General features: G+C 42.3%; 6 protein-coding genes and 1 long non-coding RNA gene across 17 annotated transcripts in view; 3 read left to right on the top strand and 4 right to left on the bottom strand.

Annotated features, from left to right (window-relative positions):
- The window catches only part of Tet3 (tet methylcytosine dioxygenase 3), a 100,116-nt gene extending 3,812 nt beyond the window's left edge, over positions 1–96,304 (top strand). For 2 of the 5 annotated variants that reach the window (XM_078028995.1, XM_040271259.2), the window contains exons 3-12: positions 11,964–12,020; positions 48,465–50,712; positions 67,848–67,938; positions 73,883–73,976; positions 79,504–79,712; positions 80,959–81,109; positions 82,983–83,072; positions 83,575–83,712; positions 87,641–87,977; positions 88,599–96,304. In XM_078028995.1, coding sequence (XP_077885121.1) covers positions 11,964–12,020; positions 48,465–50,712; positions 67,848–67,938; positions 73,883–73,976; positions 79,504–79,712; positions 80,959–81,109; positions 82,983–83,072; positions 83,575–83,712; positions 87,641–87,977; positions 88,599–90,382 — 5,199 coding nt within the window. In that variant the 3' untranslated portion in view covers positions 90,383–96,304. Of the gene's footprint in view, positions 1–11,506; positions 11,651–11,963; positions 12,021–13,637; positions 13,797–48,464; positions 50,713–67,847; positions 67,939–73,882; positions 73,977–79,503; positions 79,713–80,958; positions 81,110–82,982; positions 83,073–83,574; positions 83,713–87,640; positions 87,978–88,598 lie in introns of those variants that run through there. The other 3 variants (XM_040271262.2, XM_078028997.1, XM_078028996.1) reach the window with 3 other exon arrangements.
- Positions 1,887–10,426, bottom strand: LOC144369335 (uncharacterized). The gene is made up of 2 exons (XR_013428860.1): positions 6,017–10,426; positions 1,887–2,898 (listed from the first exon to the last, which is right to left on the bottom strand). It is a non-coding gene; the product is annotated as an uncharacterized LOC144369335 (long non-coding RNA).
- A 32,106-nt stretch (positions 96,305–128,410) lies between the features above and the next one.
- On the bottom strand, positions 128,411–139,142 carry Bola3 (bolA family member 3). The gene is made up of 4 exons (XM_078028993.1): positions 139,017–139,142; positions 136,422–136,542; positions 133,854–133,942; positions 128,411–130,542 (listed from the first exon to the last, which is right to left on the bottom strand). The coding sequence occupies exons 1-4, from the start codon at positions 139,068–139,070 to the stop codon at positions 130,477–130,479; spliced, it is 330 nt and encodes a 109-aa protein (XP_077885119.1). The 5' UTR covers positions 139,071–139,142; the 3' UTR covers positions 128,411–130,476.
- Positions 139,069–146,313, top strand: LOC144369334 (uncharacterized). Of its 2 annotated transcripts, XM_078028992.1 has the most exons (3): positions 139,069–139,374; positions 139,538–139,630; positions 145,867–146,313. In XM_078028992.1, the coding sequence occupies exons 1-2, from the start codon at positions 139,069–139,071 to the stop codon at positions 139,583–139,585; spliced, it is 354 nt and encodes a 117-aa protein (XP_077885118.1). In that variant the 3' UTR covers positions 139,586–139,630; positions 145,867–146,313. The 2 variants fall into 2 exon arrangements, with proteins under 2 accessions (XP_077885118.1, XP_077885117.1); XM_078028991.1 differs by lacking the exon at positions 145,867–146,313 and having other exon boundaries at positions 139,538–140,064.
- Mob1a (MOB kinase activator 1A) lies at positions 144,100–161,109 on the bottom strand. Its single transcript, XM_005329353.5, has 6 exons — positions 160,861–161,109; positions 156,951–157,117; positions 153,722–153,815; positions 152,009–152,142; positions 147,572–147,735; positions 144,100–145,606 (listed from the first exon to the last, which is right to left on the bottom strand). Exons 1-6 carry the CDS (start codon positions 160,872–160,874, stop codon positions 145,529–145,531), a joined length of 651 nt encoding a protein of 216 aa, XP_005329410.1. The 5' UTR covers positions 160,875–161,109; the 3' UTR covers positions 144,100–145,528.
- A 6,159-nt stretch (positions 161,110–167,268) lies between these two features.
- Positions 167,269–179,428, top strand: Mthfd2 (methylenetetrahydrofolate dehydrogenase (NADP+ dependent) 2, methenyltetrahydrofolate cyclohydrolase). Its single transcript, XM_005329355.5, has 8 exons — positions 167,269–167,426; positions 172,718–172,902; positions 174,090–174,212; positions 174,581–174,733; positions 175,588–175,695; positions 176,717–176,809; positions 177,194–177,319; positions 178,160–179,428. Exons 1-8 carry the CDS (start codon positions 167,326–167,328, stop codon positions 178,321–178,323), a joined length of 1,053 nt encoding a protein of 350 aa, XP_005329412.1. The 5' UTR covers positions 167,269–167,325; the 3' UTR covers positions 178,324–179,428.
- Positions 179,429–180,138: 710 nt separating this feature from the next.
- Slc4a5 (solute carrier family 4 member 5) lies at positions 180,139–281,615 on the bottom strand. Of its 6 annotated transcripts, XM_021729133.3 has the most exons (27): positions 281,472–281,615; positions 270,989–271,063; positions 260,390–260,584; positions 250,565–250,694; positions 230,009–230,169; positions 229,039–229,194; positions 226,680–226,775; positions 224,306–224,361; positions 220,818–220,975; positions 220,227–220,314; positions 218,924–219,078; positions 218,450–218,638; positions 216,642–216,816; positions 214,669–214,802; positions 213,703–213,974; positions 208,862–208,920; positions 205,044–205,244; positions 201,154–201,267; positions 199,429–199,590; positions 198,511–198,689; positions 197,171–197,243; positions 191,928–191,996; positions 191,117–191,290; positions 187,435–187,590; positions 185,670–185,754; positions 184,035–184,102; positions 181,757–181,896 (listed from the first exon to the last, which is right to left on the bottom strand). In XM_021729133.3, exons 2-26 carry the CDS (start codon positions 271,059–271,061, stop codon positions 184,068–184,070), a joined length of 3,345 nt encoding a protein of 1,114 aa, XP_021584808.1. In that variant the 5' UTR covers positions 271,062–271,063; positions 281,472–281,615; the 3' UTR covers positions 181,757–181,896; positions 184,035–184,067. The 6 variants fall into 6 exon arrangements, with proteins under 6 accessions (XP_021584805.1, XP_021584806.1, XP_040126908.1 ...); XM_021729130.3 differs by lacking the exon at positions 185,670–185,754 and having other exon boundaries at positions 180,139–181,896; XM_021729131.3 differs by lacking the exon at positions 185,670–185,754 and having other exon boundaries at positions 180,139–181,896; positions 208,862–208,893.
- Positions 281,616–288,358: the final 6,743 nt, after the last annotated feature.

Genomic DNA, 288,358 nt, shown 5'->3' with positions numbered 1-288,358 from the left:
TGGAATTCCAGAACAGAGGGTCCACATGCTTGTTTGTGGATCAGTGCTGTCCCATAATGGTGTTCTCCTAGGTTCTGGAGAAACAGTGGGCACAATGGAGTGAGGTTTTTTTGTTAAAGCTAACTTTCTTTGACTTAAAGAGCAGTACTTTGTTCCAAGGATAGGTCCTTTCTGCCTTTGATATTCAAAAACATGCTTGCTTTTATGGAGGTTTAGATTTTTTTTTTTAAGCTGTCTTTGCTTAGTAAAGCAAAGTGGTGTAACCAGGGTCTTTTTTTTTTTTCATATTTATATAGTTTTTATTGGTCTGTGAAGGCTGAAGGCCTGAGAACTACCATCCAGGCAACACTGTATTTAATGGGCATATCTCTGGCACAGACACAGAGCTGAGATATGCCAGAGAGACTCTGCCTGAGCAAAGTGTTTAGCAGCCCCAAGGGACTGCTGGGATGTTAACCATTAGATTTTAGCAGGACAAAGCTGAAGGAACATGTTCCAGGACTGGGGTGGTGTTTTTGCCCCTGACTCTTCAGATGGGGCAGGACCCAGGAACCTCAGAAATTAGACCATCTACTTGTATCTCTGCTTGCTGGTATTTCCTCCTGTTAGAGTTGTGTCACTCCCTTGGGCACCCTTTCCTTACTTCATCCTGATTCCATTTCTCCCAGCTGCTTTTTGGGCTTCCTTTGAGCTGTCTGCTGACAGCTGCTTTGTATCATCCCGTAAGGGAAGAAGATTATCTTGGGTTTTCTGTCTATCTGCCCTACTCTTCATCCTTTGTCCTAGTTGGTTTTGAGGAGGAAGCTAGGAATCCCTCAACTCAGAAAAGTAGTTCCTCATTTAAGACTAGAGGATGCAGGGCTGGGATTGTAGCTCAGTTGTAGAGCTCTTGCCTAGCATGTATGAGGCACTGGGTTTGATTCTCAGCACTGCATATAAATAAACAAATTAAATAAAGGTCCATCAAGACTACAGGATACTTCCCAGGGGCAGATGGTTACTTCTCTGGGTCCTAACATGAGGTTGGGGCAGGTTGGCAGCAGCTGTAGAGTATCGTACCTGAAAGGGTTCATTCTTGTACCTCTTGTTGCCTGGAGGATGACCCAACACATTTCTTCACTCTGTAAGCCAAAATCCTTCCTAGTTCCGGGAAGGATTAAAATCCTTGGCTAATGACAGAAGCTGTTTGACTCACGTTCTTCTTGACTGAGAGGTGACTTGGCACAACAAAAACGGCTGATTAAAAAAGTAGAATTTGGTGGGAGTAGAGGCACAGTAGGGCTCATAGTAGGGCAACAGGGTTAATCTATTGAGCATCAGTTTTCTCAACTGTAAAATTGGGTTAATCCATCTTTTCAGGGTTGTTGTGAGAATTAAATGAGATGCATAAACATGCATAGTGTCTGGCACATAGTAGGTAATCAGTGCCCCATGACAAAACATTCCTAGAATGTGTAGAAAAGAATCTTTTTGCGTAAACAACTGTGCATTAGTCTGACTTGTAAACATGCAATACAAATTAAATATTTATTTCAAGACATTCTCTAGCTTGCCCAAAGAACTATGATGCAGAACCTTGGGGACAGGCATCAGGGTGGGAGGCAGCATACCAGGAGCAAGAAGCTACCATGGTCCTGGGCCTGACTGAAAAATTGCCCATGGGTGAGGAAAGTAAAGACCTGATCGTGTAGGAGAATGACCCTTTATGGAGGAAAAAATTGGCATAGAATATATGCATCAGGTTGGAGACATGACTGAGTATTATGGTTGAAAATTAGATAAATGAAAAGGTGGATGGTTGAAAACTCTTTCTAGCCCTCTGCCAAGTGGATTTCATGGCTGAAACACATCTTTCTGCTAGGGTCTTTCAACATCAGAACACCTGATGAATTCTTGCCCAGGGAACTCTTTATTCCTGAAGATAGAGGATGTGAGGAAGGGGGCTCTCAGCAGTAAAGGGGGAATTGATCTATAAAGAGGAAGTGATGAGACCCTTTAGAAAAAGGGACCACATCTTGGCATTTGTGAGGCCTGAGAAAAGTTGACCTAAGACTTTGTCTTTCAACTGCAAGCAGAATTATGGTGAGTGAAAGAAGACCAAAAGACTGGTGAAAAGCCCAGTTTTTCAGAGATTTTGGAAATTAAATGTGTTTAATGTTAATTTTTTATAGTTCTAGAACAGACTATTTGAAAGGTGGTTTGTGAGAAAATGAAGTGGTGAACTATGGGAGTCCCCATGGTTCTTTAGGAAGCAGCCCAGACAAGCTAAGTTCTGGATTTTGACAAAGAAGTCATGGTGTCTCTGGCCAGCTTTTTGACAAATCAAAGGTCCATTGTTTGACATGTCATGCTGAAGGGAGGTCACTGATATAATTGCCCTGCTCCACTATGTATATCAGGGTTTCCACACTGGGATCATGGGGAGGACAAAACAGTGCCTGGGACCCACCCCACAGGGATTCTGACTTAACTAGTCTGAGGTGGACTGATCGGTCTGGGGCTCTTTGGGTGTATCTGATGTGTGGTTAGCATGTAGACTCTGATGCAGATGAAAGACTGAGGTGATGGGCTGCTGCCTGGACTCTGCTACTGCAGATTGAGTTCTAGGCCCTCCTGAGTGGTTGACACCTTCACTCTCATCTCACTGCTCAATAAACCCATTAGCATTTCCTGGGAGTTTTTTAGAAATGCAAAATCTCTGGTCCTGTCCCAGACTTTCTGAATCAGAATATGTACTTCAACCAGATTCCCAGGTAAGAATTTGAGGGGCTAGTCTGCAGCACTTCTGTGATTAGAAGGAATGGGACATAGAAAAGGGGGCACAAATAAGTCATGAACGGGCAAAGAATTCCAGTGGCTAACCAGGATATGGAGGATGATCCAACACATTTCTTCACTCTGTAAGCCAAAAAAATGCAAGAAGTCATGAGATTTACTCCTTGTTTATTCATGTTCTTTTGGAGTTCTAGTCTTTCTGGTCTAGTAGATTATCAGTGCCTTTAAGAATGTGTGTTCCGAGAACATGTTTGCCACTCAGCAACCTGATTCAGGACATTGGTGCCCCCACAAGAGTAAAGATAGTGGTGCTTATACAGAGGAGGAATGTGTCCATGGAATCTTGGACCTCTTAGAAGGATATGCAGGCTTATGAAGCAGAAAGGGGTGAGTGTGTGTCTGTTTCACAAGAAGTAGGTAATACGTGTGTTAGAGCCACAAGTGGGCCCTGGTAGTGAGGGTGCGGCTATTAAATTGATAGAACAAGAGGTTAGGGTGATTGGGGCAGCCTGAACAATGACATTTAATTAAGATAATGCAAAGTCCTGCATTCCTTTTTTAAAATGAAAAGAAACCTTGCTATCTAGCATGTAGAAAGAGCTGAAGTTTTTTTTTTTTTTTAATTTTTTTTGTAGTTGTAGATGGACAGAATGCCTTTATTTTATTTGTTAATTTTTATGCGGTGCTGAGGATTGAACCCAGTGCCTCACGCATGCTAGGCAAGCGCTTTGCCACTGTGCTACAGCCCCAGCCCAGAGCTGAAGTTTTGTAAGGAGTGTTGAGCGGTCACAAGCAGGACAATTGAAGGAAACAGAGCTGTGCAGCTTGCAGATGAGAAACGCCGACCAGGGCTCATCTTGTGTGGAAGAGGGAATTGGTGTCTTCACATGGGGGAATATGGACAACTTTGGTCAGTGGGCAAAAATTATAAGCAGGCCAACTGAACCCATGTTAGAAAAAAGAATGTCTAACATTTACAGCTATTCCTACACTGAAGAGCTAGCCCTGAGAGGCACTATTTCATGTGTCTGGATAGGGGCTAGGTGCTGACTGGTGGGGATGTTATGAGGACATCCTCTGTCAGGTGGGGGCTTCCTGGTGGTTCTTGATAGGACTATGTAAAGTATATTCCTTAGACATCTGTGTTGTAGTGAAAACATTTATTTGGGGGCCACAACACTTTTGGTCAAGTTCTAGACTTACTTATTTTTGTAGTGCCAAAGATCAGATTCCAGTTTTAGACTTAATCTTAGAGCTAGAGCTAGAGCTAGCCTCAGACCTGGGTTGGGGTATCAGCCAACTGTTATGTGAATGTTTAGAGGTATGTTTTCTTAGGGGAGAAGGTCCATAGTTTTTAGAAGATTCTCAAGAATATTCATGAGCTCTCCAGATTTAAAAAGCATGCTGTACCTGAGCTGTCCAGTTTGCTAGCCATAAGCTACAAGTGGCCATTTTAATTTAATTTAATTTAACTTAATAGCTCAATCACTTTGTCTTTCAAATATCTGATAGCCACACGTAGCTAGTGGTTCACTATTGGATAGTGCAGATAAAGAATGTTCCCATTGGGCTGAGGCTGTAGCTCAGTGGCTGTAGCTCACTTGCCTAGCATGTGTGAGGCACTGGGTTCAATCCTCAGCACCCAAAAAATAAATAAATAAATAAATAAATAAATAAATAAATAAATAAAATAAAGGCACGCTGTACATCTATAACTGTAAAAAAAAAATAAAAGAAGAATATTCCTATCATTGCAGGAAAGGTCTGTTGGACAGGGATGTGGGCCAAACATTTGATATCCTTTGTGGTCCCAAAGCATCTTTCTAGGTTGGGGGACTAGCTCTCTGGGTTGGCTGCTCTTTGATGGATTTTTTTTTTCCTGATTTAGGATCATGGCCTCCATTCCAGGTAAGTGGTGAGGTCTGTGGTAACCCATGGGTAACCCACCACAAAGCTCATGCTTCTTGAAGGTGTGGCCATGTTTTACTTACCTGTTATGGGGAGGGAAATAACAGTGGGAGTGAGGTGTGGCTCCCATACAACTCCCTCGTGGGGAAAATGAGTTCTTTCTACCCATAATTCTGATCAACAGCTCCAGTGAACCTTGTTCTTATGGACTTCTAGTACCAAATGTATTTCTTCATGGGTCCTACTCAGAATTGTCCCTATGTCTTGGGTTTTCTCATTCAAGAGAAGGCAGTGTGGTGACTTGGTGGGCCAGAACATCATGAACAATTCATGTGGAATTGTTACCAATTCCACCCATTCCCTATCAGCACTTTTTGACATCTGCCTTGTGGAATGCTGGTAGGAAGCTCAGAGATGAGGTTGGCAAAAAAAGACACCCCATTCATCTTGCTCTTAAGCTCACTGTAGCCTAGTTGGCTGTTCTGGAAAAGTCCTTTGGGTTGCTGTGGTCCTCTGCCCCTGTGCATCTATGCAGAACCAAGGCTGTTGCCATACCTGGAGTACAAAGATCCCTTGGTGGCCTTGTCTCTTGTCATTTGAATAAGAAATTTGATGACCTAAGTTTTTAGTAATCACTGAGGGAGGGGTAAGAAGACAGCCAGCAACCCAGTGTGGGATAACTGGCTCATCTTCAGGTGACCACAGGTCTTAGGGTTGCTTGATTATTTCATGTTACCATAGTTACCTCTGGGCCTCTGTAGTCCAGCAGGCTGGACACTCTTTTTTTTTTTTTTTTTTTAAGAGAGAGTGAGAGAGGAGGGAGAGAGAGAGAGAGAGAGAGAGAGAGAGAGAGAGAGAGAGAGAGAGAGAGAGAGAGAGAATTTTTAATATTTATTTTTTAGTTCTCGGTGGACACAACATCTTTGTTGGTATGTGGTGCTGAGGATCGAACCCGGGCCGCACGCATGCAAGGCGAGCGCGCTACCGCTTGAGCCACATCCCCAGCCCCAGGCTGGACACTCTTGATGACTGTTCCTGCAAGGCTGTCTCTGACTTGTACAATTTCTAACTCTGTCTTATCCCATCTGCCCTAAACCCATCTGGGAATTGGTGGACAAATAATAAATCTTCCCCTGCTATTAGAGAAGGAACTCTAAATTCTCAGAATAGGATGGGAATTTCTTGGGATAGCATTGTTTTGGGGGACATTGGCCAGACTGCAGATGACCCTATAGCCTCCTGCTCCTCTTAATTACTGCTAGGGGAAGCCTCAGGAAGGGAACATGTGGAAACTGGGTCAAAACTGGTGAGAGTTGGCTGTAGTGGTACATACCTGTACTTGGGAGGCTGAGGCAAGAGAGTCCCAAGTTTGAGGTCAGCCTGGGCAACTTCATGAGATTCCGTCTCAAATGAGAGTGGGCCTGGGGATGTTGATCAGTGGTAGAACACCCCTGGGTTCAACCTAGGTTTAGTATGGGGGGAAAAAAGAGTGACAAAGTACTGGACTAGATAAAGTCTGTTCCACTTCTGAGCCATTCTTATGAGGAGGATATTTGAGTTGTTCTTTCCTGTCTTTGTCTTATTTTTCATTCATCTGACCTTTCTGGGTAAGCTCTGGGTGTCCCAGTTCCCCCAGTGTTGCTGTGGATGATTCTGTATTCTGAAGCTGTAGAAGAGAGAGGGATGGCAGACTCTTACTGTGAAGGCCAGGGCCACTCTGTATTGTGTTCAGGCTGCAGGATTGGGTGGAAGGTGGTAAGGGTCTTGCGGGGCAAGGGGAAGAGAGCTGGTGCTAGGAGGAGATACACCTCCTTCAAATGTTTTTTGGATCCCCGGACCTTCAGTGTCCCTTGTACTGAAAGAGGGCATAATCTCCTTCTGATGTCTCTTCCGTTTCCAAAAGCAGGGTGTTATCTGCTTTGACCTGCAGACATTCAAGCTGCGCTCCCAGCCCCATTCAGCTAATGTTGCTGGGGACTTGGTGTGGGCAGGGTTGTGCACTGAACCTGAGCTCTGAGTGAAATGGAGGCAGCGTTAACTATGTCCTTAATGAGCCTGTGGTCTGGGGAGGGAGACGAGCATGAAAACAAATAATTATAGCACATTCTGGTAGGCCTATGAGGGAGAGATGCCTTGAAAGCAGAAACCAGCCTTAGTTACCTCTGGGCCTCTGTAGTCCAACTGGCAAGGGAAGGAACATATCCTGAGAGTTTCACTATATCGATGTGTGACATGTGAGGAGGGCAGAGTCTCGTCTCCCCAACCTTGCGCATGTAGAAGTGCTGTTAAGAGTGCTTGTGGCTGGTGGCAGGGGTGTGGAAGATGCAGGCAGGCCACTGAGCACACCCAAGGGTGTTCATGGATCTTTGATGTGGGAGGTTAATGCTTTGTGTTAATTCCTCTTGGAAATCTTCCTTCGAGGCTGCCCCAGGTTTCTAAACTATTCAGCATTTGTGTCCTGTCTTCTCTACAGTGTCATATAGTCCCTTGTTACTTGATTGGGTTCTGGAACATTTGATGGCCCAAAATTGTTAAATTTGGGGTGAGGAGACCCTGTTGAGATTCATAGGATATAAAACCTTCTCACAAGCACCCAGGAGGGCCTGTGGGGTGCAGGCAGAGTGGTGAGTGCTGCCTGTCAGAGGCTCTGTGTGTGTTCTACATGTTGGTGGAGAAGTGAGAGAGTGAGTTGTTGGCTGCCTCTTGCTGGCTTCTGCTGGTCATCACTGGGTACCTTGGTTCAGTCTGGTTCTGCTGCATCTCCAAGAGGGGCATCTTTTTTCTTCTGTTGTTGCTCCTGCTCCTCAGCTTCCTCCTCTCTGCAATTGCCGTTGACACAGACTTCCGCTGCCAAAGCTAATTGTGAGGCCTGATCAGTGAATGAAGGCAAAGGCAGTTCCCATGACAACCACAAAGAGTTTCAAATATAGGGGATGATGTGTGTGTGATGGGCTGCAATTACTTGGGTGGAAATTGATGCGTGGACACCGGGGACTTCAAACATAGGCTCTGAAGGTGGAGGGGGTGTTAGGTTTCTTTGGCAGGATCCTTTGTGTGATGGAGAGGGAAGGAGGTCACAGACTTCCCTCACAGTCAATTCTAAGTGCCTTTAACGTGTATAATGGTGGGCAAAGCCCCACAGGGGCTTTGGAGAGGCACGACTCTAGTCATTCTGTTTGGGGACACAGGACACACATACAGAAAGGCAAATTCCAAGTGCCAGATGAGAAATGTTAGAAGTGCTGTCAGCTGGCAGAGGCTGGGGTAATCGGAGAAAGCTTCCTGGAGGAAGTGGGGCTTGAACTGAGTTCTGAAGTGAAGCCCAAAGGAGAGTGACCTCATTTAGGACAGCCATGGCACAAGAGAAGCCTGTCTTCCTGTATCCCCTATTGGCTCTAGAAGAGGTAGGTGGGCTTGAAAAGCATAGAGCTACTTGTAGTAGCTCTGACTGTGCTTTTGCAAATGAAGAAATAGCAAAATCCCTGCTTAGATGTTTTCTAGCTGTGACCTTGGCAAGGTGCTTTAGCCTTTCTGTATCCCAGTTTCTCCTTCTGTAAAATGGGCATGAATAATTACTGTTTCGTTGAATTGTTTTGACGCTTAAATAAGATGCTGTCTGTTGTGCCCCAGGTGTGGGGCACTGCATGGGTTGGTGCTTGTTTGCTGTTCTTGCATATCCCCCATGAATGTGTGTCTGGATCTTTCCACCTTCCTTGGTCTTAATCTGTGTGGGGTCTGCCTTGGGGTATCCATGTTTCAGAGGTTTTCATTGTGTGTCCTGAAAATTGATGAATTATTACACTTTTCCCCAGTGGGGAGGATCGTGGCCCACTTTTCCTGCTTTGAGTCCAGTGGGTTGTGATGGAAGGTGGGGAAGGGACCCTCTGCCCTATGCACAGGGATTCCAAGTACCGCTGAGTTGGTCACTGTGAAGACCCAGATGTATTAAGAGGAGAACATAGAGATGGGAGGAGGATTAAGTGGGGAGTGTCTCAGCTGGAGGCAGAGCTGCCCCAGCCTGTGCCTCTGTGACTCCCTCCACTGCTGGCATTCCAGATACCTCAGAAGAAGGAAGGAAACCAGGGTGGGATGAGGATAGAAGCAGGTAGATAGCCTTGGGGCTCCTTTGGGGTAACTGAGGGCAGGATAGAGATTTGCTCTTGGTAGGGCTGACTTAGCAGGGGGAGAGGGATTTGAACAGGAAGTTAGTGTGGAAACTTGGCTCCTGCAGGCTGGTGAGGAAGATGTGTGCTGGCTGAACAAGTCAAACTCTGCTCTGGTTCAGTTATGGCAGGTCCCGCCCTCCCAGGAGAGCAAATGTGCCCCCCAGATCTTTGGGGACCTCAGAGAGAAGGCTGACCAGGAGAGGGGCCTCCCCATCTCAATGCCCAGCTCCTGCCTCTCTAACCTCCCATGCAGAAACTCGGCTCAGCACATTCCAGCTCTGTGCAGAGCCTAGTAAAGTGGGGAAGACAGGGCCCCCGTGGGGAGGACTGCCATGTAAATAAATAACTGTACTTGGTTGTGGTTGGTGCCTAGAAGAGGCAGTACACTGCTCTGTGAGGACCCGGCAGGAGCCAGTGATGCTCATAGAGGCTTGCTGACTGAGAAACTGGCAGAGGGGAGGCACTGTTTGGATTAAGCCCTGTATCACATTAGCTTGCCGGGATCCAGAGGGGAGGGCAATCCAGGCAGAAGGAGAGTCATCAGGAAGTCTATGAAGCATGAAAAAATTACTATTCTCAGATCTGCAGCGTAAGGGGAAGTGGTCAGTTCAAGAGTTCTATTCCTCTTCCTCTCTGTAGGATTGGTGGGGCTTTTGTTTTTGCGCGTGTGTGTGTGTGTGTGTGTGTGTGTGTGTGTGTGTGTGTGAGAGAGAGAGAGAGAGAGAGAGAGAGAGAGAGAGAGAGAGAGAGAGAGCGCGTGAGCAGCATGCATGTGCGAATTGGAATAAGAAAGGGCTGAGTTTGAATTCCAACCTACCATTCACCAGCTGTTTTGACAGGCAAGTAACTAAGTGTCTCTAAGTCCTTCCATTCCTGGGAAGAGACAAGGTTGTGTGTGGAGTAAGTCAAATGAGATGATCCTACAGTGTGGTTGGCACAGGTCCTGGTATGTAGCAGGGCCTTGATAAACTGTGGCAGCTGTAGCAGCAACAATATTAATTGATACTAACCAAGCAGTGTTAGTCTCTCTCATCCAGTAGCAGACTGTGTGTGTGGTAGGAGTATGGGCCAAGGGCTTTGGGGAGGGTAGAAGAGGGACTCCATTTAACCAGGTTAAAGTAAGAGTTGACAGGTATGCCTGTCAACGGTAAAGCCCAGTTTTCCATTCAGTATCATAGCTTGGGACATAGTTTCTTACCTTGCCTTGTCACTGGCTTCCCTTCTTGCCCTGGGAGAAGCCCAATAGGACTGCCTTTTTTCCCCTAGGGAAAGCAATATGGGCCCTGGTGTTTCCTGGAGTCTCCTTACCAGAGGTCAGCTTTGCTCTTTCCCTTAAGATAGCTCTTCCTGTTCTGGGTATCCCCTTGGGGCCCCAGGGAGGGGCAGCAATTAGGCATCTGTGATGGAGTGGGTAATAGAACGAATCACTGATCAGGGGCCCTCACACATCCTAACTAGTCCTATGAGTCATATCTCTTCTCTGGCCTTGGCTTATTCATCTGTGAGAATAAGAAGTAGCATCCAGTGAGCTCTTCCAGAAATGAAGAGTGCTGGTAGCTAGCAGCCTCCACAGCCTGACAGGCAGTGTGCTGCGTGCGTTTCTCCACGGGAGCCCCTGCAACTGTATGAAGGTAGCTGCTAATTCCATTTTACAGATGAGCAAAGTGAGGCTAAGACAGGTAAGTTACCACTAGCTGGGTAGTGATGGAACCGGGTACAGGAATGTGTGAGAGTTGGAAGATCCGAAGTGTTCAGCTATAGGGAGGGGTTGGGGTAGAGAAGGATATGCTCCCGGATGCAGGTAATTGAATCCAGGAGTGGACTGCAGGGTCTTCCTCTCTCTTTTCTTTTCTTACCTTTCCTCCCTGCCCTTCAGTTTCTGGCTGTCACCTTCCCTCCTCTGCCTCCTCCCGGAGCTGAGAGAACCTGAGGTCAGGATGTTTGGGGGGCATCTCCTGCAGCTTTTTCAAAAGAAGAGAAACCATGGTGGGGTGGGGTATGTTCAGGCATCAGTAGGGGTGATCCCAGAATAAGGTGTTTGAATGTTCCTGGAGGACACAGCTGACTTGGTAAGGCTCGAGGCACAGGCAGTGGGGGCTCCCAGAAACAGCCTGTTTTCCGATGTAGGCGCTGGAGGGGGAAAGACTGGAACTGCAGAATGATTAAGGATACGGTCTTTAGAGTGCAACAGACCTGGCCTGGTGTCCTAGCTGTGTCATCTTGGCTAAGTTACTTCTCTGGTCTTGCCTTGTTTCCTCATTTGCAAAACGGGGTAAAGGTTCCTGCAGCCCCTGGCTTTTTCTTCTGGACTATTTATTGTGCCTCATGCTCTAGTGTCCTGCTACCACCAGGATGAGGCGGCTAGAGTGGTGAGGTTCCGAATCCCACTGGCGTCTTCTCTATCCTAGATGCAGTCTGTCATCCTTGACCCTGGAGGAGCAGAAAACGCCTTCTGCGAATTACCTTAGGGGTGCCCTCAGGAATAAGCAGGGGGTGCCCCGGGATCCTCAGCCTGCCGAGGGAGCCGCGACAGGCCTGGGAAGCAGCCCTGGCGGCGCAGCAGCACCCTCGGTGGCGGCCCCCGCCTCCTGGCTGGGCAGGTCCACCGGCGGGGGCAGGGCCGACTGAGGGATTGGCTGGCGCGCGCGCCGCCCCCTCGCACACCAGCCTCGCGGCGGGGAGGGGAGCGCAGCCGGCAGCTGGCCGCCGCCTCCTCTGCAGTGCCTCCCTCCGTGCGCTCCCTCCGGCGGGGATAATGGGAGGCCCGGCGGCGGCCAATGCACCAGAGGAGGCCCGCCGAGGTAGAGCGCGCAGGGCCAGGAGGGACAGGCAGGCCGAACACTGGCAGGGGGGCAGTGTCCTCTTGGGTCTCAGGAAGGTTCGAAAAGGAGAAATGAAAACAAAAACACACTGGAAAGGCGAATGAGCCCATCCGCACGGGTCTGGGCGGCAGCTGGAGGCAGGAAGATGGTCCCCGTTAGCCTTTCTTCCCAGGCCCCTTCCTCTTCCCCTCCCTCCTTCCCCTTCAGTGTGGAGCGGAGGTTCTGTAAGGAGGACTTTGCTTCTTTTTCTGATAGCCGCCTGGCTCATCAGTCTCTCTGGCTTCTTTTGCAGGTGGAAATAAAGGCTGGTGAAGGAGCCGGGCAGTGGGCACAAGGGACAGCTGTCAAGGTACCTTGTGTGTATGTGTGTGTGTCTGTGTGTGTGTGGTGGGGGTGATGTGTTTGGATTGGATAAAAATAAAGGGTCTCCTCTGGTGATCCCTTAATCTCCCACTGTGTGTGTAGCAGCAGCTGAGGGGGAGGGGCGGCAGGAGTGTGGGCGGCCAATGAATTCTCAGGCCTGTGTGGGTTTTGTTTGGATTCTTTTGCTTTCTCAGCTGGATGGTTTGGGTGCAGTTGGGGTTTGGTTTGTTGAACTGTTTTTTTTTTTTTCTAAGACATGCAACCCACTCCCCACCCCTGTCTCTGAAAATCTCTCGAGAATGTCCCTGGCACTGTTGGTTAGCATCCAATCTGCAGAAATCCCTGGGGGGTGGGGGGGTGAGGGTAAGGGGGAGGGGGAATTGCACTCCTGAATCTGAAGCTGATAGGGTGTCATTAGTCATGCTGCTGTCACCATGGAGATGGCTGTAGAGGAGAGGAGGTGGTGGGGGTGAGGATATTTTGGGTAGGGTGGGGGCTGATGCAACATTATGACTGGGAAGCCGGCAGGCATTGCTGCTACTCTGTGCAGCTTGGTGTCTGGGAGACTGGGAAGGGAGCATTTTCAGGTGTGTGGGAAGCAGAGAAAGGGGCACTGAGTTGCTCCAGGAGGTTGTCTGAGGGTGGGGGCTGGGGTATTTGGGACAAGCAAGTGGAGATTCTCATAAAGTATCTGTTATTACTAGGAAACCATGGATAAGCCTCCCAGGTTGGCAAGGACCAGATGAGTTAGGTTTCCTTGGGCTTGCCCCTGTTTTCAGGGCTGGGGACCCTCCTTGAGTTTGGGATTACTCAGCAGTATTCTCTGCTGGCTAAGGACAGAGAAAACGGGAGGAGGCAGCTTGAAGTGGCTGCCTTTCAAGACCTGAGAGACTGGGAAGGTGTGTGGGGACAGGTGGGCAGGGGCAGGCCAGTGGGACTTTTCTTAGCAGGGAGGAATCTGAAGGAGCCTGGCTGCTTAGATAGTAGGTGGGTGAGCTGCTAGTGTCCCTGTATGCTCTTAGTCTCTCCTCTCTGGAAATCCTCCTCCTGCTTCCTGTGAAAACTGTGGGAAGCTCTGCGGAGGTGCTGGAAGTGGCACCCTGCCACCTTGCTGCCTGGGTGGGGACATTGGCAGGGAGGGGCTCTGCTTCTCCACGTGGGATGGGGGCTCTAGAGCAAGGCTACAGGGTGGATCAGGAGGCCAGGGTGGTTCCTTGGATTTGTCCCAAGGAACTTGATTCAAGGAAGTGCTTGTGGGAGGGCATGGATTTTTGCTTTTGGAGCAGCTTCTAGGAGAAGAAGAGCCAGGTGGCATTTGCTTCTCCAGGGAGCTGGCATGTCTTGGTGAGACTGGGAGTAGTGGGCGATCACCTGGATTGAGACTGTGGGAGGCCCCTAGGAAAGCAGAGGGTAGTGTGTACTGGAGATAGTGTGGGTGCAGAGGAGAGAGCTGTGAGCTCACCTCAGCTCACACTGGCTCTTAATCTGCCTCTTCTCTGGAGCAGAATCCCCAGGTTCCTCCTCTGCTTCCTTACTGGCTGTCCGCTGCTGACTAGAGGAGTTGTAGTCACGCATGTGCTATTGCAGGGCTGCGGGCACTGAGATCATGGAGTAGACCTGTTCTGCCCACCCCCAGCCTGGGGAAAACAGGGCAAGGAGATGGGGACAGATGGAATCAGAGGGGGAAGCTCCCTCCTCCCTCTGTATCTCCAGCTTTGTCAGCAGAGCTTCTCTTTCTACTGGGAGAAAGGACGGCTGACAGGTCTGTTTACTCCCAAAAGCATCCCTCCTGCCTGCTGTACTGATGGCTCTCTCTGGCAGACCTACTTCCCTTCCACTGTTTCCCAGTGTGCTCTCCAGTTCTCCTGCCCGCATTCTGCTGACCTGTGATGAGGCCAGTTTTCTGCAAACCTGCTGGAAGCTCTCAGCCTAATACTCCAAACCTTCAGCCTTTCGTGTTGTGGTCATGTGGCAGGGGCAATTTGAAAATGCAGAGGAAACCCTCCAAACAAGTCTTCCCCCTTCCCTCCTCTCAGTAGAGGCTGAGCTGACTGTGTTCTGACAGCTTGGAGGTTATGTTTGTTCTTGTTTGTGTTGTTGAACTATCTGTCTTGAGAATCATAACTTCCTCTTAGGATGACACTGCCAACAGGCCCTCAGGTTTGAGCCCCCTGTTCTTGGTTCCATCTTAACTCCATATAGGGTTTTCTCAGGTGGCCAGTCGTGGTGTGGCTAGATGAGACAATTTTGCCAAATCTTCTTTTATCATCAGTCATGGCAGAAGAACTGGTGTGTGAACTTGTCTGAGAACAGGTCAAGATGCTGAGACATAGAATAGAGGGAGTGCCACAGTCTGCATTTTCATGGGATGGGTGCAGGAGGGTAAGCCCCACTGGTGAATGGTGTCCAACAGCCAGAGGAAATCTGAACATCTGTGTGTTGTCTTGTCAGGGTTTTAGAGAATATTGTGATGTATGAGTGTACATAGAGGCACAGAGCTGAGCTTTACGAACACAAGTTGTCATTTTTCTGTTTAGTTTATTCCATGTCTCCCCACGGTATCCCAAGAAACATACCATAGCGCACACTATTGTCACCTCCTCCCCCTTGGCAGCTTGGACAGGAGCAAGTGCCCAGTGCTGAGAGCACTAGGCAGCCCTGCTTTTGGGCTCCCACGCGGCTCCCACGCTCTACCCCATGGGAACACTCCACTGGCTAGGGATGTCTGGAAACTATTTTGGGACTGTGCCCAGGATCTCTGCCTTCTGTCTTTCCTTTTGACCACTGCAGAAATGCCCTCGTCAAGAATCTGATCCTTGGCTTTCTATGCACTGAGGGTCACTCTTTCTAGTTCTTTCTTGCTTGTTCTTCTAGCCTTTTGTGAGGGTCCAGGAGCAGCCCCTCCTCTCTGAGCTGAACTTGGAGATATGGAAGCAGGTGAGCCTGACAGGCTAAAGCAGGAAAGGAACCAAGAGTTGAGTTAGAGGATGGAGGGAGAGAGGAGTTCCCTGTGTATGATAGAAGAACTGGAGTTAAACCCTAGAGTTGAGCTCCATCTTCTTGGTGACCCCAACTTTTGTTAAATGTCATCAAGGGAGTGGGAGAGTGCTTGTCAAGATAGACAGGAGAGTGAGCTGAAGGGAGAGCCTTCCTGTCCACAGTGGTGCAGGGGTCCTGGGGCTGTGTGCAGGGACCACCATAATGGCTACACAGCCCTCTTACTACATGAGAAGGGGCCTGGGTGCTGGGCTCCCTCCAGCTGTAGTTGGACATTTCTGCTACAAATGGGCTTTGTGGTCTTGCCAAGTCCCCTCCCATACCCTGGAGGCTGTAGCAAATGGTTTGGCTGGCTGGGGCTGGGGGCAGGGAGTGTGGGGAGGGGCTTTGGTTTGGCTCAGCTTTTGGGTCTCCCAATCCTCTTAAGTCCTCTTTTTCCCACTCCTGACCTCTTGGGCTTTTGGCCTCATTTCCTCTCCCACCCAGACATCTGGCAGTCAGCTGAGGACTCCCCCTGTTCCCAGCATCTCTGCAGCTTCTAAGGAGGAGGTGGCTTCCTTATGGATAAGTTTAGGGAGTCTTTAGGCAAACGGAGGATAGGGATGGCTCGGATGCTTAAAATGTATAGATTATTGTGCTAACTAGGGCTGTGACACCATCCCTTTCCACTTCATCACTCTCTGTCTGTCCCTTTATTTTTTCAACATTTACTGAGCTTTTATCATGTTCTGGGTATAATTCTCAGTACGGAAAAATAGGAGAAATCATTATTTCAACTTCATAAAACAGTTGGAAGGTAAGCAATGTTGACTAAATTACCTAAAATCATAAGTGGAAAACCAGCCTTGCCAGTTTTTGTTTTCATGCAGCGAAAGCTTTTAATGGTAAATTTGTGTTTGAGGTGGTGAACGTTATACATGATGGACAAAACTTCTCATCCCATACATACCTAGCTCATTACCTTTCTCTCCAACTCAGTGAACTTCAAGGGACTTTGAAAGAATCAACATGCCAATCTCATTTTTAGTAAGTTAGCGTTTCCAAGATCTAGTAGGTTAGGGGATCATGGCCCCAAATGGACTAGCTAGATTTTGAAAGAAAGGTGTTGGCCTTAGGTGTGTTGGGCTTGAGATCCTGAGATCTGTTTAGTTTGTTCCAAGTCTCCCCATGATATTCCAAGAAACATATCATAGTGCACACTACCCCCCCACCCAACTGTCCTTGGCAGCTTAGACAGGAGAAAATGCCCAATGCTGAGAGCACCAGGCAGCCCTACTTTTAATCTCCTACAGCCCTACTTTTGAACTTGCTTTGGGGAAAGCATAATGATCTCCATTTCGATGCTTTCCTACCCTTTCTGGACAGAGATCTTTCCATCCCAGACTTTCTCTTGGAGTGCCCCAGAAGATTTCCTTTCACCTCTGCTTCTGTAGATAAAGATGACTTCTGCTTTCCCTTCAGCTCTGTAAGTCTGGAAGTCTGATGGCAGAGCATCAGAACCTGAGGAGGTCCCTGAGGAGCAGGACTCTGTGTGTGTGTGTGTGTGTGTGTGTGTGTGTGTGTGTGTGTGTGTACACACACTACGTGACTTGGAGGAAGAATGCAGTTCAGGATAAAGCAGGTCTCCTGTAGGTGCTGCTGTAGAACTGGGCCTTGAAAGAAACTAAAACTGCGTTGCTACAGGCAAGATGCCTTGATTTAAGAGCTTTCTCTGGTGACTCTTGATAATCTAAAAGAGGTGTAGTCCTTTCCTCTTGGGAGCTAATCACAAACTGCTTTGATTTCTGTAAGGAAGGATATCCTTATCATTTTGACTGCTTGCCCCTACTTCTTCCCTCTGAGATCTTTGGCTCTGTTGTTGTTTGTTTGAGATGCTAAAGATAAGACCCCAAAGTGAAAATACCAATTTCCTTCTATTCTGGCTGCCCTACCCTACAGGGAAGGAGGGGGCTGAAAGGTAGGTAACATCGTCTTGCCACAAAATATTCCTTAAGCCACGAAATATTCCTTAAGAGGCAAACATGCTAAGGAGCCAAGGATAGGAGGATTAGGGTCTAAGTAAATCCTGGTCATTCTGTGGCCTGGAACTCTGGTGCCCTTGGTGCTTAAGTAATTGGATTTCTCAACCCCGCCTCCAGGCATTTTCACGTGTAATCCTAGCTTCCTGGGCTTTGCATGGAAACAAAAAGGTTTGAAAGGGTTTGCAACTTGTCCCTGACATTGAGCTCCTGAGCTCCATGCCCAGTTGACTGACTTTACGTGCTTTGCCTCTAGAGCATCTTCCTTCTCCCCCCCAGATGCCCCCATCCCCTGTCTTTCTAGCCTGCAGCCTTTGGTTCCCAGCCCTGCTAAGCAGATGAGTTTACAGAAGGAGTCATTTCCTGCAGGTCCACCTTCCTGTACCTCAGGGAGGTTCTGCCTCTGATGCTACAGGCTACTCTACTGAAGGGGAAGAACCAGGGAGGCCAGTAATGCCTGTCAGAGGCAGAGAGAGAGACCCTGGGAAGGGTTCTGGCCTGAGAACTTTGTTTGGATCCCCATACCAATTTCATCTGCTACACAGAGGAGTCATTTCTCTGCTGGCCTGAACAAGGTCAGACGGAGGTGCAGAAGGCTCTCTGACCACAAGAGGACCCAGAGAGGGGAGAACAGGCCTTCACAGCATGGATCATTGTTGCCTCGCACCAAGAGTCCAGGGAGATAGCTTTTCAGTGGAGCTGGAGTTCATGCCCAAGAGATGCCCACCCTGTTTTTCCTGGGATCCTTCTCTCTCCTTCCTCTATCCTCTCCATTCTAGACACTTATCAGGGCCTCAATCCATTCCCACTCTCATCCCTTATGCTTTGAGCACAGCTCTGCATGCTAGACAGCAGAGAGGGCCTCTGAGGGCATGCTTTGTAAAGTATGGGCCAAGGATTTCTGGGTCAGAATCATCTAGGGTGCTTATAAAATGCCCTGGGGCTTCCCTAGCCAAGGTAGTCACACATTGGGTCAAACCCATAAGCTCCTGTTGCACCATTAGGTCGAGTGGACATAGGATGGGGGTGGCATAGGTCCCAGATATTATTAGTACTGGCAGCTCTGGGCAGGTAGGCCATATGGCATCTCCTTCTCTGGCCTTGCTGCTTGTCCCTGAGCTGGTACTATCTGATGGTTGAGCTCTATGCTGACCTTTGCCCTGTGGCCTTTTTTTCTACTATTATTTCTCCTTGGTTTCCTGTTTTCCAGATGTGGGTTCCCAGAGGCATCATTTGGACCCTGAGTAGTAGTTAGGGCTTAGCTCTGGGCTTGTGTGGTTGGTGTGGCGTGTGTCTTGGGGCTGTCCTGGCAAGTGGTCTAGAGCAGCCTGAATACCCGGCGAGGAGCCAGGAGCCAGTGTCTAGCCCTGGTGAACTCCTCCTTCCTACTTTGTAGGTGCTGTACCCTTCATGTGGGGGGCATCCATCATTCCTCACTGGGACTCTGCTTGGGGTCTGGGGGAAGGGCATTGTGGAGAAGGTTCTGGATGGGTGCCAGGACACTTCATCCCTAAACACTCCCACTTCATAGCTTCCACCAGGGCAGGCAGGGGCCATGCTTCAACTTGCCTAGAGAGTTAAGAGAGTTTCCAATGACCAGTTCCTCTGGTTCAACTAGTCTAGTGGTTCACAGCCCAAAAAGAAATACCAGTGTGTAGGCCAGCCCCAGAGAACTGGGTGTTATTAGTCTGGAGTGGAGCTGGGCCCCAGCGTTATTTTTCCTTTTGGTACCAGGGATTGTACTAAGGGGCACTGAGCCACATCCCCAGCTCTATTTAGTATTTTATTTAGAGACAGGGTCTCCCTGGATTGCTTAGTGCCTTGTTGCTCAGGTTGGTTTTGAACTCGGGCTCCTCCTGTCTTAGCTTCCCCAGCTGCTGGGATTACATGCGTGTGCCACTGTGCCTGGGTTAGCACTTTTTTAAGCTCCTCAGGTGATTAGAACGAGCAGTCAGGGTTGAGAGCAGCTTCCTTGTCCAATTTGGCCCTCCCTGTGTCTCCTCTACCTGAGAGCTGCCCCAGAATTCATCTCATCATTGATAACTTTAGTGATAATCAATACAAGAGTCTGAAAAAGTACAGACAGACACATCACACTGTGTTGGATATTCTGTTCCATGAAACTGATCCATGAATTCATAGTTATTAAAACCAGAATTTCCGAGGGAAACTGTAGCGGATAATAGAAATTGAGTTTTCTCTCCAGGCTTTTTATTTGTAAAAACTCAATTGAACCATATACATAGTAAAAACCACGTTGTATATACAGTGTGATGAATTTTCACAAACACCAGTGTAACCAGCGCCTGGATCAAGCAGTGTGTGCTTATACTTTGTTCCCAGTGCCCAGAATTTTCTGTGGCATTTGGATAAATTCAGTCTGTAGCTTAACAGTATTCTGAGGCTTTAGACCTGGAGGGCTTCTGCTTGACTTGGTCAGGAATGTCTTTCAGTATTTTCTTTCTTATATAGGTGCTCCTGGAGTAAGTGACAGGTGTCACTGACAGGACACAGGGCAGGGGACCCTGTGAGCCTCTTCCTTATGTTATCTTCTTCCTTATTATCCCCTTTAGTTTCTTTTCCATTTGGGCCTTGGTTGTTCCCATTTGTGGATAAATCCAAAAATCTATTTTCTTTTTTGGCTTTTGAGTTTCTTTTTATTTATTTTGGGGGTATTGGGAATGGAACCAGGGACACTGTACCACTGAGCTACTTCCCCAGCCCTTTTTGTTTTATTTTGAGGCAAGGTCTTGCTGGCTGCAAACATTCGCTCCTCCTGCCTCAGCCTCCAGAGTAGCTGCTGTTATTAGTGATGCCACCATGCCCAGCTAAGTCTCTTTTTTGGTTCTACAGGTAATATATTCTTTGGAAAATATGAGTAGACAGAAGAGGAGAGAAGGAGAGGCATTTGCCTATGATTTCACAGTTCAGTTAATCACTGTTAACTGGAGTACTTGTCCAGATTTTGTGGTGGACAGACACTCCATATGCATGCTGTATACCATGGTGTTATTTATAATGGAGTCATGCTGCATTATAGCTTGTATATTATTACATATTTACCCTAAATGATAGCTAGTAGTCAAATCATTTATTGAGAGCTTCCTATGAGCAGGGTGGGCACATGGGCAAAGTTTTCACATTTCTCTTCCTTAGTTTTCATGACAGTTCTGGGGCAGATGGTAGTAGCCCTACTTTTAGATAAGGAAATGGAGAATCAGGCCAGGTGCTTGACCAAGAGCTGATGTTTCATTATAGGTGGAGCTGGAATGGAGATCAGGGATGTCTGTGCTTCCATTTTAAATCACTTGCCAAATATTTATTGGATAGGGAATATCTTTCTTCTTAGGGATTTATTTCACTAGTATGGATGACTCTAGCATTTTATCCTTAATTAAGCATGATGTTGCTTGTTGAGTTCTGATGTTTGTTGTTGGATTTCTTGCGTATCAAAGAAATCTTATTCCATCTTATTGAGATTTTTTCAGTGGGTGTTTCATTTTGTCGTGTCTATTTAGCATTGCTTGAAGATCAAATGGTATTTCACTTTTGCCTGTTAATAAGGTGAATTGTGTTAATATTGAACTATCTTTGCATTCCTTGAGTATACTTGATAGTGAGGTGGGTTTTTTTTTAACATGCTATTTGATTTATTAATATCTGTATCTGTGGAATTGACCTATAATTTTCATTTTATGTTTTCATTGTCAGATGTTAGTAATTAGAATAATAGTAACTTCATACAGTAGATTGGAAAGCTTTTATTCTGTATGCTCTGGTAAAATTTAAAAAATATAGCTTAAATAAAAAGTTTGTTCCTTGAAGATTTGAGAAAATCTGATGAAACTATCTTAGTTTGGTATTTAATCTCTTTCTCCGTCTCTCTGAGTTTGGTTTTTTTTTTTTTTTCTCTCTCTCTCTCTTGGTACTAGGGATTAAACCCAGTGCTTCACTGCATTTGATTGAGGCAAGTGCTCTACCACTGAGCTATGTCTCCAGCCCTTTTAATTTTATTTTGAGACAGGATCTCGCCAAGTTGCCCAGGCTGGCCTCAAATTTGGCAATCCTCCTGCCTCAGCCTCCCAAGGAGCTGAGATTACAGGTACATGCCACCATGCTCGGTCTAAACTTGCTTCCTTTTTTGAGAGATGGGCCTTTGTAGTCTTCTGGGTTTTTGCCCCCATCCCTTGTAGCTGTTGGTATAAAGTATTTGCTGTGTATTTTCCATGAAAGTGATCTACTTTCAAATTTACTAGCCTAATGTATATTCAATTAATTGCTTTTCATTTCTCTCAGAACTGACTTTTTTCCTGCATGTCTACTGTATGAAATTTAAAAGCAAATAGATTTGTTAGTTGTCCCATTTTTTAAAGCATTAATTTCTGCTTTAAATCATAAATTGTCTTAGATAATTCAATATGTCCTTTCTCTAGATTCTCTGTTGGACCCTTATTTATGTTGGGTTTAATCCCTTGTACCAAGAGAGAAATACCAATATTTTCTTCTTTGATAACATATTTTAAAAAATATGATTTTCTCCAAGTTTGACTGTGGGCTCCTTCTATAGGTTTTTTTTTTTGTTTTGTTTTTAAAAATATTTTTTAGTTGTCGATAGACACAGTACCTTTATTTTATTTATATGTGGTGCTGAGGATCGAACCCAGTGCCTCACATATGCTAGGCAGGTGCTCTGCCACTGAGCTACAGCCGCAGGTTCCCTTCTATAGGTTTTGGTAATTTGTCTGTTGGGGCTTCTGGAGAGAACCAGCATGTGAATACCCAGTCCCTGTTCAGCTGACCACCTTCCTCCCAACAGGGCCTTGAGGACAAGCCTTCCAGTGTAGCAAGAGTAACCCTGGCAGTACAGCTCTTGGTTATTCCCTGGGGCTTTGTCTCCAAACCCCCAGGTGGGCATCCTAATAATAGCTTACCAACTTGGCAACCAGGACCTGTGGAAAACATTTTTTAACCTAACCAGTCTGTTTGAGTTCATTGCCTAGGATATGTCCTAAATTCATATCCTAAACCCACATGGAAGTTTTTAGTAATGGTGTTTAGAAAAGCCTTATGCAAAGGGGAAGTAAAGCTAGAAGCTAGGGACGGTGAGAGAGGACATAAAAGTATTTGCCCCAGAGCTCATGGCCTGAGGTAGGCGAGGCTGTGGGTATAAGTCTTGCTCCTTTCATGCACCCCCTAGAAAATATGATCCCATTAGTGGCTTTCAGGCTCTGACTAATGTCCTAGAGAGGAAAATGGAAGATGAAAGAGGGATACTAGGAAAAGTGGGATGGGTGCCTCTTGGGCACAGCCATCTGTATATCCATCTCTGTATTCCTGTTCTAGAGCTCAAGGTACAGGGCATCAGTGATGGACACTGTCAAGGCCCAGTCTCTTCTTTCTGTACTCAGCAGGGCCTGTTGTTGTCCTGAACTTGTTCAGACCAGTGGAGAAATGACTTAGCCCAAGGGAGAAGGTTTTGAAGAAGAATCTTCTTGGGGAAAAAAAAAAAGAATCTTTTCTTGGGGAAAGATTTTCTTACCCTTAACCCGACTCAAGGGATGAACTTTGAGTACAACCTAGAAATCTCATAGTAGTCTTCTTTTTTTTTTCTCAAAATTAAAATTATTTTGAACTTTAAGGTAATACGTGCCCATTTAAAGAACCAAAATAATATGAAAACCTAAAATTGGAAACTGAGAATTCTTATTTCTTCACTAATCCAGTGTAATCATTGCCAATTGTTACATCTTTCCAGGCTTTAAAACAAGGACAGACATTATCTTTACTACCTTTTCCACAGTTATGTGTTTGTACTACAGTGGTTTGGTTTTATTTACTCACTAATATGTTGAAGACCTCTTTCCATGTCAGCACATCTGCCTTAGCTTTTTAAATGGCTATGAAGTATTTAGTTTTATAGGCCTATTGTAATTTAACTTGTTTCCCATTGATAGACATTCACAGTTCCAACTTTTTTCGCAGTTATAAATAATGAAATAATGAGCATATTTGTATATAGATTTTGTTTTGGTTGTTACTTGTTCAGATGATTGTTATAGGACAAAATCATAACAAATGAAATTTTTAGTTGCTATTGCCAAGTTACCTTTTCTACAGGTATTTTGATAATACCTAACAAATTATCCTTCACTATCACTGAATAAGCAATTCAGTCACTAATTTTTGCCAATGATAGGTTAAAATATCTCATTTTAATTAATTTTATTAGTGAAGTTAAGAATGTTTCAAAATGTTGGTTATTTTGATTTTATTTTGTGTATTACCTGTTACATCCATTATCTACTTTTAGATTATCTTTTTATTGATCGGCAAAAGTTCTTAATATATTATTTGTCAATTTCTGTTGTATATTTGTTTTTGCAGCATTGGAGATAACCCAGAGCCTCTCACATACTAGGCAAGCACTTAACTATATATTAAGCCCTTTTTATATTTTAAGACAGGGTCATTTGCGCGGCGGGGTGTATGAGGCACTCAACCACTGAGCCACATCCCCAGCCCTGTTTTGTATTTTATTTAGAGACCAGGTCTCATTGAGTTTCTTAATGCCTCACTTTTGCTGAGGCTGTCTTAAAACTCAGGATCCTCCTGCCTCAGCCTTCAGAGCTGCTGGGATTACAGGCATGTGCCACTGTGCCCAGCTAGACAGATTCTTGATAAATTGCTGAGGCTGGCCTGGAACTTGTGATCCTCCTGCCTCAGCCACCTGGGAGCACACTGGGATGATTACAGTTGTGTGCTACCATACCCAGTTTATTTTTGTTTTTGTTTTTGTTTTTGTTTTTTTTTTGGTGCTGGGATTGAATCCAAGGTCTTGCACATGCTAAATGTGTTCTCTACCACTGAGCTACACCCCCATCCAACGTCTGTTTTATTTTGAAAAACATTTTTTGGCCTTCGTAATATCTGTCTACAGAGATTTGATTTTTGTACAATTGGAATTTATCAATATTTTGGCTTCTGAGTTTTTACTATACAGTTTTATTTTAGACATTCAGATCTCTAAGGTGACACATGTATTTTTTTTTTTTTTTATATAAGATAGCATTGAACTTTTCCCAAATGGAAAGCCTGTTATTTCCATTCTCTTCATTGAGTATTTATAGTTTCCCCAGTGGTTTGCAATTCCAAGGGAAGTATTTCATAAATATTCTTATTCACTGGTGTTCTAGGACCTTGTTGCAGGTCTGTTGAATTCTTAGTCTGATTCTGTGTACTCCATTGGTTTAATTACTACCGTTTTTATTTAACAGTTCTGTTCTGAAAACTCAAAACAACATTGTTTGCCTTTTTTTTCTTTTTCTTCCTAGTTTCTTTCTCCAGATAAGCTTATTGAACAACTTGTCAAGTTCTGTGAGAATTGTTAAGAGTTTCCAATTGGAATCACATGGAACTTAGAGATTTTGGGGGAGAATAGACAGCTTTATATTGAGTTTTCCCTTCCAGAGGAAGGGAAGTATATCTTTCCATTTATTCTGCTGTTTTTTGGGGTGTCCATCAAAATTTGAAAGTTTTCTCCACTTGGCTGTTTCACATCTTTTATTAAATTCATTCCTAGGCATACTATAGTTGTAAATGGCTGTTGTGAATGGGTTAATTTCTGTTTCAGTCCCCAGTCCCCATGCAGTGCTGGGTGCACGCCAGATAAGGGTGCTACCACTGAGCAGTACCCTCCGCCCCAGCTCCTGTTGCACTCTTTAACCTGTCTCTGCAGGCACATGAGAAAAACTTTTATTTTTTATTTTTTATTTTTGTCAACTGCTCTGTACTGTTGTTTCTGACACTTCTCTGTCCTCCTGTGTCCCTCAGTTCTGGTAGCTCACTGCACCTCCTTAGCAATACTGCAGTGTGTGGGTATGGGTTCCTCATGGTGGGGTGCTCCTCTTATCAATTTCATGTTTTCGGAAACTGGCACACAGCCTCGCATGCAGTAAATCCTTTTAATAAATGCTTGTGAAATCAAATTGGTGAGAGAGTCAGTGAGCATCACATCACATCCCTTCTTCAAAGTGTACCAGCCTGGGCCAAGGCGAGGAGAAGAGCCTAAGGCAGCCCTGGCTCCAAGCCTGGAGGCAGTGATCCAGATAACAGATGGGGCACCCACCCTGTCCCCACAGGAAGAAAAAAGTCCTGGGACATTTTCCCACATGTAGACATCAGGGAGGAGCCCATACCTCATAATTACCCTCGGATTGCAACTCACTTGTCATTAACCTCATTATTAAATACTAACTAGTAGGGAAGACTGCTTTCTGGGTTTCCAAACACTTGAAGATAGTACAAAACAAACATGCAACTTCTGTTCAGGGAAGAGGACTCAGCAAGGCTGGAAGGAGGACTTATAAAGACAACTGGTGAAACTGGCTCCCCATTTCCATGCCCAGTCTCCTGTCTCATGATAGCATCTTTCTTTTCCCAGTGCTGTCCTCTCCAGAGTCTGTTCCCTGAAGCGTTTCCTAGGTCAAGTTAATTCCTGTGGTATTTGCCTTCTAAGCTTTTATTAGTAATTGGGAATCAAAGGTACTATTTATTGATGGGGTTGTTGGGGTGTGCTTCACCACTCTGCCTCTTTGGTGGTCTTTGGAGACCCTCAGGACCATGGTCTCTGCCTCCCCAACAACAGGAGATGCCTGCCTGCTTGCCTAGGAGGGCTGGCTTCGCAGAGACCCAAGAGCCTAAGGGTATGGACTTGGAGTTTGGGAAACTCTTGCTGTTCGTAAGAAGGCGGGGGTGGAGGACAAGAGCAGGATGACAGTCCCTCTGCAAGAGCTATGTGTCAGTGTGTCACCCTTTTTGCTTCACTGCTACAGCAAACTGTTACTCATTTAGCTGGTGGTCTGGGTTCGCCCTTCTTTTCCACTTATCTCCTGAGCTCAAGGCATCAGAGGAGATCGAAACGCTTCTCTGGCTTCTTTGCTAGTTTAATTCTCCAGAAGCAGGGGAAGCAAGGGTGTACCCAAGAAATGCTGTGGGTCAGGGAGGGAGGTGGAAATATTGTTCTGGGCCCCCATCCCATTTCATGTTAGTGCATCTCCCAGCTCCCACCTGGAGTGGGTGAGGCACTGTGTGCCAGGTGGCCCTGGGGCTGAGAGAAGGGCCCCTCCTGGCAGCTACGTCTGTACCTCTGCCAGCTCTGGAGGAGCTGCCTTCTCGGGGTGCTGAGCAGAAACTCTGACAGATGGACCTCTGTGAACCTGTGGAGTTGTTCCAAATGCCTCTCCCAGAGCAGAGCCCATTCCGGCAGTGAGGCTGCAATGCCAGGCTGCTCAGGACTTCAGCTCACCTGTTGGACAAAGCCTGTTCCAACCCCTGCCTTTCCTGTCCATGTGATCTTTTCAAAGAGCAAAGGCACTGACCACTGACTTCTTAAGTGTGTATGCACCTGGGAGGTAGAAAGAGAGCGCTGTCCCCTGTCAGCCTGCAAGAGTCCCAATTCTCCCAGCTTCTGAATCAGATGGGGTCCCCCCCCCATGTTTGCGCTCACCCTCATCCCTGCAGGGTTATTGAAAAGGGGTTCTCACAGGGTAGTTTGGGGACCACTTGTATCAGGATCCCCTTTGGGGGTGAGACCTGGCTTCAGCAGCAGTAGCCAGTTTTCTGCAAGGTATTCCTAAGCACACTGGAATTTGAGAACTTCTCCACTGGACTAATATAACAAAAAGAGCTCTGTTTATTTGGGCTCCCAATACTTGATCAGGACTAGAAAGACATGCCTTTAAGTGCTTGTGATGGTTTGTGAAAAGGCCGGGCATTATGCATACACTTGTGAAAACACAAGGGAGATTAAGTATAAAAGCTATTAGTTCCGTTTCTGATATGACCAAACTCTGGAAATAGTTAAAACTTTTTGCTCTTGTTACAAAGAAGGCAAATTCATCACAGAAAAGATAATTTAGGTTAGGGTTAAAACTCCTTAGTTTTCCACTTAAACTCCTGTTAATATTTTGCCTTTCTAGAATAGTCATTTTTGAAAAAGTTTTAAATGACTGTTTTTTACCCTAATTATAAAAATAATACATGTTTATTAAGAAACTATTTTCTAAATGATATAAAAAATGATGTAAAAGGTCTTGATCTACAAATCCTTTATTGCTATGTTTAGTTGTGGTCTGTATCTTTTTCTCTGTGAGTATATACTGATTTTCTTTGCCTCCTTTAGAGTTTTCTTATTCATGAGAGCTTCTATATTAGTGGTATTAACTTTTTTTATACTTTGGCAAATATTACATATTTCTTTTATTTTATTAGTGTTTTATTTTGTCTCATGCTCACTGTTCCTCAGTTGGAAAACCTGTGGCTGGTGGAGGGGACGGACCTAAGTTAAGTGAGAGAACCTGAGTTCTAGAGCCTCTCTGTTGACCACACACTTCATCCTGTTTCCTCTTCCTCACCTGTAAACTGTGGAGAATGTCACCTTTTCACAGAAACTGGAAGACCCTTTGAGATATCCAGCAACAATCACAGTTTAAAAAAATTTTTTGGCATAATTTCAGAGTTTCAAAAGTTACAGGAATTTTTTTTCACCCAGATTCCTAAATGTTAACATTTTACCACATTTGTTTTGTTCCCCGTCTCTCCCTCCCTCTCTTTCTCTTTCTCTCTCTCTCTCTCTCTCTCTCTCTCTCTTTCTCTTTCTCTGTATCTGTGTGTTTCGTGGGGGATTGAATCCATGGTTTTATGTATTATAGGTATAGCTATACCATTGAGCTATACTTTCAACCTTTCTTTGTGATTTTTATTTGAGCCATTTGAAAGTTAGTAGAAAACATGATGTCCTGTACTTCTAAATACTTGAATGTGAATTTTATAAAAATCACATTGGTATCCACAGCTGTGATCAAAATCAGGAAATTCATTGTAGATGCAGTATCACTAGCTGATCTGCAGACCTTAATCATATATATTTTTTAAAGAGTCATCTTTTTTTAAAAAATTTTTTAGTTAGTTGTTGATGGACCTTTATTCTATTTATTTATATGCTGTGCTGAGAATCCAACCCACTCCCTCACACATGCTAGGCAAGCGCTGTACCACTGAGCTACAATTCCAGCCCCACTTAATCATATTTGGCAGTGTCAACAACCTCTTTTGTGTGAGAAAAACCCCTGGATCACACATCACATTCAGTATTTGGTGGTCTTTTTTTTTTTTTTTTCTGTTTCTTTTTAAAAAATTTTTTTATTGGTGCATTATAGTTGTACATATTGATGGGATATGTTGTTACATAGTCATGCTTGCATACAGTCTGGTTTTTGTAATTTTTTAAATTTTATTTTAAAGCTTTCTTTTTTTAAGTTGATGAGGAACTTAAGGCCCTGGTAGATTAGAGCAAGACAGGTTTAGCAAAGCTGGGCAAGAGTCTGGTCGCTGAGTCCATAGGCAGAGAGGTGGAATAGGGCCAGCTCCCCAGGGAACTGCCTTCTTTCCTTTTTCCTTTTGCCCTTCTGTCTTTGCAATGCTAGGCCACAGCCCACACCCTACCCTGTCCCTGGCTGGTTTGGTGTTGGCCTGGGATTAGGGCCATAGCTGGAGAGAGAGGGACTTTAAAACTGGTCCGGCCACTGCCTGTCCCTGAGAACAGTGCTGGGGAAGGAGATCACCACCTTGGGTGGGGCACAGCTGCTGATTTCTGAGGAGGAACGCCCTCAGGCTGAGTGTGGTTTAGCACCCTGCCACTACTTGGGGGTTTCAGCTTGGCCTTTTTCATCCCTAACCAGAGGTGGTGGCCTGAGATATGTCCCAACTGAGCTATGTCCTTAGATTGGGTCAGAGCAGCTAGTTGCTGCTCGGTTTTCCAGTGCAGTACTTCTGGAGTGGTCATTTACATTACAAGGAGGATGCTTCACAGGTAATTGACTATTAGATTATTTTGCATATCAGGCTCCCTGTTGTGGGTATTAATATGATTTTTTTTCAACTAATGATTTGCATTTAACTCTTTAAGGACATACTTACTACTTAATATACATTCTTGCCACTACCCCTGCCACCCAAGGGGTTATCTGTTTCAGAGAATGACAATGAGGTGTGGGAGGTGCTCTTCTTGTCTTCCTTTAATACAAAAGGAACTGCTGCCACCAAGGTCCCTGGGATAGGATCCTCCTGTTTTCACTTTCACCTATAACCTAATGGGAAAATGTAGAGAGAAATGCTTGTGAGGGAGTTACAAGATGTGCTTTCCTGCTTCAGTTTTTCCTCTGCTTGTGTCTCCACCTGTTTGAGGGTGAGCTCACCAGCCCGGCCCTCCTCACCACTCCCCTCCTTGAGCAGGTATTTAGCTTCTGTGTTTCTTATAGCTTCTTGCAGAGTAAGGTTTTCTATATTTTTCAAATTATGGTTTTACTGAGATATACTTCATCTAACATAATTCACCCAAAGTTCACAGTTCAGTGGTTTAGTATATTTAGAGTTACACAACCAACACCATTCTATTTCATAAAAATTTCATCAACCCCAAAAGAAACCATAGCAAATAGCATTAACCTCCCTTTGGTTTTCCCCAGCTCCCTCAGCCCCTGGCAACCACTAGTATACTTTGTTTCTGAGGATTTGCCTAGTCTGCATATTTCATATAAATGGAATCATAGAGTATGTGACCTTTTGTGTCTGATTTATTTCACTTAATGCAATGTTTTCAAGGGCCATCCATGTTGGAGCGTGTGTCAATATTTTATTCCTTTTAGTAGCTGCATAATAATCCTTGGTATGACTGTTTCGTTTATCCATTGATCAGTTGATGGACATTTGGTTTATTTCCCCTTTACAGCTATTGTGAATAATGCTATTATGAATGTTCATGTACAAGTTTTTGTGTGAATGTGCCCATTTTTAAATTGGTTTGTCATTTTATTATTGTTTTCTATGAAGATAGAAATCTCTTAGAAGTGTTAACGATTTGTAAATATTTTCCCCATACTATGCCCCTACCTTTCTTGATGGTGTCATTTGGAGCTGAAAAGTTTTTAATTTTGGTAAAATCTGGTTGATCTTTGTTCTGTTGCTATCACATCACAGAAACCATTGTCTAATCCAAGATGAGGAAGATTTATGTCTATTTTTAAGAGCTTTACAGTTTTAGACCTTTTACAGACCTTTTAGTCTTAGACCTTTTTTATACTTTTTACACTTAGGTCTTGAATTCGTTGTGAGTGGATTTTTGTATGTGGTGTGAGGCAGGTGTACAGATTCATTCTGTTGCATGTGGCTATCCAGTTGTCCACTACTATTTATCAAAAAGACATTTCCCCCCAGTGAATTGTCTTGGTGTTCTCTAAAGGTTTGTGAGATGTTTAAACCAAGTGAGATAGCTAGATTTATCATTTCAACTTTTTTTAACTAATTATTTATATGAACTGACTTGTGTTAGCATTTAAATGATGTATATCAATGCTGTTCAGATTTTCTGGTGAAGGGACTAGGTTTTAAATTGAATCATAATACATGTATTTAAAAAAAAATCTTTATTTTTATGTGATGCTGAGGATTGACCCCACTAAGTACCTGACATATGTGAAGCAAGCACTCCACCACTGAGCCACAAACCCAGCCCCCATAATATACACATTTATGGGAAATAGACATTTCAATACGTGGACACAGTGTGTAATGATCAGGATGATTGGATATCCATCACCGCATTCCTTTGTGTTGGGAACATTCACTCTGTTTTGAAATATACAATTAATTGTTGTCAACCATAGTTACTGTGCTATAGGACTTAAGAAATTACTCCTTTCCAACTGTACAACTGTACCCATTAACCATCCTCTCCTGATTTTAAAATTTCTAATCCATCATAGGCTGATCTTTTTGTAAAATACAGTAAAAGTGAATTATGTGTTTAGTTGCCACAACATTATTAAATTGTGATGCAGGTTCGAAAATTGAGTTGACTTTGGTACTTACATTGTTCTGGACTGATGGAGCTTGCAGAGCAGCCCTGGTACTCAGCAGGGAATAGTACAGGCCAAGACCCTGTGGCCCGTGCTCAGTCTCCTTATTGCTTGATGGGCATGTCTTAAGGGGCCTTAGGGGACCTCATCAGTGTCACCTATGGCACTAGACCAATAGATACTGCTGCGCCAACTACTCCCTCTCTAGTCTTAGAAGGGGCATTGTCCTCAAGGCTTGCTAGGGACATGTTTTTAAATAGTCACTCAAATAAAATAAAACCCTGTGCTAATTTGAGTAAAACCCCTTGTTGTTACCATGGTTGTTGCCTGTTGTGTTTGGGGTGAGCAGTCTGTCCATTCAGCCCTGTCTTATTGCCAGTTTTCATGCCTGCCCTTGGGAATGATAAGTCCAAATGGATGTAGGAGGAAGCAAGAAATGACCCCGAAGTCACTATATGCCATAGGATTGTAGTGAACCTACAGATTTGCTGCAAGCTCTATGTATGTCATGCACATACCAGGGAGAACAGTTTGTGTGTCTTCTACTGCAATTGTCCTGTGAGAGATTCAGAGATTGAGCCAACTGAAAGAAGGCATATTTCAAAATTAGAGGTGAAGTTCTTAAATAGTTAACAGTATGGAGAAATGCTCATGATATAGTTTGGGAAATTAAAAAATTTTTTTTAGTTGTAGATGGACACAGTGCCTTTATTTTTTATGTGGAACTGAAAATCGAACCCCGTGCCCTCCACATGCAAGGTGAGCACTCCACCACTGAGCTACAACCCCAGCCCCTAGTTAGGGAAAATTTTAACACATAAAAACCCACTGATGAGGCTGAGGTTGTGTCTTAGCGGTAGAGTGCTTACCTAGCACGTTCAAGGACCTGGGTTCGATCCTTAGCACCACATAAAAATAAATAAAATAAAGGTGTGGTGTCCAACTGCAACTAAAAATAAATACATATTTTTAAAAACCCCACTGAATATACTGAATTTTGAATTTTGTAAATTAAGTGCATGTGGCATAATAAAAAAATATATATATATATATAACTATATGTGTGTTTATACACACACACACACACACAAACCATGGTCATTTCTTGCCAGTGGGAATCTCATTTTTTTATCTGGTTATTTTTCACTTTCTAGTGAAAAGAGCCCCCTGTTCTTCTATCTCACTGAGCAATTTCTACTGAAACTATTCCTTTTCTTCCTTATCATTCTGTTTTTCTGACCTCTTTTTATTCTCTTGGGTCATCCACCAGGGTTTTCCCTGGCTCTTTAATGAATTTATGATGTGTCTTTGATATCCTATCAGTAACTACACAAAAGGCAGCTTCACTTGGAGATAAACTCGTAGTTAATATCAGTTTTCATTGCTTTCTTTATATATTCAAAGCCTCAGTATGTGATATAGGCTTATACTGCTACACACATTTTAGTGACACTGGTACAGTATAAATTCCTGAAGGAGCTTAATTTTGATCAGGATCTAAGACAGATTCAGACATCTAACAAGTCCCTGTTCATGAGGTCAGGACTTTGCTTCTTCACCACTATGTCCTCCGTGTCTAAAAGTAATGCTGAATACATATTTGTTAGAGGAATAAGCGAATGGATACTTACTTAGATTGTTACAATGTGCTGATAGCAATAGTAGATAGAATTTCATAGTTTTGTGAGGATTTTCATTAAAAACAAACAAACAAAAAAGCTATCGCCCGGCACGCAGTGGCACATGTCTATAACCCCAGTGGCTTGGAAGGCTGAGGCAGGAGGATCCAAGTACAAAGCCAGCCTCAGCAACTTAGCAAGGCCCTAAGCAACTTAAGAAGACTCTGTCTCAAAATAAAAAATAAAGAAAAGGACTGGGGGTGTGGCTCAGGAGTTAAGTGGCCCTGGGTTCGATCCCTGGTACCAAAACAAACAAACAAAAACTACCTTTTTATCATTTTCATATATAGATTTACATTGTTCCAATCAAAACTTTTATACAGTATCGTATTTTGCTTTTATTTATTTATTTTGCTTCCTGTTTCATCCATCTTTTTCCCTTAGTGTTTATAGTAAAGGGTTTTGACAACTGCATAATATTTCATTGAGTTGTATCATAGTCTACCAGAACATTCCTCTCATAATGAGTTTTCAGTTTTCATTAAGTGTAGAAAAGACTTTTTACAAATGTAAGTTTTAAGTTCTTAGGAGAATCACTACTTGATGGAAAGACCTTTATTACCTGTGATTCATTCATTCATTCATTCACTTATCTACTGATTTTTTTTTTTTAACCAAAAGAGAAGATAGTTTTTTACGGTTTGAACCAAAAGAGAAGATTAAAGTTATGAATTAGAGGGGACTGTGGTGGGGTGGGGGATGCGATATCGAGGTTCTAGGCTCAGTAGATTGAATGTGAATCTAACAGTGGTCTGCTGGGATGAAAGCAGAGGTGGGCTGACCAGTCAAGGAATCTTCTACTGTGATTGTCCTGTGAGAGATTCAGAGAATAAGTCAACTGAAAGAAGGCAGATTTTAAGTGCTCTCAAGAGGAGCATGTGGCAGGTTTCAGTTTTGTTTGCATATGGAAATGTAAAGATGAGGACACTGAAGGTGATGGAGGATTTGAATAGGGTACCCAAGAGAATAGCTCTTTTTTTATTTTTTAATTTTTTTAGTTATAGATGGACACAATACTTTGTCTTATTTATTTATTTTTATGTGGTGTTAAGGATCCAACCCAGTGCCTCACACGTGCTAGCCAAGTGCTGTACACAACTAGCAACTCCTCTGAGCTATAACTCCACCTAGCCCTTAACATGATTTTTTTTTTCCCTAAAGAAAAGTATTGTCCAAGCAGCATGGAGGTGTATATCTATAATCCAGGTACTCGTGAAGCAGTGGCAGGAAGATCACGAGTTCAAGATCAGCCTGGGTAACTTGGTGAGACTGTCTCTAAATGAAAGATAGATCAGTGATACTGGTTCTTGCCTAATGAGGCCCTAGGTTCATTCCCTTGTACTGTCAAAAAAAAAAAAAAAGAAAAAGAAAAAGAAAAAGAAAAAAGAAAAGAAAAAAGAAAAAGGCAGTGGGAGGGATTGTTTAGAGGAGGAGTTGCTGGGTAAAGGAGGACAGGTGCTAAGTTAGGTTTTACTTATTTAGTTTCTTTATTTAGAGGTACTGGAAATTGAACCCAGGGCCTTGCACATACTAGGCAAGCACTTTACCCCAAAGGGTTACATCCCAGCCCCTGAGTTATGTTTTAAATGTGTGAGCTTTAAATTGCATCCACGTGGAATCATGTCTGGCAGCTGGAGGGCAGTGGAGGGAGAAAGAAGCTTTTGGGTTATTGGTGTAAGCTGGGGTGATGGAGTCTTGAAAGGAAGTGAGGTTTCCAAGAGTCGGGGGAGAGGAGGAGGAGAGCAGCTCCTTGAGAGGTTGAAGGAGGGAAAGAGAATGGAGGAGGACCAGGATTCAGCAGGATCATAAAAACAGGGAGAGAAGGAGGTATGAGGGTAGGCAGGAGGTTGGGTGGTCTGCCATAGAGGCCAAAGGAGTGGGACTCCTAGGACCTTCCTCACCCCTCCTGAGCCTTAAGGAGCAGGGAATGGATGCGGCTGGGTTAAGGTGCTGTTCCCTCTCCCACACTGCAGACAGGACTTACAGGTGAGCATGTAGAAGACCCTAATTACTGGCATTGTTCAGTTACTGGAGGTAACAGACCAGCAGTGACGATGGAAAATGAGGCTGTGAAATGCGTCTTGTGAGTTTTGTTTGTTTGGAGTTATGGTTTAGGGTAAAGAGAATTTATTTGTATTCCTTCATTTTTTTGGGGGGGGGTACTGGGGATTGAACTCAGGGGAACTTGGCCACTGAGCAACATCCCTAGCCCTATTTTTTATTTTATTTAGAGACAGGTTCTCACTGAGTTGCCTATTGCCTCGCTTTTGCTGAAGCTGGCTTTGAACTTGTGATCCTCCTGCCTCAGCCTCCGGAGCCACTAAGATTACAGGCATGCGCCACTGAGCTCGCCTATTTCCTGCTTTGTGAACAGCAGCGGGGTCTCTTAACAGGCATATCTGATACATAATGCCCCTTTGCCACTTCCCAGCCCAGTGTGTATAGTTGGCCTTAGGGCTTAGAAGTGGATAACTCTCCACTTAATTTTCCTTCAAATTTTGGGGTGGTTAAAGATTGACTTATTTTAATGAAAAAGGTGGGGGAGGACTTTTAGTCTTCTTGAGTCTTTGGAAAAGGAATGAGGAAGGGATAGTCTTGTTTGACAGGAGTTTGAGGAAGAAGCTGAAATCCATTAGTAATTACTGAGCACTTCCCTCAAATTTAGGAGCTCATTTTCCAGATTCTGAATGATTAGAATCGTGGTAGCTGGGAGGCCAGGGGCATCCACATCAGTTGCATTGATATTGGATTCAACTTTTGCCCCGCTGTCAATTTTGAGGAGTAGGTCAGTTACCCTCCCTGTGCCTCATCTGCTCGCCTGCTGAAATGTATGTGGAGTTGTGGGAACTGGAAGGTTACGTTTAAATGTAAAAGTGCTTGCGCAGTGTAGGTGGCACCGGGCACTCAAAACTGATAGCAGCCGTCTCAGCGCTACTTCCTAACAACACACCTGAGCTGGGTTTTGAAGGCTGTGGGGGCTCTTTAGGGAAAGTCTATGGGGCTGTTAGCCAAGGGCTGGCTCTCTGTCAGAGAGCAGTGGTGCCAACAGTTTGCTTTCTTGTTTGCTTGGGAGGTGGTGCTGGAACTCGGTGTGAATAACCGGGTGGGCGCGCTGTAGGTTGCCCCGCCTCCCGGGAGCTGCCAGGGGCTTTTCTGGCTGCCGACGTGCGCAGCGTGGCCCTCGGTGGCCCAGCGCTGCCGGGCTGAGTGTGCGCCCGCCCGCACGCGCGTGCTGGGAGCCCGGCTCTGGCTGCGTCTGGCTGAGGAGCCGCCTGCACGTCATGACCTGGTTCTTGTGTGCTGGCGGCTGCGGAGGCAGCCACTGCTGCTTTATGCCAGGCCTCAGATGTGGTCGGGCTCGATTTCCTCCCTGCTGGCCTCTGGCCGGTCCGCCACCGGCTGCTTGAGACAGGGGCTTCCGTCAGGAGGGCTGGATCCTGCTTCCTGGCTGCAGATCAAGAGGCTGGCGGGGGACTCTGCAAGAGTGGCTGCAGCTCTGTTCTCCTTCGCCTGCCAACCCTGCCACGGGGTGCTTTGGGGCGGTGAGCTGGGAGGGGACGGTCCATCGCTGGTCACAGTGACAAGGCTTTAGTTTGGAATTCTCGTTCCACAGCAAGTTGCAGAAATCCTTAATGGGTGGGAAGTTCCAAGCTAAGCACCCCACCTCCCACCTCGGCCACACTGAATCTTCTCCTTCCAGAGTATTCTTCGTCTTTTTAGGCATTTTCCTTACTTTGCATGTGTGATCTCTGTGTGCTGTGAACAGCTCTCTAGCAACAGAAATAGCAAAGAAAATACCTCACCCACAAATTCCTGTCCCAGAGATTAACAGGCACGCAAGGTTTGCACAAACTTTCAGTTTGTGTTCTAAAACCTTTCCCCCTAAGTAAAATTGAAGTACAATAAAATTTGGAGACTATAAACAAGAAAATATACCCACTCAGTACCACCCAGAGGTAAGCAGTCTTCATGGTGCCATGTATTTCTTCTTGATGTTTCATGTGTGTTAATGGAATGAAATTGTTAAATTAGGCAATATTTTGAATCTTGGTTTTTGTTTTTCTACCTAAAATAGTATTCACTTCTCCAACAGAAAAACCTTCGAAGTATCCATGTAAGAAGTACATTCTTGGCCTTTCTTCATTTAACACATGTCCTTATACATCATATTCCTATTTTAAACAATTGTGAATCTACTGATGAAATGTCGTAATTTTTCTTATATGTGTGTAAGCTTATTAAACTAGTGTTTTATATGTTCAATAGATAAAGCATAATAATAAAAGATACATGTGAATTCTCTTCTTTAACTAGAACATGGACAGCCTCACTGACCCCACTCTGGTGTGTTCTCCCAGCCCATCCCCCTTCTTCACTCCAGGAGGAGTGAATTTTGTGTTTTTCTTTCGTTAGCCTTTTAAAGTTTTTGTTTTATATGTTTATATTTTTACACATTTTAATTTTGTTTATTTGTCTGTTAGAGGTTTTTAGGATCAACAGAGCATATGTAGTCTTTCAAAGCTTGCTTCTCCCCCCGCCCCAGTGCAGTTTCTGAGATTCATTCATGATCCTGTAATTCATTTATTCCCACTGCTCTGTAATATTCTATTGTCCATTCTGTGGTTGATGGGCAATTAGAATATTTTCACACTTCAGTGTTTGAGTAATACTGCTGTGAACATTTGTGTACTTAATTCCTAATGTGGAATATGCAAGGTCGACATTAAATGTAGTGCCATAAACCTTTCCAGAATGTTTGTCCTATTTTCCTTATTGCCAGTGGTGTACAAGGAAAAGTAAATGCTAAACTGTAGTCACTTGGTTTTGATCTAAAATCCTCTCTCATGGTGCTTACGATGTATCTGGTGCTGTTATGAGTGTTTTTTGTATAGTTATTAGTTTAATCATTGTAACAGCTTTGAGGTAGGTACTGTTATGAAGTCCCAATTTACAGATGAGGAAAGGGAGACAGATTAATTTTCTTAAGGTCACAGTTTGTAAGTGGCCGGGGGACTAGAGTCAACCAACTCAATGTTCCTCTTGAGTCCTATATGATAGGTATAAAATGGAATCTCACTAGGTCTTACTTTGTATTTCTTTGATACTGATGAAGCTAAGTATTTTTCATATGTTTATTCCCCCATTTCATTTTCATAAAGAAGAAATATACCTTTTAGACACCACTTCCCTCATGTTTGGACTCTCGGGTTATTTGTAGTTCCACACTGCTAATGCTTCAGGGGATATCTTTGGCATAGGTAACATTAATTTCTTCTATTTTATCTATTTTTACATTTATTTTATATAAGTTTAAAATGGACAGCCTCTTTTGGATTGCTTTGTGATCTTGAGAGTGTTACTTAACCTTGTGGGAGTTTGTGATGATTAAATGAAATAAGTGTAGAATGATTAGCAAGATGCTCAGCCTATCAGAAGGGTGTTCCATCAGCATTATAGAGTCTTTTCCTGGTGCTGCTGCTTTTCCTTTTTTCCTCGAAGCTGCATTAATTATTATTAGGTCAGAGGGCATGAACAGTCATAGCTCTGCTTTTGCCCGATATGATGACCTCAGGGAGTTAAGCCCATTTTAGTATTTTTCTGTGCATTATACCCCAGCCACTGAAAGATCTGTATTCATCCATTTTGTAGTAGAAAACATTAGATTTTAAAATGTTTTACTGATACGTAAATAGTAACCACGAGAAACACGTCTCCCCCACCACCTCGCACAAGAACACCCTCTGAGGACATGTGATGGCTTCAAGAAGTTGTAGATAACCCTCTTTGGTTTGCTGTCTGCAGAGGGCCAGTTTTGGTGTGGATGGTGCACACGTTCAACTGGGCTAGCCCATGTACATGTATACAGTCTCCTGCAAAAACAGGCAGATAAGCACATTTTCTGCAGGAGTCCCCTAAAAGTCTCTCCACTCAGATTGGTTTCATCAGTAAATCCCAAGAGGGCAGGATCCTCTTAAGAGATGAATAATTGATCAACTCTAGACAACGTGCCATAAATACAACCCATGTACTGTTCAAGGGAATGGGGCCATCTGTTTGGGAGGTGGATGCTGAGCTCAGGGACTGAGGGAAAGGATGGGGCTGGGAAGGGTCAAGCCCTCAAACAGCTGCTGACAGAACAGAGGCACAGAGTCGTGGTGTGTGTGGTCAGGAAAGCACTGGGTGGGACTTACTGGCCCTCTGGCAGGGAAGCAGCCACCACTGCCTTGGAGTCCCATGAGAGTCCACTCTTGGAGATTCCACTGTGGAAGAATCTTGTGGAGGCTGATTGCAGTTGCAGACATGTTCATTCTGGCTGAAAACATCTTAGACACGTTTTTCTAATGTGGCACGTCACCGCTGATGGTCAAGTCGGCCCTCTGTGCACATCTTGCAGCTTCCCCTTTCTTAGAGGCCCTAAGAAGATGTGGCCAATGAGGACTTTGCTCCTTCCAGATAATTGTCCTTTATCTTCTTTTACTCTTCCATTTCCTTTTAGTAGAGAATTGCTGATGTGGTTTTGCAGTGTGTTGATACTCAGAGAGACAGGAAAGACTTGGGAAACCTATGTCATGTCTGTACCTCTGTCTGTATTGGTGACCGAAAGTGGTGTTTGAGTGGAGTTCTACTCTTTTCCTGCCTCACCTGGCACCTGGGGGTTCCAGAGCCCCGTGGGTGGAGAGGGCATGCTGCGGCTGTTGAATACCTGCAGATACCTGGGGATATGGGAGTCCAAGAAGGGAGTTTGCTGTAGAAGAGGAGATGGGCAGGGTCTCTGCAGTCTTAACCAGGCAGGCTGCAGAGCCAGATGCCAGCACAGGTTCCTGGACCCCTGGGGAAGAGGCAAGTCTTCGGTGGGTGAGATCCGAGACTGCAGGTGGCAATGCAGTGCATGCACAACAGTGTCAGGAAGGAGAATGGTAGGTTAGATCTCTTCTTGGATCTGAAAAAGACGTTTTCTCTGCCTGAGTAATTTTGTTGTTGTTGTTGTAGTCCCCCTCCCCCCAGTACTGGGGATTGAACCCAGGGACACTTTGAATTTGTCCACGGTTCTTTTTGTTTTTGACACCTGGTCTCACTGGGTTGCTCATAATCCTCCAGCCTCAGTCTCCTGAGCCGCTCAGATTACAAGTATGCACCACCATGCTTGGCTCTGCCTGAGTAATGTTTACTACCACTGAATCGTCTGGTAATAAATCCTTGCTGCCCCTGGAGGAGGGAGCAAGCCCCCAAGCTGGGGAAGGCCTTGCCTAGGGTGGACTGGAGCCATCTACGTGATAGTGGGAGGCAGGGAACCTATTAGGGGGTGGGTGGGAAGGTCCCAGTAGGGCTGGGCAGGGTTCTGTACCTGGAAGGGGGCAGCACTGGTGCCATTGGTGGGTCTCTCTGGAGGGCGGATGGTAGTGCCAAGCTGTTCTAGGGTCTGTTGCTGGATTCCTGGGTCCTTTGGGACTAAGGCATTCCCAGTGGCATTCAGCAGCCTTTGCTGATTTCTGCCATCTATGCATGTGACAGTGCTGTCATAGAGGAGAGATCACTGATTCTGCTTGGAGTTTTCACCAATCTTCCTTTGAAAGCACAGGGGTCCTTCAGGAAACAGAGGGGGCAGATCTTTTAGAACACATCCTAGAGGTTTTCTGCTAGATTCCAAAGGTGTGATGGAAGTAAGGTGTAGTTGGTCAGATGCTTTTTTTTCCTTGTTCTAATTAGTTATTATATGTGACAGTAGAATGCATTTTGACACATCATACATAAATAGAGTATAATTTCTCATTTTTCTGGTTGTACATGATGTAGGGTTTTGTAATCATATATGCACATAGGGTAATAATGTCTGATTCATTTTACTATCATTCCTACCCCCATACCCCTTCCCCTCCCTTCGCTCCCCTCTGTCTACTCCAAATACCTCAGTTCCCCACCTCTGCCCCATTGTGAATTAGCATCCACATATCAGAAAACATTTGGTCTTTGGGATTGGCTTATTTCACCTAGCATAATATTCTCCAGTTTCATCCATTTACCTGTAAATGCCATAATTTCACTCTTCTTTATGGCTGAGTAATATTCCATTGTGTGTATATACCACAATTTCTTTATTCATTTGTTGAAGGGTACCTAGGTGGGTTTCATAGTTTAGGTATTGAGAATTGAGCTGCTGTGAACATCGATATGGCTGTGTCACTACAGTATGCTGATTTTAAGTTCTTTGGGTATAAACTGAGGAGGGGGATAACTGGGCCAAATGGTAGTTCCATTTGATCATACGCTTTTATGAAAAGATCCCTAACAGAACAAGTTGTTCTTGGTGATTGTACCTGTAGTCTGGGGCAGACCCTGTGGTGCGTCAAGGAAGACCTCCTAGGAGGGAGTTGATTCAGTTCTTGCCTCGCTCCCTGCAATTGATCATATACCTCCATGACCACATTTCTTCCCCATTTCAGCCAGTGCTTTGGTTCTGGCCCTCACTGTTGTGGGTTTGAGCAGTGGCATTAGTCTAACTGGTGTTTCGATCACCAGCCTTGAGTCTGTAGTGCATGCTCTGTGGGGACATCTGAATGTCCCGAATTATAAATCTGCTGTCTGCTGTGTTCATGCTGTAGCCCATGCACCTTCTGCCTCCTACTTTAGGATAGATACACAAACAACTGCTGGATGAAGTGGCCTGAAATTCTAGCGACAGAGGTGGCTAAGGAAGAAGGATTGAAAGTTCTAGGCCAGCCTTAGCAAATTAGTGAGACCCTGTCTCAAAATTTAAAAACAAGTGGGGCCAGGACCTTAGCTGGGAATGCCGACTCCTACTTGTGGGCTCTCCCTCAGTGGTACAGTGCTTGCCTAGCATGCATAAGGCCCTGGGTTCAGTCACTAGTTAAACACACACACACAGAGCAGCTCACCCAACCTCAAACCTTTGCATATGTTATTCCTTCATTGTTTCCGTCTAGAATTCCTCCTCCTGCCCCTCTTTCAAAATACCCGCCCATCTTTCCAGCCTCATCCCAAAGGTTATTTTGAGATGAACCCTTTCTGACTCCCATGTACTCACATGCATTCCTGCGTAGGGAGAACTGATCTTCCCCCCAGAGGCCTAGCTATGCCCTATTTTCACAGCACTGACAGGCTTCTTGGCATTATTTTTATAGACCTCACCTTTCTTCTGTATCTTCTTGAGGTTCTTGAAATCTACAGTCTGGTCTGTTGTTGAGTAACAAACCGCCCAAAACTTCATGGCGTAAAACAGCAGTCATTTTTTTTGTGCTCTTGGATTCTGGATTGGGAAATCAGAAGTGATTCGGCAAGGGGTAGCTTGTCTCTATCCTTTGATGTTTAGGATCTAACTGGAAAGGCTTGAGAATCCCAGGTTAGTCAATCCTCAAAGAGTTCCTTCACCTTCATTTGGTGATTAACCATAGCTTGGCCAGGACCTTAGCTGGGAATGCTGACTCCTACTTGTGGGCTCCCACGGGCCGAACTTCCTCATGTCATGGTGGCTGGGAGTGAGTGTCCCAAGAAACCCAGGCTGGGTCAACTTTTTGATCTATCTCTGAAGGTCATTAAGGTGTCACTTTGAAAGTGTCACTTGTTTCATATTCATAAGCCCACCCAGATTGAAGGGAAGGGAACAGACCCCACCCATCCCTGAGAGAAATACCAAAGTCACAAAACAAGAATTTATGGGATGAAGGGATTATTGTGGCCATCTTTGGGAAATATAGTCAACCACACACACACACTCAGCCCTTGATATGCAACACGTCATCCTTAAAATCTGAAGCTTGAAGAAGAGTAAAATATGAGATTTTTTGAAGTTTGACTGGGAGTCCCACAGAAGGGTGAACTATGTTCAGCAATAGATTTCAGGGTGGAGAAAAGAGTATGCGTGTCTGTGTGTGTGTGTGTGTGTGTGTGTGTGTGTGTGTGTATGGTGGGATGGGGGACTAAGGGTGCATAGAGTTGCTTAAAGAAGCAACTGTTGCTTAGAATCAGTAAAAAGTGCATGTGCACATAAAGACCTAGACTGGAGAGCAGGAGTGCAAAGTTAGACTGATAGAACAGAAAGACAGTACATATTCAAAGTTGTCTAGATCTGATTCCCAGGCACGATGGAGGGACGTGGGTAATGTTTGGGCTGGGAACGTGAAGTGCAAAAATGGTAAAGTTGGAAAGGAGTTACTGGAGATGGGGAATTGTTATTGATAAACAAGTTTAGTTCCATTTTAGACAAGCTGACTCATTCCAGGGTTTAGAGCTGGCTGGAGGGCACTTGAGAAGTCCAGGCAGGAAGCAGACATTTAGGAGCTTCCTCACATGGTGTTTGCTGGAACCCAGAGGACAGTAAGAATTAAGAGGGAAAGTATGGAGAGTTTAGAGTTGAGGAATGTCTGAGCTGGGACTTCGAAAGGGCTTAAATTGGAGTCTGTCCTCCAACATTGCCCTCCCTACCAGTAATCGCCAGACAAGTCTTGGGTTTCCTTGTCTAGAGTCTCCATTGATAAGAACTCATTACCCTCTGGCTGTTTGGGGGACTGGGTTCATTGCAGTATTAGGAAAATTCTCTCCTTAAAAGGAGCCTAGGTTCTGTTTATAGCTTTACCCTTAGGGCTACTCAAAACTCTTAATTCTTTTCCCAAATGACATGTTTAAAGACCTTAAGTTTTTCAGGACCAAATGGGACGTATTTATTTTATGGATTGCTTGTTTTTATTGACAACATAGTTATACTTGTATGTATTTATGGGGTACCTACCCTCTATGGTTTTGAGCTGTCCTGCTCACTCTTCTCTGTGCTCTCGGAGGATGTATCCCTAAAGGGAAGTTCTGTGTTCAGATAGGGACTGTCTGGGCAGAGTGGCGCCATCTCCACCTGTGCTACAGGTCCTTTTTAGGTAGCTGTGTATGGGACCCTTTAGTAGACTGTGAGATAGACTTCAAAGATATCAGTCAACATTAAGAAATGAAGGAAGAAAGACATATTTATCTAGTAAAGGGAAGTAGTGTTTTGTAAAACATTGTTTATAAATTCATAAAGGATCACAGTGTAAAATGTGTTTCTTACTCTGGATTGTAATCACAAAGTTTGAAAAAACTGTGGGTCATGAGACCCTTTTGATGCTGCCATATCATGTCATACTGAGTATACCTCCAGTTAGCCTTCAGTCTTTTCTCCCTCTTGATTCCTGAGACAGTTGGATGTGCTCTGCTGCCATTGCTTCCCCCATTTTTAATCTGTGTAGATGTGGTTTGGGGCGTGAGTACGGGACCCTACTTACCCTGTTAGATTTTTTTCTCTCTGGCCTGTTGACATTTTGACTTCTGGCACTGTCATTCAGCATAGCTTTAGCCCTCCTATTTTCATTTTCTTTTTTTTTTTTTTGTGGACACAATACCTTTATTTTATTTATTTATCTTTATGTAGTACTAAGGATCGAACCTCACACATGCCTCACACATGCTAGGCAAGCACTCTACCACTGAGTTGCAACCCCAGCCTGCCCTCCTGTTTTCAACATCTGCCTGTTTGATAAGTGTGCCCTCTCTATTGTTATTGATAAACATGTTGAACTGGACAGTTCTGAGAACAAAGCCCTGTGGTGGGCTTCTAGAGATTCATCCCCCATCATTTGACATCCCACTTGTGCTCTTGTCTCCAGTGGTGAGCCAGCCCTTACAGCTGTGATGCTCCATAGCCAGCCTCATAGGGGCCATAGCAGACCTTGTGAAATTTGAACTTCTACAGACTGAGTTGCACATTCAAAAGCCTTCAGGGGCGTGGCAGGTAACACAAGTGAATGAAGTGATAATTAATTCAGGCAATTAGTAAGTAATCCCTGACCCCTGACCTTGGTTTTGAGGCAATACCAAGTGGTGGAACTGAGAATGAGCTGGAGCACTTACATTTTGTGATTCAGCAGTCACCTCTGCTGTAGAGGTGTGGACCGTCAAGGAAATCCCAAGTTTCGTGTGCAGTTTGATTTTTAAATGTTGGCAAAATAAACAAAAATATGAATACTGTGTAGGCCTTCCAGCAGATTGGTGGCAGATTTGGCCCACAGCCTTCGGATTTGTGACTGGGCCGCCATGGGATCTCTCCATCTGCTGACCCACTGACCACGTGACAAGAAGAGTTAAACTGGTTGGGTATGGACAGGTTGAGGTCCTCTGTGGAACCTGGCTCCTGTGGCTCCTCTGTGAATGCATTCAGGGGTCTTACCTGGCATGGTTCTCAAACTGAGGTGACTGGAGGCTGGGAATGGTGTTGCCCTTTGTGCCTGTGGGTGTCCTCCCCTGCTCCAGGACCATTGGCAGGTGTTGAAAAATATTTCTGTGGGCTTCCTGACTGGGAAACTAGAATTTAGGGTTTCATAAGATCTCCCTACCCCTGCTGGCTTTGTTTCCTTTCCCTCATATCCTTATCTACTTTTCCCTTTCTTCTCTTTTTTGGGACAAAAAGCATTTTACTTCGCAGGGAATTCTAAGGCACGAAACTAGCCTAGCCCTTCCTTATTCTTATTCACACACCAAAAATAACTTTTTAAATCCCTTTTCGTTGTTGTGACCATTTTGGGGAAGCCTCAGCTCGTGCAGCATTAGTCTTCCTGACACTGTTTTTGTAAATCCATGCTACACTCACGTTTTTGGTGAGTTTTTTTTTTTTTTTTTGGTACCAGGAATTGAACCCAGGGGTGCTTAACCACTGAGCCATATTCCCAGCCCTTTTTTAATATTTTATTTTGTGACAGGGTCTCACTAACTTGCTGGGGCTGGCTTTGAACATGGAATCCTCCGTCTCCCGAGCTGCAGGGATTACAAGAATTCTCCGCTGAGCCCACCTCATGTTTCTTTGTGGTTATGCATGCTCCTTCTGTCCTTTATATAAAAGCATGTAAATTTTGATTGCTTCAGACTTTGTAGGCTTTGTCAGCTTACGCTCATGTAGGTCTATAAGAAGGAAGGGAGTGCGGGGTCATCTGCCATACTCTTGGGCCTTTCCTCTGAAAAGTGGTCTTCCTCCAGGATTAGAGAGATGCTGGATTATTCCATGGCCGGTGGGGGATGTGATGCCTTTTAATCTCCTGGGATTATGCTGCTGTACCAGCTGTGGACAGGAGGCACAGAGTCATTAAGATTTGGACATTGGCTGGTAGGGCAGGCAGCTGCTCGAACATGTGATAGTCATGGTGTATGATAATGATAATAAAGGTTCTATGGGAACCTAGGGAAGAAGCCACAGTGTACAAAGTGTCACTAGATCCCAGGAGAAGGAACCACAGATAACTCTGCCAACTGAGTGGGAGAGGAGGTGACGCTAGCTGGTGCTTGAAAAATAAGCCAGAGTGACCCTCTCAGCGCCTGAGGACTGGTAACTCCATGTATAAAGCTTGTTGACATCAGAGAAAGTGGCCTATTGGAGAAGCCTAAGGGTCCCTTGTGACCAGAACAGGAGCAGTGATGAGGATGAGGCAGGAACTGAAGGCTGGGGCCTCACCTCTCACAGGTCTGATCTGAAGTCCTAGTATCTGCCACCACTTTCGAGCCTGTTATGGTCCTTTCTGACAGTCTTGGAGCTAGCATCATTTCAGCAATCTGTTTAAAGTGCTTTGTATTTTGTTTTCTTTAAAAAAAAAAATCTTTACATTTTAGTTGTAGTTGGACACAATAACTTTATTTTATTTATTTATTTTTATGTGGTGTTCAGGATTGAACCCTGGGCCTTGTGTATGCTAGGTGAGTGCTCTACTGCTGAGCCACAACCCCAGCCCCTGATTTCTTTTTTAGCTTTTTATTTTGATGCAAGTTTAAAACTTACAGAGAAGTTGTGCGAGAATGGACATTTTGGTACATGCCTATGATTGCAGCAACCGGGAGGCTAAGACAGGAGGATTACAAATTTGAGGCCAGTCTGGGCAACTTAATAAGATCCTGTCTGAAACAAAATAGAACAGGCTGGGGATGTAGCTCAGTGGTTATTGCAAACAAACAAAAAACATTTCTAAGAATAGTGCCTGGGTCTCCTGTATACCCCAGTTGTTTACATTTTGCCTCATGTGCCTTATAGTTTTCTCTGTATGTAGTATGTAGGTATTTTTTATTACACATATAGCTTTTTTGAAATCATTTGTAGATAAGTTGGAATTACTGTGTCCCTTTACCCCATTACTTCAGTGTGTGTGTTGTAACAAAGGACATTCTCTTAAGTAACCATAGCCTAATGATCCACATCAAGAAGATTAAGTGCACTCAGTATTATCTTGTCCATGTCCACATTCAAATTTCATGAATTGTTCCAACAATATACTTTATTGATGGTTTTCCTCAGTCTGAGATCTAACCTGTGGGCATGCGTTTTGTCCTTCCAAATTGGAAGAAATTGTTTCTTGACTGAAATATTTAAAGAGAGCATTTCAGGTACTTTGTAGAACACCCTGCAATTTTGGTTTCTTGACATTTCCTCAAGAATAGATTCAGGTTCTACATTTTGGCAAGAGTTCTGTGTGAAGGGTGTTAATCCTCAGTGTATCATAGGCAGAGGCAGGCCCATGATGTTGGTCTGTCTTAATATTGGTGATGATAACTTTGGTCATTTGGTTAAAGTGGTATACATCAGGTTTCTTCATTACAGAGTTCCTGTTGTAATTAAGTGATCTGCAAGGAGGTGCCTTCAGACCTTCTATCTTTGTATACTACTTGCAGCATCCACTGTGACTTTCAAAATCTGTCATTCCTTGGGTGTTCTTTCTTGGTATTTGATAGTAAAGAAGAACTTTTCTTTCCTGAAGGATGAGTTTCGCGGACTCAATTTCATGTCTTAGCAGTGTTGGCCTTGCTGGGTTTTCCTGGTCCCCTTCTTCTCATGCTTTCCCTTTTGTGCTTCTGTAGATATCAGGTGTATAATGGTGGTTCCTGGACTTGGGAAGTGGCCTGAGTCTTTTTTTTTTTTTTTTCCTAAGCAGCAATTTTCTTGTCATCAGCATGATTGACTTGGCACGGGCTAAACACACACCGTGTGGGATCCAGTGTTTCCCTGCAGCCTGGGGCTATGTGGGGAATGTGGTCTGTCCCTTGCTGTTTGACAGCTCAGCCTGGGCTTAAGTGAGGACAGTAAAGGAGAGAGAAAGGAACTGTGGATTCCTTCCTGATAAGTAGCAGGGCTGACTGCTGGTCCAGGCTGAGTTTATGAAAGGGCTTTTCCCCACTGACCCCTCCGTGTACATGCTTCCCACTTAAAGCACCTAGTAATGTGCTGGGCTTGGCTAGCTTTCTTTACCTCTTGGGGAAAAAGAATAAATATGGTCCTGGTGTGACTTTGGTGATTGTGAGTTAGACTTTTTCTTGGTGCCCTTGGTTTCGGGGAGCTTGTCAGTATGTTTAGTCTGAGACTCTCACAGAGCCTGAGCAACACTGAGGACTCTGTGTTAGGACCTCCTTGTTGCAGAGTGTGGTGGTGTATGCCTGTAAACTCAGCCACTTGTATGCCTGTAAACTCGGCCACTTAGGAGGCTGAGGCAGGAGGATTGTGAGTTTGAGCCTAGCCTCATGCAACATCAAGACCCTGTCTTAGAAATGAAAAGGCTGGGGATGTATCCCAGTGATAAGTCACCCCAAGTTTAATCCTCAGCACTAGGGGGAAAAAATCTTTCTGTTGCAGCTGGTGAGGCTAACTAAGCAACAGAGACATGGGAAGATGAACTGAGGCTCAGGAAGTACCAGGAGAGGGTTTGTAAGAAAAGCAGGATTGGGAAGTACATCGGAGTTGTGTGAAGAGGGCAATGCCTTTCAAATAATGTGGTTCATCTTTTTCCTTTTTTGCTTTCCCCTCTCTCTCCAGACAGGCCCAGAGCTCAGCCCAGTTGATGGACCTGTTCCAGGTCAGATGGACTCAGGGCCAGTGTACCATGGGGACTCACGGCAGCTAAGCACCTCAGGGGCGCCGGTCAATGGTGCTAGAGAGCCCGCCGGACCCAGTCTGCTGGGGACTGCAGGTCCTTGGCGGGTAGACCAGAAGCCCGACTGGGACGCTGCCCCAGGCCCAGCTCACACTGCTCGCCTGGAAGATGCCCACGATCTGGTGGCCTTTTCGGCTGTGGCCGAAGCTGTGTCCTCTTACGGGGCCCTTAGCACCCGGCTCTATGAAACCTTCAACCGTGAGATGAGTCGCGAGGCTGGGAATAATAGCAGGGGCTCCCGGCCAGGGTCTGAGGGCTGCTCTGCTGGCAGTGAAGACCTTGACACGCTACAGACAGCCCTGGCCCTTGCACGGCATGGCATGAAACCACCCAACTGCAACTGCGATGGCCCAGAGTGCCCTGACTACCTCGAGTGGCTGGAGGGGAAGATCAAGTCTGTGGTCATGGAAGGAGGGCAGGAAAGGCCCAGGCTCCCAGGGACTCTGCCTCCTGGTGAGGCTAGCCTCCCAGCCCCAAGCACCAGGCCACTCCTTAGCTCTGAGGTCCCCCAGATTCCTCCCCTGGAGGGCCTTCCCCTGTCCCAGAGTGCCCTGAGCATCGCCAAGGAAAAAAACATCAGCCTGCAGACCGCCATCGCCATCGAGGCCCTCACACAACTCTCCTCTGCCCTCCCCCAGCCTTCTCACTCCACCTCCCAGGCTTCTTGTCCCCTCCCTGAGGCCTTGTCCCCTCCAGCCCCTTTCAGGTCTCCCCAGTCCTACCTCCGGGCCCCCTCATGGCCTGTGGTTCCCCCCGAGGAGCATGCATCTTTTGCTCCTGATAGCCCTGCCTTTCCTCCAGCAACTCCTAGAACTGAGTTTCCTGAAGCCTGGGGCACCAACACCCCACCAGCCACATCCCGGAACTCCTGGCCTGTGCCCCGTCCAAGCCCTGACCCCATGGCTGAACTGGAGCAGTTGTTGGGCAGTGCCAGTGATTACATCCAGTCAGTATTCAAGCGACCTGAGGCCCTACCCACCAAGCCCAAGGTCAAGGTTGAGGCACCCTCTTCCTCTCCAGCCCCATCCCCATCACCGGTCCTCCAGAAGGAGGCTCCTCCACCATCCTCGGAGCCCAGTACCCACCAGAAGGCCCAGACCGCCCTACAGCAGCACCTCCACCATAAGCGCAGTCTCTTTCTAGAACAGGCCCACGATGCCTCCTTCCCTGCTCCCTCGGAGCCTCCTACTCCTGGCTGGTGGGCCCCACCAAGCTCACCTGCCCCACGGCCTCCTGACAAACCACCCAAGGAGAAGAAGAAGAAGCCCCCCACACCAGCTGGAGGTCTTGTGGGAGCAGAGAAAAACACCCCTGGAATTAAGCCCAGTGTCCGAAAGCCCATTCAGATCAAGAAGTCCAGGCCCCGGGAAGCCCAGCCCCTCTTCCTGCCGCTGCGGCAGATTGTCCTGGAAGGGCTGAGGTCCCCAGCCTCTGAGGAAGTGCAGGCACATCCACCTGCCCCTGTCTCTGTCTCTCTCCCTGCCCCTGTCTCTCTGTCTCTCCCTGCCCCAGTCTCTGTCTCCCTCCCTCCCCCTGTTTCTCTCCCTGCCCCTCTCCCAACCCCTCCACCTGTCTCTCTCCCTGCCTCACAGGGCTCTGCTGTCTCCTTGCCCCCAGAACCTTCTCTTGCGCTATTTGCACCTAGTCCCTCCGGGGACAGCCTGCTGCCCCCTACTCAGGAAATGAGGTCCCCCAGCCCTATGGCAACCCTGCAGCCAGGCTCCACTGGCCCCCTTCCCCCTGCTGATGACAAGCTGGAAGAGCTCATCCGGCAGTTTGAGGCTGAATTTGGGGATAGCTTTGGGCTTCCCGGCCCCCCTTCTGTGCCCATTCAGGACCCTGAGAACCAACCAGCATGTCTCCCAGCCCCTGAGAGCCCTTTTGCTACCCGCTCTCCCAAGCAAATCAAGATTGAGTCTTCAGGGGCTGTGACTGTGCTCTCAACCACCTGTTTTCATTCGGAGGAGGGAGGCCAGGAGGCCACACCAACCAAGGCTGAGAACCCACTCACACCCACCCTCAGTGGCTTCTTGGAGTCACCTCTTAAGTACCTGGACACACCCACCAAGAGTCTGCTGGACACACCTGCCAAGAGGGCTCAGGCCGAGTTCCCAACCTGCGATTGTGTCGGTAAGTCCACCCAGGTGTCAGGGAAGAGCTAAGGGCCATGGCCTGGTGGCTTTGAATCTCCAGGCTCTGCCTTTTCATTTGGAAAACACTTATGAGTTTCCCAGAATGCTGAGTCCTGGGAACACAGAAGTGAGCTCAGAGGTGAATGAAAAAGATGATGGGAACTGATTATGATGCCATGAGGTGTGTGCCATGTTAGCACAGGTGGGACAGGTGCCGTGTAGTATAGCTTGAGCTAAAAGCACCTGGAGGTGGCTCCGGTGCTGAACCCCTCAGGGCCATTAGGCAGAAAGGAGACATTCTAGGAAAAGGGAACAGCTTGAGCTATGAGAAGGTGGAACTTGTTTGGACTATTCTTGGTCTGGCAAGAGAAGAGAGGAGAAAGAAAAGGTGGCTTGAGGGGTAGGCAAGGGCCAGATGGAGCAGAGCCCAGGGAACCAAGGTCAGCAGTTGGACTAGGTGAGCTCCTAAGAGGTCAAAAGCAACTAATGTCCTGCCAACTTATGCTTTGAAAGACTGTTCTGGCTTGTGAGGAGGAAAGATTGGCGGAGGGTTCTATAAGAAAGGAGTTGTGGGTTAGGAAAGGACAAAGGGTCCTAGAACCTCTTAAGAGGAGAAGGCAATGAGGCCAACTTGGGTCTCCACTGTGGTGGTGGTGTTTGCTAAGACCACAGGTTTGAAAGAGAGTTGTGAGTTCTGTTTGGATGAGTGGGTCTGAAGTGGCTGAGAGGCCAGGGGATGAGTTAGGGGTTTTAACAGAGGTACTTGTGGGGTAGTGCGTGCAGCAGTGCTGTGGGGTCAGAACACTGAAGAGTTAGCTGGTATGGTAGGCCTTGCTCTCCAGGGTAAAAATAAGACACGTGGATTCTGTTTAGAGGAGGTTGCTGGTGCGGTGGTAGGCTCCAGGCTCACCCTGGGCTCCGAGCTCTGCTGTTGATAGAGATTCTCTGGAAGACATGTGCATTTCAGGTGTTGACAGAAGAACACTGAGGCTGGCGATAAGCGTGTTGAATTACTGTGACTTTATGGTACACAAATGGGTTTTAGGAAAGGACAGTCCTGTCCTCTTGACTTGTCAAAATACATAAATAGCAACAAAATTGTGTGATTTGTTGGGAAGCCGTGTCACAGCCTGTGAGAAGGAGCTGTCCTTCCACCCCAGCTACCCCAGAGTCCTGTGTAGACACCAAGGGACCAGGGACAAGGATTCTCTTGCAGTGCAAAAAATGTTGGCTTCTGTTGGAGCGAGCAGACATGCAAGATCCTGCTGAGTGTGCACAGACATGTCAGCATCACGTTCCGCTCACCTTGCTCCTTAGGCATGACTAGTGTTGACAAGGTCTCGAGGGCCACCTTTTCTCTCAGTATTTGGGGGAAGCTAGTTCCAATCATAGGAATTGGGCCCCCTCCCCTTGCTCTTTTCTGTGTTTGTATAATCTGTCCCACCTGCTTGGGTTTAGTGCTATGTTAGGTGTTTCCCTTCCTCCAAGGTCAGAAATATCCTTACCAAGTGCTTAGGGCATAGTTGATTCTTAATATGTTTTAATTGTTGCATTCAATTGCATAGGTATTAGGGTTGGTCAAATTAGATTCTTTTGTTTCTTTTTTTTTTTTTTTTAATTTAAATTTCAACTGCAATGCTTACTAGTGCGGAGAGCTTAGGTACTTTCCCAACCTCCAATATCTTGTTTCTTCAGTGTACAATGAAAATGGTAATAGCACCTACTCACCAGGCTGAGGGTTGGGTTAGTTCATCTGTGCAAACACTTAGAACCACATCTGGGTCATAGTGAGGCCTAGAGGAGCACCAGCTGGTCTCAGGCCTGTCAAGTCCAATCAGCAAGAAAAAGAAAGAAAAACACATGCATTGTAAAAGAAGGACAAGTTTGTTGTCCTGTATCTATCAGTCATTCATTGATCACCTATCCCTGTATCCTTAATCACTATGAATAAAAATGAAGACAAGTGGCTCAGCAAGGAAGGACTTTGTGGCTTGCTTGAGGTGACAGAATAGATGATAAAATACCTAGTGGTCCATTCAGTGGGATCTGACCCTGCACTCCACCACAGCCATGCTTGCATGGAAGTAGCTGTGCTGTAAGAGTGTGTGGAGGACCAGGTTTGGTCCTCACTAAGGAGATACATGTTTTATTCAGGAAATTTGGCCAAGCTGAGTTTTTTTTAAAAAAAATATAGAGAATACAGATGTGTGAGAGGTGAGAAGGTGGCCCCTCCAGACACAGAAATATATGAGCACAGGGTTGGGGCAGCAGGGAGCACAGATCCAGGTGGAAGCCCACAGAATACCTGAAAACTTGGTATTCTGCTGTGTTCCTGGGACTTGAGGAGCTCCCAGGGGGGATGTGTACCAGCTTCAAGAGTACCAGCTTCAAGCCAACGAGCAAAAACGTAGGCAATAGACACTCAGCATCCAAGAACCCCAGCAATGCAAAAGTGGCAGCTACTGCCTTAGCAGGCAGATGGAGGGCATCTGCGGTGGGCAAGAGGCAAGAGGAGCAGAGTCCCATCACTGCCAGTCACTTACTCTTCCAGGTTGTATTTTATCTGTATCTAAACAAAGAATTAAAACCAAACCTATCTTATGTTGCTTATTGTTCAATCATAGGAAAATGCTTGGGTGAAAACAGAAAATATAACAGTATATAGCTGGGCACAGTGGTACATGCTTGTAATCTCAGTAGCTCAGGAGGCTGAGGCAAGAGAATAGTGAGTTCAAAGCTAGCCTCAACAATTTAGGCGAGGCCCTAAGCAACTTAGCAAGACCCTGACTTTGAATAAAATATAAAAAGGGGCTGGGGATGTGGCTCAGTGATAAGTGGCCCTGGATTTAATTCATGGTGACTTTTCTCTTCCCAAAGGAAAAGTATATAAATGGGAATCTTGGGCTGGGGATGTGGCTCAAGTGGTAGCGCGCTCGCCTGGCATGCGTGCGGCCCAGGTTCGATCCTCAGCACCACATACAAAGAAAGATGTTGTGTCTGCCAAAAACTAAATAATAAATATTTTAAAAAATTCTCTCTTTCTCTCTCCCTCCTCCCTCCCTCCCTCCCTCCCCTCCCTCCCCTCCCTCTCTCTTTAAAAAAATAAATAAATAAAAATAAATGGGAATCTTGTTTGGTTTAAAATAGAGAAAAAGACTAGCAGGCACTTTGTCAAGTGATTGTTTCTATGGTCAGACTACAGGTAACCTTTCTGAATTTTTTTCTATGACAAAAATATGTATTTTATAATTGAAATTTTAATTTTTAAAAATATTTTTTAGTTGTAGTTGGATACAATACCTTTATTTTATTTATTAATTTTTTTTTTAAATGTGGTGCTGAGGATTGAACCCAGCGCCTTGTGTGTGCTAGACGAGCACTCTACCACTGAGCCACAGCCCATTATCTTATATTAGACAAAGGTGCCAAAAACAAGCACTGGGGAAAAGAGAGCCTCTTCAACAAATGGGGCTGGGAAAACTGGAAATCCAAATGCAACAAAATGAAATTAAACCCCAGTCCCTATAATCGATATTTTTAAAAGTGCACCCTAGCAGTAGCATGGAAGATGGGTTGGTGGAGGGTGGTTACCCTGTGGCAGGAGACTGGTGGCTGTTGAGAATAACAATATTGGTATTTATGAAACACTTGCTCTGATCCAGGCATTGTGCCAGGTACTTTACAGTTACCACCTCGTTTAATCCTCATAACACTTGTATGAGGTGAGGACCATCAGTGGCTCCATTTTAACAGCAAAGAAACAAAAGTCAGATTAAATAATTTCCCAAGGTCATAGAAAGTTGGAAGTGAGATTTGAGCTCAGCAGCAGGACTCCTGACCACGTGTCATTGAAATTGGTTGAGAAACAAGCCCTAACTGCACCAATGGCGGCAGAGTGAAGAAAGCACAGAAGAAGGGATTTTCCCTGAAACAATTTTTGTGGAGACTGAGGGTTTGTGATAGGGAAGCTATCCTGGACTCCAGGGGTGTCTGGAGCCCTGCATCTGCTCAGGTGCTTCATCAGCTGGGGGGGAGGTGGGGGTGGGGATAACTCTGCCTTTGTGAATTCAGGCTCAGGACAAGGCTTAGAGATAAAGGTGCTCACTCAAGGATTAATCATAGATAGGGACCATCCTGTATCCCCCAGACTCATCCCCTCACCCATGGGAGACAGAGAGGTACACATGGCAGGTGCATATAAGGAAGAATTTGCCATGGATGCAACAGTAGCTGAAAAGTGAAGTCTCCATTAAGCATTCAGGATAAACAATTGATGATAGACGGTGAGAACAACTTTATAAAAGCATAACTAGTCCCTACGGCATAGCAAAGAAACCTGTTAGTCAAGTGTATTGGTTAAGTCTTGCCAATACACAATTTTGGCCAATATGGGCATGATATTAAACCCTAAGCACCAAGAGCATTGTTTTTCCCTTATGTAAAACTTATGAGTTTCCAAGAGTTTGAAGGGGATTCATCGAAGTACTAGAATTCAAGGCACCCTTGAAGCTTCAAAAAAGCTAAATTTAGATGATATGAGAAGGTAATGTCTTCCTCCAAAAAGCATGTGATTTTACAGTTTTGAGAAAACTTAAGTTGAAGCTCTGTATTGCATTATTGCAGGGGATGCATGGCTGTTGATATAGTTCTGTTACGTTGAAGCATGCATTCAAATGCTCCTGATCCCCTAGTGATCCTATAACACAGGGGCAGGATGTGTGCAGGCCTCTCTGCATTGTATCCATTCTCAATAATGTGGAAATTTCCCAGAGGAGCCACTAAGGTAGAGAATAAGTCCAAATGACTTTTTAGTGGGAAAAGCATCCTTTGAGATCTAGTCATCATTTTATAGACGAGGAAATAGTCTGTTAGCTTTTAAATGTTGTCCTGATATCTCTGAGGAGCAGCTGACAGGAAGCTGCAGAGACTAAACTCCTAGCCAAAGCAGGAAGCTAGGAGACACAGATTTTAGGGGCTACTATCCTAAGAAGTGCTTGAATTTTTTTTTTTAAGAGAGAGTGAGAGAGGAGAGAGAGAGAGAGAGAGAGAGAGAGAGAGAGAGAGAGAGAATTTTTAAAATATTTATTATTTTTTAGTTCTCGGCGGACACAACATCTTTGTTGGTATGTGGTGCTGAGGATCGAACCCGGGCCGCACGCATGCCAGGCGAGCGCGCTACCGCTTGAGGCACATCCCCAGCCCAAGTGCTTGAATTTTTAACCAGTTGATTATCCTGTCCTAAATAAGTGGTCATATGAAAAAAATCTTTTTTTCCAAGTCCAGTGGGTGTGGCTGATTGCAGTATCTGCCAGTTAACCTTGGTAGGGACCACAGTCCCAAATGGGATGACACAAAGTTATTTCTGTTTACAGTCATGTAAAATCTGTTTTCTGTAGTATTTTTGAGAACTTATTCCCCCTCCCTTGAATTCAGAGGTAAAGAGAAATGTCATATGAAGTATTTTTCAAGATGGTAGACTATTTGGATACCAATATAAAGGGAGTAGGCGAGTATCAGAGAGAACTTCCTGGAGGAGATGAGATCTGAATTTTAAAGGATCAATAGAAGTTTAATTGGTCAACAGGGAGAAGGTAACTATGTGTGCCAGGCAAAGATTATGGAGAAGAAACACATGTGTGTGGTGGGGGTGAGGGGAGTGAAGATGTGGAGATCACAGAACAAGGAGAAACACAGGTGGTTCTGAGGTGGCTGGTGTGTTAGACAAAGGACCAGGAGTAGCTGGAGAGGAGAGTTCTGGGGAAGAAGGGATGATATTCAAAGGCAGAGAAACCAATTTGCAGGTTCAGGTGACATTCAGGCAAGAAATAATGGGTGTCTGAACGAAGAGAGTGATGCTGAGGAGGAAGAGGAATAGATAGGAGAAAGAATAAGAAAAAGAATTTCTGCTTATTAACAGTTGGATGCAGAAAGAAGAGAGAAGGAGCAGGCACAGGCTCCTCCTAGGGTCCTGGGTTGGCTGATTGCATGATGGTGGTGTCACTTGCTGAGACTGCAAAACACTGGAGGAGAGTAAGTTTGGCCCTCCAGCCTTGGAGACTTCTGTGAGGGGTATCCCTGTAGAGTCTTGTTGGATCTGTGAAATAGAAGTTCTTCAGCAAACAGATGGGAGTTGAAGTTATAGTTCAGGTCCTTTCACTAGGCTAAATGTGTCTGAGATGGAGGAGACCACAGTTTAGAGGAGAAGGTTCAAACAGGAGGCTCTGAAGGACAAGTAGATGTGCCATGGAAAGAAATGGAGGAGATGGTAGGTAGAAGATCCAACAGAGGTTGGATTTCAGGGCTGAGAACAGATAACAGCATCGGTGCTGGGGAAGAATCAAGTTGTAATGCTTTGTCCTTCTTTGTCTGACTTTGTACATTAGTCTTCGCAGTTAATTTCCATGTTCCTTAGAACAGAAACTGTGTTGTATTTTTTAAAGCATTGTACTGATGTTAAACAAAGAACAAATACTCTACATATTTTTTGGTTACCTAGTCAACCTTACTCTATTTATGTATTTCACTCTACAAGGATGTCAGGTTTAGGCATGATCTTATTTTTAATTTTTGTTGTTGGCAAATGGGCGCATTTTTATGAAGGTATTTATATCTATTACCAGTAAGCCCAGCATGATGCCCATGGACTCATAAGTGACCTGAGATTTTAGTGTTAAAAAATTTGTCTAACATACCTGATCCAGGGTAGGTCCTGACCATCTTCTCATCCATTGCTGTGTGCTTATGACTATCAGGAGGCATCGTGCTAGTGGTTGGTTACTGACCGTCATTGAAGTGGAATCTAATTAGCTGTATATGCTTAAGATGTTCAGATTTAAGTCTGCTGATTACATTAGAAAACTGAGGCATTATAAAGAATTGCTTGGAAAGAGAAGATAGGTACAAATAAAACCCTTGTATGATTTTTAAAAAAAAATAATTATTTTTTAGTTGTAGGTGGACACAATATCTTTATTTCATTTTAATGTGGTGTAAGGATCAAACCCAGTGCCTCATGCACGCTAGGCGAGCGCTCTACCACTGAGCCCCAGCCCCAGCACCCCCTTGTGTGATTTTTGACATCTGAACATTTATTATCTCTCTGGACCAGTGTCATAAAAAAGAAGTGCCTCAGCTGTGCTTCCATGTACATTTCTACCCTTGAGTTTTCCTACTGGCAAAGTGTGGATCCCCTGGTCTCTGAGAGGGAGGGAAAGGTGTAAGTTTCATTTAGATCTGAGGATCCCTCTTCATATTAGGTAGTCATGAGTAATTTCTTATGTTTAGTAATCCCTTGCTGATGGCAGAAAAGATACATTTCATTCTCACCCAAACCTAGTGCAGAAGAACAGAGCATATTTTTCTATTTTAATGAGTGTAAAATTAAGTGCACAGGGTTAAGAAAAACACCTAGAGCCATATTATCAGCATTTTTTTAAAAAATTGAATTTTGCTCTTCTGAGCTGTCCCCCAGAGCTTTCTATTGAATATTTTAGGAAAGAGAACTCAATTCTTGTCTCACTGCTCAAAAAGTAAGACATAAAGCAAGTTTTTTCTTTAAGAGAGTTGAGTCATTTCTCTGCTCTGTCACTTTACCTTTATGGAGAAGGAAGAAATATTGCACTGGGGACTAAAAGGAAGAACAAGGACTTAACAGCAAAATAACAAAATACTCCTTTCTTAGAACCTGATGAAAAGAACTAAAAGAAACAAAATTAGAAGAGAAAGTCTCATCAACTGAAATTTGGCCAAAGCTACCATATTAAATCATGAATTTCAAGGGCTGTCTGCCAGTATAAGATCAAGTTAAAGGATACTAAGGTATACAGTTCCAGTGTTGAGAAGATGATCATGGAGGCTCAGAGGGAACCTACATCTTAGGGAATGGGTTGGAGACCACCTGTCTAGAAGGCATGCTCTGTGCAAAGTTGGGGTGCAAGCAGTTGACTGTGTCCCTCTAACTCCAGCTTCTGGTGGAGTAAGGTGTGGGATAAGGACAGTTGGCAGGAGAGAGGAGAAACCATATAGTAGGAGCCAACTCTATAGTTGAAGGCCAGCAACATCAAACAAAGGCCATTGTTCAGTATTTGCTGAACCACCAAACAAAAATCCTGCCAAATGTAAGGCTTTATTTTAACTTAATGTCTTATCAGAATGACCAGCTCATGCCCTTTTGAGGGAATAAGCCCAAGTCCCAAAGTGTTTGTCCCCATTAGGACAGAGTATATAATCCAACCCTCAACACACAAACACACATACAAATTCAGAGGCATTGGCTCCAGCAAACGGAATTCTCAGAGATGAAATTTCCCACTTGCAACTGTCCACAGCAAGCCACAGTTCCTCCAGCCTCTCTCAGACTGTTGAGCTTTTGAACTAATAATCAAAACCTCTACAACATACAGTTCTCTAACTTAATGTCTAAGTTAAGAATTTGAGCAGTAGTCAGGTAACCTGGAGTAGGATTCTACCCACTCTATTTTTGGATAAATGAGTCTAGATCAGTGACTTCCAATGAGGGGGAGACTATTTTTCCCCTCTTAATTGCCTCAAACAATATTTTTGGTTGTCATAACAGGTGAAATACTGCTGGCATTAGAGGTTAGGTATGCTGCTGAGCCTCCTACCAGACCCAAGACAGCCCTACAACAAATTATCTTCTGCACAATGTCGGTCATGCTGAGGGTGAGAAGCCCTTAGAAATAAACTTTCCTTATGAAAAGAATGATTAATGTACAAAAATCCAATATGGTACCTATTAAATTCTGTGGGAAAAGAGAGGAATTAATATAACACATAAGATGGAAATTTACCCTAGAAAATATAAGAATCATTCAACCAATTTATACTTTAAGGGAGGCTGAAGAAATGTTCACCATGAAATGAGAAATGAAAGGTGAGGTACTGAAGTTACAGAGTGACAAGAGTTATGGATTAAGTGCTAGGAGAGCACCATTACAAAGCACTTAAGACTGCATTAGGAGCTGCAAAAAGTAGAATGAAAGCTACAGGAAAAGCAAATCAGTGAGGATGGGGGACAAGCATGAGGGAGGAAGACAAGGAAAAAAACAGGAGTGAACGTAATCAGTGCAGATGGGGGGCTCAGAAGAGAGACCACATTTTATGGGAAACACGGGGAACATTTGTTGGTGTTCCCAGTGAGGAGCCTGGAATAAATCAATGGAAGATAAGAGCCAAAGGCAGCGGAGGACTTCGAAAGCTTTGATTAAGAAATGATCATAAGCGATCCTAGGAAAAATGAGTAAAAATAAGCAAATAATGATTCTGATGAATTTAATGAACTTAATGAAGAAGTGCCTACAAATTAATCATCAGGTTGGTGACATATACTTGGTTTTTCAAAGTATTTTTTTTCCTAACTTTTAAAAAGTTTTTTTAAAAAGTTCTTTTTATTAAAATATAGGGAAGAATATAAATCTTAAGTGTACAGCTTAATACAGTTTTATAGCAGTTATACCCTTACGTAACCAGAACAGAACATGACTAGCACTCCACAGTGCCCCTCATCCCCTTCCCCTGTGACTTACCACCTGTCCCCAACAGCATGGGCTGGCAAACTGTGTCCTGAAGAACAAATCTGGCCCACATCTGTGAGTAGAAATGTTTTTATATTGGGCTGGGGATGTGGCTCAAGCAGTAACACGCTCGCCTGGCATGTGCGGGACGCTGGGTTCGATCCTCAGCACCACATAAAATAAAGTCCACCGAAAACTGAAAAGTAAATATTTTTTTTAAAAAATTCTCTCTCTCAAAAAAAAATGTTTTTATATTTTTAAATGGTTGAAAGAAAACTAAAAGAAGCATACTATTTCATGTCTCGTAAAAATTATATGAAATCCAAATTTCAGGGTTCGTAAATAAAGTTTCAATGAAACATAGCCATGCTCATTAGTTTATGTATCATATAAAGTTTTTTTTAACACTATAGTATCAAAGCTGAGTAATTGCCACTGAGGCTGCATGCCCTGCAAAGCCTAGAATGTTTACTATCTGGCCCTTCACAGTGTGTGCTGACCCCTATCCCAAGGCTCTTTTCTAACTTCTGACCACACTGATCAATTTCATCTGCTCTTGAACTTCATATGTATGGAATCATGCATACATATGTATGTACTTTTCTGGTTTTCATTCAGCAGCGTGTTTGTGAGATTGATCTGTGTTGTATGTAGCAGTGTTGTTCATTCTTACTGTTGCACAGTATTTCAGTTTGTGAATATACCATTGCGTAGCTACTGGATCACAGATGGTCTTTTGGATTGTTCCCAATTTGGGATTAATATAAATCATGCTGATATGAAACATTCTTATACATGTCTCTGGGTGCATTTATGTACACATTTATGTATTTCTGCTAAGCTTGTCTCTAGGATTGAAATTGTGGGTGTTTAGCTTTAGTAGGTACTATCAGTTTTCCAAAGTGGTTGCAATGATCTAAACTCCCACCAGCATTACTGCACATCCTCACCAGCAAATACTGTCATCAGTTTCTTTGCCATTTTAGTAGGTATACCATAGTATCTCTTTGTGGCTTTGACATTTCCCCTGTTGACTAATGAATCCCATCACTTTGTCATATGCCCTTTTCTATAGAGTACCTGTGTGAGTCTACTTGCCTGTTTCTCTGCTGGTAAGGATTATTTATTCTGGGTCTGAGTTATTTGTTGAACATATATATTACAGTCCTCAGAGTAGAATGTTGAGACAAAACATTTGATCCAAGAAGTCTATACCCAATTAAATCACCATTCATGTTTGTAAAGGCTTCATTAAAACATTTCCAAATACACAAAAACTCAAGTTTTCTGGAGATGCATTAAAATGAATAATAGATGTCAAAGTTGTGGTATGAATTGGTGCCAGCAGTGAACATTAAATCTGTTCAAAAAAAGAAAAGTCTATGATAATTATTTTTTCTAAAACAAAAGGTATTTTCACTCATTTGAAATAAATTTATTTTTATGTTAAGTATCTTATAATAGAGAAGGGGAGACATTTATGAGCAAAAGGCAAAGTAAAGGAAAAGATGGGAGAAATTGCAAAGGTGCTTGCTTCTGTTCTTCTAAAAGTCCCATTAGCTTTACCAAAAACATACTCTAGATATTCCAGATCGCCAAAGGAGGTGCTGGTGAGAGGAAAAAAGAAAATACAATACCTATGGCAAAAATAGGAAAGAAAGAAAACAAGGAAGCAAATAAACTTGGAAAACATAAAATAACAGAAGACTAAATATATAACACTAAACATAAATAAATTCACCTATTCAGTTGAGGGTTGATAGCATTAAACAGCACTAAGGTGAACAAACTATTTCTCTATGGGAAAACATGCTAAGTGAAATAAGTCAGTCACAGAACAGCTGTATATATAGTACCATATATTGATCTGTGATTCCGAACACAAATATCACATAGAACTTGCCCCAAACTGGTTGTAGTGGTTCACACATGTAATCCCAACAACCAGGGAGGCGGAGGCAGGAGAATTACAAGTTCAAGGCCAACCTCAACAATTTAGCAAAACCCTGTCTCAAAGAGGGATGAGACTGTAGCTCAGTTATAGAACTCCTGTGGGCCCAATCCTCAGTACCAAACAAACAGAAACACAAAACACCCCATCTTTGCAAAGTGTCCTTTTCTCTCTGGCACCATAACTGAGTGCAAGTCCATTGATGCCTTTTGTTAGCTGCATAGTAGATCCAATTGCACTTCTGTGCAAGGTACACATGGTGTTGTGTAAGTTCATGGTGGTGGTTTGGCAAAAGGGAAGGCAAAGCCATACCCAGAGCACATTGTTGATGAGCACAGGCCTAGTTGGCCTCTATGTTGCCCTGTCACCTTTCTGAGTTTGTGATGTTGCCTAACTTATTCCTGTTTCTCTGTGCTTCCTGTGGGCTGACGGTTAGATCTGAGTACTTGATTGGGTTCTAGTGGAAAACGTTTTTTAAGTGGATGATGCCATGCTCCTCATTACATGAATCCAGAAGTATGCTTGTCCCACTGTTAGTAATGACAGTTGATCAGGAAGTTCAGCTTTTCATTGCTGTGACCAAAACACCTGATCAGAAAAACTTAAGAGGAGGAAAAGTTCATTGGGGCTCATGGTTTCAGAGGTTCAGTCCATGGTCAGCCAACTCCATTGCTCTGGGCCCAAGGTGAAGCAGAATGTCAGGCCAGAAGGGCATGGTGGAGGAAAGCTGTTCAACTCGTGGTAGCCTAGAAGCACAAAGAGAAAGGGAGGGGCCGGGGCATACCTCCAGTAACCTTCCTCCTCCAGCCTTGCCCCCGCTGCCTACAGCAGCCACTCAGCACGGTAGTTCTTCTAAAGTATTTATCCAGGATTAATCTACTAATTAGGTTACAGTTCTCATAATCTAATCACTGCACCTCTGAAAATTCCTGCATTAATACAAGAGCTTTTGGGGGCACTTCATAGCCAAATCACAGCAGTCACATGCTTATCCAGATCCCTATATTCCTTAAGTAAATTAATTTTTCATTAGAGATGACAAAGTGATAATTTTCTATCATTCCTTGTATATTTAAAAAGTAACACTTTTCTAAACATGGATGGATCTTGAAAACATGCTAAGTGAAATAAGTCAGTCACAGAACAACACATACTGCATGATTCCACTTATGTGAGGTATTTAAAATAGACTTGCAGAAGTAGAAAATAGAATGGTGGTTGCCAGGGGATGGGGGGAGAGAAACGGGAAGTTTGTTTAGTGGGTGTAACGTTACAGTCACACAAGATGAGAAAGTTCTGGAGATCTGCTGTACAACATAGGGCCTGTTGTTAACAGTGCCATGTTGTGCACTTAAAAATTCAACAGGGTAGGCATTACATCAAGTGTTATTACCAAAAGGTGGCAGGACTTGTCTTCATCATTTAGTTTGCTTCTACCAGAAATCCAGGATTATGTATAATTTTCCTTTAGTTATCAATTATCAGAATATAAAAGGTGGCTTAATATCACGTTTCCTCATACTTGGTGTGAGTGTGCATGTGTGTATACCTTTTAAAAACATCTTCAACATTTCTGAAATCAGCCTGTGGCTTGTACTCAGTGATGTCTTTGCAAGTTGTTGGCCGGGCAGCCGTTTTGACACCAGTGCACACATGAGCTGTGCTTCTGCCTTAGACCTTGAATTGATCGTTTCTTTGAGGATGCCTATTCCTTTTGGTGGATAATGATATTTAGAAATCAAAACTGGACAGCTAGGGGTGCTTAAAGTTACTAGAGTGTCATTGCTTTTATGCTCTTTGAGTAGAACCCAAGTTCATAGTGATTGCTACAGTTTAAAATAGAACTTGAATGTCCCCCCAAAACCCATGTATTGAAGGCTTGTGCTGAGCCAGAAACTTCTGGGAAGTGGTGGAACCTTTAGGAGCCTGGGCTAGTGGAAGAAAGGTCATGGGGGCCTGCCCTCGAAGGAGATGTTGGTACCTTGGCCCTCTTCTTCCTCTCTCTGCTTCCTCTCCCATAAACCACCCATGATGCACTGTGCCATCTAGGGCTCAGAGCCACAGGGCCAAGCAACCATGGGCCAAAACTTCTGAAATCATAAGCCCGATGAAGCCTTTCTTCTTTGTAAGTAGATTATCTTGGGTATGTGTCACTGTGATATTTATACTTCAAATTTAACAGAACAGGATTTTTACTTAATTTTTAAATTGTTATGCTTAACATCTCCTTTATCCTTAATATGTTAGTTCTTAACTCAGGAACCTTTAAGCACCCTATATAATATTGAATATACTAAAACAAAAACTATATGAACGAGAGATATTGGGAGTGTCAGAGTGTGCGTAGTATATACACACCAGTTTCATACTAGACGTCCCTCATTGTCAGATTTCTTCACAGATCTTCCCCCGACACAGACACATACTGGGGCAAGGGATGCAGTGTAAAGAAGCATGCTGTTGAGACACTCCTTGTTTTGCCTTGTAAACTGCTACAAGTGGCTTTGGTTTCGTTTGGCTCTTGGAGCGTGTCTGCCCTGTGTGTCTCACTTGCCCTCCCAGAGAAACCTGATCAGCCGGTTTCCAGGTTGGCTTGGTTTAGGATCCTCTTTTCGTCTGTTCCAGTTGCTGAATTGGAGTTGCCAAGATTTAGTTTGCATCTTCTCCTTGAAAATTCCCTTTCTCTGCCCTTAACCCTGGGAGTTTTGCGTTTTTCTAATGTGGGGAAGAGGGTAGTCACCAAAAGCTATATTAGGTTCTAGTTCCAGTGTAAGACCCTGTAGTCAATTCATAACTTTGCATTTTCTCCAGACAATAGAAACTGGAACGGAGCCCAGAAGTTCTGGCATGTTCTTCTATTCTATTTTCTGTATACCATGTGGTCTCCTAGCACCTATAAAGAGCTTCAGACTACTACCCCAACACCCACGTCTTCACACTGTCTTTCCCTAAACCCCAGTCTCTCCCAGCCTCTCCCCTCCTCCACTCTTCACTAGCAGACATCTGTAAAATCTGTTTTATGGTTCAAAAAATGTAAATTTGGAGCAGGTAGCTTTTAACTCTTTAGTTGAAACCATTCATTCTTTCAATTTAAAGCCCTAGTACCTTACATCTCATCTAATCCTCTATAATTCTATCATGTGTAAATATTATTTCAACTGCTTTAAGGCTTACAAAGGTTGTGCAACTTGTCCATAGTCACACAGTTTGTTTGTCAGAGCCTAGACAATAGCAACCTATTGAGTTCATATTATGTGCCAAAAACTGTGCTAATAAGCCCTTTATGTATTTTACACATGAAGGCATGAGAATTAGAGAGGTTGGAACATAATGCATCACGGCTGCCCAGGTCTCTGTCTGCAAGATCTGTGTTTGTTCTTCTGTGCCCCATTAACAGTTACATAATGGATTGTGACCCATGCCTGATAGTGCTTTGTGTATAAAGTGCTCTGAGCGAGTCCAGTAGGGCATCACAGAAAGGACAGCACTTAAACTAGGCCTTAAGGGATGAGTTTCTCCAAAGGGAGAAATAAAGGAAGGCACTGTTGTTAGTGAGAAAACATTTAAAGACACAGGGATACCGTGCAGGAGTGTGGGTGGCCAAGGCAGAATGCAAGGTCAGCAGGTTTGTAGAGATGCCTGAATGGCAGGGACCTGAGGACAGAGCTCTGGAGTTGGTGGTGGTGGTCTTTCTTTTATCTAGTATGGAGTTGTCAGTGGTAAGTTGTGTGAGCAGATTTCTGTTTGGAGAGCATAACTGGTGATGTTGGATAGGATGACTTTAGGAGGGAGGGGACCAGTTAGGAGACCATGGTAATTACTCAGGTAAAGACTGTCCAAGGGCAGTGGGGAGGAACGAAGTGCCTTCATGAGCAGATCATCTGCTGGGTTGTACACATTGCTAACCATTAAAAAAACACAAAAACAAAAAAACCCTCAGGAATACAAGTGAAGTCAGTTTAAACTTGCTCTTACTCTGTTCTTAGTGTTGGTAATAATGTATACACCTTTGTCTTGTGTCTGTGTAGGAATGTGTATGTGATTATATATGCATATTACACATGCTATACTGAGAGTCTAAATCTCCTTCTACTTAAGATACCTTAGAAATCATTTTCTCAGTATATTTGAAACCTTCTAATTTTAGCTACTTAATATTTTATTATATGGGTATGCCATAATATTTTTAACCAGTTCTTAGTAATGAACATTTAGTTCTTTCTGATATTTTCCTGTTACAAATGATGATACAGTAAATATTCTCATACTCTTATTTAATACATATGCAAGTATAACCAAATTCCTAGAAACAAATTTTTTGAATAAATTACTTGAAGTTGCTGAGTCAGATTTTGCATTTGTAGTTTTAATATATTGCTAAATTCCACACTACTTGTTTCCTATAACCTTGCCAACACAGTGAGTTATCTGAAAGGAGAAAATTATCTTATTGTAGTTTCATGTGTGTTTGAACCATTTGCTTTCTCCAAGATTCTTTTTTTTTTTTTTTATCCTTTTTTTCCCCAAGTTTTTCTTATACTATCGACCTTATTCAGCTGTAGTAGCTCTTGATGTATTAAGGAAACCCAGTGCAGTGATGTTCACCTGTAATCTCAGGGATTCAGGAGGCTGAAGCAGGAGGGATTGCAAGTTCAAGACCAGCATTTATTTGTATGTGGTGCATATTTATTTGTATGAGCGTGCCTCATGCACGCTAGGCAAGCGCTCTACCCCTGAGCCACAATCCCAGCCCCTGACCATGATTTTTTTAATAGACACAATCACAAATTAGAACTCTCTGCCTGGTTTGTTTTTTTTTTTTTTTAAAGAAAAACAACTATTTTGAAATAATATCACACTTATAGGAGAGTTGCAAAATGGTACAGAAAGTTTCTGTTTACTCTTTACATAGCTTCCCTTACATACTTATGGTACATTTATATATTTATCTTATTATACTGGGGATTAACCCAGGGATGTTTAACCACTGAGGCACATCCCCAGCCCTTTTTATGTTTTGAAGACAGGGTCTTGCCAAGTTGCTTAGGGCCTCGCTAAGTTGTTGAGGCTTCTTTTGAATCCTTCCCCAGCTGCTGGGATTATTATAGGCATGAGCCACTGCACCCAGCTAGAACTTCATTCATTTTTAAGGCTGACTAATATTTCATTATATGGTTATACTACATTTAATTTATCTGTTCATTTATTGATGGGCACGTGTGGTGTTATCATTTTTTGGTTGTGAATGATGGCTATGAATGCTGGCATTTGAGTCCCTTTGGAGTAGCTTGCTGACCCCTGGTCTAGAGTGTGTACATAGAAGGGGAATCACTGGGTCACACAGTGTGCAACACTCCAGCTTTACTGGGTGTTAGTGAGCTTAATTCCAAAGTGGTTAGTCCACAGTCTCGATGACACTTAGTTTTACCAGATTTCTAAATGTTTGCCCATTTGGCGGGTGTGTAATGATGCTTTATTATGATTTTCTGGTTTCTGAAGGGATTGAATACATTTTCACATGCTTATAAGTCATTTGGGTTTCCTGTTTTGTAACATGCCTATTAATTTTCCTATTGGTGGCTTGCCTTTCTTAATTGGTGTTGACTAATTGTTATCTTCAAATAATGCTTATTCTTGGTATTTCTGCAGAACAAATAGTGGAGAAAGATGAAGGTCCTTATTACACTCACCTGGGATCTGGCCCCACGGTAGCCTCCATCCGGGAACTCATGGAGGAGCGGTGAGTGATGCACAGATGTCCTAGAAGAAATGGACGTGTTGACAGAATATGCCTCCTACTAGTCAATGTGCAGAAAGGAAGCCCTCACTCCCATGTTGTGGCAGGTCAAATGTGGGGTGCTCACTTCCAGGAAGTCCTGGGTTTCTTTGAATCTGTCGATATGCCCCCTCATTCCTGAAATATTTTTACTGAAGGAACATGTTATGTGGGTGTATGTCCTGCAGAGTTTGTTTCCCACAGTCTGAGCTGTTCTTATCGCTTTCCTGTGATGTCATTTAACATGCGCTTCTTCTGTAAATCCTATGGTATGGTAATCAGAGCTAAAAGGTACTCATTGCTAATAGTAGGTTGTTAATTGTTTTTATTTTTACTTAAAAAAAATTTTTTTAAAAACTGTGAATTGAACCTAGGGGCGCTTTACCACTGAACTGCATCCTCAGCCTTTTTTATTTTTTTATTTGAGATAGGGTTTTGATAAGATGCTGAGGCTGGTCTCAAGCTATGATCCTCCTCCTTCAGCCTCCCAAAAGTCTGGGATTATGGGCGTTCACGACTTCTTTTTTCATTGTTTTTAGGTCATTTCAGTAGAAAAGCCTAAGTTGTATCTGTGGCTTTTTAATTTTTGTTATTTGCTAGGGGTTAAACATCTTGAGTTTATATTTGCACTCCCAATTCAAATTCAAGACTATAGAATATTTAATAGTTTTTTTTTTTTATTAACATGCAACTCATGTAGATAAGAGTATTTAAATCTATGTACATTTCATAGCAGTTAGTAAATACAAAGTTCCAGTCTGTGGAGAGGTAATACATCGTGGTGGCTGAGAGCGTGGATGCTGGAGCTATTCTGGGTCCAGTCCTGGCCCTGCCACTTACTGCTAAGTCCTTGGTAAGTCGTTCTCCTGTATGACTCAGTTTTCTCAATGACAAAATAGGGATGATCACAGAAGCACATACAGAGTGGGAGTATTTTGAGGATAAACTGAGCTGACGTATGAAAAACAGTGTCTGCTGCAAGCACCACACGGTGGGCAGTCTTTGCTTACCTTGTGTACTTGTGCACTGATTGCAGTTTCAATAACAAGCATGAGCATTTTAAGTGAAAACAGAGGTGACGTGAACCTGAGCATATGTTTGCTCACACATATACAGCAGTTTTTGTGGAAGACTTGAGCAGCTTAGAGTTTCCACAGGTTTGGGAACCAGGTTTTATCTGAGCAGGGGAGCCAAATGAGTCCTGTTTGGCATAGTAGGGAACATGATTTTGAGCTGAATTTCTGTAAGGAGAGATGGATGGAAGTCTGTGATCTGCTGTGGTTACTGTTAATTTCTTACATCATCTGGAAACATTTATATTCAAAGTAGATCAAAGACCTAATTGGTAAATTCCAGCCCGATGTGAAGGGCACTTCTGAGCCCATGAGAGCACAACAGATTTAAAATCGTGTGTATTGTGCATGCTTGCTTCCTGTGCCCACAGGCACGCATGCTACAGTTTCTATATTGGAATAAACATCATTTGACCAGTGGGTTTTTTTATATTTATTTTTTAGTTGTAGCTGGACACAATACCTTTATTTATTTGTTTTTATGTGGTGCTGAGGATCGACCCCAGGGCCTCGCCTCGCATATGCTAGGTGAGCGCTCCACCACTGAGCCACGACTCCAGCCCTTGGCCAGTGGTTTTTTTGTAAGGAATCTCAACATTATCCTTTGCCGAAGGGTAGAGAAATCTACAAGTTTGATCCAATATGGGTATTTGTTTTTTGCTTTGGCTTTTTTGGGGGGGCCTAGGGGGTACCACTTTTGTGAGATTTCCAGGTAGTTCCCTAAATAACTTCTAATTATGGAAGAGTACATTTCAAAAATGGATTAAGAGAGAGAGAGAAAAAAGTTGAGATTTGTATATTTATTTGTATATTTATTTTTCCCTCTTTGTTTTAAAAGTAACAGCCAACTGTAGATTGTTCAGAATCTGATCCAAGGGAGGAATTCCTCTTAAGACCAGGAATACTTGTCTTTTTCCTCAGCAATTGGTTTATTTTTATCTTAAGGACCTTGTCAATCATGTAACGGATTGCATTTCCATCTTTATGTTGGCTGCTAGTAAGCTTAGAGCCAGATTTTTGTACCCCCACCACTAGGAGGAATGTGATGTCCCTCCTTTGGCCATAGGACCTATTCAGGTTGCTCCTGAGTCCTTTTGATATTACCCTAAAGAGTCTCCAAATGTTTTGATTCTTCTTCATATGACAAGATGTTCCAGACTCATCTCAAAAGTACTTGTAAAACCCCACTGATTGTATTTTCTGTACCAAGTAGCTGTTCTTTTCATCACCTATTATTTTTATCTTAGAGGAATGTTATTAAGATCCTTCTGGAACAAGGGAGGGGAATAAATGAATGATTCCCTGACTGGGGCCAAGTTTATGAATCGTCTTTGTCCTCTCTCTAGAGTTGTTTTCCCTCCACCCTTTCTCTGCAGAACCTTTGTTGTCAGGCATTGGCCAAAGTCAGGGAGGAGAAATAAACTGAAATCAAAGAGATGATGCTGTTAGTTTCTCTGTTACAGATTTGGAGAAAGGAGAGGGCAGTTGAAAGCAAATCCTTAAAATATCTCAATTTATTTATGGGCTTTATACCTCCTGGGTACCCAGGTCCTCATTGTCATAGATAATTGGAGTCAGTTGTCAAACTCAGATCTGAGAATGGTACGTTGCCCAGAGCCTTGTATGTTCTATCTGGGAAAGGGATTCCCTGCAGCCTAGTTCATTAAATGCTTGTTCTAGAAATGAAGAACCAACACTATGCTAGAGAGTCCTCTGAGCTTTGGAGGAACTGATCTCATTAGTGGGGTAGAGCTGACCCTGAAGAAATACAGCATTAGAACAGTGGTTCTTCAGCTTGTGCAGGCATCAGAAGCTCCTGAGGGCTTTGGAAAGCACATTTCACTGGGCCCCACTGAGTTTCTGACCTAGCAGGTCTGGGATGTGATATAAAAGCCTACTTCCCATTCCTACCAAGTTCCTAGGTGATGCCAATGCGGCTGGTCCTGGGACTACCCTTGGAGAACCACTGGCTAAGATTATTAGTTTCTCTTTAGAATAAGGTTCAGCCTGTCCTTTTGGCTTAGTTTATGGTCTGGGAGTTTATGTAGTAGAAGGGATGTTCCATGCTAGGACAGAAAGTGAGATGTTTAAGAAGAAAGAGTGAAGTAAGAGTTGATTGGTTGTATTTAAACACAAAGAGACACTCAATTCTGTTTTTATTTTATGTATTTAAAGAAGTGTAACTGTTCAGGCAGTGCTGGGTCTTTTTATTTGATCTCTAATATGAAGCTTGCTGCAGGATGCATTTCTCACAGGGGTGGTGGGGAGGACCTAGGTGGAAAGCCAGCATCCGTGTCCTTGGCTCGCCCTCCTGTGAGGAACATGATAGTCCTACATTTTAGAGAGGTTAGTGTGGTCACCTCGAGCTGTTCTCCCAACAGAGATCCCCAGGACACACAGAGGCCCAGACCCTAAACTTGTGGGCGGCTTCCTGATAAATGCTAGTTCAACTGAAAGTTGTTCAGGAGCCAAACAAAAGCAGCACTGTGTGCGATTTCTAACTCATGATCCAGATCACACTATAGAAATTCTCAGTGTCCTGATTATCAGAGCCTTCAAATTCTAATGCTGTAATGACCAGAAGCATTCCTCACCCCTTCACTAAGACCTCAGTAGACAACATGAAACTCAGAAACCTTCAGTTAGCATTAAAAAACATCAACAACAACACCTTTTTGAATTATGAAAATGAAAGAAGACCCTTAAAAAGTATAAGTACAGAGTGAATAAAACCCTCCAGCAGTTATTCTTCCCAGAATAAACTTTAAAGGTTTGATGTTTACCTTTTCATCTTTCTAAGCATTTTCAAAAATATACATACATACACAGAGAAATTTTGAGCCAAATGGGATCATTTCCACCCACTGTTGTACCACTGGGCCCCAACCCCAGGCACTGCATTTATGTGGTTATTTTGAGGTTGTTGGTCCTAGAAGTGGAGGAGAGGATATTTAAAAAGTGGTATTTTAATCACTATGATAACATTATGCTTTATTAAATAGTATATTAAAATGTTTGCTCAAACTGAATTCATTACAGAAATACAAGAAAAGTGTGATTTAGGTAATTATAAAACAGGTTGGAGTTGTAGTTCTGTGGTAGAGCTTACTTAGCATGTGTGAGGCAATGAGTTCGATCCTCAGCACCACATTAAAAAAAAAGAAAAAAAAGAAAGAAAAAGAAGAGCATACCAGTCAGCTTCAGTAGCACACACCTGTAATCCCAGTGGCTCAGTAGGCTGAGGCAGGAGAATTGTGAGTTCAGAGCCACCCTTAGCAATTTAGCGAGGCCTGAAGCAACTCAGCGAGACCCTGTCTCTAAATAAAATATAAAAAGGGTTGGGGATGGAGCTCAGTGGTTAAGTATCCCTGGACTCAATCCCTGGTACAAAAAAAAAAAAAAAAAACCAAAAACAAAAAAACATGTTAATTGATCAAAGAAAAAAACTAGCCATCTGTCTCCTTAGATGTTAAAACTGTGTTGGATAAGAGTTAAATGATTCTTAGAGTTAAAAATTCTTAAGAGATCTTTAGTAGGACTCTTCAAAGCAAGGAGTCTTTCCCAGCACCAGCTAACTTCATGTTCAGTAATAAATTACAAGAAACATTTTTGTTGAAGTGGAAAAATATGCAAAGGTGTCGGGGCACATCTGTAATCCCAGCAACTTGGGAGGCTGAGGCTGGAGGACCACAAATTTGAGATCAGAAGCAACTTAGTGAGACACTGTCTCAAAATAAAAAGGAACTGGGAAAGTAGCTCAGTGGCAAAGTGTTCCTGGATTCACTCTCCAGTACCAAAAAAAACAAAAACAAAAACATGGCTGTTGGCGTGTCAGAAACATGAGGTCAGAGAGACAGAGATTGGAATAGAGGCATCGAGAGTAGAAAGGAAGAGGTGGCAAGTGACCATTATCTGCAGATGATATATTTTTCCTGAAATTAAAATGAGATGGTTCAGTAAGATGAACCACCACTGCTCCCCTATGCGCTGTTTACCAAGCCTAGGAGGTAGGAGCAATTTTCATCTCCATCTTACAGATAAGAAAACTGAGATTTAGAGAAGTCAGTAATTAGTCATTATAGATGTAGAAAGTGGTGGGACAGGCATTCAAACCCAGTCTGTCTGACTTCCCAGGCTGTAGGTGAACCACCGTTTCTCCCATATAGTTGTGTGAACTTGGATGAGTCACTTCAGCTCTGGGGCCAACTATGATCTTGTCACCTCTGAACATGATATAATTGATTAGATGGTCTCAGAGACCTGCAGCTCTGCAGAACTGTGTGTGTGGACCAGGGCAGTGGGTGTGTGCGAGAACCAGATGCATTTACTGTCCAGGGGAACCTGAAAGCCAGTGTGTGTGTTTGGAAGGGTCACTTCCCCAGAAGTCAGTTGGCGTGGCTAAAAGAGAAAAGCAAGATTGTTTCCCCATTTATTTTCTTTTGCGCATTGGATTTATAAATCACTAATTCTGAGGTGGCTAAGCTAACAAGACAGAATACAAGCGTCTGTGTTGAGCCTTTGGTTTCAGGACCCCTCTTGGAGGCTCACAGGTAATAATCAAGTACAATACTACTTGACTATCCCTCTGCCCTTGGACAGAGATGGGCCACATGGACAAGAGCAAAGAAGAAGCAGGTGAACCAAAGCCTGGGAACCTGGAGGTAGCCACTGTGTCTCCAGAGCCTCGAAGCATTGAATAACGTTCAAACCTCTCTCCCCTCTCATGCCCCAACAGTAACCAGAAAGCCACACTGAAGCTCCTGGGGGCCTGCCTTCTTACCATGAGGTGTTTGGCATTCCACTGAGCTAATGGTGGCCTCTGTCTTCTTCTCTAGGTATGGAGAGAAGGGGAAAGCCATCCGGATCGAGAAGGTCATCTACACGGGAAAGGAGGGGAAGAGCTCTCGGGGCTGCCCCATTGCAAAGTGGGTGAGTGTTGAGTCCCTGTAGCCAAACTGTTCCTTGCTCTCCTCACCCCCTCAACCATTAAGAGCAGCTTCCCCGCTGGGCAGGGGATGTAGGAAACAGGTATGTTGACCATTGGGGGAACTCTGGAGCCAGTGGTTAGGGTCATTTTTCTCCAGCATCAGCTGTTTGTCTTCATGTTGTCTAAATGCCAGCTCCTGGCATCTGGGCTGAGAACTGTTGAACATTACCCTTGGTTCATATGGTCTTTGGTTCAGTGCTACAGGGTAGGAAAAAGGGAGCTGGAATAGCTGTCATTACCCAATGCCGGGCCCCACTGGGGACTCTTCGATTCCTCTGCCCTCTCTGTGTACCCTGGAGTGGCCAGTACTCCTATCTCTCGCTGGAAACTGAAGACTGGTCTGCTGTGACCCAACCTGAGGGACAAGGCTGGACCTCTGAGCAGGGTCATGACCAGCCTTGCAACCGCCCGACTTCTGAGCTGCTGTTTCCTTCCAGGAAGCCTGGGTGTCTCAGCAGGGAGAATGTCACCAATTGAGACCCCAGTTAACTAAAGCAAAATTCTCCTGGTCTTGCCATGGTTGTCCACAGGGAGATATGTCAATAGCAGAGCATCTGTTTCTGCAGAACAAGTCCCCAGGAGCTGCAGCAAGGCTCTTCTAGTCTTGTGAGCTCAGCTGGGGGCTTAGTAAGGGTGTATGTGAAAAATGCTCAGTTTTGTGTGGAAGCTATTTATACTTAGAGACAAGCAAAATAAAGCCACGGAGACATGAATAATAGAGGTTTAATATGAGAGGCAGATATGGTGCTATAGGAGTTCAGGGATAAGGACCTAGAGTGGCAGAAGGAGTGTTCAGGCTAGGTTTTCCCAAAAGTGGACACGCATGGAGCCATTGGTATTGGCCCATGTTTGGGCTGGGGAGCAGGTTAGAAGCATTCCCAGGCAAGAGGATCAGGTAGGCAAAGGCGGAAAGGCTGGGTGGACAACACATGACTGAGAGAGGGAGGTTGGTAGAATGACCTTGGTCAGCTTTTGTTCATCTGCACACATGCCTGTTATAACTGTCATGTGCCCCAGGCCCCTGCATCTTTGCATTTAATGAAAATCAAAGGAGTCTGAACTTCCAACTACCACATACCTATTTTTAGTCACTATTGTAGAAGTATATGCAACAAAATAATCTGGAACTACTTAGCACATTCACAGGTATGAGAAACATGTTGTCCCCATCTTCCTGAGAGCTGGTTGTTGCAGTGGGAGGTCTGATGTGGCTGATCCAAGGTGAAGGTTCTCTTTCAATAAAACCCATCCATGAAATTTCATCAGCCATAGACAGTTGCACGTTTCTCTTGCTAATTCAACTGATTGTTGAGCAATTCCAACATTTTAGGGAGGAAAGCCTCAGGTCACAGGTAGAGGGAGGGATTTTTCCAGCTTCAAAAAAGTTGTCATGTTAAAGATGACAGCTGGCTATGTGGATATTCCTTGTGTGTGTATGTGGGGAGATGCCAGGGATTAAACTCAGAGGCACTTGGCCATTGAGCCACATCCCCAGCCCTATTTTGTATTTTATTTAGAAACAAGATCTCACTTGAGTTGCTTAGGGCCTCACTTTTGCCGAGGCTATCTTTGAACTCTCAATCCTCCTGCCTCAACCTGCTGAGCCACTGGGATTACAGGCCTGCTATGTGAATATTCTTGAAGGAGAGAATGTGCACTTCTAGAACCTGGAATGGATGGTAGAGCATTAGTTCCTGACCAAGCTTGTATGGCTCTGCCAAGAATTAGGAAGAGGGAGGTACAAAAAAAGAAAAAAAAAAACCCTCCATCCTCATTACTTTGGTCTTCATGGAGATCTCCAAGCTCTGGTGGACAGTGTAGGGAATACATAGTGAGTATTCCCAGAGTTAGGGAAATTCCCATCTGTGGAGTGAAGATAAAAGGAAAGAAAATTATTTCTTATGGGTAGAGCATGTGGGTGTTAAGGCACATTGCGAGTGTGCAGAAAATGTGTTGAATGATCTGAGAACACAATGGGTCAATCCAGGGAGTCCTTGAGTAACCTCTGCTCTTGTTCTTTTTGTTTCATTCTTTTTTTTTTTTTTTTTTGCAATACTGGGAACTGAACCCAGGGAACAACTCTACCTCTGAGCTACATCCCAGTCCTTTTTATTGATTTTTTTTTTCTTTTGGTTCCAGGGATTGAATCCAAGGGTTCTTAACCACTGAGCCACATCCCCAGCCCTTTTTATTTTTTTTTTATTTTAAAACAGAGTGTTCTAGGTTGTTTATGGCTTTGAACCTTCGATCCTCTTGCCTCAGCCTCCGAAGTTGCTGGGATTACAGGCATGCACCACCACACCTGGCTTATTGTTTATTTTGGGACAGAATCTCACTAAGTTGCATAGGCTTCCCTTGAACTTGTGATCCTTCTGCCTCAGCCCCTGAATTGCTGAGATTATAGGCATGTGCCACAATGCCCAACTGTAAGGTCTGATTTTAAGATATCCTATACCAAATATGGAAGATGCCAAACCTGAGAAGGAGGGAGTGCCCAGGGAGCATTCAAAGGCTCAGAATAAACACAAGCACACAGTGAGGACAGCAGACAGTTTTGATAGAAGAACCACAGAGATGCTGGTTGAGCAGGATAAAGCTAGTGGAGATCAGAAGGCAGGTATCTGAAGTCCCATCAGGCATAGTGGAGCAGACTTGACTCGGGAAACCCCAGGAAATGAAATGAAGACCCCCCCTCTAGGAGGGGACACTTTGCTTTCTGCTGGGTGTTACACTGCTCTTGGTTCAGTTCTTAGGGATTGCCTGCCTAGAAACGAAGTGAGATATTCATGATGTTTTCATAGAATGTGAACCACCACTTTATAGTGCTCAGTGTTTGTGTGTTCATGTCTTCAATTCACCTTTGACTTTTACACTTTTGTGCATTTCATCCTGCTGGGTTTCATCATGGGAGTGTGGGCAGGGAGCAGCTCCTCTTTTTTTGCTTTTTTAGTTTTTTGACCATATCCATAGACCTGTGAGGATGTGTCCAGGGAAAGCTGTCTACTTGTGCTAAGACATTTGTGTGTTTGCCATTGAGGAATCCAGAATGACACAGCTTCCATCACAGCTTTGGCTGCTTGGGTCTTGCTGTATGCTCTGAGTACATGACCCATGAATGTGATTAGCCTGTGTGGTGCCCAGGTAGTGAGCAGAGGTTGACCATAGTGCCTCACAAATCCTTGTCACAGGGACCACTGTCATATTAGTTTCTACAGAAGCATGTTGATGCCCATGATATTCCTCAACTCATTCTGCAGAAAGCCAGGTAACTACACAGGAAGTTCGAACACAGTATGTGACTTAGTATCTTATTCATGTGTTACTGGTTTCCAAAATACAATTTAAAAAATAAACATAATTGATGCTTCAGTAGGGAGGAACCATTATTTCCTTGCCTCAAAGCAAGAACTGGACAGAGATGTATTTTATTCAGCATGCAAAGTATCCCCTAAAAGTTTGAAGGAAATTGTGGTACATGCTACAACATGGATGAACCTTGAGGACATTGCACTTGGTGAGACAAGTCAGTCACAAAAGGACAGATTTTGCTTGGCTTCACTTTTATGAGGTACCTAGAGGAGTCAAATTCATAGAGTGGAGCAAATGGAATAGTGCTTGGCAAGGTCTATCAGGTGGGGAAAACAGTTATTGTTTGAATAGTTTCAGTTTTGCAAGGTGAAAAGGTTCTGGAGATGGTGATGGTTTGGATATACCCAATTCCACTAAAGTGCACGCACACTTAATGTGGTATATTTTTATGTATATATTACCATGACAAAAAAGTTGAATGTGGTATCCACGTTTTAAAAGAATCACATAAAATTGTAAATTTTCATCTTTTTTCCTGCGATAAAGTATCAGAAGAATTGGCTATGCTAGGCCAGGATCCCCCAACTGCAGGCAATTAATGGAGCCGAAACCTTGTTTCCCCCTTTTGATCACCAGATGCCTTCATACTGCCATGGTCCCATCACTCCCTGGCCTTGCATCAGGCCCACTTTCCTTGTTAGTGTTATCTGCTTGGCTACCCCTTTCTTCATCTCCTGCCTGGGCATACTGGTGACCATGGCCATCTGCAGCCCAGACATCGACCTCTAGACCTGCAGGCCTGGTGGAAATAACCCCTGAGGTCTTCCCAAGTAGCTTGACCTCTGAGAACTCCCAGTTGACATGCCATTCAGCACCACTACTGCTGCCTCTTAAGCCACAAAACTTGGAAGTCACTTGAAGTATTTCCCTGTCCGTCAGCCCCCATAGTCCCAAACTTTTCTCCCCATTAGATCCACTCCTTTGCTGGTTTCCTTCCTGGTTGCTATAGTTCAGGACTGTGTGTATTTTTGCTTTGTTACATTGGTGCCACTTAGCTCCCCTCTATCTGCCTTCATTCCACCCCTGTTTACAGGCCCTCTACCTTATATCTCTTCACAGAACTGCTTGGGACCCTTTGGGGAAATTCAGCCACCTTGTTCCCCAGCTCCCAGGATGCTTTGCCCTGATGCATCTTTTTGTGTGTGGAGGGAGGAGATGAAAAAACCTGGATGAGGAACAGCTGAATCCTGCGTTGCAGAGTAGTGTGATGCCCAGGGCCCTTGCTTTTAAATTTTTTAACAGCTTGTTTTGAGTATTTTGGGTATTCTCCCCAATTCCCTCCCTACTCCCCCTTCCCCTACCCCTGATAACCTGTAATCTGTTTTCTGTCTCTGTGGATCTGACTATTCTAGGCACCTTATTTTAGCAGAACCCTGCCATGTTCATCCTCTGGTATCTGGCTTATTTCTCTTAGCTGAGTGTTTTCAGGGTTTATCCATGTTTGTAGCAGGTGTCAGAATTTCATTCCTTTTTATAGCTGAATAATATTCTATTGTACATATATGCCATACTTTGTTTATCCATTCATCTACTGATAGAGACTTGAATTGTTTCCTCCTTTGACTGTTGTCTGTGTGCTGCATTGAACATTTGTGTGCAAATATCTGCCTGAGTTGCTGCCCCTGATTCCCCAGCATGTAGTCCAAGGCGTAGAATTGCTGGATCATATACTAATTCTGTTTTTAGCTTTTTGAGGGACAATGATCTGTTTTCCACCCTGCTAATCCTCTTGCTTTTAACTAAAAACACGGGCATGCTGTATTTTCACTAGAAATGTTTTAGGACAATGTAAAAATTTCTGTGTCTTAGAATTTTATCTATGTCTTTTTACTTCAAGGCCTATGTAAGTCATCAGTATCTTAAACTACAAGGTCTAAGATACTGTAGTGATCGTTCATTCTACTCCTAAAAGACTTTTTGTGTGGTTTATGCCCCAATTTTAATAATCTCTTAGCCTGTGGGGTTGCTACTGCCACATTGTGACATTCATGGGTCTGTACCTTAAAGACGCTATGTGACAAGGAGGGATTTGTGGCACCGCGTGGAGAGATTTCACTGTTAAACTCCCACAGTTTACAGTGTGGCCTCACATCCCCACAGGTGATCCGCAGGCACACACTGGAAGAGAAGCTGCTCTGCCTGGTGCGGCACCGGGCGGGCCACCACTGCCAGAACGCCGTGATTGTCATCCTCATCTTGGCCTGGGAGGGCATCCCCCGCAGCCTCGGAGACACCCTGTACCAGGAGCTCACTGACACTCTGCGGAAATATGGGAACCCCACCAGCCGAAGATGTGGCCTCAACGATGAGTACGTGGCAGTAGGACAGGCTCAGGGTGCCAAGGTCCCCTGTAGGGCTCAGGGCATCAGGTGCAGGGATTCTGGACAACCCTGGGCAAGCTTGCATCCTCCTTGGGTGGTGTTGTCCTGCAGAGTTGGGACCAGGGTTGAGAAATGCTTCCGCACAGATCCCGGCTCTGGGGAGGCTGTTGACTTGGCTCAGTTTCACTGTTAAAATCCAGATCGGCACTGAGGCGCTAAGGATGTGAACAGTGTGAAAAAAGTATGTGCCCCATAAACATAAATATTTTACAAAACCTGCCTTTGTTTTGGATTTCCTCATTTTTGTTTTTGTTTTCTATTAAGTATATTTATTTTCAGTAAGATTCATCCTTTCAGGTATATAATTGGGAGACTTTTGATAAATATTTACAGTCATGCAGCTGCCACCACCACAATCGAGATAGAGATCAGTTCCACCACTTCCCTAAACTCCCTGTGCTGATAAAACGCCCCTTTATCAGTATCCCTTTTCACATCCCTTGGCAACCACCGATCTTGTTTCCTGACCCTGCAGGTTTACCTTTGTGGGAATGTCACCTACCAGGATCATATGGAGTGCAGCCTGCTGAGCCTGGCTATGCACTGAGCGTGGTGTTTTTGAGGGTTGTCCAGTTGACATGTGTCAGTGGTTTGTTCCTTTTTATTCCACTGAGGGGTCTTTCACTGTATGGATGTATCACAGTTTATCCATTCCACAGTTGAGGGGCATTTGGGTTGTTTCCACATTTTATTAAGAGTTGAATTTTTATATCAACATTCTTTAGTTTCAAAGCTTTTCAGCTGGGTTATAGGGAGGGTGTATATATATGATGTAGACCCTAGGGTTGGGCATGTTCCAACCCTGGGGTCCACGTCATTCCCTGCTTGGGGGTCTACATTGGGGCTGGTCAGGATGTTAGAGTTAAAGCCAAGTGTAAGCCATACTGGGCCTTTATTAATTCATCCTCCTACCTTAACCCACATGCTTCTCCTAACAACAGACTCCAGGTTAGCTTTTCATGCTCAGGTGGGGGCAGACCGGGCTGCTGAGAGCTGGTCATCTGCTTAAAGAAATTTGAGAAAGGACTTGAGGGGGGGCAGGGAAGGATGAGTCCAAGTCACTGGGAGGCTAGTAGATGCCAGGCCTCAGCAGGGACTTCCCTCATGGGAGGAAAAAGATTCCAGAGCAAATTGGTATTGCATCTCTATGCCTATTTTGTGATATATGTTGCAGCCGGACCTGCGCTTGCCAAGGCAAAGACCCCAACACCTGTGGTGCCTCCTTCTCCTTTGGCTGTTCCTGGAGCATGTACTTCAATGGCTGCAAATACGCCCGAAGCAAGACACCTCGCAAGTTCCGCCTGGCAGGGGACAATCCCAAGGAGGTGAGCAGAGCTGTGTAGGGAGCACAGGGACCCTTCCCCTTTCTCACCTGGAGGAGGGGGGGCATGAGTAGGACTCACAGACCACAACAAAGCAGGCTTAAGCCTTCTGAGCCATCACTTCACCTCTGCCTCCTTCCCTCTTGCCTGAGCTCCTGAGCGGGCAGGTACTGAGTCACTCTGCTGAAATCCAGGTACAGTGTCTTGATCCCAGTCTTAACCTTCCAGCTCCTCATGCTGGAGTACGGACATCCATTTGGGCACCTCTTCTCTGCACTACAGCTCATATGAACTTGTGTTTTCCAACTTCCAACATAAGGAAGCAACTTTAAAGCATTAAAAGCAAAAGGAAGCATTTTCAAAAAAAAAAAAAAAAAAAAACCTGTCTCTTAGACTATTTTGTTTGTTAGCTTACAATAGTTTAACTTGGTACAGACTTTTAAGAGAGGATCCATCCTTTCCCTGAAGCGGCAAATGCAGTTGCTTTGGTGAATGGAGGTGCCTCAGGGCCACCAAGACCTAAGAATTCCCAGGAATGGAAAGACTGGTTCAGTCTCTTAAAATACTTCCCCCATGCTGTCAGTCATCATTTCCTGGTACTTTTCTTTTTTCAGTACTGGGGATTGAACCCAAGGGCACTCAACCACTGAGCCACATCCCCAGCCTTTTTTTGTATTTTTTATTTAGAAACAGGGTTTCACTGAGTTGTTTAGGGCCTTGCTAAGTTGCTGAGGCTGGGTTTGAACTCTCAATCCTCCTGCCTCAGCCTTCCCAGTCCCTGGGATTACAGGTGTGCGCCACCATGCCTGGCCAGATACTGCGCTGAGCTCCTCACAGGTACCTCAGTTAATTTCAGATATCGCCCCCCTCAATAATGTGGGCACTGTTACCTCACTTTACAGAGAGGCAGAGGCCTTGCTGAAGGTCTTCTGGCTTATGGTGAAGGCAAAATTCAGTCCTCGGCCTGTTTCTCCAGATCTCATGGGCCTTTTCTCTATGTTTCACTGGCTTCAGGCCCACTATATAAGTGGCAATGTCTGGTAGCAGCCAAGGAGGCGACCAGGCCATCCTACTGGATGGAGAGATGAGCCATTGTCTTGATTTCCATTTCTAATCCTGTGTGTATACTTCTTTCTCTCTTCCCTCTTCCTCCTGCTTCTTCATAGGTTCTTTGTGCCAGTGCTGAAGGCCTTGTAAAAGCCACTGATAGTCTGACTTTCTTCTCTATGAGGACCAGAGGGACATCTCTGAATGTTACTAGGTGACCACTACTTTGTCTAGAGTGGTACCATCCAGTGGAACTTTCTCTGATGATGAGAGGGCAGGAGTTGCTGGGCATTTGAAATGTGGCTAGTGCCCCTGAGGGACTGAATTTGTACTTAGGTGGTATGGGTTTAGCAGTCAGAACCTGGGAGTTCATCTGAACACCTGGCTCATAACAGACTGTAGGCTAGGCTGGCCATGGATTTTCTAGCACAGAATCCTGTCTGCTCTGCCTTCCTGTCTCTCACATGATTAAGAAGTTCTCTACCTGTTGCTCACAATTTTTCTATGCCCGTGTTATCACATCTTTGACTCGGGTTGTTCAGCACTGAAAACGAGAACGTGTATTGTGTGTCCTGGGCTGAACTGGGCAGTAGCATAGTAGTCAAGATGACTGGACCTTCTTCTGGCAGTGGCTTTTCTTGGTGTAAGCCTCAGTGCCCCCAGCTTTAAGGTGGACATGGCAAAGGGAATACAACAAAATTTCACTTGCACCTGACTTTCCACCTTGCCAGATACACCTGGCTGTGGTTCTGGATGGTGACTCATTCCTAGCACACAGTTTGCCATGCAGGGCCACTCTGGATATGTATGACTGCTCTTCTTTCCACAGGAAGAAGTGCTACGGAAGAGTTTCCAGGACCTGGCCACTGAAGTCGCTCCCCTGTACAAACGGCTGGCGCCTCAGGCCTATCAGAACCAGGTACTAGGGCCTGCCTTTCTCTGCCCACAAACCATCCACATCTCTTCCCACCCTGGGCTCCCTAAAGTTGGAAAATAGGAGTGGGCTCCTTTGTAGAGCCCAGCCCAGAAGTAAAGAGGTGATACAGTTCTTTGATAAATCCTTTTTATATCAAGCTAACTGCATTACACACCATCTCTACAGAACCCCTAGTATTTGTCCCCCTCCCAGTTGTCCTCTGTCACCTCTAGTCTGTTTTCCACTGCTGAGGACTGAGCTCTTCCTAGAACCTGCACCTCCCAGATGAGGCAGGGGTACTGGAGATAATCTGGGAGGGAACCATTTCTACAGGGATTGGAAAGTAACTTTTAGGAACTGGGGCCTCTCAGCCAGTCCAAGTTGAAGCCAGCTGTGATCCTTAACCTCCCTTCCTCTAAGACCTTGAGGTTCCTCAGGTGCAGAATCAGGATCTAACTCACGTCTGGGTCCCATGGGCAGCTCACTCTCCTTGATATTCACACAGGTTACCAATGAGGAAATAGCGATCGACTGCCGCCTGGGGCTGAAGGAAGGGCGGCCCTTCTCGGGGGTCACAGCCTGCATGGACTTCTGTGCCCACGCCCACAAGGACCAGCATAACCTCTACAATGGGTGTACTGTGGTAAGGAAGCCTGTGTTCTGCGACAGCCCCACCTGCCTAGCTGTGGACTCTGCAGAAAGTAGGCCCAGGGTCAGGAGGGACAAGGAGGCAGTATTTTGAGAATTCTGGGTGATGTCTGGCCAGACTGCCTGCTCCTGCTGCTTCTCTGAGAAAACCCATAATGACAGGCAGGCGGAGTGTGTGGGCTCTGTGTCTGAGGTGGATACTGTAGGATGCAGTACCTTGGACACCTGGAGTCCCTCATCATCTAAAATGGGGTTCCAGGTCTCTGTGGACCCTTGGATATAATTCCAGACAACCCCTTGATTCATTAATTAAGCAATTGTTTATTGAGTGTCAACTCTGTTCCTAAGTACTGTCTAGATGGTGGGGAATAAAATGGACAGAGTCCCCTCCCAAGTATGTGATACTCTGGTAGCAGTAAAAGCTGAGGGAGAAGTAAATAGTGTGAGGGACAAAGGGACGGGAGACACTTGAGCAACTGGAAGTATATTGGTGCCACTTAATGAGAAGTAGAATAAGAGGGGAAGACCAGGTTTGGGGTAGAAAATCAAAAATTTGTTTTGAGATATCTACTAGATGCACAGAAGAAGCAGTCAGAGGAGAGGGCCTGGTGCTGGCAGAGCTCTGAAGCTGAATGGCTCTCCAGGGGCATATTTGTAGATGAAGAAGGGAAGAGGCTCAGGTGGGGAATCCCCCTCAAAGAGATGGCACCGGTGCTGTGCTACGCTCTTTAGCTAGGTCCTGTGCAGGCAGGGTTCCTGGGTGGCTGTGGAAGAGGCAAGGGAGCTCCCAGATTCTGACTATACTTCTTGGCCATGTGAGGTGGCCCCATCTGAGGATTTCATTCCTCCACCCTGTCTCCTGTCTCTGTGCCTCAGATTTATAAGCAAGATGAGGCAGGCACCTGTCTACACCCTAGTGTGAGGGTTTCTAGTTAATCTCTCCATCCTCTTCTGTGACTTGCTATTCCTAACTTAGGGATAACTCAGATTTTGTGTCCGTGTAGATGGCTTTACGTCCATGCTTGCTGAGGCTGTGGGTATGGCTCTGCTGTCACTTATTTCACCAGCCCCTATGGATGGACCATAGGTACTTTCAGAGTTTCTCATCTATAAGCTACAAGGAGGATTCAGCCTCACGCAGCTTTGTGCAACCATGTGGTAGTCTCTTTGAGGTCCCCAGGGAGGAACGTTTACTTGTACAGGCTTGGAGAGCATCTGTTCTGCCTACTGGCAGCACTGGACTTTATCAGTCTTTTAGTCTTTGCCTCCCCCAGTGGCCAACATACAGTCTCACTTTGATTTGTTGTCTTTTCTACTGAAGAGGTTGAACATCTTTCTCTATTTTTCTTGCCCATTTCAGCTTTGTGAATATTGCACTTATGTCCTTTACTACTTATTTTTAAAATCAGGATTGCCATTCGTTTGTCATTTGTTAGGTGTCTTTTATGTGCTAGGACAGAAACTTTGCTTCTATCTCTGTCTCACCCTTTCATTTTACCTTCTTCCTGTTTATAACATTGGATCAAGCTAGAATTTGAAGCCAAAGGAGAAAGTCAGAATGAAAGGATTTATAAAACTGACCCTGAAAAGTGTAATGTTTCTGTTCAATAAATAAAACTGAAATAAAATGAAATGATACAAAAATGAAAAGGCAAATATAAAATGGATAACTGGAATTATCTTTTGAGTTAAAAAAAGTAGGACCTCCCAGGTACAGTCAAGCTTGATGGTTATCCCAATATCTTGGGAGGCTGAGATACAGGAGGATCTCAAGTTTGAGACCAGCCTCAGCAGCTTTGTGAGATCCTCAGCAATTAGCAAGACCCTGTCTCAAAATTTAAAAATAGGGTATAGCTCAGAGGTAGAGCTGTGTTCAGAAAATAAAAGTAGGTCCTAGGACAGCAGGGATATATAACATGAGCTCATTTGTGTCAACGTGTTTAACTGCACATGTGCACACTCATTCAGCTGTCTGAACAATCATCAGAATGCCCACAATGACCAACAGTGCACAGAGCTCAACTGCAGTAGCATTTGTGATAAAGGAATGATAGCATGAACATACAGAGATGACTATATGGGGCTGCAGCTGTACTTCAGTGGTAGAGCACTTGCCTAGCATATGTGAGGCACTGAGTTCAATCCTTAGCACCACATAAAAATAAATAAATCAAGGTATTATGTTCATCTACAACTAAAAAACAAATATTTTTTAAAAAGAAGACTGTATGGAACAATGAATAATATAGAATAAAATTTGGCAAAAGGTATAAGATGCACAAAAGAAGGAAAACAATTCTACAGAGTTGTACAACTTTATTTTAATCGGGTATCATGAGACACGAGGCCTGGGGTTGTAGCTCAGTGGCAAAGAACTTGCCTCCTGCACCTGTGATGCACTTGGTTTGATCATTAGCACAACATAAAAATAAACAAAATATAGGCATGAAAAAAAAGACACATGAAGTGACTGTCATCAAGGAAGAAATTCATACAGATCCCTAGAGTCAGAAGACATGGCATACCATAGGGTAGAGGTAGTACCAGGATAGTGAGGAGCTGGGGGAAATTTAGCCAGAGCCTTTATTGTGGTTTCCACAGGAAGGAATAGCAAGGCAGAGGTAGGTATGTGGAGTCTGTTCGGGTTTGGATAATTTCAGCAGGCTTTGGACTATGCAGGTGGTCCATTGTTGTTTGGGACCTGGCTGTAGGGCGATTTAGAGTGGAGAATGTTGGCTTGCTATGTGAGTTTGATGAAGGAGGTGGTTGGGGGATGTGGGCTCTTGAATTGTTTGGTTCTGTATCAAAGGCTTATTCTCAGGGAGTCATGTGCTATCTCCGGGAATTAGCTAGCTCTGGGAGGGGCCAGATCTCCAGGATCAAGGCCTCAAATACCAGCATCAAGAATACAAAAAATAAGAAAATACAAAAGGAGAGACTAAACTGGGGGGAGGGGAGGAAAACAAGCCTCACTGGGAAATGTAAACCAACAATAAGATACATTTTAATGAACAAAATGTTTTTAAAGAGAGTAAAGACGAAATTATCAGCAAAAATGTGAAAAAGAATTGAAACTCACATTCTGTTAGTGTGAGTAAAACAATAATTTTGGAGGGCATTTTGGCTGCATGTGGTTGGTGGGCTTCATGGCATTTATTCTAAGGAGTTAAGTTTTTTAGAAAATACTAAAAGGAGACTTTGAAAAAAAATTGTTATGTAGGAAAAAATTAGAAACAAGTTGAAATGTTTGATAATGAGGGATTAGTTAAGTAACATTGGTACCATAGTCATATGTATCATGTATGATATATCATACAGGGATGAATATTTAATGCATAATATTCATACTAGGTTAAGAAAGGGACTTATTAATATGTAGTGTATCCCTATTTAATTATCAAAAAGTAATTATGTGCATGTGTATGCACAGATGACCCAAGTGTTTGCAATGATTGTTTCTGGGGAGTGAGATTATGGAGATAGTTTTTAACAAAAAAGGAAAAGTGTCTCACGAGCAAAAGGAACTTGAATGTTCAAGACAGGGGCTGGAAGATCCAGGCTCAGCCAGGTGCAGTGGCAGCAATGCTGGGCCCAAGGCAGAGCAGGTTTCCTGTTCTTGGCCCAGCTCCTTGCCAGCTCTGACCCTGTGCCACATCAGGGGCATGTGAGGTGACATGAACAGATCCGCTTTGAAAGCTGAGGTGCAGGCTATAATGTTGGCAGTACTGGTACTGTATGGACCAAGATGCTTTTTAGAAACTCTGGGAAGCAGCAGAGAGTGGTAGGGTTGGGTGGGTGGCATTTGGATTGCATGGGGATGCTTACACATCCCCCTGGAGTCTGAGGAAAGGTCATCTGGGGATTTAGACCTTCCCTGGCACTTGGTTCCCAACCCCATGTCTTTCTCTCCCCGTGTGGGTCAGGTCTGTACCCTGACCAAGGAAGACAATCGCTGTGTGGGCCAGATTCCCGAGGACGAGCAGCTGCACGTGCTCCCTCTGTACAAGATGGCCAGCACAGATGAGTTTGGCAGTGAGGAGAACCAGAATGCCAAGGTGGGCAGCGGGGCCATCCAGGTGCTCACTGCCTTCCCCCGCGAGGTCCGGCGCCTCCCTGAGCCTGCCAAGTCTTGCCGCCAACGGCAGCTGGAAGCCAGGAGGGCAGCAGCTGAAAAGAAGAAGATTCAGAAGGAGAAGCTGAGCACCCCCGAGAAGATCAAGCAGGAGGCCCTGGAGCTGGCTGGGGTTCCCACTGACACAGGTGTGTGGAGAGGGCACTGTCAGGGCTGGCCTGGGCCCCTTCCTGGAGGGCCTCACCCTCCACCCCCATTCCTGCATCATGCTAGCAACTAGACAGAGAGTCTTGGGCCTCTGCTTAGTTGGGTCAGTAGCAAAGTTACCTGAGAGGAGGCCCCTGGGGAGGGAAGTGCAGAGAGGGCTGGTTATCTCCAGGGAACAGCTTGGTGGATGGGAGCATTTGGCTTCTGTCGCATGCTCACACATCCCCCTGGAGTCTGAGGAAAGGTGCATTGCCCTAGGGCTTGTGGGCATGCTACTGCAGAGGGTTGTGGGCACTTGGGTTCTTGTGTCTGGCGACCCTGATCCAGCATTGGAAGTGGTGATTTGATGAAGACTCAGGGAGTTCACTGGGGTAGAATGAGGACTGCAAGCCACCTCCTGGAACCCACAGTGGGGCTGGGGCCTGTGCTCGGGGGCATCCAGGTCCTGAATTGGGTAAGTCTCAGAATCTCACCTGTCCTGTCTTTCCCACCTGAAACAGGACTCGGGGAAGGAGGGAGACCCCTCCCCCTGTCCTCCGTCCCGGCCTTGCCAGGCTGCGGTGTTCTTGGCTCTTTCCCACCTTGCCCTCTGTTCTCCCCAGGCCTGTCTCTGAAGGGTGGATTGTCCCAGCAAAGCCTAAAGCCCTCCCTCAAGGTGGAGCCACAGAACCACTTCAGCTCCTTCAAGTACAGCGGCAACTCTGTGGTGGAGAGCTACTCGGTGCTGGGCAACTGCCGGCCCTCCGACCCCTACAGCATGAACAGCGTGTACTCCTACCACTCCTACTATGCACAGCCCAGCCTGACCTCCGTCAACGGGTTCCACTCCAAGTACGCTCTTCCCTCATTCAGTTACTATGGCTTTCCACCCAGCAACCCTGTCTTCCCCTCCCAGTTCCTGGGTCCTGGCACCTGGGGGCACAGTGGCAGCAGCAGCAGTTTTGAGAAGAAGCCAGATCTCCATGCTCTGCACAACAGCCTGAGCCCAGCCTACGGTGGTGCTGAGTTTGCCGAGCTACCTGGCCAGGCTGTTCCCACAGACACCCACCACCCCACTCCTCACCACCAGCAGCCTACTTACCCAGGCCCCAAGGAGTATCTGCTTCCCAAGGCTCCCCAGCTCCACCCAGCATCCAGGGACGCTTCTCCCTTTGCTCAGAGCTCCAACTGCTATAACAGATCCATCAAGCAAGAGCCGGTAGACCCACTGGCTCAGGCCGAATCTGTAACCAGGGATCCTGGTAAGCTGGGCAAAACACCTTTGCCTGAGGCATCTCAGAATGGGGGACCCAATCACCTATGGGGACAATACTCAGGAGGCCCAACCATGTCTCCCAAGAGGACTAACAGTGTGAGTGGCAGCTGGGGCGTGTTCCCTCCAGGGGAGAGTCCTGCCGTCCCCGACAAGCTTAGTTCTTTTGGGACCAGCTGCCTGACACCTTCGCACTTCCCAGACGGCCAGTGGGGGCTGTTTGCTAGCGATGGGCAGCAGTCGGCTCCGCATCCTGGAGGACGGCTGCGAGGCAAACCGTGGAGTCCTTGTAAGTTTGGGAATAACACCTCAGCCTTGACTGGACCTGGCCTGACTGAGAAGCCATGGGGGGTGGGGACAGGTGATTTCAGCTCTGCCCTGAAAGGTGGTGCCGGGTTCCAAGACAAGTTGTGGAACCCCGTGAAAGGGGAGGAGGGAAGGATCCCCAACCCCGGGGCGAGCCAGCTGGACAAAGCCTGGCAGGCCTTTGGCATGCCTCTGGGCTCCAGTGATAAGCTGTTTGGGGCCCTGAAGTCGGAGGAGAAGCTATGGGACCCCTTCAGCCTGGAGGAGGGAACAGCTGAGGAGACCCCTAGCAAGGGAGCTGTGAAGGAGGAGAAGGGTGGTGCTGGCGTGGAGGAGGAAGAGGAGGAAGAGCTGTGGTCAGACAGCGAACACAACTTCCTAGACGAGAACATCGGCGGCGTGGCCGTGGCCCCCGCCCATGGCTCCATCCTCATCGAGTGTGCCCGGCGGGAGCTGCACGCCACCACCCCACTCAAGAAGCCCAACCGCTGCCACCCCACCCGCATCTCGCTGGTCTTTTACCAGCACAAGAACCTCAACCAGCCCAACCACGGGCTGGCCCTCTGGGAAGCCAAGATGAAGCAGCTGGCGGAGCGCGCGCGGGCCCGGCAGGAGGAGGCCGCCCGACTGGGCCTGGGCCAGCAGGAGGCCAAGCTCTATGGCAAGAAGCGCAAGTGGGGGGGTGCCATGGTCCCTGAGCCCCAGCACAAGGAGAAGAAGGGGGCTGTCCCCACCCGGCAGGCACTGGCCGTGCCCACAGACTCAGCGGTCACCGTGTCCTCTTACGCCTACACGAAGGTCACTGGCCCCTACAGCCGCTGGATCTAGGTGCCAGGGAGCCAGCGTACCTCAGCGTCGGGCCTGGCCCGAGCTGCCTCTGGTGCTTTTGCCCTCACACCGGGGGCGGGTTGGGGGTGCAGAAGTCTTTCTATCTATACATACATATATGGATATGCCTATCATATATATGTATTTATGGTCCAAACCTCAGAACTGACCCGCCCCTCCCTCTCCCCCACGTCCCCAGCACTTTGAAGAAGAAACTACGGCTGTCGGGTGATTTTTTCCGTGATCTTAATATTTATATCTCCACGTTGTTTTATTTTTCCCCTTGTTTGGGGGGCTTTTATTTTGTTTTTAAAACTCTATCCTTGTATATCACAATAATGGAAAGAAAGTTTATAGTGTCCTTTCACAAAGGAGTAGTTTTAAATTCCATTTAAAATGTGTATTTATTGGATTTTTTTAAAGCGACAATAGTAATGGTAATGGAGGGCAGGAAAGGCCCACAGTGCTCGCTCCTGCCCGGCGAGCCCGGCCTCTTGGGAGCTGACAGGTTCTCAGTCATCTGCCCCTCGTGAGCCAAGTGCAGCGTGTAGCCAGCCCCCCAGTTCATTCATCCCTCCCCACGGGCAGGGAGCCCTTGGGACAGCCTCGTCCTCTCTGGCAGGATGGGGAAAGCTGTAGAAAACCATCTGGGGCCCCTTTCCAGTTGGCGGCAGGGCAGGGGCACCCCAGGCCCAGCCCCAGAGACCCTGGTGTCAATTTTCCCAGAAACCAGGATGGAAGTAGACAGCTTCAAGCTTGCTAGTCTCCACACTGAATCCTGTCTGTCCGTTATTTACCAAGTCATCATGTCATGGTTTGCTAGGCAGCACCTCATGCTGGAGCTGGAGTTGAGAGGCTCCCAGGAGTCCTCTCCACCACTTAATAAGCCAATGAATACTGGGCTGAAGGAATTTGTCTTAATGGCAGTTTTTCAGAATCGCCCTAAAGTCTATGCTGATGCTGCAAAAGGGCTACTGTTCTAAAAACAAGTTGAATCCAAGCAGTGGAGAGCCAGCATGGCTCTGCGCATGGTGCTGGGCTGTGCAGAACCAGGTGCTCTAGTATTGTGCTGGAACTTTCTTGACTCTTGGGCAGGTTGTGTCCTATGGGAGCTCAGCAAACCAGTGTAACAGCAGTTACCACATCTGTCCTTACTCTTGGATCTCCACATTGGACAATGGTGCATGCCCCAGTCCACCCCCCCTCCATGCTCTGCGGGGGTGAGGCCTCCACTTAATTTTAAAGTGCAAGAGTCAAACATTTTCAACAGGTTGCTATGATTTTCCTCCCTCATTGGTGCCAGTTCTTCATTTTCTCCATTTTTCTTTTTTTCCTTCCTCCTCTCTCTACCCCGTTGTAACACACCCGTTCTAAAATTCTGGTGCATTTGTTCAGTTCTTTGAAATGAGAATGTGGTGCTTAATTTTAGTGACATTGTTAAGAGAGGTTGGGTCTGACAGGTGGAAGTAGCCCTCATCTATGGCAAGTCACACTTGTTGGAGTGTTCGTTTTTCCTGTGGTATTAGCAGAGATGATCTCAAGCTACCCACATGGATGTGTGTGGCGAGTGAAGGGTGTCGTCAGGACATGGTCAGGGGTAGGGGGATGTGGCCACATGGTGAATGACAGCCAAGCCCTGAAATAAACATCAGATATTTATTAAGCAGTTTTATTCAGATGTAGGTCTTCATAAGTCAAGTTTAACAATCAGATGACAATGCGAAAGGCAAGCTCCTGAGCTTCCAGGTGCCTTGTGGAAGAGCTGAGAACCGGCCCGCCAGGTGTTCACTGTAGCCCTTGGGAAGCACCGGTGGAGAGTCGCTGTGAGACGTCCTGAGCATTTGTGTGGTCTGGTTTTAATTGTAAATAGTGAAAGATTTTTTTAAGCACTTTTGCCTAGATTTAAACAGCAACTTGAAAAAAAAAAAGTACGTTTTAACATGTAATTGTGGGAGAAATTGTAAATAGTAGCTGAATATTTAACGTGCTTTGTCTATCCTCCACTTTTACCATATTCTGTAAAGTTGCATTTATTTTACAGGACAAAAATGAAATATTATTGCTTTTGAAATAAATACCCAAGAGCTTATCAGGATTTAGAATTATTCAGAACTCAGATTTATAGGAAAACCTCTGACCTTCAGTTTGACAAGCTAAAGGAAGCAGAGTCTTTAATGAGCATGCTAATTTTCTAGTTTTGAGGAAAAGTTGGGTCCTTTAAATGCTATTTTGCTTATCGCATCAGTACTTTTATGCAGGTCTCATTTGACTCCGTGCTTAGGTAGATGCGGGGGTGCCTTGAAAACTTCATTTTAAATGATCTTAAGCAAGAAATATGATATTTTACGAAACATTTGGAGAATGTGACCGTCTGTATGACCCGTGGAAGCCCCAGGTTGGCTGTTGGTTTGGAAGGTCCCGAGTGTAACCCAGGTGATTTCTGATACTTGGCATGTGTGGATCTCTCTGATGTATGTTAAATATACTCTTCCCCTCGTCACCCTTTGGTAGCAAAGCCATTAGATGAAAGGAGAAAACAATACAAGCTAAAAGCATGTGACATCTGTCCCCAGCCCACACAGCCTTGGGTCATAAGCCTCCTGGCTAGGAGCTGAGAGGCTGGCAAGAGGCAGTCTCCATGGGACACTCCCATTGCCCTCCAAGCGTGTTCTGAGAGTTAGGTGGTGCTGTTGCCGCGCTCAAGCCCATTGCTGATCTTTACACACTACATGTATAACCTACCTCAAATCTCAGTCATTGAAATTAGCATGCTTTAGACATATATTTTAAAAGTAACTATGCACAGCTCTTTATCCCCCCTTGCTGCTGAAGGCTTCTTAAAGAGAAAAATCAAATTTTTATTTTTTACTGGCACTATCATTTTTTTAAGTCCTAAAGATGATTGACATTTTTATCATGAGAAGAAAAAATAAAGCCATTGCAACTAAAGAACCTAACAGCATGACCAAGTTTTAAGAATGATAATATAGCAACAGAAAATGATGGAGTCTTACTGTCATCTCCCCAGTGTGCCCCATCCATGGACACCATCCACATGCAGCGCAAATGTTCGGTTCCTTTTTTTTGCTTTGATGCGTTTTTCCCTTCCTGTTGCATGCAAGGGAAGTACTTGCAAAGTTCTATGCTAAGAGATTTTTTTTTTTTTAAAGAAAAATCACTTTGCAGCAGGTTCTTATAAAATAACTGGTGCTAGCTCAAGAAATCATCGTCTTGCCATTGGCAAGCTTGATTAAAGGTGTTGTGTGGATTTGGGGGGGTTTTGTTTTGGGTCTGGCTTTTAGCAGGTCCTAAGTTCCCCATACCCCCAGCTTCCTGGGTGCTGCTTTGCCTTCTTGCTGAGCTGACGATGGTGTGCATGGAAAGGGATGCTACCTGTCCCCTCTGGCCCTTCCACCTGCCTCTTTTGAAAACAGTAGTTTGCAGAGCAAGGGATTTTTAAAGTGCTAATGCAAGGAAAGAAGTAGCAGAGCTTAATTGCTTTGTATCAGACAGCAGCAGATGTGTGAGGATGGTTGATGATGAGTAGACGTGACCTGGCTTCACTGAGAGATACCCAGCCAGACTTTCCTCTTGAAGTTTAACCACCATGAGATCGCAAACCAAGGCAAAGCTGGTGGAAAACTCTGATATATCCCTGACGTGCCTCAACCAATATCTCTTTTCCTTTTGTTACTGAAGTGTGTTTTATGGACTAGGAAGCATTTTTATGAATTGAAATAGACTAAATAAAATGGTGCTATGGTGTTTTAATGTGACTGTCCCTGATCCTGTCTTGCTGAGGTGCTATCAACGTTCTGAAACCACAACCAACCAAAAACAAGGTGGGCTCCAGTCTCTCTCGGCTTTTTTCCCCTCCCCCTCCTCGTTTGGTGCTGTCTTCTTAGACCTCTGTTTACCATGCTGTAATCTGCTCTGAGCAGATTTTGTGTTTTGTTTTATGGTTCTTCCCTTGGTGGCCAAACTAACGCAAGGTGAGAAAGCAGCTCGCTCCCTTGCTGAGGGTGGTGATGGGCCTGTCTGGCTCAGCTGGTGCTTTGGTTTCATGCCTGTCTTCTCAGGCCTGATGAGGAAGAACATGGGGAGGGCTTGGGAGTGATACGTTTGAGGAAAGGGAGTCAGATACTCCTGCCTCTCCCAGCATGGCAGGCGTCCTCAGAGTCAGGGCCGCACGTTTTCCTCCTATGGCCCAGGGTGCTAAGCAGATTTCCTGGGAGTCTCGAAGGGGCACACTGAGGGGTCCAGAGGGAGCTCCTTCCTCTTCTGACACCAGCTGGGGCCACAGTAGACAAGGAGTTCTTTCCTTTGCTCTTCTCAGTCTGCCCCAGCGTGGCTTCTGTTGCCGTCATGTTCAGACTACAGGCAGGAGCTTTCTTTGTCCCTCAATGCCACTGAGGCTGCTTTTTAGTTGGTGCTAAATTTCTCCTTGGGTCCACAGAAGTTGATATTTTAGAACTCAACAGGAAGCTCCATTTTGCATCATCCACTGTCACAATTTTTTTTTAAAATACCTCAAAAACAGGACATCATGACAACTTCAGTAGATTCCATGAGGGTCTGAGACCTGCAGGTTGTCCATTTGATGATATGCTTGACCTTGAAGAATCTGGGGTCATTTTGTTTTTTCATTCTTTGGCAGTTAAGATGGCAGAACGCCTAAAGGAAGGAGCGTGGTCAGCTTTTTTTTTGTTTCCTTTAAGTTTTGCTTTAGATTAAAATGTGAATCTCCTATGCCCATCTCATCATGCTTTCTCAGTCATCGTTGCTGTCATTTGAAATGACTCCTTCAAAACCTAGCTTCATTAGCCAGCTGCCTCTGCTGTAGTACATGGCCAGCTTCATCATACCCTGGACCAAAATGACATCGAGGTGCATATCCCAGCATAGGTTATACAGTCCCCCGCACACACGTGCGTCGTTTTTTCCTGGAACATGGGGCCCTTCTGGTGTGCCCAGCCCTTCTGCAGAGCTGCCGGCAAGAGCAAAGCAATAGGCTTCTCCCCTGAGCAGAGACCTCAGCGCAGAAATGCCAGGTCTAAAGTTGAGTTTTGCCTAAGAATCAGTGAGCTATTTGGCCTACTTCCTCCTACGCTTCTATTCTGATATCAGGGATGCTTTTTGTAGTGGTATTGTTTGTGCTCTCCTCGTTTTGACTACCCGTCGTCGTTCAGGGGAACTCATCACTCTTCACATGGGGACTTAAAATACCAATTGGCTCATTTGAACGTTACAAATTTCCTCCCTTCCAGTACCTTTCCTTTTTTCTTTTGAGGGGAAAAGGGGAGAAAAACAGGAGTGATGTCATTTCTTTTTCATGTATTAAAGAAACAAGGACAGGTCGTCTTGTGGCATATTATTAACACGTTAGACTTAATCTAGAGCCCTTGTAGCTTTCTGATGTGTTTTATTTCTTATCTCTTTGAATTCCTGTTTGGTTACTTGGCTTCCAATGGAGGTGAACTTAACAACCATACTTGAATATTCCGTCTTGACTTTGTAAACTGTGGCTACTTGAAATGAAGTTTATCTGGGGTTGATGGATGAATGGTAGATTTTTGCTATGTCTCAAGGCAATAGGATGTGTATTAAACTGTAGATATTCTTAGTACAGTAAATTTATGCTGATAATTTTATTTTGTATAATTTTTACCTTTTTGTTAATATTTTTTTCCTTCCACTTTATTGGTTTGCCTCCTGAGCTACCCCTCCTTACTCTCCCTTCTCCCCCAGTGTTTCAGTAAATTTAATTTAGGGTGCCTAGAAATTGCAAGTATGTATCCTTTTTTGATTTGTATTTTATTATAATTTACACAAACAACTGGGTTTGTGAACTGTATTACTCCTGGTATCTTTAAAATATTGTGGGTGTTTTAATAAATTTTATATTTATTTTTTGCACTCAAATTCATTGTGGATCCTTTCTTTCCTCCTTGAACCAGGATTTAATTTTGACCCTTATGGTACCCTGTAACCTCACCCTTTCAGCCTGTGTTGTAGATGCACAAATGAAGTCCTTGTTGCTCACAGGGACAAAGACTGTCCTTGTCCACTGTGCACCCAGATAAATAAAGCCATGTTCAAAGACTGCTGTTAAATCTGGATATGAGATGGCCTTTCCCACATCTATTTCTCCTATTTTCTTTCCCTTTGTCCCCCTTTCCCATCCAATTTGGCAATCTGCCCCACCCCACCCTCCATTAAAATTGTTACTGTCCAGAGTTAATATTTGCTAAGGATCCTGGAATCTGACTTGGGTGTGAGTTTAATAGGGAGGGGCAAAGGTGGGACCCAAGAATCTGCTGTCCCTGGTGGGAGGAGTTTCTCCTAAAGGCCCGTGCCTGGAGCTACTCTCCTTATTTCACATTGCTGGTTCTGATGGTGGCTGTTCTTATAAAGGGGGAAGCCTGTTCTGGGGAAGGAGGAGAGGGAAGGATAAATGGTGAGGAAAACCTCCCTTCTAGCTTCTCCTTCCTCCTGCTTGAAACAGCATTGTAATCAATCCAGTGTGTGTGAGAAGCACCCAGCCATCCACAAAACTTCCCACAACAGGAAAGCACATCTCTGAGGGCATCTGACTAAAAACTCCATAACTCTAACTGGTGACTAGGTAGAACCTTCTAGAAAAGCCCCCTCACTCAGTATACCCAGTAATCCTCATGTGTCTTTGCATTCTCACAAAAGCAGGAACACACTGTGTTTTGTAACCTGCTTTCCTGCAAGTTGAGAGGGACCCTTCCCGGGTCCCTATCATGGTGAACATGTCTTTCAGAGCCCAAGGGACAAGTCCTTCTTCAGCAGGGGCTGAGTTCACTACTGGGTAGCTATAAATATGCTTATTTCTTCTTATACAAAGTCCATGTTAAATATAGAATTAGAAGACAAATTTTTAAAATTATCTGAAATTCCACACAAGAATACCACATTGGTTGCAAACGTTTTCTAAGTATGTAAATATGATCAAATGTGTGTGTGTATATATATATTTTAAAGTGGAATACAGTAATACTATATCATTTTTTCACTTAATATATATTCAAAAATTATATGGAGCTACACCTTTTCTAATATGGTTTGGATATGAGGTGTGCCCCCCCACCCTGCCAAAACTCCTGTGTCAATGCAGAAAGTCAGAGGGAAAAAATGATTATAGGAACTATGACCTAATCAGTCTCTCCTGGTTTGAATGGACTTGCTGGGTGGTAACTGTAGGCAGGTGAGTCATTGCTGGAGGAAGTGGGTCACTGGGGCCTACCCCTGAGGGTGCGTCTTCCTATGGGAACCTTCCCTTCTCTCCTTCCTGGCTGCCTTGTCCTGAGCAGCTTCCCTCTGCCATGATGTTCTGCCTCACCTTTAAAGCCCAGAGGGGTGAAGTCAGCCATCCATGGACTGGATCTCTGAAATTGTGAGCCAAAATGAATTTAACTTTCTTTATGGTGTCCTTGTTGGGTATTTTGGTCACAGTAACACTAAGATGACTAATACAAAACAGTCACCTAGTGTTTCATTGTATTGATACAGAAGCACTTAATCATCCCCAAGTTTCCAAGCTCTTTAATATCCCACCTGCTGCAAGTATCAATTATACTAAACCAAACCTGCTTTCAAGCCCACCCACTGAATTTCTTTCTACCGTAGCAGCACCACAGTAAGTCCCCCTCCACTGTACGACTGCATCCTTCATTCTCCAAACCTCCTTGGAACAGTCCCAGATCCTATCCACCATGCCCCCATCTTGTCACCTAGAGCGTCTTTCTTCATATTGGGACCTCCAGATATAAACGTCTTCATCCAGTTGGTCTCCTGCTGATCCAAGCCAAGCAGACACACACCAAGGAGCCCCATGATTTGCTTATGGCATCTTTATAAATACAAACCAAGGCTTATTAATTTTTTAATCAGCTAAACCATCCAGGCTCTGGAGAGAAGATGGCTCCCTCATTTCCCAATTGCATTATATAAGCTGAGCACTTCTGTCTCCCTATGCCATTCACTTTGTCTAAAAAACAGGCTGATGATACGGCATAGAGTTGATATGAGGACCAAACAAAACTACAGAAGTAAAACTGCCAGGCATTAGGGGCACGGAAGATAATAAAAGCCAGTGTCACTCTTTTTTTTTTAATTGATTTTTTAAAAAAATAAATGACAGCAAAATACATTACAATTCTTATTACACATATACAACACAATTTTTCATATCCCTGGTTGTATATAAAGTATGTTGACACCAATACGTGTCTTATACATGTACTTTGGATAATGATGTCTATCACATTCCACCATCCTTGCTAACCCCCTGTCCCCTCCCTTCCCTTCCCCTCTCACCCCTCTGTCCTATCTAGAGTTCATGTATTCCTCCCATGCTCCCCCTCCCTACCCCACTATGAATCAGCCTCCTTAAATCAGAGAAAACATTCGGCATTTGTTTTGGGGGGGGGATTGGTTAACTTCACTTAGCATTGTCTTCTCCAATTTACCTGCAAATGCCATGATTTTATTCTCTTTTATTGCTGAGTAAAATTTCATTGTGTATATATGCCACATTTTTTTAATCTATTCATCCACTGAAGGGCATCTAGGTTGCCTCCACAGTTTAGCTTTTGTGAATTGTGCTGCTATTCACACAATGTGGCTGTGTCCCTGTAGTAAGCATACTACAGTCTTTTGGGTACAGACCGAGGAGAGGGATAGCTGGGTCAAATGGTAGTTCCATTCCCAGATTTGCTGGTCTGAGATCAGTGTTATTTACAACTAATTGATCACAGCCAGCGTCACTCTTGACATATACAAAGCTTTCATTCACTGACCAAGATTAGTTTCTCGAATGCTTCACACAGCACTTGAAGCTTAGCCATCTCAAATGGACTCTCACCCATCCTCCCTATTTTGAGTTTTCACTTTGTCAGAGTGTTCATTGTCCCTGCCCAGATACACAGCACGGGCAACAACCTTATCAAAAGTTCTCCCACTGATGCTCTTACAGCCTTCTTAATCCTGAAGAGCTATTAGTCGTCATTATCCCTCCCACTGTACTCTGTAAATAATAGGCTTTCCCCATCCTGGAGGAGGAAAAAGGCCCTGGAAATATGTTCAACCCACATAGTCCAGGGCACAGTCCTGTCAGTGCTGCAAGGACATCACAGAAGACAGACAAAGCTTTGTCAAACTCTGGATCCCTCCAAGCCCATCCTCTCTCCCACCTCCAGAAGTCTTGGCAATGCCTCCTTCCCTCCCCTACTGAGAAGCCCCACTGGCCTGAAGGACTTTGCTCGACTTCCTGTCCTCCACCTCAAGCCACCCTCTTGTATCCTCACCATCTTTTCTACACACTCCAACCCCTGCTCTTTGGTGCCCCCTCCACTGACTTACTCTAAATCTCTACTTTTGCTGCTCCTTGGGAACATGCTTTGCAGTTACTCCTTTTCTCCCCATCCCAGACTCTCAGGGCTGCCCAGGCAGGATGCTGCTCTTCTTCAGGCTCACACTTTCCTGGGTCATCCTACCACTACCCAATCTGCAGGTGAAGACAACCTCCAGGTTTCCACTTTAATATCACCCACTCACCCATCCCTGTTCCTGCATAAAGAGCCATTTTCCAGGCCCAGGAGCCTTGTTCTCATTGATCTCTGAAGTCTTGACTCTTGGTCCCCTGTCCATCAAGAAACATTCTGCTCCGAGGCTCCATGGCTGGTAACAACAGGATCCCAAAGTCTTCTACCCCTCTTCATGGGCCTTTTTGTGCCTTCATGTCCTTTAAATACTAATGTCTATAAGAAAATTGATTCAGTCTCCACAGCTACAGGCTTTCCCTCAGGGACCTTGTTCAGCTACCAGGTCTCAACTATGACGCCAATGCCAATGCTTTTCAAAACCATGTTTAGCCCTGGTCTCCCTTGAAGGTTTAGGCTACTGAGTAGCTCTAGGTGGCTCTTTGGCAGAGTCAAAATTTTAAATGCAGCATAACTAAAACTGACATCTCAATTCCATCAACTTTCCTATTTTTCTCCTTGTCATATTCTGACACCCATCAAATCTGGATTCTACCCCAAGTAGAATCTCTTGCTCATTTTTTTTTCTGCACCCTAAGACCCGTATGCCCAAGAGACACACATTGTCCTTGCTGTTGGGCCTCTACCCAGAAGCAGAGCTTAGGGGATGGAGGTTTATAGGCAAGAGAGGCACAGATTGTAACAAGGTGGCTCTACGGGAAGAAACTGGTGTCTTTAGAGCATTCTCAACAGATTGATATTTGAAAGGATTGGATTCCAGTCTCTGTTTGATTTGCCTGCCCAGCTTACCAAAGCCAATCTCTTTACACAGTCTTCCTGAAAAACAAATTAAACAATACCATTTCCCTGAAATACTGCTCAATATTCCCCATGTGGTGCAGTTCTCAGGATAAGGTACCCATCTTAACTTTGTCCAAGAGTCTCACAGGACCTGGCCCAGTTTGCATCTCCAGGACCGCATGGGCCTCTTGGTGTCTTTGTCTAATGATCTCCTTGGTTGGTGCCTTCAAGTGGCCTCTCAGTATAAAGGGTCTCCAGGCTGAATATCATTCCTGAAGGACCACCAAAAACTCACTTCTTTTAAATTCCATTAAAAGATTGACTTAAACTCTGAAAGTACTCCAAATAAAAAAAAGTATCAATAAGAACAAAAAAGATTAGCAAGATTCTACTCAAGAAAACATGAATAAACAGGAAACAAAATGAATCTAAAGCCAAATTAAAAGTTTTATGGCACAAAGAACAACAAACATTAAGAATTCAAAGACTGGGACTGGGGTTGTGGCTCAGTGGTAGAATACTCACCTAGCACACTTGAGGCCCTGGGTTCGATCCTCAGCACCACATAAAAATGAAATAAAGATACTGTGTCCACCAACAACTAAAAACTAAATTAAAAAAAAGAATTCAAAAACTAGCAATGAGTCCTTTGCAAGAAATAGGAAAGGATAGCCAGTAACTGCTATATACTTGAAAAAGATTAAAAAGGACATCTTACCTATTCAACTAAAGCAAGACCACTAGATACCAGACCAGGAAACAGCTATAGAACAGGAAAGAATACACAGGAAAGGCCTGGGGTGTGGTTCAGTGGTAGAGTGCTTGCCTAGCATGGGTGAGGTCCTGGGCTCTGTCCCCAGCACCACACACACACAAAAAGTTTATGTCTTAGTCAGTTTTTTCTCTGCTGTGACCAAAAAACCTGATAAAAACAATTACAAAAAGGAAAGTTTATCTGGGGACTCATGGTTTCATAGATAGCCAATTCCACTGTACAGGGCCCCAGGTAAGGCAGAGCATCATGGCAGTTGAGTATGGCAGCGGAAACCAGCTATAAGCATGGCACCAGGAAGGAGAGATAGAGATAGAGAGAGAGAGAGAGAGAGCGCGCTCCCCTCACCACTGATTAAATATAAACCCCAAAGGCACACCCTTAGTGACCCACCTCCTCTAGCCACATACTACCTGCCTACAGTTACCACCCAGTTAATCTCTATCAGGGGATTAATGTACTGATTGGGTTATGGCTCTCCTAACCCAATCCTTTCACCTTTGAATTTTCTTGCATTGACTACACATGAGCTTTTGGGAGATACCTCAAATCTAAACCATAACAACTTAAAATATATACAAAATGATTAGGCAATAGGAGGAAATAAAAGCAATAAGATAGGAAAGAAAGAAGTCAAAGTATCACTGTTTTCAGATGATATGATCCTATACTTAGAAAGTCCAAAAAGCTCCACCGGAAGACTGCTAGAGCTAATAAGTTCAGCAAAGTAGCAGTTACAAAATCAACGTATAAAAATCAACAGCTTTCCTATATACCAATAATGAACCTGCTGAGAAAGAAATCAGGAAAATAACTCATTCACAATTACCTCAAAACAACAGTGACAACAAACTAGGAATAAATTTAATCAAGGAGGTAAAAAGCCTCTATGATGAAAACTATAGAATATTGAAGAAAGAAATCAAAGAAGACACAAGAAAATGGAAAGACCTTCCATGTTCATGGATAGGCAGAATTCGTATTGTTAAAATGGTCGTCATACCAAAACATCATAGTTCCAATACAATTCCTATAAAAATACCAATGACATTCTTTTTCACAAAACTAGAAAGAACAATCTTAAAATTCATTTAGAAGAACTAAAGACCCAGAATAGTCAAAGCCATTCTTTTTTTTTTTTTTTGGTGGCGGGGAGGGTAACCAGGAATTGAACCCAAGGGCACTTAACCACTGAGTCACATCCCCAGCCCTTTTTACTTTGAGACAAGTTCTCACTAGGTTGCTTACAGCTTTGCTAAGTTGTGAGGCTGGCTTCAAACCTGCAATCCTCCTGTCTCTGCCTCCTGAGCCACTGGGATTACAGGCATGCATCACCATGCGCAGATAGGCAAAGAAATTCTAAGGCAAAAAAGCAATGCTGGAGGCATCACAATACCAGACTTCAAATAATACTGAAGAGATATATTATCAAAAACTGAATGGTACTGGCATAAAACAGTCACATAGACAAATGAGACAGAATAGAAGACACAAGAGACAAACCACACATCTGTAGTTATCTGATTTTTGACAAAGCTGCAAAAAATATTTATGTAGGAGAAAAGATAGCCTTTTCAACCAATATGCTGGGATAACAGGTGACTTGTGTGTAGAAGAATGAGACCAGATCCCAATCTCTTGCCCTTCACAAAATTCAACTCAAAATGGATCAAAGTCCTAGAAATTAGACCAGAAACTGCCACTCCTAGAAGAAAACATAGGGTCAACACTCCAAAACAGAAGAACAGGCAATGACTTCTTCAAAAGGACCCTTAAAACTCAGGAAGTAATGCCAAGAGTTAATAAATGGGATGGCATCAAATTAAAATGCTCCTACAAAACAAAGAAAACAAGAATGTGAAGAGAAAGCCTTTGCTAGTTATTCTTCTCACATGATTAATATCCAGAATGTATAAAGGACTCAAAAAACTCATCACCAAAAAACAGCCCAATTAATAAATGAGCAAATGAACTAAACAGATGCTTCTCAAAAGAAAAATACAAGTGGCTAACAAATATGAACAATGTTCAACATCTTTAGCAATTGGGGAAATGCAAATCAAAATTACACTGAGATTTTATGTCACCCAAGTGAGAATGATAGCCATCAAAAATACAAATAATAAAAGCTAGAGAGGATATGGTGAAAAGGACCACCTTCACAGTGTTGGTGGGAAAGTAAATTAGTATAACTATTATGAAAATCAGTATGGAATTTCCTCAAAAGACTAGGAATGGAACTATCATATGACCCAGCTATACCACCCATCCATATTTATCCTAAAGAATTAAAGTGATCATACTATAGTGATAATGTGCATATACATGTTTATAGAAGCACAATTCACAATAGGCAAATTATAGAACCATATTAGGTGAATTAACAGCTATAGAAAATGTAGTGTATATACACAATGGAGTTTTATTCAGCTATAAAGAAAAAAGAAATTATGTCATTTGTAGGAAAATGAATGGAACTCGAGCCCATTATGTTAAGTGAAATACGTCAAACTCAGAAAGTCAAGGGTCATATGTTTTCTCTCATATGTGGAAGCTAGAGAGGAAAAAGGAAAAGAGGGAGATTAGTAAAGAGACCAAAGAGTAGGAAGTTGGGAGGGATGGGGAAGTGCTAGGCAGTGCTATTGGCCAAGTTTATAGTTTTGTATTGTATATTGTGTGCATGTATGATTATGAAACAAATCTCATCAATATTTACAACTATAATGTACCAATTAAAAATGTGGGAAGATTTTTTTTTAGATATTAAAAAAGAATGAAATTATGTCATTTGCAGGAAAATGGAGAGAACTTGAGAGCACTATGTTAAGCATAATAAGCCAAACTCAGAAAGTCAAGGGTCATATTTTTCTCTCATTGTGGAAGAGGAAAAAGGAAAAGAGGGGCTGGGGTTGTGGCTCAGTGGCAGAGTGCTTGCCTAGCACGTGTGAGGCACTGGCTTTGATCCTCAGCACCACATAAGATAATAAATTAATAAAATAAAGTTATAGGGGCTGGGTTATGGCTCAGTGGTAGAGTGCTTGCCTAGTATGTGCGCAGGCACTGGATTCAATCCTAAGCACATAAAAATAAATAAATAAATAAAATAAAGGTGTTGTGTCCAACTACAACTAAAAACAAAATATTTTTTTAAAAAAGGAAAAGAAAGATATGGGGGGAACCTCATGAAATAGAAAGGAGATCAGTATAGCAAAAGGCCACAGGGAGTGGGGAGAAGAAATATCATTTGCATTATCAGGGAAATGATATTTCTATACCATGTGCATGTAAGAATATGTAATGGGAAATCCCACTATTATGTATAATTATACCAATAAAAATAGTATACCAATAAAAATGTGGAAAAAATTTAAAAATTGAATTAATTGGTGGGCTTGGGTATTCATTGAACTATTCTTTAAGATTTTTCCAGGGCTGGGGATGTGGCTCAAGAGGTAGCGCACTCGCCTGACATGCTCGGGGCGTTGGGTTCGATCCTCAGCACCACATAAAAATAAAATAAAGATGTTATGTCCACTGAAAACTAGAAAACAAATATTAAGAAAAAGATTTTCCCATACATATGAACATTCTGTAATAAAAAGCTGGAATAAAAAGGAATATATAATGAGATGCAAGTAGTCATTTTTTAAAAACCCACAAAGAACCTTGACTGGATGTGCCTCTTGTGAATACAGGGAATTTCCAATAAAAGACACAGAGTAAATGGTTCAAAATCAGTTAAAAAAACAAAAAAAGCTTTACAGGAAGAAAAAATGTTTGGAATAGGGCCAAATAAGAACAGAAGCCTCACAGCCTGGTCAAGGGTGGTTCATTCCCACAAGAAGTGAGAGTTCTAGAAACTTCTTCCTTCTAATCAGCAGAGGAAGCATTTCTGCAACACATCTTGGCTCTTCAGTCATGGTTTCACTTGGAACCTGAACAAAAGCTGTAGTCCACAGGCCTCCAGTTCACAATTGCACCACAAACCTCGCTCTCAGCAGAGGCTGCGCTGGGCACCTAGGATCCAGGGCCTGCCCTGGGGATGGAGAGTAGGAGGTAGGTAAAGCACAAGAGCTGGGTCCACATGGAGGGTGCTGGGAACACTTGGGAGCAGGTCAGATCCAGGCAAGAGGCTCAGAAAAGATTCCATAGATGAGGTAAACTGAGGCCGAGGCCATGTGGTTCAGGGGAGAGAGTATTGGACATATCTGGAGCCAGGTTCCAGCTCTGGTCCACATGCTCCATGACCTCAATAATGTACCTCACCTGCCTTCTCTGAGCCTCAGTTTCCCCATTTGTAAAATGGAAGTCATTCTTTCTCTTAGGATTGGTGTAAAAATCCAATGAGGTAATGTCTATAAAGCACCTGGTACAGTGCCTGGCATGTTAAAGGGCTCAATAGAACATTTAATAATATTTCTGTTGTCATTAGCTACCGTAGGTGACCAAAGATGAGTGGGAAACAGCCAGTGGGAATGGGAAGAAGTCATTCCAGGCAGAGCGCACAGCAAGGCCCAGAGAAGAGAATCCAGACCATTCAAGAAAATGTAAGTCATTCCATGATAGAAAAGAGGATGCCAGGCAGGAAGAGATGGAAAGGTGAGCAGGTCTAGAGAAGGAACTTGTCAACCATGCTGAGAAGGTGGACCTTCTCATAGAGCAGTGGGAACCCATGGGGTGAGCAAGGACAGGCAGGTCAGCTTCAGCAGTGAGAAAGGTGACTGGTGGGACCAGGCTGGAGGCCACAAGACTGTGGTCTCAACCAAGGTGGCAAAGGGAAGGGAAAGCACCTGGAGAGAGAAATGGAAAGGGAAAGAGGAGGACTTGGTGATTGTGTATGGAGGAGGCTGAGGTAGGCATGAGGATGACTCCCAGGTTTCTGAGCTGGGCATCAGAGTGACAGCATTCCCTTAGTATAGGGGAGGAGAGGAAGAACCTAGGCAACTAAAGAAAGATGCTCACCTCCATTTGGAGTATAAAGGATTTGAGGGACCTGTTAGATGTCTAAACAACCACCTTGCAAGAGACCAATTCTGGTCTGGTCCCCAGGACAGGGATAGGGACTGGGTGCCACTGTGGAAGCTATCAGCAGTCCATGGTGATCAAAGTGCAGGGTGTGTTTGAGATGCCTCAGGGAGAGAGAAGGGGCTTGGTTCTGGGTCCTCAGGGGCTTGGACACTGTGCAGCCAGCCAGGAAGAGGAGAGAGATGGGTAACCAGACTTGGAGCTCCAACTCACATGGGGAGGGAGCAGCAGAGAGCCTAGGAAGAGGAAATGGGAAATACATCTGGCAAGGACCCTGCAGCTGGAGAAGCAGAGGCAATTAGTGGTCAGCTTAAACATGTTTTGAAGGTAGATAAATCAGGATTTGTTTGGGGGTTAGATGTGGGTTGGGCGGGGGGAAAGGGAGGAGATGAGGATGGCTCCCATATTTTAGTCTGAATAAATGGAAGAAAAAATTTGCCATTTACACAGTTATGAACAAATGATAGAAAAGCAGCATTGGGAGAGGAGGAGCTTGCTGCAGAGGCTGTGTGAGATTGGGTCAGATGCCCACACCATTCAAAGCAGAGGCCCATGCTGGAGATTAAAAGTCTGGCTGTTTATTATCACCCCATGAGGCTAGAAATTCTAACATTCTTGTGAAATAAAATAAATATCATGGTACAACAAAGGAATAAGTGGCCGGGTGTAATGGCGCATGCCTGCAACCCCAGCTAACTCAGGAGGCTGAGGCAGGAGTATTGCAAGTTTAAGGCCAGCCTAAGTGAGCAATAAAAAAGAAGAAATAAAAAGGGCTAGAGATATAGCTCGGTGGAAGAACATTGGTCCCCAGAACCATGGTGGGGATGGGTGGGGGTGGAAATTAACACTTTCTTGGTTTTAAAATTAAGACACTTAATTTTTAGGGCAATTTTGGGTTTATAGAAAAACTAAGCAGAAAAGGCAGAGTTCACAAATAGCATATCATAACCCCCACCAACCTTATTAACATTTTACATTAGTTTAGTAGGTTTGTTAGAACTGATGAGTTCATACTGATAGATATGTAACTAAACTCCATTAGGGTTCATTCATGTATTCCCCATTACAATATCACCAGAACAGTTCTGCTGCCCTAAAATCCCCTGTGCTCTACCTAGTCACACTCCTCCACCCCCTGCCACTGATCTATCTTTTTTTGTCTCCATCATTTTTCTTTTTCCACAATACCATATAATTGGCATCATCTCTTCAGATTGGCTTCTTTCTCTTATCTTAACTTATTCTCTAAGTTCCTCTATTTTTTTGTGACTTCATAGTTCATTTCTTTTTATCACCAGGATCAATTCTTTTAAATTGCATTCTGATATATTTGGGAGAAAGGAAGGAAAAGAGGGATTTCAGTGGATGTTTGGGGAAGAGTATTTCATGGACAGAGCAATGAGTGCCAATCCTGACTGGCAGCCCTGGCCCAGTTGCAGAGCCTCAGTTGCCAGTGGAGGGGGTGAACAGAGCTAGGAGGAAATGGGGCAGGGGAGATCCTGGGAGGAGTGCAGAGGCAGAGGCAAATGAAGTGTGTGTGTGTGTGTGCACATGCAAAAAGAGAAGCAAATATCCAGGTGTGGTGGTGCATGCCTGTAATCCCAGCAGCTCTGGAGGCTGAGACAAGAACATTGAGAGTTCGAAGCCAGCTTTGGCAATTTAGGGAGGCCCTAAGCAACTCAGTGAGACCCTGTCGATAAATAAAATATAAAAAAGGACTGAGGATGTTGTTCAGTGGTTAAGTGCCCTGGTACCAAAAGGAAAAAAAAAAGAAAAAAAAAAGGCAGCAGCAAATATAACAAAATGATAAAAATTGGTGAATCTAAGTGAAGGGTTATGGGTGCTCATTGTCCCTTTACAAACTTTTCTATAAATTTGACACTTTACAAATCTAAAAGAATTCAACTTTTATAGAATCTAATACAAATTTTTTTTAAGAGAGAGTGAGAGAGGAGAGAAAGAGAGAGAGAAAGAGAATTTTTTAAAATATTTATTTATTTATTTATTTTTTAGTTCTCGGCAGACACAACATCTTTGTTGGTATGTGGTGCTGAGGATCGAACCCGGGCCGCACGCATGCCAGGCGAGCGCGCTACCGCTTGAGCCACATCCCCAGCCCCAAATACAAAATTTTTTTATTCTTTAAAGGCTACTTTTTGGAAGGTAATGAGAAGAAAGTGAGTACCTAGTGTTTTCTAATAGTTTTTTTCATCCTATTCATTATTATGTCTGGGTTGAAGTTCACTTAGCATGAGTATATTTGTATGCAATTATGGAGTTTTCTTTAAAAATTTTGGGGTGCAAAACGCATATAGGTGATGTTTTGACTTCAGGTGTTTTGACATGCAGAATTTATTTGTATGCATATACATTATGATACACACACACACACACACACACACACACACACACGAGCATATGAGAGAACAATTTGGGAGTTGGCAGATATCAAGATACATACTCTGTAAATACTGTTCATAGGACATGTGGGCCAGTCATTCTCTTTCACAACCACAAAATAATTATTCCACCCAGGAAATTGATATATTATCTAATAGAGATTTCATATTCAAATTTATTCAGTTATTGCGATAATGTCCTTTGTGAATGTGTTTTCTCCTAAGCCAGGATCCAATCCCAAACCACGTGGTACATTCAGCTGCACTAGCTCTCATCTGCAGCCTACGGCCATACTACTATTTTCGTTCATGATGCTGCCATCCTCCAGGAGGCTTGGGCAATTGCTTTGCAGAGTGTTCTTCAGTTTTGGTTTGTCTAATTGTTTCCTTGTTATTAAATTCCAATTAAAAATATTTGATGAAACTGCCACCCAGACTTATGTTCTCAGTTCATCACCTGTGGTGGTACATGGAGCTGCTCTGTCCTGTTTTTAATGCCAAGTTTCTTGGTAGTGTTTAACAAATTTCTGTATTGCAGAGATGCCTTAAAATTTTTCCCTTTTGTAATTAATAAGTGATCTGGGGGGTGATTGAGTAATCTGTTCCCCCAAAATCTCTTGCCCAGTGGTTTTGGTTTCCTTCAATGATTCTTCCCTGCATCAATAGCATGGTTCTGGCAAAAAAAATTTTTTTCAATCTTATAATTCCTACACTCATTTGTGGCCATTTCTCTGTGATAAGAAAGCATTTTTCCTTTCTTCTTCTATGTTATTAGCCAAAAGTATTAATAGTAACAGGAAATCAAATTCTTGTTTTTGATTGAATATTTTAAAATAAATACCTATTGTTGTTCATTTTGATACTCAAATTGTACCTAATTTTACCATGGCAGCCCTGTTAAGTTGGATCCTATGGCTTTTCCACTCATCACTCTGAGTTCTTCCTTATTTTATGTCACAGCAGGATATTCCACCATTACTTCATGCTTTCCCCAACCCTGTCCTGGGACCAGCCATTTCTCTAAGAAGCTGTGATATTTTTCTAAGGGAGAATATTTAGAAACCAAAATCTGGGAAACAGACATGTTTGATGCTACTGGCCTTTTAGTGGATGGATTTAGGAGATACATGTTTGTTTGTTTGTTTGACTTAAATTATGAGTTCAAACTGATAGCTCTTGTTCCAATCTAACACCCAGGGATTCTCCTTTCCTTCCCATATTTGTATCTTAAGTTCCCTTCTGCCAGCGACCACCAGGAAAACACCCCAGGTTTGAACAAAATGATCAATTCTTTGCAACAAGAGTAGATGCATATGTACAGTGGGGACCATATTTATTTTCCCAATAGCTATTTTAGTTCAGATTTTTTTTCATGCAGTTTTTGGTCATTTGTGTATCTTCTTTGATAAATATCTGTTCAAATCTTTTGCCTGTTTTTAAATTGGGTTATCTTTTCATTGTTGAGCTGCATGAATTCTTTGTATATGATTTCCTCTAGTACTCTGATCCATTTCTTTATTTTTCTTGCATAGGATGTGAGAAGTGGATCCAATTCCTTATCAGATACTTGATAGGCAAAAGTTGGCTCCACATCTCTAGGTTTTCTTATTATTTTTTTGGAGGTATCCTTTGAAGTACAAGTTTTGAATTTTGGTGAAATCCAATTTATTGCTTATTTTGTCATGTGTGATTTTGATCTTATATCTGAAAAGACTTTATCTAAGCCAAGGTCACACAAAATTATTAAGAGTTTTATAATTTTAGCTCTTACATTTAGATCTGTGATGTAGTTTAATTTTTGTGTATAGGGTGAAGAAATGGTTCAACTTTTTTCAATGTGACTATATAAGTCAACTTTGTTACTGTAATAAATGCCTGAAATAATCTATTTATAAAAAAGTTTTATTTGGGGCTGGGGTTGTGGCTCAGCAGTAGAGCACTTGCCTAGCATGTGCGAGGCGCTGGGTTCGATCCTCAGCACCACATAAAAATAAGTAAAAATAAAGGCATGTGTCCAACAACAACTAGAAAAATATTTTTTAAAAGTTTTATTTGTTTGGTACTGGGGATTGAACACAGGGGTGCTTTACCTCCAAGCCACATCCTTCGTCCTTTTTATTATTTTGAGACAGGGTCTTGCTCAGTTGCCCAGTTGGCCTCAAACTTATGACCTTCCTGCTTTAGCCTCTCAAGTTGCTGGGATGACAGGTGTGCATCACTGCACCTGGTGAAAAGGCTTACAGTGGCCCATAGTGTTAGAACTTTCAGTCCATGATTGCTTGGCTCTGGTGCTTTGGGGCCTGTGGCAAGGCAGTATGACATAGCAGGGAACGCATGGAAGATCAAAGCTGTTCACCTCATGGCTAGGACATGAAAGAGAGCCAGAAGAGGAGGCTGGGTCCCCCATTCCCCTCTGAGGGCATGCCCCCAATGATCTGAAGACCACCCACTGGGCCACACCTCTTAAAGGATTTATCACCATCCAATAGCACCAAGCTGAGGACCAAACCTTTAACACATGTACCTTTGGGGACATTCTATATCCAAACTATAGCAGTGGCTATCCACATGTCCTAGCACCATTTGTTGAAAAAACTGTTCTTTCCTTATGGAATTACCTTGGCACCCTTGTTGCAAATTAGTTGACCATAAGCGTTAGGGTTTTTTCTGGGCTTTCAAGTATATTCCTTTGATCTATATTTTTTATTCTAATTTAATACCATACTCTCTTGATTACTGTAGATTTTTTTTTAATTAAGAAGTGAGAATACTCCAAATGCATTTTCAAGATATTTTGGCTAGACTGGATCCATCTCCATATGAATTTCAGAACCAGCTCGTCAATTTCTGCAAAAAGAACAGAGGGAGATCTGATAGGATTATCTTGCATTATTAGATCAACTTAAGGAGTACTGTGTTGCATTAAAATTAATTCATTGCATCTTTAGACCAATTTGGAGAGTATTGCCATTTAAATTTTTTTTTTTTTTTAGTTGTCAGTGAACATTCATTTTATTTATGTGGTTCTGAGAATTGAACCCAGTGCCTCACAGGTACTAGGCAAGTGTTCTACCATTGAGCTACAAACAACACCAGCCCAAGAGTATTGCTATTATAATAATATTTTAATTCCTGAACAATGCAATGTCTTTATAGTTAGGTCTTCTTCAGTCTCTTTCAATGATATTATATAATTTTTAAAATATTTTTTTAGTTGTAGATATATACAATACCTTTATTTTGTTTATTTTTATGTGGTGCTGGAATCGAACCCAGTGCCTTACACATGCTCGGCAAGCACTCTACCACTGAGCCACAACCCTGGCCCCTATAATATAGTTTTTGTGCATAAGTTTTACATCTCTGATTAAACTTTTTTTTAAAGATACTTATTTTTCAGTTGTAGTTGGACACAATACCTTTGTTTTATTTATTTATTTTTATGTGGTGCTAAGGATTGAACCCAGGGCTTCACACGTGCTAGGCGAGTACTCTACCTCTGAGCCTCAACCCAGCCCCTCTGATTAAACTTATTCCTAAGTATTTTATTCTTGTTATAATATGATACAAGGAATTGTTTTCTCTTCATATTATTTATTGATAGGGTGCAGAAATACAATTGATTTTGTATATTAACCTTATATCCTGCAACCTTGTTACCTCATGTATTAGTTTTTTTTTAATACTTTTATTTTATTTATTTATTTTTATGTGGTGCTAAGGATCAAACCCAGTGCCTCATACTTGTGAGGCAAGTACTCTGCCACTGAGCCACAATCCCAGCTTTTTTTTTTTTTTTTTTTTTTTTTTTTACCAGGGATTGAATCCAGGGGTGCTTTAACCACTGGGTTATATCCCTAACCCTTTTTTCCTTTTTATTGATTATTTTGAGACAGGGTCTCGCTAAGTTGCTGAGGGTGGCCTTGAATTTGTGGTCTTCCTGCCTCAGCCTCCTGAGCTATTGGGATTGAAGGCATGCAACCTGCACTCAGCTCATGTATCAGTTTTGATAGTTTTTTGTGTGTATGTACATTCTTTATGATTTTTAAAATATGACTTTCCCATTGTTTTTTTACACCTTCATTGTACTTGATTGTGTGGCTATACTATAGTTCCTTTGACCAGTCTCTCATGTCTGCACATTTGGTTATACTTATTACCAATAATGCCATAGTGAATAAACGTTTGCATACTTATTTTCACATTGTGTGCTATATTCAGGATAAACTCCTAGAAACAGGATTATTTAACCAAAGTATTCCCAGATCCCCTGATATTTGGCTCTGTCATCAACAACGTATGAGTGCATCTGTTTCTCCACAGCCTCAGCTATCATGTCATCCAATTTTTGAACATTTAGCAATAAGAAAAAGCATTTCAACATAGTTTTAATTTCTCTTAAGTTGAGCATTTTTCATATCTTTATTAGATATTTGTACATATATATTTTAATGATCTGTATATGTGTGTATTTTTTAAAAAATATTTATTTTTTAGTTGTAGTTGGATACAATACCTTTATTTTTCATTTATTATTATGTGGTGCTAAGGATAAAACACAGGGCTTCAAATGTGCTAAGCAAGTTCTCTACTGCTGAGCCACACCCCCAGCCCATATATGCATGTATTTTATCCATTGTTTTAATGTTTTGTTTTGTTTTTTTGTCTTTCCCTCAATTGCCTATCTCCTCAATTTTTAGGATTTCTTTAGATAACTGGCACTTTAAACTTTATCTGTGGTCTATGTTGCAAATATTTTAGCCTCATTTTTTCATTTGTCTTTGCTCATGACTTTTTTTCCCTATTTTTATGTTATCTAAATTATCTTTATTTTGTTCCATTTAGATTTTCTCTTACTTAGGAAATAACACCTAACTTACAAAGGAATTGGCCCATACTTTCTTCTAATACTGTCTTATTTATTTACTTTGCAATGCTGGGGATCAAACTGAAGGCCTCAGGCATGCTAGATAATGGCTTTTCCACTGAGCCCAGCTATGTAGTTGCAATTTTTAAATAGGTGTCTTAACATTACCATAACAGTGGTATTTGTTGTGTATATTCATACATGCACATAACATAATTTGGTCAGTTTCATTCCCCAGTACCTTCCCTATTCCTTCCCTCCATCCTCACCAAAGTCCCCATCCTTTCCTCTTTTATTTACATAAGATTCCCCCTTTTTAAAATTCCTTTTCTTTCTCTAGTTTCCACATATAGGAGAAAACATACAGCCTTTGACTGTAGTTGCATTTTTTAAATTTTTTTTTAGTTGTGGATGAACACACAGTATCTTTATTTATTTTTATGTGGTGCTGAGGATCAAACCCAGTGCCTCACACATGCAAGGCAAGTGCTTTACCACTGAGCTACAGCCCCAGCCCCTAAATTTAAATCAGAGATTTAAATTTAACATTTTCTCATGCATTTTCTCATTTTCTCATGCACAGTCTAGAAACACATCCAATTTTATACTTTCCCAAGTAGCTAATTATCCCAGTAGCATTAATCAAAACTGCCTTTAACCTACTGATTTAAGATGCCACCTTAGCATTCTAAAGTTTCATACTCTGTCCTGTTCCTCTGGTCAGTCCATTTATGTACCTCAATGTTTTGTGTTTTTATGGTGTATATATTTAAACATTTATTTTTTAGTTGTAGTTGGACACAATACATTTATTTTATTTTTTTAAAATTTTTATGTGGTGCTGAGGATCGAACCCAGGGCCTCACATATGCTAGGCAAGCACTCTACTGCTGAGCACAACCCCAGTACCTTTATAGTATATTTTAATATTAGCTTTCCATACTAATTAAATGTATTTAAAGTATATTTTGACTTTTAGCGGGGCTGGTATTTCCTTATTGCTCTTTTTTTTTTTTAAGAGTTGCTAGCTATTCTTGCACTGTTTTTCTTTCTATCTGAACTTTAAAATGAACTGTTTTGTGCCAGAAAAAAATCTTGACATTTTGATTTGAATCACAATAACTTTATAAATCAAAGTAGGTGGATTTACTTTTATACTGTTGAGTCATTCTATCCAAGAATAAGGTTACATTTTCCATTTGCTCAAGTCTGCTTCTGTATCTTCTTAGGATGTGTTGAAGTTTTCTGCATATGGGATTTACACATTTCTGATTAAGTTTATGCCAAAATATTTATCTTTTAATTTTATATTATAAATTGGGTACTCTTTAATCCTGTTTATTGTTATTACATTTGAAGGCTTTTAATTATTGCATTAATTTTATATATTACTATTTTGTTGAATTCTTTTGAGTTAGCTTTCATATAGATCTTTTGGGGGATTTCCAGCTATATTATGTCATTTTTGTATAGAGATGGTTTTACCTTTCCTTTTCCAATTGTATTTTTAATAACTGCAGTGGTTCTTTCTTTTATTTTTGTGGTGCTGGGGATTGAACCCAGGGCATTGTGCATGCAAGGCAAGCACTCTACCAACTGGGCTGTATCCCCAGCTCTCCAATTCTTATGTTCAGTTATTTTCTCATGTAATTGCTTTTTAATGTTAAATAGTGATGGAGAGTCAGATATGGTGGCACACATCTGTAATCTCAGCAAGTCAGGAGGCTAAGGAAGAAGGATCACAAATTCAAGGCCAGTCTCAGCAATTTAATGAGACCCTGTTTCAAAATAAAAAAATTAAAAGGGCTGGGGATGTGGCTGGGTTCATTTCATACTATAAAAAAAGATAAAGATATTGAGCATCTTGCTTTGTTACCCATTAGTAAGATGTTGACTTTTGCAGGTATATGTATTATCATGTTTTAAAAAATCCAATTACTCATATTAGTTTTTGTAAATATTAGAAATTGGTGTTACATCTTTTTAAAAGTTCTTTTCAGGATATATGGAAAAAGTATTTACATTATATTAATGGATTTCCAGGTATGATCTCATTTTTCTTTTTTCACACAATCCACTGGGTCATAGGGATTCATTTCCTTAATAGCATATTGAGTTAGGAGTAAACTATTTTAATTCTTATGTGAGTCTGATTTATAGTTACTTTTGTATAAGTTACATCAGATTGATATGAATTTTGAATTTGCTTTTAAAAGTTTGACAATTCTCATTTATTTTCTGGTCTCTGGAAAAATTTGTGTAGTATAAGGATTATTGAATATTTAAAGGCTTGGTAGAATTCTTCTACATGTAGGTATTTTTGATTTCTCTATTATTTTATAGAGATTGGTAATGCTTTCTCTATTTACTGGAGTCAATTTTGGCAAAATGTATTTTCTTCTGATTATTCATTGATGTTTTTAAAATTTATCTGCATAAAATGTACAAAGGATTTTGTAGCTGCACATATTTTTTTAAAAAATTTCTATTCTGGGCTGGGGTTGTGGCTCAACAGTAGAGCGCTCGCCCTAGCACATTCGAGGCCCTGGGTTCGATTCTTAGCACCACATAAAAAAAAATGAGCGAGGGGCTGGGGCTCAGTGGTAGAGCGCTTGCCTTGCACATGTGAAGCACTGGGTTCAACCTCAGCACCACATAAAAATAAATAAATTAAATAAAGGTACTGTGTCCATCTACAAAGAGAAGGAGGAGGAGGAGGAGGAGGAGGAGGAGGAGGAGGAGGAGGAGGAGGAGGAGGAGGAGGAGGAGGAGGAGGAGGAGGAGGAGGAGGAGGAGGAGGAGGAGGAGGAGGAGGAGGAGGAGGAGGAGGAGGGAAACTAATTTAAAAAAAATGAGTGAAATAAAAAACTAGCCTCTCTCCTTAAAAAAAGGAAAAAAATCTGTTCTGCCAGGTGTGGTGGTGCATGCCTGAAATCTCAGCAACTCAGGAGGATGAGGCAAGAAACATGTGTGTACTCTGCTGGACTTGCCAGTACCCAGGTCACTTACATGTCATAGCACTCAGGGCCTGGGATGATGGGCCCTGCATGGGCTCCTTGGATCACTTTGGTGAGTAGCGCTGCGGAGGAATAGAAGCTGAAAAGGCCCAAGGAGAGCAACCAGGATTTGGGGGAGGACGAGAGGCTGGGAAGAGCTGGAGGTCGGGGGACCTGTAAGAGCCCTGCTATGGGTGAGCGCTGTCCCTTTCTGCCCCCCTGCATTGAGTGTTGAGTTCATATTGACCACCTAAAAAAACACACAGAGGGAGAATTGATATTCCTGGAAAATTCATTATATTTGTCAAGAAAAAGATAGATTGAACCCAATTATGCAAAACAGCTCTTATTTATTTATTTATTTATTTATTTATTTATTTATTGGTATGGGGATTGAACCTAGGGAAGCTTCACCACTGAGACACATGTCCAGTCCTTTTTTATTTTCCAACAGGAGCTCACTAAGTTGCCCAGGCTGGTCTAGAACTTACCATCCTCCTGCCTCAGCCTTCAGAGTCACTGGAATTACAGGAGTTTGCCTTCAATTCAGGAATCTTTTGAAGAATATCAACCTACAGAGGACTGGGAGGAGGAAGGGATTACAGGTATCCCTCATGCAAAGCTTTCCATCCCACCCTACCAATGAAATGGACCATCATGCCATACAAGTCAGAGAACTTGACCTTCCAGATCTGTGGATTCAGCTAAAGTGGAAGAGAAAATTGTACCTTCATGGTGCAGGGAAAGCACAAACTCCAACAGAGACCTGCTGGAAGCAACCTGAATCATCATAAAAGGCAATTTGAACCTGATTGAAAACAAGCGCACAGTAGTATGTTGAGAAATTGATGCTTACATACATGTTTTTAAAAGTAGAAGAAAATCCATACCAGTAAGCTCAAGAAGTGTCACCAGCTAGGCACGAAGGCACATGCCTATACTCTCAGCAACTTGGGAGACTGAGGCAAGAGTATCAAAAGTTCAAGGCCAGCCTCAGCAACTCAGTGAGGCCCTAAACAACTAAGCAACTTGGCAAGAACCCCGCCCCCCCCCAAAAAAAAAAGTCACCAGTAGCAGAGGATAGCCAAGCAGATTATTATCAACTCAAGAAGTTTGACGATGAGCTGCATGAATATTACCACCCAATGGGAACTGCTGGGAGGGAACTGTGATGGCAGCTAAGTCAATGCTCAATGTCCTAAGCTGCTAAAAGCAACTATTAAGTCAGAGTTTGAGCCTCTGGAGATGTGAGCATGCCAGTGTAGTGTACTCAAACTCCAGAGCAGATGACAAACCAGAAATCAAATTTGGGAACAAATCCAAAGGCATGTTCCAGCTGTTCATAAAAATAAATAAGTCCCAGCCGGCTCAGGAGGCTGAGACAGGGGGATCACAAGTTCAAAGCCAGCCTTAACAATGGCAAGGTGCTAAGCAACTCAGTGAGACCCGGTCTCTAAATAAAAATACAAAAATAAGGCTGGGGATGTGGCTCAGTGGCTGACTACTCCTGAGTTCAATCCCTGGTACCCACCCCAAAGATAAATAAATAAATAAATAAATAAATAAATAAGTCTTCCGACCAGCAAGAAGGAAGACATTGCTGCAATGAGCTCATGATCTTGAGACCCCCAAATTCATAGCTTCAAAAGTCTAAAGTGTGTGGGCTGGGATTGTGGCTCAGCAGTAGAGCACTCATCTACCACATGCAAGGCCCTGGATTCGATCCTCAGCACCACATTAAAATAAATAAATTTAAGGTATTGTGCCCAACTACTAAAAAGTAAATATTTTTTTTAAAAAGTCTAAAGTGTGGAGATTGTCAGAAACCTACCTCAGCAAAGATGGGAAAAGCTACAAAGGAATGAATTATATAAATCCAAATGCAGATGGTTCAGAGAGGGCATTTAAAAATTGAACAGCTACCTAAATAATCTTCAAATGGGAAAACCTGGCTAGCTTGGATCACAAATGAAAAAATTCAGACAAAAATTTTAAAAGACCTTAACTAAACGCCAGCTATTTGAAGTCGAGAAGGCTGAGGTGGAGGGGAAGCCCTTACCACCATGTGACAAGTCTGCCAACTTACACAAACCCAGGACCCCAGAGAGTTCTTGCCAAAGGTGTTAAGATGTATGTTAGGGGCTGGGGATGTAGCTCAAGCGGTAGCGCGATGGCCTGGCATGCGAGTGGCCCGGGTTCGATCCTCAGCACCACATACAAACAAAGATGTTATGTCCGTCGACAACTAAAAATAAATAAATAAATAATAAAAATTCTCTTTCTCTTAAAAAAATAAAAATGCATGTTAACTATCACAGACTTTTAAAAATTCTGGAGTTGTCTCTTCCCCCACCTGGGCCTGTTTTTGATAGTTCTTCAAAAGCTGGATGGATGGAGAGCACCATGCTACAGTCATAAGTCTTCAAAAAGCCACATAGTGACCTCTTAGGCATCCTCACACCTGAGGTTTCCTTGGCCAGTTTTGACTCTAATCCAGTTTCTCTCGCTGAGATGGTGTTTTACATGGAAAGCTGCCAATTGACAATTTATGACTGTGCTATTTGAAATCTGATGAATATTTCTTTTGGCAGTGTCTATAAATAAAAATCAGATTCTAGCTTCAGTTAATTATGAATTGGAAGGTATGGTTTAGCATCACCAGGGAACCAAAGACTTCAGTTCTCCTACAGAGAGTCTGCATTAAATTGAAATACACTGGGATGTCATATTGTATATCTTCATGAGTTGAACTGTTAAATTTTACCATTATTCACTTAGAGCAAATCACAATCAAAACTCAGTGAGGCCCTAAACAACTTACCCTTTGAGTAAAGAATAAATACTTGCACTACTAAAAGCCTGTATTATTCCTAAAGCATGGTTAAGATGATCTTTTTCATCATGAATGTCCTATAATATACATTTGATCCTAAATATCCAATTAAAAATTTTTTTTTTTTAGAGAGAGAGTGAGAGAGGAGAGAGAGAGAATTTTTAATATTTATTTTTCAGTTCTCGGCGGACACAACATCTTTGTTGGTATGTGGTGCTGAGGATCGAACCCAGGTCACACGCATGCCAGGCGAGCACGCTACCACTTGAGCCACATCCCCAGCCCCTCCAATTAAAATTTGAAGATGTTTGATTAACCTATTGATTTTTATATGACACCAATTGATCTTCCCCCACCAGATTAACATAGTAGATTCAATTTTATTTGTTTTTGGTACTAGGGATTGAATTCAGTGGGGTTCTATCATTGAGCTATATCCAACTCCATTTATTATTTATTTTTGAGACAGTGTCTTACTCAATTTCCAGGGCTGGGCTTGAACTTATGATTCTCCTGTTTTAGCCTCCTGAGTCACTGAGATTACAGGCATTCACCACTGCATCCACCTAGATCTGGCATTTTGATACTACACAGAGAAGTTTCAATAAAAAGAGTACAAATCGGGGCTGGGGCTATAGCTCAGCAGCAGAACGCTTGACAAGCATTTGTGAGGCACTGGGTTTGATCCTCAGTACCACATAAAAATAAACAAATAAAATAAAGGCATTCTGTCCATCTACTACTACAAAAAAATTTTTAAAAAAGAGTATAAATCATCTTGATCCCCTGGTTCTCTTTCAAGGAAGTTTTATGACAAAGAGAAACAGAGATTTGTTCTAATGAGCCATAAATTCTTCTTCCACTTTATTTAGTACTTTTAGATTGCCAGCTTTAGGTTTTTAACCAAGAAAATGGTATACTGAAGACATTAAAATCAGGCCAATTTTGTTGGGGATGTAGCTCAGTGGTAGAGTACTTGCCTAGCATGTATAAGGCCCCGGTTCAATCCCCAGAATCTAAAAAAAAAAAAAAATCAGGCTTTTTAATATCAGATGATGAACTTATTTCCAATCTAACTACCCAGGAAGATAGACTAAACACTGGAAAAGTCCAAAATAGGGCAAATCAACATTAGCTTCTAAAAGGCCTGCCTTGTAAAACGTGTTATTCTGTGAAGTTTTTAAAATTTGTACGAATTTGATTCAGAAAATAGCTCAATTTGCATGGAGCAAGGGGGACAGGGGGTTACTACATAAATGTATGATGAGTGTTTTAAGTTAAATGACGTGTGACACTGGCTAAACAGGTAAGGGTATTTTCTAGTCTCAGTTCCTGCCTGAAGTACTCAGAAAAACATTGAAACAATTCTCAGTACACCAGGAATTCCATTTCCACCTAAACTATTCTTTGTCTTCTTCCAACAGGTTTGTTAAATAAGGGGGAAAAAACCTCAGCTTCTTTATATGTAGTTTTCTTCCTATATTTTCAAGACACATGAATTTCCATTTCCACCTAAACTATTCTTTGTCTTCTTCTAACAGGTCTGTTAAATAAGGGGAAAAAAATCTTCTTTATATGTGGTTTTCTTCCTATATCTTTAAGACACACATATATATCAATAATGTGAACATAGAAGACTTTTCTCACTAACCCTGTTTATTAGCCTGCCAAGCCTGGCCTCAAACACTGCCCTTCTTAAACCCACCCTCTTTAAAGTGCAACTACTTCTTCACAATATCCACAACTTGGCAGTTGTTTTATTTTTATTTATTTAAATATTAGTGCACTTTTTTAGTGTGGTGACTAAAAATGTGATTATTTAATGTTTGTTAGATTGTTCAGAACAGAGTAACTTCCAATTGGTCAACCGATTGCGACTTTCTTCTTTTATGATTTTGTTTTTTTAATTGCTCTAACTGATCCACAGTTCCCCCATACAATATATTTGAATGCAGTGCTATGAAAACACTGAAAGGTCACCAAAAATAAGGAAGGTCTAAGAAACCATCATAGCCAAAAGGAGCCAAGGAGCCATGACAACTAAATGTAATGTGGTATAACAACATTTGGGGAAAACTGAAAAAATATGAACAAGTGAAGTTCTTTCATAGTCCATCAGTATTGGTTCATTAATTGGAATGAATGTACTATGTTAATGTAAGATGTTAATTTCAGGAAAACTGGATATAGGGTGTATGGGAACTCTGTACCATTTCCAAAATTCTCCTGTAAGTCTAAGACTGTTCTAACACAATAAAGACTATTTTGATAGAAAATACTAAAAGCATTACTTGACCCTCAGTTATTTTAACATTTTACTCTTTGTGTTTATTTTTTTCTGCTCCCTGATGAACTTTGTTTTTGTAACTGCGGGCGGTGGTAAGGCAGCTCTACTCACAGTCAAGTTCCCTGCCAGCTGCTCAGCACTGGACTTCTATAGACAATTGGGTTCTCACTGAGGTTGTTTTAATGTGGTCAATAGGATTGTTTCTTTCTGGGCTGCAGATGTGGCTCAGTGATAGAGTGCTTGACTAGTATGCATGGGGCCGTGGGTTGGATCCCCAGTACCACAAAAAAAAAAAAAAATTGTTTTTTTCTAGTTCTATGGTAGAAGAAAAGACTGTGCAGCATCTTTTAGTTGTACCTTCCCATTGGCCTAATAAGCATGTTTAAAAAAAATTTGTATGAATTCAGTGATGGGTGTTTTACAACAAGCTGAGAAATGAATCAGCTTCCTGAAATTAGGTGCCTAATGACAGAACTGACCCTTCTCTTAATTAGGGTGTCGAAAGGAAGATTCCTGAGACCAATTAGGTTTAGTAGCATCTATTTGAGCAAAACCAAACCATGATTCAGCACAGATGAAGTCATTTTGTCCTGACTGTTATATAAGCCCCTTCCTTCTGACCCAAATCATGGGGATCCCTGGCTTTGCTGCACCTGGGATCACATTTCCGTCACTGTCTCCACTAAAGTGGACTCTACCATCCTGGATCTTTCTCTCTTTCTTGGATCTCACAGCATCTTGTGGCTGGCTCCCATACACTGGGACCAGGTTTTCCCAGAACTGCATCGCAGCAGCTCCAGTACTGGCTGACCCAGCATGAAAATTTCCCAAGGCATTTATTTCCCTGGTATTCAGTCAATTCCTGATCTGACTGATGCTGGATTAGCAGGATTATTGACAATTCATCTCTCCATTAGAATGAATTCCAGAAGCCTTACCCAGTCCAATTATATAATCGCACAGAGATCAAAAACCTCCACTTGATGGAGTCCTTTCCAGAGCCTCTTTGAAGAAAGACTACGGACCAGAGTAAATTAACCTTCTGAGAAATGAGGGTTTATTATAGTAACACCACCACAATTCACAAGGAAATTCAGTTATTTTGTTACAGACAACTTCTTAATAACCAGAATTATGACAGACAGCTTTACATCAGGACTTTGTGAAGAATTTCTTATGATTTTTGAAACACATTATCAACATCTTCATATAAATACAACTCAAAGAAGATCCAACCTCACTTATTTGATAATTCTTTCCATACAATTTACTTAGGCCTACTGGATATGCTCATTTCACATCTCCTTTCAGATGGTCCAGGGGCCTCTCTGGAACATCCCAAGGTTAGTTTCAGGTAAAAAACAAACAAACAAATAAAATAACTTAGAATGTGATTTTGGAAGATCTTTCAAAGGTATTGAAGGTTCACCAGGACGAGTGGTGCACACCTGTAATCCCAGTGATTTGGGGGACTGAAGAAGGAGAATCGCAAATTCAAGGCCAGCCTCAGCAACTTACAAAAACCTTAGTTACTTAGTGAGACCCAATTCAAAATAAAAAAGTAAAAAGGGCTGGGATGCATCTTGGTGGAAAAGCACTCCACCATTTTTGGTTCAATCCATAGTACCAAAAAAAAAAATATATATATATATATATATATTAAAGTTTCAAAACTCTTGATCAAAATAAGATCATGGGTCATTTCAAGTCATTCATCTAACCACAATGATGGTCAAGAAACTTCAAAAGCAAACACAAAGTCGCAGAGTCATAGGAAAAATATCCAAGCTGTTCAATAAAAAGGATTTGGTTTTCCTAAGTAATCAAGAGACCTAATGAAGCCCTATTTCTTAGTAAGAACAGATCAATTCTCAAAATCTTGTATTAACATAAGGAACCATGGGGCTGGGGATGTGGCTCAAGCGGTAGCGCGCTCGCCTGGCATGCGTGCGGCCCAGGTTCGATCCTCAGCACCACATACCAACAAAGATGTTGTGTCCGCCGAGAACTGAAAAATAAATATTAAAAATTCTCTCTCTCCTCTCTCTCTCTCCTCTCTCACTCTCTCTTAAAAAAAAAAAAAACATAAGGAACCATATTCTAATTTTCCTTTTTTTTGTTGCCAAGTTGCTAAGGCTGGTCTTAAACTTGTGCTCTTCCTGTTTCAGCCTCCCAAGTGGCTGAGATAACAGATGTGCACCACTGCATACAGCTATAGTTATATTTGATGTTAATGTTTAGTTTGGGGGCTGGGGATATAGCTCAATTGGTAGAGTGCTTGCCTTGCATGCACAAGGCCCCAACTTCAATCCCCAGCAACCCTCCCCCAAGAAAAAAAAGGAAGTTTGGTTTTTAGCAAGTTTAAGTAGTTCCTTTTTAATTTTAGTGAACTTGAAACAAAGTTCCTTTCACAAGATTCATCTTTCTCCAGCTTTTCACAACCTTCTTACATTCCTTCAATTACTTGTCATATATTTTCCCTCTCTCATTTTGAGATAAGCAGTCATTCTATTTTAGATCTAATACTTTCCTCTCACGCAAGCACATCTTTCATACAGTATTGCTTTACCTGCCAAATACATCTTACTTTCCTTGCATAAGGAGTTGATTCTAGTTGTAATTACCACATATTATGATTTTTTTAAACTCCCAGCAACTTTTTTTTTTTTTTTTTGAGAATTTTAACATTCATTTATTTTTTCTTAGTTCTCGGCGGACACAACATCTTTGTTGGTATGTGGTGCTGCTGAGGATCGAACCTGGGCCGCACGCATGCTAGGCGAGCGCGCTACCGCTTGAGCTACATCCCCAGCCCCAACTCCCAGCAACTTTAATTTCTAGTGACAACCTAGGAAGCAAGCAGTTTTGAGCTATTCCATAGCACCATTTTGTAGATGGGCACCATTTCTAAATCTTTGCCAACATGTTTCTTCATAGTCAATACTTTTCCTGTCTACAAACAGACCAAACACCCTGACCTTCTCTACACTGCATTTAAAACAAGATGTTTCAGTACTCAAATTTATTCAAACATCAAACTGAGACTAGTACTATGTTTGTTATTAAATAAATGGCAACATGCTAGGCAAGCTTTACCCTGAGCTAATCCCCAACCCCACCAGTTTTTGTTTCTTTTGTTTTTTTTCTCTGATCTGGTTATGTACCTGAGGCCTCTCTAGAGGACAGTTTGGTTTGTTCCTACTGAACCCAGTTCAGTTTCTGTCTGACCCAATTGGAAACCTGAGACTTCCCTAGAGAGCCCTGTCACAACATCCAAACAGTCCAGATCAAAATTTTGTTCATACAGATTCAGATGGCTCAAAACACAAACTTGGGGAACTTTGGGATTTGAGAGAAAACTTACCTACCATTCCAGATACAGCAAGATCTCAGTGCTCAGGAAGGGCCCAACTGGTAACCCCTTCCGCTTATCTAGTGCTCCTGGGGGTCTCTAGAGCTCTGTTTTGGATCCTGCTATGTCAATATTGTAAAAAGAGAATTTTTTTAGATCAGTTGAATTTAGAGGACTCTATTTGAACAACAACAACAAAAAAAATCCTTTTCATGAAGAAAGTAGTTCCCAGAACCAACACAGTTTCTGAGAACTTGTGTCAATGTGGCAATTAGACCCGCACTTAAGGAAAACAGGTGCGAGGCGTCAAAAACAACTTAATTGACCACAGCCTTGTCAATGGGTTACAACCTAACTAGTTATTTACAGCCTAATCAGTTAACAGACTCTAGGGCCTTCTGCAGCCAGCCCACAGCTTCTGTTGTGATTAAACTATATTTGGTCTACTGGGCCCTGTGCAGATGCCAATCCAAATCCATGACCTCCTACAGAGTGTTATTTAACAAGACCTGATGAAATAGAAAGGTTGAGATCATCGGGCAGAAGAGTTGAGACATGCTCCAATCTGGTGCAATAGAGGAGAGCTGTAAGGAAGCATGTGGTGTGGATTCAGGGTTTTTAGGTGGCTGTTAGAAAGCCAACTTTAGCTAGCAAGCCACCTTTTGCTGACTTATGCTATGACCTTCTTTTCTTTCTATTATTCCCCCCTCCCCCATACCAGGGATTGAATCCCTGCGTGCTTAACCACTGAGCCACATCCCCAGCCCTTTTATTTATGTCTTCTTATTATGAGACAGGGTCTTGCTAAATTGCTCAGGGCCTAGCTAAGTTGCCGAGGCTGGCTTTGAACTTACAATCCTCAGCCGCCTGAGCCACTGGGATTGCAGGTGTGTACCACTGTGCCCAGCAAGATGATGTTTCTGACAGTCACGACAAGGAAGTACAGAGTAGGAGTGCACAACAACTGGAGCTAGGGATTGATCCTGTGCCTCCACCCACACCTCCTCTCTGTGCCTCGGCACCCTGTGATTAGAAACCAGCCTATGGGGTGACAGGCTCATTGGGCTGCTTTCCAAGCAGAGGATAAACTGGCCACTTGTGGCTACAACCACTTCCTAGGACAGGCCTGTCCTGTGCCAAGCTTGGTTGGGACCTGATGCAGCTCTGTTGCCTTGAGTTCTCCCGCCCTCTGCCTTCCTCATAAGGAATGTAGGAGTTTAATTTCCCCAAACAGGTAGGAGATGGAGATGAGCCGGTAAATCAATGGTGACCAGTAGCTCTGTGGAGGGAAAAGGGAATGGGAAGAAGTCAGCGAGGAGTGAGGAGTCTGCTTCATGAGGCTCTAGAGTCTGAAGTGGTTCCCTCCAGGGGTCCTAACTTTCACATGGTTTACCTAGTCTCTGAGCCACCACCCTCTCCAACCCTTATTAACCAGCCTCAGACCTGTCAGGGACTCAGATGTGGGCATTTTTTAATACCCCAGGTGGTTCTAATTTGCAGCCAGATTTGGAATCACTATCATCTCCCTCATCCTACTTGTTACGGCCCTTCACGGATGATTATTTCTCCATCCATTTTTTTCAACTTCAGCTTCTCTCCGTATTTCCCAATTTGGATTCCTTGGTTTGTTTGCCCTGAACTTCCCAACAGCCACTAGCCTGTCTATGGATTGGCTGTCTTTGGGTCATTTACTCTTCCTTCCCAGTTTGAGTTCCCTAGAAAGGAAGTTGGGGACTATTGGCTCCTCACCATTGTCTGTGTCTGGTACCAGGTCCTCTCCCAGGTTGCAGACCAGTTGGTCCCATACACTGCTAGTTGGGTGTTAGACACCCAAGGCTGAGGGGGCACAAGAGGAATTAGGGTGAGGACTGTGGACTGGGGAGCTTCCCCTAGTTTCAATCAGCAAGCCATCCTCCTCAAAACTGCATTTCCCAGTGCTTGCCTGGAAAGCACAAGACCCTAAGTTCAATCCCCAGCAACACACAGACACACACACACACACGCAGAACTGCATTTCCCACTGCCACTGTCCTTTAGAAGGACACTCAGACTGATTTTGTGGCACACTCCTGTAATCTTGGTGACCAGGGAGGCTGAAGCAGGAGGGTCATAAGTCTGAAGCCAGACTCAGCAACTCAGCAAGATTCTGTCTAAAAATAAAAAGTTCAAAGGACTGGAGATATAGCTCAGTGGTAGAGCACCTCTGGGTTCAATCACCTGTATCAAAAAAAAAAAAAAATTAAGAGTACTCAGCTCTGAAATGTATTATATAATTTCAGCAGTTTCCACAAGTAGCATCTAATCAAAAAACTAGGAGTCGCTGTATCAGATGCAATGTTCTACTCTAGCTGCTGAGATTAAACAATTTCTTCTTTTTTAATCAATTAAAAGAAAACTTGTGATTCCTCTCTGGTCTTTCCTCTTAATTTTGAAGGAAGCACAACGGGGGTAGAGAGGCTACTTTAAAGCATTCTTATTGACAGAATCGAGAGCAGAGGCCTAGAAGTGGTAGGATGGACATTTCACTGGCCTCAAGTCCCTGGGGAGACACTGGGGAAATGTCTGTCTCTGGCGTCTGGACACTCCTAGGAGGGCAGGCCTGCTAACCTTTCCTCACCCTGAGAACACCTGGTTTTCCATCCCCAACCTCTTCTTTGGGGAACAACCCTGCCCTGACACCTGCAGCTTCTTTTGGGAACTCCTCCCTTCACCCCAAACCAGAGTCCAGTCAGAGGTTGCAGTTTTACAAGACTCCTGGCCCTCAGCTCATCAGTCCAGGTGGCTCTGGATTCAGGAGCACCAATCAGAGAGGCTTTCCCTGGAACTTGAAAGGAGAATATGCCCTTTTCATGTCCTGAACATTAAGATGTTAAAATTAAGAGTTCCTGGTGGTTAAGTGATATAGTGGACACCAATCTAGAATGAGAGACAATAAAGCTGATTTGCAGACTGGGCATGGTGGCACACATCTGTGATCCCGGTATTAAAAGGGCTGGGGATATGGCTCAGTGGTTAATCACCCCTGGGTTCAATCCCCAGTACCAAAAAAAAAAAAAAAAAAAAAAATCTGTAGATCTTGAAACAAATGATGAAGAAGAGTGTCAGTGGCATTTTTGCTTCTGATATTTAGATGTGCCCCTATCTAAAAGGCAGTTTGGCCCTTCAACCCTTCCATCAATGAGATGCTTCATTAATGTGCAAATACATTCTTTATTGATGTAAAACATAGTGCTTTAAAACAAACATTTATATCTCACAGTTTGGTTAAGAAGTGGGGCATGGCTCAGTTGGGTGGTTCTGGCTCCTGCTGCAGTCTTCTGACAGTGGCCAAAGGATCCACTTCCAAGATGGCTCTTTTCTTGGTAAAGGCCTGTTCCTGGCTGGCTGTTTGTAAGTCTATTAGGTTGGCTCTTGGTGAGAGGCCTCAGTTTCTCACCACATGGTCCTCTCCACAGGTTGCTCATGTGTCCTCACAACAAGGTACTTAGAGGAAAGTCACAGTGCCTTCTAGGACTTTGTAAAATTGCACGTCACTTACCCTGTATTCTACTCTTTAGGAGCAGATCAATATGTGGAGCCCACCCTTAAAAGGAGGACAATTAGGTTCCATACAAGTAACTGACAGGTCTAATTTTGTGGCTTCTCCATCCTCGCTGATCATTACCATCTGGCTAGCCTCTGGGACTATGGTCTTAGATGTTTCCTGCTATCTAACCCTTTCAGAGATGGCTTGGGCCCTCGGACACAGTTTTCTTAGTTTTGCCCCATCTTCTCAGCACTGATAGAATTGAGTGACCATTCCACGTCAAAGGCAGTTTTGCCCTAGCAGGATATCAATTCCTCCCACCCCCACGGTGTAGACAAGAGAATATTTTTAAACCACAATATTGGGAGATGGTATGTGAACAGTGTTTGAAATTTGTGCTGTCCAAAAAACCTGGAGCCTAAGGATGCTCTACCTACATCCCCTTGTTTCTTAGGGAGGCACCTGCAGAACGGACAATGACCACTGACTTCTCTGGTGGTGGGACCTATGAAATACAAAAAGGAGTTTGAGGAAGGAATAGATGTCAACTTTCCACCAGCAGGGTGACCAGGGAGCTGAGGACTGAGAGAGGCAGTAGATGTGGTCACCTCTGAGGAAGTTGAACAGTAGAAAGGTAGGGATGGAGGGCAGGAGCCACATTGCAAAGGGCCGGTGAACTCACCAGGGCTCTCAGCTACCAGCATCAGCCAATGACTGACTTCTGTGATCAGGGAAGAATCTAGTGCAAGGATATAGGAAAAGTCACAGGATTTCTGAGAACACTGGAAAGCCAGCTTCTGAAAACAGGTAGGAATAAGGCAGTCTGTGCAGCTGAAGCCCAACCTGTGCTACAGACCCAGATACTGAGGCTACTGTTGTGGGCTCAGAGACAGCAGCCTATATAACACTGACTATGCAGCCACCACCCAGAACACCAGATGTTGCAGCCACAGCAGCTGGAATTCATGTCCCATATCCCTGCTTCTTAGTGTCTTTTGCTGAGAAATCCAGGGCAGGTCTGTCGACTGGAAGTTGAGTCAAGATGGCCTGTGGCTAAGTTGCAAAGGAGTCTGATAAGGCCCAGCCCCACCCCCTGCTCCAGGCAGACTGTGGGGGATCTTTAAACACAGGAGAGGATGCAGACTCAATCCTTAGGTCTGCTCCAGAGTATAAAAAGGGTCCAAGGTAATTCTTGGAAGAAGTTTGGAGGGAAAGGCAAGCGTAATGAAGGAAGAGCCAAAGCAAAGGACCTTTTCTTCCTTTTGATATGATTAAGGGAACTGAGCAGTTTCATAAAGGGAAAGAAACCAGAACTTTTTGTTTTTTTCACAGTGCTGAGGTTGGAACCTAAGGCCTCATGCATGCTAGGGAAATGCTCTATCACTGAGCCCATACCACCAGCTCTAAGAAAACCTCTTCACCAGACAAAAAGATGGCGCTCATTCTGTTTTAGTGGCAGGACAGAACTGTCCAAAGATGACCACTCTGGACAAAGGGAACATACTCCTGAAATAAATGAACTTTAAGCATTAGTCACAACCCTCCCAAAGTGTCAGGTATCTGTGGCCTTTAATTAACATCTAAATAGATAACATCTCTTCTATAATTATAATATAGAAATGTCTGTGACCAAAAATCAATAAAGTTTTTGGCAAATTCCTTGGGAAGAATGCCAACAGTGAAATTCACCCAGGGCTTCAGGCAGCAGCATCTGTGCAGTCAGGGTGTGGTCAGTGCTTGGGGACAGAGGTAAAGATCCGCAGTCCGTGCATGCTTTTGATTTCTTCTTTTAGTGCCTGAATAAGTAAAAGAACATCAACATTTTATGTACTTGCCATCAATTAAGCATATCTTTATATATTTGAAGTAGACTTTGCACATTTTGTCTAAGAAATTTTTTCCTTTATAATTTTTTTAATCAATAATATCTAAGCTGAGCATAGTGTCACGGGCCTAGTGTCCCAGGATTTGGGAGATTGAGGCAGGAGGATCACTTGTGCTCAGGAATCCCAGATCAGCCTAGGCAGCATAGTGAGACTCAATCTGAAAACAAAACAAAAACAAACAAACAAACAAAAAATACCATAGCTGAAAAACCAGAAGGTATATGGTAAGGCCTCCCTTCCACACCTGTCCTTCATCTCCCATCCCAAACAGGAAACTGCTATTGTAAACAGCAGTTTATTTCACAATATTTATATTTGCAGGGGTAAAATGCATAAAAACATGAATGTATATTCCACACCACTGCCTTTCAAAACCACAAATGCTAACATTTCAAACAAACTGTTCTATACTTTGCTTTTCCCTAACCATCTACCTTGGAGACCTTTCCATAGCATAAAGTGTCATTCTTTGCCTTGGCATCATGTTCCATGATACAGATGTATTATAACTTTTCAACTTGTCCCCTAATGAACTTTAGAGCTGTTTCTGTTTGCTATTTCAAACCATAAGCAGCTATTCTTTAAAACCACACAAATGCCACAAATTCCCCTCTTTTATAGATTCATATGGCAGCTAGGTGAAGAGTGCACAGCACATGGGACCATTTGCCTTCTGCAAGCTAAGGACACTCCTGGGCCTCGCTGGCTGGATGAGGGCCCAATCACGGCTCAGCTGACGGTCCTGGACTGAGAAAACTTCTGGGCTTTGCCACCTCAGGTCTCCACACTTCTCTCTCCTAACACCTTCTCCCTGCATTCTGTGTGGCTCCTTGAAGGCTCCCAACACCCCCCATAGTATCACACATATCATATGCCACAGCTAGAGGGCCTTTGAGATCACCTGAGTCACTTTACAGGAGAGGAAGGAAGCTGAGGCCCTAGGGGGAGAGGTAACCTGGCCAAAGTGCATGGCGAGAAGACAGAGCTTGGAGAAACATATTCTTTTTTCTTAAGGTAGACACAATATCTTTATTTCATTTTTTTTATGTGGTGCTGAGGATTGAACTCAGTGTGTCACACATGCCAGGCAAGTGCTCTATCACTGAGCCCCAGCCCCAGCCCTTGGATAAGCATTTCCGAGCTCTGCTATGTCCACCACATTTTTCTGGGAGCTGGGGACTCAGAGGAGAAGGTGTGGAAGAACGATAAAGGTAAAAGTTCACAAAACAGAAAGCAACAAAATCAGATTCCAGGCTGGCAGCAATGGCCCTGGGAGGCCGCAAGCCTGGCAGCCCCATTACAGGTGTCCTTAGGGGGTGCTCCTGCACACTGGTTTTCAAGTGGGTGAGAAGGGGCCCCAGGAGGAGGCAGCCCTAGAGCTGGACAGCCTGGAGTAGAACAGGCAAGAGCAGGGACAGGGGAAAAGACTGAGGCAGATCCCCCGAGGGTGGGCAATCCCAGGTCAGGAAGAACACTGAGCAAAAGGGGAAACATGAGCAGAGGTGCCCTCAGGGGAGGGCCATCAGGCAGCAGACAGGAAAGAGGCCACAGGAGGGAGGGGGCAACAGCTATTTACCACAGCAAGGGACTTCTGGACCAAGAATTGGATCCTGGGTCACCAAGATGAACATTACTAGGTGTGAGGATGGCCAGAAAAGATCCAGAAGGAAAGCTTTACCCTGACCCAGGCCTGCCAGGGCCCCACTCTGACATCCTGTGTGCTGGATGAGGCTCCTAGCCCACTCTCACTCCACTTTTGAAGACAAAACAATGTGCTTGGGAAGCTTGACCTTGGGCAAAAGAGGCTGGTCATTCCCAGGTTCATCTCCTCCTAGATGGGTGCTAATACCTGCTTGAAGCAGGGCAACTCCAGGCCCCAGCTCAGACCCCTACAGGTCAACTGACCTGCTATTTAAAGAGGTTTCATTTTGTCCCTCCCATGTGACTCTATCAAAGCTAATATCCTCAAACTTAACCATCTAGACACTGCCCACCTGGTATAATTAGATTCCTTCATCAGGGCCCTAACCATGTGCTGTGGCATTTGTGGCACTTGAGGAGTAGGTTACATCAGGCAACCACATAATTTTGAGAATAAAACCGAAATTCCACCAGATCAGGATAAGCTGAGCCACCCCATCTTCCCTCCCCTGTATTCTATCTGGACTCTGACCCATGGAAGAATGTTGCTGTCAGCAACAGCACAGCCACCAGCACACCTTAGGGCTGTAGGACTATGTGCTGTGAGAAATTAAAAGACGGAACCACCCACAAAGGGTTCCCAGGTTCCAAGGGATAAATGGCAGGGGCATAAGTATCTAGGACACAAGGCAGAAAACACTGGTAGCTGACAGAGGGAGTCGAAGGGTGGAGGGGCTTTCATGGCCTGCCAGGGAGGGAGGGGGAGAGCATTTGAGCCAGGTGCAAGAGGGGAAGGGCAGTCTAGGCAGGAGGTCTTATCTGGGCAAATATACAGATACAGAAAGAATAGATGAGTAGGCAGCAGGCTGCTGGATGATGTGTGCAGAAAAGCAGGGTGTCTTCAAATGGCAGTGCAGAACACCTGAACGCAATGCAATGTACGAGGGGCCGCTTCAGACTCTTGGGACCATAGCTGTGCTTTTCAAAAATTAAACTAGTTCATAATGTGCAAAACCTTCCAGAATGATGTCAAAACAAAACAAAACAAAAACCACCTGCTGAAGGGGGTGAGTTACAGACACAGGCCCTAGGGCCAAAGCTGGTATAAGTTCAAATTAAACCAAGCATAAATGGACCCTAGCAAACTAGGGTTGTTTGAACATGAAGTTCCAGGGCCCAAATGTTCTGTCACTGGGTTGGGGCAGCTAGAGCCATTCTCAATCATGCTGTACATGTATTCATCCACCTGTAAAGTAGGCCTAAAGGCTAAAGGGAGGAAAAAAAAAAAAAAAAAAGCCCAAATCTACAAAAACACTTATCCTTTAGCACTGTGCCTGCTTACAAACACTATTCACTAGACAAGGAACTACAAAATAACAATTGGGTGGCTTGTTTCCAATTTTGAATAAAAATCCATATTTGCCCACAATCTCATTTTTCTCAGGTCTCCAGTCCTGTTTGTGCAATTGTGAAATTTGAAATATTCTTTCCTAGGACTGCCAGTGAAAACCATGATGCTCTGCCCACATCTCCCAGGTGCTGAAGGCCAGTGGCAAAGGATCATTGGTACCTCCACTGACCTGATTAACCATCTGGTGCTGCTGGACAGTTCTCTTCTCCTTAAATTCTTCTGATTCGATTTTAATTTCATACATTGCCCCGCAGCCTCCTAAAATAAACACAAGTCAAAAGTGTTTTGATTAAGTGTGACAGCCATAGTCCCATGTGTCCTGGAAGTACGATACAACCCAAAGAAGGTCTAAGTATTATTATTTGGCATCTAGGAATGTTGCTAAGACAGGTAGAAAAAAGATCATGGCTTCTGATCTGACCACATACACCTCCTGGCAGGCTTCTTCCAGTTTGCCTCAACCCAAATGTGCTCTTTCTTTTGGAAGGCCACTGTGCTACCCAAGATTATTACTTGTGGGCAGAAAAGATAAGGCACAAAGCACGTTAAACTTAAGGAATATAGAGTATTTTCTTTTAGTAGGACAACAAATGCCACGGCAGAGAGTGGGAAGGACTAAATTTCAGTATTCCTCATTCCAAAGGATCTGCAATCTGTATTTTTAAAAATGAAAAAAAATACACTAAATTTGGTTTAAAGGCTATATTTGTGATCCCATCCAAAAGAAAAGAAAGGAGCAAAGAAGCAGGAGAGAACCAGGGGCACAGTGAATATGCTGGACCTGGACCTGGAGCTACAGTGAAGCCCTAAGGCAGGTGGGCCCTGCCAGCTCTGGCCAAGCTGCACTAACACAAAGCAACGCACAGGAGAATGTCCCCTGCACTGGGAACACCAGGCCACCATCTGAGAAGCACAATCTACTCAACAGGTTTTGTTTTGCTTCTCATGTCATGTGCTCAAGGAATCCACATTTTGGTTACACTCAGGCTCCTGGACTCAATGACTAAGAATGAAAAACCCACTCAAACTCAGTTTCTCCCATTACTCACTCACAACAGACCTGCCCGTGACCTCACAGGTGGGGAAATTTCTCTCCACTGGCAAGCAAGCCATCCTATAGCAGCACACATCAGCTGAATATCTCTAATCCAACTCAGTGTGACCCCACTTACCTGGATGCAAATGCCAATCACAAGCCTTAGGTTGTTTCACCGGTGCTTCAGACTGACCCATTGTAAATCAGGGTTCCCACAACCCCCTTCTAGGGTACAATTTGTGTAAAAAGCTTACAGAACCCAGGGGAACATTAGGTTTACTGGTTTTATTATAAAGGATAATACAAAGAATACAGAGGAAGAGATGCAAAGGTGAGGTATGGGAGAAGGGGCACAGAGCTCCCATAGCCTGTCCAGAGCTCTGACCTCCAGGAACCTCCATGTGTTCAGCTACCCAGAAGCTCTGAATCCTGTCCTTTGATATTTTTCTGGAGACTTCATTGCAAAGGCACAACTGCTAATATACTGGGTGGGGAAACCCAGCAAGCTATCTATTCAGACCCCTCCTGGCCTCTCTGTGTAGCATTTCTTCCTTGTAAACACAGGGCAGGACTCCTTCTGAAAAAGCGGTATAATCACCAGAGAATTCCTTATGGCCAGCTCCAAGAAAAAAAGGTGGGAGAAAACTAGTTTCCATGAAATGTCTTGGGAAAGAGAAATTCTAATATCTCTGGCCTGCTTTGGGGAAAGGGGTTATAAGCCAGGAATTATGGTCAAAAACCAAAATATGTACACCATAATATCACAACACCTTTTAGAACTCCATCCAGGGCTGGGCAGCGCCAAACTGAGGGAAAAGTTTCAGCTCTGCCCTGGGCCTGGGACAGGTAAAGGCCTGGTGACATCAAGGTCTCAGCACTGCTTGGCGACCCTGCAGAGCTGTCCCCTGACATATCATTCTGACAGATCTTCAGCTTCCTAGAACTTTTTCAGAATCCATGTAAATGCTGTTGGTGAGCTCTTGTGGCAACGCAGTGGTTAAGTCTGGGTGTGGAGATACAAGCCTATCTGGCTGCCCATGTGTGTGTCTGGATAAAGGGCCTGTCTTCCCCATCTTGTGGGTGCAGAAGCTGTGTCCCCAGCATGCTCCTAACATACAGTCAGCCTGAACTTCTGAGTATCAGAGGCTGCCTGAGAAAGGGTGGGCCTGGCTGGGCTAGTAACTGAGCTTAGCAGAGAGTCCTGGTTTTGCCTTGCTTCTACTGCCTCCTCTCTTCAAGGGCCTGGAAAGATCCTTTGGCCTTTCTGAGCTTGTATCCTGAGGAAAGTAAGGCAGTTGGAGCTTTGACATTCCAGAATGTCAGGAGAATGTGGGGGAATCAGAATAAGGCCTACCTCTAGTGAAATGAGAAACTCTGGACCCAAGCTCTGGAGTGACTGAGAGGGATCTCACTCATGATAGGCCAGGCTTATCATGAGTCCTCCCAGCAAGGCCCTCCCCTCACAGTTTTGAGTCCTCCCAGCAAGGCCCTCCCCTCACAGTTTCCCCTCTTACATTTCTGAAACTTCCACCTCCCCAAAACTCCATCAGGTAGGAGAGGCCAAGTTCCTTCTGTCCCAAAGCAACATATATTGAGAAGCCACTGGTATGACACCAAGTTCCCTCCCTAGCACCTTGCTGTCTGCCTCTCCACAGGCTAAAATCTCATCAAAGTTCTGTGGGAATGAAGAGAAAGCCTTACCTGAAATGTCAGTGACTTTGATAGCTGTAGCTCGAGGAAACTTTTCTTTGAGAATCTGAGTCACTTTGAGCTCCCCTTCAGTCTGGGATGCAAACATCCGGTGGACACAGTGAAAAGGAAACTGCCATAGAAGAGAAAAGGCTCATGGCAGAGCAAGACAGTACTGCCCCCAGGGCTATTGCCATTCCCCTATAAGACAGGCCCCTGATCCTCACTGCTCAGCTATGAGTTATGTCAGAGGGAATATGTGCTATCAAGTGGCCATTTAGCTTCTAAGGACACAAAACAGAACTTTTGGGGTGGGAGCAAAGGTAAATCATAAATAATTTACTCTGACAAGGCCTGAGACCTAATCCAAAAGACGTTTACCTTTTGACAGAGAGACACTATTATGATGAGTTTTATAGTCAAGGACACTGAGACACTAAGTAATGTGCCCAAGGCTGGCTCTGTTAGTAAGATTCAGAGCCAGGCTGTAATCCCAGTGGCTCAGGAGGCTGAGGCAGGAGGACTGTGAGTTAAAAGCCAGCCTCAGAAACTTAGTGAGCGGGCTGGGGATGTGGCTCAAGCGGTAGCTCCCTCGCCTGGCATGCATGCGGCCCGGGTTCGACCCTCAGCACCACATACCAACAAAGATGTTGTGTCCGCCGAGAACTAAAAAATAAATATTAAAAATTCTCTCTCTCTCTCTCTCTCCTCTCTCTTTAAAAAAAAAAAAAAAGAAAAAAGAAACTTAGTGAGGTCCTAAGCAACTCAGTGAGACCTTGTCTCCAATAAAATATAAAAAATAAGGCTGGGATTGGCCCAGTGGTTTAGTGCCCCTGAGTTCAATCCCGGGTACAAAAAAAAAAAAAAAAATCAGAATCAGGGGAAAGGCCAGGGAACCTGCCTCAGACCTGCCCTGCCAGGTTACTGTGGCATTGCCCATCTACTGCCCTGCAGAATGGGGCCAAATCCCATTCACTTTTGAGGTCTGATTAGCAGGCTGCACCCTCCCCAAGGGAAGGTAACTTCACAACCTACTGGCAGCTCCCCTTTATACCATGTACTAACTCTCACTAGAGAGAAGAGACAGATGTTGTATTAAATGTCCTGAAGAAGGAATAGTTTTGGGTTATTCATGATTGTCAACAATCCCCCACCCCCATTTCACAGATGGTTACCAGAGGAAGCCAGTGCTTGAGAAGGAACACGTCTCAAACCTTAGGAGGGAAGCAGCAGAAAAACAGGTTGGCAGCCATTGGGGCTGGACCCCACACATGCTGAGCAGAGGCTGAAAATAGACCATGGCAGGCTGAGTGCCAGGCTAGAGATTTTGGTCTTCTTAGGCTATGTAACCCCACATGTGACCTAGGCTCTTGGTACTAAAGTAAGCAGCAGAAAACTGTGACTTGTACAGCTAGTCTAGGGAGACACCAGGAAGGAGAATCACTGAGCTGGTCTCTGATTGGCTGTGGAAGGCAGGCAAAACCCCAGGATTATTAGCGAGTGCTGGTGCTGAAGGTACCACTTCTTCACTGTCCTTTCCTGATGGCCCAGAGTAGGGTCCTGTCATAGAATCTCAGCTGTGCAAATGGGACTCTCTCACCAATTGCTCTTAAAGTCCAAGAAAGCAACTGTCCTGAAATAGCAGCCTGCAGTGAAGCCCGGTGCTGGTTCTCAGAAGCCCTGATGGATGAATGAATTTTGAGCAGATTAGGGGCAATGCCCACTGGGCACAGGCAAAGAAAGTCTGGCAGGCAGTTGAAATGCAGGTCGGGAGAAGAATCTGGAATTAGGTCTGTGTGCTAAAAAAGTGGATGTTTGAGGTTGGGTGAGATTGCAGGGGCAGGGGTGGAGGTGCTTTGGGAGACAGAATATTGGTGGAGGGAAAGGCAGAGGGTAACCAGATGGCAAGCAGAATGGGCAACCAGTAAGTGGAAGGGTGGTTAGCGCTGCAGAATCCTTGGGAAGAAGCTATCTATCACCTTAGCACACCTATGGGCAGCACCTTAAAAGGACTGACGAAGTCCCCAGTGGATCACTACCCAAGCTGACAGTAGCCGGCTGGTAGAACACCTCTGCATGCACCAAGGAGGCAGGATCAATCCCAAAGGGAAGAGAAGTAGATAGTCAAGAAGGGGCAGAAAGGATTGGAAGGGCACGAGTGGAGTGCCCTCTACAGGGCTTTCTGCCCGGGGCTGCGGAGTTTGGAGGGTCAAGGTCAGAGGCTCGGCCGAAGTTCCCAGGGCCCAGACCACCCTTCTTCGCAGCGCCTGGCACCCACGCCGGGACCCCGGACGAGGCAACTGCCCTCCGCTTCGCGAATCAACATTTCTCTTCCGGGTGTACACAACTGTTTATGTGTCTGTCCCCCTGAACTCCGACCTCCACCCAGTGCCGAAGCTGCAGCAGATCGCGCCAGGCAGGGCCCCACACTCCTCCGCGCGCCCAGGGCCGTGGAGTGAACGGATGAACGAACAAAATGAGAGAAAGAGAGCTCAGCCTCCGGCACTGCCCGCGCCCCCGGGAGCCCTTCTTAGAGCCCCGATGGCGGCCGGCCATGTCCCCCCGAAGCTCCGCCCGGGGAGAACAGCCCCGACCCGGCCCGCTCACCCCGCGGCTCCCGCGGAGCAGAGGCGCTGCCGCGGCGGGGCTCCACGCCGCCATGCCGGGCCGCCGCGGCCCGCAGCCCGAGATCGCCGTTCCTCCCGAGAGATGCAGAGCCAGGGCCGAAACCTGTCGCTGTGGGCGAGGCTGCCCCCTGCCGCCCGGAGGCCGCGAGTCTGCCCGACCCCGCCCCGGCCGCGGGGAGTCGGTGCCCAGAACTTCGGCGCCCGCCCAGCTCGGGCCCCCGACTTGGTCTCGCCAGCACCGCGCTCCTCTGGCCTCTTTTGTCCTGGTCCAAGACAGAGGCTTGGCCAGGTCAAAATCCCCTTCCTCCGCAGCCAGCAACACCAGCTCTGGGAGCGCGGTACGTCCTTTCCTCACCGTGGTGCCCTGGTGGAACTTCTCCTATCCCGCTCCCCATCGCTGCAGCGGGGCAGGCTTCTGACCTGAGGAGCTCGGGTTTCTCTCCAGGGTCCCTCTCATGGAAGGATGTAAACAAGGGACGCATTTTCTGATTTGCATTTTAGAAAGATCACCTTGGCTTCTGTGAGGAAGGGTGGAATGTAAGGGGCTGAAATTGGAGACAAGGACAGAAGGTCCCAGGCTACTGCAGTGTCCAGGTGAGAAATGAGGGGCCTGCCACTAATTAAGTGGCAAGAGGGATGGGTGGAGTGAACTGAGACATTTGGGAGGTGAGTGGAATAAACAGTCTGACTGGATATTGCGGATGAGGTAGGAAAGGTCTGGGTTTAAGATGCTGCTAGACACTGCCCAGCAGAGGCACAGGTTGGATCCACACACCATAGGAGTCCTGTAAGCTGAGGCAATGGGTCAGCAAGCCTGCCTGGATATGGAGCACTGTCAGACAAGTCAAAGCCAAAATACAACCAAGTCCTTTCGGGAGCTGAATTGCAGCATGTGATCTAGTGCTGCCCTGAAGGATTCATCAACTTTTTACCACTGCACTCTGGCCTATATAATCAATATCTCTAATGTTGTACCTGTATGGATTGGACCAATATTTGCTCTTTATAAATATACTCATTCATTCTGATATTGAGTGACTCCTATGTACCAGCCCTCATCATTTCTCCTTTGGGCTACTGTTAGTGGACACACTTTCTGCTTGGTTCCTAAAAAGTTATGGTTAGTATGATTGGGGATAATTTGTTAATTTTTCAATTTTCTTCATTGATGTCAATGATACTTTAAAACTGTCAAAACAACTTTTTCAAGCAATGTAGTGGTGAACCACTGTTATTCAAACCACATGTTCAGATGAGGCCCACCCAATTCCAGCTCTAGGAGTGAACACAAGATCCAACAAAGGATAACTAGATGGGGATTGGCTTAGGGTTGATCACATGATCTGAACCAGACCAATGTGAGGTGACCTTACTTAGAACTAAAGAAATGCTCTTTTCAACTTGGTTAGCTAAACTGATCGAAAGCCTGGAGCTGCTTGTGGGCAACCATCTGGGCAGAACTATTTTACAAATAAAGCAGACAGAAGAAAGCAGAGCTAAGAGGAGACAGATGTTTGTGCTTGTGCAACCGGGAGCCAGCATTGCTGGAAATAAGTACTGAATCTGTCACTTGTAATCAAGCGACTCCGATTAAATCAAACTCACAAATTTGTATTTGCAGAATTCCTCCTTTATTGAAAGTGTGACTCCAACTTTCAACAATTACCCATATTATTCTATGACTTTTGAATAATTGGCTCTGCCCTACCCTGCTTCCTCCCCATACCCTCAGTTTAGAGGACTATCAGACATCTGTGGCAGGGAACACTGACATCTAGTGGCCAGTGATAATGGCACAGGCTGTAGTATCCCTAGGTAGAGGGGACATTATCAGAGTATTTACTGAGAAGATCCAAGGCATGTTTGGACATGGTTTCTGTATGTGAAGTTTTGAATTCCGACTCTGGCATGCCCCAAGATTATTTGGATTTCACTTTTTATAAAGTATGAAATAGTTTTGAAACACTTAGCCATTAGAAACCCTTATGAACATCATTTTGTTTGCTTATAAGCCTACCGAAATGTTAGAAAAAAAATCCCAAACTGATTACCCATATCTTATAAAAAATTATTAACCCCCATGTAGCCACATCAGTCACTTTTTAACTCTACTCAAAAAAAGGTTAAAAACAATTCTAGCACTGCTGTAGACCTCACATACCATATTTCTCCAACAATAATAAAAAATAGCTGCTTGGAGTGGAGAGTATTTTAAAGATATACACTGAATATTCAATTTCAAGGTAAGAAAATCAGTGATTCCAGTCACACTTTCCAATCTTATACCCAGGAATATACAAGAGGTGCAGAGCTTGATTAGGTTGGTAGGGAAGAGACTACTTTTTGTCTGGTGTGGATTTCAGTCACTATATGCACTAGCAATCTGTTTCTTGGGGTTAGGGTTGGTCCTGGTATATAAGATACTTAGTTTTACTTAGGAACTATTCTGTAAGTGCTAAGGAAATATTTTAGCTATTAAATGATATGCAATGGAAGTCACTTTCAAATTTTAAGATATACTCAATATCCACAGAACCTTCAAAAATCAAGTTTTCATATTTAAGTAGAAGCCAGTGTGTTGAGACATACTTTATATCAGTCATTTCTTGCTTTCAATATATTTTATTCTGATGAAGTTACAAAAGTAGATACAAAATACTTTTTTAAAAAAGTACAGTTAACCGACTTAGAAAAATAGATAAAGCCCCTAAAGGTTTAAAAATACAACATAAATTTTTATGTAAAGAACATTTTAAAATATTTTAGATAGTAACCAAGACTAACTTATGCAAACTACTTTCAATGTAGAACAAACACAGAATATTGCTCTATAATAAGTCTATAGCACACTGGTAATCCATCTGGATTTACAGAACACTTGTTTGGAACAGAGTCTAATAATGAAAAGAAAACCCAAGTGAATTTCAGTGCAGATACTTCAATAAAATAACTGCTACCACATGTAATATCACCCCCCTCTTATAGCCTGAAATGTTAAAATTGAATGCAAAAATAGGAAGACCAAAAGACTATTTTCCCTCTTTGCCAGAATTCTATAATAGTAGAAACCAAGTCCACTTAGTGAACTAATCTCTGGAGGGAAATACTGTGTCTGTTGAAGGTGCTCAGTCTGGTGTCCAGATCAACATTTTTCTGGCCAGAGTTCCATACTGACAAAGATAGCTTCCTGTCATGAGGCAGAAGAAGCTCCAGCATCATAATTGGGTCTGCTTAGAAACACATTTCTAGGACTTACACTCTTTGGGCCTGATCTGTTTGTACTTCTGAGGTAAGGACATCACATTTCAGAAGCTCTACTTATGGTGTCTTGCTGCTCAGACAGAAGCTAACAGTATAATCATGGAACCTCCACAAGGTTTTCAAGAGTTACTGTCACTTTGCAAGTTATTATCACCATGAGGATTGTTCCCCTTGCTTCTGCACTACTAGAAAAACTTTGTCTTTGTTATTAAAGTCACGGTGAATACATATCTGCATTTTCAAGTAAGCAGCCACATAAGCTAGAGCTCTGCAAGTCTAAGATGAAAGAAATAACCTGTTAGCTGGCAGCCCATAAAGACACTTTATTCATGCAAATCTGAAGAATAAAGGATACAACTGGCTTTCAATATAAAAACTATAGTACAAGGCAGTTTGAATATTTAAACAAAAATCTATACATCATTGTCCAAGTTTTTTTTTTTAAAGGCCTGAAAATTAAAGCACCACAGGATTAGCTGCATAATTTAGCAAGCACTCTCCACCCCATGACTGTAATCATGTTTTGAGAAGCAGAGATGTGACTCTGAGGAGATGACTTCCTCTTAGGAAGGGGAAAAAAAGAGAGTATTGAAGAACAGGGAAACCCTGAATATGAATAGGTAAATCAAAAGTGAGACCAAGACACAATGATTTCTTCACTTTTCAAAGAGTTGCTCTTTAGCCATGTCAGGAAGGCACCATTCACTTCCCATCCTTTCCCCTTCCCCCAATTCTCCTGCTGTAAGAAGTCGACAAAGAATGTAATGTTTAGGTGGCACTGTTGATTGAGCCAAACTGGTTTGGGAATCTAGTAATGTTTTCATTAAAAAGTAAAAGAAAACAAAATAAAAAACTACATTCTAAATCTCAAATTACCAATAATTTTAAAATTTACAACCCATTAATAAGCTGCCTTTACTACTGTCCTACCATGTGACCATCTTTGGTTTGTTTTGGGGCTTACTCATGAAAACAGAATTTCTGTCACTAAAAATAGTGGAGAGAAGTGAAAAACCTTTTGAGAATATTTGAAATATTAGAAATTATGATGAAAGTATAATCTAATTGAGAAACAATTTCATTCCTTGTAGACTTAAAAAAATTAAAGCCACTGGACACTGTGCTTGCCTGTAATCCCATTACTTGAGAGGCTGAGGTTGAAGAATTGGAAGTCCAGGCCAGAGTTGCCAACTTGTGAGACTCTGTCTTGAAATAAACTTTTAAAAAGGGCTTGGGATGTAGCTCAGTTGTATAGCGCTTGCCTAGCATGTGCAAGGCCCTGGATTCAATCCTTGGTAACACAAGAAATAAAATAAAAAGTCCACAGGGTTGGAGGTTGAGAGGTAATTACATTCTAGGTGTCATTCAGGAACCCACTCTTTTTTGGGGGGAGGAGTGAGGTAAAGGGGTTCCAGGGATTGAACTCGGGGGCACTCAATCACTGAGCTACATTCCTATCCCTATTTTGTATTTTATTAGAGGCAGGGTCTCACTAAGTTGCTTAGTGCCTCACTAAATTGCTGAGGCTGGCTCTGAACTTGTGATCATCCTGCCTCAGCCTCCTGAGCCGCTGGGATTAGAGGTGTGCGCCACAGCACCCAGCCAAGGAACCCACTCTCATTTCCAATAATTAGAGAAAATGTGCAGAATGACTGACATTTGGACCTCTCAATACATTTAAAATATGAACTATAGAATGTTTTACAGAGGGCTTTTCTCTTTTTTTCGTGATTACACTACTCTTGAATTCCTTAAACAATGATGGTTTCAGCCTAAATTAAATGAAATAATGTTCTTTAAAATTCTGTGTATTGTTTAAGAATTTATTGAAATTGAGCTATTAAAAAACCTCATCAAATCGAAGACATCAAGGAGTCTGGTTAGTACTCTGCAAAATCCAAAGCTCTGCAACACAAAATGATGATGAATGAAAGCTTTGACAGTCTTCAAAGAATCAAATAAAAAAACAGGCATTTTCTTCACTAAATGTGAAGATTCTTTTATCCCAGTAGAAAGAGAAGAATTTCAAGTTTTGATACAAATAGGATAAAACCCCTATGGGCACTCAATCCACTTTTGAGTAATTAACTGAATGATATAAAGTTGTTTTCTTTTTTTTTTTTTAACCTATTTCCCATTATATTGACTTTATACATACACTCTGTGTCAAGTATAGGTAGCAGACCAAACCTTTAGCTGTGTTATAAAATGTATGCACCTTCATGTTGTTGTTTTTTTTATTGTGGTTTTAAATTTTGTTCTTATTGGGATAAAGTTTGTGCACTTCTATACTACTCTTAAAAGTACAGAAGTAACATTTTTAAGAAATAAAATAATAAAATACTCTGAGTACTTTCTACCACTCTCTGACCCAGAACTGCAAGGCCTCTGAAAAACAACATAAATGAACAGTGGCTTTGAGACCTAAGTTTGCCAAATTTTTTTTGGAAACTTTTTCTTAATCAAAAGCTATATATTAATTGATTTGAAAGAAGCATTTCAAAATAAAAACCTACAAGACCATCATTACAATGTAAAAAAAATTATCTCTGATACACACACATTCCTAATAATTTAGATAGATGTGAATACAATCCCAAATAAAGATTACAAAATAAAGTCACTTTAAAAATAACTTTGGTTACTCCCCATTCCACATATGCCATAAGAGATTTAAACTGTGATTGTGGATTTTGAAAAAATATATATTCTTATCTATAAAACACTAGCATTCAAACTTGAAACTAAAGATTATCCAAAGTGACACAAAAGTTCTAAATGTTAAGGAAACTTAAAAATAACTTTCCTTTTTGTAAAATAAAAGCAGAATAAAACTGATCTGATTGTGTAATTAGGAAATTTGTTCTGAAAACTAATTAAATAAATTATTGGTAAAAACTCTGTGTTATGTTGTCAACAGAAACTGATTCAATCATTTTGCTGAGCAAAAAAGAAAACTACAGGCTAGTAATTACATGTTACAACCAAGTATGACTCTGACAATAATGGGAATGGTCCCACAGTCCCTCTGATTTTGCTGTGTCCTTAGGGTCTCATTCTGAAACTATCAGGCCCACCTACCTTTGGGACAATTTTACCTGTAGACACAGAAAACAGGTTATCTTTTTATCTTGTTTTCTTTAAGTTTGTATCACTAGTCTATAACAGATAACAATGAAATATCTCTAGCAGTAGATGAAGCAAGAGGGTAACTTTGTTTTGAAGAAACATTTATCTGTCTTTTGAGCCAAGCTTCTCAATTAATTCCTGAAGAGGTGCCAACTCACGCCTATCAATCAGATTAAACTCCTAAAAAGAGAAGAAAAATAAAATTTAAAAATGGTCCTAAATTAAAACTCTTTTAATTTCTTATTTTTAGAGAAAGGATTCACAACCCTAGTTTTCTGAAATTCAAAAGAATTATCTTATGAGCTCCGTAAACATTTTAAAGCAATTATTTTTATTCTTTTTAAAAATACTAGTGTTTCTTGAAAAAACCCTAAAAGCCCCACAAATGTGATATTGTGATATATACTGGTCTTCCTCATGGCTGTTTTTCTGACATACAGCTCCTAACATCCTTGAAGTCTTCAGAGTGGCAAGAGTGTCTGTTCTGGGCACTAATGAGATGACTGGTAGCTGGGAGCCCTTGAAGAGTACTATGATGAGGCTGCTCACCAGAAAGATCAAGGCATGATTACTGTGTTTTGGGACTTTCATCCCACCCAACCATGGAGAGAAAAGAGCTGCTGAAGGATGAGTTAATCACTAACAGATGATGATGTAATTAATCACAGCCAAGTAATGCACTCCCCATGAAAACCCAAAAAGACAAAATTCAGAGAGCTTCTAGATAATAGATGAATACATGGAGGTTTCTGGAGGATGTTATGCCTGGAAAGGGTATGGTATTGAAGCTCATATCCCTTCTCCCAGGCCTCACACTTTGCATCTCTTTTCTCTGGCTATTCATCTGTATCCCTCAAAATATCCTTCATAATAAAATGGTAAAGGTGTTTCCCTGAGTTCTGTGAACAACTCCTACAAATTAATCAAACTTAAGGAGAGTGTCCTGGGAATCCTGATTTATAGCTGCTCTATCAGAAATGATACCCATTACTTTTTTTTGGGGGGGGGGGGGACAACCCACTACTTTTGACTGATGTCTGAAGTTGAGGGCAGGACTTGTGGGACTAAGCTCTGAAGTTGTGGGATCTCACACTATCTCCAGATAGTTAGTGTCAGAATTTAGTTGAGTTAGATTACAGGACACTCAGCTGGTGTCTGCTGTAAAATGGACTGCCTGCTTAGTGTATATGGGGGAAAACCCATACATTAGATCTGTTGTGAGAGTAAAGTAGGAGTTATTCTCCGCACCCATATTCTTTGCTAGAGGACTTATTAAATAACTGATTATAGCGATCATAGGTATGATCCTCCCTATGTTACATGTTTGTGTATAAACGATATTTATATTCATATGTGTTTGTATGTATATGTGTGTGTGTGTGTGTGTGTATATATATATATATAATAAAATACATATTTGAATTTACATAGAAATTACCTGAAAACTACAAACTGAACTTTTGATAGTGGCCACCTCTGGGGTAGAAGACTTTTTACTTTTACACCCAAACATTCACATGTAACAATCTTGGAAGAAAAGAAAGACTATGGTATGTTTTCCTTTGTGTTACACAGAGAACCAGAGTACACAATATCTACTAAAATGCTATTAAGCTTTCCTTCTATAAAATGATATCTAGACAGACATATTTATATTTTACATATAAAATTATACAGCTCTAAGTTAGGCTAGAAGGAGTCCAATTCTTTGATCTTTTTTCAAACAATGTGAATTATTTTTATTTTTTAAAATTTTTATTAATTTATTTTTTATGTGGTGCTAAGGCTAGAACCCAGTGCCTCACATGTGCAAGGCAAGTGCTCTACCACTGAGCTACAACCCGAGCCCCTTTTTTGATTTTTTAAAAGTAATCATTCTAATTAAGTGCTCTACATTTCCCTCAATGATACACCCTAACCACAGACCTGGGGAAGCCAAAGGCAGAAGGCCCAATGGAAGTAATACCTTTTGATGCTGCTGTATAGACTAATAAAAACAATATGGGGAAAAAAATAAAACAGAAGAGAAAACCTGCTTGTGCTTAGCTGCTCTACAATCTATAAATAAGATACACTGGTCTATTAAGGTTACCAATCCAAACAAGTCCAAGTTGCATGACCCAGAAATCAATATGGTTCACTTACCTGAACAAAGAAAATAAAGTGCTTAAAGGAGGTGTTGAGGTGGGCCTCCTCTTGCAGCTGCATCACAGAATCAAAGTGCTGATGATAAATATGGGCATAAACCCTGAACAGACGCTTTAGAATGGTCTTTGCCACAGACATAAAGTTTTTGGGAAATGGGACACCTATAACCCAAAATACACATATATCAGTTTTTTTATCTAATTGAATAGCAGCAAGTTTTGACAGTGCCATAAGCACCTGCAACATACATATACACTTAGAAGCACACACAAGCTTATTTCTATATATTGAAAAGACAAAGTGAAAAACTCCCAAATCTAAGTATATTCCTCACAAACACTCTTTTCTGATTGCCTCAGAACAGCAGGCACAGGCATCAAATTATACAAGATGTTGCTGAATCAAAATTCAAATAAATAATTTTTTGGGGGGTGTTGGGGTACCAGGGATTGAACTCAGGGGCACTTGACCACTGAGCCCATATCCCCAGCCCTATTTTTTATATTTTATTTAGAGACAGGGTCTCACTGAGTTGCTTAGTGCCTCAGTATTTGCTAAGAAGCTGGCTTTGAACTCATGATCCTCTTGTCTCAACCTCCCAAGCTACTGGGATTATAGGTGTACATCACCGTGCCTAGCTCAAATAAGCAATTTTACTGTTAGAGGTTAATATCAAAGTTTCTTCCTAAGATTAAATCCAACAGTATTTTAATTATAAATAGAGTATTGTTTTGTGATTTATAACCCTTAAGAAAAAATACATGTATACTTTTTCTCTCTCAACTGGGACTGGAACTTTCCTACCCAAAGAGAAGTACAGGTACATTCTGAGTCATTAACATCCACATGTAAAAAGTATTTTATATTCAGCCAGGTACGGTGGCACACACCTGTAGTCCCAGCAGCTTGCGAGACTGAGACAGGAGAATCGAAATTTCAAAACCAGCCTCAGCAAAAAGGCGGCGCTAAACAATTCAGTGAGACCCTGAGTTTAATCCGCTATACTCCCACCCCCCCAAAAAACGTATTTTATCTTCTGAATTACTTTGGAAAAGCCAGTTTTCATTTTCCTGTAGCCTAAAAGGTGGGTATGAACCCTGAAAAAAGGAAAGAGAACCTCCCTATTTTTCAAAGAAAATAAACACCAATTTAAAGAGGTGGCTATGTGTGGGGGTGTCTCTCTCTCTCTCTCTCTCTCTCTCTCAACAGTGGAGACAGGGTTGCAACTGGTTACATTTCTAACAATTCTTTTTTTTTTTTTGGTACTGGCATTGAGCCCAGGGGTGCTTAACCACTGAGCCACATTCCCACTCCTTTTTATATTTAACTGCAGACAGGGTCTTACTAAGTTGCTTAGGGCCTTGGCTACATTACTTAGACTGACTTTGAACTTGTGATCCTCTTGTCCCAGCCTCCTGGGCCAGTGAGATTACAGGTGTGCATCATAGTGTCTAGCTCATTCCTACAAATTTTGGTTGACAAAATATTAAAATCTCTTAGAAAAACAGAGGCAGGAGAAAGAATACAATTGACACTGGCTACAGAGAATAAACACTAAGAAGGCATCTGCTTCCAAAACAACCAAGATGAGTTAGCCTTAAATGCCTGTTCCACAATACTATTCTTGAAATACCTCCTTTTTCCAACCCTTTAGAAAGCAAAGGCTTATTTAAACACTTTTTCCCTGCATTCTTTCTTTTATTCTTACTCCTTAACTGCTTGAAATCAAGTATATTTTGCAGATTTTTGTGGTTATTCCGCTCCCTCCCAAGTCTTGTCAAACTTGACTTTTCAAATATTACACCAGAGCTTACGTAAATGTTTCTGTGGGCAGGATCTTGTATTCAGGTATTAAAAAGGCAGATTTTAAAAATCAAATACTAGGGCTGGGATTGTGGCTCAGTGGTAGAATGCTTGCTTAGCATGTGCGAGGCTCTGGGTTCAATTCTTGGCACCACATAAAATAAATAAAGGTATTGTGTCCAACTACAACTAAAAAATAAAATATAAAAAAATAAAAATAAAAATAAATCAAATACCCGTTCATTCAAAATGTACAAATGGGAATTTTAATAACTTGAATATATTACTAAATATTATTAATAAACAGTTCTAATAAGAATAAATAATGAATAAAAGTAAGTCATAACATAAGGGGGGATTTTAGACCATCAGAATGAATTAATTATCAAAGAATGGGAATCTCAGAAAAAAGAATAAAGTAAAAAATGTTTTCTGTCTATAAGAGGGAAACCTTAGTGAGTAAAAAGTAATTTGTTTTGATCTAAGTACTTTCCAAGTGGAATTTAACATATTTGAGCAAAGGCAATATACAATAAAGAATCTGTGAGAAAGGAAGTAACAGAATGGAAAAAGTGACCACAGCAAACAGACCAAGTATAACAACTTGATATAAATTTTTCTCCTGAAAAAGCCTCTATTTAGATTGCAAAAAGGAATTTGACAATATGTTGCTCAGAGATATTCAAATTGAAAATGACAAGGACTAATCTCCTCCTTGAATAATGATGCCAAAATCTTCATCAAAATACTAACAAGTAAGAAAAACTCTTCTAGCAGAAAAAGAAAAGAAGGGGTTGCAGGTATAGCTCACTGGCAATGAAGATAACGATTCACTTCTATTAGGTAAAAATGTTTAAGAGTCTGAATGGTTGTAAGTTTTTTTCATTTAGATACAAGAGAAATTTCTGATTAAAAAAAAAAAACTTACAACCATTCCAGATTTTAAAACATTTTTATAATAGAAGTGAATCGATATTTCATTAATATGATTTAAAAAAAATCCATACCCCTTTAATAAGAAATTCCTGTTTACTGAGGAAATTCTACAGGTATTTCAATAAGTATAAGGAAACAAAATAAGGATGCTTTGCCATTGTCACTATAATTCAGCATTTTTCTGGAAGTCAGTGCAATTAGATAAGCATAAAACAAGAAGAATACATAGCAGAAAAGAAGAGGCCAAATTAACATCATCTTCATATGAGATTATATACTTAAAAAACTCAAGAGAACTGACCAAAAACTAATGGATACAAAGTTTGATGTTATAAAATTTATAGAAAAATCAACAGCTTTCTTACATATCAAATAATAATCAGAAATCAGATATCAATAAAAAGTATAAAATGCCTAGGAATAAATTTAAGAAACTTGAAGGATTAAATAAACTATAGAACTTTATAAGCAGATAAAAGACAAAAGTGAATAAAGAATGTTATCTTGTTGTTCTTGGCTAAGAAGACTCAGTATTGTAAAGAGAACAAGAATCCTTGTATGTATCTGTAAAAATTGGATGTAATCATACGTAAAATCGAAGACAGTTTTTTACCTTAAGAAAATGATTCTAAGTTCTTTGGAAGAACAAATATCGCAGAATAGCTGGGAATATTCTGGAAAAAAAAAAAAAAAGAGAAGGGAAGGGACACTAGTCCTAGAAGATGCTAAAAGATACATGACAAGGTGAATTAAAACAGTGGAATTTCCATAGCAAGAGATAAAAAGACCCTAAAAAATATGGCAGTTTGTTGTGCACATGAGATAATCAAGAGAGAAAAGACATGCTGTATATTCAAAAGTGATATTGGAACAAAGTGGCTAGCTATTGTGTTTGGAAAAAAATGAAGGCAGCATTCAGAAGAAAAAAATCCTGACCTAAGATTTACATGGAAAAACAAAAATACTAGATGAAAACGTAAGTATTTTTTTTTTCTTTTTAAAAAGAATTTGTTAAGGAATATCAATGGAAATTTTTTTAAATATTTATTTTTTAGGGCTGGGATTGTGGCTCAGTAGTACAGCGCTCGCCTAGCATGGACAAGACCCGGGTTCGATCCTTAGCACCACAGAAAAATAAAGGCATTATGTTGTGCCCATCTACACCTAAAAATATAATAAATAGTTTTTTAAAAAAATATTTATTTTTTAGCTTTAGGTGGACACAATATCCTTATTTTATTTTTATGTGGTGCTGAGGATCGAACCCAGTGCCTCATTCATGCCAGGCGAGTGCATACTACTTGAGCCATATCCCCAGCCCCAACATAAGTGTTTTTTAATACCTGGAAGTAAGGAAAGCTTTTTCATCACTACTGAAATCCAAATCATAAAGGAAATGATTAATAGGTCAAAATAAATATAGGTGATCAATAAACAAAACAATGCTCAATCTCAATAGTTTTAAAATGCACATTAAAACAAATTCAAAAAAATTTGGTAAAGATTTTAAAATGGGTAAATAAACATGTGATGAAGAAACAGACACAAATATAATGGAGGTACAATGATACAGTGAGAAAAGCTTTTTGGAAAAAAAGATAGTAGTCTCTATTAAATTATTTTAAGGTAAAAAAGTGTTAAAAAGATTACATCTATCATTCAGAAAGAAAAATAAGTTTTACAATATTAACTCACCAATCTTAGAAGGAAAAAGAGTTTCATCATCAAGCTGATCCTGAACCCAAGTCATCAGATAGTCAATGTATTTTGGTGCAGAACATTTGATTGGCTTTTTAATATTAGTACCATCTGCCCAATGATATTCATATCTGGAAAGAAAAGTGTTTTACCCATAGTTTTCAAAACCATTAACAAATGTGTAACTTACAATCAAAGCAGGTCCACATTTTATCAATACACTATATGTAACTTTTAACAAATTACCTAAAGTTCTATTGAAGATTATTTTAAGTTCCCTACAGAATATTCTAAAATGTGACAACTGTAACTGGAAGAAAAAAGGGAGACAATGTGGCAGCTGATGGATGTTTTATAGGACAGCTTTGGGAACTGCATTCCTGTCTAAGGAGAACAGTGCTAAGGACTGAGCAAGGAGGTGGTGGATCCACTACATTCTAAGATCCTTGGCCATAAATTATTATCACCAATGGAATCAAGATTATAAAATCCTGTTTCTTGGAGAATGTTAGAGAAATACCTTTTGGGCATGTATATTTTCTCCCTTCACCTTTGCTAAGCTAGAACAATTAACAAGATTTATGCAAAACTATATGAAGTATTTAAGCTACAGAGAAGTTTAAAATTCTTATTTTGTATTTGGTACCAGGGACTGAACTCAGGAACACTTACCATTGAGAAACTTCTCCAGACCTTTTTATTTTTTGAGACAGGGTCTTGCTAAGTTGCTTAGGGCTTCCCTAAATTGCTGAACCTGGCTTTAAACTCACAATCCTCCTGCCTCAACCTCCAGAGTTGCTGGGATTACAGAGGTGTGCCACCATGTTTGGCTCTATTTTAACTTCTTTTAAAGTTTAAGGAATAAAACTTATAACATAAAATAACAATATCCCTTCCAAAATATAGCAATAAAAATAGGACTGGAAAACACTAAGGAAATACAACAAAAATATTAATCTCATCACACCCTCACAATGTAAGTAAGAAAGAGTCTTGAAAATTATTAAATTTAAAAATTAAATTTCTTAAAAATTATTACAGTCAAAATAGTTTTCAACCTAGCATCTTTTTTATTAAATTGTACTCATTTTGTTAATACTAAATAAGCAAAGTAAAAAAAATCAAATGTTAAAAAGTCAACTAAAGGGCTGGGGTTATGGTTCAGTGATAGAGCGCTTGCCTAGCATGTGTGAGGCACTGGGTTCAAATCTCAGCACTACATATAAATAAATGAATAAAATAAAGGTCCATATAAAGGTCCTAAAAAATATTTTTTAAAAAGTCAACTAAAAACTCTTTAAGAAATTTATTTAAAAACTAGCAAGAGGAACGGTAAATGTTAATCTGTTAATCAAATTGAAAAAACAAAACAGAACCTTTGTATTTTTGTGATGCAAGATAAACATGTCAAATTTCTATACTTTTATTCAGACTCACTATGATATACATAAATCAAACACTGAGAAATCACATATCAAAATATTTAATATTACAACAGTTACACACTGGTAAAGCACCAGTGCAATCCCCAGCATCACAAAAACAAAGCAAATGTAGCTATAGTAGGTGAGTATTCAAGAACTAATAAAATTGAATTACCTTTACATAAGCAAACAAGGATAAACAAAAAGTCTTTATTATTTAACTTATATATCAATTTGTGAGAAAGCAAGATAATCCAAACACCTATATAATAGGCTGTATATGCACCTGGGACCTGCAGACATGACTGGACAGCTTGCTTCAGTGCAGAATTCTGTAATAGTTCCATACAACATGTTAATCTGATTGAAGAAATCCACAGCTGCGGAGAGAATGGCAGAACTGTGTTAAATATCTGTATAAACACAACAAAAATGTCAGACCTATCAGTTGAGGGCCAAGTGGATGATTTTTTTTTTTTTTTTGAGATGGGGGTCTCTGTATTGCTCAGATTGGTGCCAAACTCCCTGGCTCAAATGATCCTCCTGCCTCAGCCTCCTGAATAACTAGGACTATAAGCACCTGCCACCATATCTGACTCTAAGTTAACTTTTAATATACTAAACTTCTAACCAGCATTTAGAAAAGCAAAATACTAGAGATAAAACTTTAACTGAATTGTTTATATTACACATCATTAGAATAGATAATTTGGTTATATCCAAGGGAATGAAAAATCCATAGCTTATTAATCAGACCAACAGTATGATTTGTTAGGAAAGAGGAAAAAAAAAAGGTGCTATGAAATATACTGTGAATAGATATATTAGCTATATCAACAAACACTTAAAATATCTAATTCAGCATAAATATTTGAAGCCTCCAGCATATTGAGAACATAAAAATCCCTTGCCCTGGGGTCTCCATCTAACAGAAGGGACAAAATTAAAAGAAATGAACAATACAAAAATACAAAAAGGTAAGACCCGAAGGTCAAGAGTAAGTCCAAGTATTACTGAGAAAAAAAGTCTATCTAAAAGGAACTAATTAAAAAATAAATAAATAAATAAATAAAAAGAAAACTTTTATCTACAGAGAAACTTGCACAGGTATTTTTTACAGCAGAATTATTCATAACTGCCTAAATGTGGAAGTAACTGGTATATTCTTCAGTAGGTGACTGATAAATCTAGAAAATGGAAGATTCAGGGCTAAAAATATTAGGGCTAAAAACCAAAAGACATGAAGAAACTTAAATAAATATTACTAAGTAGAAGAAGCCATTCTGAAGAGGCTTCACACTGTAGAATTCTAACTATATGACATTTTGGAAAAGGTTAAACTGTGAAGACAGTAAAAATGATAAGGGAAATAAAAATGATAAGGAGACAAGAAAAAAAAAAGATCAGTGACTGCCAGAAGATTTGTGGAAGGAGAGATTAATAGGCAAAGCATAGAAAATTTTTAAGGCAGTGAAACCACTTTGTGATGATACTATAATGTCATATATCATTATAAATTTATCCAAACCTGTAAAACTCTACTATAAACTAGGAAGTTGGAGCCAGGCATGGTGGTACTCGCCTGTAATCCCAGCAGCTCTAGAAGGTGAGACAGGAGAGGAGAATCCCAAGTTCAAAGTCAGCCTCAGCAATGGCAAGGCTCTAAGCAACTCAGTGAGACCCTGACTCTAAATAAAATACAAAATAAGGCTGGGGATGTGGCTCAGTGGTCAAGTAACCATGAGTTCAATCCCCAGTACCACCACCACCAACAACAAAATAAACTAGGAAGTTGGATGATTAAAAAAAGGACTAGATTCTATGGATATACCACTACCTATCAAGTAGTCTACCATACAACAAATAATAACAAAAATCAAATCTGGATTTGATCAAGATCCCAAATCTGCAATAAAATGGTAACTGTTAGCTATACATGGCTACTTACATTAAAATTTATTTAAATTAAATTAAAATTTCAGTTCCTTAGTCACACTAGCTACATTTGAAGGTATAGAACATTCTCATCTTTACAAAAAGTTCTATTGGACAGAGCTGCTTCAGATCTAACAATGAATATGGGAGATAAAAGGAGGGAGAGCACAATAGACACTTTGGGGATCCAATTAGCAGAATTAATACTCTGGAACATAAACAATATGGTTTCTTCAACAATGAAGAAAGCAGGGGAAAAGGACTGCAATGAGGAGAAACCTGGATTAAGAGATTCAAGAAACAGAGGTGGGGCTGGGGATGTGGCTCAAGCAGTAGCACGCTCGCCTGGTGTGCATGCGGCCCGGGTTCGATCCTCAGCACCACATACCAACAAAGATGTTGTGTCCGCCGAGAACTAAAAAATAAATATTTAAACAAAAAATTCTCTCTCTCTCTCTCTCTCTCTCTCCTCTGTCACTCTCTCTTAAAAAAAAAAAAAAAAAAGAAACACAGAGGTTTTTCCTGGATCCTAATTTAAACCAAGCTTAAATTAAAAAAAAAAAAAAAAAATTGCTGGGTGAGGTGGCACACACCTGTAATCCCAGCAGCTCAGAAGGCTACGCAGGATGATCACAAGTTCAAAGCCAGCCTCAGCAACTTGGCAAGATCCTGTCTCTAAATAAAATATTAAAAGGGCTGGGGATGTGACTCAGTGATTAAGTGCCCCGGGTTCAAACCCCAATACCAAAAAAAAAACCAAACCCATATATATATATATGAATGATAGTGAAATGTGAACACTGACAAGTTATTAAAGAATGACAGTACTATCATTATTTTTAAAAGGAGTTCTTGTCTTTAGAGATATATCTGAAGTATTTATAGATGAAATAACATGTTGGAGATTTTTTTTCAAAATACGGGGGATACAGAAGCACAAATTGATATATGCTGAAGCTGGATAATGTATACCTGGGAATTCATTAGTTTCTTTACTTTTCTATGTTTGAAATTTTCTATTAAAAAGTTCTCAGAACTATCTCATCTCAGAAACAAGAGGCACTCTAACCTCAGCACATCAGTCCATGCCATGACATCATTCCCTTGAACTCAGAGTGACCCTTTGGCACATGGATCCGTTGATTTTCTCTCTCAATTTCCTTTGACTATTCCTAAGTCATAAATCAATTGATTGCCCATAGAAACTGCAATCAATTTTTCTGTATGTATAGGCAAATGAGTACTACTAGGAGTACAGGCAAAATGGCCCAGATGGATTCCTTAGAAACTCATGGTCCATGATAGAATTCATGCATGTATTAATCTTTTACTTGACCTTACTCAGCTCTTCTTGGTATTCTCCTTAGGAATTATCTCAAAGCATTTCATTTTTTTTTTTTAACTCACATTACTCTACTTAATCACACAAGCCACAATTACGTATTCTGAAGAACACAGCTTTGAATGTATTCGTGTTTATGTTTCCTTACAGATACTATATTATAAAAGAAAACTCATTAACAAGATTTTAGCAAGATCTTTCCAAAAACCAATGAAGTTAAGTATTGTTAAAAACTTACTATTAACAGCAATCCACTCATTGAGGTCTTCTCCCTCTGGCAACATAACAGCCTGTCTCAGATTCCCACTTCCTAGAGTTGCTTCTGCGTGTTTTAAGAGTTCATACTGGTGAGAGCCTTCAGGAATATTCTTCTTTGGCTTGAATGTTTTAGAAGAACGGCTACTGCTGTTGGATCAAAAGTAAAAATGTATGAGTTTTTAATACTAAAAGCAGAATGACACAATTTTAAGCATATAAATCACTGTGTAAAATGAGAAAAAAAAATTCCTAAGGCAAGTATGATGGCAATGCTATAACCCTAGCCACTCAGGAGGCTAAGGTAAGAGTATCGCAAGATTCAGGTCAGCCTCAGCAACTTAGCAAGGCCCTAAGCAACTCAGTGAGATTCTGTCTCTAAATGAAATATAAAGAAAGACTAGACATGTGGTTCAGTGGTTAAGCACCCTGGGTTCAATTCCCAGTACCAAAAAAAAAAAAAAATTCCTTGGAAAAGGACAGGATGGAAGGGATTTGATGACCACAATAAAAAGAATGTTTTAGGGATGGGATGTAGCTTAATAGTAGACTGCCTGCTTAACATGCACAAGGCCCTGATTTTAATCACTAGCACCTCCTCAAAAAAAAAAAAAAAAAAGTTTACATTTTTTCACTCATGAAAACAGAATTAATAGCACAATTTTACAAATAAGGCAATTTTGTTGGAATGAAAACCTACCATAAAGGATACTTTAACCAAAGAAAATACTTGGATTCTAGTCCTTGATCTGCCACTAGCTCTGTGACTACCTGAGAATCCTAACCTTTTGACCTAATTTCCACCTGCAGAAAATAGTGAAGAGAGGGAGTTAGCTCTGAAGTTCTCCGTTTCAGAATCCAGTTTTCTACATTGAAATATTTGAGATGCTATCAAAGGAAACCACAGAAAAAGAAACAAACAATCTGAAGTTATAGCAGGGAAAATAAATGAGACAGATGTAACTTGTTATGGGGGAAGTTTTTACTCCTATTTTATTCCATCCACAAGGTCCTCCTAAAATGAAACAAAACCTAGAAATCTTAAAGAAAAAAATTGACCGATTTTAAATCAGAACAATTAAAACTTCCATAGAAGAGCAAAAAGACAGGCAACAACAACAAAAAAGTACTTGCAACATATTTACACAAGATTAACTGAATAAAGGACTTCTAGAATTTGTTAAGGAACCCTTTAGAAAAATGGGCTAAGGAGACAAAAAAGGCAATTTAGAAGTACAATGATCAATAAACATGTGAAGAAAATTGTTCAATTTAAGTAAGATACATTTTTTTCCTAGTCTGAGTGTCAAAAGTTAAAATGATTATATTAATAAGTATGGAGAAATGAGTATCTTAACATTCTATCACTGGAAGTGCAAAGTGAATAACATTTTAGTAGGGTTATATGGCAGTACCTTCTAACACTTTTTGAAAAGCTCCCCAATCAATCCATTCCACTTTTAGGTAACTCTGATAGATGTGGATAAGGATTTGTAGATAAGGATTTCCAAGATGATGATGATGATGATGATAATGATTATTTTGGTACTGGGAATTGAACCCAGGGACGCTTAACCTGTGAACCACATCCCCAGCCCTTTTTATATCTTATTGTGAGATAGGGTCTTGCTAGTGGCTTAGGGCTTTGCTAAATTGTTGCAGCTGGCTTTGAACTCACAATCCTCCTGCCTCAGCCTCCCAAGCCCCTGGGATTACAGGTGTGCACCACTGTGCTCAGCTCCAAGATAATTTTTAATAGTGAAAAACATGGAGGGGATTTAGGGGTACACACCTGGTTCAATCCCTAGTGTCCAAAAAAAAAAAAAAAAAGTGAAAAACCTGAAAATGATCCTAAAGTTTACCAGTAAATGAACAAACTAACTATAGTACATCCACATCATGGAATACTATACTGTAGTAAAGAAGACGACAGAATACATATGTCATACATATGTTCACATGAAAGATTGAAAACATGGCTAACACATTACAGAACCAAATGTATAGCAGAAGCCCAATCTGTTAATGCATAGAGTATCAAAGCAATACATGTTAAAACTAGTAATTATTTCTAGGAAGGGTAAGGAAATAAACAGTAGACTTTCACTTTACCTGAAGATTCTGAATTTTAAACAAGAGTGTAAGAAGTAAAAAAGCCAGGCATGGGGGCACATAAACCCAGGTTAGCCTGGCAACTTAGTGAGACCTTGTCTCAAAATAAAATAAAAAGGGCTGGGGATATAGCTCAGTGGTAGAGCATTTGTCTAACATGTGCAAAATCCTATGTTCAATACCTCATACCACCACCACCAAAAAGAAAAAGAAGAAAAAAAGAATTGTGAAAACAGTAAAAATCAAATATAGATAAAGATTTTATTAATATGATAAAGAACTACATTTAAGAGGGAGTATTAAATTAGAAGGACCAGCCCTTTACACACAGAAATAAGCTGTTAATGACCAAATCTAGAAAACTAACATGAAATAATTTCTCAAGATTCAATATAATCTTCGTCTAACTCAAGACTGTTGCACTTCAAATTATACCACCAAGACAGTGAAAATGATCCACAGGATAGAAGAAAATATTTGCAAATCACAGATGTGGTAAGAAGTTTTTATCCAAAATTTATAAAGAACTCTTACACCTTAAAAACGAAAAAGGGTATGAATAGACTTTACACAAAAAAGAAGCTCAATATTATTAGTCATTAGAGGAATGCAAATAAAATCAGGAGATCCCACTTTATACTCAGATGGCTATAATCAAAATGACAACTAACTAGTGCTAGAGAGGGTGTGGGGAAATTGAAACCTTCTCACAGTGCTGATGGGAATGTAAAATGCTGTATATTTGGCAGTTCCTCAAGAAAATAAACCCAGAAGTAACATATAAACCAGCAATTCCACTCCTGGGTATATACCCAAGACGGGGTAGCCACATAAAAACATGTTCATAGCAGCATTCATGAATAGCCAAAATGTGTAAATAACTCAAGTGTCCATCAACAAGCAAAATACTAGAAAGAATCTAAAATTTCTCACATTAAAAAAGGGGTAAAAAAATAAATAAAAATAAAAAGGGGTAAACTCTGGTTATGAAACACTGTATTTCAATAAAATTTAAAATGCCAAACAAGTGGATCATGTTCATCACTAAAATGATTATTTAAGCACACAGCTGAGCAATACTGTATGAGAGAGAACCACCTAAGAATAAGATGTTATAGAGCAAAGCTTCTCAAATCTCAATGTGCATAAAAATCAGAGAACTTAAAAATTGTCCATTTAAGCCTCGTTTGGGCCCAAGCTTTCTTTCTAAAATGAGATTCTATTGAGGCCAAGAGTAGTTAAAAAGTCATAAAATCAGTAAGTGGGCAGAATCGAAAGTGGACAGGAGAGTCTGGCTGCAAGGCCCACATCTTACTTCCAGCTTTCTCCAACTATGATACTACACATTTTCCTGTGGCAGCATTTTTCCATGGGGGTAATTTAATACTGACAATAACGAAACCAGACATATGATAGAGTAAAAAGCTAAGTCAGCAAGAATCGTCACTAGAGTTCGAGACTGCAGAGAAACTGGGAACCCCGGGCAAGGCCAGGCCTTCAGAACGCCTCCCCGCCCTCGGGGGTGCTCGGGCGGAAAAGTTTGAAGGCTCTGCCGGCCTCGGGGCCTTTCAGCGCCCCAACCTCAAGCTCAGCTTCCTTTGCCTCGACCTTCATCTCCGTCAGGCCCTCCCTACTGTCGGCCACCCCCGTGGACTCGAGGAGGGGCAGAGTGGACGCCAGCCACCCGACCTTGATCCTGGGCCGGGTAATCATCTCGGGACCCTGTTGGCCGTCGCCGACCTCCGCCCTCAGCCTGGCGCCCTCCGCCGGGCCCTACTTACAAGAGGAAGCTCATCTTCGGTCCTACGAGAGCAGGGGAGGGGCCGCTGGCCCCCGCCCCGTCAGGATTCGGAACTGGCGCGGGAACCGAGAGGAAGAGAACGGTCCTCTGATCGCGGACAGCGGAAGGAGGGCAGCAGGGTCTCCGAGTTCGGGTTTTAGAGGCTGCAGGCCTGAGTGAACCGAGGCGTCTGGCTCCCCCGCCTCCCCCACCTCACAGATCCGAAATACGGAACCAGCAAAATCTCGCGAGCCAAGCCTTCGCCCCGCCCCTCAGAAAGGGACTTGACATCCCTTTCATCCCGCCCCGCTCTTACAGATAAGCCAATCAGCGTTCTGGATGTCGGGACTTCCCTCTCCTGGAGGCGTGGCGAGGGAACGCGGTGGTCCGGAAGAGGGGCTGGCATTGCACTTGCTGGAGCTTGGTGTTGCTGTGTTTCATCCTTATTACCCACGTAGCCGAAGCGCTGTTATGAGCAATATAACCCCCTGCAATTGTTTAAAAAATTTAAACTAATTTTTTAATAGAGATACATTTACATAGAATAAAATTCTCCCCTTCAAAATGTACATCTCATTGCGGTTTTGTTTTTTTTTTTTATTTTGGGTGTATGTATTCAGATTTGTGCAACCATCATCACTTTATCTAGTTCTAAGAGCGTTTTCATTCCTTACCACTCTCTGTTGCTCCCAACTCCTGGCAACCAATAGTCTACTTTTTAAAAATTTTTATTTTATTTATTTATTTTTTAATTTTTAGTTGTAGTTGGACTACCCTTGTTTTATTTATTTACTTTTTATGTGGTGCTTAGTATCAAACCCAGCGCCTCGCGCATGCTAGGCGAGCGCTCTACCGCTGAGCTACAACCCCAGCCCCTCTACTTTCTATTTCTATGAATTTTCTTATTCTGGACATTTCATATAAATAGAATCATTCAGTAAGTAATCTTTTGTGACTGGCTTCAGCATAATATTTTAAGATTCACGCCTCTATCATATTTGAGGACTTCATTTCTTTTACAAAATGAATAAAATTCCATTGTGGAACACAGCAGATTTTGTTTATCCATTCATCTATTGATGGACAAATTTGGGTTGTTTTTTAATTTTTCAATCATTATGATTAATGCTATGAACATCCAGGTACAGGTTTTTAATGTGGGTGAAGGATTCAATAACACCAAGTGACCACTAACACACACCATAGTGGAATGAAGAACACAAGGAAAAGGGAAATTGTGGGAGACTAGAGAAATACCTCAGCAAATGGTTGTGCAGGAGGTCTGGTGTAAATAAGATTGTCCCATGTACCTGCTGCCATGATTTTCATGTTGATTTTATTTAATTGAAATATCACCTGTTATGTTGAATTAATTTTTTTTATTGTGTTGAATTTTGTAGTTTACAATTTAAAACATGATTTGATATACCTGAATAGAAGCTATATACCTAAGGATGCAGACTCATACTTTTTTCATAACTTATATTCCCTAAGTAATACAATTATCATAAAAACATCATGAGAAAAAAAGGATTCAAGAATGTCACCTTTTGATGGGATTGTTTTTTAAGCCAAAAAATTATTAAATCAATGAAAGATCAGCAATTTATTAGATAAAGCTTTTAATATTGTTAGATTTATAGAGGAAAAGAGATAATCTTCAGGATTAGATGAAAATCCCAGGTCAATATTTGACTGATATCAGTATAGTCCCCTTAGGAATAAAAAAATATGATTTCTTGGTGAGAGAAGCAAGTGGAGAAAGATAAATTGCTGATTGCTAATTGCTTCAGGGCAATTTGTTTTCCACTAGACAGGGGCTATCCAAAGACTGGAGAAGTTTTTTGTTTTTTTTTTTTAAATTCCCTCCTTATCTCAGCTGAACAGAGAGATCACTGCACACCATCTGCTTATAGCAGATGCTGAAAACAAAAGCTAAATGGCAAATTATAAAGACACCAGTCCCTCCTCTCTTGAACCTCTCCCCCCCCCCCATTCATCCCCTTTCCAGCTTCCTTGGACAGGATTTGCAACCTTGCATTTTCATTCTGTGTAAGTGTGCTGTCTCATCATTTGCAAACCTCCAGCTTTACACTATCAACTAAATCCACTTTGGTCACAGAGGGTTCCTGCTTTTCCTAGCCAGTTGGTGCTTTCAGAATTCATGTTTTAGCCTCAGTCACAGGTAAGTATAAAAGGACAGTAAAACTGCTAAGATGTCCCTGCCCATTATGTTGGGACTCAGGTTGTAGACTATGAAAGAGAAATCCAATTTATCAGATACCAAAAACTCACTCGAGCAAAAAAGCCACATGAAGGTTTCCACTCTGAAAATGGTTAAGCCTGAAGTCAGACTGTGGTGTTAGCCATATTCATTGCTAAAAAAATGTTTGGCCTCTGTATTCCTGTTATATTCAGTTGGAGAATACAGATATTAATCAAATGATTATATCAGTAGATGATATGTAATTACAGTTGTAGAAACTGAAAAGCGGGGTTGGGGATGTGGCTCGAGCGGTAGCGCCCTCGCCTGGCATGCGTGCGGCCCGGGTTCGATCCTCAGCACCGCATACAAACAAAGATGTTGTGTCCGCCGAGAACTAAAAAATAAATATTAAAAAAAATTTCTCTCTCTCACTCTCTCTTAAAAAAAAAGAATCTCTCTAGTCAAATTCTTTAAAAAAAGAAACTGAAAAGCATTGAATGCATTAAGAATATTAAAATAATGTTCCAGGAAGGACCAAAGAGAGACTGGGGAGTTTGAATGCCATTTAAACTAAGTCCCCAGAGGATGAGTTAGCTGATCCAAAGAAGAAGTGGGGTTCTTTTCAGAATCAACAAAGTATGCAAAGGCTTTGAAGCAGTCAGGAGTTTGCTGTGATCAAGGAACTGAAAGAAGCCAGTGTGATGAGAATGTGACTGTCAAGGGGGAACGTGAAGTGAAATGAAAGCAGTCACCAAGAATCTTAGCCTGTTTGAAGCCAGGTGGCCACCCTTGAAAGGTGTACAGAAGGACAATGCTGTATACTCTTAAAAGCCAAAACAGATAAGAGGTTATCGTATTTGTCAGAGTGGAGATGTAGTTGACCAGGAATAGGTCAGTGGGGAGAGCTGTAGATGAAATTGAGAGATATTTTGGAGAGAAATTATACAAGTCCCAGTGAAGAACTAGATGTGGCAGTCTAGAGGTCAAACTTTTAGGTCAGATAGTCTGGGGGTGCAGCCTTGAGGGGATGAGTAACAGTGCTTCTAGGAATCAGGGAGGAATGTGACACTTTATAAAAGGACATGATGTGCTCTGTTGGGTCTGAGGGAAGAAAGCAGGCAGGAAGACTGGTTGGGATTGGGTATAGAAGAGCCTGAGCACCTCATCCCACAGAACTTGATCTAAAAATTGTCGTATAAAGTCTTTTTTTTATTTCACAAATCGTATTTCAATATAATACTGTGGGGATATAGAAACAAGTCTTTTTTGTTAAGCATGTTAAACACCTATAATGATGTTCACATATAATTTCACTCTTGAGAGTTCACAGTTTTGGCAAAGAGAATTCTCAAAATTTTAAGAGGGCTGGGCTTTTTGAAACTGGGCATGCCTATTTCCTTTCCTTCTTTACAGTTATAAGCCCAAGTAGCCAACCATAAGGTACTTCCATATGGAGTTTTCTGGAAACAGTTTCTGGGAATCATTGTACCTCGTCAAATAACCTGTAGGCCATGCTCCAGACTATACGACCTCCCACATCCATTGTCTTGTCTTCTCAGCACCATATTCTTTTTCTTAGTCTTTTTTCTTGTTCACTGTATGTCTGCCTATGCTAAGCCCCAGGAGGTTAGAAACATCACTTTTTTAAAGTTTGAAATAATTTCAGACATAGAAAGGTGTCAGGAAAAGTTCAAAGGCATATTGGCATACTCTTCCTTCAGATTCCCCAACTGTTACTATCTTACATTTGCCATTTGTTTGATCAGTTTCTCTTTATGTATACACATTGCTATGGACTGAATTGTGTCCCCACTAAAATTCAGTGTTGAAACTTTATCATGTGTGTGTGTGTGTGTGGGGGGGTGCTGGCCATTGAACCCAGGTCCTTGTACATACAAGGCAAGCATTCTATGAACTGAGCTATATCCCCAGCCCTAAAACCTTATCCTTAGAGTGTGACTATATGTGGAGATAGAGCCTTAAACAATAATTAAATTAAAATGAGGGCATTAGGTTAGGCTCTAATACAATCTGACTATAAGTGTCTAATACAATCTGACTATAAGTGCCCTTATAAGAAGAGGATATTTTAAAATATATATATATATATATATATATATATATATATTTTATACACACATACACACACACATATATATGTATATTTACTTATTTAATTATTTTTGAGTACTGGGAATTGAACTCAAAGTGCTTTACCTCTGAGCCACATATCTAGCTCTTTTTATTTTTTATTCTGAGACAAGGTCTCACTAAGTTGCTTAGGAGGCTGGCCTTGAACTTGCAGTCCTCCTGCTTCAGCCTCCTGAGCACCTGGGATTACAGGTGTGTACCACTGCAACTGGTGTGTGTGTGTATATATATATATATATATATATATATATATTTATTTATTTATTTTAATTATATATCCTTATTTTTTCTGGACCATTTGAAAGTAAGTTGTCCTTTTATCTCTAAAGGCAAGTAGTGTGCATTCTCCTACATGTCACAATATGATTAGCTAAATCAGGAAATTAACATTGTTACAATGCTAGTAACTAATTATAGACTTTATTCACATTTTGACAATTGTCCTATAATGCCATTTATAGCAAAAGAGAAAAAAGAAGAGAAACAAAAATATTAGAGGGTCCAGAACCCATTCCAGACTCACATATGGCATTTAGTTGTCATAACTAAACTCTTTTAATCTAGAACATTTCCTCATTCTTTGTTTTTCATGGTCTTGGCATTTTTGAATAGTACAAATGTTTTATCTTGTAGAGTGTCTCAATTTGGGCTTGTCTGATATTTCCTCAGGATTAGATTAAAACCTTATAGCATGTTACCAATTTCAGGAATATGTTTTTTCCCCCACATTTAGGAATATGTTTTATTTTTGTTTTGTTTTGGTACCAGAGATTGAACCCAGGGGTTCTTAACCACTGAGCTACATCCCCAACCCTTTTTATTTTTTATATTTGACACAGGGTCTTGCTAAGTTGCTTAGGGCCTCCCTAAGTTGCTGAGGCTGGCTTTGAACTTGCTATCCTCCTGCCTCAGCCTCTGGAACTGCTGGGCTTACAGGTGTGCACCACCTTGCCTGGCTAGGACTATGTTTTTGTTCTTGAACAGTTTTTACATTGCAGGTCTGTGATCTTTCTTCTCAATGTAAAAATGAGAAATCTGTAACACTTTATAGGAGACTTATAGTTTTCCTAAATCACTGCATTTAATTTTCAGACTTGTTTAAAGCTATGAAGTGATCATATTGAGAAATTCATAATATGTTTGTTTCATGTGGTGATGTTAAATTTGATCACTTGGTTTTTGTTATTAATAAGTATTTTGCTGGAGAGAGAATTTGAGACTGTGCAAAAATGTTGCCAGATAAAATATAGGAAAACCAGTTGAATTTTAATTCCAGAAAAATAATAAGTGCTTTTTAAAATACAAATTTGACCTCCTCAAATTATTTATCTAAAATTCTAAATTAATTGCACCTCTAGGGGCTGGGAATGTGGCTCAAGCGGTAGTGTGCTCGCCTGGCATGCGTGCGGCTGGGGTTCCATCCTCAGCACCACAAACAAAGATGTTGTGTCCGCCTAGAACTGAAAAATAAATATTAAAAAATTCTCTCTCTCTCTCTTAAAAAAATTGCACGTCTAGTATTTTTATTTGCTACATCTGACGAACCTATATGTAAGTATCTCATTCCACATCCAACTTTTCATCCAGTTGCTTCGACATTCGTTGAGGATTCCGAATCAGTTTTTACTATGACTTTACCAAATACTGATTTTCCAACTCCATTTTTATTTCTTTGTTGATTATCTGCCTTTTTATCCACACTTTACTGCAATCCACTCCACGAGTGACCCGGCACACAGTAGGCCCTCAGACATTTGTTCAATGAATGAATGAATGAACTCTAATTCCTGTCGGCCCGGCTGTGGGTGACAATAGCTGCGTCAGGCAGGGGCTTGACTTCCTTAGCCAATCAGGCCATTCTACTCAGACTTATTAGCCTTCTAGAGCCAGGTTGCCGGCTCTTCTTGCTCCAATCATAAGCCGGGCTCTATCCTGCACCGCTTACGTTTAATGGAGACAACCGATTGGCTCTCTCGGCTCCAGGACAGCCGGCAGAGTGGAGCAGAGACCAATGGGTGTCGGTGGGAGGCGGGGCCTACCAAGAGGTGGAGGTATAACCGCAAGGCCCGCGCGCGCGTTTCTCTCCCGGCACGGGCACCAGCCCTGGCGATGGCTGCAACTTCACTGTTATCTGCGTTGGCCACCCGGCTGCTCCGGCCCGCGCAAAGCTGCCACCTCCTCCATCATCCCTTCCACCTGGCCGCAGTTCGGTAAGTGAATCTGGAAGCGGGACAGCACGGAAAGCCGGGGAAAACGGAGAACAGGGGCTGCCCGGCTTCCGGTGGGGTGCTGAGGTACGTCTTTCTGAGCATCGCCCCGGCGGTGGTGGCCGCCTGGAGGGGTGTGGCGGGGCGACGTGGCACCGAGTGATGCCGCAGCCGACAGTGCGGAGCGAAGGTTCAGGGGACTCTGGGGTGCCCCTTTTTACATGGGAAGGAGGTTATCGGCCAGAACCTGCCAACGCGGGCTGTGATGCTCAGAGTCGTCTTGGGAAACCTTGGGCGAGCGCCGGGAAGGGTTCCGAAAGAGCCGCCTTCTGTTAGCGGTCTTTTCCCGAGACCCTAGCGGTGGATGGGGTTGGTGCAGTCTGATGAAATCCCGGAGCCCGCTTGCTAGAGAGGTACCCACGCTTCGCTCCTCCTCCGGGGTGTGGGTGTGGCTCGCTCTGCGCTCCTAGTGCGGCTTCGCGCCTGTGAATGAATGTACTGAGGTCTTCAGGGCTTTGACTGCAATCCACTCCAAGAAGTGACCCGTGCCAACCTGGGTAACTTGAGGTGATAAATACCCGGAGGTTTCCAGGGACTGGGGAAGGAGGAGTGGGGAGTTATTGTTGCATGGATAGTTTCGGTTTTACAAGATGAGTTCTGAAGATGAATAGCAGTGATGGTTGCCCTTCTATTAAATATGAATGTATTTAATACAGCTGAACTGTAAACTTAAAAGTGATCAATATGGCAAAGTTTATATGTGTATTTTACCACAATAAAAAAAAATTGGAGGAAAAAAATACCAGGAGGAAGACAGGGAACGCTCTGGTTGAATTTCCTTAGGGAGGTAGGTAATTGGTTTTTCTTGATCTTTTTGAACCTCAAAGTTCCATTCCTAAACCTAACTTGAAGAGTCTTTTGGGGGACTATGATTTCTCTTCCCACATTTCTGCACCCTCTTTCCTGTCAATCTTTAGATCTTTTGCAGCTAGAGTCCTGTATCTTTAAAAGTAACTTATTTTTCCCCCCAACATATATTCACTGTTCCAGACACTCTGCTAAGCTGTGCAGATTTAGCTGGGATAAAACACTGTTCTTTCATTAGTGGAACTATCAAGGAGTAGGATAGGTGTGTAATCTCCACTTAGTGTAAAAATGCTGTTAAAGATCTTTCCAAGGGGCTGGGGTTGTGGCTTAGCGGTAGAGCACTTGCCTAGCACTTGCAAGGCACTGGGTTCGATCCTCAGCACCACATAAAAATAAAAATAAAGGTATTGTGTCCAACTACAACTTAAAACACACACACATACACACACACAAGGTATTTCCAAGGCACTGCTCATGATGTAGAATCTGTGTAGTATGAGTTTTTGAAGGAGAATGTGGAAGGGGACAATCAAGACTTTTTGGTCTGATTCTGATCAGCCTTTTGGTCTCCTCTTTCATTACTGTCTGTTCTTTTTCCCTCTTCCTAAGTGCTGACCACATGTGCTTGTAGGACAGAGCCTTCATAGGCTTTTCTGATTGAAAAGATATTTGTAAAGATCTTAGAACTAAACCAGTTTGCTTAAACACTGATGACAAATGTTCTGATTTTACTGCTTGCCTTTCTGAATTACTAGTGGGCTCCACATGTTTGAAGGCAATGCATGTGCTCTGTACTGCACATTTGTTATTAACAGAGCCCATGTTTTGCTGTTTGAGAGTTTCAGGAACACAAACCCTGTGGTTAGATGAGTACTATAGCCTAGGAGATAGTGGGGGAGAGAGGTAGATGAACTCTGAGGCAGAAGTCTGCATTTGAGTCTTGTTTCTACTATCTTCAGTGTCCTCTTCTGTGCAAGAGGGTTATTATAATAACCCCAGGGTAACTGAGAGTGATGTATGTAAAAGTTTTAACAAAGTACCTACTATTAAATAAATGTTAGTTCCATTCCCTTTTGTATCTTTCTTCACTCATTACTGGTACTATTAGTAAGAAGAAATAGACCTCTCCCCAAAATAAGTTGATTTTGAGCTGTAAAATGCCCCTGATGGTTGATATTTGATGGAAAATGACTAAGCCATTGGGTTAAAGAGAAAGTGAAGATGGTGCTGACTTGAATTTTAATTTCAAATTTACTGGAACAGACTTCTTGACTTCTTCTATTCTATTGATTCATTGTTTGAATGGAAAAAATTTCTAAACACATTTGCAAAAGCACTTAATTCCTAAATAAGTGTTAGCTAAAAGCATTATAATGTTTGGATTCCTTATGGGACTGGGCTGATTCTTCCCATTTCCCTGTTTATTGAGGATAGCAATGACTTATCTGCCCCTGGGCAAAAGAGATGATAGGAAGTTAGTTAATGTGTTTCACATTTTGCAAGAGTTGTGAGAAGCAGAGGAGGGCTAAAATGCAGTTATATTATGAAAGAATCTTCATTACATTGTGGCTTTATTTTTAGTTCATGTTGCTCTTCTGACTTTTTTTTTTTTTTTTTTTTAAAGCAAATTGGCATAACACCCAGAACCTGCTTTTGGAAGCAAAGATTGGGGCTTGGAACACTGGCTTCTCCCAGAACCCTGTGTCCTTAACTTTGGTATATCATTTTTAGTCCAAGTGAGCTGCTACCATTTTTCTAAGTTACTGCTTTTCAAAGAGATTTTTTATGAAGGGCAAGCTAAGTGCTTCTCACTGAGTATATGTATGTGCATTTGTGCATGTGAATAATTCCTTATGACTATGCGAAAATATATTCACTGTATATTAAGGATATATGTGTACATACAACCAAGAGAAGAGTGTAAGAAATTACTGTTATTGAACATACATACCTGACATTTTTATATACATTACTTCATTCAATACTATCTTAAGTTGTTTTCTTTCTTTTTTTTTTTTTTTTAATATTTTTTAGTTGTAAATGGATCTTTTAGGGCCTCATACAAGCCAGGCAAGTGCTCTACCACTGAGCCACAATTCCAGCCCCTATCTTATGTTCTTTTTAAGTAGTATTTGATACTATAGCATTCTAGGGTTGGGGATGTATTTCTGGTCAAGGAAAGGTATTCCAGATACTTACTAATCATTCCTGATCTATATCAGGAATGTTGCCAGGGGTATTTATATCAGCAAAGCTCTTAATGAAGTTCTATTCAACTCTAGATGATTTGTGAATATTAAGAATGTTTTCAATATAAATTAAATGCTATTATATATTTTGTACCATACTAGTATCATTACATTAAATCTGGGTAGAGATCTTGGTACCTTTTTTTTTTTGTTCTTGTTGTCATATATGAGATCTTAATACCTCACAAGATAGAGTACAGATTAATATAAATTTTAGCTACAAATTTTCTCTATTACTATAAGACATTGAGATTTGGTTTAGAGTAGGTATTTATTCACAATGCAAATAAAAAGCAGGCATTAAAAAGATGTTCACAATGCAAATAAAAAACAGGCATTAAAAAGATTAAAAGATGTTAAAGATTTGAAATTCTGTCTTAAGTACCATTGACCTTGAGAATTAACCCTATCTGACCATGCAAGATGCTATGTCCCTGAGAATTAAACATGTATTTATAAGGGGAATTGATGTTTCATTGTTCTTAAGGTTGGAGCAATGCTCATATGACACTGAGGGCAGAAGCCTAAAGAGAAGACTTGTTTTTGTGGGATCTTTTTGCTTAAGGACAAGATTCTTTTCTGTAACTAATGGCACTTTAAGGACGTGTGGAAATAAGAAAACTAAGACTCTTTGCATTTGGGGCTTCATAGAGATCAGGAAGAGCTGCATAACCCATTCTTGTTGGAAAGAGACAGTCTTGTTAAGAAGTCTGAACATAGTTTTAGAAATTGGAGGTTCCTCTAGATCCTGAGTTTTCAACTTGCCCCACTGCTAGTAGAGTTTTTTTTTTTTTAATTAGTTTATTTTTGGTACTAGGAATTGAATCCAGGTGTGCTTTATCACCGAACTGCATCCCCAGCCCTTTTTCTTTTTTGAGACAAGGTCTTTCTAAGTTGCTAAGGCTGGCCTTGAACTTTTAATCCTCCTGCCTGAGTCTCCTGAGTTGCCACCATGCCCAGCTCCAGCAGTTTTCTGATCCTTTGTCCTAATTGACTCTCATTGATGTGACTGCTGTTCTCTCATCTCTGCTTCTTTTTCTATCTTCTGCTTTCCGTCCTCAACAGGTCCTCTTTGGTTCTAGTTTGAAGTCCCTGGGGGAGGAGCTCTTGCTGGTCCAGTTAACTGCTACTGCTCCTGTTGAGCTAAGCTATTGCACTAACTGGACTGCTCGCCAACCTAGGAATTGTCACCCTTGGTGTCAGATGCTCACTGTTGGTTTGTCAACTGGGGATGAGCTGTGGGGTTCTGGGGTAGAGTATATTGCCACCTATGAGAAGGAACCTACCCCTCTTACTGGGAAAGTATAGAGTGGGCAGTGGTAGACATTTTAAGGTTTGACCTAGCCAGCAATGCATTTATTGGTCTAACTACATTATTTAAATTATATATAGTCAGCCTTCTGTATCTGTGGGTTCAACCAACTGCAGATGGGAAGTATTTGGGGGAAAGAAAATGCATGTACAGACTTTTTTCCTTGTCATTATTCCCTAAACAGTACTGTGTAACAACGATTTATATATATTTGCATTGTATTAGATATTATAAATGATCTAGGGGTGATTTAAACTATAGAGGAGGCAGGCACGGTGGCAAACACCTGTAATCCCAGTGATTTGGGAAGCCAAGGCAGGAAGATTGCAAGTTAAAGTCCAGCCTGGGCAACTTAGAGAGATCTTGTCTCAAAAAATTAAAAAGGCTGGGAATGTAGCTTAGTGGTAAGGTGCCCCCGCCCCATCTCCAGTCCTGCTCCCCACCCCCCACCAAAAAAGTATAGGGACAGATGTGCATAGGTTGTATAAGGGACTTGAGTCCATGGGTAGGAAAGGGATCCTAGAATCAATACCTTACAGATACCAAGGGACAGCTGTATTTAAAATTTAAAAGCACAGTAAAAAATTAAAGGGCAATAGAGTAATTGGGAAACAATATGAAACATGACTGGTTATTAGCAACAGTGGCAAAACATGAACTTGATCGGTCTCTTAAACTCCCAGAGCTTCAGATTAACTGTTTCAGTCAACTGTATCCCCCCTAAACATGTAGCTGGACACATGTTCACCACCTCATACTAGGCACCAGGCAATTTAATCTAAGCTTTAAGAGTGTGGAGTTTAATAACAACTTACTTTTACAGAAATCTAAGCTATTTGGTTTTGTGACTCTGTTGCCTTCTGCAGAAATGAAGCTGTTGTCATTTCTGGAAGGAAACTGGCCCAGCAGATCAAGCAGGAAGTGCGGCAGGAGGTGGAAGAATGGGTAGCCTCTGGCAACAAGCGGCCACATCTGAGTGTGATTCTGGTTGGTGAGAATCCTGCAAGTCATTCCTATGTCCTCAACAAAACCAGGGCAGCTGCAGATGTGGGTACGTATCACTATCAGACCTTTCTGCCGTTCAGTTGAAGTTTATCTGAGGCAGATGCCATTATAATTTATGATTCCTTTTTCTGATTAGAAAACTCAGGCAGAAGAGGCTAATATGACTGAATTGTATCCAAAATGTTGTGAAGAAATTAGATCCAATTTACTGGGGAGGCTTATTGACTGGGACAGAAGGAACTTGATTGGCATTCTTGGTGTCTTCTGGAATATGAGCTAAATTCTTGGCATTAACATTCTACAGGTGATCTTGATCTTGATATTTGCTTTTCTTGAGGAATAATGAGAGTCTCTGACTTGGGTGTAGCAGTTTTAAAGCAGCAGGGTAACGGGGAAGGATTGAGCAATACGACATTAAGTCATCTTAGTGATGTGGTTGAACAGTCACCGATTTGAAGGAAATGACTCCAACTTCTGAGAAATAGCTTTTGACTTCTTCACTGATTGATTGCAAAACTAATCATGCAATTAGAAGTGATTTGGGTCCAGGTGGTAGGAGGTTTGTGGGTCTTGCAGTACCACAGATTACTGCGTGACTTCGGACAAGAGGTGGTGGGTTCAGATACACCTGTGCCCACTCACTTGTGGGTCAGTGGTCTGAGCAAAAGGTGCCCTTTCCTCTGGTCTTCCAGTGTGGCTGGATGGAATTACTAGCCTCTAAACCCTTGGTGTACTCTGTGATCACTGAAAATTGAGACCTCCTGCCATTTTAGCTGAAAACCTGAGTTATATTCCAAGCTCCCCCCCCCCACAACCCCCCATCACTTTTTTTTTTTTTTTAATTTAGAAGCAGGGTCTCACTAAAGTTGCTTAGGGCTCATAAGTTGCTGAGGCTGGCTTTGAACTTGCAATCCTCCCGCCTCAACCTCTCAAGCTGCTGGGATTACAGGCATGCACCACCACTCCTGGCACTAAGCTAGCTTTTTAATCTGCCTGCTTTAGTCTCCTTATCTCTAAAATGAGAGTAATGAAAACTGCACAGAATAATGTATGAAAGTGTCGAGCTAGTCTTCTGTAGCCTATATATGTGCAAAGTTAAACCTCTTAGGTTCCTTGTGAGCTGGTTCAGCTGCCAGGGTGGATCCAATGATTAAAAACCCCTGTGGTAGCAGAGTGTGGCTGGCAACATAGCAGTGCTCACTAAGTAAATAACTCATCATTTTCTTACAATAGGAATCAACAGTGAGACAATTGTGAAACCAGCTTCAATTTCAGAGGAAGAGCTGTTGAATTTAATCAATAAACTAAATAATGATGAAAATGTAGATGGTCTGCTTGTTCAACTCCCTCTCCCAGGTGAGTTTTACATTCTAGTTAATGGTGTCTGAGCTGTGGAGGGGCTTGGCTACCTTGTACACCTGGCCCTTCATGTGAATTTGACTTAAAGGCAAGGTAAAAAGATTATTTTATTAGAAATGGGACAGATCTACTTAGAATACCACTTGTCTCCATATTGAAATCTTTGTACAAACCACAGTGGAGGGAAGCAATGGAAAAAAAGGGGTGTTGGCTTCCATACTGGCATTTGACATCTGTGAAGATGAAGTGCATCAGGGAGGCAAGTCAGAAAGGGGATGGATTTGCATAACAAATCAGATAAGATGGAGTCAAGCACCCCCAACTACAGAATAGTGATTTAAAGCTGGGCTTTGGTTTCTTTACAGAACACATCGATGAGAGAAAGATCTGCAATGCTGTTTCTCCAGACAAGGATGTTGATGGCTTTCATGTAATTAATGTAGGGCGAATGTGTTTGGACCAGTATTCCATGTTACCTGCTACCCCATGGGGCGTGTGGGAAATAATTAAGCGAACTGGTAGGTATATCCTAGAATCTTATGTCTTGTTAGAATTATCAAGGAAGTATGGGTAAAGCATTGTCAATGTTTGGATTAGGGAGGCTCAAGTGATAAACTTATTAAAAAAAATACACACACACACACACACACACACACACATACTATGATAAAATTATAAAGATGAACTTTCTATACAAATATTCCAAAATCTGAAAATTTCTGACATCTGAAACACTTCTGGTCCCAAGTATTTCAGATAAGGAATATTCAACTTATACTTACAAATGGCAAAAATTCCTACAGTTCCAATGAGTGGAGCCCTAGTCTACATCTTTTATTCCTACTCTGCTGTGCTTACCTCTTTTGACACTTGTCTGTGAATATTTGGAGACTTTAATTCAGAAACCTCAGGAAAGGAACTTAAGATTTAATAGTGGTGGTGGTCTACATTCTTATAACATTTTCTAATTTATAGGGCATATTCTCTTGTTTCCTTTTTTTTTTTTCTCTTTGGTACTAGTAATTGAACCCAGAAGCACTTTACCACTGAGTCACATCCCCAGCCCTTAAATTTTTTTATTTTGAGACAGTGAGTTACTGAGGCTGGCCTCGAATTTGTAATCCTCCTGCCTCAGCCTCTCAAGTCACTGGATTACCGGCATGTGCCATTGCACCTGGCTATCCTGTTTTCTTTTAGCTTTCTATGTGAGCAAGTATTAACTCTGACTGACTAATGAGGCAATAAACTTAGTGATTTCCTTCACTATTAAAATTGGATTCGTGTCCCAGGTCATCTGTTTTTTTTTTTTTTTTTTGCACATTTTAGATGGATTGACACTCCTTTTAATACAAAAATATATATTTTTTCATAGGTATTCCAACCCTAGGGAAGAATGTGGTTGTGGCTGGAAGATCAAAAAATGTTGGAATGCCCATTGCAATGTTACTACACACAGATGGGGCTCATGAAAGACCTGGAGGTAAGGAAATTGCTTTCAGAGTAGTGTTCTCTTCTCCCTTTTTGGAGAACCTTCAGAGACAACAGAAGTATATTTGTTGTAATTCTGTTAACATTTACTCAGTGAGTAACTTTTGTATAGAAACTACTCAGTATCATCAAGGAGTTTCAATTCATTTATTATGGAATTAACCTCAGAAATCAATTTGAGTTTTGAGTAAAGCATTTTGTAGGCAATTAGAAATTTTTCGGTGTGGCTTTGATGATTGGAGCTAAGAAGCACTTCTTATTTGAAGTTAATATAGTGTTCTGTATCATTTGGTAGAAAAATATCTCAGACAACTGCAAAGGGTTGATTTGATATGACTGCCATGTGTCATGTCAAGTTATGTTATTTTATCTAAGAAAAAGCCTCATAAACCATTTATTATATGTAATTGTTGCAATAACAACCTTACATGATTATATCAGAAATAGTAGCAAACTATGTTTCCAGCTATCTTTTTTCATTAACTTAAAAAAAAAAAAAACAAAAAAAGCAGCTGGATGTGGTGGTATATTCCTGTAATCACGGTGACTCAGGAGACTGAGGCAGGAGGACCACGAGTTCAAAGCCAGCCTCTGCAATTTAGCGAGGTCCTGGGCAACTTAATGAACTCCTGTCTCAAAATAAAAAGGGGGATGTAACTCAGTGTTTAAGTGCCCCTGAGTTCAATCCCTGGTAATTAATAAATAAATAAATAAATAACACTTGTGACCTCGTGACAATTATATCTTAGACAAGATAATATTCTTGGAAAGCTGGGAAGTACAATAAGGAATAAAGTTAATTATGTATGATTCCAAAGGGTAGAGCCAAGACCAATGGGTAAAAGCTACATTGAGTATTAATTTTAAAAAGCAAATGACAATTAGATGTTCAGAAAATAGGGCACAAGCATTAAGTCAGTTATTTTTCAGAGATTAGTTTCTACAAGACTTGATTAGTTGAGATCTAATTAGCTTCGATTCAGTAATCAAGACATCTATTTTTTTTCCCTTAGGTGATGCCACTGTTACAATATCTCATCGATACACTCCCAAAGAACAATTGAAGAAGCACACAATTCTTGCAGATATTGTCATATCTGCTGCAGGTAAGAACTCAAGGGAGAGGGCTAGAAGGACTTCTTTTCAGAAGAGTGAAGTTGTACCTCATCTCTTAGGATCCACCTGTCTCATTGCCATTCATCCTTCCCCTCATAATAATTTTTTGAGCTGCCTTCAAAGATGAGGGTGGAGTTATGGTTGGGATACTGGTTTTTGGCACTCCATTATAGACTGGAGAGGTGAAAGTTTTTCCTTACACTTAAAAATAGTTACATTTACTATATGAATTTAAATGGTCCCTTGATTCTTTAATATTATTATAAAATGTGTTAATTAGCTCTTTTAAGTCTCTAGAAATTGAAAGGCAAGAATCTGACAGGTGGAAGCTTCTTTTTAGTACTAAGTTGATCATTCCTATCTCCATTGGCCAGGCATTCCAAATCTCATCACAGCAGATATGATCAAGGAAGGAGCAGCAGTCATTGATGTGGGAATTAACAGAATTCAGGATCCTATAACTGCTAAACCCAAGTTGGTTGGAGATGTAGACTTTGAAGGTAAATGATGTAATTTTAAAAATATATAAAAACAACAAATTAGCTGGGCATGGTGGCGCATACTGTAATCCCAGCAGCTCAGGGGGCTGAGGCAGGAAGATCAAAAGTTTAAAGCCTGGGGCTGGGGTTGTGGCTCAGTGGTAGAGCACTCGCCTAGCATGCATGAGGCACCGGGTTCGATCCTCAGCACCACATAAATATAAAGATATTTTATTTTGTCCACCTAAAACTAAAAAATTATGAATACTTAAAAAAAAAAAGTTCAAAGCCAGCCTCAGTATCTTAGTGAGGCCCTAAGAAACTCAGTGAGACCCTGTCCCTAAATATGAAAAAGGGCTCAGGATGTGTGATTGAGTGATTGAATGCCCCTGAGTTCAATCCTTGGTAACCAAATTAAAAAAAAAAAAAAAATCGTGGCGTATGGCTGGAAAACTACAGGTTATTAGATGTACAAAATTCCTTTAGTACTTTGGGCAAATTATACTCAATATTTAAAAAATGTTGTAGGCGGGTGTTGAGGTGATGCTTATTATCAGTTATACCCTTCCCTACCTCCCCTACAGTTAACCTACCAAGATGTTTCTTTTTAAATTTATTTAACATGGAAGAAAAGTATGACCAGAAAACTATAGGTTATTAGATATTCATTGAACAACTGCATGTTATGTGCATGTTATTTCACTAGGATGTTCAAAATCATTTACTCTTCAGTGATGTAGGTATAATTTTCTTTTAATGAGTTTTGAAGGTGCTTATGTTTATTATTGCTTTTCCTTTGTATGCACCTTTCATAATATGTTTTTTGCCATAACTGAAACAGCCTGTCTTGTTTCCATGTAGGAGTCAGAAAGAAAGCCGGTTATATCACTCCTGTCCCTGGGGGTGTTGGTCCCATGACGGTGGCAATGCTAATGAAGAATACCATTATTGCTGCAAAAAAAGTGCTGAGGCCTGAAGAGCGGGAAGTGCTGAAGTCTAAAGAACTTGGAGTAGCCACCAATTAACTGTTGTGTCTACTCTGCCATGAATAACACTTCAAGCCAGTCCACGAGGTGATCAAGCAGGTCATTAGAAATGCAATACTTTTAATTTATTTTACTGAAATGGTTTAAAATGATGCTTTGTATTTATTGAAAGCTTAAAATGGGTGGGTTTTGTGCACACATGGCTCTGCAGTACCTCACCAGGGAACACTCCAGTGTCATGCTGGATCATATGATCTAGCCAAGAGAAGCCATTAATCTAGTGATTAACATAAGAGACTTGTCACATCGAGAATGGATGCTTAACTTTGTCAAGCCACTCCGGTTAAAACTTTGCCTTTTCTAGGATTGCATTTCCCAAGTGCTTTTCCAAAAAGAGTTGATACTCATTTTAGGTTCCAAGCCTTTTGAGTTCAACTGGTCAAACCAAAGGAAAAAAAAAAAAATGTTAGAGAAAATTAGGGGAAAGGAAGAAATGGTAATAGAGTGGAGGAAAAAAAAAGTCACCATAATTTTTATACATATTGATCAATAACCAAATTTATCCAAAGAGAACTGAATTGGCTAGAAAAAAGAAAAACTACATTACTAGCTGTCTTTTTTTTTTTATTTTTTGGCTTCGTTGTTAGGAAATGTCTTGGGTTGTTCCATTTGCTATTGCTTTGTGTTCCTTGGCCTTCAGTGAGTTCTCTCCATTGTAGTTTTCTAGGATTGAAAGGCTTGTTTTATAAATTATTCATGTGTATTGCCATATTTGGCTATATCCTTTTTGCTAAATCCATTTTGCTATATCCTTAAACTTATTATTCAGTTTTTGTATTTTAGTGGGTATCTGTATGGTTCTTTGTTATGTCTTGAAACCTATTTTTGAAAAACAACACTTGGGCTTGATAATCACTGGGCAGCTGGTGTAAATATGCAACTTTTCCACCAAAGAACTGTCACAGCTGCCTGCTTTTCTGTCAGCTTTCCTGAAAGATTTTAAAGAGCTTGAGTTAATATTGAATTTAGACTTTCTGATGAAAGTTTTTTTGGTGTGTGTGTTTTTGTTTTTTAAAGAAAGGTGGGGGTTTTTTGTTTGTTTGTTTTTGTTTTTTTAAATAAAACACATTTGTCTGGTGTGGAATGAATTTCTGAAATACTGTCTCCTACTACTGTCTTAGTTGTAATCTAACCAGAGTGAACTTTTCTCGTTGGATATAATCTAGTTATTTCTATATTTGGTAACACCCAACCTCTAACCTTAAACAAATTGGTTTAAAGAACTGTGAAGAAACCAGCCTAGTCCTTAATCCCAGCAGGTAATGTCAAACTAGGAACTTAATCTGTAAATTTCATTGAAATGGTTCTGAGTGTTTTCTAAACCAGGCATTCAATTTACACATCACTACAAAGGATTTTCTCCTTTCTGTGTTCTCAACACACACATTCATAGTAAAAGTAAATTTATTTCCCCATCACCACCTCTGCCCACCCTGTGTGTGTGTCTGTGCATGTGTGTGTGTGTGTGTGTGTGCACGTGCATGCCTGTGCATGTGTTTAAAGTATCAGTTTGATTAGGGATGGTGTGGTGCACATCCTGACACTTGAGATAGGCCCCTGCGTATTATGAATCACAGCTATGTATCTGCACTTTCATGCAAGTAGCTCCTGCTCTAGGCAGTTTGAAGCCAAAAGGGAGAGAACTCTGGGGAGTTGATCTGCTCCTTCCTTGTGCTCTTCTAGCTTGCTTTATTCTTTTGCTAGTTTGATGGCGATATTTTTGTAAGTGAGGTATAGCTTATGTCTATATGTCTTGCCTGCTGACTTACCTAAATTATTAAACATGGAGTCAGATGAGCAGACAGGATTAATTTTTATTGAATTTTAGTTACATTAAAAGTGGAAAAAATTACTGCATGGAGAAGTAATAACATGTCAACCTGTTAAAGACTTAAAATGTTCATGTATATACAAAATATAAAGGATATATAAGGTAAAAATTACATGGATCAATTTACAACAAAAAGCTAACATCATACTTTTCCAGTTTGTTTTATTAATCAAGCACATTTACTCCTGAATCCATAACATTTCTACAATTTAATGGGGACAGTACTATTTCAAATCAGCCAGGCTTTAAAACTTAAATGTTAAGGGTAGATTGTTAGCTCTCCCAGGATTGGTACAAATGAAGATAGACTTTGTACTTAAATAGGATGGTTCTGGATTAGTGAACAGCTAAATAATTTTGCTATCAGGTAGAAGTTTAGAGCTTTACCTCTTGGCAGTATTCCTTGGAAGAGAGCTCTGAGGTTAAATTTAAGGAAGATTCAAATCCATAGTTGTTTTGGAGAAGAAAATGTCAGATGCATGTGGTTATTGGCAATAGCAGGTATTACATAAACAGTTGGTGCTCACTCATTCAATGTGTATTGAACCTAAAATGTCTAATCTTTTTAAGTTTAACGTGGAAAGGGTCTGCTTCATTAATAATTGGTGTTAATCTACCCAAATTGCTTCTAATCATTCTTTTAAAGGACTGGTTTGACTAACATTGCCAAGTTATAATTTTCCAAAGTGTTAGCTGCCTAACATGTAATGTTCATGTAAATAGAAATCTGACTTTGGGGATCAGTCATTGAAAACTTGTAGGAAGGACCTATTCCAAATAAAGAAATTGGAATCCAGGTGTGGAAAAAAAAAAAGTGAATAAATTTAAAGGATCACTTTGTGGATCTCATATGATTTGAGGTTCACTTTAACAGTGACTATTTCATTTTAAAAAACTTTATCCACTCTGATGCATTGGTTCCTTCATTAACAGACTTTTGGAACTGGCTTTTCAATCTAGAAAAGCCCCAGTCACACTTCTAGACCAAGGCCCACAATGCAAATTCAAACTTAGCTGAATGAGATTCAGAGAAAAGGTAGGACCTTTCCAGCATCACTCTGCTTGAAGAAGTAATAACATGTCAACCTGTTAAAGCCAACCAAAATTGCATAAAAATATGCAATTTTGCAAAACAATATTCCAGCCTTGGCCTATTGATGTAAGAATATGTTAAAAGTTCTTTAAAACCACCTAGATTTCAATCTAACCTTTAAAATTTTTAATTAATACTTGTCTTAAATATAAAATTGACTATTGCCCATTTATCTTATGTTTTTAAGAGGCAAGCATTTTTTTTTCATTTCAAAAGAAATGTTATGTTTTCTATGCTGAACTGCATTTTAAAATAAGGTATAATGTTTACATTTAGATATTTTAATAACTACAAAGGGATGAAGAGAGCTTTGCATCTAAGTAGGACTTTCCACTGAAGGATGGCCAGTTTTCTATAGGGCAGAAGGACCACTCCGGTACATAAAGAGACAGGCACAGAGAAGTTAAGACTCAATTAAAACTAAACCAGGCCCTTGCCCAGGCGGGGAGAAGCTGCATCATCCTAAAGGGTGGTCTCACCGTGGGCCTCTCTTCCATATTCTTCTATGTCTGTGAAGTCATAGTCAGACTCCATCTCTATCTTCACCTGTGGCACCATGAAGACTGGGCTCCTGGGGTAGCTGAAAGCAGGTGAAGTTGGACAGGAGATTTTGAAGTGCAAGGTGATGCTGAACAAGAAAGAGGAGGAGGGAAGAATGATTAGCCAATTTGGGGTGTTTTGAACCCTATTCTCCAGAGCAGGGCTCTAATGCAAACAGTTCTGTCTTTGCTTATGAATTCTCAACACACCAGGGAACAAAGCATCCTGTCTGCTGGGCTTTTAGCCACAGCCATTGAACTGATCTCATGCCTTTTCAACCCATTCTTCAAATTGCTATGAAGTCGAACTTTCTAAATCACAAATTTGACTGGTTCCCTATTATTTAAAGAATAAAATCCAAGCTCTTAAGCAAGACAGGACCACCTATGCTTGAACTCCTGCCTACTTTCCTAGTTTGCCACTCTGTCCCCTCTTTGTGTTGTATTTTTTCAAATGGTGCTTCAGACATGTTCCCACTGCCTAAGATGCTCTGTCCCACACTGTATTTCTATCAGGGTCCTATTTATCTGTGGTAGATTCTCCTGATAAGGCTAGTAACCTTCCTTAGATCACTGGCCTTCTCTCCTGTGTACCCATTCTTGTTCTTGCACATGGTACTCCCCTTCTGTTTACATGTCCCTCTACAACCCCAGGGACCAACTATCATGCCTGGTATATCTTTGATGCTCAATCTTTATTTAACTGAGTCATGTTGCTGAGCATTTTTTCTTTACCAAAGCAAAATCCTGCTATTTAGTAATCTTTGCTTCCATCTAATTCCATAGACTTGGTAAGGCACCAGTGTGATTGGGAAATATCATCCACAGTTATGACTTTATTTTTTCCATTTCTGACCCCTTCCCATAGCTCTGTATAATTTATCAGGCATTTGGAAATGCCCTTTCCTGGTCCAAATTTTCCATTGCCTAAAATTGGGGCAATTAAGAGATTTGATTTGGTGTAGACTATTTTTTAAATGAAGATAAATCAGAATAGACAAATCGTTATTCTGTGACTATCCATACATAAAGATCAGTGTCAGTAAGGGCTTAGGAGCCCAGATTGGAGTTATGGGATATGAAGGAACATATTTTGAGATGTGACACTTCTGAGATATAGTGTCTTTGAGCCTGCAGCTCAGAGGTTTGAACTGGTGAAAAGTATCTCCATTTTGACATTGTGAAGCAGCTTTGCCCCCAAATTCAGGAGATCCTATATGCTTCCTGAAAAACTCTTGAGTGCCATCTAAGGATGGAAAATTACCTGCCTCTATAATTGGGATACCTCTACACTTACGAATTGGATCTTATACAGAGTGACTCCTTGTCCAATTTAGGGAATACATTAGGGTTAGCACAGTCCCTGCCAGCTTCCCTAGTAATAATAGGCAGAGACTTCCTTGCCCCTGAATTCTTTTTCATTTTTGGGCCCCCTATATAATCATCAAGCAGTTCTGCTTTTTTCATGGATAGTTAACCATCAAGAACACCATGGAATCACATTGTTGGCATGGAGACTCCTGGCATCTGGGTCTTGAATCCTTTTTTTACTGTTTCTATCTTCATTTAATATTTGATTTTTAAGTAGCTTTCCTTATGACCAGTGATAATTGGCCCTGCTATTATGTGACCCCATAGAGTATTAGAATACCTAGTGGGTTTGCTTTTGTTTTTGTTTTTGGTACCAGGGATTGAATTCAGGGGCACTTGACCACTGAGCCATATCCCCAGTCCTATTTTGTATATTATTTAGAGACAGGGTCTCACTGAGTTGCTTAGCACCTAATTTTGCTGAGGCTAGCTTTAAATTCGTGATTCTCCTGCCTCAGCTTTCTGAGCTGCCTGAATTAGAGGTGTGCGCCATTGCACCCTGTGAACCTAGTGTATTGATCCTTAGTATCTGGGCTTTTATTAACATGTACTTAAGCTATGTCTAACTTTCTTCTATGTTGTTTCCTTTTCAAAACTTACTTTCAGTATTCTACATAATATTTTAAATTTCCTTTTCTAAAGTTGTGTACTCTATCAGTACATGAAAGTTGCTTGTCACTGTGTGATTGATGTCAGTAAGAAGACACATTTGTTACTTGACCCCCGATAATCAGGTTGGTCAGCCTTTGTCTTCCTCTACTAAGATGTCAGCTGGACTGGGAAATCCTAGTCACCCAACCTGACCATTACTTAGTCTCTTAGCTAATACCCAAGGAATCTACCTAATAACCCTTACCTTCGATCGAGTTCTGAGCCACTGAAAGAAGAATCAGAGTGAATAACTCCAACTGGAAGATCTTTTTCCTGGAAGAAAAAGTCAGATGTGAAGCAGGTTTGAGAGTCACACCAGAGAGCATCCTATTTCTCCGTGCTTCCCCACCATTCCTCCTCTTTTCTATTTTGTGATCCATGGCCAACAGTATACCAGAGGAATACTGGGGCCTCACAGAGATGAGTGGCTCTGGGTCAATTAATCTTCACAGAGAGGGATCTGAGCCAGGATAGGAGGAAGTAAGGCATGGGGAGGCCCAGGGAGAAGAGAGGAAGGATGATGGAAGTCAACAAAAGGGAATGGGGAGTGGTACATGGTACATGCCTGTAATCTCAGCAGCTTGGGAGGTTGAGGCAGGAGGCAGGTGGAGGGAGAGTGAGGAGTACAAAAAACACCTTGAGGCAATGTGATGGAAAGAGGTGAGGGGAAGCCTCTGGGGCTCTGGAGGGTCCTGGCAGGAGTCCTGGTGACCTCCTCCAGTCTCTGTCTTTGAGGACAGTGGTAAGTAAGCACTATCTTAGGAGCACCAGGTCAGGACTTGGATCAGGATATTTGTGTGGTCTTAATGACAGCACTGTCCACCAGTTGGGAAGGATTAGAAGCAGTTTGAGAATCTTGCAGGGTCTTTGTAAGCAATGCCTGATTGGAAGCCTTCTCTTTCAGCACATGGAGGATGCTTGTGCTTCATACAGAATCACAGCCCAACCCCAGGACCTTCAGTTCTGACTTGCTGCCCAGATGCCTACCTATTTCTCTAAAGGGGAACACTCAGCTCTGATTTGAGCTTGTAACCATTTCAACAATGACTGGAAGATATGGGCAGCTCCATGGGCCAGGTTTGGACTGATGTGGTCTGAAATAAGGCAGGAAAGGGCAGGATGGTGCTGCAGGCGCCAGAGGAAAGGCAGAAATGGGGGAGTTTTGCCTAAAGTGAAGGAGGAGACTTCAGGGTGTGCTCTGAAATTTTCATCTGGTTGGAGTCCCAACCCTCATGGCCCAGTTCACTTTAACCTCTGCCTATCACAGGAGTCCTCTTGTTTAACCACGACGCAAAGAAAAGACCACCGACTCCAATTTTAAATCAAATTAAAGCAAGCTTGTAATTCCAGCCGGGACTGTCTCTCCCGAAATCCTTGGGTTAGAGAACAGTACCCCAGCTCTCTAGGAACATGGTTTTATAGCACAAAAAGTTACAAAAGGGGGGTGTCTTGAGAACTTACAGATAATAGGATTTTGACAAGGGTAATACAACATTTCAAGTTAGGGAGTAAATTCAGATCCCAACACCAGAATTTGAGGCGCCACTAAGGTTTCAGAGAGGGTTGTTATCTGGTCAGGGAAAACCAGGCATGGGTGAGTTCAAGGCATGGGCTGGCATTCCAAGCAAGTTTAGAAATCACAGTAATTTATTGTAAAACAGAAATTAACTTTTCATGACTTTGTGACGAGATGGCTCCCAATCTTAAGATGGAATTAGGCTGGGTTCATCACTCTGGCATCTAAAATGATTAGATCCCCTGAGTTTCAGATGGAAGCTCCTTAGGAAAATAGGTGGAGGATTAGTAGTAAGAAGGGAGAGACACCATGTGTTTTACTTACTGGCAATGCAGTGGATACCGTTTTGGGGATCTGATTGGACACTTTCCATGGGAATCTTTATAACTGAGGGAGGGAGGAACTGGGGCTGGAGAAAAACAGTGGGAAAAGCTGATAAACACCAACACAACCACTTTGTCTTTCTTGCCAAATGGAAAATGCATACATCCACAATGTGTAAACCACCATTCCTCCACATCCAGACTAAACAGGGGGTGCTGCAAATGCTCTTGGACCCACTAAGGAAAAATGGACACAATGGGCCCACCATTTTAGATACCCAGTAGACAGGAAAGAAACTCATCCAGGAATGTCGCTCCTCAGAACAGTTTCATCTATCATGCAACCAGTCATTTGGGACTGACCCTCACAATATCTGGGTTGCTATAAAGACATGTATAAAATGAATTTGTGAACATTGAATCCCATTTTTTCCATTAAATGTATCATATAATCCTGAGATGCTTTACCCTCAACCTTGAAATAGTTCCTGACATGTGAGATCCACTCTAATATTTACTGAATGAACCAATGAAAAAAAAAAAAGCATTTGTCTTTAAAAGACACCTGGACTCTGTTTCTTTCTTTTAGAATCTACTTTTGAAAATTATCTACAAAAAACATGTGAATAAATTATAAGGGGGCTGGGGTTGTGGCTTAGGGGTACAGCGCTTGCCTAGCACATGTGAGGCACTGGGTTCCAATCCTCAGCACCACATAAATAAATAAATAGAGACCTTCCCTTCCTGCAAGACAGGGGAAGTTTTGGCCAATTACAACCATCAAAGGATGGTTTAATCACCAACCAGTGAGCAAGGATTTGCCTGTGAACAGCTTTAATTTGCAAAAGGTGAGATCCCAGGAAAACAGGACAAGGTGGATAAAGGATTGTGATTCAGGTACAATTGGAAGACTGGGAGATTGGGAGTCAAGCATGGTCTCAGGAAATGACATGGCAGTTCAGTATATGGAAAGCATGAGTTCAAGAATGATTTCCTAATTCCCTCTTAGACATTTAGCTGTCTGTCTATGTTGGGTAAAACACTTCCTTTTGGAGGGACAGTGTCACCATTTGTAATGAACATTTGAACCAGATACTCTTTCTGCCTAATGTTCTGAGATTTGCTATAATTTCTGGGCTGGCTCCTTGTCTGTTGACTGAGTGTTTGGGGGTGGGACATGGAGGAAGCATGGGAGAGGAGAGGGACAGATGGGGCAATCAGGTGGTCCCAGGCATGGAAGAGGAAGCCATTCTCTTTTCAGTGAGGACACATACCTCTCCCCCAATTTTTGTTCCCAATACTTTCGGAGTAGGCCCAAGCAAAGCTTATCTCTAGTTCCTCCTGCCTATCCCAGAGTCCAGTCTACTAAAAAGTCCCCATCAGACCTTTCCCCACAGGCCTGCTCCATTCTTTGGAGGTTACTCCTTATAAAGGCCTTCCATTTTGGAACCATCTCCTGGGCCATTCTCTCAGGAATCTGTGCCACTATTGACAATGGCCCTGAACACCAGAAATGGGAGTGAGCTCTGCTAGTCAACTGCTCCTGGGCAGGGAGGCTCACTGGCTCTGGCCCAACCTGAGGACATTTACAAGAACAGAGGAGCTCTCAGCACCCCAGACCAAGGCCAAGTAGAAGCCCTAGCTTATCCTGGACTGAGTGCAGGCACTTTTACAGTTGCATGAAAAGCCACCCTCTCACTGGCCCTGGTGGAAGCAGAAGGATCTATTGGTCCCCCGACTCTGCCCAGGCCTCATATCTTCCCCACCTCCTCATCGCTATCCTCATGGGCCCCTTTCTTTCTCTTCTTCTTCTTGTCTGTCTCCTTTTTCTCCTTCTCTGGCAAGATGTTGTCAATCCAGGCTAGGTCATGCTGGGAGAAGATGAAGTCCAGAAGCCTTCGGACAATGATGAGGCCCAGGATCTGTGGTAGGAAAACAGACAGAGAGGCTGAAGTTTTGTGGGAGTTCAGAGAAAATAATGGGTTAAATAATTCCTTCTTCCTCAGTCAGCTGAGTTCAGGCAGCTCTTGTGATCCGTCTTTGGAGCCATTCCAAAGTCCCCACAAACCATGTTCACCTTCCCTGTTCCCCTGGTTCCTCTCCTTTGGCTTCTCAGGTGAGTGACTATGACTACCAGTAACTGTGTGGGACAGAGCCTGTGTCAGCTGAAGTGGGGAGCCAGCACAGAGACCATGGCTGGAGAACCACAGTCATTTTTTAAGTGGTTCTCACACTTGAATGTGCTTTCGGGTCACTTGGAGGGCTTGTTAATACAACATTGCTGGGTACCACCCCAAAGTTTCTGATTCATCAGGTCTGGGGTAGAGCCTGAGAATCTGTATCTCTATTAGTTTCTCAGGTGATGTTAGTGCTGCTGGCCCAGGGATCACACTTTGAGACTCACTGCCTCTCTATTCGCATTTCTTTTCTTTTTTAAATTAGTTCTTTTTAGATATAGTATAGTGCATTTTGACATGTTATACAGACATGGAATATAACTTATTCTAATTAGGATCCTATTCTTGTGGTCGAACATGATATGGAGTTGCATTGGTCATGTATTCATATATGAATGTAGGAAAGTTATATCTGATTCATACTGTCTTTCCTATTCCCATCCCTCCTCCTGTCCCTTCATGCCCCTTTGTCTAATCCAATGAACTTCTATCCTTCCCTTCCTCACCCTCCTTTGTTGTGTGTTAGCATCCACACATCAGAGAGAACATTCAGCCTTTGGTGTTTTGGGGATTGGCTTATTTCACTTGACCTGATAGACTCCAGTTCCATCCATTTACTGGTAAATGCCATTATTTCATTCTTCTTTATGGCTGAGTAATATTTTTTCATGTATATATACCACATTTTCTTTATCCATTCATCTATTGAAGGGCACCTAGGTTGGTTCTATAGCCTGGCCATTGTGAATTGCTCTGTTCCCATTTTTAAGAACTGTCAAACTCTCCATTAACAAAAGCCAAATAAAATATAGTAAACTATATGGAATTTCTAAAGAAAGTTTGGTTCTGTTCAGAATGAACAAATTAAAGGGAGAAATAAGTGATCTTTTAACAAACTTAGTGGACCCATACATATTGTCTCTTTTACCACTGAAAACTGGCCATTAAATGAGGTAAGGAAGCAAACCCTTCTAGCTGGATTTAATACTGGTTCCTCTCTGATATAACTTTTTGAGCATGTAGAGCCCAGGCATCAGATAAACCTGGGTTTAAAAACTCTTGGAGCTGGCAGGGCATGTGGTGCACACCTAATTGGAAGGCTGAGGTAGAAGAACTGCAGCTCAAGGCCAGCCTTGCCAACCTAGAGAGACCCAGTCCCAAATAAAAAACTAAGAAAGGGTTTGGGATTAACTCAGTGGCAGAGCATCCCTAGGTTCAATCTCCAGTACCACCAAAAAAAAAAAAAAATCAAAACACCACAACAACAATAAACTCCTGACTCTGAGCAAATCAATGGTTGCTAGGGACAGGGGTGGGCAAAGGGCTGTCTACATATAGGGCAGCAAGAGAGAACTTGGAGGTGATAGAGCTGTTCTGTATCACAACTACAGAGGTAGAATCACCATTCTTTACATTTGCCAAAACTACAGAGCAGAGTGAATTCTACTGTATTTAAAAATAATCAGGAGCACTGGGCACAGTGGTGCATGCCTGTAATCCCAGCAGCTTGGGAGGCTGAGGCAGGAGGATAGAGAGTTCAAAGCCAGCTTCAGCAAAATCAAGACACTAAGCAACCTAGTGAGACTCTGTCTCTAAATAAAATACAAAGTAGGGCTGGGGATGTGGCTCAGTGGTCAAGTGCCCCTGAGTTCAATCCCGGGTACCAAAAAAAAAAAAAAAAAAAAAAAGGCCAGGAGGGGTGCAGATCTTGCTCTGCCTGTCCTGAGTTTGTCACTCCCTGTGCTCTCTGAGCCTCATCTTTCTGATTGTAAAATAGGGGTAACTAGTAGTGCTTCAGGGGCTGGTGTGGGCTGAGTGGAACAGCACTCAGTACTGGCAATCATGACTATCACTATCCTTCCCTTCCTCATCTCTGAGGCCCAGGAGGACACTGTTGGGGAGGATCCATGTCCCTTTCCCTGTAGTAGTGGTTCTCAACCCTGGCTGCATATTTATGCTCCCTGTAGACTTACTTAAAATACCAAAGCCTGGGATTCCTGAAGATATTTTGATTTAGTTGATTTCATAGATTTTAAAGAGCAGCCAGAGTCAAGAACCACTTACTAGAGATCTCCTAGGAGTGCACATTTCCACAAGTGTCCTTGATTTGGTTCCTAATCTAGGTCTGCACGCATTCTGGGAGCATTAGCCCCCAAACTTCAGTCCCCCAGCAAGGGCTGGGCAGCTTCCTTCTGGTGGGGTTATCTAGAGGGCCAGATGCAACAGGTTTTTGTTTGTTTTTATTTTTATTTTATTTATTTGTTTGTTTATTTTTGTATCAGGAATTGAACCCAGGAAGCTTAACCACTGAGCAACATCCCAGCCCTTATTTATTTATTTATTTATTTATTTTTAGTGCCAGGGTTTGAACCCAGAGTGCTTAACTACAGAGTCATATCCCACCCCCAGCATTGTTTTAAAAATATTTTTTTGTTGTACATGGATACAATACCTTTATTTTTAGGGGTGCTGAGAATCAAACCCAGTGCCTATGCATGCTAGGCAAGCTCTCCACCTATAAGCCACAACCCTACCCCCACATCTCCAGCATTTTTTATATTTTATTTTGAGTCAGGGTCTTGCTGAGTTGCTTAGGGCTTCTCTAAATTGTGGAGGCTGGCTTTGAACTTGCAATCCTCCTGCCTCAGCGTCCCCAGTCACTAGGATTACAGGTGTGACTGTTCTTAACTTTTTATTCTGGAATAACTTCAAATTTCCATAAAATATAAAAGAATAATCAAAGAATGCCCAGCTCAAACTTTATATTGTCATTGGGTTTTTGAAATTCCTGATCTCTGATTCTATTCCCTCCCTGCACCACTAACATACTATTTACCATTTCAAATTCGTTAATTTTGCACGGGGAGAAGATTTATACTTAGTATGCGTCGGTTTTCGAGATTGGCTTGAGGTTTGGCAGTAGAGAACTTGGGTCTAAAGTTGAATGTGTCCAGCTTCTCCAATTCCACATTACCGGCCTTCCCACAGCAGGAAAGTTGGGTGGGGACCTCAGCATGCCGATTGTCACTGCAGGATCCACCCGCCACACTGACATTCTTTCCTCCGCCCTTCTCTCTATCCTCCACCTGGTCTGGCCTCACAACTCTAAATTTGTTCTGGACTGGCTTCTGTCACCCAAAGGAACCAAACCAAGCTGGGGAGAAAGCTAAGGGTGCTGCAAGGTGACGCACTTGCGGCACTGCTGGACCTCCTGGGCGAAGCCTGTCTAGACCAACCTGCCCAGCAGCAGCGAAGCCCGCGCCCACCTTACCATGACAGGGAAGATGATGGCGGCCACAGTGGACTTGAGGATCCAGAGCACAGCCAGGCAGATGATCTGCACCAGGGTGAAGAGGTGGATCCTGCGCAGGGGTACGTGGCGAAGGAAGGCGTGGTCTGGCTGGTGCTTCGCTGGCATCAGGAAGAGCTTGCATCGTTCCCAGAACTAACAAGGATAGTGAGGGCTCAGCAAGGTTGCCAGGAAATATTCCCCGCCCCGACATCTCTCCGCAGGTCAGCTGGGGTATGGGGTTAAGGGAAGGGGTGACTTGGTAGGGTCTCAATAGGGGACTCTTGTTCAGGCATTAAGTAAGACACTCTTGAGGTGTCTAGGCAGGTATGCAATATTGGAGGGAGGGAGGATCCTGAGGCCTGGGTGAGGGGAATGGACCTGGAGGTGGCTGCAAAATGAACATGGTCTGTTCAATGAAAATGCAATTTAACGGACCCACGAACTATCCAAGTCATCTTGGGATTTCGTGGTTAATATAGAACAAAACAAAGCAAAAAACTTTCTTCTGTGGAGTTGTCTTAGGGAAGAGAAGAGAGAGGTACAGTGAAGTGCTCTTTGGAGTTGGTTTGACCCAGGTTTTGAGTTATGAGTTGCAGTCTCCCCCTCTGTGAGATTGGGATCAAAGGACCTAATTATATAGATTAAATGACACCTGTTAAGTGCCTCATATAATTATTTTGCTTCTCATAGAATATTGCTATTATTCTTTCATTGAACCAGGAGAGTAAGAATTTGGGGTCTTGGTGACACTAGGGAGTGCTGACTTCAGGTGGGGAGGGGAGGGCCTTACCTGGATGCCATTCAGGGAGGCCACGCCCATGTAGAGGAAGACTCCATACAGCACAGGCATGGGGATGTACTGAAATGAGAGCAGAATTTTGGATTGAACTTCTGCCTGGGATAGGTCCTTGGTCTCCTTGTTCTGGACAAATGTGTCTGCCAACCATAGAGGCAGCCAAGGAGGTGTATATTTGGAGGAACTGAGGGTGTCTGAGAGAAGATCTGGAACCAGAGTGTGGGTGCAGGTGGGGATGCACAGCATGCTGCTGTTCTTCCCATCTGGCCCTTCTCCCAGCCCCACGGGAGAACCCTGTAGTCTGGCTGAAGACATTTCTAGAAAGTGGGAAAGCTCCACAAACTGCTTATTCCTGCCAGCCCCTTCCACTTTCAGCCTTAGCTGTGGGCCCCTAAAGCTGCTGGGCCTGCAGGGGGCCAGGGACCTTTGGTGAGTTGACCTAAATCATAGGAAGTACCAAGGCCACTTATCAAAAATCTCATATCATACACAATCACAAAAAAAGAAGCAAAACAGAAGTATGTAAACTGTTGCCCAGGGTACTGCCTACTAAATCTCTACCTCACCCTTTGATGACAGGATGTCTGAACACCAAAAGTTCCTCTTCAGGTAGGCTAGCCAAAACCAGTTGGATCTAAAATGTTTGCCAGAGTAACAGCTGACCTCCAGCTTCATTAAAATCTAGTTTCCATGCTAAAGACATGCTCACTGGCCACACAGTGTCCAGAAACAGTAGATCAAAAAGGAGAGTGCATCTGAATTTGTAGAAGTCTCCACCTGTTGCAGGAAATTACATGAATATTCCTTCCCTTCATTAACCTATTCCCTCTTCTCATTTCTGCTGCTCTATACCCAGCTTGTCAACTCTAAGTAAGTTAAGTCAAATGTGAGCTGGGAACCCACTTCTCTATTCTTTAGTCACCGAATAAAAGCTCGGGCCATGGATGCTCAAGTCAGTCTAGTTACTTGTTTTGTGACATTGAATGGAAAAAGGACCCCTTTAAGTTCTATATTCCAGGGGGACCAACAAATGTGTTAGTAACATAAAAACCACTAATCATCAACTAACACTAGGAGTTTGGTGTGTATTCTTCCAAGCACACACATCAGCAGTTGTTTTCTTTTTCAAAAGTAGATTCATGTAATTTATACTACACTACCATCATCATTTCAAATCTTTTTTTATTTTTTATTTTATTTTTTACTTTTTTAAAAAAATATTTTCTAGTTGTAGATGGACACAACTAGAAAATATTTTATTATTATTATTATTATTTATGTGGTATCAGGGATCAAACCCAGTGCCTCATGCATGCTAGGCAAGTGTTCTACAACTGAGCCACAATCCTGTCCCCAGCATTTCAAGTCTTTAAAACTCATGTTTTTTTTTTTTGAGTACTGGGGATTGAACCCAGAGGCACTCTATCACTGAGCTGCATCCCCAGCTTTTTTATTTTTTATTTTGAGGCAGGGCCTTGCTAAGTTGCTGAGGTTGGCCTCAAACTTGTGATCCTCCTGCTTCAGCCTCCCAAGTCACTGGGATTATAGATGTGCACCACCACACGTGGCTTTTAAAAACCTTTTGAGGCATTTCTTCACCTCTGTCCAAGCTGTATTTCTGCTATTTTTATCCTCTCCTTTAGCTGTACCCAATTCTTGCCACTGTGAACAAAGGCTGTCCTGCCTTGTTCTGGGTTGTGGTAGAACTCTTTGGTGATCACAAAGTATGATGCTAACAAGGGCTGCTCAACTTGTAGATGCCATTTAAGAATGTTAATGAATCCAGACAAGTAAATAACTTCTATTTTTAGGATAAGTTATATTTGTTTGCATACAAAGTACACTTTGGATCTACATGCTATAAACAATTCAAGACATTTGAACTAAAGGTTAAAAAAGGAAATATATGCCAGTGGCACACAGCCATAATCTCAGTGACTCAGGAGGCTGAAGCAGGAAGATTGTAAGTTTGAGGCCAGCCTCAGCAATTTAGCAAGGCCCTAAGCAATTTAGCAAGACCTGGTAAGGTAGCTTGGTGGTAAAGTGCCCTGGGTTCAATCCCCAGTACCCCCCCCCCCAAAAAAAAAGGAAATATGTGACCCTTCCATCATTTCATTAGCACATAGTTTATGAGATTTTTGCCAAATTATGAGATAAGGTAAAAATTTTAAGGAATCACTGTCCTAATCACCCTCAAAGTGTGGAGGCAATTGAGAGAGAAATAAACACTTAAATTTAAAAATTTAGCTATCATCTGTAGCAACATAAACTCAAGTTCACTTACAATTTCCCTTTTTACTCTACTAAGTGTGAAAACAAACTGGATTAAGTCTTAAATAATTGTAGTCATCAGTGACTGATAAAAAGTTACCTCATTTTCAAGTCAAGGAAATTGTCTTGTCATTTGCAGCTTTCCCAGAAAATCTCAAATGCCTATAACATTGTAATCCTACCAGTGATAGGGCTGTGATCTAGAATTCTGTATTCATCAGCACAAATCTTCCTTGACTCTCCAGGAAAAGGCCCTTTTCAAACATTAATGAAACTAAAAAGTGGCAGAAAGTTACCTCTAGTGTCAGCTTTAGATCAACAATCATCACAGTACTACAATCATAAGGATGACAGAACTTTCCTCTGTAATGTTAGACAGGGTCCAGGAGAATAACATGGGGTCCATAAGGGAGTTTTAAGGCATCATAGGAGTTCCTCTGAGGCGGAATGCAGAAATCCTCAAAAGCCATGGGAAGGTGTGAACAAAATAAAACTTCATAGCCTTGGGGTGGACTGGGAAATTTGCTCAATATGTTAAGTAATTTACATTACCCATCAAATACATGCTCACTTCCTCCTTCTGAAGCTTCGTTTGACAAGATAATGAAATATTTACAAATCAGTGATGGAAGGCCTAAAGAATATCACTGATCCTCTAACAATAAACATTATTGTCTAATATCAACACAACCGTTCATTGATACAGAACGAGAGGGGGAAGGGGCAGAGAGAGAGGCTCCTAAATAGAGTCTAGGATCTCACATCTTGACGAATCATATTTTTCTTGAACAGCTACACCAAACTTCTTTTCTTAAATATAAAATGAATCCAGTATTTAGTACTGATGTCAGTTAGTAATTATGCTTTAGTTAGCTAACAGTTTTGAAAGCCTAGCTTTATAAAAAAGTACATACTTTAATAAAATTGAATCAGAAATCCTAAATCTTATGATTAATTTAAAACTCTAGACAGGTCAGTTCTGCTACAAAATTTGCCAAATAGATTAAACGTTGGGTAAATCAAGTGTATTGATCTTTTTTTTTTTTTTTTTTTGGTACTCTTATTCTGGAAGAATACTGGTGGGTAGATTTTCAAACTCTTTTGTGCTTTGATTGAATGCAAAGATAGTATCAAAGCACTTGGAGCCATATGAAACCTTGCAAACTTTTCCTTGACAGAACAATAACATTTACTCTTTAAACAATGTATTTTACAAGGTGCATACATTTATAGAGAAATACAGTACACAGCCTGAAAGAGTTACAACATTTGGCCCAATAATTGTAGCAAAAGGGAATTTCTATTATTGCTCAAAATGTCACCCAAGAGGGAGCAATGTGACTGTACATCATTTAAAGGATGACCACACCAAAGGCTTTAGCAATGCAAATTTTATGCACAGAACTATTTTCCTTTCTCTTCTTCTTTTTTTTTTTTTTTGTTCTTTTCTTTTTTTCCTATAGGGCGGAGGATCAAGCCCAGGACTTCCTGCATGCTAGCTAGATAAGTGCTCTACCACTGAGTTATACCCCACAGCCCTCATTTAAATTATTTTAATTATACTATGTCAGCATGTGACCTACATTAAGAAGATATACAACATTAGAACAAAAGCAATAATTTATACTAAAATCAGAGGTCAAAAGTGTGAGTGTAAAGGCCTAGAAAATGTATACACAGAATATGAGAAATGTGTTCATGAAAGAATCCATCATGTTGTAAAAGGAACAAAAGGAAGGAAACCATAGTGGAATTTTCTAACTGCTTTGTTTCTATTCAGCTATGCATCAAAAGCTCGTGTGCAATGACTGAATCAATGAACATGCTCAGCAGCTGGGGCAGCCTGCCTGGGACTGCCTGAAGTCTGAGTCTGCAAAGATAGCCGGAGGTGCTATGTGCAAAGTGTTTCTAGGAACTTTTGGCCACTAAAGTATGCTGTTTTTAGGTTAAAATTATTTTTTATACAAATGCTTGTCAGGCAGTATCAGGAATGATACGCATGATGGTTCTTTTGAGCCCTCTCCACAAAAGTCAGCATTCTCTGGCCATTTAAAATACACTCTTAAATAAACAAAACCATCTGTGTGTAACCTGTCTCCTACACAATGAAAACATTTCTTTAAAACCCCGAACCTTAAACCAATTGCTCAGGTGTGCCACTGATTCTCAAGCCAGAAATATTTTTTATACTAAATGAATCAATTAGCATCATGGTTCTCTAGTCTTTGTCTTTTAATAAGTTCAAGCCCAAAATGAGCTGTTTTAAGACATTCAGAGAGGGAAAAGAACCACAAAGATTGGAGCAATTACAGATCACCTTAATTCAGCAATGAAAGTCTTATGTGTGCACTGATTGAGGGAAAGGGCCATTGATAGGTAACTGGCTGCAGTTGAGAGAACTGGTGGGAATATCCTAGTCCCGACTGGAAAGTGACCATTCTGGCTTAATGTCCCCCTGTTGTAGTTAGTCTCTTCCAGCTGGTCCAGTGGGACATGAGCAAGAGAATCTTCCAACTGTGTGGGAAAAAGTCACTTAGGAGCTCGACAAATTCAAATCAGAGGAGCAGAGAATAGGCCTGGAGAACAGCTTAAGAGTTCTCCCCCCAGAGGTTTAAACTTCAGAAAATGGGTGAGCAAGAAGGCCTCCAGTGAGCTTGGGTGATTCCTGATCTAAGCAGGGACAGAACTTGGCAGAATTTTCCCAAGGGACAGTGTCCTCTGGGAAGGTGAGAGTGTGGGTGGCTGTGAGAGAGCAGAGAGGATGGGTGATGATCACAGATGATGCCACTTTACAGAGAACAATGACAATGGCTCTGAAATATCACTTTAGCCTACTGAAAATCCTGCCTTTTTAGGGACCGGTAGGCCAGTGATATCTGGGTTGTGTAGGGACACTCCCCATGCCTAAGTCCTCTGCTCTGTCTTTTCAGGTGTGACGGGGCCCTGGGTGGGATGCAGAGCCTCACCTTCAGGACGGGAGCCAGGAAAACAGAGGTCCCTGTCAGGATGAAGACGATGATCCCAGTCACTCTTTGTTCCCTGGTGGAGAAGAGCAGAGTCAGGGGAGATCCAGAGATACCCAGTGACCATTCCCAGCCTCCTGCCTCTTTGTGGGCCCTCAAACTTGTGTCCAAGGCCATGACTTCTGCATCAGGCTCTGCCTTTTAGCCTAAGGCCCAGCTGCCCTACACAGAGAAGACTGATGCCCCTGAAGGAGGCCAGGGCATTTTTCAGGGGCATCAAGGAACTTGTTCAGTACAGTGCCTACTAGCTGGGTGCTTGATCCTGATGGACTTCCATTGAATCTTGGCTCTGCCATTTACTCATTGTGGGATATCAGACAAGACCATGATACCTTGAGCCAGTAGAATAGAGATAATAATGACACCTACATTGGGAGATTGTTGTAATAAAAAGTGCTGATTACCTTGCTTTTTGGTAGTAAGATCCCACTTTGGCAGGGCATGACTGATGCTGGAGAAGGGGGCCTGGCTGCCAGTGGAGGAGATGTCAGAGGTTGAGGCAGGTAGGTTTTCCTGAGTGCCCAGGCACTAGCATAGCCCAGGTTGGAGCCCTGGGCTCTGGGGAAGATATCTTAGACCAGGAGCTCAGGAGACGGGAAGGGGACAGTGTCCTGTCTGTCCTGAGCCTTATATGAGGCAGAGAAGCCTCTCTCAGGGCAGACCAGGTAGCCTACATATCCCAAGGCAGTAGGGAGAAACTTCCATTAGGAGAATGCCAGGATTTGGTGTAAGCCTCAGGGGCCCTATAGGGCAGATGTGATTCCCAGCCCAAAACAGCTTGGGGACCTGGCGTGGGGCACGACATGAGGAGCAAGGGAAAGAACATGTCAGGACCAGGTGTAGAGGATAGTAGTGGTACCAGGAAAGCTTTCTGGAAGAATATAAAGCATTGGAAAATAGGAGACCCAGGAGCCTGGAGGGTCTTGAAGAAGAGAAAATGGAAGGACAGGAAGAGGTTCTATCATGGCCTATGAGGTGAATCTTTGGAGTTCATGTGTGTATAGGCATATTTGTATGTGTGTGTGCATGTGTGCGTGCATGTGCGTGTGCTACTTGGAGACTATTTCTTAATAGTCTTAACTTTTTTCTTAAAAAGTACCATTTAGAAATAAATTTTCATCTCCCTTCTTCCCTCCCTTCCAATATCACTCCTGTCCCTAGTTCCTGGGCTGTCAGAGCAGGGACCCTTTGTCCCTAGATTCCTTAATGGTAAGAAGAGTGCCTTCCCCTTCCCTAGATGGGTCACTCCTGTTTAGGTGATCCAGGCTCTGACCTCCTCCTACCTGACTCCCAGGAACTGGGGCTGCTCTCCAGGGGCGCTGGTCTCCGTCTCCATCTTGAGGCTGTCGATGTGGGCAATGGAGATGACTGTGGCAGCCACATACCAGGGGAGCCCCGTGAAGGAGCACAGGGCCATGAGGATGCCCACCCAGAAGAGGTCCAGATGGTAGCCAGCAGCCTTCTGCACAGGTGGTAGGATGGGAGAAGCTTCTGGGAGCCTGTTTCTCCTCAGAGCAGCCATTTTGTGGAACACAGTCAAAGGCTCCCCTGCCTTCCAGAGTGCACTCTGAGGGGCTACCACTCTGAGGTGCTCTCTGTAAGAACTTTAGAGGTGTTCAGGTCTCACCTCCCTCAAAGGTGGCTTCAGTTGCCACCTTGTCTGAAAGGGTGAACCAAGTAAGGGACATAGGTAATGAAGGAGAGGGATGTTCTGGCTTGGAAAAGTCCTAGGTTTGGGTCCCCGGGGAGAAAGGTTCCACCCAGTGGCCACAGTATCTGCAGTTCCTGAATGAGATGCCCCAGCTGGGACCCTCGATTGGTCTACATTGGGGTCAAGGAGAGAGTAGCCCAAGTCTTCTTGGACCCAGAGGCATGGAGAGAGGAGAGTTTCAGGGACCAAGGAGGCTGCCTTCTGACTTCAGGCTTGTCCTCCTGTCAGCATCTGCTTAGACTCCTAAATTCACTCTCAGGAGGTATAGAGTTGGAGGGTCACTTTGGAAGAGACAAGGGTTCTGTATGCAGGGGCCCAGCCTGGCCTTGGTCCTGGTCCTCAAAATCATCCGGCCCTGCTAGAAGTCACCCCACCCCCACCCACCCTCACAACACATCAAGTGGGAACTTGTCTTTTGCTCAAAGTATTGAAAGAAGCCTTTCCCTCCTTTAATCCTTCTAACTTTGTTTCTGGCAAAGGATAGGCTTACCTTCAGCTTGTTCTCCTTCCGGTTAACAATGACAGCTGTGATCTGCTGGTCCATGAAGATCAGGATGGTCACCAGTAGGGCGGGCAGGATGCTCGCCAGGTACACCCACCACGGGTTCTTCCCAAAGGGGGCCACGAACCAGCCTCGGTCAGGCCGTGTGGGCTGAGCAGAGCAAATGAAGAGGGCCCTTTCCTCTCTCTCTTGCCAGGTGCTTGCCTGCTGGCCCCTTTCCTACCATCTCACTTTTTCCCCAACTGGGAGAACTTTTTAAGTACAATATTTTTCCCTTAAGGACATTAGGCACCTGCAACTTTAAATAGATCACAGAGGCACATAGCTATGGGAAGTGGCATGAATACAGGTGGGGTCTACAGAATTAATGGGATAATTTTCTGTGATTGCCCTAGGATTGGTTGGGAAACAGAAATAAAGATCAGAAGGCAGCTGAATATGCAGTCACTAATTGCAAAAGAGGTTCTAATTGAAATGAGGTCCAAGAGGCAAGACTAAAGCATTCTGGGTTCAGTGCATTATAGAATTGTCTGTAAAACAACAAACACTGGGAGCTGGAGATGTAGCTCAGTGGTGGAACACTTGCCTACCATACATTGAGGGCCTGGGTTCCATCCCCAATACTTCAAAACAAAATATCAACATCAACTCAGACTGATAAAGGGGACAAAGGGGTTAACTATTGCAGAAGCTGACGTTTATAATATTTTTATATTTAAAAGGAAGGGCTACTTTTATTTTGAAGAGCCAGCGTGAGTTGTATGAGATGTGATTAAGCTACTCAGTAAAACCCTGAAATAATATCATGAAGATCAAGGCCTCAAAGACAGAGGAACATTCTAGAACCTGAACTTCCTACCTTGCTTAGATGGCAGGTGCATTTGTGAGGGAACAGGCTTGAGCTTAGCCACAAACAAATGGCACCAACTATGGACTAATGGGCAATTTCTGAAGCAGTGGTTTTGAATTTTGAACATGTTCAGAATCACCTAAAGTGCCGGTTAAAACACAAATTGCTGGGTTCTACCCACAAGACTTTCAGATTCCATACTTCTGAGATGGGAATAAGAATATGAGAATTTTCATTTCTTTCCTTCTTCCCGTCTTCCCCTCTCTTCCTTTTTTCCTTCCTTCCTTCCTTCCTTCCTTCCTTCCTTCCTTCCTTCCTTCCTTCCTTCCTCCCTTCCTCCCTCCCTCCCTTCCTTCCTTCATTTCTCTAGGTAGGGACTCACTAGCCCAACCTAGTCTGGAATTCCTGACCTCAAGCAGTCCTCCCACCTTGGGAGTGCTGGGAGTACAGACTCATCAAGAACAAGTTCCCAGGTGACAATGTGACACTAGTCCAGGGACCATACTTTGAGAATCACTGTTACAAGGGGTCATTTTTTAGTAGATTCCAGTTGGCCCAGCTTGTAGACTGTCATAGGTGAGGAAATTGGAAACCCTTACATAGAAGTCAAAAGGCTTCAGCTGGACTGGAGTGTGGATTCTAGTACCTTCCCTACTCCTTAGGGTACACAGCAAGATTTCATTCTAAATATGTCCCCACCCACCTCTCAAAGGACTGCCCCTGGGATGCTGTGCAGAAAGTGGTAGAGTGTACACTGAGAACCTACAGGGTGACTTGGATGAGAGAAGAATGTTGAGCGTAGAGGAGGACTATAGCTCATGGGCAGGCAGGGCGATTGCCTGGATTAGGGGCAAGGGGCAAACCTTGATGACATTGGGCACGTGCAGCTTGGGGGTTTCCAGGCCAAAACAGGCATCGATTCCACAGAACATCAGGATGGAGAAAATAATGGAAAAGTCAGCCACCAGGGCACGGACCTACAAAAAAGAGAGAAGCTAGTGAGTGAAGCATCCACCTTGCTCCAGGCTGACCCAATCTGCAGATGTCAAAGAGGAGACCCCTTAAAGGCAGGACCCTGAAGTCAGCAGGCCTGTACTCAAATCCTGGTTCTTCTCCTTGCTGGCTGTGTGATCTTGGTGAAGCATACCATTGAGCCTGTTTCTTCCTTTGTGAAAAGGAGATAAAGATACTACCTACCTTCAGGTGCAAGTAAGCTGTGGCATGCTGGTGTGACCAAGAGTGCTTGGGATGCTGGTGGTCAAAGTGGGAGTTGTTAGGATGCACGGGTGGCCCTTGCTGAAGATGTGTTCTGATATGACAGACTGGATGGGGTCAGCTGCCGGGTGGTGAGGGCAATTGTTGAACTCGGAAGGAAACCCTAGCTCTCAAAAACATGACAGGTTGTCACACCCCTGGGCTGGGAGGGAAACTCTCACCCCTGCCCCAATTACATAGGGGACCTCTGGCTACTCTCAAACCTTCTGTCCACCAAGAGTCTCCAGCCTATAATTCTTAATTCTGGGAGACCTATTCCAGGCTAGTTCAGGATCTGACTTCCTTGCCCTTTCTGAAAGCATCCTCTGACCCCATCCCTCCCCTTAATCTATATTGGGAAGTCTCAGGGCAGAGGGTCCCCCAGTGTCTATCTGCCACCTTTTTTTATATCTCTTCAGAGAAAGCAATTTGAAGGGGCAGAGGCAGGTGAGGACACATCCTACTTCCCATTCAAATTGTATTAATATAACATGTGACTGACTGAAAATTCACTTAGTGTAAAAAAGACAGTGGAGAGCAAAGTCCCTAACTTAGCTTTTCTAATCCTGACATATGTCTTGGTTTTAGTTGTTCTGGAGGTTTATTCCTTGTCAGTTAATATGTTTATAGTTTCATATTTTGATTTACTAATTAAAGGCATTACTATAAAGTTTAGACTTACTTATATTACCCCTCCTTCCCTTTCTCCATTCCTCTTTTAAAACTCTTTATGGGCTTCCTTTGTATTTTTGTGTTATGTAATTAAATATCTCATAACTCTTGCCAATATCTCTCACTCTCTGTCACGTGAGGTGAGGATCACTGTACTTGAGCTTGTCATCACCTCTCTTACTTGTCCCCCTTCCACCTATGATGCCTTCATTTTGATCTTTACATGTCAAAGCTGAGGAGATCATACACTGTTGTGTAGACACATCTTTTGTGTTTTATCTGTAAGTGGATTCTGAAAGGTGAAAATCAATAACATCTTTATGTTGTTAGGATCGTATCAGCGTTGGTCACATCAGAACCAAGTAGTGTGCTACATTTATATTTCTTTTCCACAATTTTCCTAGCACTGAAATAAAAATGTTATCAAGTTAACTATGTGAATCTGCCATTTTTTTTGTAGGACAAAACAGTCAAATATAGGCCATTTCATATGGTCCAATCCTATATGAAGATAGACAAAATAAACAGCTGTGAACTCCCCTTATCCTTAATAAAAATTTACCCATCCAGTGGACAATCTCTCCTGTCACCCAGTGACATCCCTGTTCTAGCTCTCTAAAGAGAACCACTAGTTTGAATTCAGAGTTTACTTTTCCCATGAAGTCTCTACTTAGACTAAGTGTGTAAATATTCCTCAACAAAACATGGCATTGCTTTGCTTGTTTTTAAATTTTACATAAAAGGTAACATGTTATTTGTAATCTTCTGCAATTTGCTTTATTTGTTCAACATTATGTTTATGATATTTTTCTTTGTGGATAGATGTAGCTGTAGTCTATATTATTTGCAGCTCAGTCTTTGCATGATTATTTTCCATTTGTTTCTTTATTTTCATGTTAATAGTTAAATTTAGATCATTTTCAGTTTTTCTCTTGGAATCAATGTTTCTGTGACTGTTCTTGTACACGCATAAGAATTTCTCTGAGGTATATACCTGGGAGTGGATGTACTGGTTTGAAGGTCCTGTCATCTCCAGCTTTATCATAGAATGCCCATTGCCCTCCAAATTGAACATACCTCTTGACATTCTCATCTATCACTTTCAATCTCCAATACCTGATATTCCAAGGCTTGGAGTGCTAACCAACCTGATGAGTGTAAAATAGTGTGACCTCATTTTTCTCTGTAACACAAAATTCCAGAAGGCAAGAAAGCAGTTTTTAAGTATTTTAAGGGAAAAAATGTTGGTGGCCCTAGAACTTCATATTATGCAAATTATTTTTCATCCTGCAAATAACAGACATTCTCTGAATCAGCCACTGCTCTAGCATTTTCACATAAGAAGAGATTAGGGAGATGATGTAGGTGGGAGTGGGGAGGATGTGAGGAAGCTTGTTTTTAGGATTCATGTGTGTTGCAGTTCCATGAGTTTTTACTTAGTTGTTCTTTTGCAAAGCTTCCTAATGAACCTTTTATTTAGTCTTTAGAAAATATTGGGGAAAATTCAACTATTCATATGATTATTAAATGAGTTTATTATTCATAATATTCATTTGTCATTAGTCATACTATTTATTTAAAATGGCTTTAGGAGAGCATGCATGGGATTTATGGTATGAATGAGTTGCTAAAATTCTTCCAAGCATCCCTTCCCATGGCACAGCCATTCCTCACATATGCAAGTACAGTTAATTTTTTTTTCAGTTGTAGATGGATACAATACCTTTATTTTATTATTTACTCTTTTATGTATTGCTGAGGATTGAACCCAGTGCCTTACACATGCCAGGCAAGTGCTCTATCCTGAGCTACAACCCCAGCCTGCAAGTTCAGTTTTGATTAATACATATTTTATTCCAGACAAACAGAAACTGAAATTAAAAATAGCAGTGAGCATTTATAATAGCATTAAAAATTAGGCTGGGGATATAGCTCAGTTGGTAGAATGCTTGCCTTGTGTGTACAAGGCCCTAGGTTTGATCTCTAGCACCATAGAAAAAAAAAGAAGAAAGAAAGAAAGTAAAAAGGGGTCTTAGGTTGTAGCTCAGTGGTAGAGTGCTTATCTAGCATGTGTGAGGCCCTGGATTAAATCCTCAGCACTATATAAACAAATAAAATAAAGGTAGTGTGTCCATCTACAACTTTAAAAAAATGTATTAAAAAAAATAAAAAGGTCAGTCACAGAGTGGGAAAAGATATCACAACACACACCATCATGAAAGTATTTGTATTCAGAATACATAAAGAACTTTTGCACATCAGAAAGTAAAGAACAACCCAATAAAAACTGTGCAAGAGGATTTAAACAGAGACTTCCAAGAAGAAAATCAAATGGCCTTATGGTCAATAAAAACATGACAAGATTTTCAATTTCATTAGTCGTCGGTACACTGAAAATTTTTAAAAAAACACATGAGTTATTATTGCACAGGAAGACTAAAGGTAAAAGTCTGAAAATATGAAATATTTGTTGCCAAAGGGCTTATCAACAAGAGATTGCAATTCTCCCTGTCTCCGAAGTATGTGCTTTAACTTGAAAAAGTGCCCACAAGGTGGCCCTTTTTTCAGAGGGTACCAAGGATTGAACTCAGGGGCACTTAACCACAGAGCCACATCCCCAGTCCTATTTTGTATTTCATTTAGAGACAGGATCTCACTAAGTTGCTTAGTGCTTTGCTTTTGCTGAGGCTGGCTTTGAACTCAGGATCCTCCTGCCTCAGCTTCCTGAGCCACTGAGATTACAGGCAGGCGTCACCAGCCCAGCTGATGACATTTTTCTCAATAGTTGTTTGACTATAGGTTCTTCCTAACTGCATGGTGCACTTACCTTGGTAGGAAAATAGCGGCTGAATTTGAATTTCTTCAAAGTCAAGGTCATGGAGTAAGTCCCAAAGAAAAGAATGAAGGACATAAGTGCCAGGTCTGGAATGAACTGGCAGGAGTTCCCAAGTAGGCGCCCACCATAGCTCAGACACTCCTTCTTGCTCAGCAGGGACCAGTCCAGTGCTGTGAGGTTAAGGGGATCGTACTTGGAGACCAAACATAAGAGAGAAAGGGTCAGAACCTTCCTGTTGGGTTGGCCGTGTCCTTCCCCTTGCTATCCCAGGCAGCCCACACACCCACCACCATGATGCCTTCAGTAACAGAATGGTGTTCCAGGCGACAAAACTGTTCAAGGAGTCATAAGCAGGCAGCTCCCTGGGAGGATTGGAAGCTGACACTTGCTTTTTCATTGTGTTCTGGGGTGCACCCTATATCTTTGCTAGCAATGAGAAACTACGCAGCAGTGATGGGAATGCCCTCCCTTCAGTAGGCTGGACTTCTGTCGCTGTCCACCAACCATGGGTCTATTGACATCTCACACTATTCTCTCCTCTCCTTCCCTTCTGTCACTCCTTTGTCAGTCCATTCTTAGGTCATTTCAGCTATTTGTGTCCCAGATCCTAAAATTCAGGGCATGCAAAACAACGCAATTTTATATATAAATATAAATGTTATATACTGTGTATCCACGGATTTTTCTTCTTTGAATTCAACCAACTGTGAATCAAAAATATTTTTAAAAAATTACATCTGTACTAAACATGTACAGACTACTATTACCACCTAAATGATATAATATAAAACCATTTCCATAGCATTTACATTGTATTAGGTATTATAAGTTTTCTAAAGATGATTTAAAATATCCAGGAGATGGGCATATAAATATTATACCATTTTATATAAAGCATTTGAGCATCTATGGATTTTTAAAAATATTTTCTTAGTTGTCAATGGACTTTATTTTATTTATTTATATGTGGTGCTGAGGATTGAACCCAGCACCTCACACATGCTAGGCAAGCACTCTACTACTGAGCCACAACCCCAGCCCCAGCATCTATAGATTTTGATATCTTTGGGTGATCCTGGAGTTAAACCTCTGTGAATACTGAAGAATATCTGTATTTATGTATTCCTAAGAGTAGTAAAAGAAGGAAGAAAATGTATTATATAAATATAATACAATTTAATACATTTTTAAAATTGTTGTTAGATCTTTATTTTATTTATTTGTTTATATGTGGTGCTGAAGATAGGACCCAGTACTCACACATGCCAGGCAAATGCGCTACGGCTGAGCCACAGCCACAGCCACAGCCCCAATTTAATACATATTTTTAAAAGTTAATATGTAAGGGCTGGGGATACAGCTCAGTTGGTAGAGTGCTTACCTTGCATGCACAAGGCCCTGAGTTCAATCCCCAGCACCACAAACAAAACAAAACCTAAAAACAAAAACTAAAAAGTTAATGTGTAAATATTTAGAAACCTTACATAATGAAGTAAACAGATGCTTACAACTAGCTATAAGGGATGTTTGTATTAAGACAAGTGTAATAGAGCATTACAATAAGGTCCCTAATGAATCATGCCTTCCTTCATCCACACTCATGTATGGTGTGGCATTGATGGTCCTCCTATCAAAGGGGAAGTCTGTTTTCTCACTCCTTTGAATATGGGCTGGTCTTTGACCTGCTTAGACCAACAAAGTGAGGGAGGAAGTGACTTGGAGGCAATGAAAGGAGCCTGCAGGTTCTGCCTTCATACTCCTGGAAACCTGATAACACAATGCTGTGACAAATTCAAGACTGAGAAAACCACATGGAGAGACAGGTAGAGCCATTCTGTTCCACCTGTGACAAGTCCCTACCAGGCTTGCCAGCTTGAAAGGCCACAAAACTGAGTTCAGGTGAAATCAGTGAACTAGCCAGTCATCCCACAGAATTATGAGAATTATAATTGCTGCTCCTATTGCTTTAATCCACTTTATTTTTTGTGTGTGTGTATATATGGTATGTGTGAGCCATACTCCCGGCCCTTTTTATTTTTTGAGACGGGATCTCACTACATTTTCCACAATGGCCTCAAACTTACGATCCTCCTGCCTCAACCTCAAGATTTGCTAATGACACATAAGTGAGGAGGTCTGGTGTGGGACTTTCCCATGCTGTCTTGCATTTTGGGACCCCATCTACTGAATGTCAGCCATATCCCTCAATCACCACGTATAATTTAAAATGCTCCCTGCAAATATTGTTCCTCTACTGCCCCACAGGTCTGTCCCAGTTTTCTTTTCCAGTTTGCCTCTTGGGATTTCCCCAGTCAATCTTCCATTCTCATATTAGCTGAACTAGTCCACTCGTTGTCTCCTGCACAGGTTTTGTGCTTTTCTTCCTTGACCCTCTGTCTTTGATGTTCCCTTCGCCTGGAATGTTCTTCTCTCTACTGAATCAACCTTCTCCCAACCTTAAACATTCCACTTTGTCTTTTTATAAAAATCATATGGGCTTATTAATTTCTAAAATTTTTTGCAGATACATGGATATGAATATGTTTCCACGGACTATAAATATATTTATAGCACATTTCACTTTCTCCATGAGGCTTTCTCTGGTCTCTCCAGCTAGTTTTCTTTCCTGCCACCAGGGTTGGAAGAACATATATGGCCTAGATTTGCCTAGATTTGATGCATGGCATGCCCTGCTCATGCCTCCCATAACTCTTTGTTTTTAATATTTATTTTTTAGGTGTAGATGGACACAACACAATGCCTTTATTTTTTATATGGTGCTGAGGATCGAAGCCGGGTCCAGCCCATGCCAGGCAAGCGCTCCATCGCTGAGCCACAATCCCAGCCCCTGCCTCCCATAACTATTCACGTGCATCTTCACAAGCACATCAAAAGGAAGTTGGAAGTCAGGGACAAACTTTATTTATGTCTCTTTATTTACTCTTTTTTTTTTTTTTGCAATGCTGGCAATTGAAGCCAGGGCCTCTCATGTGCCAGGCAAGTGCTCTACCACTGAACTCCACCCCCAGCCCCACATTGATTTCTTAGTGCACATAGCATCTTGCACACAATAGGAATTGAGAAATAGGCACTGACTGATTCTTTTCTTTCTTTCTCAGGACCTGGGATTTGGAAAACCTTAGGTTAAATTGTCAACTGGAATTGTCTGAGCAGAGTCACCAACTGCCTGTGCAGGGTAACTTAAGAAGCAACCTAAAAGCATCCATTTCTCTCCCAAGGCCTATGAAGGCTACCTTTCACCTGGATTTGAGCTTCCCACCATTAGACCCACTTAGGCTGGGACATTGGCTCCTGAAGGCCACCACCCCTCATTATTGGGAAAGGTAGGCCAGACCTAGAAGTCCGAGGGACAAAGGAGGTCATAGGACAGGTCAGATTCATTAGGGAGGGGGAGCACTACTAAACTTTCTGGGACTAGAGAATTGTTGGGTGGGAACTAGTGGTCCAAGGTAGAAAGGGAAGGAAAATCAAGAAAGATGAAAGGGAAATTTTGTTTCCAGTTGTGTGTGCAGCCCTATTACCATCCTCACTGCTACCTCCCCTTCATTTGTAGGTATATATCATATTTATGCATTGCATGCAATAGAAGGAGGCATGATTTAAGATGGGATGCTTACAGTACGTAAGCATCTTAAAATAAAAGTACACATTTGCAAAACTCTGCAGGTGCCCCTGGGCCTCTGTGAATCTGGGTTGCCATGAGTTGGTCTCAGTTTCCCAACTCTCTTCTCACTACCCCCACCCACAAAACAGCACCTGACCGTCTGACCTAAGAGGAGGGGACTTACCAGAGAAGCATTGAGGTTTGGTGCTGGCGAGGCTGAGGCATTGAACACAGTTGTATTCACTGTAGATGAGCAAGGACATGGGGAAGGTCAGAGGCTTTGGGATGGGGAATCTGCAACCCCCACGAAGCTCCCACCCTTTCTCCTTTCACTCCAGTTTCTTAGAGCCAAATTGGTTCCCATCATGAGGACAGCTCATCATATCTGGCCCCTCTTCACCTTCCTTGATTTGCCTCTCTTGCCCTTGACTTTAGGGATGGGTTGGTGGGAGGGAGCCTAGGCCAGAACTCAGACATAGGCTGGGCCAGCTGTTGTAGGACATCTCCTGCCTGACAATAAACAGCTGGTTTTGAAAAAACTGAAATAAAGAATCTGACACTAAGACAAGTTGGTGAATAATGTGCCTTGTGAATCTCTACTGGGCACTGGACCCATTTGTGTGCTGTTAGACTTAACATTTTTAAAGGATTAACTACATGCTTTGCACTATGCCAAAACCATATATATATATATATATATATATGTATATATATATACATATATACATATATATATATATATATATATATATATATATATATACATATATACTCATTTAAGTTCCCAAATCTCCATAAAGTATCCCCATTTTACAGATGAGGTAACTGAGGCCCAGAGAGGTTAACCTGCCTATTGCCCAAGGTCACAGATCTCATACTTGGAGCCATGATCCCATCCCAGGCAGGCTGGCCCAGAGCATATAAACCTCCCAGTTGGGTACAGCAAGCTTTGCCACCCCCGCCCCCCACCAACACTTCCCTTCTCTCCCGCCCCTTTCCAGATGTACTTTTTTTTTTTTAGGTCAGCTGGGCCTGTTTGAACTTATTGGTTTTGATAGTCTCTTCTCTAATCTGCCCCTTTAAGAGAAGACAAGGAAAATATAACCTCAGTGTAGGACTTGAAGAAGAATCAGGAACCCAAAGGTTCTGTTTTTATTTGTTCCCACTGTGTCTCTTGCTGGGCACTTCCCTTCCCTGGCCTCAGTGTCCCTTTAAGTGGAGCACCTATGGGTCCCTTCAGTTCCTGAGGAAAGCTGGAGGAAACATAATCTGCCTCTCATTTCCATGTGGACTTTTCCACTCTCCCTTCTCTCTGTTGGGCCTCCCTTGCTCCTTCCTGTGGGGAGAGCTCATCACCCACATGGGGGGCTCCCCAGGGTTGGTGGCTACTCATGACAAAGGCAGGCTTCGGAGGACCACTGCTTGCCCTCTCTCTTCCTCCTGAACTGCAGGGGTGGAAGTGAAGGTCAGGCCTGCCTCACTCTCCTCCTCCAAGCAAAGGCAGACTAAGCAGTTCCCCTGTGGCAGGTGTGGGGAGATCAAGGAACCCCAGCCAGTTTGCTGGCAAAAAGCCTGAGAGGCTCTGCAAGCCCCATTTGGCCCCTGCTGACTATCCACATTTGGTTAGGAACTCAGAAGAGCTTAATCTTGAAGCTTCTCCCAACCACTAACAAGCTGTCCACAGGGTTGGATAGACTACAGGGCCCTGCTAAGGTGCTCACTTCTGGGGCAGCTGGACTGGTTTGTTGGCAAACTCAGTCTTGCTCAGTTTGTAGAACATTACTAGGAGTTCTATAAACCCAGTGGTTTGCTCAGATTGTTCTGACAAAAGTGTTACTTATTAGAAATCAAGGACATCTGTTGCCTTTTCTCACATTGTTGACCAAAAGAACATGATGCACAATTAACATTAGGGACAGAGAAGCTGGCCAAGAAGCTGCCTCTAGGTGACCCACTGACATGCTAGAGAATTCCCTGTTAGTGCTTAAACCTGGGGAGGTCAAACATTTTCCACCACCCAGTGTTTTCAGGCCAGACATCCTCCTGATGTCTTCCTTAGGCTTATCAATTATTTTATATCAAGAACTTTATAGAGTTTATCTGAAAGCTACTCAAGATGAATATGGAAGAAATATAACATGGAAAATTCCAGAAAGGGTCCAAAAATATTGTAAAATTCTAGTGTGCAAAAAGTGGTACTCACTTGGGATTGAAAGCAGCCAAATCAGTGTTTGCAGCATCCATAAACAGAATACAAATCAGTTACAATGGAAACAAAATTAAATATAAAAAGAAAGTGCCCCCGAACAAGCGCTTAGGAAGAGTGACAAAGAATGAGAGTATGCCATAGTTAAGCTGTTTCTTTTTTTCTTTTCAGTAAACCTAAGAATATGGAACAATTAGTAATTAGATGACTCATGAACTGGAAAGAAACCACAGTTAGTTCCCCACTCCCTAGTTTCCTACATATCTAGAACTTTCCTTTCTATATTCTCCTAATCAGAACTAACTTGTTCTGGTTCTAATTCCTTTATTCTCAGTGAAGAAACTGAAGATCTAATCTTTTTAAAAAATTATTTTAATTGTAGATATATATTGCTGAGAGTTGAACCCAGTGTCTCAGACATTAGAGGCAAGTACTCTACCACTGAACTACAGCCCAGCCCCTGAATACCTAATCTTATTGTAGTTAGTAGTTAATAATGGCTCAGTGTATTAATTAATAGTTCAAGAGAGCAGAAGCTCTCAAACTTGAGAGGGCATCAGAATTATCTGGAAGGTTTGTTAATCCATAGATGGTTGGACCCTGCCCCAGTTTCTGATTCAGCAGGTCTGGGGCAGAGCCCAAGAATTTACATTTCTGACAAGTTCTCAGATGGTGATAAAGCTGTGGGTCTGGGGACCACACTTTGAGAAACATGACAACAGCATGACCCAAAGAATGAAGTGACATCAAGCCTCTGGGCAAGACCAGAGAGGAACCTATTTAGAAATGAAGTGGCTTCATTATGCTCCTTGAATGCTACTTTGTATGTTCCTTCATCCTCTGTTGCTAGGGCATTTTTAGGTTTGGTTTCTCCTGTGGATAGATGATTTTCAGAATAGCCAAAGGTCTTCATATGACTCCAGAACTTCGAATGTTTATAGAAAGAGATCAAGGAATATGATTCTAAAAGTCATGTTTGTGGGAAATTTGTGCTCAGTGTAATGAATCTAGAGTCAGGAATGTATAAGCTGTAAACAAGAGCACCCAGATGGAACCTGGCCCAGAGGCAGGGTTTGCCCCAGGGCAGAATAAAAAGGGCCAGTGGGTAGGAGCTCTTCAATGTTCTGGAAGAGCAATGTGGCCTGACTCAGGACCAAGGGTAACTTTACCTATCATTGGATTTTAATAGAATAACTCAAAATTAATGATAGAAAAAATATAAGAAAAAATTAAATCTTGACTTCTTTACAAAATCAGTGCAGTGACAGGGAGCAGGGGTGTAATCAAAACCACACTCCTTGAAGACAAGGCATTTTATCTTCCATAAAGTTCCAAAGACCCTAAAAAATTGTGCTACCAATATTTTTGATTGACTTGTGATCACCTTTTTTTATACATAGTAATGGCTTTTGAATTTTTTGCTTATTTGTTTGTATTTTTTGATAGCACTGGGGATTGAACCCAGAGCCTTAATCAAGATAGGCAGGAATTTTACTATTGAGCTGCACCCCCAGTCCTTTTTAAACTTTTATTTTGAAACAGTCTCATTAAGTTTTCCAGGCTGGCCTCAAATTTGTGATCCTCCTGCCTCAGCCTCCTGAATAGCTGGGATCACAGGTGAGGCTGAGATCACTCTGTCTGGCTCATAGTAATGTATTAAGGGACTGAAAACCCAAATGTTTACTTATTTCCTTTAACCAAACCTGGGTATAGATTTGAAAACCTCATAAGAGCCCCCACAAAACTGGTAGAGCCAACATTGACGTCCCCCTTTTATATCTAGGGAAACTGAGGTTTGGTGTGACCTTGGGTGGCCTCTGGGCCTCAGTTTGCTCTCTGTGAGTCCAGCCTGGTGCTGCTTGGAGAAGTGGGGTGGATCTCCTATTCCTATTCTGCAGCACCCTGGGTATACCCCACTGAATGCTCTCAGGGCCATGCTTATGGCTGTGAGGGAGGTCAGGAGATGAGATTCTATGAGAAATTCTAAGTTTCCAGATGACAGGTTTTGGTCCATAAAGTAACTCCACAGGAATGGCACTGAATACTTATTATCAGGTTGACCAGTGGGTTGATTAAACCTCCCACCTAGTATGGGGATCTCTTGGCACACAGACTTCCAGAGAGTCCAAGTAACTGGCAGATATTTCCCATGATAGCGACTCCCACTGTTGCACAGTTTTCCCAGAGTCAGCTAGCATCTGGTTCCCTGAAACTTCAGCTCCTCAATTTGTTCTACATCCTGTGTCCCTTGTGGCATGACAATTCTTCTCTCATACCTCTCTTATCCCTAAGAAGCTAAATAACCTCAGGTTATCCAGCTGTTTTTCTAATGGTCTGATTGGCAAGCCCTCCACACTGGAGGTGTTCCTGTTTGTAGGGATGTTCATCCATCTGATGTGCTCTCACCTTATAAAGTATGAGACCACATTGGCAGCAATGTGTTGGGAATAAGGTGTCATGCAATGATAGAAAAAAATATAATATATGAGAAGGAACATTAGGCACCAAAAGATCTACCTCTGGCTTGGGTAGCATGCTGACAGGTGTAGCCTCCACATCACCCTGCACTGAGGCAAACTGTGCCTATGCCTTCCTGAGATACCCCCATACCCTTCTGATCACAGCCCTGGGAGTTGATATTAAGGCTACTGTTCTCTTGGTTTCCTTCCAAAAACTGGGTTCAATACCCTGTGCGGCTCCCTTGGAATGCCAGGCTGAATAGCCCCTCTCAAGCAGGCTTTCCTGCATTTGATAGAGCTGTGGTTTTAGGGAAGAATATGTGGGGGGGTGGGCAGGGCATGTCTGGAGTTACCGGTCACCTGTGTCAGGGGCAACACACTCGCATTTGTAGGTGGTGATGGAGTCGGGCTTGAAGTCCCTGTTGATGGGGTAGTACTTGAAGGCACCGATCATCTTCTTGATGGCATCATAGATGAAGATGAAGCTGATGAGGGTGGAGAAGCCCTCCTCGGTGAATCGGGTGATATATTTGATGATAAAGCTGGCATCTGTGGCCACCAGGACAAGGCACTGGATGGCTGAGTGTAGGCCAATCCAGAGGCGGAACTCCATGTAGTCTAGGCCATTGCCTCTGGAAGGCAGAGGGAAAGTGGGGGGCGGTCCTCCAGTCCAGGATTCCTGTGCTTGGTTTCCCACACCCACCCTTAGCAGCTTATTTCCCCCTCCTGTGGCACAGGTGCCCTCCTAGGGACAGTCAAAGTACTGGGGACAGGGACAATTCCTGGGTAGGGTTGCCTGATCTTTGAGAAGTCTAGGAAAAGATCTCATGCAGGAGGTATGCAGGAAGGTGCTGAGGCACTCAGTGCTCACATAGTTGGTCACAGACACCCAGCGTGAATGAAAAACAAGAAATTTCAGATGAATAGGGCTGGAGCAGGCCTTAGGCATAGTTGAGTCAAACCCTTGGGGTGTAGATGAGGCAGCAGAGCCTGGAGTGATGGGAGTTGTCTGAGTCTGGGTGTAGCCTTCTGACCTCCAGCCCAAGACTTTCAAACACTACACTGACTTTCAAGTGAACAGCATGGTATGAGTCTTCTTCCCTTGTCTTGCCTGGATTGCTCCCTGTTGGCTGTGCTAATACACACTAAAATAGTCATCTTAAAGGCAGGTAGCTGGCAGAAGCCAGGAGGATCCACCTGACAGTCTCTCCCTTGTTTAAAGGTGACTTTGGCACTTCCTAGGCCCTGTCTATTCCTGTGTCTTGGCCTTGGCTAACAGCCCTATGGGCAAGAGATGGCATGGGGCATCACCAAAAGGACACCTACTTGCTGAAGTCAAAGAGGAGCTTCTCAAAGATAAGGATGGGCCCTGTGCTGCTGAGGATGATGAGAGGCTGTCCCGAGAAGAGGCAGAACAAGGAGCCGGCCATGGCAGTGCCCAGGAAGCTCTCCATCACTCCCTGGGGGCATGAGAAGTGTGAAGCTTAGCAGAGGTAGCAGAAGGGACTTCCACATACAGGTTGCAACCCAGCTATCTCTCCAAGAGCTTTTGTTCATATTTTGTTCTGGCCTGTCTTCTCCCCAAATTTTGCTTCCCATCTCCCACAATTTGCCACCATGTCCAGTGTTACCCTAGTTCAATTTGTGACTTGCTTTTGGCACCCCAGGTCCTAGAAAACCATGGATATGCTGTATTGTGTTCATTCTACTCACAGAGGACAGCCCATTCATCCATCTAATCATTCATTCATTCAAACATCTATTTGATATCTTTAGAATTAAGACCATTCATTCTTTCAAAACCCATTAAGTGCCTACTAGGTACCAGGCATTGTGCTAGGTGTTGGAGACCCATTAGTGAATAAGATAACCCATATTGAATCTAGTGGGATATAGATAAGGAACCAATTTCCATATATCAGGGGTTTTCAACCTCAACACTATTGATATTCCAGGCTAATTCTCCATGATGGGGTCTGTCCTTTGTATTATAGGATATCTAGCAGTCTCCCTGGCCTCTACCCACTAGAAGCCAGTAGCCATTCCTCTCAGTTGTCATAATCAAATCTATCTCTGAATATTTCCAAATGTCTCCTAGGTCAAAATTGTCCCCATTGAGAACTCCTGTCAAGGAGTGCAATAAGGTGGGATGGGTTCTGGGTGTCATAGGAGTATACAGTAAGAGAGAAAAGGTAGTCAGAAAAGCCACCCTAGATGTAGATATGTGGAAGCCAAGACCCAAAACATGAACAGGGATTGTTCAAGAAAACAGAGTTAACTGGAGTAAAGAGAATGAGTGTCCCCCAAAAGGGAACAGTGTTCAAAGCTGGAGCTGAAAGGAAGCATGTCTTTGAAGAACTTAAAGATGATCAGGATTGATGGAAAACAGATTATAGAATGTATGAGTAGATCACGAATTCTGAGAAAGAATGGCAGGAGCTGAGGCTTAAGAGGCAAGTAGAGCCATGCCATAAGGGCCACCAGGGGAAGCCGGGATTTAGGAGTTAAGGGTGATGCCTAGTTTCTGGCGTGACACAACTGGCTGGGTCATGGTGTCACTTGTTATACTGGGAAAGGCTTATGCATAGCAGGTCAGGAGAGAAGATAATGGACGCAATGCTATCTGTGTGAGTTGGGGGATCTCAAGGGGTAGTCATAGAGATATGCTTGGGAGGTAGCTGGACACGGAACTTTAAACTCAGAGGAGAGATAAGGGCGGCAATAGGCATTCATCTGACCTATCTGGGGAAATGAGCCCTTTCCTTGGAGCCCTGAGCTTCCCAATGACTCTAGCCCCATAAGGTGTTCACTGGAGAGGAAGGAGGGTGTCTCTGCTGAGCTATTTTCCCCAGGGAGGTCTGCCTTATTATCATGGTAACAACTTACCATCCTTCTATAAATGTCTTAACTCCAAGCTAAGAAATCAAAGTTGGTGTTAAAAAAAAAGTGGGGAGAAGTTCACAATTAACAACTCAACTAATTGTGTTGATTAAGTTAGTTCAATTATCAGGGGGTAAAGTGCCAAATAACAAAGTAAATGATTCCCCTTTAAATGTTGGCATATTTATATCATCCTTAAATTTGGTTTTTAATAATTATTAATTTAATTTCCTTCCCTTCCCTCCCTCCCTCTCTCCCTCCCTCCCTCCCTCCCTCCCTCCCTTCCTTCCTTCCTTCCTTCTTTCTTTTGAAAGGGAAAAGAGTTATAAAAAAGAATGGCATAAACCTAGACAATGACTGAAACCTGCCACCATGTGGCAGCGGATTTTACTTACAATTTCTCTCAGGTTCACACTCACCTGATAGTTGTCGGTGGCATCTCCCAGAAGCCCACCAAAGGTGATTGCGTTGGTGATACAGCCGAGGTAGATGAATAGGATGGCAGAGATGGACTGAATGTGGAAGCCATCATAGAAGTCACTTGGGAACCAAGGCAACTTCCTCTTGATATCCAGACACAGTCCACCAAAGAACCTGTTTGAGACAGGCCCAGGGGTAGCTTTCTTAAACCACAAACACCAGTGCAGGGGCAGGGCTATTTTTAGGGTCCTGCAGAATCTGCGGTGAGGAAGGGAATTTGACCAGGGGTGGCTAGAGACAAGAATCTTTTCACCAGCACATTTGGAACCAGAGAATTCTTGCAGGATCCAAAATTTGTAGTCAGCACCATTCACCCTGAGAAGGATGGACATAACTTGTTTTAGGGAGGAAGGTTCTGATGAGACTATCCCATAGGAATGAACATTCTGGGGTCCTCAGATGGTGGTGATCCTCACATCCCTGACTATCTACAGGGCCTCTGTGCATGGTAAATATAGGTATGGCCAACTATAGAAGATGGAGATATCCCAGGTTATAACGTGAACTCATTGAGGGTACATTCAAACCTTGATAATTGGTTTCTTTGCTCCCTGGAACAATTGAGTGGGAAATTTAGGTTTGGAGACAGTTTTTATTGAGCATGCTATTCCATAGAGCTCCTAAACCAGTACTTATTATATCAGGGTTTCTCAGCCTCAGTACTATTAACATTTTGGACTGAATAATCCTTTATTGGAATGATTCTCCTCTTTGTATTGTAGGGTATTTAACAGTATCCCTGGCCTCTACACATTAGATGCCAGTAGCTTTTCCTCTCCAGTTATGACAAATGAAAAGACATTTGGTCTGCAGCCAAATTCCCTGAGCCAAAAGGTAGAGAGAGTAGCAGGAGCCAGTGAGGGTGGGGTGAAGATTAAAGAAGGGAAAAGTTGTTTTCAGTTGAAAATCACTGGTATAGAGCCAAGGGTATATAAAGCATGACTTTGTTCTCAAAGTCCTTTCTTAAGCCTAGATTAACCTGAGAGACACTAAGAGCTGGCAAAGAACCCAGGCTAGGAGAATTTATCAAAAAATATATCAAAAATATATTTAAAAAGATATATTAAAACCCTGACCCCTAGGGCTTATGACTTTATTTGGACACAGGGTCTTTGCAGATTTGATCAAGTTTATAATGAAGTCATTAGGGTGTGCTATGGTCCAATAAGATGGGTATCCTTACAAAAAAGAAAAAAGAAAGGGGCATTGCTATATGGAGACTGACCTACCCGGAGAAGAAGGCCCATGATGACATAGACAGAAACTGAAGAGACACAGCTGCAGGCTAAGGAATGATGAAGACTGTAGGCTACCACTAGAAACTAGGAGCAGGCAAGGAAGGATTCTACCCAGAGTCTCAAATGGAACATGGCCCTGCCTACATCTTGATTTTGAACCTCTGACCTCCAGAACTGTGGGCAAATAACCTGTTGTTTTGTACCACCTAGTTTGTGGTGCTCTTTTTTGGCAGCTCTAGGAAATAAATACAGGTACCAAAGGATGTCTAGTGAAAAGTTTGGGTTCCTCCACTCCTGGGTCAGATTTCCTATTCCCCACTCTGGCAACCCTCCTCAGGATCCAAGAGGGGCTTTGAGGGCTCAGAAAGAAAAAGACTAAGAAAAAGAAAAAGACTGGTCTGTTCTAAGGCCCCATGTTGGTGCTGTACCCAGTGGTGGGAAAGGAAAAGTGGTGGGAAGGAGAGAAGTTGAAAGCACAGCAGGGTCTCTCTCAGGCCTGGGATAGGCACCTTCCTGTCCAGATAAGCTCCTCCCCAATTTCGTGCACAGCTGGCATCTCTCCATCATCCCCGCTGCCTCCTGCACCACTGCCACCGCCACCAGCACCGCCACCACCGCCTCCTCCTCCAGCTGAGCCACCACCTCCTCCCACGGAGCCATTCATTTGGCCTACGTCAGCCAGGGAGAACACAGATTTCCTGGAAGAGAAGAGGGATGGGAACGAGTGGGGTTCCCAATGCTAGGAGAGTCCCAGCCCTTCAGGACTGTCCCTGGAACATCTTCACGTCTTCAATAAATATCTCAAAAGATGGGAAAATGCAGAAAGTGCTCTAACAATACCCACACAGAGGTCACCACAATTTTACAAATGTTCACATTTAGCCATATTTATTTCTGATTTTTTACAAAGAGAAACAAAATGATACCAACAAAACTGCTTTCCCTCATTTCCCCATCCCTATCCCTTCCACTCATATACACACCTTTTGTCAGCCGAGGTCACTTTCTTGGGTGGCTCAATTCGGATATTTGGGTCCCATTCTCCAGGGGGAAGAACAATGACCTCATCCAAAAACTCATCAATTCCTGCAATCAGATCCTCGCGATTGCGGGCTTTATACGCCACATCACTGAAGAGCTGGCAAGGATCAAGGGGCAAAAAAAGGGTCAGCTCTCTTTTTGATATTCCCTTCTTATCCACCTTCCTGAGCACATCACAGCTAGTTGCAATGGAATCACTTTCAATTGTTGCTCTCATTGCCAACTTACTCAGTTTTGTGGTGGGTGAGAACACAGTTCCAGGGGAAAATAGGACCCAATTAGAGCCAGCACCAAGGCAAGACAGCCTATTTGCTATCCGAAGCCCAGGTTTCCATATTCCTTCTATAGGGTTTTGGTTGAATTGCTGAACACTTCTGGTTTCAGTTTTCCACAGAGGGGCACATTAGAAAACCTAGAGTCCAGTCCAAGATGCTCATATTTCAAATCCATGTATTACTTTCTAGCCCTTCACTCTTAGAGGGTCAGGTTGCCTGCTGTCTCCAGAGCATGCTGTCTGACTTACAGATTATGCCAATGTGGAAAGTCCTCTGGGCAGCCTATCACTCTAGGGACAGAGTTCATGAACTCTAGAATCTGCTCAAAATTTCTGCATAATCTCTGACTCACCTCTCTGGTATCACTTCCTGTCCTCAAAGTTCTTTTTTTTTTTTTTTTTTTTTTTAAAGAGAGAGTGAGAGAGAGGGGGACAGAGAGAGAGAGAGAGAATTTTAACATTTATTTATTTTTTCTTAGTTCTTGGCGGACACAACATCTTTGTTGGTATGTGGTGCTGCTGAGGATCGAACCCGGGCCGCACGCATGCTAGGCGAGCGCGCTACCGCTTGAGCCACATCCCCAGCCCCCTCAAAGTTCTTATACTGAGCCTGTACTGGATCACTTCCATCCAGCTTCTTTGAGCCTTGATCCCTGTTCCTTTCGTTGGGAGGGTTTGTCTCCTAGGCTGGTACTGGACCCACTTACTTCCTGCTCATCTGAGTTGTACAGCTTCTTCATCTGTGAAGCCCTCCTTGACTGTCTAGGCAGCTAGCACATGGTTAATTTTATTATTATAGCTGTGTCCTTCCCACTTGATAGGTGCTTCTAAAGGACCCTGAATCTCATAATCTTCAGTACCCTGCACAGGGTCTGGTATACAGTAGGTGCTCAAATGTGCCTGTTAGATGACTCAGTGAATGAAGAACAGTGCTGGTGCAGGAGCTATGACATTCAGGAGTCACCACTTACATCATCTACCATCAGGGTTGCAATGGCACGGCCAATTTCATTGTAGGATTTTGCTCTCCCAGAAGGTCCCAGCAGTATGAACAGAAATCTGCAAAGAAGATGAAGTATAAGGAGGAGGAGAAAAATGAGAAATAAAAATAGGATCAAGTGGAAGAGAAGGATTCTTTGGTCCTCAATAGTATCCATTGCTAAATTTTTAAGTTCTCTCCTTTTTGGTGTATGTTGCAGTACTGGGGATTGAACTCAGGGCCTCATGCATGCTAGGCAAGTAAGTGCTCTGCTGGTGAGCTACACCCCAGCCCCTAGCTTCCCTCCTTTGAATCTTTTTGTTGGAGAAACATTCCTTTTTCGCTTGCACTAAGCTCCCCCTGGAGCATCCTCACCTTTGTCTTGCTGCCCAAGCCCACCCAAATGCTTCTCCCTCTGCTCTTGCCACCTTCTCTTCTATGATTCTTTTGAATAAACTATCAAATTCTTGTCCAGCAAATATCTACATTAAGGGGTGTTCCTATGAGCACAGATTGCTGAACACACAGACAGCTGGCACTCTCAGGACTGGTATGGTGGCAGGTTTCTGAGGCTCTCTCTTACCTGGTAGGGACGGGCACCTCAGTCACTCCACCTAGCATGGCAGACTGGATGAGACGCACAAATGCAATGAATGGCTGATCCAGGAAGTCCACCTCACCCACAAGTACATTGGAGGCTTCTGAGTCCTTGGGGATCTTCTTCATGAATTTGTTTTTCCGCTGCTCAGGGAGGGGGAAATGAGATACCCAAGAATATTCCACATGCTCTTCCTCCCTCACTGGGGGCCTAACTTAAAAAAATTTCCCAGTACTTCTCAAAAGACTAAAAGAAATAATCAAACACTTCCCTTGATTCTGCAGATGAGGGACTGAATGGTGGTTAACCCCAGAGACCAATTAAGTCTTTGCAGATGGGAAAATACAGATAGTGACTTGACCCTTGATGTATTCTTTGATGGGAGAAGACTGATTAACTGCAGTGTGGGTCAAGGGGTTGAGAAGAGAGCCCTGAGACCTGTTGGACAACCTCCTTTGTCCAAGCAGATGGGAATCTCAGTATTTACAGTCCAGCTGACCAGACCTCTCCTCTCTGCGTCACTTTTGGTGTCAGAGGGTGGGTAAGGCCTATTTTGATGGCCAGCAAGGAATGGCTTAATTTTCCCCTCATCACATGCTTCCTGGTCACAGGAAGACTGGTGACCATTCTCTAAGTCTGCAGTTGTCCCAGGTTGACCACCACAGGACCTCCTAGGAAACTCATAACTTCTGCAACTTTCCAGGTGAGACTCTCAAGATGGCCTGGGACTGGGGAGTCTCTCTGACTAGTGTCTGTACAGGACAGGAAGATAAAATAGAGTGATAGGGTCGGATATGCCAGGTATTGTTCCCACTCTCTCTGTTTATGACTTTATTTCCCCTGAGTCCTCTTATGATAAAAATGCCCCAGGGATAGTCACATACAAGCTCTTCTTACTCCTTATCCTAAAATAAATTACTTTTTCAGATTGCCTACTCATTAGGCAGTAAGAGGATGGATAAGAGGCAGAGGTGATATTGTAGGAGGAAGGAGAGGGAGGGCAAGGCTAGTTTCAGTCTACAGTGGCATACACAGAGTGGAGGCCAGCACCTTCAGGTGGAGGCCAGGGTTGAAGGGAGCTTCTGTGGACATCATGATTGCCCTCCAGTCTACTCTCTGTTGTAATATCTCCAGTGGGCACAGTAATATTTGTTTCTTGTAGGCTCAGTGAAAACACAGGTCCCCTGTGTCTCTTCTTGTACCAGTAGAGGGGTCAGTGGTGGGCATGGACATGGCCAATAGGTCCTTCCCCTCTGTGCCAATTGTTTCCTGATTTACTTCTTGGAGGGTATGATACACACTGGATAGGGTGGTCCACCAGCACAAGGAAGAACACGTGAACAAGGCCTTCACCCTTATAATCTTTTAAATTCAATGGGAAAGAAAACAAACCTCTACAACCTCCCAGGCAATCAGCAACAGTCCTGAAGATCCTAACATGGTGAGAATAAGCAAGGGCAGGAGTTGATGGGAAGGCCAGAGTCCCTAATACTCAAAAAGTCCCTTTGTCTCAGGCACAGTCAGCTGATTAATAAGCAGTGCTCTTTAGGATGGAGGGCTGGGTGTGCCAGGAAAGCCATTGTCCCCATGCCAGCACCCACACCCCCAAGCATCAGACTGGTAGAAGAGAGGGAGGTGGGGGAGGAGAAGGAGTCCAGGGGAGAAAAGAAGAGTTGGGGTGGGTAGGAGCACCCTGGAGAATGAGGCTTTGAGAGCAACACCACAACAGAGTGGCCCAACACACCCACTTGTAATCCAGAAAAGAAGAGGAATTGAAAACAGGGCCTTGGTCTTTTCTTGCAGGTTGTGACACATTTGATCAGGAAATCAGGGTAGTGGCAATACAGAAATGGGGTCATACTGGTTTTCTGGTCACACTGACTTGGCTACCGCCTGGTACAAGCTTGTCCAACCAGGGATCCATGAGACCTCACTTCCTGAACCAGGAGGCTCTGGCCTAGTCCTGCAGTACAGGATCGGCAGCAGGGGGAGCTGTGTGAATCTACTCTGTTCACTGGGAACCCACCAGCTAGAGGTGGGCATGGAGCTTAACCCTGCAAAACCAATGATGGAGACAGAGTGCAGGGCCAATGCCTCTGGGCTCACACCTAAAGAATAGATAAAGGGGTACCAAGCACTGACGTCACAAATATTGAGAAGCAGCATCAGGTGCCATTCAGGAGAAACATTCTGGTACCAGGTGCTAAGGTCCAATCCTTAAATCAAAGCATTGCCTCATAAAGTGACAGTCAGTATTATTAACTCCACTGAGACTTTTACTAAAGTAAGTTATGAAATATCTTTCTAGGTAATGCTTTCTTATCCTGACTCCATTGTCAGTGGGCATGACTATAATGAAGTGGTGTTCCTCTTCAAATAATATTTCAGGAGACTGACTGCTTTCTAAATTGTTCCCAAGTAAGCACCTAAAGTCAGTCTGCCTGGGTCAGGTCATGGTTCTGCCACCTCTTGGCAATATGGCCTAATAAACATGTTATTTAATCATGTCCAGCTTCAATGTTCTCTCATAGGTCAAAGGGGGATGATGGTGTTGCCTTCATGATGCACAGAAAATGCTGGGCTCAGTGTAGTACATGCTGTATATGGACCCTCAATGTTGGTTCATGTTATTGTTATTATTTTAGTATTTTGGATATGATGACTGCTTTTGTTTTGATTTCCACCAGACTTGGGGGTACCTTGAAGGGGCAACACCCTAGCCAGACCCAGTCAGTACCTGGCTGATGGAGTAGGCAGAGTCACCAAGGCAGTCCAGAATCCCCTTCCTCAGGGAGTTTGTTTCAGTTTTCTTTGTCACCTTCCTTACTTATTCTGGGGCACAGGATATCCTGCCCTTGAGATACATGGAGGTCAGGATCGAGGGGTCCTCCTGTGAGCTTCCCCAGGTGGTAAGGCCCTTGAGTTCCTGGCTGTGGGCCTTAGGACTTAGACTCAACCTTTTGTGGTATTCTGATCTCATCAAGAAACCCAGCTTGTGGGAGACTAGGTCAATGTTCTCCTGCCCTCGCTAAGAAAGAAGATTTACCACTGGATAGTCCAATTAATTAGCTATCATCAATTCCTCCATGGGGAGGCCCCTCTTCCTCCTCTCTGCCATTCTCAATTCCTATCCCATCTTTAAAGGTACAATTGGGACATGAGGTGAAGGTGAAGCTATATGTTCTTGCTGTGTCCTCTCTCTCCAGCAAATCCTGAGTTCAAGGACAGCTGGTACCTCATCTGTCCCCCACTCCTGGCCATCCAGCCTAGAACAGAGCCAGCACTGCAAATTCAGTCAGTACCTGACTCATGGGCAAGGCAGTCACCAAGGCAGCCCAGAGTCCTCCTCAAGGGTACTTCCTGGGGACTGCCACAGCTTTGTTGTTCCCCTAGGAGCTCTCTGCCCCTGAAAGAAACCCAAAGGCTCTGCCTGCCCAGCCCTCCACTGCAGCCAAGCTGAGGGGCTTTTCTACCTGGTCTGTGTTTGGGGTGTGAGAGATGTCATTCATACTTCTGCTCTGGGCGTGACCTAGGAGAAAAGGAAAAGAAAGTCATTAGAGGAAGCTAGGATCTTGCAGGTCCTTTTTCCTACTCCTTCCTTTCCCATGTTTATAAAAGAAATAAGAACTCCTCCCCTTGATCCTGAAGCCCCCTTAAGCTAATATCCTTTCACTCTATTTCCCTTCAATGGTGACTTTCTTGAAAGAATAACTAGACTCCTGGTTCCTCTTCTTCCTTCTCACTTCTGAATCTACTTCACTCTGGTCTCCACCTCTTGGCTTCAACTTCTTGGACTTAACTAAGATGTCTGTTCCAGATGTGAGAAGGTACAGAGATGCAGTTTTAGATGAGGAGCCAGATGTCACTAAGCTTAAAATATGTCAATCAGAGAGACTCGTTTCACCTCCATCCTCCATGACCCATGACAGTGTTTGGAGAGGGGCTGAAAGAGGGAAGGGAGATGGGCTTCCAACAGTTGAAGTATTGTCTGAACTGCCAAGAGTTCCTTCCTCTGGGATTCAGTTTTCATTTCCCACAAGCAGCCAATCCAGTGGACCCTCTCAGATCTAGAATTTCTTGATTTTGGCCTATGATCACTTCTTGCTTCCAGAACATTGTTCTCTTGTTTCCATCCCAGGATCCTCTCCTTCTTGACTTGCCTCGGGGTCTTGTCTTGTCAAGAGGCCCTCAGAGGCCTCACCTCTCCCTCCCTGGCCAATCATATTCACTGCTGGTGTTCCTACTGCAAATATGGCCTGATGATACTGAGGATGGATCTCCAGTCCCTTCTTTTCTGAACTCCAGACTCACTAGAGCAGCCTCATCTGACACCTCAAACTCAACTCATTATCTCCCACCAAACTATTCTCCCCACAGGCTCAATTCCACTTAATGCCTCCTCCCTCTCGCCTACCGGTCACTCAGAGAGGAACCTAGGAGCCAGCTGTGGCTATTCCCTCTTCTTCCTCTCCTACTCTCACAGGTGGTTATATGCCACATTGGTCCGTTCCTCTGTATTCCTGAATGCCGGCTCAGTCTCTTGCTTTCAGTCTTGCCCATTTCTTGTTTATTCTTCTCAGATAAAAATCTGATTATGGCCTGCTCCTGCTTTGAGCTTTGTAGTGGTCCCCATTACCCTCAGAATGATGTCTGGGTACTTTTTCTGGGCACACAAGGCCCTGTTTGATTTGACACTCTCTTCCTCTAACCCTTATGCACCTGGTGAACTGAACCAGTGTTCTTTCCCTTGATAGCTCCTTCCCTTTGCCTGCTGTTTGTGTCTGTTTTAGAACAGCCTCTTCCTCCCCCTTGTTTCTGGAAACCTGTTTATCTCCAAGACTCAGCTGTGTGTTCCCTCCTCACTGAGGTTTCTCCATTGTGGTCCATTCAGTGGGTGATCATGGGGTAGGGTGCACACCTTGACTATGACACAGTTCACATAAACCTGTAGTCACTTACTCATGCCTCTTGTTGGGGTTCCCACCAGGAAGCAGGGAGGCATGGCATTCCCATGATAATGAAGGGAAGGTCTGCCCAATCCCCATTCTGTGTACTGACCCACTGTCCCCTAGCAGCCCTATGTGGAATAACAGGGTAGGAGACTTGGGACTCAGGCATTGGTACAAAGAAAAAATGAGCTTTCAGTAGTAGAGGCCATGGGCAGAGGCACATGGTCCCCAAGTCATTCCTCCAACCTGGTCAGTGGCACAGTCTTGGGCTGCACCTGTTCAAATGTCAGAATTTTAGTAAAAGTAGTTGAAGGAAAATATTCCACATTGCTTTTTGTTTTCCTCTTCATTTTCTAAGTTCTCTCTTTCCTCATAGCTCACCTGATCATCACCTGTCAGTGACCTTTTACCTCACAAGCCCCCTAATCCATTCCTAGCAAATAAAAGGCAACAACTCTGCTCACATTTCTTTTTCCTGTTGGAAAGATTGTCATCAGGGATGGAAATACTGTCTAATTGACCTTCGGGGAAAGGATCTCACCTGTTTTTAATTCCATTTCTAGGAAGACTTTTCACCAGAAAACAAGGCAAGTCATCGTTTTGATGAAAACAAGGTTTAGACTAAGAGAAACATGCCTAGAACACAGGGTTGGTATCAGTTATGCCAGGGATTGACTTTGAGCTCCATTGTTCAGAGGAATTATTTGGAATAATATAGGAGTCAATCAGACCCTCAGAACAACCCAAATTAGAGTAAAAGTTCAATTTCTCCTGGTACATGTTCTGAGAATTCTAGATAGATCCTGTCCTCCATCTCCTCCATCTATGAAAACATGGACATTCCATAGCTGTCATGATCAGAACGAAGCTGTCACTGAGTGGTAGAGGATACACTCACGCAGATGTCCATAATTTGCGCTCTGCCTCATCCTCAGGTCCTCAGTGGAGCGATGTAGACTTGAGCCAGCTGCAGGGCTCCGGGCAGGACTGCGATCTGGGGCAAGAAGAAGACATTTGGTTCTGGAAGGCTTGCACAGTGCAGCCTTTCGAATTAGCAGGCTATCCCTGTACAGTTACTTCAACTAAATAAAGCTTGCTGCACAAGTGTGTCCTTTTCCTTTCCAGAAGTCAGTTAATGGTCTGAACAAGATTACAGAGGAAATATTTGCACTGTTGAAAGTGATAGACAATTGATTAAACTGGTGCCAGGTATAGTAGACTACCTGGATTCTTGCCTGAGTTCACCGCTTACTGGCTGTGTGACCTATGGCAAGTTATCTAAACTCTCTGCCTCAGGCAGTTCATCTGGGGATGAAAACAGCACCTATGCTACAGGTCATTGTGAGAATGGAATGAGTTCACAGAGGAGGAAGCACTCCCAACACTGCCTGGAACATGGAAAGTGCTGAGTATGTAGCTGCTGTTATACTGATATGCTAAACACTTTCCTGATTTTACATAATTCATTTAAGAGATTCTTTAAGAATTTGCTGTCTTTTTCTTTTCTTTCTTTCTTTCTTTCTTTTTTTTTGGGGTGCTGGGAGTTGAACCCAGGAGTCTTATATCATTGAGCCACTTCCCCTGCTCTCCTTTATTTTGGGACAGGGTCTTGCTAGGTTGCTGAGGGTCTCAGCAAATTTTTGAGGCTGGCCTCAAAGTTGCAGTCCTTCTGCTTCAGTCTCCTGAGTTGCAGAGATTACAGGTGTGCACCACAGCACCCAGTCCTGAAGGGTTTTTTTTTTTTAAGTTCTTTTTTTTTTTATTGATTGTTCAAAACATTACAGAGCTCAAGACATATCATCTTTCATACATTCGACTCAATTGGGTTTTGAACTCCCCAAATACATAATACAGACTCACTTCTGTTACATACTCACATTTTTACATAATGGCATATTAGTGACTGTTGTATTCTGCTACCTTTCCTATCCCCTACTATCCCCCCTCCCCTCCCCTCCCCTCCCATCTTCCCTCTCTACCTCCTCTGCTGTTGTTCAATTCTCTCCCCTTTTTTACCCCCACCCCCTTGCCCCTCATAACCTCTTATAATTTTGTGTATCACTGAAGGTCTCCTACCATTTCCATATGTTTTCCCTTCTCTCTTCCTTTCTCTCCGCCCATTCGTCTTAGTTTACTGGTAGTCTTTTCCTCATGCTCTTCCTTCCTGTTCTATTCTTAGTGGCTCTCTTTATATCAAAGAAGACATTTGACATTTGTTTTTTAGGGCTTGGCTAGCTTCACTTAGCATAATCTGCTCTAATGCCATCCATTTCCCTGAAAATTCTATGATTTTGTCGTTTCTTAGTGCTGCATAATACTCCATTGTGTATAGCTGCCACAATTTTTTTATCCACTCATCTATTGAAGGGCATCTAGGTTGGTTCCACAGTCTAGCTATTGTGAATTGTGCTGCTATAATCATTGATGTGGCCGTATCCGTATAGTGTGCTCTTTTAAGGTCCTCAGGGAATAGTCCAAGAAGGGCAATAGCTGGGTCAAATGGTGGATCCATTCCCAGCTTTCCCAGGAATCCCTGAAGGGTTTTTATTAGCAACTTTATCAATTTTGTTCTGGTTCCTGCATTTATCTGACAGGTTCAGGAGGGTCAGTGTCTCTGGGCATCTCTACTGAGATACTGAACAGAGGGCTGGAGATAGACAATCCTCTTTCCCAGGCCTGAGGCTCTGCTAATCAGAATGATACCAGCTGCCAGGCATGTAAGTTCTGGAACTTTTGAGGCGAACCCAGCCACTTCTAACAAACCCCCAAGTGTGACATTTCCTGCTAAGGCTCTTAGCTCCTCTTGGGAGCTCAGTGGGAAACTCTCAGGTCCTTTCCTAAACAAGCCATCCTACCAGCATTCCTCAGTACTGTGTGCATGGGAGGATCTCCTGGGCACTTTTCTAACATTCTTCTCTCCCCCAAGCCATGCTCCAGACCAACTGAATCCAGCTCTCCAGGCCAGGGACCAGGCATTAGGACAAGATCCAACATCCCAAGTGATTGTAGTATGCAAAATAGGCTGAGAACCAACTCTCTTCCTAGGAATTGCTCTGCTCTGGTGATAAAGACACATTAGGGTGCAACTGGAGTCCTCAGAAGCCTACCAGAGAAGGAAGATGAGGGATCCCCAACAGCAGAATTTCTCCAGATCATGAAGGCAGATATTCCCAGTCACCAAGGTGGGCTCACCTGGGCACTGGGGCCTGATACTGTCCTCATATACCCAATGGCTAGCAGTGGAGAGCCCAACTTACTTGAGGTGGAGGAGACTGACTTTCCAATGTCCACTAAGGAACGGTGGATGGGCTTCTTGGTTTGGTGACGATGCTTCCTCAGGAGGACATAACTGACCCTTTCCCGAAGCTCTGGTCGCAGGAGCCCATCCTCAATCTGCTTCTCAATGACATCATCTGAGTGGGAAACGAACATGCCTGGTCCATATGGGACAGAATGGACCCAAGGTGGGGCTCTTCAATTTCACCTGTTATTAGTGGGACTGAAAGTGAGCTAAAGGTGACAGGGGATGTGGAAATTGTCCCAGCCTTGACACTAACTGTGGAAACCTGGGCACATCACAAACAGTCTCTTCATGTACAAGAGTATGTGCTTGTCTCTGTGTTTATGCATGTGTATTTAGAAGCACCTATCTTTCTGTCAGTGTTATTAAAATCCCATGAAATAGAATATATGGAAGTGTCCCAGGAAGCACAAAGTACTGTTATTAAATAGTTTTAGTCCTAAAATGGATTTTTAAAGAAAAGCATTTTGGGCAAAATACTTCTGGCAAAATCAAATGTGCTAGAGCAAAACACATAGACATTTTAGGGAGGATAAGGCAAGCCACTTCTTCCTTCTAACACTCCACTAAGTGGCAGCTAATTTCCTACAGATGAACAATGATCCATTTTACTCTGAAAAGAAACAGGTTGTCATGGCCATACTTGTCTGACCATGGTCGGAGTACTCTCTCTTATTTTGCTGCATTCCTGGACAGCATTTCAGAGGATGATTTTTTCCTCCCCGAGGGAGCTATACATGGAGCTGAAACTTGGAGGAGCTAGGATGCTGATTGGGGAACATCACCAGCCAAAGCTGGTCTCTGCAGAATCAGGCAGGTGTCAGGGATGAGCCAGTCCACAAGACTTGCAGATGGGCACAAGGCAGGGAGAGCTGCCCTGGTTTTCAGGGACCCCAGGAGAGATGTTGTGGCGGCCCCCACCTCACCTATGATCTGTGGTAAGGAGACACTGTCCAGATCCAGCAGCACTGTCCCCGTCTGCAGGCAGGTACGGAGCTCGAAGAGGCTGTGCAGGGACAGCGTGGACACATGGGGCTTGCTCCAGCGTTCGCCTCCTTCCTCGACCTTTTCTTCAAACTTTATCCACCTGGAAGGGGTAAGGATGGGGCTCAGCATGGCCAGTCCCTCAGGAGGAGGCCCCACCTGGGTATCCCCAGGAGTATGTAGATCTGTGGGCCCATGTTGTTGGGAGCACTGGCTCTAAACTCATGAACGGAGGCTCTCTTGGGGATCCCTTCACTATCCCCACACCTCCTGGTGCTATCATGCTAAGGAGAAGGTTGCATCCAGAGAATGACCTTGAATAAGCTTGAGGAATCTTTTGGGGTAATGAAAGTGTTTTAAAAATTGAAATATGGTGATGACTGCACAACTCTACATTAACTAAAACTTATTTACCTATACACTTAAAATTTGATACATTTAGGTTATTCTACAACAATATTGTTCATTTTGTTTGTTTTTTAAGTCTCAACTGGAACCTGTTTTACCCTAGGCAGGTCAGTGTGGTGTTCTGGGAGAAGGAAATTGTTCCTTGACAAAAGTATTTCCTTCTGGGTTCTGCTGCAGAGTCTGAGGTTTCCAGGCTTTTTCATTCTGGATTTTGGCTCTGAAAGTTCAGATTAAAGTCCAAATGTCACTCAAACTAAAAAGTTTTTTCTCAGCAAAAGAAACAATAAGAGAGGTAAATAGGGAGCCTACATCCTGGGAACATATCTTTACTCCTCACACTTCAGATAGAGCCCTAATATCCAGAGTATACAAGGAACTCAAAAAATTAGACAAAAAGACAACAAATAACCCAATCAACAAATGGGCCAAGGACCTGAACAGACACTTCTCAGAGGAGGACATACAATCAATCAATAAGTACATGAAAAAATGCTCAACATCGCTAGCAGTCAGAGAAATGCAAATCAAAACCACCCTAAGATACCATCTCACTCCAGTAAGAATGGCAGCCATTATGAAGTCAAATAACAACAAGTGTTGGCGAGGATGTGGGGAAAAGGGAACACTGGTTCATTGTTGGTGGGACTGCAAATTGGTGCAGCCAATTTGGAAAGCAGTATGGAGATTTCTTGGAAAGCTGGGAATGGAACCACCATTTGACCCAGCTATTCCCCTTCTCGGTCTATTCCCCAAAGACCTAATAAGAGCATGCTACAGGGACACTGCTACATCGATGTTCATAGCAGCACAATTCACGATAGCAAGATTGTGGAACCAACCTAGATGCCCTTCAATAGATGAATGGATAAAAAAATGTGGCATTTATACACAATGGAGTATTACTCTGCATTAAGAAACGACAAAATTATAGTATTCGGAAGGAAATGGATGGCATTAGAGCAGATTATGCTAAGTGAAGCTAGCCAATCCTTAAAAAACAAATGCCAAATGACTTCTTTGATATAAGGGGAGTAACTAAGGACAGAGTAGGGACGAAGAGCAGGAGAAGAAGATCAACATTAATAGGGATGAGAGGGGGGAGGGAAAGGGAGAGAGAAGGGAAATTGCATGGAAAGGGATGGTGAGCCTCAGGGTTATACAAAATTACATACAAGAGGAAGTGAGGGGTAAGGAAAGAATAATACAAGTGGAAGAAGTGTTTTACAGTAGAGGGGGTTGAGAGAGAAGAGGGGAGGGGAGGGGAGGGGAGGGGGGATAGTAGAGAATAGGATAGAGAGTAGAATTCATCAGACACTAGAATGGCAATATGTAAATCAATGGAAATGTAATTGATGTAACTGATGTGATTCAACAATCTGTATACGGGGTAAAAATGGGAGTTCATAACCCTTTTGAATCAAACTGTGAAATATATCAAATTAGATGTAATGTTTTGAACGACCAACAATAAAAAAAAAAAGTCCAAATGTCACTTGGAGAAGGAAATAACTTTAACCAGGAATGCGTGCTTCCATGAAGACTGGAAATCACAAGTTTCATGGAGATGGTGGAGTGGGAAGACCCTGGAGAGCAGGTAGAGGCAGCATCACATCCTGTCCTTCCCCATCAGAGGGCAGCTCTGGACAGCCTAGAGAACTGCCAAGGGATCCAGGTGTCCAGGCTACAGACTCCAATTAGCAGAAGATTCTATCTGCCCCAACTGAAATCTCAAAGGAGTATTTTTGGACCTTAACTATCTAGTTCTGAAGTTACTCAGAAAAAGTAAATGCCTGGGGAGGGTTGGGGAAAGTTTTAAAAAGACAAGAAATGGGGATGGGACATACCTTAGCAGATACAAAAACTTGCTGGTGAAAAGCATAAGTAACTAAACAATGTGATCCTAGGCCAAATATAGAAAAAGGGACGAAAGGAACAGTCTAGAAACAGAACTTGGGTTTAGATGAAGGAGTTGTTTAAAAGTTGACCAGCCTGGAAATAAAAAAAATAATAAATCTCTCCTTTTCACTGAACAAAATAAAATTCTTCATTAATATTAAAATATAGAAATAAATCTATAAGCAAAAACGTAGATGTACAAGAAGAGAGGGTTAGGAGAGCATTATATTCTTGGTAGATATTGTGGAAAAGACATTCTAAACAAGATATAAAACCAAAAAGGAAAAATATTGATAGATTTGATTACATAAAAATAAAATAAATACAACCAAACTTCAGTATAAAAAAATAAGCAAGTTTGAAGAAAAATAATGCCCTGGGGAAAACATTTGTGTCAAACAGAACATCAAAAGACAATACCTAGAGGATGGGATTGTGGCTCAGTGGTAGAGTGCTCGCCTAGCATGCATGAGACACTGGGTTTGATCCTCAACACCACATAAAAATAAAATAAAGATATAGTATCCACCTAAAACTAAAAAATAAATATTAAAAAAAGACAATATCTAGTAGAGCATGGTGGCTCATGCCTGTAATCCCAGCAGCTCAGGATGCTGAGACAGGAGGGTTGTGAGTCCAAAGCCAAGCCTCAGCAACTGTGAGGCACTAAGCAACCCTGTCTCTCATAAAAATACAAAATAGGCCTGGGATGTAGCTCAGTGGTTGAGCGCCCCTGAGTTCAATCTCCAGTATCAAAAAAAAAAAAAGACAATATCTATAATAGAGATCCTTCAAATTAATAAGAAAAACACAAATTATTCAATAAAAGAAGGTGACCAAGAAACAAATGAAAAGATGCTCAACTTCACTAGTAATCAAGAGCTTCTACATTATTACAAATGAACTAACATTCTTTCATTTCTCATAAGAAGTAAAACAGAGAGAGTTTTTTTTAATATTTATTTTTCAGTTCTTGGCGGACACAACATCTTTGTTTGTGGTGCTGAGGGTCGAACCCGGGCCGCACGCATGCCAGGTGAATGCGCTACCGCTTGAGCCACATCCCCAGCCCTGGACAACTTCTTATGTTGGTGAACATATGAGGACAGGGCCACTCATGTGCTGCAGGGGTAATGGCACAGCCTTTTTATTTTATTTTATTTTATTTTATTGTGCTGGGGATCGTGTTCAGCACCTCACACTAACTGGGGTACATCCCCAGCCCCTGGCATGGTCTTCTTGATGTGGGAATCTTCTTTCCACTTTGTGTGCATGCCTTTTGACCCATCGGTTCTGATTCCAGGAGATTATCACAGGACTTCAATTGCACATCTATGCCCAGTAATATGCACAACTTTATCTGTTAGGAAGAAAATACTGGAAAAAACCTCTCTGCCCACCAGAACTTCAACTATTTGCATTGTGTTAGGCATATACCAAACATTAGCTCTACACACACACACACACACACACACACACACACACACCAGTTTTTCAGCAGAAGCATGGTTCCATCAATTCAACACATCCATACTGCAGAATGCCTTCCAGAGGTAAATAAAAATCATGAGAGTGAATTATACATACTGATAGATGGGACATATCCACCCCATTTTATGAAAAAGAAACACACACACACACACACACACACACACACACACACACACACACACGTCTGAAAATGCCTAACAAAAAAATTTTTGAAGGATCTATTACCCGTAGTTACTTTTGAGCAAGGGAGTAGGCCTTTGAGGGGGCAGGATTTAAGTTAATTTGATTCTATCTGGCAATTAGTGTAGTAAGAGGCCAGTCTGTGGAGCACCACTACCAGGTTTTAATCCCAGCTCCATCAATTCCTAGAGTGGACCTTGGGTGAATTCCTTAATCTCTTATCACCTTTGTTTTCTTCAGGAATAATCATGTACAGCAATCAGTGAAGTGCCAGCACATAAAATACACTCTGATAGTATTAGTTAATAAGTTAAAAATACAGAATTGTGATTTCAAAAACAATAAAAAAGAAGAAAGTAAAATCATTCAAAGTGTTTCCAACCAGATGACATCATGGATGATATTTCTGACCACCATTCTAAAATCTTTACATTAACTAACTTTCATTAATGGCATCACAAGGGCCATAGGGCATAGAAATTAGTGAGCATTCTTTCATGTCCATAAATATACACATCATTTTAGAGTCTTTTAAAATGTTCATGAGCCCTTACATTTCATTAAAGTCTCTCAGATTCTATAATTTGCATTCTTTTTTTCTTTTGTTTGTTACTTGAAAAACTACACATTTGTATTCTTTCATTTACAGTTGAACATCTTTTCCTTAGATTTCCTCTTCACATAATTGTATGTCCTTTGCATTATCAGTATTTAATTCTTAATTGAATACAAATTATTTGAGACAAGTGAACCAGGAAGCTGGCAAGCCTTGGGAGAATTAGACACAAGATGGTAAGATTTGATAGGAGGAGGCCTGAAATGTGAACACCTAAAACAGGGACTGGAGACAGAGTTCCTTGGAGACTTCCAATTTGCAGCTGAGTTTTCTCATTGGAAAATCCATTTTGGCAACATCATTTAAATTATGTTAGATCCAAGTTTGTATAACATCAAAAAGTTTTATTTTGTATGAAGAGTTTTCAAGGAAGAGATCAGTAGACAAATCCAAATGTTTCAGTTGAGGGGATGCTCAACCTTTCTCCTATTCAGATTGGCCCCAAATTTGCTCAAAAATACACGAACATTTGGTAATACTCCTAGTACTTAGGTATGTAATAAATTTTGTATGTTCTTTCTGCTGTTAAAAAATATACAAGAGGGGCTGAAGATGTGGCTCAAGCGGTAGCACACTCGCCTGGCATGCGTGCGGCTGGGGTTCGATCCTCAGCACCACATACCAACAAAGATGTTGTGTCCGCCGAGAACTAAGAAATGAATAAAAAAAAAATTCTCTCTCTCTCTCTCTCTCTCTCTCTCTCTCTCTCTCTCTCTCAAAAAAAAAATATATATATATACAAGATAGCCAGTGTGGTGGGGCACAGCTGTAACCCCAGCAACTTGGGAGGCTGAGGCACAGAAGGATTGTGAGTTCAAAGCCAGCCTCAGTAGATTAGCAAGGCACTTAGCAACTCAGTGAGACTCTGCTTCTAAATAAAATATAAAAAAGGCTGGAGACTTGGCTCAGTGGTTAAGGGTCCCTAGGTTTGATCCCTGGTACAAAAAAAAAAAATTACACAAGATAAATTATACTGTCAGCTTGTTGCCAAAGATGCTTCTGCTACTACTCTACAGCCTTACCCCATCTACCAACTCCAGGGTGTTATGTGGCTCAGTTGGATTTGTTGCTGTCTATACTATCTCACAAATTTCCTATGCTGGACATCCTTAGTATCTCTCCCCTAACATCCATGCTTCGACTTTCTGCCTGTGCAAACTCAACTTCATCTGTAAGGAGTGGGTAAGAGCACACCATCTCTTTGAGGCCCCTTCTATTAACTCCAGATAGCAAAGATGAGGTACCTTCTCTGCTTCCCAGAACTTCAACTATTTGTATTATTACCATACATTAACTCCATGCACACAGAGACAAGGGCACCAACCCACCTGAGCACAATCTGCTGAAAAACAGTTACCTGTCTCCATGGTCAAGGTATTGCCAGAATCCTACTACCAGAATCCTAAAAACTGGATTTTTAAAAATTCCAGGATACTAGAGAACTTCACCAGGACAACATTTCAGACCCTAAAATAACAATTAATGTAGTCAATACTGCTTTCAGTTTTGGTATTTAACAAATACCAAATAGATATGAAGCCTCTTGAGGACAGGGACCACTGTTTTCCTCTCTGATGTCCCCAAATTATTTCTCCTTAAATGCTTCCCCATACTACCTAAGGGTTGTGAGACCTCTGAGATCACTTTGGGTAAAGTTTGGCCATGACAAAATGACTGAGAAAAACAAAACTGCTTGAAACTCAGGCTGTTTAGTATACTTTAAAATACTCAGAATGGTTGGGTTAGGGATGTACTCAGTAGTAGAACGCTTGCCTAATATGCATGAGGCCCTTGGTTGGATCCCCAGCATTGCAAAAAAAAGTCCTAAAATACTCAGAATGGCATAAGCAAGAATCATCATAGCCTAGCAACATCAAACATGTATGCACAAAGATGAGTGGGACATGAGCGACCTTCTGGTGGACGTATACACCTCCATCTATGAAATGGTCTTGTAGAAAAGCCAGGCTGGCTGGGCATGTTGTGTGGTGGTGCATGCCTCTAATCCTAGGAACCAGGGAGCCTGAGGCAGGAGGATTGCAAGTTTGAGGCCAGTTTGGGCAACTTAATGCGAACCTTATCAACTTAGTTAGACCCTATCTCAAAATAAAAAGGGGTAGGGATATAACTCAGTGGTAATGTACTCATCCCATTTCTTTATTCAATTTAGTACTGGTTCAATCCCCAGTACCAAAAGAAAAATCAAGTCAGACTGGAGTCAGACAAGCTTGGACCCAACCATGAATTTATAGGAAACACAGGGGGCAGAGGAGCATGTTAAATAATCTCACAGGTATGCAATGAACAAAATTATGAACAGACCGGACAAATGATGCAGTTCGTTTTATAACAAGTGCAAGTGGAGAAAAAAGGAAGGGGAAACTGTGGACTGAAAACGATTTAAGAGATATATCCCCCAATGTAGTGGGTTGACCGATTGCATTTATGAAAAAATATTAAATGATCTGGGAAATATGGATATTGCCTGGATAATTTGGTGAAATTAAGAATTCCTATCATTTCTTTTTATATATGACAGTGTTATTATAAAAAGAAATAGGAGGCTGGGATTGTGACTCAGTGGTAGAGCGCTTGCCTAGCACGGGCTGGACCCGGGTTTGATCCTCAGCACCACATAAAAATAAAGGCATTGTGTTGTATCCATCTACACCTAAAAAATAAATATTAAAAATAATTAAAAAATAAAAAGAAATAGGCCTTATCTTTTAGAGACACACACTGATGTATCTACAGATAGATTGATATGGTGTCTGAAAACTAGTTGGGGAGGGGAATAGAGTGATAAGATTGACCCTGAGTCAGCTGGTAACTGTTGAAGCTGGGTGATGAGCTTTCTACTGCATTTTGCTTTTGTAGAAATTTGAATTTTCCATAATAAAATGTTCAAACTGTTCTAAACTGAATAAAGAAATGGGTTCTTTAAGAAGTCTCTGGTCAAAGACAGGCTTAGAAATTCATGGAAGGCTGATAAAATGGTTAATGTAATCCCAAACAACTCATTGCAAAGTGACCTTTATACCATAGTTGGCTTCAATATGTAGGGAATTAGAGTTAGAAAAGCAGGTCAAGTGGAAAGAAAAGTCTCTGGGTTGGAAAAAGACATTTAGGGACTTCGCTCAGGCCTGGGCAGCTGGGTAGACTCCGCCTGTGCATTTGCCAGGGGCGGCACCAGGTGCCCCTTTCTCGTCTTGGATGGAGCTGAACAGAACCTTGAAAAGTCACATGTCACAGAAGGCTGTTCTCTGTCATGCAGAGGGGGTCCAGAACTGAGGCTTTTTCTATACCTAGTAACTTGGTCATAGAGACAATTAGAGGTCACTGCTGTTCTGTTAATAAAAAGAGCAGAAGAAAACATCATGGGGTGAGCCACCCAGGACAGCCAGAGCTTCCAACACTCAAAACACAGACTGTGAGAACAGGAGGCTATCTGCTTCAAGGAAGATATGGAAAGGGCTAAACACCAGGAGACCTGAATTCTAGTCCCCCCGACCCACCACCTCAGGTGGAGACCTGTCTGGCTACAGTAAGTATCAGCAGTTCTCAACCTTGGTTATATTAGGATCATCTGACAGCTTTTTACAGATTTCCAAATCCAGACTGAAACTCAGTCTAATTACATTAGAATCTCAGGGAGCAGAGAATCAGACATCAGTAGTTCTTTGAGAAGGAAATAAAACGATCTGGCATTAGGTGGATTTGAGTAAATCTGCAGACAATAGATACATATTGTGATCAGAGATAAGGTACTTTCTTTCTATACCTACTTTTTATAATTATTATTAAATTGTGTCCTGGTTAGTTTGTCAAAATAAATAAAAATGCAACTTTTAATGTTAAGGCCGTGTTGTCTCAAACATTTGTTTGAAGAATTATATTTGTGTGACTTTGTTTCTTTCATGAAGTTAAGTTTATTCACCCCAAATTTGCAAATTTGGGGTGAATAAACTTAATTTACACACTGTGGCCATTAATTTACACACTGTGGCCATTACCAATGTGGCCATAGACTTGATTCTGTACAGACCATTCTGTAGCTCTCCCACTCCATCCCATCACCCATCACCATCACCCAAAAGCCTGACTCCCATGTGTGGTTACAAAGCATCAAGACATGTTTTTGCTTTCTGCCTAAGACCTGTTGTAAAAACGTTGTGACTTTAACAGATCCATTTTTATAAGTAATATGAATGTGAGTTTTTCTCCATTATCCAGCAAAGCTATTTTACTTCACAGGTAAGTCATAGCAGGACTCTGAATTACTCAGCAGAAAATGAAAACTCATGTTAATTCACTTATGATCCAACTAAATTTTTTTCTAGGGATGTCTGAGGAAACATCAGGTACTCTCTAGTGTCTGTCTTTGAAATAGTTACCAAGAAATAATCTATGGAAGAAATTTTTATTTTCAAAAGGAGAACACTTAAACAAATTCTGGCCCATTTTTACAATTTACTTGGTAAATCCATACTGGATAAAAGCACATGCGTGAAAATATGCATGTGAGATAATGTAACAAGTTGTTTCTACAAGTGTTAAGTGTTAAGCTACAAATATGGTGTATATATTCACAAGCCAAACTTAGTAGTGAATCTGAAAATTATAACATATAAAAGACCAGGTATCCATAGATCTGGTGTCAACACACATAAGAAATTTAAAAAGTACCAAGAAGGGGCTGATGAGCACCAGCAAGACCTCACAGGCCTACTGAGGTATTCACCCTAGTCTAGACTCAGAAATTTGTCTTTTTAGCCAGGTGCAGTGGCACACACCTTAATCCCAGAGGCTTGGAAGGCTGAGACAGGAGGATCATGAGTTCAAAGCCAGCCTCAGCAACAGTGAGGCACTAAGCAACTCAGTGAGACCCTGTCTCTAAATAAAATTCAAAATAGGGCTGGGGATGTGGCTCAGTGATTGAGTACCCCTGAGTTCAATCCCTGGTACCCCCACTTCCCTGAAAAAAAGAAAGAAAGAAATTTGTCTTTTTAGTGTCCCAGAGATGATGAGGTCCAGACAGGATGACTAATGATAACCAAATTCATGAGGGCTGCTAGATAAACCTAAAGGCCAACTTATTTTATTTAAAATGAGATTTATAACAATTTTAGAGGCCAGCTACTCTTCTAGCCCTTGCATTCTCTTCTTATAGGTAGATGCACAGGGAAAGCTAAATTATCATCAGTAAGTCCCTTAGTATTAGAATGAGGCACATTAACTAAGTGAGTCAAATGTGTAAGACTTAGAATAAGATGTCTGGAAGCCTCCATCTCTGAAGATGAGATATGTCTGAGACCTGGACCAGAAAGATGGGGCCCTCTATCTTTGACTGTTCTGCAAAGAGCCCACTCTCTCCCATGGCTGAACAACTCCCTGTGATTGAAATCCTCTCCTTTTGCTGCCCAAGAGCTTTGGCTAAGGGCCTTGGTGAAGCAGGGAGTTCAGGACTTCCTGGAGAACCACCCAATCCCAGAGAGGGAGTAACTGCCGCCATGGATCTGGCAAGGTGGGGCAGAGGTATACATTCCAGGAACTGTGGTGAGTGGTGAGGGTTGGCCTCTGCTCCAAAGCCCACCATCAGGTGAAAAGTCCATGATGCCTTCATTCAGAGGGGAGGGGATCCCACAGCTAAATGAGTGCCATCAGACAAAGCTACTGGCAAATCCTGAACTGGCTCCTTCAGGGAAAGTCTTTTGGAACCAAACCTCTCTAAAGGCCCCTTGTCTGTGTCTAGGAGGTAGCTGTAATTACCCCATGGGAATAGTGTTCACAGGCTCGTCAGTCTCCCTCAGTGTCTGCTGGAACCTTCTCTTCACTGCTGTCAGGAGAGGCCTGCTCTTCCACTAGATCTTCTCTCCTCCACCTCTGCTATTTAGGTCCTAGTCCAAGGCTACTTCTTTCATGGTGAGGCCTCCCCAGGGGCCCAGGTTTCAGAGCTTGCTTCTTCTTCTGTCTGCCATTGCTGTATGTGTCATTTATCACATAGCATTACTAATAATGAAAATGACAGAGGGTGGGCTCTCTATCTTAGACTAATGGCTAAAACTTACTGAGCACTTTCTAGGTTCTAGGTGTATGCTAAGTGATTTACATGTATTATTTCATGAAATCCTCAAATCTATCCCATGTTCTCATTGTACAGATGAGGAGACTGAGACTCTTAGAGATGAGAAGCCTGCCTAAGGTTATGAAATTTATGAGAGACAGGGTTTGAGGGCAAGGCCTTTGAGCCTGTGTTCTCAAAGGCCTTTGAGCCAGTATTGACCCAAGTTTTACTGCGTCTGAGTACACACCTGCCTTTTAAAATATCACCATGCCTACTTGGCTACAAGCACCCACAGCCTGTTTTTGTATGTCTAGATGGCTAGGGAACTCTTTGACATACTTACTGATTGTTAAAAAGAGGAAAATGTAAGGGAGAAGAGGTATAGGAGGATATCATTTGTGAGCAAAAAAAAAAAAAAATCTACCTGGCCCTCAATAAAAAAATTTCTGTACTCAATCATTAGTACTTTTTAAACAGAGTCCCCTTTAAAAGGTATAATCACACATTGATGGTGGGACTGCAAATTGGTACAACCACTCTGGAAAGTATAGAGATTGCTCAGAAAACTTGGAATGGAACCACCATTTGACTCAGTTTATACCCAAAAGACTTAAAATTAGCATACTACAGTGACACAGCACATCAATGTTTATAGCAGCTCAAGTCACAACAGCTAAACTATGGAACTAACCTAGGTGCCCTTCAACAGAAGAATGAATAAAGCAAATGTGATATATATACACAATGGACTATTACTCAGCCTTAATGAATCATGAAATTATGACATTTGCCAATAAATGGATGGAACTGGAGACTATCATGCCAAGTGAAATAAGCCAATCCCCAAAAAACAAAGACCAAATGTTTTCTCTGATATATGGATGCTAACACACAATAAGAGGGGGGAGGGAAGATAGAAGTTCATTGGATTAGACAAAGGGGAATGAAGGGAAGGGAGAGGGAATGGAAATAGGAAAGATAGTAGAATGAATCAGAAACAACTTTCCTATGTTCATATATAATACACAACCAGTGTAACTCTACATCGTGTACAACCACAAAAATGGGAAGTTATACTCCATGTATATGTCAAAATATACTCTACTGTCATATATATATATGTATATATATGTATATATATATTCTGTTTATATATATATAGCAGAACAAATAAAAAAGAAAACAATTAAAAGCCCCAATGTCCCTGATTTTCTGATAAATTATTTTCTGCAACTGAATTTCCTCATGCTGAGAGTGGAAACTGAGCAACTGGCCCCAACGCCTGGGCAGGTGCCAGCAAGGGTTGAAAAACTGAAATTATGCCATCCCTCTGGCTAGCACAGCCTGGATAAATCTATACATACATATTTCCTGACTTTTAATCCTATAAATTGTAACATTCCCACAGGATGGTGAAGGCAGATTAACTGCCTTCCCAGTTTGAACCAAACTGTAATTAAATTCATTTTTTCCTTCTTATGTAATTTTTTATTCTGATATGGACAAATCAGTTCATGGGAAGGAACCCTAGTAGGGCCTCTGGCCAGGGATGCCAGGAACACTTTGAGAACAAATTCCTACCTTATTGATTTTAATTCTTCTATAGGACCTAATACAACATTCCCTCATTTGTTTTCAGAATGAACGAAGAGCAGTATAGATAAGACAAACTTTCCAAAGTTCTACCAGACCCACTGGTAGAGCTTCTACCTTTCCACCGCTCTGGGGATTAATGGAGTACTGCCACGACATCAGATCTCCATAGACAAATACAGGGTGTGATTCCTCCAAGAGCTGGATGAATTTGCAAAATTCCACCACCTGAACTCTCAAGAGCAACTTGAAGCATCCTGAAAGTCCTGGTTGGCATTCGATGCATTCACTGTGGCCAAAAAATTGGTCATATTAAGTGCATATCTTTACTACTAAGTTTTAAAGGTCTATTTAAGGTATCTTCTCTGCCTATCATCCATGGAGATGTTTTTCCAAGGACATGGATAGTCCTCCCCATACCCTCCCATAATTTTAATCTGGGCCACAGTGATGGGACAGTGAAAGTTGGGCAGATCAATCTCTGAAGAATTTGGAATTGGGAATAAGGAACAGGCATCCACTGTGGGAGGATCCCTTGAGTATACGTAAACATAGAGGCTGAGGTTGGCCAAAGACAGAAGAAACCAGATGCAGAGGATAAACAAAAAGTCCTGAGAGAAGTAGAGAAAGAGGGCAGGCACTGGAGAGATCACTGCCCCTGTGTGCTATGAGGTTAGTCCAGCATAAGTTAGCTGTGTGGGAGTCAGTTACTTGCAGCCTAAAATGTCCTAACAATGACAGTGACATTGCTCTCCTCCTTGGGCATCACTCACAGTTTCTCTGAGATCACTTGAGTTTAGCTACAGGAACTAAGACATGGGCATCAAGACAGGAACATTTGACTTGAGTATAAAATACTGTTGCTGAAGGATTTTCAGGGGACTGTTTCTCTGGCCTTTGGCTATGTGACAATTCTAACTCTGATAAGGTGGGAGACCCAGGCACCCAAATCAGTGTGTAGGCGTTGTTTTCATCCTAAATCCTACGAACCAACAGCACAAAGATATTTTTGAGACAGCAAGAGAAATTTGGTTCTAGTCTAAATATCCATACACATTAAGGAATTATTCTCAATTTTTTTAGGAGAGATAATGGCATTGTGGTTATATTTATATCAGAAGTCTGATTTTTGTAGAGATACATACTGAAATGTTCACAACACCTGGGATTATCTTTAAAATGCTCTAGCAAAATAAAGCAACAAAACCAAATTCCTAAGAGCAAACAAAAAAGGTAGTGGAGATGAATAAATATTAATCACTGATAAAGCAGAGTGATAAATACATGAGGATTTATTATATTATTCTCTCTACTTTTTGTGTTTGAGATGTTCCATAAAAAGAGATATGTAGATATGGCTTTGGATGGATGGATGGATAAATAGATAGATAGATAGATAGATATAGATAGATAGATAGATAGATAGATAGATAGATAGATAGATAGATAAAAATAGGCAGGAAAATTAAATGGAGGTTTTGGCATACAAGTGGTCTGATGGTAGGTTCCTCCCCTCATGACAACTGCCACTGAAGGAACTGTCCAAGTATGCCTCTGGTTGTGTCATCCACCTGCTAGCTACCCTCCAGGGTTTCTAAGGAGCTGCCAGTCAGTCACACTTCATCTAGGATGAAGATGTGAATGGTCTAGTCTCTCCTCACTTAATTAGACTTCCTATAACACTTACTTGCCAACTAATTCAATCTTACCATACTGAGCAACCATGTGTGGCCTGTGTCACTGCTTGGCTGTCACCTTAGTCGTGGACTGGTGCTTCCCCAGCCTGTCTGCAGGACTTTGGATTCCTCTTGTGTGGCCCTGTCTTAAGCTCTGCTAACTTTATGTGATCACTAAGTCCCTGGGGGAACAAGAGTGCCTTGATAACCCCTATTTTGTGTACACACAGCTAGCAGATGAGGGCCCTGGCTGGAACCCAGGGCCTCTCAGGCCACTGGCATTCTTTTACCTGGGATTTGATCCAAGTTTAGATTTATTTTTCTTCTTCCCTTCATCCTCTTTTCTTTCTCACCAGGGATTGAACCCAGGGGCACTTAACCACTGAGCCACATCCTAGCCCTTTTTTATTTTTTATTTTGAAAAGGGCCTCACTAAATTGCTGAGACTGGCTTTTAACTTTCAATCCTCCTGCCTCAGCCTCCTGAGCCGCTGGGATTAACAGGCATGCACCACTGTGCTTGACTCAGATTTATTTTTAAAAATCCCTGCTAGCCTAGCATAAGCCTCAGGTGTTAGTGTTTAGTGAAGAAAGAGGGAAGGAACCAAGTTAGATATTGGATATAAAAGCAGCTTGGTTATGGCAAATAGCATGATAATTCAGACCAGTAGGTCAGCCGAAGATGGAAATCAAGTAGCCTTCAAAAGGCTTTCATCTGACTGCAAATCTCCATGCATGACTCCGTTACAATGAAACTGGACAGCCATGGCCATGGGGCTGGACCTGCTTCCCTGGCTCAAGTATACCAGCAATCCATCTGCTCTTCTACTTCCCTCTCCTCAAACCAAAGTCTAGCCCACAGTTCTCTCAACTCACTGCAAGGAGCCCCTCCACCTGCTCCCAGGACATGACTCCATCCAGTTGCCCTTTTAAACAACTCTCTTCTGGTCTCTTCCCATCAGCATTAAGTATGTTCAAATCTAGCATCCTCTAAAAAACAAACAAACAAACAAACCTCTCTTGAGCTCATGCTTATGTCTCCAGAGACTTCTTTTGTTCCTGCCCTTCACAGACAGACATCTTGGCAGAACTGTCTAGCTGAACCACCTTCTCCTTCTGTCTCTCTTCTCAACCCACTGCTGTCTGGCTTTTGCCACCTGAGACTGCTCTCCATGCTCTACCCTCTGTATACTCTACAGTTCCTCCCCTCCTTGTGGGCCCCTCTTTCCATTTTGAATATCTCACTACCCTTGGTTTTCAAGAGAAAGCCCCTACTCTTTCCCCTTCTAGCTCTCAGTTTTCTCCCTCTCAGGCTTCATTCTCTTTCTCCACCCATCCTGAAAGTCTGGGGCTCTGTCCTGGGCTCTCTTGTCACTTCACAGACCCTGGGGATAACCCTAGACTTTTCTATGATTTGATTTCCATCTAGATCTGATGCTTTCCAGTTCTCTGCCTCTGTACTGAACTCCAGACCTCAATGTCCATATGATGACCTGCTAGACAACCCCATTTAGAGTTTCCTCAAACATAACTTGTACAAGATAGAACTCATCATCAACCAGGCCCCCAAACAAACAAAACTGCCCAACACGTTAAAACCTTACTACTCTTTATGTTTCCTAAACTACTACCAGGAGGTACCCATTTGCTCAGACTGAAAATCTGGGCATTTCCCTTGACTATCCTTCTCCCTCATATGCCACATGTCACTAAGTCCTTCCAACACTATGTTTCAAGTTCTATCTCAAGTACATCCCTTCTCTCTATCCCCATTGCCAACATCTTGGTCCAGGGTTTCATTATCTCTTCCCTGGATCAGCCTCCTGGCCAAGTCTTGCTTCCTTTTACCATTCTCCACACTAAAGTCAGATAATCTCTCTCACATACATACGCAATTCTGCCCCTTTCCTAACTAAAACCCATCAGTGGCCCTCTAAGTCTCTCAGCTTCAAGTTCAAACTCCACAGCATGGTGTGCATAGGACTTGCATGATCTGCCCCTTGTTTTCTAGTCCAGCCACAGGGAACTTCTGTCTGTTCCTCTATGTGTCTGCTTATCCTGGCCTAGGAGCCTCTTCCCCCTTTGCTGACCTCTCTTACCTAACTCTGACCAATCCTTAAGTTCTCAGTGGGAACACCTCTTCCTCCCAGAAGCCTTCCTCAGCCCCTCCTGCTTGAGTTAGATGTACCTATGCTGTGCATTCACAGCACCCCCCACCCCTTACCAGAACCTATTTATTTCCCTGGGTATCCAAAAGAGTCCAAAAGAGCAAGGCTGGCATTGCCCTGGCCATTTTTCTTTCTCTAGCATCTGGCCCAGGGCTTGCAGATAGTCAGCACTTAGTAAACATTACCCAAATGAATGAATAAAGTTTGTTGACTTCTGCACTGGGAGCTCTCAGCTGTCTGCTCTGCTTTAATGTAGGGCCCTATAAGGTTGATTATGGAGCAGGTGGTGGGGTGAGACACTGGAAGGCAGGAGATGCATTCTGCCCCATACTGAGAGGCAAAAGTGATCCTAAGAGGGCATTACACAAGATCTTGAATGGGAACAGATTCAGAGTTGAGACAGGAAGTACAGGCTTTCTCCTCTATCCTGTATGGAGTGAAAAAGCATCTCTGCCTACGTGTGGAGAACCATACAGGGCTTTTGAAAATGTACTGCTCTGGTTTGGCCCAACTAAGCTGACCCACTTCTCATGCACTTCTTTCTGCTCTTTTGTTGTTATTGTAGAATGTTCTCAGTACTTATGTATCTCATAAGAGCCTTCTGGCAAGTTTACGCTCTTGGTCTGCTCAGAGCTAAGGCCAGAACAGCTTGGATTTGGAATTTGCTTTCAGAGCTCTTAGAAGGCGTTAAGCTCTGGTTATTTCTGAGTAACCCTAAAGGGCCCTCCTTACTTGGGTGGGTTCCAACCCCTTCCCATCCCTCCCCTTACAATCAGGCAGAGGTGGGCTTGATACAGGAAGGAATTCTGGGCAAATTGTTTACTCAGGGTGAGGACTTCACCCCCACCCCACCTGATCCAGCCCTCCCTTTAGGCAAGGTCATTATCAGCAAAAGGCAAGCTGCATTTCTCTCATGGGAATGCTAAAGAGAGAGTTAATAAAAATCTATCTTATTAACAGCCTGACCTACCAGCATTGATCACATTAGAAATGACGCGGCACACACAGTCCCCATTATGTGCACGGGGCAAGGCTCAGCCGAGCTCAAAAAGCCACTTAAACCCATGCAGGAGTGACTCCTTCAAGGGCCTGAAACATCCCCCAAACTAATAACCCCGACAAAGCACCGCCAGGGAAAATTCCTTGCGGATTTGAGATTTTCACTCTTTTAATCTCCTAACTCAATAAAGCAAACACTCCCTGCAACAAATTAAATACTTTTATTAAAGGGTTCCCTCCCCCACTCTCTTTGATGTGGATATTGTAGGACCCTGAGAGTCTTTGTGGGGGGATGTCTCCCACTCTCCATCATTGTCCTCTGTTACTCCAAGGAGGCCCAGAATTGACTAGAATTTTCTAATTCTTGGATTCTGCATACTTCTGAGAACTCTGGCTTCCCGGAGGTGGGTCCCAGAGTCTGCTAGCTCAGGGAAATGCTTCCTATTCTTTTGATAGTGTAATAGGCTCCAAATAGGTCTGACTCAAGCCCCTCTTCTCTCACAGTTTTCCAGGCGGAGGACCCAGACAAGTGGTCCAGACCACAGTGAGCCTTTTAGCCAATGGTCAAACCCTTCTGACTTCACTGGGCGTTTGCTGGTCATACCTTGAAAAGTTAGCTGGAGAGATGATTACAGGAGGATGGGGCAGAAGTAGAAAAAGGGAGTCAGGTCGGGAGGCCCTCAGGTGTTCTCCTCCACTGCCTCCAAGTTGGCCCTCAGCCAGTCCCCTCTGGGATCTGCCTGGAATTGTTTTCAGCCATTTGTATTTCTGGTCACCATTCTCTTTTCAGCATGGGTTTGAGCCAGCTATATTGAGGCCCTTCCAGGGTCTCCTCAGATGCTGTCCTCAGAAAGTTTGCCTTGCAGAAAAACCCACCATCTTGCAGATGGTACCTGCCAGAACACTTTATAGTTTAAGAGGAGCCTCTTAGAACATTCTCATCTACAGTTTATATCAGTTTCAATGCTTGGTCTGTGGTGCTGGGGGCACTATGCATACAAACAGGAAGAATAGAAACAGGCAACAATAGGGTCTCTGAGGGCCCTGAAGCCTTCTCAGCAAGGGCTCATGGGTATGTGATAGTCCCACATAGTGGGTGTGATCCTTTTGGGCAGTTATTCCAGGGGTGGGGGATGTTCTGAGTGCAGAGCTTGCCCAGGGTGGGGAGAAGGCACCCTCTATTTTCTAGACCTCTGAAAGACACTTTTCTCACTCTGCACACACTTTGAGCAGAAGAGACACATGCACAGGGCTTCAGGCTTTGGCCCCAGGCCCTCACAGCCACAATAATCTAGGTTGGGCACTGGTCATTTGAAATATCCTGTCCCCTCTTGTCAACTCTGGATAGATGGAGTTCTAGGGTTGCTGGGCTCAGCAGCTATTCCCATTTATCTCTAATTCTAATATTAAATTGCCTTTAGACCTGTGTCCTCCTCTGAAGTCAAAATAGAATCCCTAGAAGTTGGAGGGGGGCAGGGAAGTGGCTGAGAAAATAAAGAAAACCCAACAAAGTGTCTAAGCACTCAAGCCGGGGAGTCAGACAGGCCTGGGCTAGAATCCAGACTCAGCCACCTGTGTGCTCTGACCCTTGGCAAGCTGCTTGTCCTTCTTCACCCCCCCATCCTATCAATAAAATAGGAAATAGTTTCCATTTCATCAGGGTCACTGTGCAGCTTGAATGAGATGAGACCGTGAATCATTCAGCAGGTAAGAGTTCAATGAATAGGCTCCTGGTACTGCACACAGGGCTGGGCCCAGCTGTGGAGCAGGGATTCATTCCTCCGGAGGCCTGTGGGGACTTGCTAGTCCAGTGTGGCCTTTCTCCAATTGCCCCTGCAGAAGAAGTTGAGCAGGGAATCCCAAGGATGTTGAAATCTGCTGCTTCTCACTGCACAGCAACTGCCCAGGCCACTGAGGAAGGTGGGTGAGGGAGGAGCCTAGGCTACTGTTGGAGAGAGCTGTCAGGCCCTGGATATCACGGTGGCCGCCACACAAAGAGGCCCTGGGTATCACGGTGGCCGCCACACATAGCCAGTCCTGGGCACAGCTGGGAGCTAGTTCATGCATTCTCAACAGGGCACTATGGCCTTCCAGGAGGGAAAAACCGGTTTTTAAGAGAATGAAAAAAAAAATGGTAGCTGACACTAACCATTAGTGATTTGCAGCACCCCAGAGCTCAAATATGACCAACATTATTCCTTAATATTTAATGTCTCTCATTAGAAATAAACTAAAGTTTAATTAATAAAGTTAATTAAAATTATTTTCCCTCCTGGGGGAGGAGGGATATATTCAGACTCTCACACACAACACACACACACACACACACACACACACACACACACACACACGATTGAAAAACATCAGGACAGACTCTTTCAGACCCTCTTCACATTCCTCCCATTGTCCCTCCTGCTGCTCTTATAATTTCCTTCCCTTTTCTTGGGCTTTTTGGAGTATGTGACACTGTTGACCAGGCCAGTTCAATTCAGGGGCCACTCAGTGGCAGGCACCGGAGACATGGGCAGCACTAACCACTCCTTACTCTGACCCTCCCTCGGCTCCTGTGACTCCACCAAGCACTTCCCCTCCAGCCCTCCAGGTCTCCTATTCTCTCTCCTTCCCCTGTATCTAAAGCTCTTTCTGCACCCCTCTTTCCTCATGGCTCCACCTCTGTAGCTCATTCTACTTGTTCAGCCCAAAATGCTATACCACATCTTTTTTTTTATTTTCCCCAGCAGCCCACTAGACCTTTCCATCTGGATTTTCCCTGCTACTCACAGTGATTCCATCATCCCAATAAATTAACTCTTCACAGTACCTGTGAGGTTTTGGGTACCTTGTTGCCCCTACTCCAGTATGGGTCCCATTCCCACAAGAACCTCTAGAGGCTCTGGCCTATAGAAACAATTTATTGCTGGGGGAAAGAAAGGTCAGAATTTTTGCAGCCAGTACCCACCACACCCCCAGCTCCTACTTTACAAAATGAATTTTACAATCATTCTGTGTATAGCACACATTCTCCTTCCTCCAGGAAGCCCCCACCCCACCCCCACCACAGCTGCTTGGGAGTTTCCCTTCTGCAGCATATACTTTCAGCCATTTGATATTACCATTAAAGAATATATATTATTTTATTATTCTTTCAAGGTCTCATGGGTGACTGTCCTATCTTCCTGCTTTTTATTTCTTTAAGGATAAAAACAAGTTTCTGTTTGCTCTTTAATATCCAATACAATTGTGGACCCAAAGGATGAAAGGCAAGAGAGTATGTGTGGTCCAGAAAGTTCCCTGGCAGACTTAAGATGCAAGGTGTCACTCCCACTGGGAGGGTCAGCCCAACTGAGTCCCTGGGGAATACTGCACCAGGAAGCCACCCTCTATTTCCCTCCTGGGGCTCCACCTCACCTGGCTGACTCCTTCCACTCCATCTGGTCCCCGTCATGTTGCAGAGTGTCCATCTCTGTGAAGAGAGTGGGGTTGGGAGCCTCATCTTCCTCCCCCAGGATGTCCTGGAGCTGCTCAGCAGCTGGAGACCCTGAAAAGGAAGGGTGGGAGGGTGTGCTGAGTGCCCTGTGGAAGGCAGGAGGGCTACAAGACCAACAGAAATGGGGCAAGAGGGCTGGGTTGAGGCTCAGCCGTATGACACTTGCCTAGCATGTGTGAGGCACTAGGTTCGATCCTCAGCACCACATAAAAACGAACAAATAAAATAAAGATATTGTATATTCATCTACAACTAAAAAAATGATAAAAAAAGAAATGGGGCAGGAGTCAAAGGAAAAAGAAAAGTATGTCCTGATTTAGTAAAACTAAGTCTAGCTTCTGGATGAAGCTGAATTCACATTACTTTGGTTGGATGTGGGTGAGATAAGGATTTGATCTGTATTTAGACTCAAGAGTCTGGTGGTTGAACAGTGGAGAAGGATGGAAAATAGCCAAAGTCAGGACAGCAGCAAGAACCAAGAACAGAATAGAAAAGTGAAATATGCTCTAACCCAACTTGATCATAACAAACCCAGGAGGGTCCTTTTTCCAAAACTGACTGGTTTGACTAACTCTTTCAGGAGCTGACTACCTCCTGGAAGGTGATCATTAAGAGATAGTTAGCTATGCAAAAGAACATGTTTGCACCAGTGTGCCACGTGGGCCAATTTCTTCATTGGCAAGGTGGGCGTGTTTCTTGAGTGCCCAGCCTGATCCCCAATGGATCACTGGAAATTGCCATTTGAGTGTCTCCTCAAAGCTCAGTGACCCTAAATTGAACATGCACCCTTCCCAAACATACATTCATTTCTTCCTTCCTTCCTTCCTTCCTTCCTTCCTTCCTTCCTTCCTTCCTTCCTTCCTTCCTTCCTTCCTTCCTTCCTATATTTAGGAAGCCTATTATGTGCTAGGCATTGTTCTAGGTATTGGACTATAGTGCTGTGAAAAGACCCAAGTGTCCTTGCAGTCTTATGCTTCTGTTCTAGTGGCAGAAACAGATAATAAATAAGTAAACAAACCCATAAATGACCTTTTCAGTTATTAATGCGTGTTCTGAAAAACAAAACATGACCAGGGAAGCTAAAGGAGATAGAAAGGTCATGAAAGGCATTTGAATTATGATTTAAAAGATGAAAGTGAGCCACTTACACACATCTGGAAGAAGAGCATTCTGGATGTTCCAGACACCCTGAGATAGGAATGTGCCAGTCTGTGTGGCTGGAACACGGTGAGCAAGTGGGAGAGAAGAATAGCATGATGTGGAAGTGGTGAGCAATGCCTTGGCTAAAGGCATCTCTGTCCCCTCCAATGCACAGGCTAGATACCCTAGGGTTCTCATCACCTCACCTGTCTTTCCCTTATCTCCACTTCCACATTAGAATTTTCAAGATACATCCACTCCTCCTTAACCCCATTGACCTGTCCTGATCCAATCTCTCATCAACTGCCTCCCAACCTCATCATCCTCTCCTTCCTTCCAGTCTCTCGTACCCTCAGTCTATCATTACATTCTGCCCTCACTCGTTTCTCAGCAGGCCCCCCATGGTCAGTAATTTCAACTATTCTCTCATCACATCTTTCACTTGATTCCCTCTTGACTTGCTGATAAAACCAGCCAGTCAAGGCTCAAACAAGAATTCATTGACCTGTTCTTCTCTGCAAAGGTGTCTGAGGTTTCCAGGGGGAGGCAAAGTGCACAATGGACTTCTAATCTATGCAGACCTGGGCATGAATCTCAGAGTTGACACTTATTCATGGGTAAATTCAGTCTAAGTGAACAGGGTTGTGGGGAGAAGGAAATCATTTAAGGAGAATAAAATACCTGACACAGGGCTTAAGATGAAAAAGATGAAAGTGAGCCACTTTCACAGGTGCTTACCCCCCCTCACTGCCAACCCCAGACCTCAGGTACATGAGCCCTGCTGTAGAAACCACTCAACAGTGCAAATGGAGAGGTCTACCCTCAGCAGGTCTCAAGTGCAGCCACCTTTCACTCATCTCCATCAGCTCCCCTCCCTGTACCCTTCTTACCCTCGATGCCATTCCTAACCCTTGCTCCTCTCTTTAAGCTTCTTGATTCATCTTCTACCCCACTTCACCAAGAAAATAAAGGCTATCAGGCATGAAATCCATCAAGAGTCTTCTCTTTAGTCCTTCTGTGTCCTCACTCCTACTGCCATCCATCTTTGAACAAAAGGAATCCTTCCTCTTGACTAATCTGACTCTCTCTGCCTTCCATCATCTCCTGCTCCTATCATTGCAGTAGCCACCCTCTGTCCCACTGTCTCTGGTTGCAAGGTGTCACCATGGCCCAAGTAGCAACAGAGTTTGTTTTTAACACATTTCAAATGTGTTCATGTAGTAGATTCCTGGGAGTCACAGTGCTCTTTGGGTAGTACCTTAGAATATCATGCATGAGTTTAAAATAAGTTTACTAGCAGAAAATATTACTTATCTGTATGTAGATCAAAGTACCTCATTTATTTATGTTGATTTTATTTCTAAAAGTTTCTATTATTGTTTTTAATTTATTTCCTTTTCATTGGCTTATTGATTGCTGACACTTGCTTGCAGTCACAAGATTTAAGGAAATTTTATAGAAGAAAACCAACAACTGAGAAAACTATTTTTTCTTCAAATTTGGGAGAAGACTATGACTGTTTGCTTCTAGGGACCACACACCAATTCTCCATGGGATCAGAGTTTAATAATTACTCTTCTTTTGGCAATGCTGGGGTTGGAATCCAGAGCCTCACATTAACACTCTATCACTGAGCCACATCCCCAGCCCTCAATAATTACTCTTAAAATGTAGATTTGATTATGTTACCATCCAGCGGAAAAACTTTCACCAGCTCTCCACTGCCTAAAGCCTAAGTTTCGAGATAAGACTCAAAACATTTCTTGTGATCTGGCCCTGACCTGTCTGTCTTTCTAGGTTCTGGTGTGTCCCTTACCAAGCCATTCTGGATCCCAGCAACCCTGGATACCAGCAGTCCTGACCCCAGCTCTTGCTGATCCCAGCCACACCAGAGCACACATGGTTCTCTGAAGAGGAGGGCAAGCCACCCCTTGAGACTCTGTGCCTACTACTCCATAACTCTGGAGTCCCCTTCCCCCTTCAAAGCCATGAAGAAAGCAAATAAATGGAATGACCATGGAGAGATGAGGTGGGGCAGAGGGCAGGAGGCCTGAACCAACCCTGAATGGGGCATTACCTGCTCCCTGGAATAGCCGAGTGCTGGAGTCTCCGGCTGTCGGTGCTGCCTCTGACCCCAGCCTGTTTTTCCTGCTGTCACCCTGGCCACTGCCTCCACAAGTTCTTTCTTCACACAACAAACTCACTTTTGTTTCCAGTTAAGCAGCTGGAGAGATGTAGTGGGAGGTGGAGAAGGAAGAGGAGGAGGAGGAGGAGGAGGAGGAGAAGGAGGAGGAGGACACAGCAAAGGAGGAGAAAGAATGTGTGAAAGAAGACTGGAGTGACGGAGAGAGAGGGCTATATGTAGAGAGAACAGAGATGTGGTAAATGTGAAAGAGATTATGAGAAATTATGTGAGAAACACTACATTGAAAGTGAATTAAAGATACAGTATGTGAGAGAGAGAAGAGAAGAAGAGAGAGGGAGATCTCAGGTGCACTGGAAAAAAGGGCTGAGTGGCTGCAGTGGAAACTAGCAAGAACCTGTTCCCTACAGTAGCAGGGTTGGGCAGCAGCGGCTAAGGACCTGCGAGAGAACTGGCAGAGCTGCCCCTCCCTCTCCCAGCGTGCCCTTTCTCCTTTCCTGGAAGCTCCAGGACAGCCCAGGCCCCTCTCCTCAGACTCCTTTATAAAGGCCCTGGTAGGATTTGCCTTGAGACTCCTGGGGCCTCCTTAAGAGCCCCTGCCTAGGGTAAGTTGTCTGGAGAGTGGCGTGGCAGGACCTTGGGGTGGAGGTAGGGTGCTGGAAGAAGGTGTTTGCTGTGGGGGCTCAACCTTTCACAGCAAGCAATGTTTCTTCAATAGCATTTCATATAACTGCTTTCTCTCCTTTCCCAACTTTAAATGCAAACTCTGGGTCTTCTTCCTGTTTGACCATGTGAGACAAAAGTTCTTATTATGTGGGTGTTTTCTGAGAGCCCATGGTTGGTGGGAACGGGTCACTTCAGGGTGTGTGGTGAACCTCACTGGGGAATTATTTTGCTCCTCTGAGAAACTCCTAATCTCCTGGGTTTAGTTCAGCAAGTGCTTACTGAGTACTTAGAATAAGCCAAGGTTGATTAGAGGTCACTGAGTGGTGGCAGCTCCAAAAAGCTACAAACATTGAATTTCACTAAGTCTTAGAGCTGAGAGGGAGCTGAAGGATGCTGTGTCCAAACACTTCATTTCACAGATTAGAAAACTGACACTCACTTTACACCACAGAAGGCCCCTCAGGCTTCAGTGCAGGGTCTGGGGGAGAGGGAGCCCACACTTTCTGACATCTTCCACTCCACATTGCCCCATTGACTGGTACTATTGACTACATGTTCATACCCAAGTCTTGAAAATCTGACATGCCCATTATAAAGGTGAAAAAACAGAGGCAGAGAGTGAGGGCCATGTGTTGAATGATGGGATCCAAGCAAAGCCTCCATCACATAGACCTCTGTAGCAAGCCTCCCAGGAGTTTCTGCCCTGTGGAAACTGAGTGGCTGGGCTCCCCTGAGGGTCCTCGGCCCCACAGCTTGCACTGCACTGGGGCTGAGGTTAGCCCAGTCCCTCCTAAGTGCTGCAGAGCAGCCACTGCAGGTCACACCAAATCAGGTGGCCTCAAAACCTGAAAAAGAGATTACCAAGGATGCCAGAATGATCCTCTCTGTTAACGTCAGCCAAGACCTGGGTTCAACACTTTACACTAATTACTAGTGGTAGGATCTTGGTAAGGCACTCAACTCTCCGAGACTTAGTTTTCCCATTCATAAAATGGGAATAATTATGCCTACTATCTGGATTGTTGGAGAGTAAAGGAGATTATATATATAATGTAGCTAGCATAGTGCTTGGAATACAACACTCAATACGTGATGTTGCTATTATTGCTGTATCCAGGAGGTGTGACCCTTCCTCCCTTATTACCAGTCACCAGCCTGACCTCTCTGAGCATTCCAAGGGCTCAGTCTTTTCCAGTTTCCAAACACCCCTGTCCTTCCCCTGCCTTGATGCCCCTCCCTCCTGCCCACAGAAAGTTTAGCTTACCACAAGCTGGCCTACCTCATCAGGGTTTCTCTAATGTACTGCAGATCCCACATGCATACAGTAACTTACAAGTTCATCTGCATAATGAGAAATGCCACCTAGCCAACTATAAGAGTCACATAGCATGGGCACAAATGGAGGAATGAATTCAACAAGGAGTTACTGGGAGAAACACAAGCTCAGTGGAGATGAGTGTCAGGAAACAGAGTGGAGACTTCAACTCCTAGTAAAGACTCAGGAGGTATTTTTGACCTCCAGGAAGTCAGCATCACAATTTCAGAGATTCATCTCTCTTAGGCTCCACATTAAATGCTAGATAGTCAGCTCTAGAGGTCAAGGTTTGTCTTGTTCACATCACGCTGCTGGCCCCTGACACGGGGCTCACACAGCAAGGACACTCAATAAATATTTGCTGGGTGAGTGAATTTGACTGATTAACACTCATGAGCACATCAGCTGGGATTAGCTGCAGCAAGAAAGGAGCCAAGAACAAGAAAATGGAGCTGGGGGTTGAGCAGGGGGGTAGCAGGAGTTGCTTTGAGTGGCTTGAGGCCACTGAGTATTGGGGAGTGGGAGACAAAACCTGAGAGTACTAAAGTCATTCTTGCCCATTGTATTAAGCAGGCCTCTACCCATGCCCTAGGACTGAGGATTGGACCCAGGGGCACTTTACCACTGACCTACATTCCAGCCCTTTTTATGTTTTACTTTGAGACTGGGTCTCACTAGGTTGTCCCAGGCTGGCCTTGAATTTGCCATCCTCTTGCCTCAGCCTCCTGAGGAGCTAGGATTACAAGCATGTTAAGCACCACTACACCTGGCAAGAAAGCCTTTGAGAGGGAACTTGGAGGCTCCCAGTACTAGTTTCATGGGCAAATTCTTTTCTCTGAAACTGTACATAAACTTCAAATATACTTTCTGAGAGAGGAAGAGGAGAGATTCCTCCCACTTGTGCATATGGGTTTATCTGTCCAGCCCGTGTCTTCCAGTTTCATAAGGATGAGTTGCTGGGAGCAGTTGTTGGGTAACACATGACCTATGCCCTTGGCCACAGTTAATTGGATCAGGAGCAGTTAATTAATTGGACACCTGACCTAAGCCTGGAAATTTTGAACCAGGTCTCTGAGTTAGCTGGGCCTTTCCTAATGGTTCCTAGGAGAGAGAACATATAAACTGTCCTTAGCCTAGGGCACAGACAGGCAGAAAGGGCTGAGCTGCAGGGAAACAGGAGTGAAGCAGACCTGGAGCTGAAGCAGAGGAGACCATGCAGCCCCAGAGAGAAATAATGAGAAGATGTCATATCCTCCGACCGGAGCCTGACTTTTCTGTCTGTCTTGGGACTGTAAGAAATTCCTTTGCTTTTACAATATAAGTGATTTCTCTCTCCTCCCTCACCTCTCTCTTTCTGTCTCTTCTTCCTTGCCTAATCCAGCTCAACTAGGTTTCTGATACTGTGATAAAATTACCTTCTCAATCATGAGTCTCCATATGTAAAATTCTAGGGTATGGAGAACCTTCTTGAAAACTGTAAGTCTAAGAGTTATAAAGAAATGCTAGTCACCGTGATGAAATAGAACAAGAAGGTGTGGGGAATTGGTCAAAGAAAGTGGAGCAAAGCAGAGGCAGATTAAGCTCAAGGAAAGTCACCTTGGCCCTGGCTCTGAGGAAGGAAGAAAGCTCAGCTGGGTCAGGGGGATTGGGAGACGCTGACATGTGCATGGCTAGTTTTTCAAAAAGGCTCATGCATGATCAGAAAGGTCTCAAGTGTATTGGAGCAGAGGGACTTCTGCCAAAGCTCGCTGAGAAATTTAAACAAAGGATCTCTCAGTCTTTTTCTTCTGAGTCCCCCAGGTCACTGTGCTCCTCCAGTTTTAGAAAGGGTATCAACTTCGGTGTGAAATTAGAAAGACCCTAGCATTTGTAGGAGACCCCACAGGGAAAAGAGAATGATGACACCCATCTTGCTTGTGTTCACCCACTCTGAGAGAACCAAAATGATAGAAGGCAGTTGAATGTTCCACATAATTCATAATTTAGGAAGTATAAAATGTCTCAGTCTTCCACTTGCATGTTGTTTTTATTATTTTGTTTTTGTGAATATGAATGCAATAAAGTAAAGATATTATCATTTAAAACCAACACAGTCGCTTCTTCTCCTTTCTAAGCCAAAAGGGAGCTCAGAAACCAAGCAACAAGGTACTGTGAGAAAACCCCAAAGGGCAGTAATGGTGGGCTAGGAAGCACCAAAAATATGGTAGAAGACTGAGATACTACAGCAAAATGTCAAAGAGCAAATTTTTGGTGGTCAGAGAATTTTTAACAATAGGGATACCTAGTGTCTCATTTTCAAGATTGTGCATCTCTGCAGGGTTCATGAATCCAAAACTTCCACAAAGCCTGCTGCTCACACATAGGCCTTAAATCACCAATTTAATGGAAACCAAAGAACAAAACTCCACAACTGAACTGTCGCTAAGGTGAAAGCAGTGAGCAGATACAGGAGGCAAAACATAGCAAGACTGAGCTCACAGGCATGAACTCAGAACCAGGATGATACTGAGACTAGAAGCCTCTGGAAACCCATAGACATTTAAGCAAAGGCACAGACCTCCCCAGGATGTGGATGAGGAGGCTGGAGTCCATTTTAGGTAACTCTCAAAGAATAAATTTATTAAAACTTTATACTTATTACTTATTGTTCACTTACAAACTAGGGTGCTCCACATGAGTTCTCCTTAAGGGGTTACTAACTCAGGGTTTTCTTCTAATAGAGTTTTTTGTTTTGCTTTTAGGAGAATAACTCTTGTGCTTGAGGAGGGAATGCTGTTTACAGTGGTGATTACTAGAGATCCAGGGTTTAAGGCGTCAAATGACAAAAGGGATGAAGAATAAATACAAATGCATTTTCATGAAATCATAAGAAGAAATTATTTTCTCTTCAAAAGGGATCCTTACTTCATTCCAGCTTGGGAGACATGACCTGAAGTGTCCTGACCTACTAGGCTTTCCCATTCTCTCCCCTGTTCCATAGTTATGCCAGGGACCAGTCAATAATGCACACGGTATGTGTATTGGTCACAAAGGAAATGTATCTAATGAACAAATATACCAAAGGATTCCTTTGGTTCTCTCTCCTTTGGTTTCCAATTTAAACCAATGTTCCCTTAACTGGATCAGAAACCACCAAAGCAACCAAAACCCCACTGTTCATAGCCACTTTTGTGATATGGTGTGTTACCTCCTCCAAACCCTTTGAGCATAGAACATCAATTCTAAACTTCTTTCCTCTTCTCCAATTCAGAAGGGACTTAGCAGATTCAATTTTCAAAGGGCAACCTCACCTCTGAATGTAGGTGGAGGGCTCTGGGGGATGAGACCATATTAGTATGCTTTTGGCATCCAGAACTCACATGGGGAGCAGGAGGTCTGCCCACCAGGTTTGGTTTCTTCTTAGCCTCTAATGTTTCTACTCTTGAGTGTGTGTGTGTACTTACGCATGTGCATTTTTATGTGTGCATGTATATTTTAATCAGAGTACATCTCTTATTCTGGACTCTTTTAAAGGACTCCTCATTACTCCATCTTTAACACAGACATATTTACTCTGGAAAAGCCACAGGCCCCTGGTAGATTTGGTGCCAATGAGGAGTCTTATTTGGTATAGGAATCTGCATGATAGAGTGTGGCTCCAGTGACTTTTAGGAGGTGCATAGGTTTCCTACCGGGACACTAAGACACAGTCACTGATCTGACACTATTTTGAAAGTGTAGATGGTAAAATAAACTCATTTTGCCATGCTCAACATGGTACAAATGTATAGTAGAAACCAATTAAATACCATTGTTAGGTAGATTTAAGATGCTGAGGGTGAAATCATGTACCCAGAAACATTTTAAAGCCTAGAAAGAATCAAATGTCGCAGCTCTTCTCTAGGATTCTAATCCTTTTTTATTCCTTTAAAGATTAACAATTTTCTTTCCACAGGAAGGAGCAAGATACTGACTTTTAATTAGCCCATAACTGATTTCTGCAGGAATAGAGAAAAGGACTGGGGGTGGGGAGCTTTGTGGTCCTGGAAGAATGCTTCTGAGGGGTCCCTATGATGCAAGATGACTGGACAATTCTGTCCCAACCCTTTACGTTCAATGTATATAACAAGGAGTTAAGTTGATTGAGTGCAACATCCCAGGCAAAATTCTCATGTTTGTTTTTGGTTCTTAAGACAACCATGTAGTATTTAGGAATTTAGAGAGAAATAATTCCAAGAATTAAACCTTGACATACACATACCCACGTATGTGGAGGTTTCAAAATCCACATAGGGGAGACATAGGGCTTCAGGCTGATTGTAAGCGTTCATGGGCACGGAGGCTGATCAGCAAGGGAAGCAGAGCAGTAGGGGCCCTGACAGTAAAGTTGAGCCACAAGGGCATTACCCACATTCTCCAGAGAATCTTCTCTGCCCTTCTGTGCCCCTCTGGACCCACTAGCAGGATGAATCCCCATAATATATGTGCCATCAAGGAACTCACGAGTCCTGCCGATAAAATCCACGCTGCCTTGCTGACTGCTTGTTCCTCTCCCTGGGTTGTTCAGTTGTTCCTGCTGTGGCTTGTCTGGCCGCAGTCCCCAACGAACTTTTTGTAGGCCTGAAAGATGTCCCTTCTGGTCACTTTTTCTTTGAGAGTAACGTGGGACTGGAAGCCCAATATGGATGGAAGGGCAGTCTATGAACACAGCACAAAAGAGAAGGGGATGCAGAATTACTAAACATTGGCATTTCTCCATAATATCCACTAGCTACAAAGAGATGGGGTCACAAAAGCAAAATGAAAGCTAAAAGGGTGCCTGGATGGGGCAAAAGTCCCAAGACTTAGGTTTGACAGAATTCCATTTCTGAACCACCTTAGTAGTTGCTAGAAGGAGTACCTTGTATGCTAGTATGTAACAAGTTTTTTTTTCACACATTATACATTGGCATTATATCATTGGATTCAAACTAAAAAGCTACTTCAGCAAAAGAAACAATCAGTGAGGTGAATAGAGAGCCTACAGAATGGGAGCAAATTTTTACCACAGACACATCAGACAGAGCATTAATCTCTAGGGTATATAAAGAACTCAAAAAACTTAACACCAAAAAACAAATAACCCAATCAATAAATGGGTTAATGAAATGAGCAGACACTTCACAGAAGAACAACTACAATTGATGAACAAATTTATGAAAAAATTGCATTAGAGAAATGCAAATCAAAACCAATCTAAGATTTCATCTCACTGCAGTCAGAATAACAATTATCAAGAATTTAAGCAACAGTGAGTGCTGGCAAGGGTGTGGGGGAAAAAGTACATTGATTCATTGCTGATGGGATTGCAAAATGGTACAACCACTTTGGAAAGCAGTATGGAGACTCCTTAGACAACTTGGAATGGAACCACTATTTGACCCAGCTATCCCACTCTTGTCTATAACCAAAGGACTTAATTAAAATCAGCACACCACAGCAATGCAGCCACCTCAATGTTTGTAGCAGCTCAATTCGCAATAGCTAAACTATGGAAACAGCCATGATGCCCTTCAATAGATGAATGGATAAAGAAACTGTGATACATATATACACGATGGAATACTACTCAGCTTTAAGGAAAAATGAAATCATGACATTTACGGGTAAAAAATGGATGGAATTGGAGAATATCATGCTAAGCAGAGTAAGCCAATCCCAAAAAAACAAAGGCTGAATGTTTTCTCTGATAAGTGGATGCTGATCCATAACAGTGGAGGGCAGGGCAAGGGAAGAATGGAGGAACTTTGGATTGAGCCAGGGTGGGGAGAGGAGGGGGTATGTGAGGGGGGAAGATGGTGGAAAGAGATGGACATTATTACCCCTATGTATGGGTATGATTGCACGAATGGTGTGACTCTACGTCACATACAATCAGAGAAATGAAAAATTGTACTCCATTTGTGTAAAAAAATAAAATTAAATTAATAAAAAAATAATGATACTTCCTTACAATGGGATATTATTCAGAGATAATCATAAATAGCTACCAAACCATGAAAACACATGCATGAAATTTAAATGTATATTGCTAACTGTAAGAGCCAGTATGAAAGGCCACATGATGTATGACTCCAATTATTTGACATTTTCAAAAAGGCAAAATAATAGAGATAGTAGAAAAGAGACTTAGGGGAAGGGAGGAGAAGAATTAGTAGATGAAATGGGATTTTTATGGTAGTGAAGCTATTTCATATGATTCAGTAATGGTTTATAAGTGCATGTCATTATGCATTTGTTAAAAGCCACAAAAGTATCTATGTACAACAGGAAGCGTGAACTTTGGACTATAGTTGATAATAATGTATCAATATTTATTTATTTATTGTAACAAATGTACCACACTAATGCAAGATGTTAACAATAGGGGAAACCATGTGGGGGTAGAGCTCGGGTAAAGGTGGGAGTAGGAAGGAATTCATAACTCTGTAAATCTAAAACTGTACTAAGACTTTATTAATTATTTTTAAATTTGTTCACTAATTCAAGACAACTCTGATGTTAAACTAGTAACAGAATATGCCTCCTGAGAACTGAGGAATTCCAGCTGCCTCTGTTCACAGACTTACTGGGGGCAATGTGTATTATCCAAGGTTACATGGCAATTGGGCTTCTTGGCGGAATTCTGACTTAAGGTTCTTGTTGACTTTGAGAAACCTAAATACACCCTTTTCTGTAAAAAGTTTTTAGGTAAGTAATCTGTGTAGTTCTTGGTTGTTAGTTAAAAAAGAAAAAATGGCACTCAGTGGAATGCATGATTTCCAGTAACAACCAAAGAGGGTAGTTGGCATTTTGGACTGAGAAACTTGCTCCTGGATTACCTGTCAAAGCCATATCTGGTCATCAATGTTATAGACAAGCAAGAATGAGGAGATGGGAGTTCTGCTTGTTCTAATAAAATTGAGTAAATATCTCGACCATGAGTGCTGGTTCATACGATAAGACTATGTTTAGCTTTGTAACAACGTCTGTACTATCTTCCAAAGTGGTTATATCATTTGTATTTCCACCAGCAATGGAAGAACATTCTTGTTGCTCTGCAGCCTCATCAGCATTTGACATTGTCAAGGTTATTTGTTTTGTATTTTAGCCATTCTAACAAGAGCGTAGTGTTTTTGCTTTAATTTTCAATTCCCTAATACATACAACCTTGAGCTTCTTTTTGTATATTTAGTTGCCATGGTGGGTATCTTCTTTGGTGAGGTGTCTGTTTGTTTTGCCCATTTAAAAATTGGGTTTTTTTGGGCTGGGGATATAGCTCAGTTGGTAGAGTGCTTGCCTTGAAGGCACAAGGCCCTGGATTTGATCTCTAACACCATACAGACACACACACACATATACACACACACACACAAAGGGTTGTTTGTTTGCTTATTGTTCAGTTTTAAGAGTTCTCTGTATATTTTGGGATTCAAGTCTTTTACCAGAAATGTATTTTGCAAATATGTTTTCCTCATCTATGATTTTTTCCTTTCATTTTCTTAGCAATGTCTTTCACAAAGAAGAAAATTTAATTTTAATAAAGTCTACTTTTTCATTTTTTTCTTTCACACATTGTACATTGGTATTGTATCTTAAAAGCTGATTGCCAACTGTAAAGTCGCCTAGATTTTTTTTCCTATGCTATCATTCTATAAGTTTTATGGTTTTGAATTTCAGGTTTAAGATCCACTATGAATTAATTTGGCAAATTAAGTTAGGTGTAAGGACTATGTCTAGATTTATTTTTTAAAATATGGAGGTCTAGTTCCAGCACCATTTGTTGAAAAGACTATCCTTTCTCCATTAAATTCTCTTTGCTTCTTTGTCGAAGATCAATTGACTATATTTTTCTGGGTCCATTTCTGGGCTGTCTCTTCTGTTCCATTGACCAAGTTGTCCATTCTTTTGCCAGTACTACACTGTCTTGACCATCAGAGCTTTATAGAAGGTCTTAAAGTTGGATAGTGTCATTTTATTCTTCTGCAATATTGTGTTGGCTATTCTGGGCTTTTTATCTTACCCTATAAACTTTAGAATCAAATTTACCAGTATCCCAAATAGTAACTTGCTGGGACCTTTATTGAATCATATTAGGAAAACTGACACCTTAACAATATTGAATCTTCTTATCCCTGGAACATGAAATCTCCCTGTGTTTACTGAGATCTTTGACTTCTTTGATCAGTTTTACAATTTTCTTCATATGGATCCTGTATATATTTTGTTAGATTTATGCTTATGATTTTTTGGTGCTAATGCAAATGTTTTAAAGTTCAAATTGCAACGACTGGTATATGGGAAAGCAACTGACTTTGTTTGTGAACTTTATAGCCTATGACCTTGCTATAATTACTTTTTGGTTTCAGAAGTCTTCTGGTCAATTCTTTGGCATTTTCTATTGCTATTATCATGATGTTTGATGTGATTACATTAATTGATTTTCGATTAGTAAACCAATCTTACTTATCTAGGATAAACCCCACTTGGTTATGGCATATAATACTTTTTATATATATTTTGAATTCAACTTGCTAATATTTAGCCTTTTTGCATATATGTTCATGGGAGATATTGGTCTGTTGTTTTTCATTTTCTTTTTTTTAAAAATATGTATTTTTTTAGTTATAGGTGGACACAATGTCTTTATTTTTATATTTATGTGGTGCTGAGGATCGAACCCAGTGCCTCACGCATGCTAGGTGAGCGTTCTACCTCTGAGCCACAATCCCAGCCCATTGTTTTTCATTTTCATAGTGTCATTATTTGGTTTTAGAATCGGGGTAACACTGTCTTCACAGAATAAGACAGGAAATATTCTCTCTGCTTGTATTTTCTGAAGGAGGTTACAGAAGGTTGTATCATTTCTTCCTTTAAAGTTTAGTAGAATTTACTACTAACACCATCTGGGCCTGGTGCTTTCTTTTTAGAAAGTTGTTTATTATTATTGTTGTTGTTATTATTATTTGTTTCTTTAATAGGAATAACCTATTCAGATTATCTATTTCTCCATGTAAATTTTGGTAGCTTGTGTCTTTCAAGGAGTTAATTAAGTTCATCTAAATTATCAAATTTGTGTGCTTAGGAATATTCATAAATATCCCTTTAATATTTTTGTTTTTAGTACTGGGGAATTTAACCCAGGTACTTTACCACTGAGTTATATCTCCAGCCCTTTTTATTTTTTATTTTGAGACAGGCTTTCGCTAAATTGCTTAGGGCCTCACTAAGTCTCTGAGGATGACTTTGAACTTGCGATCTTCCTGCCTCAGCCTCCTGAGTCACTGGGATTACAGGAGTTCATGATCATATCCAGCTTCTTTATTATCCTTTTAATGTCCATAGCATCAGTAGTGATGGCCCCTCTTTCATTTCTGATGCTAATAATATGTCTTCTCTCTCTGATTTATCATTTAATTCCAATGTGATATGAGAGCATAGTTTGCGTGACTTTTATTATTTTAAATTTGTTCAGTTATGTTTTATGGCCCAGATTTTGGTCCATCATGGTGAATGCTCCCTGGGAGCTTGAAAAGAATGTGCATTCTACTGTTGCTGGATGAAGTGTTCTATAAATGTCAATGAAATCCAGTTGATTTGTGGTGCTGTTCAGTTCAACTATATATTTACTGAATTTCTGCCTGCTGTATCTGTCACTTAGTGATAGAGGATACTGAAGTTCACAACTATAATCTATAATTGTTGATTTGTCTGTCATTCTTACAGTACTATCAGTTTTTGCCACATGTATTTTGATGCTTCACTATTAGGTGCATACATGGTAAGGATTCTTAAGTCTCTGTAGAAAATTGACCCTTTTATCATTATGTAATGCTTACCTCTGTTCATGTTTAAAAGAAAAAGAGAGAAATTTTCTTTGATCTGAAGTCTACCTTGGAATTAAAATAATTATTACTGCTTTCTTTTGATTAGTGTTAGCATGATTTATCTTTTTCTATTCCTGCACCCCGCCCCAGACCTCTCCAGCAATACTGGCAATGGAACCTAGGGCATGCTACCACTGGGCTACATTTCCAACCCTTTTTTAAGTTTTTTTTTTACTTTAAAAAAATTTTTTTTGAGACAGGGTCTCACTAAGTTGCCCAGGTCAACCTAGAATTTGTGATCCTCCTGCTTCAGCCTCCCAAGTAGCTGGGATTATAGGCATTCACTATAGCACCCAGCTTCATCCCTTCATTATTTATTTATTTGTTTGTTTGTTTGTTTGTTTATTTATTTCTATCCCCCACCTCCCAACCAGGGATTGAACCTAGGGGCAATTAACCCCTGAGCCACACCCCCAGCCCCCATATCTAGCTATACCTTTATATCTAATGTAGGGGTTCCTGTCCTACACATGAATTTTGGTTTTTTATTCACTCTGACACTCTTTTAATTTATATGTTTAAACTATTTGTATTTAAATTGATCATTCATATAATTAGATTAATGTCTACTCTATTTGTGAGTGTGTTCATGTAGTTATTCTTTATTTATTTTTGAAATCTTCTCTCATTGTTATGCCTATTCTGGTTTTTTAAAACATATTTTTATTAGTTGTTCATGAATCTTTATTTTATTTACTTATTTATATGTGGTGCTGAGGATCAAACCCAGTGCTTTGCACATGCTAGGCAAGCGCTCTATTACTGAGCCACAACCCCAGCCCCCTACTCTGGTTTTAATTGAGACTTTTATATGGTTTCACCTTCTCTCAGCAAATCAACTGGACATGGAAAAAAAAAAAGAATTCTAGGGCTTAGGATGTAGCCCAGCAGTAGAATACTTGCCTGGCATGTGCAAAACCCTGGTTTCAAGTCCCAGTATATCATTTTTAAAAATTAGAGTATTTTCCCTAAAGTTTGCAATATATACTTACAACTAATCTAAGTCCACTTTCAAATAACATTGTACTGTTTCTTGGGTAGTGCAGGATACTTAAAATAGCAATCTCTCCCTTCCACCTCTTAACCATTCACTCCATTCATATTACCTATCCATGTGCTATAATCTCTAATATGTTTTATTACTATTATTATTTTGAACAAATTCTTTTCTGTTATTCCTTCTATGATACTATTTCTTTATTTGTATAAAGTTGAGTATCTGGTCTATATAATTTTCTTTCTCTTTGAAGAAGCTCTTTTAACATTTCTTGCAAAGGAGGTCTAATGACAACAAATTCAGTTTTTGTTTGAGAAAGTCATTTACTCTCCTTTGCTTTAGAAGGACAATTTCACTGGATAAAAAAAAATCTAGGTAGTGGCATTTTCCCCCTTTTAATTCTGTAAATATTTTATTCCACTATCTTTTTGCTCACATGGTTCCTCCATAGAGGTAGAGTTTTTCCCCTCTAACTTTTACAGACTTTCTCTTTCTTCTTGTTTTTTTTCTACTTGAATATAATATGCCTAGCTTGTTAATATTTATCCTACATGATGTTCTCTGATCTTCCTTAAAGATTTGCAGCTTAGTTTCTTTCTTTAATTTTGGAAAATCTTTAAAAATTTTTTTGTAGTCATAGATGGTCAGCATGCCCTTATTTATTTATTTATTTATTTATTTATTTATTTTTATGTAGTACTAAGCATCAAATCCAATGCCTCACGTGTGCTAGGCAAGCACTCTGACACTGAGTTATAGCCTCATCCCTAATTTTGGAAAATCTTAAGCCAGTATTACTTCAAATACTTCTTCTGTTCCTTTCTCTTTTTCTTCTCCCTCTGATATTCCCATTATGTGTATGTTTTGCCTTTGTAGTTGTTCTATACAGTCTTTGTATATTTTGTTTCATTTTTTTCCCCATCTTTTCCCCCTTTCTTTTTGGGTTTGGGAAATTTCTATGGACATAGCTTCAAGATCACTGATTCTTTTCTTGGCCATACCAAGTCTGCTAATAAATCTATTGAAGGCATCAGTCATTTCTGTTATAGTATTTTTGAGCACTTATTTTGTATTCTTTCTTAGAGTGTTATCGGCTTAGATTATACACCTGCTTTTGCATATTTTCCACTGTTCCCATTAGAACTCCAAGCATATTCATCATAGTTATTTTTAAATTTCTGGTCTGATAATTCAAAAAAAGAAAACAAAACAAAGTGTAAAGTTCTGATAATTGAAGAAGAAGAGGAGGAGGAGGAGGAATATGAAGAGGGGAGGAGGAGGAAGGAGAAGAATAAAGGAAAACAAATGAAGTGTAAGGTCTAAAAGAAGAAAGTAGCATCAGTATTCCGAATGTAAGTGATTCAAGTTAGAGCCTTAATACCAGAAAATCAAAAGTCAAAGATATTGTTTGTCCCAATATGAATCATTATGAGGTAAGTAAGCCTTTGGTGTGAGGTTTTTATGTTTCTCTAGTAAGTGATTAGGCAATGTTTACTATTTGCTATAGTAGTAAGTATCAGAGATTTTCTGTTTCCTCTTGTGCCCTTGTTATTGTACCTCTGTTGTTTTTAGGTTTCCCTAGAAACTCCTTCTTAGGGTCTGAGCTTTGCAATTCTTTCAGTTATGAGCCACTGCTATTATACAGAAGCCCTGCTGAAGTGGTGGCGACTTATGGGAGGAAGCAAAAAATTGTATAATCCTATGATTAGGTCCCACCCTTTTAGCAAGCCAGTATCCATGTGCTGTGTCTTTCAAGTGTGTTTTTTCCCAACTTAGTTAAGGCAAGAAACTGAGTTGGGTACTTTCTCTTCCACAAAGTTGGATTAGGCTCTGGTAAAGTCTTCCCCCGACCACCACCTCTATGGGTAGATCTTTATTGTGGATAACACTCTGGGCATATTTCAAAACATTTCCCCTCCTGCACAAACATGAGAGAAATTTTTGCTGATCTTCACTGAAAGATGGTGGTAGGACTTGTGGAGTAAGAGTCATGAAATTGTGAGGGCTTCTTAGACTAGTCCCTGGAAATCTCTAACTCTCAAATTAGTCCACATTCAGCCCTCATTGATTTGTTGAAATTACCATTTCAGTGTTGGTACCAGTTACTCGCTTCATCAGGTTTGGATTTAGATAAGCTGACCTGTATTCTCTATATTTGCTTTCCAATTACTGGGATGGTATTTTGCTCCTGTGGCCTCAGTTCTTTTTTGTATCAAAGAAAAATGATTGATTGTTCAGCTTGTTCAGCTATTTTGTGTGAGTGGGAGTGACAACTTTGAAGCTCTTTACATGTCAAAGTGAAAACTGGAAATATCTGTGGTCATTTTTGTTTGTTACTACTATATTTAGAAATTTCTCATAGTTTAGCTTCAGGATGGACCCGGGTTTTTGTCATAGATTGGTTGCTTAATTCTACAATAGTATCAAAATGACAAACTCTCTTCCACCCTCTTACCTCCCCAGTACAGTGTGACTTCATATGTGTATATCACCAGGGATTGAACCTAGGGTCCTGTGCCTGATAAGCAGGTGCTAAGCCACTGGTCTATACCCTACACTACATTTTCTTAAGCTGCACTACATTTTCTTAAGCAAGCTGTAATTCTAGAACACCAGTATTTTGAGGTAAATAGTTCCAGTCTAAGAGCTTAGCATGCTTGGGAGTTTCAAGTTCCTGTTCTCTACCACTGAGGCAAGGAACAGAAATGAGAAGCAATATGTGCATCAGAAAAGCCTCTACCCAAGAGTCTGCTACTCTTGGTAATCTCTGGCTTGTTTTTACCTACTCTGTGGCCATAGGCCTCCCACCTCTCTGGACTTACTGCCCTCATCTGTAATATGGAAATGAAAATCTTTTCTCTACTGGTTTGGCAAGGTATTTGAGAGGATAAGATGGGATCATGTATGGGAACATGCTTATGAAAATTTAATCATGGAGCTATACACATGAAGAATATGCATACTAAAGAACACAGAGGACATGGCTATTGGGGGAATGTTTTACTCTCTGCCCCACATCTAATTTGTCCCACTTTTTCCTGACTCCTATCATAATCATCAGAGCATGACTGTTTAGTTGGTGAACTGTGTGGAGAGGCTACTTCTCCCTTAACCCCAAATTCTCCTTCCTGGATCTGCAGGATCTCTTTTCCCATGGTGAATATCTTGCAGACTTTGGCTCAGGACACATGCCAAGCTCTCCTAGGAACTCTACACTGCATTCCTCTTGATCCATCAACAGCCCCAAAGAGGTCCTACATATTCTGCAGCTCAGCAAGTGTCCAGCTGGAAGCAAGGTTAATGCCTCCTTCCAAGTAGGGCTGGGATAATGATAGGAGCACGAGGCCTACCAGGTTGCCCCTTCCTAAGGTCTGTACTCTATAGAATACAGGTGCTCCTCAACTTACAGTGAGTTACATCTAGATAAACCCATTATAAAGTGAAAATATCATAAGCTGAAAATGCACTTAATACATTGAACCTTCTAAGCATTTAGCATCCTAGCTGAGTGAGGAAGTATCAATGGTTTCCCATCAAGATCTCCTAATTGACTGGCAGTGCAGATCACTGCCACTGCCCAGCAACATGACAGAATATTGTTCAGCATATTGCTAGCCCAAAGAAAAGATCAAAATTTAAAATTTACAGTTTCTACTGAATGTATCTGCTTTTGCACAAGAGTAAAATCAAAAAATCACATCAAAATGTTGTTGAATCAGAAACCATCTGTCTGTTATGAAGGCTTAGGGCCACTGAGTCGGCAATTCTGCAACAACAAAAACACCTTTTCAATACCTCTTGCAATGCTTTTAACTAAGCTGCCATTTTCAGAATCTACTAAATGTTGCTATTTAACACTAATCATAGTTTGTAAATCTGGTAAAATTAGGTAAATTTATGCTGATGAAGCTGTGACCTAATTCATGCAGGCAGAGTACCAGTTTCCTATCTCCTGCCCAATCACATGGTCACTTTAACACATGGTGAAGGTTGGTCCTACCTGCTTCGAGGAGACACTGGTGAGTCAAGGAAAAAGACCAGCTCTCCAGAGTGTCTAACTGAAAATGCTGTTAAATTCTCAGGAGAATTCCTGGTACATGTTAAGCCCACACTCTTATCTCTGAGCTCTATCCCGAGCCTGACACCAAGGAATTCTCAGAGCTTCCTAGGATTTGCATCATGTTTTCAAAGTGTCTTTACCTTGATCCGGACATCTCCTGTAGTACATGGGGTCCAGTTTTCCTGCCCCAGCCTTCTCTTCTTCCACCTTCATGACTATAAAGTAAAAGATGAACAAAGCCTCAAAAATGTATGCAACAAAAAAGGCCAGGATTTCAAGGACAAGTTGTCAAATCCTGTACTCAGAGTGGGAGACCTTAATGCACGTGAAAAAAACTAAAGCAAAAGAAGATTCTCAAATTTACATATATAGGTATGTGTATAAATATACATATATATGTATATATGTGTGCATTTCCAACAAATAGAACATATCTTTTTTTCAAGAAAAATGGAGCATTTACAAAGAGAGCACACATAGCAGGCCACAAAAAGCCTTAGTATTTCTATTGTGTGTTACTAAAAATAATTTCTAGTCATGATTTGATAGAAAATCACAATGGAAATTATTAAATATTTGGAACTCAACATTTTCAACTACTATATATTTAAATGTATGGAATGCAGCACACTTAGAAGGAATTAGAAAGAAGGAGAAAAGGGGGGAGGGAGGGAGAAGGAAAGAAGGGAAGTAAATAAATGTGATAAGCATTCAACTAAAGAAGCCAAAAGAACAAGAACTAAAACCCAAAGAAAAGAAAGTAGAAGAATGTAAATATAAAAGATAAAAGCAGAAAATAGAAAACAAGTATAAAGATGATTAATAAATCCAAGGGCAATTATTTGGAAAGATTATTTACAAGGCACGCTACACAAGATGACTCCAGAATAAAAGAGAATATTCACAAAGTAACAACATAAGGAATGAAAAAAAGGACATAACTAAAAATAGAGTAGAGAATTCAAGGATTATAAGAGAAACCTATGAAAAAAATTCATGCAAATGGACTTTAAAACTTAGATAAAATAGCTGCCATTACTGTGCCAGGCTCTATTTTAAATGCTTTGTGTGTACTACTTAACTGAATTTTCTCAACAACAACTAAGAGATAAGTAACATTATTATTACCACTTTGCTCTCTTTTTATGGTCTTAGAAATCAAATCCAGGTCCTCACACACGCTAAGCAAGTACTCTACCATTGAATTATAATCCTATTCTGATTATTTCTATTTTATTGATGAGCAAACTGAGGAAAACAGAGCTTAAATTAATGTCCAGATGGAGAAATAGGTTCAAACCCATATAGTCTATTTCTAGAACTATATCTTTTAGTCATAAGGTTAATAAAAGATACTTTACTATAAAAATAACGGAAATTTCAAAATTAACTTAAAAAGAATTAGAAAACATGAATCAACAATAACTATTAATAATAGATTCAAAAGGGTCATCATTGGTTTTTCTACTTTTGTAGAAAAATAAATAAATACCAGGAACACATTTAAAAAAAAAAAGCTTTATCTGAACTTTCAGGGATTAGATAGCTTCTACTTATGCAAAATGTTTCTTAAAAATAGAAAAAGAGGAAATCAGAGGCAGTAGTTACAACTGAAGACCAGGATGTACAGTGGTACTGAAGACAGGGGAATTTCTTTGAGAATCTTCCTAAAAAGTCAGTTAAATCTTCAGATCTCAACCAAGTGTGGTGAGCCCACCTAAAATCCCAAAAACTCAGGAGGCTGAGGCAGGAGGATCTCAAGTTTGAGGCCAGCCTTAGCAATTTAGAAAAATAAAAAAAAAAAAAAATATATATATATATATATATATATATATATAGAGAGAGAGAGAGAGAGAGAGAGAGAGAGGGAGAGAGAGAGAGAGAGGGAGGGAGGGCGGGCTGGAGATGTAGCTGAGTGGTAAAACGCCCCTGTGTTCAATCACTAGTGTTACAGAGGGAAAAAAAAAAAACTCAGATTTCTTCTAGGCTTCAAACTCCTGGAAGAAGGAGAGGCTAAATCTGAAGGCCCCTAGATAGCTAAGAAGGAAAGGGAGTGAAATAAAGACTGTTACTCCACAGTTCTCTGCTTATCTGGTCCCTAGAAAATAAATGAAGCTTAGATCCTCCAGGTAAGAGACTGGAAGACTTACAGATTCTATATTTTGGGGACCTCTAACAAAATGGGGAAGGTTCCATCCAACTGTCCACTGTAAGCTCATCATTCAATAAGTTCGGCCTGTCCACACAGACTTGACAGCTCCACTCCAAATATGAGCAGGCAGACAGGAATCACCAGAATGACAGAGACCAAAATCGACAAGAAGGGGAAGTCCTAGGAGAAAGGAGCCAAGGAACCATAGAAAGCAGAGAAAGAAAACATTAAAAGCAACCTCCATAATTAACATTTCTAAGACAAGAAAAAGCATTGAATCTATGACAAAAATAAAAGTAGAATGCTATAAACCTGGAACTTTCAAATAGGAAAGAATACTTGGCAATTAAAATTCTAGAAGAAAAACTTTTAATAAAAGAGAACATAAAGCTGAAGGAATATGTCAATATGTCAGGTAATAGAACACAAATATAAAGATATATACATATATATACTCACACACACATACATACAGACACACACACACACACATATTTATATTCAGGTAAGACTGCAAGTCACATCATCATGAAGTGTTAGAACATCATGGGTTAAGAGTACTTACCAAAAAAAAAAAAAAAACCCTAAAAAACAAAAATTAAAAAAAAATCTTAAAAGCTTCCAGAAGAAAATAAGTCACCTACAAAGAATAAGACATGAGAATTGTCATTATCTCCATCACTACAGTGGAAGCTACAAGAGAGTACCTCCAAATGTGAGAAAAAAAATATTTCCAATTTAGAACTCCAGTCCCAAACAAGCTATCGATCAAATATAAAAGTAGATTAAGGGCACTTTAAGACATAAAAATGCCTCAAAAATTTACTTATTATGACTTTTTCCCTCAGGAAATGATTGAAGGAAGAACTTCAGCAAGATGAAGGAATATTAAGAAAGGAATACAGCCAGGATTTGGGAAATGAAATTTACCTCAAAAGACTGGGGCTATAGCTCAGTTGGTAGAATGCTTGTCTCACATGCACAAGGTCCTGGGTTCAATCCCTAGCACCAAAAAAAAAAAAAAAAAAAAAAGGCTGGCAAGGTAGCTGGGTGCAGTGGAGCAAACCTGTAATCCCAGCAACCTTGGGGGCTGAGGCAGGAGGATTACATGTTCAAAGCCAGCCTCAGCAACTTAGCAAGACCCTAAGCAACTTAGTGAGACCCTGTGTCAAAATAAAACATCAAAAAGGCTGGGGATGTGGCTCAGTGATTAAGCATCCTGGGTTCAATTCCTGGTACCAAAAAAAAAAAAAAAAGAGAGAGAGAGAGAGAGAGAGAGAAGAGAGAGAGAGACTGGCAAAGTGAAGTTCTAGCAGAGGAGCCACACAGAGGCTCAGAAAACAATGAGGATGTCTTAGAGCAGGCTCTGGACATGATGTATTCAAGAAAAAATTATCTTGATATATTTGACTGACGTATTTGAGAGGATATCAAAAATCTGTCAAGAATAAAGAGTTAGAAAAACGGAAAGTAAAGATGGCACCCTCTACTCAACTGTAATCAATATTTTTACAGTCCTAGTAAATAAAAGTAAATATTAATTTTTAAAAAATTGTGATATTAGCAGGTACCCACCAATATGACTATCATTGCCTACTGATCTTGGCAGGTACTTATTCTTCATGGTCAGCTACACTCTAATTGGTCAGTGTCAATGTCATATTGATTGTTAAATACTTTGAATATCACCACCAGACGATGGAGAGATGAAAGATGGCATAGGACATCTGTGGTGGATGCTATAAACTACCTTTCTGATATCATCTCACTTTCTGCTCTGATTGGATTCAAGGCAGCCCTGTGGCCAACTAAAAATAATCACTTCCCCAAGATGCCCTTTAGCTGTTTCTGGCTAAAGAAATATCAGAAAGATCTGGGAAGAGTCCCTTCCTAGATAAAGTCTCTACAAAAGAAAGTCCCTTTGCTTTTCCTTCTTTCTTTCCAGATAGCATTTATAGATTCAGCAAATCAAAATAGTTTGCCCAGTTGAATTTGAATTTCAGATAAATGACAATTTTTCATGTAAGTTATATCCCATGCAATTTTTAGGCTCTATTTGTACTAAAAAAAAATTCATTGACAGCTGAAATTTAATTTTAACTATGCAAACTATGTTTTATCTGGCAAACTATTCCTGGAGTGTAGAGAATGAAGGTCATAAGCTAACTACAAATTCACATGGAGGAAGAAGTCAGGTTCTTAATGTCTTCATACTACCAGTGTTGGATATCTTGTACTTCAACATCTTGTTATGGAGAACAATGAAACATTTTACCTGTTTAAACTACTATCTATCTTTTGTCATTCAACCACATATGAGTCATATTGTTAGGGGACAGATAGATGAGGATGGTGGGAACACTAGGTTAAGAGAAAAATTCTATAAAATGGACCCACTGTGCTGACCCCCACATGCTTTCTTTGCCAAAAAGCAATTTTCCTGCAGCCCTGCCTGGCCTAAGTGGACAGGATATGTCATATTCCTCAGCAAACTACCTGTTATCTGCAAGGAAATGCGGACATGAAATAACATTGATAAGAGGAAGTTAGTTGAATGGAGAGACTTTTGTGACCCTTTGCACAGACCAGATTCTGGAAGATAAGGATAGTTCCTCCTAACCATAAAATCTATAAGAATGTATGATTAAGAAGCCAATTAGAAGGTTCCGCATGAGCTAAGGGGACCTAGAGTTGCCATGACATTGGGGACTTGAAAGTCTGATGTCATCTTGCTGTCAGTCAAAAGTCAAGAGGAGGACCTGGGCAGGACTCTCTGGAAGATTCTCTAGGATCTTCATAAAACTGAAATACAGGAGAGACACATCATTTCCTCTCCTCTCTGAGAGGATCCAGTCTCCCCCTTGAGAATTTCCTTTTCCCTTTTCCTAGCCCTTCAACAAAACATGCTTATTACTCCAAGCAATATGTCTGAAATCTTTCTGACTTGGTCGCAAGAATCAGGGTTTAAATAGGAGGATCTTCAAACTGCCTCAGTTTCTCAAAAGGCTTTAGCTCTGAAACAATGTCACAAAAGACTCGGGTAATCAAGTTTTAAGTAGGCAAATAATATGCTATATTAGGGCATTCTTTTAGTAAGGAAAGAAAGGAGAAATGGCATTGAGTGATCATCTAGAAGTGTCTCCTACATTGTCCAACATTCATTCCCTTCTCTTCTTCCCTGTTTATAGAACTCCATTTTGTTCAGGTAGTGACACAGGCCCTTGATTGCCAATAGTTACTTTCCCCAACCCTAGGCATGAATTCCATAACAAGCATAAATCTCAGAAACATAATGATTTTAAAAAGCAAGTTATAAAAAGTTACAAAGAACTATTTATACAAAATTTTAAAACATGTAAAACACCACCAATCTTGCTTATTTTTTACATTTATAAGTATGAAATCATGTAGAGAATCAACACACACTAGTTTCAGTTTACCTCCAGGAGAGGTAAGATTTAATAATGTTATTTTACTTATATCTTCCATGTTTTACATAAATAAATTATTATTGTTGTTGTTCTATATATAATCAACAGAAAAGCTAAAAAGAAGCCTTTTTGGTTGGATTTTGGAAGTGTCACTTTGAAGTATGAGAAAAGCCAGGATGGAGTTCCATTGCTTTTTATCATAAGCTCTTACATGTTTTAATTGGTTTTTTGAATTATGGCTCTACATTACTTTTATCTTAAAATTTAAGGCAAATAGTTTAATATGATACATGTGTTCCCACTTTATGTGATAATTATATCCTTGAAAATTCATGATTAAATCTACTTGTTCAAAGTGAATCATGTTTCTTTTTTAAGCTTTTTTTTTGTTTTAATGTCATAGAAGACTGTAAAATATATTTATGCACTTTGATATATCATAGTAAATTGTATTTTAAAAAATTTTAGTTGTAGATGAACACAATACCTTTATTTGATTTATTTATTTCCATGGTGCTGAGAATCGAACCCAGTGCCTCATACTTGAGAGGCAAGCACTCTGCCACTGAGCCACAATCCCAGGCCATGAATTATATTTTTGTTGTTGTTCTGTATTGCCCTAGGGATTGAACCCAGGGCCTTTTTATTTTTTCTTAAATATTTTTAGTTGTAAATGGACACAATAAGTTTATTTTGCTTTTTTTGATGTGATATTGAGGATCGAATCCAGTGCTTCACACATGCTAGACAGGAGCTCTACCACTGAGCCACACCTCCAGCCCCCTGAACCCACCATCTTGCACTAAATGCTCTACCCCTGAGCTACTTCCCCAGACCAGCAATTTGAAGCAGTAGTTCTCAAACTCAAGGGTGCCTCAGAGTCACTTTAGCACTTGTTAAAATGTAGCATGTCAATCCCACTCCAGAATTTTGAATTCAGTAGATCTGGGGTAGAGACTGGGAATTTGCATTTTCAATAAGCAGCTATAGCTATAGCTGCTGATCTAGGGGCACTTTTAAAATCACCATTTTAAAGGCAATAACTCCTTATGTGTAATTTTTCCATATTTTTATTGGTGCATTATAGTTGTACATAATGGTAGGACTTGTTATTACATATTTACACATATACACAACAAATAATTTGGCCAGCATTATTCCCATTATTTCTTCTTTCTCTCCCCTTCTTCCTGCCCCACCCCCATTCCCTTTCCTCTACTCTAATGATCTCCCTTTGATTTTCATGAGATCTTCTCCTCATCACCTTTCTTTTCCTTTGTCCTTTCTAGCTTCCACATGAGAGAAAACATACCAACTACCCTTGACCTTCAGAGTCTAATTTGTATTTTCCATTAAATTGGGCCTATTTTTAAAAAAATTGGTCAAGCTATCCACCATAGTGTGAAGAGTACAGAGAAGCTGAGTAATAGACTCCCTTTTCCACATAAAAGCTCTTATAAGTGGTTTAGTGGAGGCTAATTCCACCTTTCTCCAACCCCAATCAGGAAAAGCCACATGTATCAGCCTGGCCAATCAAACACTCCCTATTCCCAGCCACAGAGATTGTGGGCCCATCAGAATTTCCAGGACAGTTCTGTTTGATCCATCCCCAGTACTGCTCACTCTGGCACTGCTAAACTGATAAGCTTGGGGGCTACTATTGAGCCTGTCATATAGAGGGAGGTATTCAAGAGAAGAAAATCAGAGAAGTGCTCACTTGATGATTCCCAGAGTTTGTTAATCCTGAACTGACCTTCTCAGTTGTGTTGAGCTGTTAAATTTACATTATTTTTTTCTCATCTTTGAATTGGGTTTTTGATGTTTTAAACATCAGAAAATAATTTTCCAGCATGTTTTAAAAATTTTATATATATATATATATATATATATATATATATATATATATATGTTGTAGATGGATACAATACCTTATTTTATTTGTTTATTTTTATTTTTATGTGGTGCCAGGGATCGAACCCAGTGCCTCATGCCTGCTAAGAAGCACTCTACCATTGAGCCACAACCCCATCCCCTAAAAATGTGTTCTTTCATATTTGAAGTACTCTGGGCTCTCAGATTGGGAAAAAATTAAATACAAAATGATGATACAGACACAAATAGAGATGAGAACTCCATAAAACTGGAAGTGTGCTGTGTCAGTTAGCTTCTCATCTCTATAACCAAAATACCTGACAAGAACAACTCAGAGCAGGAAAAGTTTTCTTTGTCATACAGTTTCAGAAGTTCAGTCCATGATAGGCTGATTCTATTGCTCTGGTCCAAAGTGAGGCAGAATATTATGGCAGAAGGGTGTGGTGGAAAAGCACTGCTCCACTCCTGGCAGCCAGGAAGCAGAGAGAGTACAAAGGTGCTGCAGGAAAGATGAGCCTTTCCAGGGCACACCCCCAGTAATGCACCACCCCCAGTGATACACCTCCTCCAGCCATGCCCCACATACTTATAGTTACTACTGAGTTAATCCATTCAAACTAGAGTGAATTGGGTAGGTTACATCTCTCGTAATCTAATCATTTCAACTCTGAATATTCTTGCATTAACACAGAGCTTCTGGGAGACACCTTATAGCCAAACCATAACATAAGGAGATACGATGTAGCTAATGTTCAGGTAGATGCATATCTCCCAGTTCTGGACCAGATGACACCATTGACTCGTCACCTCCTCTATGCTGGTTCCTACTTTCTCACAGCTTGAAAAAAGTTCCCTTCCAGATATGTGCAGAATCAGGAGAACCCAAGCTACCCCTAATCATCAAAGGAAGCCATTCATCTGAAACTGAGTGTTGGCCATATGGGAAGTGTTTGGGTTAGTTACTGCTCTGATCAGCAGCTTCACTGCCCACCAAAAAAAGCCCTGACCTAATTTATGAAACAATTTCTATCTCTATCATTTTATATAATGTATATTAATCAAATATTGGATATTTTGCTTTTATAATCTCATTTGATCTTCACTATAATTCAGTGAAACACATAATTTTCATCTCCATTTACATATGAGGAAATTGAAACAAAAAGAAGTAAGTAATTTGTCCTTGGTCATAGAGCCAGTCATGGTGGAGTCAAGATTCAAATAGATTCTTTCTGATTCACAAACCCAAGGAAGTAAGGGAGAAATGGAGGGAGGGATGGGAAGGGAAAGAAAAGAAAAGAAGGGAAGAAAAGAGGAGAAGAGAGTGAAGATGTGAGAGGTGGAGGGTGTCTGGTATAGGTTTCTGATAGCCTTCCACTTCTGAGTCCCAGGCTTATACTGAAGTCTGCCTAAATTCCTGTACACAAAACAACCCCCCGCCAATGGCCTCATAATAAGACCCTCTTTTCTTTTCACTAGCTTTAGTTGATTTGAGTTACTTTTGCCCAGAAATACTAACCAGTAAAACCATCCACTATAATATGTTGCCAAAGGAATTGTGGTGATGGTCCCAGCGTGTGGAAGAACTCATAAGCAAGTGGGAGAATTTGTAAGGGCAGCTTTTCCTACCACCAGGCTCTCCACTGCCATGGTCACCATTATTTTCCCATCTATCTTCAGATTATAAATCACCTTGGTCTTAAGCATGACTCTACAATGAGATCAGACTAAATCTTTTACTTTCCTGGTCATTCAGAGGCTCCTTTCCATTTCACTTCCCCTACCACTACCCCGGAATTACATCTGGGATACCATATTCAATACCTAAGAATCTAAAATGCTACTGACAAAATCAATACTCTAAGTCTAGAAGGCTGAGAACCAGAATGCTACCCTTGAAAATGAAGCTCAAGGCCCCCTCCCCAAATAGCTGTCACATGCAGCACAGAAAAAGGGTAATGATAACAACCATCCCAAAGATGCCCAGCATGTTTTAGTCATCAAAACCATGGTTATGGAATTATCTGCCAGTTAAATACCCACTCCTTCCCTATCCACAAGGATTCATCAGTTCAATTCAACAAATACTCATTGAGTATCCAATTTTATTCCAGATATTTGTTCTAGATGCTGGAAACAAACAGAACAAAACAGCTTAATTATAGGGAGGAAGGGCAAAGTATGGTAATAAATCTTCAAGATTAGACATCCATGTCCCTGGCAGAAAAATAACTAGAAAAAAATGTTTGCACTACACTCATTAATCAGCCCTTTGAGAGCTTTTTCCTTCTACCCTGTATTTTAAAGGCATTTGACCTTAACATCTAAGAAGTAGACCAGTCCACATGACATCTGGTGAGCCCTTTTGATGGCCCAGAGTATTTCAGAAAGGACTCCCCCAAGGGTCAACCTGGAATTATTTTTGTGAACTGAATCAACAAGAATGACACTGAATCTTGCTGGGTTTTAGGAAGCTAAGTTAGAAGCCAGGGAAACACCACCTTCCAACTGTGGTTTGTCCATTGCCTCAGGGCCTGCAGAGCAAACACCCACGCATGCCCCTGGAGAGGAAGGACAAAACAAGCAAATATCCATAAGCAACCTAGCAATAATAAAACCAGGTACCATATTCAAAACCCAGAAACAAAAATGTCTAATGAAATAAGGCTAGTCCCTATTCTGTTTCTATTCAGAGGTGTTATCTATTTACTTTATTTATTTTAACAGTTGTAATCTATTTCCCCAAACTTCTCTGGGAAAGAAGAGAGCCTCAGGCTTTTCACCTACTTTGAAAATATTTCAACCAATCTCACACATTTGGCAAACACAACAGAAATTTATATGCCCCGAAGAGAAAGATTCTCAGTTCCATCAAATGAGAACAATATAGAACTAATCCACCAGGCTGTCAGAGAGTATGAGTCTCCGAACTTTTTTTGTTAATTTGAAATGAAAATTGCATCCAAAACTGTGAACAAATACAGTATAAGTTTTAAAGGAAAGGCAAGCATCCAATGCTCATTTGAAGGATTTACCCAGCTTTCCTGGTATTTCTCCTTCTCAGTGTGTCGGAAACTCACTTTTAAATGCTCTGTTCATACTAGGAAGCACATTTGCCTCACCTCAATGACTTCATCTACTCTCTGAAGCTTCCAGCTGCAAACTTACCTTCCTGTTCTTAGTGCTGGAAACCAGGATCCAAGTCCCAGGGAGGTCAGAGCCACTTGCTCTATTCCTGTTGGGTAGCACGAAGGGCTCTCTGTGGTTTCCAGGCTGAACTGTATTTGGGGCATCGGAGATTGACTTCTGGGGCTCAGTGGCGGCATGCCATGTGACCAGAGTGGGGGAAGGGACACTCCTGCAGGGTCAGGGACAAATGCCGGGTTGGCTGACTGACCAGGGTAGGGCAGGGTCTGAATAGAGTCATAGGTTGATGACTTTGCTCCAAATTTCTTCTTGGATTTTAACTTGAAGATCTTTTTATGGCTGTGGTATATTCCAGCCTTATTTTTCAAATGCCAGTTTATCGATCTGCATGGTTTTTATCCCAGGTCTTTTTTGGATTCTGACTTAGAGGGATGTTAAAGCTACAAGAAAACTAGAGATTATCTACCCCTACTCCAAGATTGCCCATTTTGTACTGGGGAAAACTGAGACCCAGAGAGGCACGACAGCATTTCTAGGATCCTACAGAGGATTGAGCCTGTTGCTACATATTGGGATGACCCCAGTGGATTCAAAGTTACAGCTCATTTGAACATCTTCAAGTTTTAGGTGGTTAGAGCTTTAAGATAGCTGAAATGCTGGTGAAGGATCCTATCACACTGTAGGTACCTATAGATGTAGACGTCAGCTTAGGGCATGACTTAGGATTTAGGCGCTCAATACTATGAGTTTGTATAAACACATATACTTACATGTAGGTATTACTGTCTCACTCTTCATAAAGTTCTGTAAGATGATCTTTTTGGAGGCATCAAATGACACCAAAAACTGGAGATACCTTTGATCGGTAAGGCACTGGAGACTTCTCTAGATTGAACCATGTAAGCAGCCTTTTAGTTCACACCTGCCTCTCCACCCACAGAGGGTGGCTGCTAGCTGCTTACTGACAAATGGGGAGGTGGGAGCAACGATGCAGGACATGACAGAGGTGATGTCAATGATGGAAGTAACGGAATGGTAGTGGAGGTGTAGATGGAGGTAATAAATGGTTGAATGGAGGTTTGTGGTATAGACAGAGGTGGAGATGAGGATGGAGGAAGCGGGAACAGTACGGTGATGGAGGAAGAGTTAGAAATCCTTCTAAATGATAGGAAAATCTTATTATTATGCTGATTACCCTGGATGAAAGACCTTCTGCAATTACACAAATGAAATGATCAAACTTTGCCATTGTCTGGAGAACTTGATTTTGTCCCCCGACTGTGTGATCTTTGTGAAATCGTTTCACCTCTCTGGGCCTCAATGTCCTTATCTCAGACATTGCACTTATTAATTGGTGGTTTTTAGAGGGCAACCTATCACTCTCCCTTCAAGCCTTTTTACTTTGCCCTGTAAGCTAGGAGCTTCTGTCTTTTCTGAAGTCTTAAGAAAATCTAGACTCACTCATCCCCCTCTAGTTGGAGATGAGTAGCTCATGTGCTTGGGGAGTTTGGTAAAATACAGCAGGGGCCATGACCCAGATTCCTCTGGGTTTCCTTCTCCTGGGAACTGCATGCCCTAGAGAAGGCTTGCACTTCCTTCCTCTCCTCTTCTTTTCACATTAAACTTCCCAGAGTTCTTACCTTGAGGGACAGAGAAGTCTTCCAGTTCTGGGTAGATAAGTTTAATTCTGTGAGAAAGAATTAAAAGGCCTGGGCTGGGGTTGTGGCTCAGTGGTAGAGCACTTTCCTCATGCATGAGGGACTGGGTTCCATCCCAGCATACATGAAAAAAAAAAACTAAACAAAATAAAGGTATTGTGTCCATCTACAACTAAAAATATTTTTAAAAAGAAAAAAAAAGAATTAGGAGGCCTGATTGTACATCTAAACAACCTTCTCCAATCAGCTCTGTCATAAATCTGTTTCAAGTTTTAGCTGCTTGGCTTCTGTGTCTTATTTCTCATTTGTTCATAAGCACAGAGAGGACATAGACAAGTCCATACTGTGGAATTAGTTAAAGAGCCTTCATGGAGTTGACTGGACTCAGTGATCTCTAAGTTCTTCAAGCTCTAATATCCTATGATTCTATAAGTCTAAGTGGATTTGTCTTTGGAGCAGAACAACCATATATTCATGGAGATGGGTCAGATGTTGAGACCCAGAAGAACAACTTTTTAATCTCTGACTCCCTTCTTTCTTGCTTTTCAACCCCCCCCCAAAAAAATATTCTAATCTTCAAACATCTTCCTCTTCTCCCTCTATGCTAGCTCCTCATGACTTCATATACTTGCCTTTAGACCTGGACTTCATGACAGATCCCTTTCCGGACTCCCTTAACGATACTCTTAGCCTCTTATTCTTGCCCTGCCAACTCTTGGTCTAAATCAGACCATCCATTAACCTTCTCTTCCTGTGCTAAGCTCTCTTTCATTTCTGGAGAAACCCAGCCTTTAGTGTGAGAGAACACAGCAACACAGCCAATACACAGTGGCAGAGGTATGTATGTGTGTTGGAGAAAGGGTGAGGTGGTAAGAGAGAGATCTAGTTCCATGATGTGTATGTCCAACTCCATCCCTGCTCCTCCCCATGGTTTAGTTTTGTGAGAAAAAAAAATATTGAGAGAAGATCCAACCACCCCTTTCTCTCCTCTCCCTGTCCTCTGGCCTTCTGCCAAGAAGGCTAGTTTACCAGTTGGTATTTGTAGTACAGTAAATGTTTGGGGGTGTTTTCAATCCTTCTCACCAACAGAATGGTAACAACTGAGACTTGTGCATTGGTTGGGGAAAGGGGAAGATTGCTGGCGCCAGTGGTTCTCCACCAGAGGTGTTTTCCCCTCCTAGAGACAGTTGGCTACATCTGAAGAGACTGGAGAGAAGATCCCTACCAAAGGGTGGGTACTACTGGCTCATAGTGCAGATAGGCCAAGGTTGCTACTAACATCCTATAATACACAGGCCAGCCTCCACAAAAGAGAGTTAGCCCCAGTGGTCAAAAAAATTCTGGATTAGACCATTCTGGCTCCTCTAGTTCTAAGCTCTAACCCAGGCAATGGAAAATTCAATATGGGGCCACTTCACTCTTCAGGACTCTACCAGAAGAGGGAGCCAAAGATTCTTAGTAATTTGACCTCTGTTACCTCCATTTCCTTAGGAGGTAACTTGTTCATAGGGACTTGTTCATAGGGACAAATTCCTTTCCATCTCCTGGTCACATCCATCTGAATCCTACCTGGGTTTAACATTCAACAGGGTTTGGGAAGATTTGGTAAGAACTCTAACATAGGGCAAATTTCCACAAAGACAGAAGAAGCTTTCTATTCTTGTTAGTGTGACTAAGGAGTCATTTCGGAGGCCCTGGCAGACTTTTCTAGAACTTTAACTACAAGAAGTTCCCCCTAATCTGGGCAAGACTCACTCCACTGTGTATGTTCTTTGGCTTCCAGATTGTTAGTGCCAAGCTTTGGCAGGTGATACAATAACTGGCTGCCCCAGATTTTTGTCGGCCTTAGCTGCTTTTGAACAGTATCCAGGGTTGAGCAGGGGACATACTGTGATGGTATCAGAACGCCACAGGAAGGCAAAAAAAGATGAGAGATATTTTAAAGAGAAGCTGGGAAAATTTAAGAGCCCATGCCAAGGTTATGCTGTGGATGGTGCTCTCCCCTCTTCTCTGACTGCTGCTGTGAACTACAGCTTCAGCTCACACTGCATCAACCACTATGTATGCCTTCCTGCTCCTCCATCACCCCAAACTCATTCTCACCTCAGGACTTTTGCACTTACTGCTTCTCCAACTTTTAGCATGACTTGTTCCCTCATGTATTCAACTATCTGGTCAAACGCTATCTACCAAGAATACCTTTCCTGACAGCATATCTAAAATGCCCCTCTCTGTCCTTAACTCTACTTTATTTGCACATATATCACTTCTATCCAAAACCACATCTGTGTTTGTTTATTTTGTTTTATCTTAACTTGTTTGGGTTTTTTGTTTGGTTGTTTGGTTTTTGTGGTTCTGAGGACTGAACCCAGGGTGCTCCACCACTGAGCTACATCCATAGCCCATTTTACTTTTATTTTGAGACAAGTCTTGTTAAGTTACTTAGGCTGGCCTCAAACTTGAGATCCTCCTGCCTTAATCTCCTGAATTATTGAACCATCTGGCTTTGTTTAATTTTTTTATTTATCTTTTGTCTCTTCCCTCTAATATGGCAAGGAATTATTTTGTTCACAGATGTATCTCTGATACCTAGAATAAAGCCTGGCTCAATTTGTTGGACTCAAACTCCAGCTCTACAATCTGTTGGACCTCAGGCAAAAAAAAACTTTGCTAAGGAACATGTATGAGGCATCATATTCCTGGATGGGAAACCTGAATAGGGCAAATGTGTTAAATATTCAGAAATTTATATACATGTCAACCTTCATTTTAAGGTTGGTTTTTTTAAAATTTCCTCAATTGAAAAAAATAAGATGAATAATCACATCTACCGCTATCTGAGTAAATCAATGTATGTGAAATCTTTGTAGCTGGCCCACAGGGAATAATTACTATTAACTGGTAACATTTTTACAATGATCATACCCTGAGGAAGCTGGCAATATCTGAGGAGGTGGGGTGTGGGGATGAGTGCTACTTTGGCAGTTTGCAGGAGTAGAGCAGACTTTGTTGCTTTTCTGAGGACCAATATCCCCAACAAACCCTGAACCAAGGTCCTGTTCTCTCCTCTTGCCTGCTCTCTGCTGCCCACTTGAGGTCTGAAATGGAGGCAGTCAACTGTGTTCAGAGACACCGAAGACTACCTTATTTTCCACAGAGAAAACTGAAGCTTTACTGGATGACATCTCTCTATTAAGCAAACAGACCCTCAAGGTGGCAAGCTCAGTCCTTGGCAAAGCTACCACTGAAGCCATCATTTGGCAAACACAAATGGAATACATTAAGACCACAGAGTTGCTGCAGGTACCTGGGAACCCCTCTCAGACATGTCCCCCAAATGAACCCAGAGCAGGCAGGCAGCAAGAAGGGCTGGCCACTTCCCCCTGTCCCCCAGACTGTACTTCCTCAGCTAGGGGACAGGCTCTGGTCACCTTGGCCAATTTGAGCCACCCTGGAAAGCTGCTTCTCGCCCTGTGCCTCACATTGTGTCACAGCATGTTGCCTTATGGGAAAAGAGATTTTTATGTCATCAGTTCAAAATGAGAGGGCTCAAATTATTTACACCACCTCTCTGGAGGCATTTGTGGGGAGGTGTGATTAATTTAAAAGAAACTGGGGACACCAACACTGTTTGATTAAAAGATACCATGAAGGAAATGACTTTTTTTGGGGGGAGGGTCATTTTTAATAGTGACAGAACCGTAAAAACATCTAGAAGTATACTTGTCTAGAAATGCATGTTTCAAATACAAAAAAAAAAAAAAAACTTTGCTAAGGAACATGTATGAGGCATCATATTCCTGGATGGGAAACCTGAATAGGGCAAATGTGTTAAATATTCAGAAATTTATATACATGTCAAATACAATTCCAGTGGCATTTTAAATGAGAATGACCAAATAAAATAAAATAAAACAAAAATAAAAAAGTATCACTAAAGTTTTAGTTCAGAACTCTGCCAGATGCTGGACTGAGCTTTATATAATTTACCTCGGTTAACTCTCATAGTAACCCTGTGAAGTCATTATTAATATTCTTGAAGGACAGGATGGAACAGAGGTCAAACATAGATGACAGGACTTTTTTTTTTTAAGTATCAGAGATTGAACTCAGGGGCACTCAACCACTGAGGCACATCCCCAGATCGCTTTCATATTTTATTTAGAGACAGGGTCTCACGGAATTGCTTAGTCCCTTGCCATTGCTGAGGCTGACTTTGAACTAGAGATCCTCTGCCTCAGACTTCCAAACTAATGGGATTACAGGCGGGCACCACCATGCCTGGCTAGATCACATGACTTTTACCAAGTTGCTTACAATTGTGAGAGGTGATTCCTTACCCATAAAATGGAAATAATAGTAGCTATCACAGAGGTTTATGGCCAGGATTAAATGAACCAATAAACAAATTATTTAGAACAGTACTTGGCAAGTATAAGTACTTAATTGATAGGAACTATTATTTTTCTCATTTATAGATGTGAAACTAAAGCTTAAAGAGGATAATGTAATTTGCCCCAAATTCACACAGCTGGCAAACAGCTTAACTGTCCTGGAGGAAGAGGGTAGGAAGGAAAACAAGACCTACAAAATAATAAAATCATAATATAAGGAGCACATCTTAGAATAAGACATTTATTTATGCCTTGCAAAATTACATTCTACAATATTATCAATTGCCTCCACCAGCCTGATATTTCCTTTACCTCCCTCCTTTCCCCCATTCTAATAGCTGGGCCATTCCAAGCTCAGTGCCTCAGAGAGGATGTGTGAAAATAAAAATAGGTAAAAGAGCCTCTTCACTTAGGAATAGGAGAGACTCCTGGCCTAGACCTAAAGTAAAGTATGGGAGAAAATGACCACAAGAAAGTTCAAGACCATCCCCAGCTTCTCATCCAAGAAGGGTTCCCTAGGACAAAGACAAGAGACACTGAGAGACACTGATGCTGGTGGGTCCTGAAGACCAAGGTCTTGATCCCTCTTCCTGGGCTGAGCCCCAAAATGAAGGTAGCATACCTTATAGCTCTGTGGGTTTGAGAGCAGAGAAAAACTGTGCCTTGCTTCCGAGGTAAAAAGAGAAAGGTTGCTGGTTGTATCTGAGCCAAGAGGAACCCAGGCAAATTCAGTAGGCAGCATGAAGAGGGAGAAAGACTAATTCCTACCATGGCCTGCAGGTACCAATATCCAAGACCAAATAAGATAAGGACAAAGGCCCCTAAGGGTCTGGAATCCTCCACTCCATTCTAACTG

Source organism: Ictidomys tridecemlineatus, chromosome 12 (assembly GCF_052094955.1).
Source record: "Ictidomys tridecemlineatus isolate mIctTri1 chromosome 12, mIctTri1.hap1, whole genome shotgun sequence".
NCBI lineage: Eukaryota > Metazoa > Chordata > Mammalia > Rodentia > Sciuridae > Ictidomys > Ictidomys tridecemlineatus.
Note: the sequence above shows the minus strand (reverse complement) of the source record. Positions and strands in the feature narration are given on the sequence as shown.

Coding starts and splice junctions, on each gene's coding strand:
- LOC144369334 (XM_078028992.1), top strand. CDS start 139,069: ATGCCGGGCCGCCGCGGCCCGCAGCCCGAGATCGCCGTTCCTCCCGAG. Junction 139,375..139,537: donor ACACCAGCTCTGGGAGCGCG/GTACGTCCTTTC, acceptor TTTGCATTTTAG/AAAGATCACCTTGGCTTCTG.
- Bola3 (XM_078028993.1), bottom strand. CDS start 139,070: ATGGCGGCGTGGAGCCCCGCCGCGGCAGCGCCTCTGCTCCGCGGGAGC. Junction 136,543..139,016: donor TGCTCCGCGGGAGCCGCGGG/GTGAGCGGGCCG, acceptor CTTCTATGGCAG/TTTCCTTTTCACTGTGTCCA. Junction 130,543..133,853: donor AGCACCAGATGGTTAATCAG/GTCAGTGGAGGT, acceptor TTACTTATTCAG/GCACTAAAAGAAGAAATCAA.
- Mob1a (XM_005329353.5), bottom strand. Junction 153,816..156,950: donor TGAGTGGATTGCTGTTAATA/GTAAGTTTTTAA, acceptor TTCTCTCCGCAG/CTGTGGATTTCTTCAATCAG. Junction 147,736..152,008: donor TCTTTTTCCTTCTAAGATTG/GTGAGTTAATAT, acceptor TTTGGGTTATAG/GTGTCCCATTTCCCAAAAAC.
- Mthfd2 (XM_005329355.5), top strand. CDS start 167,326: ATGGCTGCAACTTCACTGTTATCTGCGTTGGCCACCCGGCTGCTCCGG. Junction 174,213..174,580: donor TGTTCAACTCCCTCTCCCAG/GTGAGTTTTACA, acceptor GTTTCTTTACAG/AACACATCGATGAGAGAAAG. Junction 177,320..178,159: donor TGGAGATGTAGACTTTGAAG/GTAAATGATGTA, acceptor GTTTCCATGTAG/GAGTCAGAAAGAAAGCCGGT.
- Slc4a5 (XM_021729130.3), bottom strand. CDS start 271,061: ATGAAGGTGGAAGAAGAGAAGGCTGGGGCAGGAAAACTGGACCCCATG. Junction 220,976..224,305: donor ACACCCCAAACACAGACCAG/GTAGAAAAGCCC, acceptor CTCCCTGAGCAG/CGGAAAAACAAATTCATGAA. Junction 191,997..197,170: donor TCCTGGCTCCCGTCCTGAAG/GTGAGGCTCTGC, acceptor CTCTCATTTCAG/TACATCCCCATGCCTGTGCT.